This window comes from Crinia signifera, chromosome 4 (assembly GCF_055691185.1).
Source record: "Crinia signifera chromosome 4, ASM5569118v1, whole genome shotgun sequence".
Lineage (NCBI taxonomy): Eukaryota > Metazoa > Chordata > Amphibia > Anura > Myobatrachidae > Crinia > Crinia signifera.
This window is the reverse complement of record NC_139220.1, coordinates 250,750,886-251,039,243: the sequence shown is the minus strand read 5'-3', so window position 1 is coordinate 251,039,243 and position 288,358 is coordinate 250,750,886.

Genomic DNA, 288,358 nt, shown 5'->3' with positions numbered 1-288,358 from the left:
GCGTTTACAGGTAAAGTTTTTGAATGGTATGCAGGCCACCAGGTCAGAGACAGTCATGGCAAAGACAATACAGATTAGAGAAGATTGAATAATTACACAGATATACTATAACTGCAGTAGACTGTAATCTCTAAGGAAACCAGCGGATAAGGAAGCAGACTTTGGAATTTAATAGGGTTCCTGCAATTTTGACTGGCAACTGAGATCAGCTTGGAAAGATTCAGAGGAGCTGCAGGAGTGTAAACTACAACAAAATGGTGATGCTCATGGTTAGGACTGAAGCATAATTAAACTAAGAAGGTATATGGCAAAATGGCATCACCTATGTTTGGAGATAGAATTGAATTAAGAAACAGCACATGGCAAAAGGCAACATCCTTCAAAGTGTTGCATCCTGACAGTATTACCACTTCCAAAGATTTAGACAAGATAGGCCTTTACAGGGAAACTATGGCAAAAATTGGAACTTGTATAGATAGCAAATGTCCAGAACCTATGGAATACCCCACGATTAATCCTGGTGCATTTAACATGGATTTTTCCTTTCAGCTCCTGAGGCTGTGAGGGAAAAATGTGTTAAGTGTAACCTCTGGCGCTTACCACACAGGCCAGTGGTTCTAAGTGAATACTGAGATTCAGTAGTACTGTAAGTCAAGCCTTGTAGCTAACTGAGGGCGAGATGTATTAAGCCTTGAAAAGAGATAAAACGGAGATTGATAAAACACCAACCAATCAGCTCCTCCTATCATTTTTCAAACACAGCATGTGGCATGGCAGTTAGCAGATGATTGGCTGGTGGTTTATAACTCTCTATTTTCTTACTTTTCAAGCTTAATACATCTGGCCCTAAGTTTGAACCCAAGTCCTAGGTTGAAATCTGAAACCTGGTTTGTAATGGTCAAAGTCAATACAAATCCATTATCTGATTATTGGTCTGACTAAACAAGCCTCATTTACATGTCTCCATAAAGTCTGAGGGGGGTGGGGGGTTATTAAGATGGGATTTCTATTTCACATGGGATGGGCAACCAATCAGATACTATTATCTACTAGAAGGCGCTAAATAAATAAATAAGAAGTAGACTCTAATTGGTTGCCCATAGCAACATCCCATGTGAAATTCAACTCTCATCTTAGTAAATTTCCCCTGTAAGTCTGTTGTGTAAAATCACATCCTATGGTCACAGTTTCGTCATATCATATATTTTCAATTCTAATACGCTCCTGAATCTTTTACATGTAAACAATGGCTGACGTAGTCCTTTGCTTGGACTGTACCACTTGCAAGCTCGAGGGGGAAGTGCGTCACTTACGCCGACCGCTGCAGCGCGTGCTTGCTGTCGCTCGATGCATCTTTACCGTACGGTTTGTGTGGAGACACTTTCCTCCGTCAGACAGTATATTAGGGAATATGTTCTAAATGGCAACTTTCATTTTAGGTCTAGTGTCTATTAAAGCAACCATCCACATAAACAGCATCGCCATTAAAACCTATTTTTCCATATAGTGTTAATAATACAGGGCAAAGCGCTGGGTCATGGATGGATATGTAACCAAGTGTGCATTAAAGCTACCTTTATTGCCTTTCATAGAATGATGAATGACAGCAAAAACAATGTACTTATAATAATAAAATGTCTGGATTGATGATTGCAAACTGTAATGAGTACGGCTGAAAGAACAAAATTGCAATATAAACTAAACGTTAATGTATTTTAGGTAGGATAAGTACTATAATGAAAGATATCACACTGTAATAAGCAGAGGGCAATATTTTATGGATTATCACCTTCGTACAGTACGTATGGAGATGACAGGAAATTTTACAGAAGACAGCACAAATGTTATAGAATTTACAGCTGCAGCTTAACATGATTTAGTAAATCTGTATGAACAGTTTACCAGTGATGAGTTCATTTCCTGCTCATTGCTTCATGTGATTCATTCACGTCACCCAGATCGCACTGGTAATTACCTCTCTTACACATGTGCGGACCTGCACAATGGAATATGTCCTGTCTAAAAATATTTGAAATCTTCATTAGTTATTGGGCATGTAGAGCCATTGTGTCTGATTATCTCCAGATTCACTGCTACAGAAATGGATTTTATTTCAATTTAAATGTCCCGTAATTAAAATATTGAAACTACCCTGTCAAATAATAATTTGACTGGTACAGTATGTGTTAATAATAAAAAAGGGATATTGTAATTATCTTTATCGCACTGTTACCAAAATAGAAGAACCATATATTTTCTCCATATAACTACAGTGATCTTATATTTACCTCATGGTTCTCGTTTGTATATTGCAGCCACTGACGTTATGCAGGAATTTTTAAAATACGATTAAGGTGAAAACCACTGACCAGTGCCATCTTGCTGCACTACCATTCAGTACACTAAGGGGTATATGTATGAAGCAGTGATAAGGGAGGAGAAGTGATAAAGTGCCTGGTACTCTATCACCAGCTAATCAGCTCCTGACTCTTAAGTTATAGGCTGGGTTTAAAAAGGGACAGTTAAGAGCTGATTGGCCGGTGATAGAGTACCAGGCAATTTATCACCTCTCCTCCCTTATCACTGCTTCATATCTACCCAGTGTAGGATGATTACACTCTATGTGGTCAGAAGCTCCCCCTGGTCAGAAAAAAACGCATGTACAGACAGCATGCTCATGGGTATATGTGCAAGGAAGTGTAATAGGGTCCCAGATTGTCAGAGGAGCAGGATGCAGACCGATCTTGGGCCATTTGTTTACAGCGACAATAACTTACAAGGTATGATTTTCCTTTGCAAATGATAGCCACTTTAAAGAAACTGTCCGAGATCGTCCAACACTCTGCACCGCAATCTCGAACCCTATTACATTTCCCTGTGGAGTCTAATGTATCTTAAAATATATCCAGCTCAAAAGCAGCATGTATTTCACCAAAATAATGTCAACGTAGAGCCATCTTAATATATCGGCACACTGGCCAGTTGCCTTAGGGACTCACAATTCTAGAGGCATCCGGGTTATGGTCGCACGATCAGAGAGGCTAAACAGCATTGAATGGATTTCAACATGCTGATTGGTAGATAGCTGGAGCTATCCACCAACCAGAGTGCTGAAAGCCATTCACTACAGTATATGAAAGCATGTGGAGGGATAGGACTGGAGAGCAGCTGGTGAGATATGATTTTTTAACATTGGTACCTATGAATGGGTCATTAGGGGCCCCTGTTCATTGCATTTCCCAGGGCCTACTGTACAATGCTGTTAAGAGAGCACCTGTGCCTACATTCTACATCTTTGAACTGATTAGTTTGAAAAATAAATGTTTCTAAGATGTAACTGTAATTCTGGTGAGTCTGTCATTGTTTTCCTTGTTATATTACAAGTGTTAAGAGTCCGACAGGCCCATACAGCATACTTATTGTACGTACTCTCCTGAAATTTTCAGGAGACTCCTAAATTTGATGAATATGGGACTGTATCAAACTTTTCCACTTCCCCAGTGATGTGATTGGTGTGAACAATGATGCAATTCACTACTCCCACGATACAATGCTGTGAATTATGACAATTTTCTTGGCACTAAAAGGGTTAATATTGCTTTTAAAAGTCTGCACTTATATGTGACTTTGTGTATGCACATATATACGTCTGTGTATCATACTAACACCTTTTTAACAGTCCGCCAGGAGGATCAGTAAGTGGGAAGTCAAGATGAATGGTGTGGGATACCGATCGCTGTTCAATACAACAAGATTTTTCTCTGATAGAAGTAAGCACAGGGAAAAGGGCACTCTTTTCATCTGCCTCCGAGATTGTATTCAACAACTGTGACCTGAAAATATGACTTCATCTTTTTGACAATATATTAAAGAATATAAATATCTTTAATGTAAAAGCATTCTTATGGACAACATATGTAACTTGGTCTTCTGTAGATTTATCATTCTACACTTCAAAGCTTGTTGTATGACTTTCAGAGCAGGTAAATGATTAATTAAATATAGTGCATTATACTGGCTATAAGGCATATGTTTCTGCGAAGTGACATTGCACTTTCATGTTTAAACTGATGTTTCTTTTCCTCAGCCCTGGACCAACAGAGAGATCTGTTCTTTTCTCTGTTCAAATCAGATTCAAAAACACATTTGGCCGCAATTATTGCATTCTTATTACATATCACTAACATTACCCGATTCAGAGTCGCCTGGGCACATCTGCTTGGAGAAAACTGCAGATTTCTACCTGTATCCAAAGTTGGGCAGATCTACTGTACTGTATATGTCTGTTCCTTGCCTAGAGTCCTGCTTGTAAGAGTAGCTGTCATCACAATCAGCAAAGATTTCACTGGGTCATTGCATTCATTTACCTCTCAATAAGCTGCAATTCTCTCTAAAAGACCACAAAACTTATGCAAAGTGGGAATATCCAATTGCTTCCTAATTACACCCACTTGGCCGCAAATGGAGCTCTGTCTGACTTCTGTGCTGCTCCGAGCAGATCTGCTGAGGTGCATACAGTACTGTAAGTATGCCTTATTAACCATGTAAGTGTAAGGCACAGGGGGCCAGATGCACTAAACTTCAAAAGTGATCAAATGGAGAGTGATAAACAGCCAGCCAATCAGTCCTACCTGGCATGTCACAGACTGGGTTTGAAAAATGTCAGGCAGGAGCTGATTGGTTGGCTGTTTATCACTCTCCATTTTATCAATTTTGAATCTTAGTGCATCTGGCCCAGGATGAGTTCAACATCTATGTACTGGCTATACCAGTGACCACCAAATGGACTACCAACCTCCAACTGACCCCTATGGCTAAAAACTTAACCAGAGCAAGTAAATTATACTATGCTACCACAGGATGTGGAATAACACACAAACAGCAAACAATGAGCTCACAGAAACACAACAATCACTCCCCACAAAAAAGCATGTACCATACATGGGTCAGAACTACCACAGTACTCTCATCAGGAGTCCACTGTCATAAAGAAGAAGGGAGAAAATTAATACACAACCACTCCGCACACAGCCACTTCCTCTCATCAGGAAGACAGCACAGGCCATCACAGAGGCTCAGGAGGCAATTAAGGATTGAAGGGCACAGAACACACAATTAAGATAAAACCACACTCACCAGAGACAACGCCCATGTGGAGCAGTGGAGCAGCAGAGCAGGGAGAGAGCCTTTCCAGCCCAGCACCTAACTGCAATGCTGACTATGCTGATCACGCCACCAGCTGGACCATAGTGACAGGAGCCACAAGCTGCACATGAGAGAGCTATCCTCGGATGAATCCAACACAGACAATCTTTGCACAGGCCATCACAGCGACTCAGGAGGCAATTAAGGACTGAAGGGCACAGAACACACAATTAAGATAAAACCAAACTCGCCAGAGAACGTCCATGAGGAGCATTGAGGAACCGATTGATCCCATGAAATGGCCAAACTGAGAAGTCCAGGAGGGAAAAAGAAAAGAGCCAAAGAGAAAAAGAAGAAAAAAGTGCACAGGTCATCAAACAAATTGGAAAATAAGCAATGAGGTCACACTGAGCAGAGGTGAAAGAGGAGCATAAAGGAGGCACCAGTAGTAAATTCAAATTATACCACACAGTAGCACAACCTTATTCACATTGTACTGCATGTAGTGCCCCTGGTTCACATTACGCCCCCAAGTAGTGTCCCTTATTCATGTTACAATAATGCTTAAAGCAGTGCCTTTTAAAAACAATGTCTACAGTAGTGGAAAACATAGTAGTGGTACCTCTTACACATATATCATTGCCCACAATAGTAGCACCCACGGTACTTTTGTAATATCTGGGCGCTCGATTTTTTCATTGTATTGCATCGCATGCAATATAGTAGCATACAATTCTTGCGATGCGATTTTTCATTGTAAAGTCCAGATTTTTAATTGTATAGTCACCCATGGGTGACTTCATACCCCCACTATCCAACTACGCATGGAGTCGATTTTATATAGTGTGGCGAGTGCAGCGAGCCACCGAGCCCGAAGCGTGGTGAGCGGCCGCAGAATACATGTAAAGTAATCCGCATCCCCTCGCGGGGCTCACTGCGCTCGCCACGCTTCGGGCTCGGTGGTTCGCTGCGCTCGTCACACTATATATAGTCAACTCCATGCGTAGTTGGATAGTGGGGGTATGAAATCACCCATGGGTGACTATACAATTAAAAATCAGGTCTTTACAATGAAAAATCGCATCGCATCGCATGCCTTAATTAGTGGCATGCGATTAAAAAATCAGGCGCCCAGATAATACACAAGTACCGCACCCACTACACATAAAGCATTGAGCACAAAAGTATCACCCCTTATACACATAGTAATGCCCAGAGTAGTAGCACCCCATAAACATACTGATGTGTCTACATACATCGATCCTCCCGATGCTTAGAGTAGCATTACACATAACGCATGAGCTCCATGTGATTCAGCATTGCATGCAACTTTCTCCATTAAATGCATTTTAATCGTAAATCAGAGTGAATAGGATGCATATGCAGCTTCTTCTGATTTAAGTGATAAGCAACATGCCTATATTATGTGTGTATCTGCATAAGAACTGGAACATAGCATTTCGTATACAGATACTGGTGTGGTCACACACAGAATATAGGCATGCCACCTATCACTTGAATCAGCAGAAGCTGCTTGCATGTCTTGTTCGCTACATTTTGCAATTAAGATGCATTATATAAAAGTCACAAAAAAAGGCACCTGGCTAAAAGAGATGTTTAACTGGAAAGAAGGCTAGATGTATGTGGACACATCTGTACAGGCAGGGTCATGTAGACACATAAATAAATACATACATACTGTACATATTGTAATTGTCTCTCTCACACATGGAGAGATAGATTGAGAGAGGCAGGTTCCAGATAGACCTACCAAGGAAATTGTCATGTCACTAATGTGTAGCTTTCTGCAGCAGGCAGATCTCTTGGCCCATGGCCAGCCAGGAGTCAGGATGGAAGATGACAAATAAACCCAATTTCCTGTCGGGTCAGAGGAGCATGTACGGCGTTTCACCAGTTTAGGCTCCGCATATGCTCTTCTGATCCTAATGTCTCATCACCATAGAGTAGTATACTAAGGTGTGATGTTCTGCTGCTCTGGGTAGTGTTGTCCACCTCTCAGAGAGACATGGCCCAGTGGTTCAGTGCTTACGCTTTGCCTTAGATTGCTGCTTTCTGTCATACAGTCTGGCAGGCACAGTAAGCAGTGGAGCAGCAGAGTGGGGAGAGAGCCTATCCAGCCGAGCACCTAACTGCATTGCTTACTACGCTTATCACCCCACCAGCTGGACCATAGCAACAGGCGCTACAAGAAGCACATGTGAGAGCGATCCTCAGATGAATCCAACACAGACCATGGGCAGGAGAGGTTATATAGCAAGTACAGTTTTAGAGTCAAGACAAATGGAAGTCAGCACAGTGAGGATATCTCCAGGTCACAACTAAATATTATTATCAAAACAAGAGGTGTAAGAAATGAATCAAAGGGAGTTAAAGCACATAATCGAGGGATCAAATGGGGTTATCCCAAAAAATTCAAGAACATTGACAAGCACAAGACTAGCAGTGTCGATCACGGGGCTAGGTGCGGGGCAGACATGGGAAGGCAGGAGGCAAGGGGGATGGAGTAGCGGTTATACATTGTGGGTAGTAGAGTAGGCCTTCACAATACTGGCTATTTGCAAGAGACCGGTACCAGAATCTCATCATTAATAAGGAAGCCAGCTCTGGAATCCCGACTGCCAGGACGACTAACGTAAGTATGCAGGATGGGGGAGTTATGCTTAGGAATTAAGGTTTAGGCTGCAGGAGGGGGGAGGGGGGTGTGTTACATGTTAGGTGTGGGTAGGGGGATTAGTGTTAGGCACTTAAAAGGGAGGGTTTGGTTTAGTCAGCATCAGGGCATAAATTGGTCATGCAGAGGTGGGGGAACTCATTTCTCAATGCCACCTCATTTCACCCCCTCCCCCCATTAGGCAGAGACAGGGAGAGTGGTAGGGTTTTTGGCATCCCCCTGCAAACTAGAATGCTCTTCTGTGAGAATTACTGCGCAGGGCCATTGTGGAGGATAAAATGTTCCACCTCACCATTAGAGGTGGTGGAACTCAGTTCCACCCCGTTCCCCCTCACTTTAACCCCTGGTCAGCATTGTTTGGGGTTTAGGATTAGGCACTAGTGGGGAGTGTTAGGAACTAGCAGAGAGGGTTGTGGTTATTTTGCAGGGAGGGAGGGTTATAATGTGATTAATTTATTCTATTTTTTTAATATGCATCAGGGTTGTACAATGTAATGTGAAAATGATTGTGCTATTTTGTGGCATCATTTGAGGCCACATCCTTTCCTTGTGAGACCACACTTTTTTTTTTTTTTGCAACATGTGCCTTGGTGTGTGCTATTACTTTGTAAGGTGTTCAAGATTATAGCTTGCAGGGGGGTACCAAACACCCTAACAGTGGTCCTTCTGAGAAGCCTATTAATGTTTATATCATAAAGGTAAACTTTTAGGGAGCTATGGGTGTATTTCAAGTCACTCTATTACATCAAATGCAGATATAATCAGTGTATTCATGGTTATTACTAATGAGCAAATTTAATGTCAATGTCAATTAATTATTTGTAAAACTGTGAATGTAAATACCACTTAACTTTAAATTATTTAGAAATTCAAATATATTCTAATATCTCCAATCATCTGATTGCAGGGGTGGATTCAGGAGAAAATGACAGGGGGACACCATGAAAGGGGAGGGGACGGGAGGGGGGTGTGAGGGGGCATGCTCAGAGAGCGGCGAGAGAGAGGAGGAGAGCAGAGAGAGGGTGGGAATGGGATTAAAAATAGGCCCTGGCATTTGAAGTACACAGGCCCACCTTGGCATCAAAAGTGAATGATGTAGTTGTGCGCACCAAAGGCGTGCGTGCGCTCTGGAAAAGGGGTTGTGTCACCATTCAAAAGGGGTGTTTCCTTGAGTGTTGTGTACCACGCCATATACAAGTTGTACACATTATGCAACAAAATAGTAGACCCCATTATACTTGCCCCTTACACATGATGCCAAAATTCACATAATACTACACGGATTATACCCAAAATTCACAAAATGCGTCATAAACAGGGACATTGCGCTTTGAAAATAATATTTAGGGCGAGATGTATCAAATGGAAAATGCGGTAAAACCCCGGTTTTACCGCATTTTCCAATGTATCAAAAATGATACCGCAGTGTAGGGTATCGCCACCTTTGGGTGGCGATACCCTATAGAAGCCTATGGGCTTCTTTTCGCCGCCCGCCGACGCAAACCCGCCGCCTCGCCGACCCCCCTCTCGCTTAGCTTCCTGAAGGGTCCTCCTGGAACCTGGAAGGTAAACCCCTTCTCCCCCTAATGACGCAGCCGGACGTCCTTCCGGCTGCAGGGGGGAGGAGAAGGCGCCGGGGACAGCTTGCTTAGCTGTCCCCGGCGTGAGGGATGCAGGAGCCGGCTGGGAGGTGATGGAGACCCCCCGCACACCACATTCCAGGTATCGCGGGGGGCCTCCGTCACCGCATCGCGATGCCAGCCGCATATGTTAGTACATATGCGGCGGCATCGTGGCGGGGGGGGGCGCGAAGGGCGGCGATGTATTTTAATACATCCCGCCCTTACTATTATAATGAAGATTACACGTTAAGCCACACACCATAATGTCCATTAAGTATTATACCAAACACAGTAATGCCAATGACAAATTATGCAATATAAGTGGTGCTTACCTACTTGCTCATTGCTAGGGGTTCCATGCTCAAGCCATGTGGGATTACATGCTCGTTGCCAAGGGATCTGTGCTCATTGTCATGTGGGATTACATGCTCGATGCCATGGGGGTTACATGGTCATTGCCATATAGGAATACATGCTCGTTGTCAAGGGGGAATGCATGCTCTCAGTAACGGGGGACAGCAAGCACCGGGCAGAACTGACAGCCATTGACAACTGGGCAGAGAGCGGGGGGCTGCCCGGCTGTATTCAGAGCACTGCACTGCAGGTCCCGGGTATTTGAAATCTCGTGCTACCGTCTGCCGGGTTCGCGAGTAAAATTGAGCTTGCGGTTCAGCAGCCAATCAGGAATGGAGGCTCCTGTATGGCTGCCGGACCGCGAGAGAATGAAGGTTGGCTCCCAGACCTGGCAGGCAGCAGTGCAAAATGTCAAATAGCCGGGACCTGCTGCAGTGCAGTGCTCTGAATAAAGCCTGCCAGCCAGCCCAACACTGCTCTCTGCCCGGCTGTCAATGTTCATTCAGCTCAACAGGTGGGCTGGCCCGGTGGGGACAAAAAACATGTCACAAATGACAGGCGGCGAGGGGCGGGGGGGGGGGGGGGGGGGGAACCGGGAGCCCAGATATTACATAAGTACCAATCCATCTAACTAGTTAAACGGGCCATTTGCTGGCATACAATAGGCCTCATGCATCAATGATGTCACTAGTTCTTCGAAAATGAGGTGTGGATCAGTTGGTCACCAGCACTTTGTTAGACAGTCATTAGGTCCACACCATTAGGTCGACTTGCATTTAGGTCGAAATGTGTCTCGGTCGACATGCAGGAAGGTCGACATAAGTCTCGGTCGACATGGGTTAGGTCGAAAGGGACATAAGGTCGACAGGGTCATTAGGTCGACAGGGGTAAGGTCGACAGTGAAAAAGTCAACATGTTTTTTTTACCCTTGTTGACACAGTCAACATAAACACTAAAACGTACTACCGCGTTCCCTCACATGGCTCACTGCGCTCGCCATGCTTCAGGCACGGTGCGTCGATACGCTCGGCATTGGCCACCGAAACGTACCACCTCGCCATGCTTCGGGAACTATTTTATACTCCCACTGCGCCGTAGTGGATGGTAGGGTATGAAAAATAACGCCTGTCGGCACATGTCGTGTTGACATGGACACCGAAACGTACCACCACATCCCTTCGCATGGCTAGCTGTGCTTGCCATGCTTTGGGCACACTATTTTATTCTCCCACGATGCCCTATCGGCACATGTCAGCTAAAAAAAAAAATCATGTCGACCTAATGACCCTGTCAACCTTATGACCCATGTCGACTTAATGACCCTGCTGACCTAACCCATGTCGACCTAATGACCCTGTCGACCTAACCCTTGTCGACCTAAAGTCTTGTCGACCTAAATTCATGTTGACCTAATATCATGTCGAACTAAACTCATTTTGACCTAACGGCATGTCAACCTATTGGTGCCAACCTAATACTTGTCGACCTACTTGGTGGTGACCCAATGACCGTAACTCGGAAGATGATAGGCTACATTCTTAGGGAAAAAAAATACTTTAGTCATCATAATATGATATATTCAATGTACACCTGATTCCCTTGTCAACCAGTTAGAAATGGCAATTTGTAGTTATCACATGTGAATTCTGCAGTGTGCTACCAATGTGAAGTTCAGGAAAGAGGTAAAATCAAGGGCTGTTGAGACATCTGACAGAAGGGGTTGTGTAGTAAAATCTGGAGTCATGGCAACTTGCCAAACTACATAGAAAAGCACCAAACAGGGGTTATTCTCCCACCGGGTCCCCCAATGAAGACTAGGTCTAGGAATAGGTGTGCACAGCCCATTTTATTAGGGGTGCACTACTGGAGGGGTGTGTCTATCACCACCTACTGGGCGTCAATACAAACTAAATAGATGGTGACTTATTTATGTATATGGACTTCAGAATGAATCATTTCCCCCCCTCCCCCCCCACACACACACAGTATAAAGAAACAGGGACAGTGTGTGCCGCAGGTGTGCATCAAAAATGTACACCGTAATGCCCATTACACATTATACCACATACTGTAATAGCTATTTCATATTATGCCACATAAGTGCCGGCCGGAGAGTGGGGACAGCGGCCAGACAGCCCGCCCAATTTCCCTTGATACATTGCAACCCTTTTGCATGCAATGTATCACATGCGATCCCCACACCCTGCTGCTGGGAGAGGGCACCTAAAATCCCCACCCCCATCCCATGGTTTGATAAACTGACCCCATAAAGCATAGTCAGGCAGCTTTCTCCTGGTGTCTGCAGCCTCAGTGCCGAGCACTGCATCTATCAATATCTGCTGCTGGGAGTCTGCTCTGCTGTCCGTGGTAAAGCCTACAGCCGCTATGCATGGTGCTGGGAGCCACTTGCCTCATCATCACTGCGCGGCTGTTCTAGAGAGAAAGTGTGCTGCATTGCCGCGCAGAAAGTAAGTGTGTGGTGCGGACCTGTCAGGCAGGCACCTGTTGATGGCCAACGTGATGAGCGCAGTCTGCTTCGGCCACCCCTTCAGTCACACGGACCAGGAGTTCCAGGTTCAGCAACAATGACAAGTTCAGCCGCTAGGTGGGGGCGGGCAGCCTGGTGGACGTCATGCCCTGGCTGCATCGCTTCCTTAACCCCGTCTGGAACGCATTATGGGGGCAGCGCCGCAGCCAAAAATGTTCCCCGCTCTGGCCAGAGATCCTGCGCGCAAACGGCTCAGTTTAGAAGCATGAGCAGAGCCGCCGCTGCCATTGGACACCCCACTTTGCCAACAAAGATGGCACTGCATGCAAGCATGAGGGGGGTCATTAGGGTGCCTGTGCACCCCTGGCACCCCCCGTGCGCACGCCTATGGGTCTAGGTAATCAGTACCTTCCATGAACCCCTCTCAGCACCCGTGGGTAAATCATTGTGAACCCTGAAATAGTGGTAAATAAGTTGTCAGGAAGACCTCTGTGGGGTACTGCCCTGTGTCTCAACATTATTCCTTAGTATTCTCGACTAATTTCCACCAACAGTCTGGAGTTGCACACTAAAATCTATAATAACTGCAAATGCAAGCATATTTGTAGCTGAAAAACAAAAACTCATCCCCATAGATTTTTAGGGGGATATTCAATCCTGGGTCACGACTGTCGGGCTGGGCCGACAACTGTGACCCTGTCCCGTTCTCAAATGGCTCGACGAGAAATCGGCAGGCTGGATTCAACGTGCCACCTGCCAAACGGCAAAAAAGCGGCGTGGCTGCGATATACATTGTGTATTGTCGAGCTGCGGCCGGGAGTTGTTCTCAGCAGAATGGGCCTGACTGCTTCTTCTAAAGTCAGGCCCATTCTGCCGAGATCCCTGTTCAATACTGTCGGGAAAGACAGCATTGAATAGGGCCCCACCGCTATTTCCCCCGTAGAAATTAGGAGATTGAATACCTCCCGCATTTTTTGTCCAACTCGAGGCGAATAGAAATCCATTGAAAATACTGGTGGACTGTATTATAGTGGGGTTTTTAATTTCTGAAACAAGAAAGCAAGGAACCCCTCTGTGAACAGACACAGTTATCAACCAAACAGCTGCATGTAGAGGAACAGTCGTAATAAAAGAAAAACAAGCCTTTTAAATGGCCATCTCCAAGTCATTCATGTGGAAACGTTGATTTATAAACTCATAATTCCTGTCTTCATAACTACTTTGCTTTTTAACCTCAGAGCTGTCATTATGTGAAAATAAAAAACACAGCACCCCTGTGCCAACGACGTTCTATCACGCTAGTCGCAGAATTTAGAGCTTATGGAAAACCTTTGCCGAGCTGCATTCTGTAAGATTTATTAACTCAGTTTTAAAACGAAAAACCACACAAATAACATCTTTTGCCATTCAGTTTACTATGCCATTGATCACTAAACCGCGAAAAAAGAATGCTCAGTGAATGTCATGAGGCATGTGGTTTAGAGCAAGGGAATTTTAAGAGGTCGCAAAAAATGAGTTAAGAATTTACTTTCCCTTGTTTTATGTTTTCATAGCACATTTTGCTAATGAACAGCAGGGGCCAGATGTAATTTAGGGCTGTACACATGATGAGATATTGGCTAATGGACAATTTTGCCAAAGCAATTTTGACTAAGCAATGTTGACTAGATGCACAAGAGATTTTGACTAGATTCACTGGAGATTTTGACTAAGGGATTTTGTATAAAGACCCATACACACTGGGCGACTTTGAGCTGAAAGCCGCTCAAAACAGCATGTTTATGTGGCTTTCAGTTCAAAGCTGCCCAGTGTCTATTCCTTGGTGATGGGTGGTGAGTGCTGCCGCACGCTCCTGCATCATCGCTGGGAAAGCCGGTCATCTGCTTGTATTACCAGCAGATGAGCAGCTTTGAGGACGGCTTTGCATAACGCTGCGCTATGCAAAGCCATTGGCGCCGGGCAGGGGGAAAGTCGTTCAGTGTGTATGCACTGAGCGGTTTTCCCCCCAGTGATGATAGCCATTGTCGCCCAGTGTGTATGGACCTTAAGTAATGATAGTCTATGATCTAGTCAAACTTGCCTTGCCTATACAATCAATGTATGCTAAGCAATCTCTGCTAGACAATATTGACTAAGTAGGAGAAAAATAGATTTTGGCTATCCTTCTAGACACATGGAGAGATTTTAACAGGAGATTTTGACTAGATAGTCAAAATCTCCTGTTAAAATCTCTCCATGTGTACTAGCTTCAAAAGTGATAAAATGGAGAGTGATAAACAGCCAGCCAATCAGCTCCTACCTGCCATGTCACAGACGGTGTTTGAAAAATATCAGACAGGAGCTGATTGGTTGGTTGTTTATCACTCTCCATTGTATCACTTTTGAAGCTTAGTGCGCTGGGTTTTAAATATTACAGGTCGGAGCTGATTGGTTGGTTGTTTATCATTTTCCAATGTATCACTCTTTGAAGCATGATACATCTGGCCCAAGAGCTGCTGCAGCACTGAACACAAGTCGGTTTGCCGGACTCTGCTCCGTATTCTAGGGGAGGCAATGAGTTCTGCAGATGATGAGCAACACTGGGAGAAGTTTTGGAATACTCCAAATGGATTACACTATTGTGTCTTATTGTCTTATGTTGTCCTTACACAAGCACTTCGGAAAAGATATAATGGAGCCCTATTTAACAAGTGATTTTACTGAAACCATTTCCCTGCAGTTATCAGCTGGAAGCCAATGAATATGTGATAGATACAAGAAGAGTGTTTTTAGGGAGTGTCAATTAGGTGACATTTATTCATACATAGTATTCTCGGAAAATGAAAAATACATTTACATCTGTTCAGAAGGAAAGCTTGAGACGTTTCAGCAGTTTTGTGCATTTAATTCCAGCACCACACCCTATACTTGTCACATTTGCTCGATGAGTATCAGAGCCATGCCCCGGAGGCCTCTTTGCATAAGAAGAAACGTCTTCTCTTCTTCTATTGATTATCTTACAGCACATCATAGGACACAGATGGCCCTAGGCGAAGGTAGCATTGATTTTGCAATTCAATTACAAGTGCAAGGTTTTATTTAATTAGTTGCTCAATTCATTAATTAAGTACGTAGCTCTTTTCATGTTCTGTGCTATCAAATTTAGAATCGTATTACTGCAAACAAATATTGTTAGTAAGTTATATTTGTTTCTAGTGAATTTCATACCGAGGGACCTATTTAATGGCAATTTCTGGGTTTGGTAATGCTTCCTGCACAAAGCATTTTATCTACCATATCATTGCTTTAATAAATGTCTATAGTGTGCCTAAAAGTATTCTAGGGTGTATATGGCTGTTTTGAATTTTCATGGATCTCTGGCATTTTGCAGACTGCCTTTTGAAAAGGTTCCATGAGTAGTAAGTCTTGAATAGATGTATAAAATAGAGATGGGCAAAACGGGTCACTATCGAGAGCTGGGATCCAGCAGATCAGTCCGTGAAAAGATCTGTATCTTTTACACGGATCATTGGCTCGCTTTGAAAGAAGGGGTAATTTGATAATAACAAAGCATAATTTGTTTTACAATCATTTATTGCCATTTTTTTTTACTTTTCTTTTTTTTTAAAACAGTGAGCTGAACAAATAAGAACATACATGACCGAGTAAAACACTGATCGATGGCTGGGTGCAGAATCGCCATCGATGGCACCCATCGATGGCGTCTGCATCGATGGCCATCCCTAGCAGCAGCAGTCTTGTTATTCTTTCTTTAACTTGCAGTCGCAGCATTGTACTCAGTCTCCAGAGTTAGTACATCTCAGCTGCCACAGGTGGCAGTGCTGAGTTCAGGCAAATGCATTGTAATTCGAAAATGAAAGTAAAAGAACGACGGTTCACCTTTTTGGGATCGGCGGCTCACTCAGTCTTTTATGGGATCCGTTCAAAAGACCCGCTTCATTCGCGAACGACCCATCTCTAGTATAAAATTGTCAGTTTTACGGACGAGTTCGGAGTGTGGGGCTTCCTGGATTGGCTGCTTTGGGGCATCATTTTTTATCTTTCAGTCTAAGAATTTTAGCAACTGTTTTTTTTTTTAATCAATGCATCCCTTTTTAACACCATCATGATTACCTTTTACCAATGCTTCTCACTATTGCACCAATGGGCAACCTGTGGCACTCCAGATGTTGTGAAATTACAAGTCCCATCATGCCTTGCCACAGTTTTTCTATTAGGGAATGCTAAAACTGTGGCAATGCATGCTGGAGTGTGTAGTTTCACAACAGCTGGAGAGCCACAGGTTGCCCATGCCTGTACCAGTGTAAAGGGGCATGCACAATGGGCATTTTTGCCCAGTGTGTATGCACAGTGATGATCGCTAAAATCGCTGGGCTGACATTCGCTCAGTGCATACACACTGAGCATATTTTCCCCCTGCCCAGTGATATTCACCGATGTGAACAGCTTTCCATAGTAGGACGCTATGGGAAGCTGTTCAGTTTGCTTGTAATACCAGCAGATGAGCATCCGGCGGCCAGCGATGATATGAAAGCATGCATCAGTGCCCAATGATCATCGCCTGCCCATACACACTGGGCTTTTGAGCTGAAAGCAGCTCAAATGGCGAAACTGAATTCAAAATCGCCCAGTGTTACACCTTTTCACACTTAAATCTCTCACTAGTGTGATGCCTTGGGGCAGATGGCTTGTGCTGGTCTTGGGGTTCCTGTGCCCTGGTACTTAACCTTAGTATTATGAAACCACCAGATGGTCGTGGTTGGTGGGGCCATATTTTTGGGCAAAATTTGGCTAAGCACCTCTTATTTATTGTCTATTATTAATCTGACTAGCAGTGTTTAGTATTTAGAGTGTACAACTGCATTTTCTCCAACCTGAATCTGCTCACTATTCTGTGCCTGGTACCATCTCCCAGACTAGTAGTGCTACAGACACAGTGGACTATAGGCCTGATCCAGAGGTGCATGCATTGTCAGTGTTTCACAAAGGGGAGTGATTTGTTACCATTGTACATACATCAAAACCATAGGCGAATCTAGGGGGTGGTCCGGGGGTGCACAGGACCACCCATTAGCCCATGTTGTAGCAGAGGACCAGGGCTTTCCAACGAGCCCAGCCCCGTGTCTCTAGCCCCCCGGAAACCGGAGATACGGCCAGGCAAAGCTGGAACGTTTTCCCTATAGGATAACATGGGACACGCTAATTCCGACCCCCACCCAGTTCAACGGCTGCCAGTTCCCCCTTCGGCATCACTGAAGCTCGAGGTTGATCTCAGTCGAACCCAAATCGCTGGGCCTTCAATCTGATACCAGGCTGGATTCATATGGGTTAATTGGTTCCAGGGATATTGAGGTTAAACCGTTTTTTTTTCATTTCTTAAATGTAATTTTATGGCTGTTTATGTTCTTTGAGGGCAGATTTCTCTGGAACCAAACAGCCCAGTTTCACGGGACCAAAATCATTCGAAGCCAACTCAAAAGTTCTTCAATATGATACGTGTCTCATGTAAATGGGTCAGTTGGTTCCGAAGATATAGCTGGTTGGTTAAAGGGGAGTAGGGAGAGGGGAGTGGTTGTCTCTCCCCCTCGCACCAGAAAATGCAGGGACTAGGCTGGTATATAAGGGGTCAGCGTGGGAATGTCCCTGCATAATCCTGGGACCATATTCCCGGGTAAATCCCTGCATTTTCTGTTGTGAAAGGGGTATTATTTCAAACAGCCGTGACCTGCAGTGCTCTGAATACAGCCGGGCAGCCCCTGCTCTCTGACCAACTGTCAATGACTGTCACCCCTGCAGCTTCACGCACAACAACAGCGCGCACAATATTTAAAATGTCCTCTCGGCTAGAGGGGACACCAGGAGGGGAGTGGAAGCGTGCTCTGCGCTGCGCTCTGCTCCTCCCCATAGAAGCAGCTGCACCGCTCTCCATCTCTCCCTGCAGCAGCAGTGAAGGCTCATATAAAAATTTACAGTAAGTGGCACTTTTGGGGGCATTGCTTAAGGGATGCTACAAGTGGCATTATGTGGGGGCATTACGCATAATGTGTGGCTTAATGTGTAAGGGGCATTACGGTGTGCAGCATCATGTGTAAGCGGCATTATGTGTGCAGCATCATGTGTAAGGGACATTATGTGTGCAGCATCATGCGTAATGGGTACTATTGTGCGCGGCATCATGTGTAATGGGTACTATGGTGTGCGTCATCATGTATAATGGGTACTATGGTGTGCGGCATCATGTGTAATGGGTACTATGGTGTGCGGCATCATGTGTAATGGGTACTATAGTGCCATCAAGCTAGAACCACCTAGCAATGAGCACGTAGGTAAGCAGCACTTATGTGGCAAATATGTAATGGGCATTACGGTTTGTTATATAGTATGTAATGGGCATCATGATGTGTGGCACAATGTGTAATGGGCATTATGGTGTGTGGCCTTATGTGTAATTGGCATTACGGCGTGTGGCTTTATGTGTAATGGGTATTACGGAGTTTGCTAAAATGTGTAATGGGCATTACTGTGTATGGTCTAAAGTGTAATACCACACCCCTTTTTGTGATGCCACGCCTCCTTCCCATGAGACCATGCCCATTTTTGCAGCGCGGCTACGCCGCGCAAAGGTCCCCCTACTGTTGTTTCTAGATCTGGGACCACCTATTACCATAATTCTAGATTCGCCTATGATCAAAACTGTTGATTAGCAATGGTACATGCAGAAGACTTTTGGCAAAGTGAAAACTACCTGTACCAAAATCTTCTGCATTTATTGGACCGGGGATGGCTAGAAGAAAGCAGACAATGTCCGGACCCTTTTCTGGCCGTGCCCTAGTCAGCCACTGCATATTTGTTTGTAGCTGGAGAGACCCATGCGTCTTAGTGAAGCTGCTCAATCTGAGATATCTCAGGGCGGCTCAAAGATCTGTTTGGCAACTGATAGACATCCAATTTTCCCTTTAATGTATATTAGTGGTGAATATGAAATACCCACCATGGCCACTTTATACAAAAAATGGCAGCTGATCTATTAGTAAATTTCCACAAGTACTCTGTGAAGGAAACCTCACCTGTGCATGCAATTAGATGCACCTCTGAATAAGGCCGTAGGCTGGCTGAGATAATAATACAAATTGGAACCCATTGCATTCCAACTTTATATAAATAAGTATAAAAACATGCACATTCTAAAATGAATTGTGATTTAAATAAAAGCTCACTTAAAACTTAAATAAAAAAATAAATAAAAAAATAAGATTTTTCTACTGTTGCAAACAGCATTTCTTCCTATCTTATAATGCGATTGGACATACTGTATAAATATTTAAACCATAACATTTGATGCTTGTAGACTGCTCAGTACAAGCCCCAGTGCTGAATGAATGTGTAATTCCCACACACTTGCAAATCCAGTTGCAGCTTGTATGGGATCAATCACCTGCTATGTATGTATATTCTTATAGAATGCACTTGATAAATGTTACTTCAAAGCTGATTGGTTGCCATGGCACACCTCTCCACTCTTATCACTGCTTCTTACATCTACCCCATTGATACTAAAGTGCAAGCTCTGTTTATCCATGTTCCTAACAATGTATAATCTCAGTGTACTGTCTGAAACCTAACACTACAAGAATAGGCATTGAAGCTCCCGTCCATATTCACATCCACCAGCCCAGTAGCAGGGCTGCCATCAGAAAGTGTGGGGCCTGGGACTGCCAAAATATTCAGGGCCCCTTTCCCCTTCTTGATCCCCATGCATGACTGGTAAGACATCCGGTGTCGGAAGCTCTGGCCTCACTACTCTACCTCTACAATGCGTCAATTATACTTTATAGACTCCAGTCCTCTGCCCTTTTCTGTCTGGGCCAGGGACTGGAGTCCCCGCAGACTTCGCCCTGATGCCTGCAATGCCCAGCAGCAACCAACCTGGGAGGACAACAGCACATGCCCCTTGTGCTCTTTGGTTGTTCCTGGGCCAACTGCCAGGGCCAAACTCAAGAATTGTTCACATTCCAGTGTTTGGAAAATCTTACAGCTTTGCAGCCACCATAGAAATGCCTGGGATACTCCTGAATTACTGTATGGAGTGTTTCGCCTGACTCCTGAGAGAGTAGACAAATCTCACAAATCCACCCCTCATCTCCGTAGAATTGGGTTGTCCTGGTGCTTGAATCATGGCCTTTTAAAACAAGGACTGGAGTGAGATCACATGATTCACAGCACGACATCTCGAACCTGGGCATACAGTACCCTCATTGGTGAAATGGTCAATTGGGTTGGAGAGACAATAAGTATAACATAAATGTACTCTTACTCATACTTGCCTACGTTTGAAAACTAGTTTCAGAGAGATTATAGTTGGTAGCACAATTTTACACAGCACCCCACTGAGGGGGAGTGTGATGCTCCACCCGAAAGGGTGTGTCCAGTACCATATATGGAGATATTGTGAAAAGAGATTGTGAGCATGGCACCTAGAAGCGTGGGTGTGCACTGCTACATCTGAGAGGAATCTTTTAAAATAACTTATATACAAATGTAGATGAGCCCCAAAGCAGTTAGTAAGGGCTACTATACTTGGTAAAGTGCTTGGTATTGGCGCTGATGATTCAATGTAAATGTATCTCTCATTCCTTTTTCCCCAAAATTGTAAAAGTGTAATTTGGGCAAGGTGAAATGAGGGAGATTGCTAGACTAATGAGGGAGATTGCTGTTATTTCAGGGAGCCTCCTGCAGAATGCAGGAGGGTAGGCAACTATGCGTCTTACTGTGCAAAAGCTTTTCAGCACTCACATTGCTATGAAAATGCATATAATACATTCTGGCTGCCTGAATCTGGAGAGCATACATGCTTTTACTCAGACTATTGTGCACTCAGAATAAGGCAGTGAGAGGGTGAGAACATTTCAGCCTAAATACAGTAGGCAGCGTAAGAGCATTCAGAGCTGGGAGCCAAGTTGCTGGGAGGTATAATTGATGGAACATTCATACTTTGACAATAGTACCTGCAAATGACTGCATGTCCGAATGGCCAGTATTTGAATAATGATGGATACATTGGTTACTGCTGTGATTCATAGATAGCTTACAATAACGGCACCGCAAATTACAAATATAAGTAGATCACATTATTTAAAATAGTGCAGACATTGTTAAGAGTAGGAGTTCATTACCAACACATTGTGCTTTCGCTCTGTAAGTAAGAAATGTTGTACATCGTAAATCCTAAGGTCCAACACTGATATTAAATAGTAATGTTCCTTACACAGAAACAGGCAGCTGCAGAATCACTTTTCATTATGAGCAAAGCACACCAAGAATCCTTTCATTTCCTGCCCTCCTCTGCTGCACATATTGCTATAGGGTTCCTGTCCGCATGTATAATAGGATTACAATCGATTTTGGTGTCAGTATGAGAATCTGAAATTATTATGGTAGACTCGGGCGCAGATAAAGTATTATTACCATTTTAACCCACTTGTTGCCAGGATACATAGGATACATGTGTAGAATAACCTAGTAATCAAATGAATAAAGGATAGTTAGAAGGGCATTATATTAAACATGGACAACTGGAATTTGTTTAGCAATATGCAATTGATTCATACAAGGCCCACTATGAATTCCACAGGAAATTGTTTTGAGGAATCATACGCAAATAAGCAACCACTTAATGTTTCATTTCAATATTATATTATAAACCTTTCCCGTCCAGTCTAACAGCTTAAAAAAAGAGAGAAATGGAAATAACTGTTCACTCACAATAAAAAGTTGCATGAAACAATGTTTCATGCACAAGGCCTAAGGGCCTGGTTCTGGATGACTCGGTGGAGACTGATTTATATTTGTGGGCGCCAGGATGAAGACAGGGTAGGCGGCTGTTGCCATGTGATGTCAGCCCCCGGCACACTACGTCCCGCAGTCATTTGAATGGGAATGCCCAGCCTTATCATGGGGAAGCCCACCTCGATCCCCGCTCTGAGCTGGCAGGGGCTGATTTCGGTTCATTGCGAATGAACCAGAATCGGCCACTAAATCCTATCCATAAATTTAGTTTCAGCCCTAGAACCGCATCAGCCAGACTTGCATACTCTTCTGAAACAACTGGGAGATCCCTGATTCTCAGGTGGTGCTCCCGGAGTACCAGAATAGTAGGCAACTCTCGCATCTTGCCCATGGTTATCCGGTGCTGCTCAGTTTCAGGTGGCTTGATGATGCAATTTATGCAGAATTGAGTCATAGTAGTGCCTCCCCCATTCTGCAGTGCTAGGAACTGCAGCTTGACATAGCAGGTAGGGTCCAAGCTAGTGCAAATACAGCGCTATACCCTACGTGATCTCCCATCTTCATTCCAATAGATAATAGATAGGCCCATTATATTCTAATCAGTGAATGGATGACCTAGTGCTATGAACAGTTCTTTGAAAACGAATTCCAGTCATCCCTTCTTCAATACCGATATGTCACTAAAAAAAAATAACACCTAAATGTGTATAATATATAATACACTATATTATTTTTTTTTTAAAGTATTTACCAAATAATTACAAGATTGTATAATCTCAATAATCTGTCCCATTAATGCCCAACTGTTTTACTTTTGGAGGGACACTTCGGCACTGTGGTGCTGTCCTACCCACATTGCCCCACAGGTGGCAGGAAAGGTGAACAGCAGATTCAGGAGCCAGAGTGATGGAAACAGGGGTGTTAATTAGGGAAATACCCTGACAGACCATGGGCGAAATGTAATAGCCTGTGGAAATATCTGCAAGGCTGCCCATTTTTGTAAAGCAGCAATCATTTACAGGTCAAACCAGATCTGTTTTGCCGTGTAAAATAATGATGGCTACTTTTACAATATGGGTAGCTTAGCAGAAATTCCGGAACAGTCCGCATCTCCGAAGCTACTGTATGACATATTAGCCCAAGTGTAATGCTGCCTATTTTTCCTATTTATCACAATATCACTGTTCAGAGGAGTATGTTGACAATAACCATAACTAGATGCCATACAAATCAGATTTATATATTTAGTACAAAATAAGCACTTAATAATTTTTTTTTTTTTATAAAATTCTTGGAGGAACGTCTTTTACCATTTTCTTGCAGTGAAGTTAAAATATTCAATTCAATGTTATTTTATTTGCACAGTTCTTTAAAGTTGGATTTTAATGGCTGAGGAACAGAAAATGGGTTACCTAGTGCTTCATTTATTTCTTCTTTTTTAAGAACGTGAATAGACTTTTTTTTTTTTTTTGGAAGATATATCAAGTTTTTCTCTCTGTACTGGGTTTGTGTTCTTCTTCTTGAGGGCCTGTTAATCAAAATAGATGAAATGCCCACTGCTCATGAATGATGCATATAAAGGAAAAGAGACTATTGTATGCCAGCCCAGCACTAACTTCAATCTATCAGCTGATGTCTGTGCAGCACCGCAGAGCTTTGTAAGGGAAGTACAAGGCAGCACTGATTTGCAAAGAAAGTGGTTCTGGGTAAAGGAGTGAGGTCATATGAAACATCTGATTCCTATTATAACTAAGTTCATTTCTTTCATTTTAAAATTGCTTTGGCTTCTCCTTAGGCAGCATAATCTTAAACTCATATTGTGGCTGTAGAGATTAAAAGCATGTTGAGGAGGAGGTATGCCTTATAGGTATGACTGCATTGTTGTAACCTTAAAGCATTTTCAACTAAAAATAAAACTAACCTAAAAAGGTGCTCTGTTATTTAGCTTGTGAAGCATACTGTATATATTAATAGCTAAAGGCATGTAGCATGCGACTAAACTAATTGCTATGCAGTAATACAGCATGTGTAATCCATTTGTCAGTAGTTTTAATGCAAACTTTTTTATTGGTATTCAAAGAAAAGGAAATCAAATAACAGAAAGAGGTATGGCAGCAACTCCACTACAGTGGGGATTCCTGTATGGGACAGCATTGAACATATGGCTTAATACCAGTGTACAGTATATTGGAGAGGCAAATGCCTCTCCTGACAAACTAAATGAAATGCTTGCCTTAAGTCGTGCAATGCAATAATATCCCTTTAATCCAGGACAGCTATGACTTGCACAGGTTCTTATAGCTGATTAAAAGCAGGTAAAATGCCGGCTTGAAGTTAACCAGACACAGATTCTGTCTTTCTGTGTAAATCATAGGTGGCTTGGATTAAAGGGATATTATGGCAAAACTAACCTTGAAAAGTGTAGGCCTATCTTTCTAGGTAGTTCACATGTTGGGGGCATGACCGACGAGTATGTCAGCCGCTTGGTCATACATTGCCGTAAAAACAGGCACTTTGTACCATTCGGCAGGGCTACAATGATGTGATTCAAAGAACATAGGATCATCGGATCCCTTTTGGTCTGAACATTTGTGCTCTATAAGTGGGTGGGTGAAGGTCATGCAAGGGGTCTGGGGGCATGCAAGACGTTTGCTCACCTTTCCGGGAGTGCCACACAATTTCCTTGAGTCTCTCGGCCTTTCCGAAAGGGAAGGCAAGTATGAGTAGGTAGGGTCCCAGTGAGATCATAAAAGTAAATATGAAAAACAGGTGGAAGGGTGCTAAGACAAATAGAAGTGAAATGACAAGTGGGGACGGTAGATTGTGCTACTATTGCAACTGTTCAGAGGAGCTACAGAAGAATTCATTCATAAAAGAGAAAATGACGCAGTAAGTAGTGTACCTGCCATAGACTATTAGGCATAACAAACAACAACACAAGGACCTTAGTGTAGTGTAGGATAAATCCAGAGGTAACATGATCATAAATTATGGGACGAGGGGAAGTACACAGTGCTTGGGAGACAGATAGCTGAATAATAGAATAGAAAACAGCAGACTGCAATACATTGTTCTGGAAGACTTGGGGTAGGTTAAGAAGTCCCTGTGCCAAAGAATACATTTTTCATAAAAACTCTGCTCACATTACACAGTATATGGTGGGCTGTGACTTTAGATGGCCAGGATTTTGTTTTATTCCAGCACGAAGTTGCAGATGAAGCACAACTTGGCACCAGAAAAAGCCAGGCCACTGCATCATAGCAATTCCTATACAGCTTCAGACTCAGTCACACAGAGATGTACTAATCTTCCACATCACAATGATCAGTGTAAGCCAGCAATGTAGTTTTGTGTAGGGATGGCCATCGTTGCCATTGCCATCGATGACAATTCTGCAACTGGCCATCGATAGTGCTAAACTATGCAATGGCTGACCATCGATATTTTTACATATCGATGGTCATCAATTGTGTTTGATTGATTGGCCTGTGGGCCAATCAAAACACAAGGGCAAGGCTTTGTGGGTGTCGGGGGGCAAAGCTATGCTGCGTGTCCCGACACTTTGAAAAAAAAAAAGTAAAACATTGTTTTGCTGTTCCATCGAAACCTGATCTGTTTCTCCCCCATCGATGGCAAAAGTATTCGACATCGGCCATGAACCATCGATGATTTAGAATCGTTATTGGTCGATGGCCATCCCTAGTTTTGTGTCCTTCCCAGGTGTTTTATTTATGCAAATAAGAGGAACATAAGCCAGTTACGCAGGACATGATGCACTAAAAGAGGCTAATTACCACAAAGCACAATGTACAAGAGCACATCTGTAGTCTCCTGACTCCCACCTTACGCTCCCTTTCCATTTAGGGTTCTCTCCTATTACCAGACATTTCAGTTCTCCTACATATTAAATGACACTGGAAGTTCTACTCTCATACAGTACATAACATTCTCATTGTGTTGAAGTTTTGTAAATCTAGTTCTGTATACAGCGTTGTCCTTCACCTGAACACAAATCAGAAGATAAAAGGAAAGTGTGAACAGAAGGCGGTGTTGACCCGTACTTTGGCTAAGCTCTTGGCTCTTTTCCCCACGCTAGTTGTCTAAATAATTGCCAAGGTTATCTTCCCCTTGTGTATACCATTTTGTTATTTTTCTTGTTAAATAAATCAGTTAGCTTGCAAAGGACATGCAGAGATTTCCGCTTGGCCTTTCTTCTGCGCTGTGTCTCAAGTATTTTCTGGTCTCATAGCAAATATTAGGTTTTGATAACAGATGTTAATGCATTTTATTGTAGTATGCAATGGAGATTAAACCTACAGACTTTAGAGTCTATAACTATGTTTAATTTCACACTTCGCTGGCATTCACATGGGATGAGAGCATTCATTTGGCTCTGAATGTATTATTAATACCTGCAAATAACCAATACACAGTTAACACTATAAGGCTTTAGATTTTTTCAGCCACTCTATCAGTTATATACAGTATCTGTGACATGTGGGGAATAACATAGATTAAATGGGTGTTGTCCATTGTAACCAATTATACATTTGCTTCAATTGTCTAAATTTAACTAGAGAAATAACAGTTACAATTCTATTGGCTGCTTTGACCAGGACCGGCTCTACCATTAGACAGCTTTAAGCAGTTGCCTGGGGCACCAGGATTTGGGGGGCTGTGGGGCGCCACCAAGTCTGTCTATCGAAAACTTTAGGATGTCTAAGAGAAAGTCATTCTTGTTGTACTTAAGTTAGGTGGTGGCTGTGGAACTTCTAAGATGCCACATCCACACATTCACTTGAGAAAGTTGGTATTGGTGTCAGCGTGGGGTTCATTAAGTTCAAGTTTTGCCTAGGATGTTGAGAATCCTTAAACTGGCCCTGGCTGTGACTGATGTCTCATGAGGTACACTACTCACCATCCCTTGCCTCTGATCTACACCTCTCCTGATCTTTAGTAAACAACCCTTACTCACACCTCGTAGTATTCTCCCATGCTGCTCCACATTTGTAGAAACCCTGCATTGTCTGGTCAGGCTCTCCCCAACCTTTAATGTTTTTAACTCTCTCTCAAAAACCACATCATAACAAGTGGCGGCTCTTACCTTTTGGGGGGAGGGGCACTGCCTCTGGCCGTAGCCCCGCCCCCCTCACCCCTGTGGCAGCTTTTGCCTCTCCTTCCGGTCCCCGCAGGGTTCCCGGCGCATGTGCTATGATCACAGGTGCTGGGACTGGCGCATGTGCAGTACAAACCTCTCTACTGCGCATGGGGCCAGCTTCTATGGGCTGCTTTGGCAACAGCCCATAGAAGGGAATCATGGTCCCAGGGCCTATATAATACTAATGACATGCACCAAAACCGGCGCGTGCGCAGTACCGATGTAGGTACTGCGCATGCGCAATCATGGATTTTGCTCAGCAGCCCGCAGAAAGGCGTCCCGGAAGGAGGAAACACCTCCCAATGGGACTGCCTTGGTGACTGGAAGGTCAGACTGCCAATAGGAAGTCACTGCCAGTCACAGTGAAGCCAGTGCAGTCTCACAGACTGTATCTGGCTTCACTACAGTGGCGGATTTTACATGGGGGGGGGCAGGGGGCTGTAGCCCTGCAGCGCATAGGCAAAAACCCCCACTGCTCTTAAATATGGCCTGTCCAGTGCCTTCAGTGACTGTCTCAGTGATTGTCTTAGTCTTGATGTACGATCTCACAAACAGGGCAACCTCTATAAGTTTGTTTTTCTCATTATAGAAGTACAGTATGCAGCATATCACTTCCCAACTGGAAAGCGATTATTTTAGCATTTTCCAAACCCGAGGACGTAGAAGTGATGTCAGTTGACAGCTAAGTGCTATCTGCAGGAAAGGGCAGTATGCGGTGATGTGGATGAGCTGTGTAATATCTGTCTGTGGTGCTGGGAATGCAGCTTGATTGCTTGTCAAAAAAGTTTTCAGCAAATGATGATGATAAATGCAGTTTCAACACTCTCCGCAGTATTATAAATGGACTATGAGCAGTTTTTATATACACAAATATAAAGGTAAAGGTGATGAACCTCTTGACTTCCTGTATGCCGAAATTGGTATACATTAATTGTGTTACCGAGTATACATTGATTGTACAAGCTTTGTGTTAAAGGCCAGCAGAAAAAATATGACTCTGTTAAATTAGCATTGATTTATTGTTTTAGGTTATCGAACTAGCAATCGAAAGGATGGATTCATCTTTAATGATGAATAAGTAATTAATGAGGTATAAATGCAAAGGGTAAATTTATCTATTATTCCAGCTAAATTTGAAAACAAAAAGGGATCCGGATTAAATACCATGGATAAAATAGTACACCCCCTTCCCCCCCAACCTAGCATGAAACCTTATTACCATGATGTTGCACTCTACCACCTTGTCTCCTCAATCCTCCTCAGTTTTCATGCCTAGAGAAGAAACCTTATAAATATTAGGCATCCTCAGGCCATATCCCAAAAAATATTCTATACATATATTAAAAGGCAAACATGAATGTGTGCAGCTCCACTATTAGGATCCAACCACGAATCCAGAAGGGGGTATGCTTGTAGAAAAGAGAAAAATGAAGCGCACCAATCAGCAATAAATTTATAGATATTTACTTATACTGTATATATGCTGACATACATTGGGTTAAAATCAGAAAGCTTGCCGTGTGGACAGAGCATAACAACCGGACCAGGCGCCGATGGAAAGACCGTAGGCAGTGATCAATTGCAGACGGAGCGCTTTAGAACTGGAACAGTCAGCTGTGAACTTCCACGGGTACAGCACGGACCAGACCAGGACGTCACCACGTCGGGAACAGGTAACCACGCCCAACGCGTTTCGTCACAGCTACGGACCTAGTTAAAATGACATATGGATATAATAAGAGGTGTAGCCAAAGCACCCAGAGTGTAGCCAAACCACCCAAAGTAAGCTCATGTCACATTCCCCCCTCGCCATGTATACACAAGCACACATACTGAAAGAGTACGGACATTGTGCCTGATTCACAGTAGATCGCTGGTCAGCAAATCCGCAGATTGGTAAAATATGGAATAACTGTGCATATGTACCGCAAGCATTGCGCATGTGTGAGGGGAAATGGCGACAGAAAATACATATGGATGGTAACGCAAAGCAGCTACAGCTTGACTGACAGGAAGCCGGCGTTTGGGGTGCAAACTGTTCGTTTTCTGGAAATTTCAGAAAATATGTTGGCAAGCCCAGTTGGCGCCTTAAGGAAAGGTGTGTGACATCAGTGTCGGTCACTATCAACCTGTCTCTGTCTCAGATTAGTGGAAGGGTCAGAGCTACTCATATTTGCACAGACTGAAAAAATCATTAGATTGTCAGGAATTGCATTTGGATTTGCGGTGTCTTGGCAGCCGCTATCTAGGTGGCAGATTATAGGGGTTAGTATTAGGCACAAGCAGGGAGGGTTAGCTGGCTACAAGGGGGGTTAGGGTGCCTACTGAGCACCCTAATATAATGTGTGAGCAAGCATGCCATTATTAATCTATGTCTGCATAAATCACATAAAAGAATATATATGTACAGTATATAAGTACTTAACAAAAATTGTATAAAGGCCGCACATCGAGACCCATAGAGACCAGAATCTCAGAACATTTGAAGAATATAAAAAAGGGCCTTGAAACCCATTCATTATCAGCCCATTTAAAAAAAAAAGAACACAAGTACTCCACTTATGAGATTAACGGTTTTTGGGGCATTAAATGGGTCAGCACAACAGAGAGAGAGACAAAAATTTAACCAAACGTTTGGCCCAAATAGAAACTAATTACATTTATAGTTTCAAAACTTTGTTTCCAGTTAGTCTGAATCAAGATTTTAAGATCACATGGTTTTTTTTTTGATGTTCTAATGTTGTTTTTAGAAATTGCATAATGATAGCACCCTTTTAAGATTTTAAAATGACAATGTACCATTTTAATCCACCATCTAGATTTTTATTTTTATTATTTTTATTCATGCGATGTTGATGCTGCTCAACTTATTTGCTACCGATGCTGCTAAATGTATTTCTTCTTGTAGATAGTCTACAAAGGAAACAGGAGCTAATAATAGGAGAACAAGTAACAAGTAACAAGTGGTGCTAGTAAGATTGATGAATCATAGAAAAAACTAAATATCACATATCATTAATATGAAACTGAAAAAGGTGGAATGGAGATTATAAATGTAAGGAATGAGAGTCCCGTTCCTATGTTGCCATATGAAGGTAGGTAAGAGATATCCCCCAAGGGTATAGTGACCAATGACTGCTAGAGGCATTTAATCTGTAGGGGATGGCATTAAAGCATGCATCCATATACATTGGTAGATGCTCAATTACTGTAGTTCAGTAACACCACTCAGGTGCATGAGGGAGGGGTTAATGCAGTGAAGGTGCCACTGGGAGGCACAGTTGTAATCCAATCTTGCGTGATGGATATAGGCTGGCTGGTTCTGGTAAGGGACAGATGGTAATGGTCGTGTCCACAAGCTCCTGACATGTTTTGCGATCTCAGGTACAGCTTTGTCAATGTAGTATCTTGCATTACCTTTAAATTCTGATGTTGGTTAGACACTGTCATAACCTCCCTTAAAATGGGGGGGGTTACTGTGCTGTATATGCTGAGAAATCAAATAATACATAACATAAAAAATTCTCTATGGGAGCAATCACAACCGGACCCTGCAGCCAGCCATATTAGACATTGGTGCACTCTGCGCTTGTGGACGTTTCATGTCCTCAGAAAATACATATTTTTTTCAATAGGAGTCTGGTCATGCCTAGTTGACCATGTTCCTCCTGTTGACCACTCCCCCTCATTTTACTGGGGTATGTGCATAGCGTCTATTCATAGGCTGCCGAACAGTGTGTAACAGGGGGTTTCCCATCTGCCCCCCCTCAAGATGCACCACTGCCTGCAGGTGGAACGCTAGACAGTCACAAATAATTGTGACTGTGCCAAGAAAATCAGGACAGTTGGAAGGTGTGTATTGGGTAGAAACAGTTTTATGATCTTACAAAGTGTGTACTGTATATTATTATTGTATGCTTTGTGAGTTACGTTAGATGAGGGAGAAAAAACTCTTTCTGAAAGCTGTTTTTTTAAGTGTTCTGTAATGTGGAGATTGGGAGCTTTCCATTGAATTGTGTGTTTGGGCTGAAACCTCCATTCCTGCTCCAGCACCAGGACTGGCAGAGCTGACGCTTACATAGTGTTACCTAGCTGTAGGGTTATGTAAATCTCAGTGAGGATGATGTTTCCTTTAATGACACCCTGCATGAAGCGGTATAGTGTTTCTCATGGAAAGAGACTGAAAGGCTGGACTAACAGGTTCTGCTGAAGATATGTTTGTATTTCTGTACTGACTCTTACATTTAGGACTTTTCTGCTGGCCCTCTAGATCAGGTTGAAAACAATACCAGGGACGCTGTCCTATTAGCTCTGATGCTGTTGGCTGGATATGGCCGGTATCCAATTAGCGGCCATTTTTATCTGCCAAAAACGGACCACGATCAGACGGCTGCGTAGCAGGGCTTATGCTTAAGCATAATACCTGATAACAATGAGTGCCAGGGCTTAGAAAATCCGGCATCAGGGCTAATAGAATACCCCCCCTCCACCCACCCCTGGCCTAAAATCTATACACATAATTCTGTAACTATCTCTCATATTGTTGTTCAATAAATCCAATGGAAACAATGTACAGTATATGAGCAATCCTTCAGTGCCATGTTAAGGTCATGTCAGAGTGCAGTATTCCAATGATCTAGATATCATGTATCCAACATGTAGGAGAACATGTTCTACCACATGGAAACATGCGGAATGGAACTATAGAAAAAAATTGAGGCACATAGAACTGGTGGGCTCACTTTACAGCATGTATTATTACCAAAGCATACTAGGCAACTTGCTGCAGAAGGCAATAGCTAGAAAAATAGGAAGTTTGGATATTTACAAGTTCTAATATAACTAGTTATTCAAAGAATTACATTCTGATACAATGGGGGTTATTCTGATTCACTCGGAAAGGCACAATAACTCTCTAATGGACAAAATCATATGCACTGCAGGTGGGGCTGATGTAACATGTGCAAAGAGAGAGTTAGATTTGGGTGGGGGGGGGGGTGTACTTCAAACTGATATCTATATTGCAGTGTAAAAAGAAAGCAGCCAGTATTTACCCTGCACAGAAACAATAAAACACCCAAATCTAACTCTCTCTGCACATGTTACATCCACCCCACCTGCAGTGCACATGGTTTTGTCCATTAGAGAGCGATTGTGCCTTTCTGAGTGAATCAGAATAACCCCCAATGTATTTGTATAGAGCAGTAGTACTCCTATCAGCACAACAGTATATGAAGATAGATAGTCTGAGCCATGTATGACTCAGGAAAACCCAGCGAGACTGTACTTAGTGCAAATAAGATGAATGTGTGGTGTTAGCAGGACAGGGCATTTCATTTGTCTCTGTGAGATCTCCAGCATCAAGGGACCTGCAGTTATAATGAGGATGAGCCCAGCCCACAGTGCAAGTATGAGGATTTTAATGTAAATATTGACTTTGTATAAAAGGTTTCAATAATTGGAACACAAATATTAGGAATGGCTGGCACCCTAAACATGAAACAGTTTTATTTCCTATTCCGCAGATGATCCCATTGCTGAACCGTCTGCATTATTAATCACTGCAGAAAGACATCACTTATTACAAAACCCAGGATTACATACAAACAGAAGACATTCTTTCATTTCTATATATTCATATATACAAAAAAACAAGACATGGCATTCTAACAATAAATCAGTAAGTAGCCAAATACTGTTCCTAAGATTTGTATAGAAAAATAGTTATTTATTGTCATTTTTAATGTTGGCCACCCTCAGGGGCATCTGAACTTACCCTCCCTTATGTTATTCCTGATGCAGCAATGTTTCTAGATGTACTTGTCCTACATTGTCTTGTTTAAAGGCGTAACTACCATAGGTGCTGGTGATGCAGCTGCTATGGGACCCCAGAGCTGAAGAGGGCACACTTTTGTGTAAGTTACATGTGTTATATACATTTATCACTATTAGTTGGTATATAGGTGCCCTCACAAACCTTTGCTATAGGGCAGACAAATACCTAGTTACTTCTCTTAAGAACTTTATTAGGCACTGCAGGATCTTTGTGGGACCATATAAATAAAAGATAATAGTAATAATCAGGAGGTGCTGGGAGGGGGAAGAGAAGGTATACGCCGAAGGGGGGCCTTGGTGGGAAAAGGGGAGGAACATATGAAGAGGGGGGTAAGAATGGTACAGGGCTGGTCCCAGAGGAGGAAGGAATAGCCTACATAAATGTCTACTTAGTATAGGGGCTGGAGCTGGGTGCACTGTAAATGGGGCCCTGGTGGCAGCCAGTGAAGGCTGTGGAGGTGGTGGAGCAGCCTAACACTGCCTGTGGTAAGCCAATTTGGTAGCCATACTGTGCCCTGGTGCCTTTCAAAAAAAACGGCGAGTTTGTGCAAAACTTCCAATTTGTAGGCTAAACATTGTCACAGCTCAAAGTGAAACTAAAAACTGTCACAGTTCAAAGTGAAAGTACATTGCAGAAATAGTCATTTAGACTGGCTTTTAACTAGTTTGCATATATTTAGTGATTTAAGTAACTTTTAAGTGTTATACAAGTTACACAAACAGAAATAAAACATACATTTACAGAAATACTTATGCTGAGCATATTTGCAACAAAACTGTCCTCCAAGAAATACATTTCCTTATAGCTCCTAGGGCAAATATAATACAGGCACAATGGTCTCTGTTCGCACACATTGCCGTTCCTCTGCAAGCTCCATTTCATGCTAACAGCACATTCTAAATGGTAATAAAATGAAACAGTCCTCATATGGCTCTAGATTACAATACAGCGGAGGACTGTATGTTTCTCCTGTGTTTCTCTCCTGTTGTCGCCAGGTTTGTGTTTGGCAGTGGTGATGTTTCACAGTGTTCTTCTTACTAATGGTTTTGTTGTCATGGGATTTCAGGGTGGGTTATTTTTTCACTAAAGTTTATATTAAATACTGTGCAGCAATGGAAGCTGTCATGTTATTCTGCCAATAAAACAGGTCCAATGAAGTGAGTAGAGAAGAGGATGAGTGATTAATCACAATATGGTGCTCAGTAGCCAAACTATATGTACTGTGAGACTATTGTGTTTTGTTATGTATCTTGAAATAGTTATACCGTGTCATCTGAGTCCACACAGGACACTGCAGGTAACAAAGTCAATTTATTTTAACAAACTGCAGAACTTATATGTCTCAGCAGTTATAAAGAGGAGGTTTCAGGAAGTTATTATCATTATTATTATTATTATTATTATTATTATTATTATTATTATTATCCTAGATATTTTTAGACCCCATAGCAAAAGTTTGTAAGGGCCCCTATGTTCCACTCAATGGTGAAAAATGTATATTATAGCGCATGTTACTTTGACAGTCAAGGTGGGCCCTTTTAGCTGTAAGCCCCATAGCAGCTGCAATCTCTGCACCTTTGGTAGTTATGCCCTTGCTTATATGGTACCACAAGGGTTCCACAGTGCTTAAACAAATGATCAAAACCAGAAAACAGCAACTTATATACAAGACAATGTAGGATAAGTACATTGATACTGCAAGCATTATATAAGCATTGCATGACACTGAAACTGCGTGTTAGGTGCCACTGTAGCATACTTATCTACTCTCCCGGAATGGCTGGGAGGCTCTCAAAAATCAGACCCAAAATCAGGTCCACCTCCCAACCACCCGGAAAGGTGGGCAAGTCCCCCGCATATTGCCACCAGTCTTTTTGCAACCCACCTACGCGCGGGGGTCCATGGGGATCAAATTATATGAATCACGTCATCATTGCACAGTGGGGGGTGTAGTAGGCAAGTATGAATTATATTGTATGTTCTCAAACTATTTTGCTCTGGGACCCCGTCAGACAATTAAAATTATTACCGGAACCCAGAAAGTTCCTGCAGAATGGCTTCCACGGTCAGCAGACAGCACATTCATGGCAGCATTGTGGAGGCACAAAAGAATTTGAGGAGTCTGAAGTAACAGACAATTCCACAGATTTTTCAGACTCCTTGAATCACTGAGAGATAAGAGAAATCATTAGACTGACTGTCAGCAACATGGAGTCACGACCCCATGCTGAGATGGACTCAACCCACTTTGAGATCAGGGCCTACAGTTTGAGTACAACAGAATTAGATGATAGTATAAGAGAAGCAAAAGCACATTAGGAGAGAGGGTCCTGCTCATGAGAGCTTATATTCTTAAAGGGGCAGATTGGGAACTAAAAGTGGCCCTAGAAATTGTTGTAAAAGTGGATTGATATGGGCAGCACCATGGTATAGCATGCCAAATAGCTATGGCAGTATCACTGGATGGCACAGTTACCATACTGCAGAAATGGATTAACATAATGAATGGGGACAATGCAGTGGTAGTGAGTGCAGTTGGCTGTTTGTCTTGAGGAGAGTGGGGCCATATATCAGCAAAAAATGGTCTCTGATATATGTCTGCCCACCAAGGATCTTTCCTGTGCCCAATCCATCCCTGAATTCTGACATTCTAAAGGGGAGGAGCAGAAAGGCAGGGTGAAACAGATGGGATAGACAATGAACATGTAACAGTGGGTTAGAATGAGATTTGGTTTGGTGAAGAAGTGGGTCTTGAATTTGATGTTTTTTAGAGAGGGAAAGAGTCTGAGTGGGAAAGGTAGAAAATTTCAGAGGAAGGGAGGAGCACATGCAAAATCTTGGAGGTAGGAGTTGGAGGAGGTATTGAGTAGGCAGAAAGAGAGGCAGGGTGCATTAGCCGAGCAAATAGGACATGTGGGAGTGAAAAGAGAGATGTGGTCAGAGATGTTAGTGGGTTGGTTTCACCCAGTGTGAATCATTACATTCATTTATATCACATATATGTCTTTGGAAAATTCAGTAAACTAGCTAATGCTCTAGGCGTGTTTTAGTTATGCATTTTAACACATTTTCAATGCACTTTCATGTGTTGCATTATGAACAGTACTATGTATTACACTGGTAGCACACATTAGTGCATAAGAAATAAGGTGCTCTTAGAGAAAAATTCAATTAGCGGGATGGCCACAAGGTGCATTCCGAACATTTCACCAACACCTCACAGCTGCAAATATTTTCGGTACTTATGTACTAGCCAGGCGCCCGTCTAATATGTGGCTACTTCGTCCCGGCCAGCACTTACTTGGTGCCTGGCGTGGGGCGTTTGCCCGGCAGCCAGTGCTGGAGCTGCGGGCGGGTAGAGGGAGGATAGAACAGTGCTGTAGCTGCGGGCGGGCGGAGGGGGGAAATGGTCGCCGGTGGTGAGGCGAGGCGGCCGCTGGGGGAGCATCACATGTTTTCCCAGCTCCCCCAGCGGCACTACGCAAATTGTGTACATTGCGCCCGCCGGGGAGGACTGACATGGCGGCCGGGACTGCGGGGAGCAGAGTGCCGGAGGCATCGGGGACATTGTGGAGGGGTAAGTATGATGCACCACACACATACACACACTACACACACACAACACCCCACTAACACAATCATATACCCACTATCCACGTCATACCCCCATTTTCCACGTGGGCGTGAAGTTAATTGTATAAAGTGTGCAAAACTCTATTTAATCCCCAATACCACGTGGATCAGCAACTAACTTAAAAATGCAACTGTTTTTGACTATTTTCCACCGATGCAGATTCAACTTTTTGAAGCTTCACAGGCAGAAAAAAAACAGCTAAAAATGGTCACATTGAAAAGGTCTATCTATGTTTTTTGGCTATCCGGACATGAATGAATACCCCCCCTTAAACTTAAATTTGCTAAAGCTTCTAAAAATTGAAAGAGGTGATATTGCCCAAATCAAGCAATCAGACTCTGTCTAATGCTGGCCACACATCAGACCAACTTTCCTCCAACCATCCAACTAGTTGGTTGGATGGAATAAAAACCTGGTACTGGATGGGAGCAAATGTAATTTGTAATTAAGTCATTTGTTTCCCAAATCGGAAAATGAACAACAACTGTCACTCAGACAATATACTGTAGTTGGACCTATTTGATTTAAACAATTTCATTGAATGTTTTTGTCCATTCTCAGGGGCGGATCCAGGATAAAATGACAGGGGGGGCACCATGATAAAAGAGGGTTTAGGTGGGGGAGGGCCAGTGTTAGTGGTGCCAGTGTACATGCTAAGAGAGCGGCAGAGAGAGGGTGGGAATGGGATTAAAAATAGGCCCTGGCATTTAAAGTATGCAGGCCCACCATGGCAACAAAAGTGAAGGATGTAGTTGTGCGGGCGCCGAAGGCGCGCTCTGGAAAAAATGGGGTGTGGCCACTCAACAGGGGGCATGTCCTTGAGTGTAGTGTACAACACCATATACAACTTCTACACATTATGCAACAAAATACTAGACCCCATTATACTTGCCCCTTACACATGATGCCAAATGGAATGAGCCAAAATTCACATAATGCCACACGGATTGTGTCAAAATTCACATAATGCCACACAGATTGAGCCAAAATTTACATAATAACACACGGATTGAGACAAAATTCACATAATGCCAAATGGATTGAGCCAAAATTCACATAATGCCACATGGATTGTGTCAAAATTCACATAATACCACATGGATTGTGTCAAAATTCACATAATGCCACACGGATTGAGCCAAAATTCACATAATGCCAAATGGATTGAGCCAAAATTCACATAATGCCACATGGATTGTGTCAAAATTCACATAATGCCAAATGGATTGAGCCAAAATTCACATAATGCCACAAGGATTGAGCCAAATTCATAAGATGCCATATGGATTGAGTCAAAATTCACATAATGCCACACGGATTGAGCCAAATTCATAAAATGCCATATGGATTGAGCCAAAATTCACATAATGCCACACAGATTGAGCCAAAATTCACATAATGCCACACGGATTGAGACAAAATTCACATAATGCCACACAGATTGAGCCAAAATTCACATAATGCCACACGGATTGAGACAAAATTCACATAATGCCACACGGATTGAGCCAGAATTCACATAATGCCACACAGATTAAGACAAAATTCACAATACGCTTCATAAACAGGGACATTGTCCACCAAAGGCGCGCATTAAACATTTACACCATAATATCCATTGCACGTTAAGTTACACGGCATGATGTCCATTATGTATTATGCCAAACACCATAATGCCTATTAAAAGTTATGCTACATACAGTAAGTGCTACTTATCTACATGCTCATTGCCAAGGGTTCCATGCTCATTGCCAGAGGTTCCATGCTCGTTGCCATGTGGAATTACATGCTCATTGCCAACGGGGAATACATGCTCGTGGTAAATGGGGGACAGCCGCCAGGCAGAAGTGATAGCCACTGACAGTGGCAGAGCCTGGCTGTATTCAGAGCACTACAGGTCCCAGCTATTTGAAATAATACCCATTTCACACCAGAAAATGCATTCCCAGGTTGGCCCCTTTTACACCAGCCTAGTCCCTGCATTTTCTGGTGTGAGGGGGAGAGAAAACCACCCCTCCCCCCCTTTAACCAGTTATCTCATTTAACTGGCTATATCTTCGGAACTAACTGACCCATTTACATGAGACAAGTATCATATTGAAGAACTTTTGAGTGGGCTTTGAATGATTTTGGTCCAGTAAAACTGGAACGTTTGGTTCCAGAGTAATCTGCCCTCAAAGAACATGAACAGCCATGAAATTACATTTCAAAAATAAAAACATCGATTTACACGCTATATCTCTGGAACCGATTGACCGATATAGACCATCCTGGTATCATATTGAAGGCCCAGCGATTTGGCCCAAGCTCCTGTGATGCCAGGGGGGGAACTGGCAGCTGTCGGAACCGGGTGGGGATCGGAATTGACGGGTCCCATATTATCCTATGGGGAAAAAATGTTACAGCTTTGCCAGGCGATATCTCCGGTTCCCGGGGGCTAGAGAAATGGGGCTGGGCTCGTTGGAAAGCTCTGGTCCTCATCTACAAAATGAATGACAGGGGGGGCACGTGCCCGGGTGCCCCCCCCTGAATCCGCCACTGTCCATTCTCCTGAGTTTGTGAGCAAATTGTTTATTGGCATTTGCCCCCATACAGTACCAGATTTTCAGTCCAACCAACCAACTAGTTGGATGGTTGGAAGAAAGTTGGTCTGATGTGTGGCCAGCATAACAATTTGTAGGATGCAATATAGATATGATAGACAGATTCTGATTAGTTGCTATGGGCAACATCACCTCTTCTAATTTTTAGAAGCTTTAGTAAATGTACCCCTTAGAATTTATTATAATATGATACTACATTTGTATATGTAATTGCTTAGCATGTATGTTCAAGGACATGTCTTTTCTTCCCATAAGATAGGACTGTTAACTTCAATAACTGAAAAGATTGGTCCTAAAGTATTTATCAAAGGGAAAGAAGCAAATCTCTGGCATAAACAGGTGTTTTCACCAGAGATATGGCTTCTCCTTATCTATCAAAAACTCTCTGCTGGGAATAGCTCTCATCTATTAACGAAAAATCACAGCTGTTCATACACCTCCGAAATCTTCCTATTGCCCCTGCATTTCAGTATGATCATAATAGCATTTACTGATAGAATATATTTTTTTCACCTAAAGATAACAGCATTGTTATTTAATCAGATTATTATACAATACCTATACTAATTTTATTAAAAATGTATATATTTTAAAACATTATTTATTGATTTTATAATATGTCATTTTTTTTAATAATATGCAACTGGAAGCAGGGGCGGATCCAGGATAAAATGACAGGGGGGACACCATGATAAAAGAGGGTTTGGGTGGGGGAGGGGCAGTGTTAGTGGTGCCAGTGTACATGCTTAGAGAGTGGCAGAGAGAGGATGGGAATGGGATTAAAAGTAGGCCCTGGCATTTAAAGTATGCAGGCCCACCATGGCGACAAAAGTGAAGGATGTAGTTGTGCGCGTGCCGAAGGCGCGCTCCGGAAAAGGGGGTGTGGCAACTCAACAGGAGGATTGTCCTTGAGTGTAGTGTACCACACCATATACAACTTATACACATAGAACAAAATACTAGACTCTATTATACTTGCCCCTTACACATGATGCCAAATGGAATGAGCCAAAATTCACATAATGCCACATGGATTGAGCCAAAATTCAAATAATGACACACGGATTGTGTCAAAATTCACACAATAACTCACGGATTGAGACAAAATTCACATAAAAACACACGAATTGAGCCAAAATTCACATAATGCCACATGGATTGTGTCAAAATTCACATAATGCCATACGGATTGAGTCAAACTTCACATAATGCCACACGGGTTGAGCCAAAATTCACATAATGCCACATGGATTGAGCCAAAATTCACATAATGCCACATGGATTGGGTCAAAATTCACATAATGCCACACGGAGTGAGCCAAAATTTACATAACAACACACGGATTGAGCCAAAATTCAGACAATGCCACATGGATTGAGCCAAAATTCACATAATGCCACATGGATTGAGCCAGAATTCACATAATGCCACACAGATTAAGCCAAAATTCACAATACGCTTCATAAACAGGGACAATGGGGCAGATGTATTAAGCCTGGCAAAGAGATAACATGGAGTTAAATTGCAAGGAGATAACGCACCAGCCAATCAACTCCCAACTGCCATATTTCAAACACAGCCGATTGGCTGATGCGTTATCTCCTTCCACATTAACTCCAGTTTATCTCTTTGCCAGGCTTAATACATCTGGGCCATTGTCTGCCAAAGGCGCGCATTAAACATTTACACCATAATATCGATTACACGTTAAGTTACACACCATTATGTCCATTATGTATTATGCCAAACACCATAATGCCTATTCTCGATTCTCCCTCAAGCAGGGTACACACCGAGCAGCAGCTGCAGCCTGGTGCATGGACTAACTCCACACATGCATGTCGGGAAGAAGCTGCTGGGCAGGCAGCCAGGCTCTACGGGGTGCATTGTGGGCAGCGGAACACAAGAGGACCTCGGCAGAGGCTGGGGCGCAGATAGCAGAAAACAATATCAGCAGGGTTCCAGAGAGCTGCATCCTAACGCGGCACAGGTGAGATGGTTCACACGGTCACACTACAGGCTCATTGCCCATTGGGGTGGGCCCCTAGGTCCTAGGGCCCCTGGGCTACTGCCCATTGTGCCCAATGGCAAAGATGGTACTTGCAGGTACTCATACATATAGGTTCACAGATACAGGACTAGAGTACATACATACACACAGAGAAGACAAATACACATATACACATGTTGGGACACATAGCCCTGCCCCCTGTCTAGATCCAACCCCCTCCTTCTCTTCTGCCTGCTCCTCCCCCCTGAATGCAGCATTAGTAAAAAGTTTTCTGTTAGAGGAAGCATTTGCTTAACCTGGTAATGCCAACCAGTTACTCCTCTCTGATCTGGGGTTCTGGCTTAAGAATCTGATGGCCAAGCCACAGCTCATGTACATGAAGTTGGTAAGATGCCTCGACTTCAAGTTCATACTCAAGGCCACCACATACAGTATGCCTGGTTGGATGTACTGCTGGAGGAGCAGAAGGCTAAGAATTCCAAGTGGCTGTTCGGCTTCTTTCCTGGGCTCTACTGTGTAACATGGAAGTGGGTCATGTAGAAGGAGAGCTTTTGGGTGCTATGTGATTCCTTATTATTGAGGAGATCATCACTCAAATTGTACAGCTTTCAATTACAATAGATAACATATGATATGTTCAGTTAAAATGTTATATTAAAATGTAACAAATATGTCAATGTGCTGTGCAGGATGTTAAGTTTGGGTTCTTCTATTATGATGGGACCTGATCATCATTTGTGTAATTCTCATAGAGAGTTCTTCTCCAGCTGAGGCTGCATGTAAATGAAGGAAGTCAATATGGGATTGGTTTCAAATCCCGGCAGTCGGAATCCCGGCGGTCAAAATCCGGACGCCGAAATCCCGACCGCCGAAATCCCGACAAGGGGGGGGGCATGGATCGCCCCCCCCCCCCCTTGCAGGCCTGCTGTGTTCGCCATGCAGCGGGCCCGGTGCCTTGCTACACTCGGCACGTTAATTTATTCTCCTTCTACGGGTGTCGTGGACACCCACAGAGGAACAAAGTGTCGGGATTCCATCATTGGGATTTCGACCGCCGGGATTCCAACCGCCAGGATTTCAACTGCATCCCGCCAATATATGTACGGGAGAATGAGCTGCTTGGGACAGAAAACAACCCGTGAAACCTTTTAAGTGTCTTTGAAAAGTGCATCCAGTGCCAAAAATGAATTTAGTTTAGATCAGTTTATGTTCTGGATGAGAGGGTTTGTTATGACAATTATTTTAGAATATAAAGTTGAGCTGATTCATGTACAGTACTTTATGAGTTCATTTTGATTCAAGGGTTACACTGGGGGGAGGTTAATGAATAGGATTTAAATAATTAAAGATGCGGGGGCTAATTAATGAAGGATATGAGGGAGTTTATGATTATAGAAGGAATCATTATATTGTTGGAGATTAATTGATGCTAAACAGGTTGATGTTTATGAAGATGTTATAATGAGGTAGAGATATTAATGGAATGATTATGAATGCACAAAGGTTCTCTTTTTGATAAAGTTGGTCTCACTACTTCTTTACTACATACCAACTTCAAGTAACTCTCTGTAATAACAGTGAGCTTTTTATTCTAGATCAGTGGTTCCCAACCTGGGGTACATTGCAGACCAGTTGGGGGTACTCAAAAACAATATTGATAATGGCGGAAGAAGTCTCCAGTTGTTATGGAGATAAGCATCATTGCGTCACTTCCGGTTCCGCAGTGTCATCAGCATCTCCTTGTGCTTTTGCCCAACCAGCAATCTACTAGGAGTTATCTGCACTGCCCTCAGACATCAGTGTTCATGTACCCCATGCTGACATGGGTGGAGTAAGCATGCAGTGGCATCAATCCTACAGGTGTTAGCGGGAACCCGGGAGACAGTACACAGCCAGTGGCCAGACACAGAAGGACCCGATTCCTGACCTCACACTCCTCCTCCTCCGCTACTCCTTAATATAAGGACACACATAAGGATACGCATACAGCTCATTTTTACTCCACTTGTCGGTGTTGTGGATATTTAAAATTGAGAGCAGGGTACACATAAATGAGAAGCCTAATAAAAGGGTACGAGAGAAAAAAAAGTTGGGAACCGCTGTTTTAGATCATAAAAGTAATTCAAAATGAAATGCTCCAGGCCCGCTAAAGTCTTCATCAAGCAATGAGCTCATAGATACTCCTCATACGTACCACTTGGCACTGAATGTGGGCAATGTAGGCTGACACCATGGACCTGATCATGTCTACATAAAGGTATTTGGGTCATTTTCTCAAAAGTAAACTATCTGGACCTTTATTATGTGCACATGTTGTTTGCATAGCCATTTATCATGGTGTACGCAAATAAATGTTTAGCATGATTTTGGACCATGAATGAAATACTGAATATAAAGTGCATCCACAAATTACTACTACTACCTATACATTTCTTGTGGTGCGTGATTAGCCCACATTCTCTCATGCATAGACTCTCGCTGGTTGGGAATTAGCACAGATTCTGGCAAATTGTAATGCAGATGCTTTACACTGGAAAGCTGGATTCGGTATGAAATCCCGACGGTCAAAATCCCGACAGGGTCAAAATCCTGAATGGGTCATAATTCGTAAAAAAACAAACAGTAAAAAACCTCATGTCGACCTCCCGACCTGTTGACCCAAAGTCATGTTGACAGTTTCCCCTGTACATTCTATATGTCGGTATTTTGACCTTGTTGGGATTTTAAATGTCGGGATTTTGGCCTTGTCTGTATTTTAAATGTCGGGATTTTGGCCTTGTCGGTATTATGACCCATTCGGGATTTTGACCCTGTCGGGATTTTGACCGTCTGGATTTTGACTGCATCCTGAAAAGCTGTCTGAGATGTTTTCTGGTCTGTTTGAATAACATCTATGAAACAGGGACAAGCAATAGTAATACAGTAGTTATACATGAACAATTAGCATCAATCAGTCAAGATATGAATTCAATAAAAATATTGTTGCTTCAGCTGTGGAAGAGGAGCTGGTTGACCTCACACTCCTGCTTTGGAAGTGGACTATCAGTAGCCAGTGTGTTCCTACTGAATGAGTTTATGTTTATACTTGCAGTCTTTATTTTGAGATTGAAAGAGAAAAATGGTCTCTTTATAAAATATTTTTATTTAATCTAGAAATGTATTTAACCTACCTGCTATAATATTCATGAAAGGAACCAGATAAATGGTATTGATTGTTCTAGACACATATTTACAGAGGAGGTACTTGTGTACTTTGTATTGCTTTTGAAGAGTAACGTTTGTACAGAAATGAAGGGAGAGTGTGGAGGTTGTTGGGGAGTGATCACAAAATCTCGAACGATACGCTTCCTTTAGAAATGTATGTATCAACTAACACCAGTTTGCTTTTCGGAGGTAGGTAAATTGCCACAGAGCACCCTGCCCATTGAGAATTATGGAAACTGTAGTTTTTATTATGTATTTATCATTTGTCAGAACTTGTGAGTGGTTGGCTAAGGTACAAATACTTTGGGCCCTCCTCCTCCACTCCAACCTACTGTAAGTTCATAATATGCCACACAGCATTGGGGAGCAGCAGTGGGTCTCTTCGTCCTCAGGGGTTCCAGTGCAATGCACCTGCTGCACCAATATTAGTTCCGCCTCTGGCCTTTATAATAAAAAGATCATTCTGATCACCTACAATATTTTTACATCACCCTACGGTACTGTCTATCTTGTACAATATTCCAGGGGTTCTCAAACACGGTTCTCAGGACCCGACACAGTTCACGTTTTACAGGTGCACAGGTGAATTCATTACTCATTGGCACATTTTAAAAGATCCACAGATGGAGCTAATTATTTCACTTGTGATTCTGCACATGCACTGTGTAGGGTCCTGAGGACCGAGTTTGAGAACCCTTGGCCTATTCGTTTCACAGTAGATGCAGATTCCTGGGTAAATCGCATCGCATCGCATGCAACCAAATCACATGCGATGTGATGGACGCGATTTTTCCATAGGATTCAATGTTAAATGGTCCTGTTCATACCACCACTATCCAAGTGGGCATGGAGTTGATTTTATATAGCATGGCGAGCCACCGAGCACGAAGCTTGGCGAGTGCAGCAAGCCCCGCGAGGGGATGCGGAATACATTTTAAGTAATCCGCGTCCCCTCGCGGGGCTCGCCACGCTATATAAAATCAACTCCATGCCCACTTGGATAGTGGGGCTATGAACAGGATCATTTAACATTGAATCCTATGAAAAAATCGCATTGATCGCATGCGATTTGGTTGCATGCGATGCGATTTCCCCAAAAATCGCATTGCATCTGATTGTATGCCTTAAGTTAAGGCATACAATCAAACACGTTGGGCGCCCAGATATTACACAAGTACCGATTCCTGATCTACTGGACTTTACTAGTAGCATGAAGGAACTTTAATAGATGGTCTGTACTACTACTAATGATAATAATAATAGTCATCTACTGACCTCACCCAAGATGGCTGCATCACTCTGTACATGCTTAAATACTCTATTATTTCTGCAGAGAGTCTTCCGGTATTGTTTATTAATACTAGCACCATCTGAATGTATACAGTCAACAGATATGAGGTTCAGAGCCGGTAAGGACTATTCACTTACATTTAATATAAAGGTGTCCCATGGTAGCAGATGACTGTATTTGTATGTGCATGAAAAATGTTCAGATGACATTTATTGAAAAGTCTTCTTTCTGACAGTTGTAGGGAATGTTAAATATTATGCTAATCTAAAAAGTAAAGAACGTAATGTATAAAGCCTGAAGGCTTGTTGAGGGACATGGTGATTAAAAGATTTGTATATGGGAGTGAGGATTTTACATGTTAATTAGGAGAAAATCAGAAGCCAAGAAAAGGATTTGCATTGTGAATGAATGGTGTCCTGCTAAGACTCAGGGTGAGATTGATGAGTTGCAAAGGAAACTCGTTTCAGTGTAACACAGGCTGAGCCTTGTAAGTGGTGTTCATGCTTGTATGGATGATAACAACTGTACCCAATCCCATTTCATGCCAGTGATGTACACATTTACATTGAATAAATAGAAAATAACAGCTATTACTTGTAAGTTACATTAACTGTTTGGGTCATTTATTAAGTTCAGTTATTGGGTGAGGGAAAAATAATAATGATAAGTGGTCCCCATAATTTGTCTTGCTATTTACATAAAACCACAATATTGACATTTCTTTTAAAAAATGTTAACACTGACAAAACTCTGCGGGTCAGATGTACTAAGCTTCAAAAAGTGATGAAATGGAGAGTGATATACCACCAGCCAATCAGCTCCTACCTGCCATGTCACAGGCTGTGTTTGAGATATGACAGGTAGAGCTGATTGGTTGGTGGCTTACAACTCTCCATTGTATCACTTTTCAAGGCTTAGTACAGCTCTTCCTGCATCAGATAAAATGGACATAATACATTTTATTTATAAGGTGCCACAAGTGGTTTGCAGTGCTTTACATACAGCATACATTACAATACAGGGTACACAAATGGAGGCATACATTAGGTCAACTTCTCTCCTTGGAGAAGTCGCCCACAATCCCCCATGAGCCACCCAGGAAGGTGCACTCCCAGTCAAGGCAGCCTGGCTCGGAAGCAATCCTAGAGATTGCTTGTGCAGCCGATGTGACTCACAGGCTCCAGTGTGACGTGCACAGGACCGCATATTGCATCAGACCTGCTGTCATTCACATGCAATTTTGACTCTTTTGCTGCGATTGATCACCTTAATCGCAGGAAAAGAGCCCAAATTGCATGTGAACTGCCTAGTGCAGTGGTTCCCAAACTTTTTTGAATCACGGCACCCTAGAGTATCAGAATATTTTTCAGGGCGCCCCTAGGCCAAAAGTTTGTTACCAAAAAAAAAAAAAAAAAAAAAAATATATATATATATATATATATATATATATATACCGTATATACTTGAGTATAAGTCGACCCGAATATAAGCCGAGGCACCTGGTTTTCTAACAAACAACTGGGAAAACATATTGACTCAAGTGGGACCCTCACTCGAGTATAAGCCGAGGTGGGCTTTTTCAGCATTAAAAATGTTCTGAAAAAGTAGGCTTATACTCGAGTATATATGGTATATATGGTATATATGGTATATATGGTATATATATATATATATATATATATATATATATATATATATATATATATATATTAAAGTTGTACTTAAATGTCATCCTTAGGTCCAGTTATATGTTGAAGAAAATGATTCACTTCTGTTTTTCCATATATTTTATAATTGAAAGCCACAAGCACTGATTTTGCCTATTACATTGACCATAAATAATTTGAATTGGTTGTGGACCACCAACCTGAGGCACCCCTGCAAGTGCTCCAAGGCACCCCAGGGAGCCTAGGCGCACAGTTTGGGAACCACTGGTCTAGTGTATGGAGGCCTTTACTGACGGGATGCAGTCAAAATCCCGACGGTCAAAATCCCGACAGGGTCAAAATCCCGACAGGATCAAAATCCCGAATGGGTCAAAGTACCGACAAGGACAAAATTCCGACAAGGACAAAATCCCAACATTTAAAATCCTGACAAGGACAAAATCCCGACATTTATAATCCCGACAAGGTCAAAATACCGACATAAAGAATGTACAGGTGAAACAGTCAACATGACTTTCGGTCGACAGGTCGCGAGATCGACAAGGGTTTTTTTCACTGTTTTTGTATGTTGTGTATTTTGACCCATTTGGGATTTTGACCCTGTCGGGATTTTGACCGTCGGGATTTCATACCGAATCCTTTACTGACAGGTGACATAATGTGCATGTGAGGTGGCCTAATGGCAGGAAATAAGCAATGTAATGATGGCCATGGCAAGGTAGGGAGAGTGAGCTTGAGACTAGGTTATGCAGAAGATATGCCTTGATGAACAGGTGGGTTTCAGTGTCTGTTTGAGTCCCCTGTCATACCCTTACCACCCCCACACAACTTTAACCATGTTAAGGTCTATAATTCCTCAGTATATATAGGTATCTATTCTATTTACCTATTTATCTATTAAAATAAATAAATAATAAATAAATACATTTACTGTAGGTCATTTGCAACACAATATTGTGTACTAATTTGAATGTTACATTATATTAAATCACTTTGAAATTGTACGTTGATGCATATGGGGATTTGTTGCATGCATAAATTCCATTTACACGCAACTTGCATCAATGATTTTACTTGACATTGCCATAACAGGGTTCTGTGGTGGGAAAAGTGGTTCATAGTGAACCTGCCTAGATGTCTGCTGCTTGTGCAGCTGAGTCACTGTCCATGACATGAAGGGTCATGATGGTGTCCTCAGAACCCTCCCAGCAAGAGCTGCAACAGATTCTTGCAAACCTGTCCAAGAAGCCTGCTGCCATCTGGTGCTGTATATGTAAACACATTAACAGTTGTTTCAGTCCCATATTGTTATTGCTTTGTATTCCTTGGAGTTACTGGGCTTGTCTACCAATGGAATATGTTGGTTAGATCATGGGACAATAATGTGATTATTTTATGTCTATTATGATTAGAAATGCTATTAATTATGCTAAACATCCATTTGCATTTCAGCAAGGATGTTCACATGGCAACGGGGGCGGGCATTTACGCTGTTTAGCGAGTCAATTTGAATCGGGCACTATGTAGGGAGAGAGTAGAGATACCAGAGCCCCAGCTTTTAACACGCTGGAGGGTATTATATATTAGTAGTTAAAAGCCTGTCAAAATGACAGCTTGTGCAATGTACTGTACTTTCACTTTGAGCTGTAACAGCTTGTAGCCCACAACCTTTCCACCCTACCCCGAGTTCCTTTCTGCTCCTACCTCTGATCTCTGTCTTCACAGCTCCCTCTCTCCGTATCCAGCAAGTTTGCAACAGATTAGTGTCCCTGCAAAAAGTGCGGTACTTGTGTATTAGCCAGGCACCCGGCTATGCTATGCTGACAACGTACCTTAGGCTATGTTGTCAGCGTAGCGTAGCCGGACACCATGCTATGGTTATGCGGTGGGGACCAGGCTGAGCCTGCTAGGGTGATGCGGTGGGGACCGGGCTGAGCTGTGAAGGGGTCCCGGCTCTTAATTGGTGGGCGGCAGTTCTTGATCGGAGCTGGGACAAGGTCATTTCAGCACTGAAGGGCGGGTGGCGGAGTGTGGTCGGCGCGGCAGTCAGTCCCCGGCACCAGCAGTGTATGTATATTGCCGCTGGGGGAGCATCACATGGTTTCCCTGCTCCCCTGTGTAGACTAGTGTACATAGTGAAAGCACTGATAGCTTTACACATTTTTCTGGTGCCAGAAGTCTTGCAATAGAGTTCTTGTCACTTCCTCTGCAGGGCTGGGGTTATTCATATTGTGTCCATTGTAGCATAATCATTATACCGTTTTATAGCTTGAAACTTAAAGCAGTGGGGGTTTCATGTATTTTATGACTGCTGGTGAACCTGTAAGAGAGCCACACAACAGCTGTTTTTTTTTTTCACTGCAGAAAAAAACCTGACATTAATTCAGCTTTTAAGTAGTGTACTGTCAAGAACCAATTTGGCACCGTTCAGTTTCCTATATTTACTGTACAAAACTAGCAATAAACTGTGAAGAACGTGACCCTAATACCATGAATTTACTGCAGAGAAACGTGCACTTCTAACGTAAATGGACATTATGATAAATGAAGCAATTAGAAGAATTTTGTACCATGCACTTGGGACACAGTGCAGCTGTAGCCGGGATTTTATTGTAGCTCTCTAAGCAAGGTCTATATGTGTTCCGAGAACATGGTAAACCTTTACGCCACTGGATAGATTCTCATAAAGGCTCTGCTGCAGTAAGACTTGCTCAGGAGCTGAATGAAGAAGCCACACCAGCCATGTTTGAGGTGAAAAAGTTGCCAGCTGAAGTGTGCACGGAGAGTGTCTCCGGGTAGTTGGAAATAATATATGAGCACAAGTGCTGTGGTTGCTCACCTCAAGCTTATTGCATGCTTAGAGTGAAATCTTTATTGTACCGTTAACACATCAATTAATTCAAATGGATGTGGTATTATGGAATGTTATATTCACTTTCCCTGAGGCCTATGTTCGAAAGAAGAGTTTAGAACATTGTAAGTAAATGTGTTGTTCATGGCTATTTAATGCTTCAGCTAGCTGGCTCTATGGGTTATTTGTGTTGTTATTTCAATGGAGCTAAACCGCAGAAAATGCCCCTTTTCAGTATTTATAGTCTGGGCTGAATAAAAGAACATCCTAATTCTGAGCCATTACTACTAAAGAAGATCTATAGTAATCTGGTTGTACTACCTTGCTTCAGGGTAGGATACAATAGGTGTACGTTTGGCTTGATGTCACAATTAGCTGCAAATAAATGGAATCGCAATATTATATAGCTCAGTACAATCCAAGTGAGAGAAATGACACTACATTATGCACCTGTCACTGTGCTGGGAGAGGTTTAGTTATACAATTGCATTATGACAAATCAACATGGACACAACGTATCCGTTAGGTGTCCCCTTGCATGGCTCACTATACTCACCATGCTTCAGTCAATATTATAATCTAACTTTATACCCACTTGGATGGTAAAGTATCAATAAGTCAGTTTTTTTTTTTTAAATCATGAAAACCTTTTGTAGACCTTTTTCCATGACAAACGTTTTCATGTCGACCATTTGATTGTGTCAACAGAGGCGTAACTATAGCACCGCAGCCCCCGCGGTCGCGCGGGGGGGGGGGGGGTGCTGTGCATGTGGGGGCTCCGGGGGGCTGTCGTGCTATAGTTAGCCCCCTCCCGTCCGCCCATCCTCCGCCCGCCCATCGCCCGCCAATCCGTCGCCCGCAGCCTTGTCTTCAGTGGTGGTCATTCTTCTGCTAGTGAGACGGATCACAATAAAATGTCCGCCCCATATAGTAGACAGTTCTATGAAACTGTCTGCTGTATGGGGGCGGACATTTTGTGTTGGTCCGTCTCCATAGCAGAAGAATGAAGCCAGCAAGGGAGCCGGGACCAGCAAGACAGGTAAGGCTGCGGGCGAGGGATGGGGAGCGGGGTGCGGTGGGGGCGCCCCCCATTAACGGCAGGGGGCGCCCATTTCATAGTTACGCCACAGTGGGTCAACCTTTGACCATGTTGACATAATGACCGGATACCACCCTACACAGTGACCGATGCATGCCCTTTATTCCTTAGCTCAGTGGTTCCCAAACTGTTTTGAATCACGGCACCCTAGAGCATCTTAATTTTTTTCATGGTGCCCCTTCATGGTTCTCAAACTATTTTGCTCTGGGACCCCGTTAGACAATAAAAATGATTACAGGACCCCAGCAAGTTACCAGATAAAGGTAACACATGTGTGGTCAGCAGACAGCACATACTGTACATGGCAGCATTGTGGAGGCACAAAATCATGCGAGGAGTCTGAAGTAACTGAAAATTCAACTGATTTTTCAAACTCCTTGGATCACTGGCTGAGACATTAGAGAAGTCATCAGCCTGATAGTCAACAACATGGAGTCGCGACCCCATGCAGAGATGGTCGCGACCCACTTTGGGGTCAGGATCCACTAGGCCAAAAGTTTCTTATAAAGAAATTTAGAAAACAATAATTAATTATTAGAATGTGTGTACATGTCATCCTTATGTTCAATTATGTTGTGAGAGACAAAGATTTTTTTTATGTTTGTCAACATATTTTTTGATTGGAAGCCACAAGCACTTGCTTGCCTATCACTTTAACCATAAATAAACCTAAATGATTCTGCAAGTGCCCCAAGGCACAACAGGGTGCCACAGCACACAATTTGGGTACCACTGCCTTAGCGGTGTAAATTCTGCAGACCCTGCACCATTGGAGCTTACAACTTATATTGCCTAATGTACAGTACCTTATAGTATTTACCAATATGTTAATGGTACACTGTAGCCCCTTACTTGCACCATTAATGATTGCTCCCATATTATTTATGTAAGTTGTGAAGGAGTGCATTTAGTGAATATCCATTGCAAACTTTCTATTTCTATTTCCCTCTAAGCGATTTGGTAACAGCATTTTGGTAACAGCTTGTGGGATCTCATTACATCATTCATTAACACAAGTTTGCTGTGAACACCTGAAGCATTTGTGGTCAGGAAGCAATTTCTATGTTTTTCTGTGTGAATGACTGAAGAGTTGGTCTAAGCAAGCATCTATAGCCAATGTACAAGCATCTGTCCATTATGATAAAAAATGCATAAACTCACCATCGGTAACCCTTTTGCCACACACTTTAAAACCAAAAGACAGAGTTGGGTAGTCTTCCGCACAGGATTGTTAGTTGTGTCTTTAGATATGAATGAAGGCCCCCTCTTATTGAGATAATTGATTGATATTGTAGTACTTTTTAGGGGTGTGCTACCACTGACACAAAAATGATGTATCAGAATATAGAGAAAGAGAACGTGTGTCTTGTTTGTGGTGCACCAGAGAGATAAACTTATTTAAACTTATATATAAACTTATCACTAAAATAACGAGACAGACACAAGTGCTGGCGTTTCAAATAGAATGTCAAATTTATTAATTGACAGCTATATCTGACTATAAATGGTGGCGGCACTTAAGAACGGTCATAGAAAAGAGGGGGTAAAGATCACACACACCATTCAAGCATCGTTAGTGTTCAACTCTCCCATCATACCCACCCGTACGGATAGTGCAGCCCATCCCCTGTCCAGGGGCATGTGCTAATGACATATCGATGCCGGGAGAGCGCACTCTGCCGCCATCCCCTGCAAAGACCAGGCCGGCCTCATCTGTATACAAGACCGTTCTTTTCGGCCACCTAGAAATAGGGATGGGAGGGTGGAGAAAGCTGGACCAGAGAGGAAGTTCACCCTAGATTCCTGCTTGCTCTAAGCATACACAGCTCCACCCCTGATTGGCTAACCTATTCCTAGTCAGACCCAAACAACTTGATACTTAAAGTGCCAGCAACTCAGGTCCCTTCAGTGGTTTATGTCACCTCATGCTTAGACAGCCCTCGATTTTCTGTAATTTTTAATTTGAAATGTATATCCCGCAGGATAAAAATCCAATAATGGATCTCTTCTTGAAATTATCTACAGTATGTGCTTTTCATTGTTATAGCTGTATGTGATAAAAGTGGAATAAAGGCAAGGTTATGAAGGAGTGTTTCCCCTTATGTAAGATTGTGGAAGACAATATTGTTGGTAACAGACCAGAGGATTAATCTTTTCCAAAGTCACCCTGACCTTGTTTTACTTATTCAATTAAGCTGCTGTCCGCTACTAATCTTGCACAAAAATAATAATAATTATTATTATTATTATTATTAATAAATTAAATTATTATTAAAATTCTAATTTCTCAGCTTCACTTTTGATAAAAGTCTACATATGGGGTTGTAATGATATCCTTGAACCAGCAATGGATCTTCAGAGTGTGCTGGGGGTGAGGTGGGGAGGATTTTTCATTTTGTTTCTTTTTTTAATTTCTTTGCTTTACTCTTCACTCATTATCACCAATGCTGTAAACAACTTTGCATGTAATAAATACCTACATAAACAAGTTGTCATAGTCTAGTAGTGGAACAAATGGTGAGGTACAAGGAAGTAGGAGTGATTTATGCCAAGAACTTATACACTTTGTACCTCATTCTGATCCATTCGCTCCCCTGCGTGTTTGCGAGCGACGGTTTGGGACTGCACATGCGCATAAACATTTTTGCGCATGTACAGGCTCCTTTTCAGAGCGGCATGGTGAATTGATTATTCTCCAGCCCGTTCGCACAGAGCAGTACCGGGGGGGCGGGCAGCTGACATCACCGGATGTCAGCTGTCCGTCCTCTTACCGTACAAGGTAGCCGCAAATCTTAGACACCTTGCGAGCACCTTAGAAATCAATTGATGGTCGGCGACCATCAAATGATTTCGTACCTGTAATCAAGCTGCAAATGGATTTTTATGCAAAACATGCATTCTCAACGTGCATGGAAAGTCGGAGGTGCGAGGGGAGGACGAACGGTCATGCGGGTGGCGGTTGGTTGAGTCACAAAGCTGCTATTTTTGCAGCTTTGCAAATCAACTAGAATGACCTCCTTATCTTGCATGCAAAACGTCTCCAAATGGTGCAAAGTTACTTTTGTTTTTAATCCGTAATCTATCAAACTAAGATACAGGGTCTGAGGGAATCCGAGCAAGGCAAATCCAAAATGAGCAGAAACGTTACTATTTCGGCATCGTATTTGTGCGTTTTTATTTAATTAAAAATAAGTGCCATTTCACAGCAGATGGAAATGGAGCACATACACTAGACCAGGCATGTCCAAACTGTGGCCCTCCAGCTGTTGTGAAACTACACATCCCAGCATGCCTTGCCATAGTTTTAGCATTCCCTAATAGCAAAACTGTGGCAAGGCATGATGGGACTTGTAGTTTCACAACAGCTGGAGGGCCATAGTTTGGACATGCCTGCACTAGACTACCAGGGTATGATCGAAATCACTTACTGGCGTACTACACAGTGGCAGCATTAACTTTAGCAAGTCCTCTTTTGTCAATACAGTGCAAGATTTTCCCTTGATACACAATTTTTCATGCCACAATTACTATACTAAGTAACAGAGTTTAAAAAATAAATATAAAAAAAACATATTTTGTTCTGCAACATTGTGTGTTGTGTATTAGAGGCTGTACTAACTCCACTGCATTTGTTGACGTACATATAAGTACTGTAACTAAGCACACTGTACCTCACTGCATTTGTTCACAATTTCACATAAATATAAAGACGGCATGGATATGGGCACGGATATAACGCCCATGGAAAGCTGGGCATTCCCATATGGTAATAGGGTAGTCCAGCGCCCCCTGCTCATCTCTGCCCCCGCACACCGTCATGGGTGCGTGCACCCGGCAAAACGCAAGTTCGCCGTGGTTGCATGCACCCTACGTCTGCACAAGCACAGAAGCACGCCTGCGCATGCGCACACCATCGGTCCTCGAATGCACAGAGGACCGAATGGATTTGAATAACCCCCTAAGGGCCTTACTCTGGGTGTACTCACAGTGGAGCAATTTTTTGCTACAGCACTTTACCTTTAGAGCATCTCCCACATTTTATGCAAAAGGACTACATACGATGACCCGGAGCCTGCCATTCAGTGGTGTATTTATAATGGGTGCAAATCGGCCTCTGTGTCCCATGAGAGCCCACACCGCACACATACTGCACCCATTTATAATACTTCCTGTCCAGAGTCCCACAATCCAGGCAGCAGCACTGCCAGAGTCACCCAAAAAATGTCCGCACCGCCATTTTTTCGGAGGTCCAGACATGTGCAGTAAAGTCTGAGGGCTCTAGTGCTCAGACTCTACTGTGCTGCGCATGGGGGTGCTGCGGCCGGAAGAGAAGAGGAGGCCTGAACAGAGGAGGCTGCACAAGCTAGTTCTCAAGACCTATTTCTTTATCTAACCCTTCCATCTCGTATATTGTAATTTGCAGCTGTCTATTCATTTTACTTCATTTTTATTTCCATTTGGTCTGTGGCAAGAATGTATTTTTAAGGCGAAAATGACAGATGTTTGCATTTAATCTAGTTTAATTTAACTTAATTCAAATTAAATTACTGTGCATCTGTAGTTTGTATTCTAGTTGTATTTCAGTTGTATTTTTAAATATCTTGTGTATTTCCTTATAACACTTTCCAGACACAGGCCTCTGGTCTGTATATAACACCTCATCACATTCATATACTGAGGAGAAAATGAAATAGGATCACATGACTTACACATTTGCCGCTAAAACTGTCAGCTGAGCTAAGCAACGCTACACTACAGACACAAACTTGCTAGGACTGCACATCACTGTCAAAGTTACGCTCTTTTTATGTCTGTTTTTCAGGTGTATGTTCTGACGCATATGCAGGACCACAGCCTCTACTCTACACCTTCCTCATTCAAAAGGGTTACTTAAATCAGGTTCGAGGTCCAGAGCTGTAACTTCTGAACAAGAGAAAAGTCTGTGACATAAATGTGTATAGTAGCCATCTAGAGTGCGCACACTGGGCACCATGGAAACGAGTAATGATTCTTGCACTTCCGCAACTGTAAATGTGTCACATTTATATGTTTTCCATTGGAAATCATAGACCTCGGCCAATGAAACAGTGTGCGAGTTGTAAGCTTGTAACCAGTGCTAGGCTCTTTGAGATACTCCTAGTTCATAAAATACATGGGAAAAATATGTGCGGTTCTCCTGTATATTAAAAACTGGCATTGGGCTCTAGGACCGGTCCTTCTGTTAGTGGTCCTGGGCTCCACTAGCAGAAGAGTAAGGCCACACCAAGTGGGTTCACTTGATGAGGTCCCCTGACTGAAACATTTACCCCTCTAAGTAGCCAGCCCAGTCTGGGGTTTCCTGGGTCAATGTGCCCACCCCACAAAGAGGCCTCCCACCAGGACACCCAAGGCATGGGTTTAAGCCTGAGGATTTCACTCGGTACCCCTGGGATGTGGGTGGTGAGTTGATAGCATTACTTTTGTGTTTTGCTAAATAATATTTTTTTTTACAGGGTGACTACAGGGAACAGCAAGCCTGCCCCACATGCCATTAGTGGAGAACCCCAAGTACCAGCATGTGGGGCATTGAAGGGCCCACTGATGCCTATAGCCACCAGTAAAATAAAAATATTCCAATAATGACACACCATAAAATGACACACCATAAAAAAAGTTTAATACAAACACTCACACATGCTGTCCTACAGTACCCCTGGTGAAGTTTGTGTCCGCTTGGCCAGTAGAATTCATGACAGATAAAAAACAAATCCATAAAAAAATACCTCCTGCGATCAGGTCCTCTTTGGTCCATGTAGGCCTTCAGGGTTTTAAAAACAAGAAACAAGTAGACAGACCTGTATCATGCCACCCTAAGGAGCAATATGTGTATACACATACTGTAGCTCTCCACTTCACGAATGACAGGATCCATGTGAGTCCTGTCATTAAGAGAACTGTCAGTAAATCACCACTTCCCCCAGTGACTTCAGTACTGTGAATCCCCAGGTTATTAGAGATCATCCTAATGGTTCCAACCATTAAAGTCCCAATGTAGCAGCTCTAATTAGTGGTACTTCTAGAGGAGCCCGATGTGGGCTCAAAGAGCCCGGATCTGGTTCTGCTTATGGGAGCGAGGAACCCCATGCCTTTTTTACCCCTTGTTTTTTAACTATTTTATAACTTTCACATTCAGAAGCATGCACGGATCTCACTGACTTGTGTATGCTTCCGTACAACTTTTACCTTGGAATCAAACTTACATTACAAGGTGTGAGTTTAACCGCTAAAAGATTGCACACACTCACACCTGTAATAGCCTTGGACTCTAGAATAGCTTTTACATTTGTTTGCAAGTTGTGTAACTAACTCGCACCTGCAAACTGTGCAAGAAGGTACAAGTTTGATCCTGCAAAAATACTGGCACCCTAGAGTTACAGAAAGTAATAGTTTATGACATGGAGAGTAATTCAGCTAAATTTGTGAAAAGCACGTGTCGACCATATGTGTGTCACAGATTGTAAGCTTATGAGCAATATGCTGCGCTATATAAGAAACTGTAAATAAATAACCCCCATCCCATAATGTAGCCTTAATACCCTATCCCCATCCACTAAACCGAACCCTAATACTATAACCCTAAAGAGTAATGAGAATATCAACATGCAGCATGCCAACATTAAGAATGTTGATGCTATTGAAATGTCGAGATGATAATTTCCACATATCATCCCTAGTGGCCCGGTGGTGATGTGCCTGTCCATATGCCACAAGCAGCCCAAGCATTTTTTTCTGGGTCTGGCAGTCATGTGACTGTCACTGACGGCTGAGCCATCTAACAGAGCACCATTTACCCTAACCACCCTAACCCTTCCTCTTCTACCTATGTCTAAATCCCCCAGCCAACCCTACCTCTCCTACTGCCTAATGTTAACAATCCTCTCCCAGGTGTTGACATTTCAGATGTCAACATTGTGAACATGTCAACATACTCATAAGTTGACCTGTTGCCTTTCTTTATTTTATAAATGCCAACATCATGACTGCTGACATTGCTGTGCTGATATGATGAATGTCTACATTGATATTACCGACCTAATGACTGTATCACTGACACAACACCCTTTTGACATCCAGTGCCTTACCATGGTGTGAGCCTCACCCTCAAACATGTGACATATGTCACATTGATGGGGATCGTCCCCTGGGACCAGGAAATATAACAGTGAATTGGGCATTCTCAGAATCAGCTTTATTTGCCAGGTATACTTGCGTATACTAGGAATATGTTTTCGGTTTGCTGTGCAGCAGCCTGGTGGGTAACAAGTAAACAACATACAGTATAAACAATAAACAATATAAACAGGTGGGGGAACATGTACAGTCATACAGAAAGTTATTCCGAGGGGACACCGTGTTAGATTATGTGCAAAGGGTTATGGCGTGACTAGACAGTGAGGTGTTCATGAGTTCACGTGTCAACAGGTGAACCGCTTGAGGGAAGTAACTTTTTAGGCTTCTGTTGGACCTGGTGGGAATAGCCCTGTAGTGTCTGCCTGATGGCAGCAGGTTAAACAAGCCATGGCCAGGATGTAGTTGGTCCTTGACTATCTTCGTTGCCTGCTTTTTTGCTCTGGACAAGTACAGGTCCTGGACAGAGGGAAGGTCTGTCCCAATTATCTTCTCCGCAGTTCTGACTACCTTTTGGAGTCTGCATTTGCCTCTCTCGCTGGTGGAGCTGTACCAGACCAGTATTGAGGAGCACAGTACAGACTCCACAATTGCGGAGTAGAAGAGGAGCAGAAGCTTCTGTGGGATGTTGAACTTCCTCAGTTGCCTAAGGAAGAATAAGGAAGAATAGCCTCTGCTGCGCTGAGTATGCCCTGGGTGGCTCTACTAGCTGAAGACATTGTATGGACTCTATGGGTTGCAGGATGCTATTTCAGTCACATTGCACTTCAAATGGTGGAGTTATAGGGCAGCAATTGTATTACCCATCCCTAGGCCCTGGAACCTCACTGCTCTATGACACAGTGTATGAATTAAATATGCCTAGAACATGCAGTATGATAGACCCAAAAGGGCTAACTAGAAATCAGAAAAAAATATCGCTAAAGAGATAGAAGATGCTGCATTATTGATGACAAGGGGTCATCAGGAGTAATATAATGAGCACAGTGATGGCATGGAGGCCACAAATAAAACAATAGCTCTGGAATCTGAAATTCCTTCCATTTGTGTGAAGTTCTATCACATGTCTTTACTCTAGGGCAGGGTTCCTCCAACTATTTTGCTCTGGGACCCCATCAGACAATAAAAATGTTGACGGTACCCCAGCAAGTCAGCAGACAGCACATACATGGCAGTATTGTGGAGGCAAAAAATGAGGAGTCTAAAATAACAAACAACTCAACAGATTTTTCAGACTCCTTGAATCACTGACTGAGATAAGAAAAGTCATCAGCCTAATGGTCAGCAACATGAAGTCACAACCTTATGCTGAGAAGGTTGGGACCCACATTGGGGTCAGAACCCACAGTTTGAGATCCACTGCTCTAGGGGGATTATTTACTAAGATGGGAGTTCCATTGAAGATGGGATGTTGCCCATAGCAACCAATCAGAATCTTCTTATTTATTTAGAACCCTCTAGATCATATTAGAATCTTATTGGTTGCCCGTAGCAACACCCCATCTTCGGTAAAACTTCCATTTTAGTAATTTTGGCTGCATTTTTAGCATTGGTGCCTACTGCCCTATATGTTTTTAGATTTTGCTTAATTAAAGAGATGGTACAGAGCTTGATGGGGCAGACAATCCATGCTAATAGGCACTGGGGATCTTTGCACCTCGTAGCCTTCATTCAGGTTAGTAAAATGGTTTAATAATTGATGCTACCACTTTACCACTTTCACTGGGTGAGGAGAGAAGTAATTAAGGTGAAATAGCATCGCTCATAACACGATAACATGATAAAGGATCGTATGATGCGGAGTATAGATGTTTTATACATTAAAAATGCTTTGAAATCCTGCTGAAATGTAGAAACAGTGTAATGTCATCAATCACACCAAGACAAGGACAATTTAATATACATTTCCTACACATACTGAAATTCACCTGCTTATATACAGTACATATATATGTCTGATGCTTGTAATACTGACACCAGGCGTGTGAGTGATACAGCAGATGTCACATCTCAGCTACAGGAGGGTTGTGAAAACTCAAACCGGGTCCCAGAGCCACTGTTGTGTAAATGACACCAATCAATCCGACAGCGGCTGCTGAAATTTCTTTCTTATTCTGCCTGACCCCTTTGTCCTTGCGTATAAGTAGAACTGGGAAGGAAACAGAAGCAGAGGATGAATTTATTCAGACTGTTCGTTCTGAGACCATTTCTTATTTTTACAAACACACATCACACGTTTAGTGTTTACGAGGACAACTGCCAGAATCCTTCTTTATAAGGACATATAACCTGCAGATGACACATGCTGGACATTTCTCCAGATTGCTTTTCTTATTTATTTGCTGCTTATTTATTGTGCAGTACGTTTAATGGTGTACGTTTGTTGCAGCTACAGTGTAGGCCGAATGTAAAGCTACTGCCAGATATACAGTAGAGAAGGAAGACATATTTCTCCGTGCTGCACTGCCATTGAGGCATCTTCTCACAATGTAAACAGTGCCACAGCTGGTTCTCCCACGGGTGAAATGCCGGAACAATAGATTCTGGCAAGGGATCATAGATAGCAATGGCTGGCAAGAAAACAAACTATTAATCTCAGTTGTCCAGGAAAGTTTCCCACCACATTCTCTGAGATCTCCCAACATCTCATTGAGCAGCTGTATATATTAAGTGAAACTTTAGAATTGGATATAGCCCTTCCTCTAGACTCTGTGGAAAATTCAGGGGGTTTAGTGGGATTTCACAGTTACTTGGTGAGAGAACGGCCTCTTCGGTAAAGGCAGGATGGGGAGGGCTCATGCTCCTCTATAGAATATATAACCAAACTTCTGTTCATTCATCTTCACACCATCTCAGTTTCATTATAGGTTGAAATGAGCAGTCGTTTTTCACGGGTGTGATCTGTAACTAGGTAGCAATGGAAGAGGTATAGAAGGTTCATCTTGGAACTTAGAACAATAATTACTCTTCTCAAGCGGCTCTTTCTCACTTTGGGTCTCCCTTCTATTCATTTATTAGCCCCTGGAAAATAGAGCTTGTGCCATGAATTACCTTCACTTTTATTCTCTTAAGCTAATACTAAAAGATGGCTTGAAATTACTTATATGTAAAGCTGGGCATACATCTACAGATTTATTGTCAGATCTGGCTGGTTGGAACAAAAAACTGGTAATGATGAGAGCAAATGACAGTTGACCATTTGCTTTGAAATGCTGGAAAACCGCCAAACTGTCATTCAGATGTTACCAGGTTTTTGCTCCAACCAGCCAGATCTGACAAGCAATCTGTAGATGTATGGCCAACTTAACTCTATAGTTACATATATTAGAGGACTGCAGAGTTGTAATGAGAGGTTTGTGGCTATGCAGCGAGGTTCAGCATGGTCACTTGCCTGATGGCACCACTCACCTTGTGTGGTATCTGCAGATGCACCTCACTGCATAGAAAAGCACGGGGAACATCTTTAGGCTCATTACCTTTCTGCTCCATTGCTCCATGAAAATTCATGTTTTATACAGTATGAAATGTATGAATTATGGGTAGGACAGTATTGAAAAAAAAAATCACATTAATAGCTATGCAGCAGGTAACATATAGCCAAAGTAGCCCTTTAGAAAAATAATATATTACATAGCCACAATGCTTAGCTACTGCAAATGAACAGTTCTTGACATATACTCTATGGGTTATCTAATGAATAATATTTATTGCCAATCGGTTAAAGTGGGGGAGGGGGTGGAACCAAGTTACACCACCTGTAATGGTGAGGGAACTAGTTTCATCTTCACCAAGGCCCTGCATAGTCATTTCAACAGGAAAGCCCACCCCACCACCCACGTCGAGAGAGGATGCAGGCGTAACTAGTGACAATGATGAGCTGCAGTCACTTCCCCTTTCCTTAGGTCCTGGCAGATCTATGGTTCTCCTCCATCTGCAACCCACCCCTCCAGATACTCAGGTGGCTTTGTCCCCTCCACAGGCTCCAGAAGCTTTCTTTTCAGGCAAAGAAGATACTGGAGGCAAACAGGGCATGGGGCCAGTGGCAAACGCAGGATTTTCATGGGGGGAGGGGGGGATTCTTTTATATATATATATATATATATATATATATATATATATATATACGCACACACTATATATATATATATATATATATATATATATATATGTAAATGTACAATGTTCACTGTATATACACACATTGTTCCCCAATACATACACACACACTGTGCCCCAATACACATACACACACACTGTTCCCCAATACACATACACACACACTGTTCCCCAATACACACACTCACACACTCTGTGCCCCAATACACACACTGACCCCATACATACTGTGACCTTATACACACACTTTATACACACACATTGATCCCCAATACACATACACACACACACACACACACACACACTGTGCTCCAACACACACACTTAATAAGACGGACTCACCCTCAGCGCTGGTCAGTAGAAGGCCCTGCGCTCCCCCCCCCCCCCTCCCCGCTGCTCTGCCATTGCCTATTCTTCCCCTTGCTGCTGCAGCAGCATAACCCTCTTCCCTGCGGCTGCTGTCCGGAGGCAGAAGGTCCCATCCTCTCCTCCAGCCAGACACCAGAGGGCCCCTTCAGTTCTGGTTCCACTTCTGGTAAGTACACAGCGGCCAATGAGCAGGCACTGCCATTCATTCTGCCTCCGGAGGATCCTGCATCCCCTGGCCCCGTGCACTGAGACACTGCGCTCAACTCCCCCACCCCCTGCAGACTTCCTGCCACTGCCGCCATTCCCGACATCCAGCTTCTGCTGTTTCCATGTGCCTGCGGCTGCTCATTGCCTGCTGTTCCCCTTCAGAGGCACTCTTTAGCGCTGAAGGGTAACAGCAGGCAATAAGCAGCCACAGGCACATGAAAGCAGTAGTGGCTGGACATCGTCTGTGGTGCCCACTTTAAAAAAAAACTTGGCCTGTAAGGGGATTTCAGGGCAACCAGAAACCTCCCTGCGTGCACCACTGCATGGAGCTGCTGGAGGGTCATGAGTGGTGAGCTGCTGGAGAGGCAGACATGCTTATACAGTAAGTAGAGATGTGCGCGCTCGGATTTCCCAGATCCAAGCCCGCACAAATGTCACTAATCCGAGCCCGGATCCGAGCAGTGCTTGGAGCTTCCCATCTGACTCGGATCCAGGCGCGCGGGCAAAACGTCATTGCCCAGCACCGGATTCTCACGAGATCTGGATCTCTACATGACCTTGAGAATCCGGCACCATTTGTCATTCGTGAGTTAGGAGGGTTAGGGATAGGAGTGTGCTGACTGTGCGGAGCTCTGTTAGGTTAGGTAGGTTAGGGAGCTGTGTTTTTTTGCTGCTGCCTAATAGTGCCACTGTCTGCTCTGCTCTCTGGTGTGTGCTCTGCACTGCCAGTGGCTGCCAGCCTAGCCAGTACCTGGCCTCTTCAATCAGTATATGACTGTGTGCACTGTTGTTAAACTTATTAACCACTTGTATGCCAGTCAGCTTGTGCGTCTGCTGTATAATACCTCCCTACTGGTGTATTTACAGCCTTATATAACTAGTAAACATATTCTCTGCTGGTGCATTTACTGTACTGACATATAAATAAATATTAATACCAGTGTACTGGTGCATCTACTGCCGTATAAATAATATCTCTCTGCTGGTGCATATACTGCCGTATATACAGTATATGTAATATCTCTCTGCCGGTGCATATACTGCCGTATAAAAAATATCTCTTAAACTGACAAAAACAGATAAACACTCGCAGAAGAACTCAGTGCTGCACTAATCGCCCACTGCTCCTCGGCTGCACATGGTAAACACAATAAAGCCAGATAGGGGTCTTTTTGGGGCCTAGTTTTTCAAACTGCCATCCTGTCTGCTGCTGCCGTGCCACTCCTAGATGAGCCATGTGTTAGTGCCGCACACTTGTGTGGCTTAGCATAGTTATCCAGCTACCTCTGTGCAACCTTTTGCCCTAAAAACTATATTCTGAGGTGTGAGGTGTTCAGAATAGACTGGAAATTAGTGGAAATTAATGTTATTGAGGTTAATAATAGCTGAGGAGCAAAAAAAATTTTTTTTGCAGTTTTTATGCTTTTTAAAAAAAAAATCAGAACCCAAAACATTTAGGGGGTGTTTTGGCAAAAAAACCATTAGAACCCAAAACCTGAAGATAATCGGAACTCAAAACCCAAAATGTGAAAAGTGGCCAGTGCATATCCCTACTTATAAGGGTCACTGATGGGTGCATTATGTGTATAAGGTGCACTCCTTCTGTGGGCATTAAGTTGCAAATGGTTAGAATCATGCTGCAATTGGTTAGAATAGTACATTAAAGCCCTGTCACATACCAAGCTACAGATCCCTGAGTATGTTCTGATATCATGGTCCACCTACAACATGAGGGGTTATTCAGACATCCTCACGCATGTGAGAATATGAAGACCAGAAAAAACTTGATAGACTGCACATGCATACGGCCCATATTATGCATGCGCGAGGCCATCCTGTGATGAAATCCTTCGACTTTTTTATCACTGGCCGTACCCAAGTTGATTGACAGAAAGCTGCCATTTGTGGGTGGTAACCGATCGTTTTCTGTGAGTGACTGAAAAATGCAGGTGTGCCCAGCTGATGGGACATTAGCTCTGGCCCCGTTCAGCCTGTTCCAGACTGCACATATTGGGAAGATGATTTGATGGTGGGCGGCTTGCGAATGGCTTTGCCAATCCAGCCAATTTGTGCAAGCCATGCTCAGTAATAAGCAGGCTTGCACAGGCGGGATTTCACTTTAGCTGGGTGGTGTATACCTGATCGCAGAGCTCTGCAATTTAGCAGAGCCATACTCAGGTCCCCCATGAATGACCCCCATAATAACTATGCCAGTGATGGAATATTCTGAAGATAACATATTACAAAATGAACTACATTTTGCAGACTTCAGATTACTTGTAGTTTATGAACCTTCAAAAACTCAGCTTGATGCGTAAATATAAGTATAAGCATTTCTTGTTATGAAGTGTATTCATAAGGTATTATTCGGTGTATTCTAAAAATCATTACAAAATGTATTATTGGATTCTTCTAAAATAGCAGTGAAATTAGAAAACATTTTACATTGCAGACAACTCTATTAAAATTGCTTTGTATATATGATGTTTTTTTCTGTTGAATCAGAATAACAAGTGTTGTAAGTTGTTTTGGTATAATAAAAAATAACTTTTAGCACAATATCCTGAATATTGTTACAAATAACACTGTGGGACTGGTATTACTGTGACAGTAAACAAGTAACTATAGGCTCATATCAATCCACTCTAAATCGGTTGAAGAGAGATAGAGTAATTGGCGTATATATAATGTTGGCGCGGGGGGGGGGGGCACACTCATATAATTATACATTCCCCTCTGTAGTCCCATGGTGACCAGCACTGGTGAAAATAAATCACCAGGAAAACGGTGTGGTGGACATTTTCCTGGTGATTCATACCTGCATAGTGAATATAATGGGGAATATGGCACTGGCATCACTTTCCCAGAGACCTGTGTGTGCGCAGTAAACTAGAGGCTATTGTACTGTGGCTGCTGAGAGGCTTTGTAAGGCGTCTGATCTCTTAATCTGGTCCTGAATAGAGTAATCCAATAACAATTCCAAAGGTCAGGGCAGGTAGAGTTAGGACTTGGATAACTAGTGGCCCGGCTGTGGCAGCAATGAGCCACTGGAGGGTTCTGGGCACTTAAACACTGGAGGCTTGATGCAATGACAGTTCATACAACACTAGGAACTGCAAACACAGCTAGGAGGGAAGTTGATGTGACTCTGATCAGAGGGGCGGAGTCTAACCCACCGATGATTTTCAACAGGAACCCCTGCAAGGGAGGACTTACCTGCAATTGGTGGACACCTAACTGTGCTAACACTATGGATAGGTATTGACGAATCTGGATAGGTCTGGGAACCAATGGTACTGGGTCGGTCTGGGAACCAATGGTACTGAGTCGGTCTGGGAACGATGATACTAGGTAGGTCTGGGAACCGGTGGTACTGGGTCGTCTGGAAACCGATGGTATTGGGTGAGTCTGGGAAGCAATGGTCAGGTACAGTCTGGGAACCAATGGTCAAGATCGGCCTGGGAACCGATGGTCAGGATCAGCCTGGGAACCGATGGTCAGGATTGGCCTGGGAGCCGATGGTCAGGGTCCTGTGCTGCTCTCTGCTAACTGATGACAGTCAGGATGCTCAGGGAAATGCAGAGCAGCGGCCTCCATCACCTGGGGCACAGGGAACTAATGGCCGTGGAACAGGAGAGCAGCAGTGGTAGCAGAGCATGAAAGCAGACCAGTGGCGGCCGGCCAGGGAGCAGGAGAGCCAGAAGGCTGGGGAATGGGAGGCCCGCTGATCATGGTAAGAGCGAGACCAGCCTTCCCACCCTCTCCACTTCCACCTATCACCTCACCCCTCGCAACCCCACCCTCTTAAACCCACCATCACCTCATGCCCTCTCACTCCTGTCAAATCCCCCCCCCCTTGCACCCTGCCAGCTCGCTCCACTGTCGGAGGAACTATCACTGTTGTAACATTTACTTAATAAATACCAATATCCGTTAGATACAATGAGACATTGTTACTGCTGCTGTTTTCAAATGCTACTCAATGAAACGCAACATTCTACAGAGTCAACATTCTGTCCCTAGTGGCATTGAACAATCACTCACAATAACACAACCTTGTTATCTAAATACTAGATTGCCCGTGTGAAAATTTTGCATGCAAATAAAACTGATCATCTTAGCCGTGATGCATTGACACTTCCAGGGAAAGAACTGTAAGATGAAAAGTTAATTTTTTTTACTTCCGTATTTAAATAAACAATACAATGTGCGATTCTAAATGAACAATTCAAAGCACAGAACTTAATCTTTAAAATGGTACATAATTTATCAATTTAGTTTGAATGGAGAAAAAGGGATTGTAACCAAAAATCACCATCTAGAAGTAATATACAGGTTGAGTATCCCTTACCCAGATATCCGTTATCCAAATTATTCCGAAAACCATAGTTTCCAGAATGTGGGAAGAAAAAAATCTTGCTAAAAGCAGTACTGGCGATATCTGTAACTGGCACTACTGAGGACATGATATGTAACCAGCATACAAAATAATCTGTTATCCAAAATTCTTCTGGTCCCAAGCATTTTGGATAAGGGATACTCCACCTGTATAATGATAAATGGCAGTCAGGTTTAGAATTACTGTATCTTACTAACTAAATTTTCTGTAACATACGTAACACCAAAAAAGCAAGGCAAAGTTGTATTCAACAACTTAAATAATAACTTAGTGTTAATGTAATGCTCATGAATCATGGCAGTCTTATTTACGTCCTTGCGTCATGCCTTCCCTAACCTTTGAAATACTTTGCCTTTTACACAATTACATAACCAACTAAATACCTCTGCATTTTCTTAGGGAATACCTGAGGCTTTGATGCAAGTTGCATCAGGTAAGACATGGTGCATTGAATGTCACTTGGAACTGATCTAAATGTACACATCCTATGTAGTCCCATGATTGCTCATGTTACATCACATTTTTGAATCCTTGACGCCAATCACTGTCAAAAGCAGAGATCTGCAATCACAATTTCCATGGTAAGTATATTTTCCTATTTACAACACATTTTTACTTTTAAATTGCTCATAAATTACATCTATATTTGTTCTAATATATAACAAAAAGAAGTTAAAATTTGCTTGGCAGGCTAAAAACTATTCCTGATGTCTGAGACTTGCGTTCACATCATGTTTTCAGACATTTAATCCTAAAAAATGTTTGTGTCTACATACCTCATTAGTACATCAACATTCACCTTTTTTTTTTTTTTTTAACATATTTAACATTCAAATAACAACTTTGAAAATCTGTTTTAGCGTTAGTCTTATATAGTCTGGCAGAAATACTGAAAACGAGGGGATATTGTCATTGTCATAAAACAGTTTGATAAATGACCTTGAAATTGTACATAAGTTTGTTTTCTCTGCACTTTGATTGTGTCTGGTTTTTTTTATAACCTCAATGTAGAACGCTCTAGAAGTTTTCTTTTTTAAAGTTGAGAAACATGTAAAATGATACCCATGTGTTTTGCTGAAGGCTTTTCCAAAAGGAATGTATTCCGCACTATCATGACCCTTATACTGTATGCAATGAGCACATTCTACTTGGCTTTGGTGCCTTGGAGAATAATTCAGATGCTTCAGTTTCTGAATATTTATGAAGTTACAAAACAAGAACATCCAGCTAGCGAGACCTCCAATGTATTGCGGTGCATCGTATTACTGGCCACAGAGCTCCTATACCCCAAACTAATATATACTGAAAATACATTTATGCAGTGTAAAAAGGGCATTGTTTTGAAAATATATTTTAAATTATCTATACACTGTATCATATATCATTGTATGTAAATACTATATTGCACTATAGTAAATTAAACACATAGATTAGGAGTGTCACAGACAATTTGTGTAATTTAAGATCTCTACTCAAAATGAAATGTCCTTCATTAGGTAGGCTCCTCCTTAAGTAGGGGCTGGTTGGCTCCCACTCCCTGTGTGACACAATATGTATTGGGGGTAATATATTGTGTGGTATAATCTATACCTGCAGCACTACAATGTGTCATATTATGAACTGAAGGAATACAATGTGCTATACCAGGGGTGGCGGTCCTCGAGATCTACCAATGGTCCATGTTTTCCAGGTTACCTAGCTGGTGCACAGCTGTAGTCAATACTAACGGTCACATTTTAAAACCTGCTGCATTCATTCCTACTATAGATCCACAGGTTGCCTGGAAAACATGCACCGTTGGTAGATCTTGAGGACAGGTTTGGCCACCCCTGTGCTATACCAAAATTTAGGCACTCTTATGGGCATAAAAGGAACTAGGGCAATATTTATGTATCGGACGTAAAATTAACAAACACATTGGAGAGAGAGATGTCCCTCTAGAAACATTTGAGAGCTACCTCCAATGTGTTACCATAAGGCCCACAAAGTTCTGATCCCTGGGAACACATTTTCAAAATATATGCCCATTTTGATTTAACTAGATAAGTTATACATGAAGTATTGTAAACCAATCTCAATGTCCACATATTGTACTTTCATGACAACTCAGATATAAATAAGTATGTAACATATGGCACACACAAGTCCATTATAGGCCTATTCTTCTATTATTATTTGCAGGTTATAGAATGAAAAATATACCTGCAAGTAATATAATGTATATAATGGGATGAATATCCAAGTGCTCAATAGCCCAACAGTCAGAATGTTGATGGATCCCTATGGTAATTAGTCTACTTAGTTTTAGGGTTAGGCTTAGGCACTATAGGGAGTTAGAGATAGACTGTGGGAGGGAGGCTGTAAGGGTTATGCTGGGGGTTGGTTAGGGTCTAGCTGCAGGCAGTGGGAGGGATGCATTTTGGTTATGGTGAGAATTAGGTTTAAAATAAAAAAACATGGACATGCATTCTGACTGTCGGAATCTTGTGTGCCAGGATATTGGCAACAACCCACATTTCACTTTTTTCATTTTTTGGGGGGATGAGGGAAGGAGGACCCACCGATTCTTTTTTCTCCTCAGTAGACCTTTTGGTTCTGAGGGGATAGGGGAAGTAACTGCCCTTTGCCTTTTGAAGAGGGTCTACACAGCCTACGACCCTACCACGTTTGATTCACGCACAAGGGGATGAAGCCATGCACCTCAGACTTCAAAAGAAAAAGGATATTGACACATGGATTGACTTCAATCCTGCACATTGGGTGATGGGGGGGGGGGGTGCAAATATTATAAACATAGATCAATATCATGGCTGCACTCTATGCTAACTGAACATTGACATAATTATTGTTTACAAGTGATTAGGAAGCAATTGTTATACTCACAGCAGATAGATAACATTAATAATGGTGGTTTACAGTTGCATAATCTTATTATAACATTTTTGTAGATCTGTTATGACATTCATGGAAAGGTGGGATATGCTATTGTAAAATATGTATCAACATTACACATAATTTAATCAATGTGATGTCTATTGGGTCTTCCATGTGTTCCTCTTTATGTAATTGTGATATGTTTATATTCCATTGCATTTGCAGCATGATCAAACAGTTATTTTACTTGACTGTAATCAGTAATGAAGATATTTTCTTCTGTCTATTGTATTGTGTAAACAGTTTACATAACAAGTTAATATAAATTAAGACCTTCAGTGAAAAAAAAAATAGTACACAGGGCCAAAGAGGTCTCTAACATAGACATCTGTAAGTAATAGCCACTGAAGTCTTGAAAAGTGATTTTTGATTCCTTCACACAATGTATCATTTTATTCCCAGAACTGTTACAACAGCCAATTGCACTTCATTTATGTGATGCAGCTATGATCACCACTGAGAAACCTATTGTTACATTACAGTATGTGCACTGCACCAGCAGAAACAGTACTGCAGTCAGCCAGTAAAGATCAGGGGTTAAGAAAACGTTTTTCCTTCCCATTTTACAAGAAATGATTCCATTGTTTCTTTAACTTTTTCCTGACCATGTCTAGTAGTGCTGAAACCTACAAAACACACATACTAAATAATTGTTTATGTATTGTATAGTGTGCATCTCTTGCAAATGTCTCTCTGGATGGTTTATTGTCAAACTGCATCTATTTCCACAGTGCCTTCATATTCACTTCATATTCATACTTTCCAATATAATAAAAATGTGAAATTAGTACAAAGCAGAAAGGTGACAAGGCAGTACTTCATTGCAGGGGTGTGTCCATATCACAGTAGGTGTGACCGGGTCCCTGAGGGATGTCTCTGGTTCCCTGAGGAATGTACACTTTTCCACCAGGCTGCACCAATCACATATTCCCTACACTAAAACATCCCTCCAATGGCATACACAGATGCGTATTAGGACATGAGCAGTTGGGTTGGGATTGTTTGGTCTACAGCATGTTGGTCGACAAGCATTAGGTCGTCACGTTAGGTCGACATGGTTCTAGGTCGACATGGGACAAGGTCGACATGGGTCTAGGGCGACATGGGTTTCGGTCGACAGGTCAATAGGTTGACACAAGCATTAGGTCGACAGTGTCTAGGTCAACAGTTAAAAGGACACAATGGGGGTTTTCACTGTTTTTTTTACCCCAATGTCGACGTGGACACAGTTTCCAGTGCACGCATCCCCTTGCTTTGCATGCATGAATAAATATGTATGCATTTGTGGGAGTGAGATTCTGTCATGTTTTACATTTCTTTATGATGTGTATATTGTAAGAAGTCTCTCAGGAGGCTTCAGTGTTGACAATGTAAAGAGCAAACAGTAGAGTTCCTGAAGGCATATTAAAATGGGTGTGGTATGCGACTCCGAAGTCGGGATCCCTACAGTCATTATCCCAACGTTCGGATCCTGACTGCCCGGAGTCAGACAGGATGGCGAGCGCAAAAAAGCCCCTTGTGGGCTCGCTGCGCTCGCCATGCTGCGGGCACGGTGGCTCGATACACGAGCCATCTAGTCTATTCTCCCTCTATGGGGGTTGTGGACCCGCACGAGGCAAAATAGCGTGTGGCCGTCGGGCACCCGACTGCCGGCGTTTTGACAGTCGGGATCCCGACGTCGGGTAAATGACTGTCGGGATCCCGATTGTCGGGAACCCAACCGGCACCCATTAAAATTAACTTTCTGATTAATTATTTATTTGGTACTTAAGTAATATCTGGGCTCCCGTTTTTCTTATGAGACCGTGTCCCCTCGCGGGGCTCGCTGCGCTCGCCACGCTTCAGGCACGATGGCTCGCTGCGCTCGCCACACTATATAAAATCAACTCCATGCGTAGTTGGATAGTAGGGGTATGAAAAAATGGGGTGCATTTAACATGGGAGCCCAGATAATACATAAGTACCATTTATTTATTACTAATCCATTATATAAGATGATCCTGCCACTGGTGCAAGAGGCATTATTGGTTTCTGGCTTCAAACAGATTTGGTTGACCAATTTGAAGGAAAATTCACTAAAGAACAATTTGCATTGTTTTAAAGTAAATAAAAATCAACTTAGTAAATATACTGTTCCCCTTGGAGAATCTCAAACTTGGCTGTCCATGTACTTAGCAGTGTGTCTTATACGGAGCAACCAAGCTCAACAGTTTTACATCAGACAACAACAGGCATTGCTGGACTTTCTAACTAAAGCTCACATATACCATGTTCTGTTGACTGCACAATAAATTTTGTACCTCACAGCCCTTCTCTTTTTTGCACGTAAGTTCTGCATTTGTAAGGATGGTGTTTTGCTATGATTCGTAGGAGGGAGTGAGGTTAAGAGAGAGGTGTGTTAGGCGTTGGCAGCTCGCACCTTTTGAGGAGAAGGGGGCTGCCTCTGGCCGCTGCCATCGCAGGGGTACCGTGATGCAGGCACCCCCCCCCCATGTCACCGCCACCGCTTCCTCTCCTCCCAGTCCTCGCGTTCCCAGCACCTATACTATGATGACAGGCACCGGGACTGGCGCATGTGCAGTACAGACCTCTTTACTGCACATGTGGCCAGATTCTATAGGCTGCTTCAACAACAGCCCCTAGAAGGGAATCACGATCCTGGCGCCTGTATAATATAGATGACAGGCACCGGGTCTGGCGCATGCGCAGTACTGACATAGGTACTGTGCATATGCATCCCCAGGTTTTAGGGGCTTATGCTCGGCAGTCCATAGAGAAGTGTCCTGGAGGGAAGGAACACCTCCCAATGGGATTGTCTTGGTGGCTGGCAGATCGGACTTCCAATAGTAAGTCACTGCCAGTCACAGTGAAGCCAGTGCAGTCTCACAGACTGCATCTGGCTTCACTACAGTGGCGGATTTTACCTGGGGGGCTTCAGCCCTACAGCCCATAGGTAAAAACCGCCACTGGTGTTAGGAGATGTTCCACTGCTGCAAGCTTTGCAGACAGGTTTCCCAAGAGTGTACGCTGAACTGGGGCAGATTGGGTTGGGAAATCAGCACAGGAAATTTTTGGAATCAGCCCTTATCATGGGAAGGATCCCTTTTCCTAGGGCCTGATTCTGAGTTAGACATAGCAGACATCCTTGTGTTTTTCTGCAATTGCGCCTGTCCCTTTATGGTAATTCCACTACAATGCCCTACCCTCCCCAATTCACAGGTGGTCCAATGGGTGCATTGGCCCAACTGGAATCTTTCCTACCACTGACATTGATAAGACCTTGAATTGTCATAATAATTGGATTTTCATTTAAAAATAAATAAAAAATTCCCACCAGTGCTTTGCCCTGTACACAAGTCATGGTTACTCCTCTGTACCACTTTGGAACCTTCCAATGTTGTATTTTGGCCCAGTGTTTGTATAGCAGAACCTTTCACTGGCTCCCTTAACTAAGAGAAATGTCACTCAACCTAAAAAGTATACAATAAATAAACATAACATGCAGTATATGTGAAAACCAGTGGCAGCTCCAGAGGACGGGGCGGCAACATAGACTGGAGCTCATGTATCAGAATGTAAATAACATCAATAAATGCTTACATTCCCTTCTGTTTTGTACAGCAGCATCACGATTGGGAAGAAGAAAATGTAAGCGATAATTTTCCCATCTGTCTGACTGTGGAAACAAATATCTACACTTAATTGCAAAAATTATGTTTTATTGAGGCTGTAATTTGTCTTAAAACATCGCCCTAAAGCATAGCATTTAATTGCAATAGAGGAAGTGCGCTCAAGTAAATTAAATCTGTGCTGAATTTAAATGCCTAGGCTTTACATATATATGAAGGTCAATCAAATCCTTATTAACTTCACTGGCTACAGAAAATTAGGATTATATAAAGCATCTCTCAGGTTTCTAAGCCAAAACCACAAATGTTATTACATTTTGCTTACTTGTGTTGATGGAAATGTGTACTCTACTGTATATTAAAAACTACAGATTACATTGTATGTGGATTTGAAGATTATTCATTCTCTGTATCAGCAACTGGATCCAAAATACATTGCATTACAACTGTAGCTCAGAGAGTGCATATAAAACATTGTATATTCATGAACCACACAAATGACTTATGCAAAGAATATTAAAGACCGGTTTAGTATCAGAATATGGATGATCTGGATAGAATTTGTGAGAGTGAAACAGAGAAACTGGCGAATTGGATTCCAGATAAGGTATAAAGATTTATATTATGTCTTTCTTTAGATGGGCTTAACTCAAGTTGTCTATTCCTCAGTCTGTCACCTTGGGAAACTCAGATGCCCACAAAGTGTATCACTTGATTCAGCACATGGACAGGGCCGCCAAGAGGTATTCCGGGCCCCCGTTAAAAAAAATTGTGTGTGTGTGTGTGAAAAATCTCTAGAATCGAGGTGGGAGTATTATTGTCTCCCCCCTCCCCCCCGTGCCCCTCAACAGCAACAGCACACCTAAAGCATGTGCTGTGCTGACAGCAAGCTCAGCATGAGCTCTCACGCTGCCTGTGAGGCGCTCATGCTGAGCTTACTGTCAGCACAGCACATGCAGTAGGTGTGTGCTGCTGCTGCTGCCCAGGAGGGAAGGAGAGGGAAGGAGGGGGCAGAGGGGGGTCGGACCAGGGCCCCTGTCAGGCATCTCCTGCAAGCCCGGACCCGGGTATTTAGTATCTGCCCCCCCTTCTCGGCGGCCCTGCACATGGGTATTACTATAGTTTTTTGTTATAACAGTACTATACAAGGTATCCAAAGGGGGGCAGGTAATAATTACTAAGGCTCAGTCAACTTGGAAAGGCTAATATTATCTATTATCTTTTACCTGATGGAGGCGTGACCATGGCTTCTGGATTTGGCCACTCCCCCCTCACTACCTGGGACCCAAGCTGAATCAACTGCCATGATACTGTCTCCTTAATTGAGGGAAAGCGTGTATGTGTTCCCTACCAAGGTACCACCATACACACTCTGGGCGAGATGTACTAAGCCTTAAAATGGAGAGTGATAAACCTCCAACCAATCAGCTTCTACCTGTCATTTTTCAAACACAGTCTGTGGCATGGCTGTTACAAGCTGATTGGTTGGTTGTTTATCACTCTCCATTTTATCACTTTTCAAGCTTAGTACATCTCACCCTCAGAGAGGTTTCTTTTTACCAGCTCTGGTAGATGGGATATGCAGGTAACTAGGAGTACTAGTGCAACGGTTGTGTCATGTTAATATGGAAATTAACTGAAACCATTTTTTTTAACTGTTAAAACATTTTTTATATTATCAGTTCATTCTAACAGCAAATGATTAGAAGAATGTGTGTATCCATTGCGGCGCTTTTTCTTTTCATTATAATCTACCAATTCAAAGTACCTGCTTAACTACCACATATTTATAAACCCATTACATATAATTTTACGCCAAAAATTATAGTGAATATCTACATGAATATGGAAAATAAATATGAGCAATCACTGACAAGCTCGTCCCTGACTTGGACTTCATTGTCAGAAAAAAAATATAGAAAGACTTTGCATTATTGGTTTCGAAAAAAAAAAATAGTTAATTTATACCATCTGTCTTCAGATGAAAAATCAGAAACAAACATGTAGACTTTGGTTCTCAGCTGCCACTGTCATATTACTTGTGATATTTATATTACATGGATCCACAGAAGACAGAATATTTGCATAATTATTCAATGACTAAAGAGATCCAGAAGATACAGTGTCAGTTTAAATAAAACCCTGAAATGAAAAGTCACCATCAAGATAGAAGAGGAAGAATTGGAAACGTCTGTTGCAGTTTTTTGGGGGTTTTCTACATTTGATTTCAACACTATAAATATGTATATTATCACTGTATTACAAGCATACTGTATGGCATGGGGCTATCTAATCATTAGATATAGGCCATTAAGAGCCTCCCTCTACTTTTTATGTACATCCTAAATTGTTTGAGAACTTTAAAACATCTCTGGCTAGAATAAAAGTTAGGCTCTAGACTGATGTTTATTAGAGAAGATGAAAAAAACATTTGATGGTGAGCGGCCATTGCTGATTTTTTCCCGTGCGGCCACATGCGGGCAGATGTATATGCAAATGAATCCACTCGCATGCTAGTGAGTGGAATCGGGTGGCGGGGTGGCGGGAGGCTTTTACCTGCTCAGTCTGAGTCAGGCCTATAAGGCCCATAACAGTAGCATTGCTTATACGCATTACGCTCAGAATAATGGTGTAGCTCTTACACATAATGCCCCTATTAGTCATATCAGTTATACACATAGGGGGTTATTCTGAGTGATTTGCAAGGCTGCAAATTCGCAACCTTGCAACTCCGCCAGACACCAACGAATGCCGGTACACCCGCACCCCCCCCCCCCCACACACACACACGCCACGTACGCTTGCACAGGCTTGCATGGGGGACCGATGGTGTGAGACTGCGCATGCACATTTCTGCACATGTGCCGACACAGGTTACGCGCGGCAACAACGGTGAACAGGGTGTTCGCCGGGCGCACGCACCCAACACTGCAGGTACGTATATATATATATATATATATTTATATATATATTCATTAAGTAAATATTTAGATGAAAAAAAATCATATCAACTTTAATGACTCAATCAGGAGGACATAATTATATGTGTGCGAGCATCGCTGTCACTCCTAGGGTGCAGGGCCCTGGGGTGCAGCACAGTTGGGCCCTGCAGAACCTACATTTGGCTTGCAGGGTGTCTGTTATGGAACCCTAGAGCCATTAGGGGAAATCTATGAACATAGTAGATGACTGAAGCCTTGAGTTTAGCCCTAAAGCCAGCCTGGCTATAAATTCAGCAACATACAGTATGCATTACCAAAATCACTGTATAATTTTAACAATGTCGTAATCTCTATTTGTATATAAAAATTCTTCAAAGTAGGAATAGACTTTTAGAGTTGCAATGCATGTTGTGATTAATACCAGAGCAAAGCACACGGGTCCTGTATTTTGCTGCAGATAAACAATCTTCAGAAAGTAAGTGCATTAGCATTCACCTCCCTATAGTACCTCAATATATCATGAAATATTAGAGGTGAGCAGATGTCACTTATCAAGCATAAACCCCTTCGTTTCCCAGGTGTTATACTGTGTGTCACAAGGAAGCTGGACAGAGTGACTGCTGCATCTGCTTTATATCTATGCTTTTTATCTGCATGAAAATCCTAGTGAGAAACCAGGATCTGGTCGAAATTCCATTTGTATAATTTTTTTTTGGTGTCTGATCCAATTCAAACCATACGTTTGCTTTGCAAATGTTGTATATTTTTATAGAACAAGTCCAATAGAGCTACAGTATACTTTTAATTTATTATAAAAATGATATACTTTTATTTTTATAGTTGTAACAGCTTTTTACATTTTCAATACAAATTACCTGAAGCCAAAAGAAATAGCTATATTATAAACTCATTTTTTTTGTGTGTTTTAATTATGTGAAAGTCACAGTATATTCCGATACATGCATTGTGTAACTAGGCAAAACATGCATATTGTTTTAATTTCTAAAGAAATATTATTCATATTATAGATTTAGGCATGGGATATCATTTTTTTTAGTCAATTTAGAAGTGTATAGAAAAAACAATATTTTGGGAGAAGTTTCTATATATGCATTACTTATTTTCATAACACTATAACAATTGAAATTTTAAATGCTATTATAAGAGAAATAATGTATTATGTATAACTTGGTTTACTCTAAGGCAGCGGTTCTCAAACTGTGGGTCCTGACCCCAAAGTGGGTCGCGACCATCACAGAATGGGGTCGCGACTCCATTTTGTTGACCGTCACACTGGTAAACTTCTCAGTGATACAATCAGTCTGAAAAATCACATTGAATTGGCTGTTACTTCAGAATCCTTGCATCATTTTGTGCCAGCACAATGCTGCCATGCATTTGCCATTTGCTGACCACAGGTGTGTGGTAACCTTCTGGTAACTTGATGGGGTCCCAGAGCAAAATAGTTTGAGGAACCCTGCTCTAAGGGGTATATTTAATGACTTTTGCAAGCTGTGACAGCGAGCAGTGCTGACTGCTCACCGCCACAGCTCGCATGGTCAGTATTCAACTGACCCCCTGCACACGCCATTTCCACCTCGCTGGGTTTTCAGGAACATGGAAACTGCGTGTGTGGATGCTAAAACAGTGAGGCTCACAGCTAAATGCAGTGGGCTCCCTCATCTGACAGCAAGGGTTCCCCCAGAACATTGAATAAGGTGAGCGGCCGGCGTGGGGGTTAAACAGCGAGGGTTGCTTGCTTTCGGCTATCCACGCCGTTTAACCCCCTTGCCGCTGCGTTGAATACTGCCCTTAAACCTTTGAGTACCAACATCTCTGTGGGAGATGTTCAAAATATCTGCTAAAAATGCCAGCGTCAGTCACATTGGTTATATAAATTAAAATAAAAAAATGTTGTTTAAAAAAAAAAGTATATTTCCTATATAAGGTAAACATTACAGGACAGTATGATAAAAAAAATTGTTTGCTTGACAATTTCCGTGTCTATTTGGAAAATTCACTTGGCACTCAAAGGTGTAAGACTATTTATACAATAATTACAAGATTATTCATTTTGACTTATAACTATTATTCATTTTCATTATAAACTGAGTTACTAGTTGCTCAAGAAACCATTTATCAACACAGTAATAGCACTATATATGTGTAAATGATAAAAGTTTGTCTAATGAGTCTCATTTTCCGAGCTCTCCCTATGAGTGGTTTCTGCCTCTACTGCTCTTTTATTTTCCCCATATTCATGAATTCCTGGAAACTGAAGTTCTGCCCAGTTTATGACCAGCTTGTCTACACTGTCATGTTAGTCTACTGTATTTCTTATATTGGTATAAGTATTTTCAAGACATAGACTATTTTTTTCCATGTCCTGTTAAAGATAAAGCAAGCTGAACCAGGCAACGGTGCCATGGGATGTGTTGTGAAAAGACATTGGCCAATAGCTTGGGACTCGGAGTAGCAAGCAGCAGTAAGATTCCAGAACATGAGCCGCTAGATTTGTGATCATTTTCTAAAAGGCAAAATGATACATGAGAATTAGAAACAAAACTGTAATAATACAACAAAAGGCATCTTCATATAATATGATAGATCCCACCACTGATTGGAGTAATTGCGGCAATTAATGATACCAAATGATGCATCTACAATTACAATGAGAGGACTTCTGAGATTATGAGGGGTGCATCAAGAAAGGAGGAGACCCATCTGCAATCTTCACCCAGGCCTCCTTCTCTCTAGCAGGCAGACCAATAGACTGTGTGTCAGAAGGGTTGACAATGCTGCTGCTGTGGCACCCGGCGCCCTTAGAAGGAGGGTTCGGGCACTGGTCCGGCGGCAGCGGCAGCTGATTGGCCAGAGGATCCCTTTTAAGGTATCTGGCCCAGCTCAGCCCCAATGGTGATATTGTTTCCTACAAGAGTGTCAGCTGCACTCTGCTGTCCCAGTCCTGTCGTGTCCTGGTTCTGTGGAGGTCCTGTCCTGCTGCAGTCTTGGTCCAGTCATTGTCCAGCTGTTCATCTGCGTTCATCTGCGTTCATCTGCGCTGCTGTCTGCGTCCAGTCCAGTCTTGGTCTGGTCACAGTCCAGTCTGGGTCAGGTCACAGTCCTGTCTTGGTCCAGTCACGGTCCTGTCCTGGTCCAGTCACTATCCCATTCTGGTCCAGTCTTGATCCAGTTCCATCTTGGTCTGCATATTTCCATCCTGTCCTGCCAAGTCACTTCTGGCATGCACGTTACCATCCTGTGCTGTCGGAGGGTTCGTTCCGGTCACGTAAGTGCTCCAGTGGAGCCCGGTTCCTTATCTCTTTATTTCTGCAAGCTGCCCTTTATCCTTAGTTATTATTGTCCTTGTCCAGCTCTCTGTGATTTGGAGAGGCCCACAGCTGTGGGTTCACGCCTGTATTGGGGTACCGTTACTTTAAGTGTACTACTTTAAGTGTACTGTTTTATGTTACATGTATTTTGTTTGGTGGCACCCCGTTATTAGTTGGTCCGGTGCCTGTGACTTGGTCACACTCTCGCCCTTGGCCTGGTGCCATTAGCCAGGGTGTTCTGTCCAGATAGGCCCTATTAGTTAGACCATCTTCTTGGTCCTATCTCTGACAGTCGCCGTAGATTTGTACCATCCTAAAACCTGGTTGCATCGGGGTTGGAGCATGCCTATCATATTTAAGTTCTACACGCCTAACCCTGTGAGGCACTTACTGTATGTATTATTTAGCTTCCCTTCTGGACTTGTAACTTGGTGGGACTGCTATGCTATTACTGGTGCTTGTCCTTGTGTTTTCCTCCTATATCCCTATAGATTGTAAGCTTGCAGCAGGGCCCTCCTACCTCCAAGTCTGTCTGTTGTTACCCAGTTTGTTTTATAACTGTCTACCATTGTAAAGTGCAACAGAATCTGCTGTGCTACATAAGAAACTGTAAATAAATAAATAAACTTGCTCCTTCGAACGCGGCGACTAAAGAAGAAGCCTAGCAAATCGCAATCTACGGTCACCTGCCCGAGAAGGCCAATAGAGAGAGTGTAGGGTTTTGCCGTGGCCTCTGACCACCACCACTGCTCGCACACACCCACGCACGTTACACTTTCCCAGAGTCTAGTACGCATGCGCAAGTCTCCAGGAAAATGGCTGCTGTGCAATTTCCAAGTGATTTTCCTTCTCTGCATGTGCAAAATGCTGGGAAAATGGCACAGTGGCTTCTGCTGCCATTATGGGACTCCAGAGGGTGATTATTAAAAAAAATCATGCAGGATCTGCACACAAGCCCCTAGGATCTAGTAGGGCCCTTGTGCACTGGAAACACTACACCTATTATAGATATGCAAGTGACTGGGAGTGATCCTCTATGGGAAGTCTTTAGTAAGCCCATCGGTTCTATTAGGTGACACTATCTATACATGGTATTGCCTGTCAAGAATAAGCCGTAGAAAGCTTTCCAGAGCTTGATGCATATGGTGTATACAATAAGTCCTCTGGAAACTTCCCTGGCGTTTCTTGATGTGCAGAAAGAGAACATATGCTACTGTACTGTATATGTGAACTATATAGCGGGGAGGAAATTGGGTAGAGTCGGCTGTAGAGGTTACATGGGTGGCTCTAGACTTTTATATGTTTGAACTACTGGCTCCTTCTCAGTGATAGGAGACAGGAGCTACAGTATAATGTTTCACTGCAGCACCTGGCTCCTGTCACTTTGGAGGAGCCAGAAATTGATGTGACCTACAGAATCAAGAGTTGTCCCTGCTCTAACACATACCTATACTTTTAACCAGTGCAAGGTCTCCCTCTAACCATTTCCCATCCACTTCTACTGTATAGTATGGACAGTTCTGCATACGCTATTCTTAGTTGCACACAGCTCCTATTCCACCAGCAGAGCAGTACCAAAGCAGGGCAAAGCAGAAATAGCTAGTGCCACAGCAAGTAAAGACTGCAGCCAAGGGGTATGACCAAAACTTTGTCCTCCTTGTTTACTCACTTGACATGAGCTGTGCACCAGATGAATAGCAGTATTGCTCACTGCAGTAGTTTAGGTGTGACAGAAATTACTTTGATTTTAATTGATGCAATATATAAAATACAAATGTGTCTTGGAACGCATCCATTCCTAGGCAATGACTAATTTAATAAAGCAAAATAAAATGCATTTAATTAGGATGTTGGCACTAAAAAAGTCAGATAATAAATGCAAACACTTAAAATGCTAATAAATTATAAGAAAACAATAAAACATGAAATAATAAAAACAGAATTAGTTTCACTTATTTGGAATCTTGCAACATGTTTCATGGCTCATCCGCCTGCTCAGGCAGAAAATTAGCCCAGCAATGAGTCCTCTTGGCCTCTGTCCCCCTAACAAGCCACAATGTTAAACCAAAAACAGCCACACACAGTATAAAAATAGGCCTACCTACTGTACCTGCAACTAGCCTCAACATTAAATAGCATTCACATTTAGGGCCTTATTCTAGTTCACTCTTAGAGGCAGATTCCTTCTCAGATGGACAAAACCATGGGCACTGCAGGGGTGCAGATGTAACATGTGCAGATAGAATTAGATTTGGGTGAGTTATTTGTTTCTGTGCAGGGAAAATACTGACTGCTTTATTTTTACGCTGCAATATAGATCTCACTTTGAAGAAAAACCCCACCCAAATCTAACTCTCTCTGCACATGTTGGGTGACATTCTATGGGATGCGATTTTGCTTTTTTTGCGGTAATTAGACCACAAAATGGCGATATCGCATTTTTTATAGAAATCGCAAATTTAATGTGATGCGCTAAGGGACTGAAATCGCATATTATGTGCGTTAAGGTATGCTGATAAAAATTGCGAGATTAATTCGCATTTTTATCACATCCAGATGTTTTCGTATAGAAAAGTATACAAGTCGCTTATTTAATGCAATGCGCATTTGCACATCGCATTTTTTAGGTGCCTAATTATCGCACTTATTTCAGACCAGGGTCTGTTTGGCGAATTAGCCAGAACCCTGCACAGATCGCAATGTTCTGTGCAGGGTTCTGCTGTAAAAAATAAACTAAAGGGTAAAAATAAAAAAAAAAACGAGCGCGGGGTCCCCCGCCAGAGTATAACCAGCCCCGGGCTCACTGAGCCGGTGCTGGTGACATAAAATCAGGGTCCCCAACAAATAGGGGTCCCCTTGATTTCATGAAACCAGCACCAGGCTCAAGGTCCGGCGCTGGTTCCCAAAATACGGGGGACAAAGTGACTAGGGGTCCCCCGTATTTTAAGAACCAGCACCGGACACAACCAGCCAGCAGGGTAATGCCACAGCCGGGGGAAACTTATTATATAAGCTCCCGCAGCCAAAGCATTAACCCCCTGGCTGGTCAGCATGGGCAGGGGTCCTGGGGAAGTGGGGACCCCCCCAATGAAGGGGTCCCCCCCCTTCAGGACTTACCAGCCCATGCTGATAGTCCGGGGCTGTCCCCGATGCCCCTGGGCGGTGGGCATCGGGCTGATGGCTTGTGTAAAAAAAGAAGTAAAACTATTGTTTTATACTGGCGAACTATGAGTCCCAGCAAGCCTACCCCGCATGCTGGGACTTGGAGAACCACAAGTCCCAGCATGCGGGGCATTAAAGGGCCTGCTGGCACTTGTAGTTCAGCAGTACAAAAAATAGTTAACAAAATCACACTGACACACTGTAAAATAAAAGTTTAATACATACCAAACACACACACACTGATATTTACCTACCTTGAGCCCGTAGGTCGGTCCCTGGATCCTGGGTCCGTCCTCCGGGGCTCCAGGGCAGAAGAGTCCGGTTCCGGGGCCTTGGTCCTGGTTCCGGGGCTGGTCCTGGGGTTCCGGGGCTCCTGGGCTGCAGAATCCGGGGTCCAGGATCCGAGGTAGTCCCCAGGGGTACCTAAGGAAGCAAATCCAACTCACCTGGTCCCCGGCGACGACCTCGGAATCCTCTCCGGTGACAGCGCTGGTCCCATCTGCTACCCGGCTCGCAGGACTTTGACAGGCCCTGAGATGTTTCCTCCTCGGCGTCTCTGCACAGAATGATTTCTTGGCCAATCAGGAGCCGAGAAAGTCGGCTCCTGATTGGCCAGAAATCATTCTGAATACAGACGCCGAGGAAGTAACATCTCAGCGCATCTAGAGCAGAGATGTTTCCTCCTCGGCGTCTCTAGTTAGAATGATTTCTGGCCAATCAGGAGCCGACTTTCTCGGCTCCTGATTGGCCAAGAAATCATTCTGTGCAGAGACGCCGAGGAGGAAACATCTCAGCGCCTGTCAAAGTCCTGCGAGCCGGGTAGCAGATGGGACCAGCGCTGTCACCGGAGAGGATTCCGAGGTCATCGCCGGGGACCAGGTGAGTTGGATTTGCTTCCTTAGGTACCCCTGGGGACTACCTCGGATCCCGGACCCCGGATTCTGCAGCCCAGGAGCCCCGGAACCCCAGGACCAGCCCCGGAACCAGGACCAAGGCCCCGGAACCGGACTCTTCTGCCCTGGAGCCCCGGAGGATGGACCCAGGATCAGGGACCGACCTACGGGCTCAAGGTAGGTAAGTATCAGTGTGTGTGTGTTTGGTATGTATTAAACTTTTATTTTACAGTGTGTCAGTGTGATTTTGTTAACTATTTTTTGTACTGCTGAACTACAAGTGCCAGCGGGCCCTTTAATGCCCCGCATGCTGGGACTTGTGGTTCTCCAAGTCCCAGCATGCGGGGTAGGCTTGCTGGGACTCATAGTTCGCCAGTATAAAACAATAGTTTTACTTCTTTTTTTACACAAGCCATCAGCCCGATGCCCACCGCCCAGGGGCATCGGGGACTGCCCCGGACTATCAGCATGGGCTGGTAAGTCCTGGAGGGGGGGGACCCCTTCATTGGGGGGGTCCCCACTTCCCCAGGACCCCTGTCCATGCTGACCAGCCAGGGGGTTAATGCTTTGGCCGCGGGAGCTTATATAATAAGTTTCCCCCGGCTGTGACATTACCCTGCTGGCTGGTTGTGTCCGGTGCTGGTTCTTAAAATACGGGGGACCCCTAGTCACTTTGTTCCCCGTATTTTGGGAACCAGCGCCGGACCTTGAGCCTGTTGCTGGTTTCATGAAATCAAGGGGACCCCTATTTGTCGGGGACCCTGATTTTATGTCACCAGCACCGGCTCAGTGAGCCCGGGGCTGGTTATACTCGGGCGGGGACCCCGCGCTCGTTTTTTTTTTTTTTTACTTTGCGCTGTCCTGCAAATGTGCGATTTTCAGACATGAAAATCGCACATTTTCAGGACTAAATACAGCGTACCACTTCGCCGCAAATCGCCCCTCTTTGCACTTTTCAGCCTCCAATGCGCATCACATTAAATATGCGCATTTTGACTGAAAAGTGTGATTTGTAAAAGTGCGATTTGCGGCGATGTGGTGCGCGAATAAAACATGCGCATTTAGCGCATCCCATAGAATCTCACCCGTTATATCTGCACCACCTGCAGTGCACCTGGTTTTGTCCACTTGAGAAGGAATTTGCCTCTAAGAGTGAACTAGAATAAGGCCCTTAGTACACGGATCTGTTTCCACCCAATCTGCCCTGAAAGTAAAGTAAAATTATTCTTACAGTATTCAACAAATAAAACAATTTCCCCATTCACAAAAAACAAAGACCCAACATTAAGTGATTAGCAATGTCTGTTAATAAGTACCCCTACTACTACTCAAACTCAGACCCACAAACCACTCCAGCAATAATTAAATAGTCCCATCACTCCACCTTTACTTAATAAACACTACATGACCATCCTTTCCATTTGGAATTAAACAGCCCTCACAATAAAATATTTACCCTCTACTATAAACCACTTAAGAAATTCATATCTTCCACCTACTGTCAAATGACTACCCTCACTATTAAAGTAATAGCACTCAGATGACCACTCATGCATATGGAGTACCCCATCCTCATACTTCTGCAACTTCCACTCCACGCTGTTTCTACCATCCCCCACCACCTAATCTAATTCGGTACTTGTGTATTATCACGGCGCCCACGATTTCCATCGCAGGGCATTGTACAATGAAAAATCGCATTGCATGCGATATGATTGTATGGCTTCTGACCATGTTAAATGCCCCCCCAGACCCAATTTTTAATTGTATACCCACCCTCATGGCTCATGAGTATGCGAAATGACCCCCCATTGTTAATGCCACCCCACTATCAACCCGAAGCATGCGATTTTTAAAATGCTTAAAAACTGCAAAAATCGCAACCCATCGCATGCCATCACATGCCACTACATATGGCATGCGATGGCATGCGATGGGAGCCGTGAAAGTACACAAGTACCGATTTTTTTTCAAAACAAAACAAAAATTTGCTGCAAAAAAATTACAAAACAATTAGACTTATTTATTATATGTTAAATTTATATATTTATATTTACCAAAGTACTTGTCAACACTTTCAATTTTTCCCATGAACAAAAATCAAAATGAAAGAAATATTCACTACCAGTAATATGCTGATTGTCATTATTTTTCATGGGTATGGGTCATAGGTCGACATGCATTGGTTCGACCACTGAAGGTTGACATGACCTTGATGCATTGGAAGGTCAACATGTCATTAAGTCGACACAAGCATTAGGTCGACATGGGCTAGGTGGACATGAGTTGGCTCATGTCAACCTTCAGTGGTACACCCAATGCATGTCAACCATAGTGCTGTCGACTTAACAACCGTATACCATTTTTCATATGTATCATTAGTAATAACAATAATACTGTAAGATGTATAAATGCTGCACAAAGTGTAATATATTTCAAAATAAGTGTAATAAAAATAAGCAGCTTCATCGCTCAATAGTGTCCATGTTTTATATCTTCCATTTGGAAAACTGCAACTGTATAATTTAGTTGAATCTGCTAGGCCGCAGTATGTTGCAAGTTGTTCTTTTATCAGAGTTGCATTGCTATTGTATTGGCATTTGTAATACAAATGCTGAGCGTCTCTACAAGGTTTGGTGCACAAGATGAAGTAGAATTGAACTTCCAATGTTTTTAATTAGAATTCCACAATTCTGCGCACAAGGTCTCCATGATAAAAGGCAATCCTCTTCTGTTTGCATTGGTCCCAAATGACCTGTCCTTACTCACAGCTGTAGGTCATATTATATGTAATCTAGTGTCTTGCCAAGAGTGAAGCAATTATTTTATGCAAACAAATCTAGCAGAGACACAGAGTTGCCAAACTAAAATACAAAGTGCAGGCCTAGCTTTGAACATTTGTAGGACCCCTATTTCTGTAATTTGTCCCCTGGTGAAGGGATTAATATGATGACAGCTCAGACACAGGGGGGAATTTACTAAGATGGGAATTCTATTTCAGATGGGAAGTTGCTATGGGCAACCAATGAAATACTATCTATTATCTTCTAGAAGGTCCTAAATAAATAAGAAGTATATCCTAATTGGTTGCCCATAACTACATCCCACTATAAGCAGAGGCAGTACAGTTATCACAGAGGGAACACATACCCGCCGAGCTGCACAGCACCTAGGCAGCCATCAGCAGCGCCACTGGTTGCCGCAAGTAAACATATGCTAGCATGATCAAGTCATGATGCTTTGTGGTTTATATCTTAAGGCTCATACAGGAAACTTTATTAACCCATGTTTTCAGAGACACAAATGCCAACCTTTAGCTTTACAACAATAAATCATTCAAACAAACAAATAAACAAGCAAACCATAGTCTAATATTATAAGCGAGTGATTGTTCTTTAAGGTTTAAATAAAGCAAAAACTGTGCTTTTTCTTAGGATTCCCCCTAAACCATGATTCCATTTTACCCGAGATCAATACATTCTACAACATTCTGTTTCATATGCTGGTAGAATAATATTCATTTTCTTGTTCAATAAAACAATTACATGGCCGCCTCAGCCAGCCTGTCCATCAATAATGTTGTTTACTAAACTGTTATTGACCACTCTCCTAGGACATGCACAGGCTGTATGATATTAATAGCCTTGTCTGCACCCAGCAATATTTTTCCATGAATGATGAGTTCAGTTCATCCCTATTTTCAAATCAATACAACTTCTTGATTCTCATATTTGCCTAGCTACAAGTAAAATGCATACTATAAATGAATGTTCCCTTATATTTTGTAGCACTTCGATGTATGGATCATTATTCTCCATTTTTTCCATTAATAATGTAATTATTGCTATTGGCCAGTGTTTAATTGGCAGTGCCTGATAGTGTGCTGGCAGAGATATATTTTACCATACACCATACATGGAAATACAACTGTTGTGCTGGCTGGTAGTCCAGGAGTCTTACTGTGACTCAAGTATACTATATTAATCTGACATTCAAGAAGATTAAGTTGGCCAGACAGTTGAATCCTAAACTTGTCTCAAAGTTGTTGAATATAGCACAGCACAGCTCTAGTCCAAAGCTGTAACTAAGCCCAACCATCTACTCTAGTGCTACATAGTTATTGAAGAATGAGGCAGTGTACTGTGTGTCGGACATAAAAGCTATAGCCTGCTATGAACTTATGAATAAAGTAGTCATTGACAATATCACATATTTCTATACACGCACATGCACACACTTTTTGTAAAGAGTATGGTGGCCACCAAAGAGTGACCATACAATGCAGCAACACTGAATGTTGAAGCATCCTGGCTTAAGATACGGCCAACTGCCAGACCATCCAAAGCAACCTATGCAGCCTTGGACTGGTCCACAGGAGAACAGCTGAAATCCTCCGTGGGCCCCACTCCTTCCTCTAGGGATCCAGACAGTGCACATGTATTATACATGATACTATTAGTGTTCCTTCTAGGAACTAAGTAGGGAAGGGCGCTGCTGCACGGGGGCAGCATAAGGGGGGCAGACCAGGCCCGCCAACATCATCGTTGTGGGCAGTCCTGGGCTGCCGACGTCACTAAAGGGGACGTGCCTGGCTGCCGCAATCACTAAAGGGGGCGGGCACCGGCACGCAAGGGGGCATGCCTGGTCCTGCCGAAGTCCCTGAGCTGCCGGGGAAGCGCCGGGCATCGCAATCTATGGCGGCGCTGGCCTTCCCCAGGCACACCGGCGGGACAGTAGGCTCTTTTACTGGGGCTCTGCTAGAGGGGCAGGGCGCATTTTGCCCTTTTAAAAATTGGGGAGGGCGCAGCGCCCCACTAAAACAGCCTAGCGGGAACACTATACTATATTTCCCTTTGATGCACTGGACTGTGGTGTATTATCTACAGCTTACTGCTGTTATTAATATGATATGTTATTAAACATGCATTAGCAGTATTTACTATACCATATATACTGGAGTATAAGCCTACTTTTTCAGAAAAAATTTTATGCTGCAAAAAGCCCCCCTCGGCTTATACTCGAGTGAGGGTCCCACTTGAGTCAATAAGTTTTCCCAGTTTTTTTGTTGTAAAATGAGGTGCCTCGGCTTATATTCGGATCGATTTATACTCGAGTATATACGGTATGTATATTTATCAAAGAGCCCCGGCCATGCACTATGTAATGAGTATCCAAGCATCTGTGGATAAACAATAGTTTATGGACCCTACTGCCTCCAATAATAAATAAGCTTATAAACATTGATTATAGATCCATTATAATCCATTTAAATGTCTTGATCAACCATTTTGGACATCTTGTTAGTTGACTCCATTTTGCTTATCATTATAGTCTTTAGCTTGGCACTGAGTGCTTATAGTTAGCCCCTATTTTCTATGAAGGAAAAGATGAACATGAAAATGTTAGTCTTCCTCTGCTCAGCGATGGATAGTTATTTGTTGCTTTAACACGTGGCCTCATGAGGACTGAGCATTACTTATGTCATGCTTATTCCATCGTAAGTCTTTAATTAATATTCATACTGTGTGACTTACATTTTCTATTAATACGCTGGCAAGTAACAGGGAAGCCTTTCATGAGAATGTTTTCATATAATCATAGCATGGAAGGAAATCTTCTGCTGAATAACACATGAAAACCAAGAGTTATGAAAATCTGCAGTTCCTGTTTTATTTCACTGGTTTAAAAACTCACGTACGGCTGTAACAACAGCCCAGGAGCCACCTACAAACCTTCCATGGGGTAAGCAAATGGGTGCATAGCACAATATTATTTTGTATCTAAGAAAAGCCAGTTTTTATAAACACATCATACCCATGTCTCAAACTCCTACTGTCTATTTATCCATCATATTTTTGTATACAGTCAGTGTACAGTATGTAATATGCTGTGAGTGGGCGAGTGGGTTGGTTATTGGGGTGTTGCCTGTGATCATTTATTTTAAAGAAAACAAACTTTGGTTATTTATATAGATTACTCATGCTGACTAGTTATCCTGAGGATAGATTCATCCTTTCTGTGAACATTTATAGTCTGCTTTGAATTTGCTTGGCCAGATGCTTCACTTTGCTATTATTGTACACCAAATTATTTATATAATTAGCGGTAGAGTGATCATAGTAGATAGTCATGTCCTACAATCTGCCCACTTCCTAGTGAAAGGGGGAGGATTAGGGAAGCAATGATTTCATGTCTCCTTTGCTCGATGGCATGATTCGCAGCATTGTACCATTGAGAACAGGGCCATGGCAACGTTGACCACTTCCTGGAAGGAAGAAACTATTTAATTAGACTGATACCTCAAAGTCGGTCTTCAGGATGGAGGCACCCAAACACCCCCCCCCCCCCCGACGGAGGCAGGTCAGCCCCCCTGGACGGAGGAAGGCCCCCCCCACTGTTGACTTCCCATCCGACGATCCGACGCAAGGACTCTGCTGCCTCCCCAGCTCTGCATGGACCTCGCTGCCCGGATCCCCACGCTAGCCAGGTACCATCGCCCCTGTCACCCCATGTATAATCCTCCACTGGAATATTGTGCAGTCCAGATATCAAATTCTTGACCCTCACTATGATAGGATTCCATCTGCTGTTAAACTCACACTGAGTAGGTGGATGTCCCTTGGGGTGTGCTAGTAGCTTGCACTCTAAACTCCTGAGGCCTGTTCCAGGTAGGCATGAGCACTGCTGGAAGGTTCTTGTGTTGGAGAGTGGTAAAGGGAAGCCAATCTTTGAGAAGAGAGACCGCTGTATGGGGAACACCTATTGGTTTTGCTTACAACATTCTCACTGATAAGATTGAAAAGAAACTACTGTATTTGTCAAAGTTTCATGCACTCATCTATGGACATCCATTGCTGGTTAAGACAGATGACCAACTCATAATTACCCTTCCCTACAAACTTCTGCATGCTGCCTCAGTACAAATTTAATGTAATATGCTCAAGTTCCAATGGTAACATCTAGATGTGGAGGTCAAATATGGAAAGGACTTCTATTTTGATGATGCTTTATCACATGCTCACCTCTTGGACTCAGTTGTCCCTGATAATAATGATGATGAGGTTGACATGGATATCATGAAGTTTGATGTCTTTTCCTGCAGACACATGGAGAAGCTTCACTATGCCATACTCAGGGATGACCTCTGAAAACGATTGTCTTGCGTTGTCCACTTTCTTCCTACAGGGACATGTCTTGTGACCTTAAGTCTTTCTTTGCCTTCTGCAATGAATGAACCTGTGAATATGGCATTCTAAGGTGAGGTAGTGTTAGCTTTTCATTACTCTTTATGCTTTGCAAGGAGTCTGTACTCATCAGGCCCACAAGGGGAACCCTGGATGAGAAGCTGACATACTGTACAACGGGCTAAGGTTTCCCTGTTGTGGCCCACTATGGCATACACTGACAGTGAGTAGTCTGTATCTGTCTTCCTTGCATTGCTTTATTGACCCATCATGCCAAGGAATTAAAAATAGGTTCAGTTGGACATATCTCAAAAGGCGCCCAGCTCTATATTAATAGCAAATGTGGAAGATTTACTTCAGGTGTATAAGGATAATTTAATTACAGTTTGTACAGGCAAAGGAGTTGGTTACAGTCGGGTTAAATGCAAGTGTGTAAGGATTTATTAAGATGATAATATTTGTTTGCTACATGCAGAACAATGGTGTAATATTTAGCATTACTGCATCACAGCATGGAGTTAAATCCCTGAGCAAGGCCTACAGTATCTGTGAGTGGTTTGTATGTTTTCTCTGAGTTTGTGCCAGTTTCATCAAGGTGCTCCAGTTTACTCTAACACTCCAAAGAAACATACCACTAGGTGAGTTGGATTCTGCAACAAAAAATAACCCTTGATTCATGTGATGCCTTCCCAGCACAGTTCCCCAATGTTTGGGAAACTGCGTATGCACAGGCTCCATTCTGTACATGTGCAAGATGGGCCCTGCGATTGCGTAGTAAGATGTGATTGCCTGTGCCTAATTAAAGGGCAGAGGAGTTCACCTTGGAGGGGTGGGGCACAGAAAGCCAGTGCTTCTGGAAATGGGGGGGGAGGGGGTCGCCCCTGTTTTCCAGGAGTAGCCTCCCCAGCTGCCCCTTAAGGTTAAACTTACTCAGGCTGAAGTCATGATGGGGCATCAGGCACCTCCTCCTGGATTTGCATTGCTAAGTTACAGCGAGCAGCTTATCGTATGCGATTCTAACTCAATTAGGCCTTTACAGTGTAAAATTCATTAGGCTGGGACTGTTGGGTGACTAAATATTCCTTTAAAAGAGACAACAATGGACAGAAATGGATGAAATTTGCATAATTTTAGCCCCGCCCCTTTGGCTTGGACCCACAAGTGCGGTATTTGGTGCACCGGGAAAGGGGGTGCAGGGGAGATACAGGAGACTTGCCCACCTTCCCTGGGGGCCAGGAGGGGGACCCAATTTTTTGGGAGCCTCCCGTCTATTCTGGGAGGGTAGGCAACATACAGTACATCAGATCACACATACAGTATAAGATTTCAGTAGTAAATCTTCTTTGCAATCATCCAACACTAAATGAATATCTATGGCAACCATCATCAGTTATTTCTATGCAAGTGTCATGCTTTACAGATTATATAATTGCACGTGCATGGGGCAGAATCGCCACACTGTTATATTGCTGCTCAATGCGTTTCTGTGAACTGCAAGAGTGAATTAGATGCAAGCACATGATGATTGGGTCATGCCAATTGCCAGGGGAGTTGTATGCGGCAATTTGTGTGGCAATGATGATCGTGGCTACACCTGTAGTTGTTGTAGATGGGTATCTGAAGGTAAATTAAGAATCCTGTTTATTCTTCAAGTCACTCTCTAGAATTTATTTTGCTGCACAATTTTAAATAGTCATTATTTGCTTTTGTTCACGTTCCAATTTTACCTCTTACTCTGTGTCCTGCTTTCCCATTACTTGCCCTTTCCCATACCATTGCTGGCAGACCCCACATCATACAGCAAAGCAGCTGCAGCGCAAAACAGACACTCTGCAGCGCAAATACAACTGTCACTTATTTTGTTTATGGAGAGGATCTCGGCAACACTGGGAGATGGACTCTATGAATTTCGAGCACCAAAGGTCTGCTAATGCTGGTGAAATGTATCAGAACACATCTTCACTGTTCATTAAAAGATTAAGGGCGGGATGTATTAATATAGCCCTAGCTGCCCGCGCTGCGGTTTACTAACATATGTGGCTGGCATCGGGGTGCGGTGACGGAGGCCCCCGCGATACCTGTTATGTGGTATGCGGGGGGTCTCCATCACCTCCTGAGCGCCTCCTTCTCCCCTCACACCGGGGACAGCTAAGCAGGCTGTCCCCGACACTTCCTCCTCCCCCCTGCAGCCGGAAGGACGTCTGGCTGCTTTACTAGGCGGAGGAAGGGTTTACCTTCCGGGTCCAGGAGGTCATGTGCTAAGGTAAGCCAGAGCGAGGGGGAGAGGGGGTTGGCGGAGGTGGTGGGTTGGCGTCGGGCTGGTGTCGGGTGGCGATAGAACCCCATAGATTTCTATAGGGTATCGCCACCCAAAGGTGGCAGCTGGGTTTAACTACATATGAAAATGTGGTAAAACAGGGGTTTTACCGCATTTTCCCCTTAGTACATCCCGCCCTAAGTCCATTTTTTTTTAATTCACATGCACCCCGTCAACAGAAAATGCATAACCAGCTATTGTGTTACAGCATCGTGGTGGTTACCGTTTCTTCAGCAAGCCCAGGCTACATTATTAGGGATTAGAATGCCAACAGTGGAATTCCAGCATTAGTGGGGGTACATTTTACTAAGGGGGGTTTTCTCTCTTTTTCATTTTACTTATCTTTTCTGTCTTTTTTTTGCTAATGGTAAGTCATTGATTATAGGCTGCAGTTTGATTATTTATTAACAATTTCTTATATAGCGCACACATATTCCGCAGCGCTTTACAGAGAATATATGAACATTCACATCAGTCCCTGTTCCCTATCTCATGTACACGCACACACAGACATTCTAGGGTTAATTTTTTTTTTTTTGGGGGGGGGGGATTAACCTATGAGTATATTTTTGGACTGTGGGAGGAAACCAGAGTACTCGGAGGAAACCCACGCAAGCACGGGGAAAATATACAAACTCGGCACAGTTAGAGCCATGGTGGGAATCAAACCTATAACCTCAGTGCTGTGAGGCAGTAATGCTAACCATTACACCATCCATACTGCCCCATCTGGGTGCCGACACATCTGTACACTGTGGGGACGATTCTGCTTCACACCTAGTAATTTGGCCCATGCCCCGCATTTCTGTGCATGTGCAAACCCTGACTGTGAGCGGCTGCGGGAAGTTGCTCACTCACCGGGCAGTTCGCAGAGGGGAGTGAGCCGGATGGGGCAGTTGCATCCCCATAAAAACGCTGGGGATTCTTTTGGGTACACGGGTGGGCCAATGCCTGCAGGGGGCATGCTTTTATGTCACATGACATCAGCCGCCCACACTCTGTTCGTCCCGGCGGCTGCGGCAAAATACAGTATGTCAGCCTCAACTGAATTATTTTGAAGGCAGGAAAAATCCTTTCTCCTGCTGCGGGCACATGCGAGGGGATGTATCTTCCTAACACATCCTCTCCCATGGTTGGATGGGAATATGGCGGCAGTGGGGGGGCGGGGATTCATGGGGCGGTGTCACAGTGACTCAATAAGCTCCGTGCTTCGCAGCTTACCAAGTCAATTAGAATGACCCGCTGTTTTCTAAGTTGCAAATACCTTAAACTACGTGCAACTTAACATGCACACAGTATGCAAGGCCGTTAATTTGCATTGATATCTATGCCTACACTTCTAACACAACTTTGCACCTACTGTAAATCAGGACCAGAGAGAAGACTGTGGGTGAAAATGAACATTAATGTGAATATATTTTCTACCATTATTATAATAAGGATACTGCTACAAATAATACATGTTGCAAGCTCGTACTGACTACAAATCAGTACAATAGAGAAAAACCTCAGTCTTACAGAAGCATTTTCCATTTCTGCACAAAAGCAAGCGGTGAATTATTAATTCATAGTCGTATGTTAACAAATACATTCCATTCAATTTGTGATTCTGCATTAACATAATGATAAATGACTCAGGGGCTCCTTTATGGGCTGTGTAAATATGTTGATTTATGTAATCATGTCATCTGCAGGATGGTGCTGGCCAAAAAGGCAGAAGATGTGGTTAGTTTGTTACTGAGGCAGGACATGAGGGGAACGTAAATTAAGGACAATAGCTCAGTTCTATCAGCAAGGGTGCATTTAATCTCAGCCTTGCCAGATTCCATAGGGTAAATATAAATGAAATACTAAGGAACATTTGGTTGTCTGAGCAGCACATGTGAACACACACAGATAGAAACAGACAGGTACAAATACACAGGGGGTACATTTATTAGGCATAATATTTTTTGTGTGTCAGGTTTGGAGAAGTTTAAAATCATGTACATTGCAGGAGATTCTGCCCTTTAATCCACTGGAAGGGATCACAATCTCGACAGAAGAGAAACAGTGGGATATGGATAGTCAGAATCCCAATTGATCCTTGAGGCAAGTATTGGGGGGGTGGGGATAGGCACTTGGGGGTGGGTTAGATTGTTAGAGTTAGATTGTGGTGGAGTTTAGGTTTAGACACTAAATGTAGGGTTAGGCTGCAGAGGAGGTGGTGGTTAGGGTTAGGCACTAGGGGGAGAGTTAGGGGGAAGGGGAAGGTTAGGCTGAGAGGGAGGGGGTAGGCTTGGGTTAGGTAGCAAGAAGGGGTGTAGTGTTAGGATTAGGGGGTAGGGTGAAAATACTTACCATGATATGTCAGAATTCTGTCTGCTGGGATTCCACTGTCAGTCTTCTTACTGATGGAATACCAGCCCCACCACCTCTCGAAACACATCTGCCTGTCAATCATGCAGAGGCATTTGGTATTCTGCACTGTGATCGCAGCACCTGTTCTGCTCATGCACAGAACCCGTCCCTCGCATGCGCAATTCCCAGCAATCATGGAAACTAATATAACAAAATATTAATGTATAGTATATAAGATGTATATATAAGATGTGTAGCAATAGCCAACTCACACCATTAAATGTTACTACAGTATCTAACACAGAACGAGAAGCTGGAACACCTAAACAAGATAAAAAGACAGATAAAGCAGCTGGCTCAGGTGGCGATCACCCATGTGTATTAAAGAAATTAAGTAAAAACTGATACTATATATATAACTTACAGCTATGGTATACTTCATGGTCAAAGGTTTAATAGGAAGTAGATGTGGTACAAATCTTTAAAAGCAGGAAATTAGAGAAGAAAGGGGAGTGGTCTCACATGAAAGGGGCACGGACACACAATATTGCCTCTATTTCAAATGATGTAACACATTAAGTAGCACAGCCCAGCTCTGCATCTATTAATTGTTCTAAAAATACAGAGTAAAATTTGCATAGGGTTCCCCTGTATTTAAAGAACCAGCACCAGACTGTCCCTGAATCCAGAAATACCAGGACTGTAGTCCTCACAGTAAATTTACCCCTACGGGGCAGCTGTGTAATTGCGTATATAGAGACACAGGTCAGTGGCTGAGGGAGGATATAGTGGCAGAGGACAGTGGGTGAGAGGATATAGAGGCATAGAGCAGCCTCTCTTCCCCCCCTTCGACCACCAAGCCAGAACGTCGGCAGCCTCTCCTCTCCCCTCGCCCAGCCAGAGCACCGCTGCGACCAATTCCATGCAGGGATGGCTTCAGGGCAGCACATTTCAAATGTGGTGCCAGCCACCAGCCAAACAGAGGTTGCAATTATTGATTGACTCATGTCGCAAGAAGGTACCATATTTGAAAGGACACAGCGACGGGCAGAGTGCGCTGTCCACACTTGTTACTTCAGAGGAACTGATGGCACCGGTGTTTGGCGAGATGAATGTCGGAGTGGGCAGTGCAGCAGGCAGTGAGTATTACTTGGGGCATAATGTGTGTAAGCAGCACTACTGCAGGCATTATGTAGAAGTGGCATTAACATAGCATGCGAGAGCGCACAAAGAGGGGGATGACATGAGCTTGCTCTGGGTGCCTTGGCTCCACGGTAGACCTCTGACTGCAGGAGTGGATGGTTGATTCCTAGTGACTTATTATGACTCACTCTGTATATATGCAGTGGGTAACCATGGGCTCTACAGCTTTTCTTGAACCTAATAAGGTGTGCTTGGACTTCTACGTCTGCTGGGTAGCAACCTCTGTTTTGTACAATTATTGTCCTAGAGAAAATAGCACCAGTTATTTTATTATGAGGCTTATGTCTTAAAAGGGGATTCTCCTTGGTAGAATTTTAAGGTTTTTACAACAAAGGCAAGATACGGTAGATTTATATTTCTAATTTGTTTAGGAAACTTTACGTTAAATGTGGACATACCAAACTCGTTCAAGACGCATTCAAAGGGTCTTTAAACGGGCACTAAAATAAACAGACATAATTACCTAAACAAATAATAAACTTGTTTGCTGAAAGGACTGAATACACATACTTCCTAAATTATAGTTGCAATTACATATAAACAAATCGAATGCCAGGCTCCTTCCATGTAAAAATGCTTAATAAAGTGTTCATGATTTCTACTTTTATCTCATTTCACTTCATCTGTAAGGGAAGACAGACGTTAAGTCATTGTGCCACATGTTTTTAGGTTTGAAATGATAACAAGATAACCATGCTCTTGAATTTCTAAGCAGATGAGAGATTTATTAGTTCTCATTTCCTTTTTGAATCACTGTCATTATACGTAGTCAAAATCCTGAAAACAAATTGGTCATATTTGAAACTAGAGATTCAGACGTGATTATACCTCCATCCAGTGCCGAATTTCCCATTAGGCTGGTGAGGCACGTGCCTATGGGCGGCACATGTTTGGGGGCGGCACTTGGATGCATGTGATAGTTCTATCAGTCTGAAATGTACCAGTAACTGCAAAATGTTTCCACTGTACTGTACCATATTCCATCTTGAATAGAGTATAAATGGATAGGACATGCAGATAATGCCACTTTAAGTTGTCCTACTTAGTAAATATGTATACATAATTGAAAATGTTACAGTTGTTGGCTTTTTTATTATTACATTAAATTGGCTATCATCAAATGAGGGCTTATAACTAATCAATCAAAATAAAACAATTAGGCAGGGGGGCGGCATTATTGTTGTGCCTACGGGCACCCTCACCCCTAAATCCACCCCTGCCTCCATTGCATACATTTATAAATATACAAATATTCACATATTTGCTGGGAGGAATGCATCTATCCGACAGTCCTGATCCATACTCTAGGGCAGGCATGTTCAAACTATGGCCCTCCAGATGTTGTGAAACTACAAATCCCATCATGCCTTGCCACAGTTTTGCTATTAGGGAATGCTAAAACGATGGCAAGGCATGCTGGGAGGTGTAGTTTCACAACAGCTGGAGGGCCACAGTTTGGACATGCCTGCTCTAGGGGGTTAATTTAGAAAAGCTTCTAATAATGAAAAGAGGTGATGTTGCCTGTAGCAATCAATCAGAATCATTTTCTTTGATGCAAAAGAGAAATGATAGAATCTGATTGATTGTTACTGGTAACATCACATATTTACATTGCTAGAAGCTTTAGTAACTGTACCCTTAGTTGTCATTGCTCTCATTGTTATTAGCGCTCATTTTTGGCCTGATTCAGACCCGTTTGCTAGGCTGCGTATACTCGCACATATCCTCTAAGGCTCTATGCAGACATTAAAAGGCCACAAATATCAAGTGCTAAACAAACTGTTAATATAACCATTTATTTATACTAGAAATTTAAAAGGTGAGAATATTTTTCTCTGTTAGGGAATCTACGTATCAAGGCACGTTCTACTTGAATCTGCTTAAATCATATAGAAACTGAAGTTTTTTCTTGATTATAGGTATTCTGTCTATTACAGATTCAGTATCTCATGCAAAATGCTAATTAGTGCTTCAATATACTGTGTAGTGTATACAATGCAGTGAAAAACTATACAATACCTTATGAACACAAACCATTGCATACAGGTGGTCTTATTTGTGATGATAGATAATCCCAGCATCTCCAGATATTTTCGGAATATCAATCCATATACAGGTTAAGTATCCCTTATCCAAAGTGCTCAGGACCAGAAGCATTTTGTATAACAGATTATTCTGTATTTTGGAATATTTATATATATCAATGAGGTATCAGGATATCTTGCATTTATATTGTATAAGCACATCTAACACATCAAACACACAAATACAATATATTTGTGTATGAAACAAGGCTTTAAAACATGAAACAAAGTTTGTGTACTATCTCAGACATTGACTTTGCATGCCAAGCAATTATTTTCTTGCACATATTTAGTGCAAGTTACATATAATTTCCCCAGTAGCGCCATTTATAGATGTCCCCAGTCGGTTTTTAGCAAAGTACATTTTGAAGACTAAGGTTTTCGGAAATTTTTTGTTAACGGACATTTGGATAAGGGATACTCAATCTGTAATTGAAAAAACACACAAAGTGCAATATCGATGGACAATGACCATATGTGTTCAAGAGTTCTTTAGGGAAAGCTGGACTAATTCCATCCAGAGATAGTCAAGAGCCGAGATTCCACAATCATGCACCTATGTATAAGGAGAGAATATCAATTGGTGAATAATTCTTGCATGTATGCTTATTTAAAAACAGGTTAGAAGTCCATAAAGGTTTCTTCCTATTTTTTTTATATATATATATATATATATATATATATATATATATATATATATATATATATATGTATATATATATATATAATTAGCCAACCTCTATTCTCATTAGCTCCCATGTATTATATACAAACAACATTATACAATGAGAGGAGCTCTAATATAAGATGATCATTTATTTAAAATTCAAACATTAATTGGGGATGAATATTTATACCACTACTCATTATTTGGCACCCGTTTACACTTGCATGACTTTCTTTGGACTTTATCCATTCTGTGGAATGCCCTCCTATACACAATAAGAGTCTCCTATAGCCTCCAAACCAAACTTCCCTGAAAACGAGTCTCTTCAAGCAAGCTTATCATATATTCCAGATATGCCCACATAGAGTGGCGTAACTACCGAGGGTGAAGGGGGTGCAGCTGCTATGGGGCCCAAGCTGTTTTCAGGGCCCACAGCTCCCCCTGTCCCCAGTCACTGTCTGCCTCAAATTGCCAATGGTCTCCCACTTCACTGTCACCCTCAGGAGACAATGACCACTTGCTGCCACTGCACTCTCCCCCTGCAAGTGTGGCATCCCTGCCCAGGGGGGGGGGGGAGGGGGGGGGACAGGTAGAGTGTCAGATGTTCCCCTGGGCTGGTTTCATTTTGAGAACTTTTGGATGGAGTTGTGTAGTGTGCAGTGCTGTGCCAGTGCTTGCATGGCTCTGCTCCCTCTCTATGAGGTGGGAGAGATCACATACAGTACCAGACACAGCACCTGCTAATCTCCTCCCGTGTCTGTCACCCTGATCTCCTTTACTGGGACCTGCCTCACCCCAACCTCTCATAGTCTCCCTGAGCTGCACCTGGCTGGAGGGAGTGGGACATTTTACAGCAGTCCTGACACTCTCCCTGACACTCTCCCACTCCCTGATACTGTCTCAAAACTGGTACCAGAATGGACCCTGGAATGCCGAACTGGAAAGGCTCCATTCATCACACTCTGACAGCTGTCACTGGGGAGATGATGAAGGAAAGAATACAGGGTACTTGTGTATTTTGGCGGCGCCCCCGATGTCCGTCGTACGATGAACGGATCGCATCGCATCGCATGCCATGCACCCGATGGCATGCGATGCGATGCGACGCGATTTTGACCCCCTATACGATCAAAAATCGTATAAGCACCCTAAAGGGTGCTTTTGAGCACCCTAATGGGTGCTTACAATGTTAAATGCACCCCCACGCCACCCCCCCACTCTAAACGTGAACCCGAAGCGTGGCGAGCGCAGCGGTACACGTCCTACGACCTTTTCATACCCCCACTATCCACGTCGGCGTGGAGTTGAGAATAGAATAGTGTGGCGAGCCCGAAGCGTGGCGAGCGGACGCGGATACCTTCACAGGTAAACGCGTCCCTTCGCGGGCTTCACAGGTATCCGCGGCCCCTCGCGGGGCACGCTGCGCTCGCCACGCTTCGGGCTCGGTGGCTCGCTGCGCTCGCCACACTATTCTATTCTCAACTCCACGCCGACATGGATAGTGGGGGTATGAAAAGGTCGTAGGACGCGTACCGCCGGCGCTCGCCACGCTTCGGGTTCACGTTTATAGTGGGGGCAGGGTGGCGTGGGGGTGCATTTAACATTGTAAGCACCCATTTGGGTGCTTGACATTGTATAAGCACCCATTAGGGTGCTTATACAATGTTTAATCGCATCGCATCGCATCGTATGGCATTGTATGCCATGTACAATGGCATACAATTTCAAAATTGTATGCCATCGTGCACTATCGTACGATATCGCGTCGCATCGCATGCCTTATGGTATGCGATGCGATGTGCGCCGCCAAAATACACAAGTACCGAATACAGCCTACCCATATGATCTGTACCGTTTTCTATACATTCTTCGACAACAGAGGGCGGATGTACTGTAATCTCCTACCCAGTCTCCCGGGTAACAGCTGTCACAAGCATCCACACTGGACGGACACTGCAAGCCCTGAAATGGTGGAGTTTGATGACTGAAGCCTGTTTGGCATTACGGTTTTTACTTATTCCCATCTATCTCTCCCTCTATCCTTGACACTATTTCTCTCTATTTATGCCTCAGTGACACCACCTCTCTCTCTCCCTCTCTGTCTCTCTCACTCTATGGCATATATTCAATGCTGTGGACGAGCGGTGACTGCGAGCAGGACTTTTTGCTCACAGTCACCGCTCACCCTGTCAGTATTCAACTGACCCCCCTCATTCGCAAATTCCCCCTCGCTCCGTTTTTTGAGCGAGGGGGAATTTGCGAATGTGCCTCCAAAAGCTGCGAGAATCGAGGCTAATTACAGCGAGTTTGCTGCACTAGCCTCGGCTCTCGCAGTTTAGGGGAATCCTCGCAGTTCTGTGACTGCGAGGATTCCCCCGGAACGTTGCATAGTGCGAGCGGCCGGCGCGGGGGTTAAACTGCGAGGATCACTGGTTTTCTGTGATCCTCGCAGTTTTACCCCCTCGCCGGCCGCTCGCACCGGCATTGAATACTTACCTCTGTCTCTCTCTCTCTCTGACACCGTCTTTCTCCCTAGCACTGTCTCACTCTCCGAAATGCTTCTTATCGAGAAATTCAGAAAATAAATATTAAATGAAGTGCATTGTGTTTATATGTTACAGTTACCTGGTGGGGGACAGGATTTGCTTCTGTTTGTCCACATATATTATGATTGGCAGCCACTAGCACTGGTTTTGCCTAGAACATTGACCATAAATATATGAATTGGTCCTGGTCCACCAACCCAAGGCACCCCTGCACATTGAGTTATGGAATGTTTTCTTAAAATAAAGTTAAAAAAAGCATCATAATAAAATGCTTGTCATTACATTATGCTAAATGAAGTTCCCATTCTGTAAATAATTATAATGCCACTTTTAATGGAAACTTCAGCTGAACACAAAAAAAGCAATTATGGGCAAGTTGTCCTTTTACAGCAACAACGAAAAAATCTCATCATTATAAATTACTTTTATAATTAAAAACAAAAACAACATGTTGTACATTATCCAGTATGTAAACTATCCTTTTATTTATTTTAACAGATGTGTACTTGTTTACTTTATTAAATGCCCTATTATAGAACAGGACTGACTTTATTACTTAATTCTGATTATTATGAACATGTCGCATAGGTTTCCTCAGGGTACTTGGGTTTTCCCCACAGACCGGAAATATACTTGTAGTGTGGATCCTTGGTATGAAAGCCTGCAAGCTCAAATGGGCAGGGGCCAAGATGGATGTTTACAGAGAACAAGCGCTGCACATGTTCATGATGGCTGCTTCAGCATCTGCAAAAATGTCAGGTGAAATTATTATTATTATTATTATTCCTTACATGCTGCCACAACAGTTATGGAGCACCTAGCAAAGTACATAAACAAATGAGCAAAACATGACAAAATAATTACAGTACAATACAGGACAAGTACATGTATGTAAACATTGCTGCATCAGGACACTGCAATAAATCATCAGAATGACGGAATTTGAGGGTTAAGTGCTGTTGTATGGTGTATGGTGTAGAAAATAACCTAATGCCCCAACACACTAGCTGATCCCTGCTGACACAAACATCGGTGGTAGTTGGGACCCCGATGCTGGGGGAATAGGGAGGGAGTAACAGTCACGCTGCAGCTGCACCATGACAGTTTTTAATAAGGACGGCCTTCATCTGAACATGCAGGATGTGGGAGGGGGCCATTAACGATGTGCGGGAGTGATTTTGTTCACAATATCACCTTGTGTGTATGGGGCTTTAGAGAGGGAAAGCACATGATGGGAGAGGACCCTGCTCCTGAGAGCTTACATTCTGAATGAGAGGGGCAAACAGACAGGGGAGACACAGATTAAGCTGAAGTAAATCCTATTGGTAGAAAAAAAATAGTTTCTGCTACATAGCACAGTGAAAAACATAAGTACGATAAATGTGATATAGGGTTTTATGCCCATTCCTTACTATGGTCACATCTCCGCATTTCCAGCCTGTGTTTCTTTTTTAGCAGAATCAACACCAACTGTAATCTGAAGCGAGTCTGTGACCCCAGAGACAAGGTTACTTATTTATGGCCATTAATACCATAATTCGTAATCCAGAATTGAGGCAATCGGATGTTATTCTATGTCTTTGGCATCACAAATAACCTCACCTCCATAGCAGCTCATGTGTCAAATCATCCAATTTCATTTCCCTTAATGAGATCATTTGTCTCTATGGTGTCAATTATTATTCAACTTTCAGAGAACATAATGTGTAATGAAAACCTAGATTCCCAAAGACCTAGTAATTGTAAATAAAATATCCACTTCCAAACATTGTGCTCTTCTATCTATCTATCTATCTATCTATCTATCGTTCGTTCATTCATAATTAATGTTAATATTTTATGTACTGTACACACCCACTGATTTCAGAGGTTGCTGCAGGAACACAATCAGTGATTGTAACTTTTTAAGTTATCAAATAGCTCATAATTTAACAATAATTACAGTTGATGACAATTAGGGATTAGTTGGGAAATGTATACAAATCTGAGATGTCCCACAGTATGATAAATTGTAATTGCTTTTCAGTTTATGTATTGTCTGCTTGTACATAGAAGGTAATTTATGCTGCTAGGATGTCAGTGAGACAGCTACAAATGACATATTGCAATGTAAATGCTTCTGTATAGCGTAGTGCGTGCTATTGATTGTGGACACCGATACAGGGGGGGACTGAAAGCTTGCATCTTTAGTTTGTCAGGTGCATTTGCTCAGATCCATACAAGTGCTATAAATAAGAGACTGCAATCCAGATTAATTGCAGCTAGTACAAATGTACTGGATCATGGTACAAAAGCATCATAATGGTAGCTGAAAGCCCTGACTTCCCATGAAGAATGACCTATGTATAATATTGGACATATTGACCCCAATCAATATTCATGTTATGTTTAATTCTTTTAATAACATAACAATTAAATAATACAAAAAACTGGAGATTGATGGGATCATTAGTGCCGTGGTGAGGGCTAAACTGCTTGAGAAGAATTTCTGATTTGTTACTACACCCTTCCTATCCACATGCCTCAATGTATTTATACAGTATTATCAAATAAACAAACCAGTATTGGGTCACTTTATACCTCATTTACACCAGTGCTTTAACCATGGTTATTGGTGGAGTAACCTGGATCATGGCTGGGTGTGAAAGGGTCCCCTAAAAATAACCTGGGTCCTGTTACCTGAGTATGCAACCAAGGTCACTAGCAAAATTGGACCCAGATTACAGGGCAGTGTGAATGGGTCCCTATTGACAGCTAGAACACCGTTGTTTGGAGGCGATGTAATCTCGACCTGCCGGCAGAGGAGAAACCCCAGCAAATACCCAGGTTTAGACAGTGGTCCTGTATGAACGGTTTTCAAGTTGGGAAACAGTTAGAAACCCATGTTCATAAGGTTAAAAGTTTATTTTGCAAAACAACATGTTCGTATTTAAGCAATCAAGATATTTGCAATACAATCTCGCAATAAAATGAAAAGGGAAAAAAATGGGACCCTTCTACATAGTGCTAGTAATACGTTTATTGTTGAGATGGGTCTCAGTAGCACAGTCATTGCCAAGGCATAGAGTTAGCAAAATGTAATTAGTAACAGACTTGTAATAGACATCATAATGCCCAGCAGAATAAATCAAAATATCCCTTATAGAATAAATTAAAGCAGAGCTCCATAAATATGGAACAAATATCTACAGCCCCGATGGAGATCTTAACTGTATTATAAATAAATTCTTAGTCCCAATGGAGATCTTAATGAACAGAATCTTCTGAGTCTCTCACCTCAATTAATAATTGAAGTTTCTGAAAGGAATAAAGTAGTTATCTGTTGGAGATTATCTATGAGCGCAACGTTAAAACAAGGAAATTCCTAAATAAATTAGAAGTACTTATTAAATATTCAACTTAGGGTGATGTGTGACTGAGTATAAAAAGATTAATTTATAAGATTTATTTAAAAATATTGGACCACTGGAATGATTATATCAATATGACTAAATTTCACATTTTATTAATGACCAGCTGAGTGATTCTAGTACATACTGTTAAATGTCCGTAACTGATTTGTATATAAACAGTATAAAATAATAAGGTGAGAAAAAGATGTGATAATAGAATTGGAGTCTCAAACTCAATTAGCTGTAAGGGCCACATAAAAACAAGATTTGCACGAGGGCTGCATCACTGTCAAAGATAGGATATGGTCAAGGCAAAAAACATTTCTTGAAGGATTATTCTATGTTGCTATATGTTCTGTATTTTTTGTCATTTATGCATAACTTTATTTAAAAGTACTCTATTCTGTTTACACATGCATTGTTACCATGACTGGACTATATAATTTCATTTCTGGTTTATATGTTGCACACTATACCATGTTATTTGTTAATATGCTTTACGATTTCTCTATATAAATAGAGTTTGCTGTCTTTGGCTAAGCCGCTTGTCTTTATTGCTCGTTCTTTACTCTCAGAGAAGCAACATCAAAAGGTTGCATAAAAATATAAATGGTTTGGCCTTTATTGAACTGTGTTCCTCCACTTGTTGGAGACCCATGGCACTGAGTGATAATTGCGTATATTCATATTAAGGCACCCATAGGCAAATAAACAGTGGTGCCCTCCTTTCCCTCCCCGATGTCCATCACCACATGTGCAGTAGCAAATCTGAGGAGGAAATAATGTGATCACACTGGGATCATACATGATAAGAAAAAACACAATCTCCCCACAGGAAAAAAGAAAACACATGGGCTCACATACAGTAGAACAAAAACAAATACCTGACATGTCAGCTGAAGAAGAGGAGAGAGGGCATCTAGTCCTTCTGTGCCCTCATCCTGCTGCAGGTCATGGCCCAGGCCATATTTTGGAAGTTATAAGTTGCAACTTTAAGTGCAGCTGACAAATCTGGTTTCCACCCGTACCACCAGTCTTGACCAGTAGAGGATCCTGGTGGCCCTCCAATCAACCTTCCTTCCCCAAATGTCTCCTTTGCCTCCAGAGGTTATGCCACTGGACTGATAGATCTAAGAAGATCTATAGATAGATCTATAGATCTAAGATAAGGATCAAATATGGTTTGAGGTAACATGTTTAAAAAAGGGGCAGACTAGATGGGCCAAGTTGTTCTTATCTGACATCAAATTCTATGTTTCGATGTTTAAGAAGCACATGTTTGATTACTAAAGGAATAAAAATGGACTGGAGAGACACTATTTGAAAAAATACCCTCTGTTTATCATATTTCAGCATTCCAGTTAAGGACTAAGGGGGAAAATGAATATTTAAATGAAGTGAATTAAAGTGAATTATTTCGGCAAAGTTTAAATTAAGTTAAAATGAATAAAACAGATATAAAAATAAAGTTTTACAAATAAAAAGTTAAACACATGAGATGCAATACAAAAAAAAAACAATATTGAACACATTGATAAGAAATTAACTGTTTAGATACATTGTAGGTTTGTGGACCTTTCTGTATATTCTTTTATCCATTTTGGATGGAGTCAGACATGAGACCGTATCAAGCCATTACTGTTCAAGTTCAGCCTCATACCCTTCCATGTTTTTTGTACATTTTTGGGTAGGTAATCTTGTTTGCTTAAATAAACTAGTGCATAAGGGAGCATTCTTCAAATCTAGAAGATTTGATAGGATATTCCTTTTCTCTTTGAATATTGATTTAATATCCCATATTTAATTAGTGGATTTTTTATGGTCTTTTTTCTTTATTTATATTTTTTCTAATTTCTTTAAATCCTTATAGTAATTATACAGAATTTCCACAGAATATCCCTTTCTTTGATTAGTCCATTAAGAATTTGACCTGAATTATGTTGTTTGTTACTTTTGCTCAATTGTTCTTTCTTCATATCATTTGTCCTTTTGGGATATTCTTGACCCAAGAGGAGCATGACAGCTCATGGGAAGAAGCCAATTGTTTTGCCTACCTTCTTTTAGTAAGTCTTTGTTCTTTTTATGGAGAATAAAATAAAAAATACAGCCTGAGCTAAATGCATACAGAACCAATTCAGTCTAGGACAAATACAAATTATGAAACTGACTAAAGAGTGGAAAGATGTGAGGGGATGCGGTCAATTTGCCGGCGGTCGGGATCCCGGCGTTCAGAATCCCGACACTGGAATCCCGACCGCCGAAATCCCGAAACTTTCTCCCTCCGTGGGTGTCCACGACACCCATAGAGGGAGAATAAAATAGCGTGCCGAGCGTAGAGAGGCACCGGGCATGCTGCGTGGCGAGCGCAGCGAGCCCGCAAGGAGGGGCGATCCACGTCCCCCCCATGTCGGGATTTCGGCGGTCGGGATTCCAGTGTCGGGATTCCGACCGCCGGGATTACGTATCGGATCCGATGTGAGATATATAAGGTAGTAGGGATGTGCACCGGCCACTTTTCGGGTTTTGGGTTTTGGGTTCTGATTACCTTGAGGTTTTGGGTTCTAATGGGTTTTGGCAAAACACCTCCAAAGTGTTTTTTTTTTTTTTGCTCCTACGCTATATTAACCTCAATAACATTCATTTCCACTCATTTCCATTCTATTCTGAACACCTCACAATAATGTTTTTAGGGTAAAAGGTTGCACTGAGGTAGCTGGATAACTATGCTAAGCCCCACAAGTGTGCGGCACAAACATGTGGCTCATGTAAGAGTGGCACTGCAGCGGTAGATACGGCAGTACTAGGCACCAGACAGGTAGATACGGCAGTACTAGGCACCAGACAGGTAAATAAGGCAGTACTAGGCACAAGACAGGTAGATACGTCAGCAATACTAGTATATGTGCACCAGCAGAATTTATAATAATTAATTTTATTATTAGGTACTGCTTGGCAGTGGCACTCAGTGGCACACGTCAGTGCACCAGCAGCATGGAATTATTTTTTACAGTCCCACACAGCACAAGTATTATTTTTTAATTAAATTAGATATAGCAGCCTAGTATGTAGTTGTACTACTAGGTAGGTAGGTACACTTAGGCAGTAACACTGCCAGTGGCAACAGTGGACTTAGTAAATAATACTGGCAACCTCTATTCACAGTATTCAGTGCAGGCAGCACCAGTGGACTATATATAATTCAATTAATTAAGTATTAATAATATAGCAGCCTAGTAGGTAGAGAAAATAAACTACTAGGTAGGTAGGCAGGCAGGCAGTAGCACTGCCAGTGGTCACCACAAAAGGTAGTTACATGGGCGGATCCAGGAGAAAATGACAGGGGGGGGGGGCACCATAATAGGGGGAGGGGGGGATGTTAGTGGTGCCCACACCCCGTGTGCCAGTGGAAAGGAGGAGAGCAGAGAGCCCTGGGATATAAAGTACACAGACCCACCTTGGTGTCAAACATGAAGAAACAGTTTTGCGCTCTGCAAAAGGGGGTGTGGACACTCAAAAGGGGCGTGTCCTTGAGTGCAGTGTACCACACCATATACCACTTCTACACATTATGCAACAAAATAGTAGACCCCATTATACTTGCTCTTAACACATGATGCCAAACGAAATGAGCCAAAATTCCGATAATGCCACACGGATTGAGACAAAATTCACATAAAGCCACACAGATAGAGCCAAAATTCACATAATGCCACACGGATTAAGCCCAAATTCACAATAAATACCATAAACAGGGACAAAAAAATTACACCATAATGACAATTACACGTTATGCCACACACCATTATGTATTATGCCAAGCATTGTAATGCCTATTACTAATTATGCTGCATACTGTAAATGCTGCTTACCTACATGCTCTTTGCCAGGGGTTCCGTGCTCTTTGCCAGGGGTTCCATGCTCGTTGCCAGGGGTTCCATGCTCGTTACCATGTGGGATTACAGGCTTGATGCCAGGGGTTCCATGCTCGTTGCAATGTGGCATTACATTGCTTGTTGCCATGTGGAATTACATGCTCACTGCCATGTGGGATTACATGACTGTTGCCAGGTGTTCTATGTTCGTTGCCATGGGAGGTTACATGCTCATTGCCATGGGGGAATACATGCTCCTGGTAACGAGGGGACAGCTGTCTCCAGGAAGAACTGTGGGCACTGACAGGTGGGCAGAGAGCCAGGGGCTGCCCGGCTGTATTCACAGCGCTGCACATCCCGGCTATTTGAAATCTCGCGCTGCCGCCTGCTGGGTCTCAGGAGCGGCAATGGTGGCTCCTGACTGGCTGCCGGACCCGGGAGACGTAAGCGCAAAATTTCAAATAGCCGGGACGTGCAGCGCTTTGAATACACCCGGGCAGCCCCCCGGCTCTCTGCCCGGCTGTTAGAGCAGTGGCTGTCCCACACCCCATTACCGGGAGCGGCCCTGAATGCCCTGTGGCATGGGCATAACTAGAACTTTGAGAGCCCCATAGAAACCTGGAGTGGAAGAAGGGGGCAAGGGAGACAGGGAGGGGGGAGAGGGTCAGGAAAGGCTGTGGAGAAAGGGTGGAAAAGACTGGGATTAGGGAGAAAGGGAGGGGGAGTAGGGGGCTAGGTATACAGAGAGGTGGCTGAGCAGACATGGAGTGGGAGAGAGAAGGTGGGTGGCGACAGTAAAAACTTGGTAAAGTGCCTCCTAAGACAGTACCTGCCTTGTCCCCCTTCAATAATAGCGGTGCTTCCTAAGTTCCTAAAGCTGTAGATGCGGACCACTCGCGGTGCTGCGCTGGCATCTCCAGCTGCAGCCAGTGATCACCGCTGGCGCTGTGTCCCCCGTAGAGAGGCCCTGCCCGTTCTGGAAGCTAGATCCCCAGCACGTGTCGGGTCTCACTGACAGGCACGATCAAGTGCCTGTAGGTGCGGTAGGGAAGGACCCCACAGCAGCAGCTGCTGATCGGCTCAAGTGACGGCAGCCCAGCTGTCACTACAAGCGCGGCAGAACAGATTAAAAAAAAAAGTCAGAAATGACAGGGGGGGCCTGTGCCCGGGTGCCCCCCCCCCCTAAATTCGCCAGTGGGTAGTTATATTACACACCACCAGTAGCTTTATGCAGTGCACCAGCAGAATTTATAATAATTCATTTTATTATTAGGTACTGCTTGGCAGTGGCACTCAGTGGCACACGTCAGTGCACCAGCAGCATGGAATTATTTTTTACAGTCCCACGCAGCACAAGTATTATTTTTTAATTCAATTAGATATACCTGTAGCAGCCTAGTATGTACTAGGTAGGTACACTAGGTAGGCAGTAGCACTGCCAGTGGCAACAGTGGACTGAGTAACTAAATAATACTGGCAGATTCAGTGCAGGCAGCACCAGTGGACTATATATATAATATAATTAATTATTCATATAATATATATTACAGCACAGCACCAGAGGTAGGCCCCAGCACAGAGGAGACAGTAGTACTACAGGTACACAGTTAGACTGTCCTCCTTGCTAGGGAGAGCCCACCCTAAGCAGAGAGGAGAACAGAGTACACAGCAGCACTGAGGGAGACAGCCCCAGCGAATAAAATAATTACAGCACAGCACACCAGAGGTAGACCGCACAGAGGAGACAGTAGTACTACAAGTACACAGTTAGACTACACAGCAGCACTGAGAGACAGCCCCAGCGAATAAAATATATTGCGTTCAAGGTCAAGCTCAAGCTCAAGTTTAAGCCCCAGCAGCAGCACCAACACACCCTCTCCCAACCCACTACTAGACTGGAGTGAAGATGGTGGGCGCAGCAGCCGCTATTTAAAGCCTCGTGAAATCCGGCGCCAGGAGATGACGTTCTGACCACGCGGACGGACCCGAGTCAGGCGGGAATCTCCGAGCACTGCTCGGAACCGGGCTCGGAATGATGACGTTCGGGGGGGCTCGGATCTATGGAATCCGAGTCTGCACATCTCTATAAGGTAGTGCACTTGTCTGTGAGCTTATGTTCTAAAGGGATAGGGGATAAGAGACAATGGGGTAGATGTATTAAGTGATAAGTGATTAAGTATGAAGTGATAAAATGGAAGGTGATCACACAGCAGCAAATCAGCTCCTAAAAGTCAATATTCAAACCCAGCCTGTAACATGACAGTTAGGAACAGATTGACTTGTGACTTATCACCTTGTACTTTATCACCACTTTATCACTTCACCAGGCTTAATAAATCTACTCCAATAGGTATAATGGCCTTAGCATATCTGTTAAGTCACCCATATGTTTTATTATTTCCATTACCTTCAGCTTAATATAACAAACAATGACACAGAAAACTGTATAAATTGGAATAAAGAGGTTACATCCACATTTCAAAATCAAATTAGAATTAAGAATAGAGAATGGTGGCACAAAAAGCGGTGCACCTCAGCCATAGGGTGACATTTATTAGAGATCGATGTTGGGTTTTTGGCGATTTTTATCGCAAAAACAACCGTTTTTTTTTTCGTTTTTTCCCCAAATCGACTACTTAATGGGTGGCGATTTGCGGCATAAATCGCACTTTCTGAAAGTGCGATTTTTTTTTTAACTCCGGAATTCGCATCCAGATGTTTTCCCCATTGAAAAATATACAATTCGCATTTTTAATGAGATGCGAATTTGGAAATCGCCAAAAAAAATGGTCTAAAGTTCAAAAAAAAAATAGACCTGATCCTGACTGGCGATTTTGTCAGAAACATGGCGATTTTGTCAGAACCATGTACAGATCATTGTGATCTGTGTATGGTTCTTTGGTAAAATATGTGTAAAAGTAATAAAAAAATTGGCGTGAGGTCCCCCCTCCTGTACATAACCAGCCCCAGGCTCATTGAGCCGGACCTGGTTCCAAAAATACGGGGGACAAAAAGCGTAGGGGTCCCCCGTATTTCTGAAACCAGCCCCAGACTCTTGGACCGGTCCTGGTTCCAAAAATACGGGGGACAAAAAAATCTGGGGGTCCCCCGTATTTTGAAACCAGCACCGGGCTCCAACAGCCCACAGTGTCATGCCTCAGCTGGGGGTCACTTTTTACATAAGGTCCCCCGGCCATACCATGAGCACCGTGGCTGGTCAGCCTTGGACGGGGTACCTGGAGGAGTGGGGACCCCCCCAATAAAGGGGTCCCCCCCCAGGCTTCACCCGTCCAGGGCTGAAGCCCGGGGCTGTCACCGGCGTCCCTGGCCATTGGACGCCGGCCTGATAGGGTTAAATTCACATTCCTAACATTGCTTAATACAGGAGAAATACAAGTGCCAGCAGACCTCTCCCGCATGCTGGGCATTAATGGGCCCTCTGGGACTTGTAGTCCACCTGTAAAAAGAATGTTAAAATAAAGCACACACACAGAAAAGTAAAACTTTATTACATACACACACATCCACACACCTCACTTTTACGCCGCTATACATACCGATCCAGGATCCAGCGCTGGTCTCTCTGCAGCAGAGCCAGACAGCCCGCACTGACAGCAGCCTGAACCGGCTTTCTCCGATGCAGCTAACAGCTTCTGTCGCGCTGTCCCAGCGCGACACAGGCTGAGAGCATGATTGGGCGATGTGTCTCCATGGAGACGCATAGCTCAGCCCTGATTGGCTGAGCTATGCGTCTCCATGGAGACGCATAAGCCAAAGACGCTCTCAGCCTCTGTAGCGCTGGGACAGCGCGACAGAAGCTGTTAGCTGCATCGGAAAAGCCGGTTCAGGCCGCTGTCAGGGGCAGATTAATTAACCCCTTCCCGACATTTGACGTACATTTACATCATGGTTGGGATGTACTTCCCGACACATGGCATAAATGTACGTCATGACTTTAAACTGTCACCGCGTCTATAGACGCGGTGACAGAGGGACGATGTCTGCTGTCCCTGACAGCAGACATCTTCCCTCATTGCCCAGGGGGGGCAGCGATGCCCCCCCCCCCATCAGCGATCGCTGCGATTGGCTGTTCAAATGTGAACAGCCAATTGCAGCGTTTTCTGTGTTATGTGTATAATTTTGACTCTGCTGCCCCCTAGTGTCCAAAAAAAATAAAAGGAGGTTGAAATAATGATTGAAACATAAAGTATACATATGGTCTATGTTAGTTATTAACTATTTTGAGTGGTATGATTATTTGTCTCACAAGCAGAAAATTTAACATTTTGCAAATTGCAAAATGTTCAATTTTTTTACATTTTGGTATTTTTCACAAAAAAAAACAGACTGTATCGACCAAAATTTACCACTAACTTAAAGTACAATGTGTCATGAGAAAACAATCTCAAAATCACTGGGATAAGTAAAAGCAATAAAAAGTTATCCCCACATAAAGTGATATATGTCAGATTTGAAAAAAAGGGCTCTGTCAGGAAGGATAAAACAGGCTGCGGCGGTAAGGGGTTAAGCTCGGTGAAGTGATAAACTGTCTGGTTTTTATCACCATCCAATCAACTCCTACCTGTGAAGCTACAGGCTTGGTTAGAAAAATGACAGGTAAGAGCTGATTGGCCGGTGATAAAAAACAGACACCAAGCTTAATAAATCTACCCCTCAGTGCGGGCTGTCCGGCTCTGCTGCAGAGAGACCAGCGCTGGATCCTGGATCGGTATGTATAGCGGTGTAAAAGTGAGGTGTGTGGATGTGTGTATGTAATAAAGTTTAACTTTTCTGTGTGTGTGCTTTATTTTAACATTATTTTTACAGGTGGACTACAAGTCCCAGTGGGCCCATTAATGCCCCGCATGCTGGGACTTGTGGTTCTCCAAGTCCCAGCATGCGGGGGAGGTCTGCTGGCACTTGTATTTCTCCTGTATTAAGCAATGTTAGGAATGTGAATTTAACCCTATCAGGCCGGCGTCCAAAGGCCAGGGACGCCGGTGACAGCCCCGTGCTTCAGCCCTGGACGGGTGAAGCCTGGGGGGGGGGGCCTTTATTGGGGGGGTCCCCACTCCTCCAGGTACCCCGTCCAAGGCTGACCAGCCACGGTGCTCATGGTATGGCCGGGGGACCTTATGTAAAAAGTGTCCCCCGGCTGTGGCATGACACTGCGGGCTGTTGGAGCCCGGTGCTGGTTTCAAAATACGGGGGACCCCCAGATTTTTTGTCCCCCGTATTTTTGGAACCAGGACCGGTCCAAGAGTCCGGGGCTGGTTTCAGAAATACGGGGGACCCCTACGCTTTTTGTCCCCCATATTTTTGGAACCAGGTCCAGCTCAATGAGCCCAGGGCTGGTTATGTACAGGAGGGGGGACCTCACGCCAATTTTTTATTTTTTTTATTTTTTTTTAATCACAAAATCGCACATTTTAACAAAATCGCACCTTTTCATGACTAAAAAAATCACACTTTTCATCCCAAAAATCGCCCTACATCGCACTTTCTCGCACTTTTCATGCCGGAATACACACCTCATTAAATATGCGATTTCTGGGAAAAAATGCGATTTTAAAAAACGGCGATGCAAGGCGATTTGAGCAAAAATCGCATTTTCGGAAAAACGGTCAACACAATAAATCTCGCCCATAGGCTTTAACTTAATATCTAGATTACCAAATGGGGGGTGGAGTCTCCGCCCCCTGCACAAATTGTCTTGCATAGTACAATTTTCCCTTAAATAGCACAGTGCTGGTCCCTCCCTAAGATGGAGACCTGGTACTAGGATTTGCCTCTCTCAAAGGGGAAATGTTAGTCAGTCTCTGTTGCACTAAAATTGAGCCACCGAGGAGCCCTGCCCTTCACATGCTCCTGTTGGATTGAAAAAAGAGGTACTTCTTTACTTTCACGGCGCCAGCATGGCGGCGCGCGTCAGAGTCCCCTTGCGGGGCTCGCTTTGCTCGCCCACGCTGCGGGCTCGGTGGCTCGCTACGCTCGCCACGCTAATTAAAATCAACTCCATGCCAACATGGATAGTGGAGGTATGAACTATCCATGTTGGCATGGCGTTAACTTTGTTTATTTTACTTAGTTTCTGGCGAGCGTAACCCGGAAGTAGCGCGGCGCCATGCTGGCGCCGTGAAAGTAAAGAAGTACCAAAAAAGAGTTTATACTTAATTCCAATGACAACTAAACTTATCTTAACAACAAACTTCAGGTGGGTGGGAGGGATCCAAACCTGCAAAGAGGAAGCTGTTTCCTCAAGCCTCCTTAATATAATCTTATAAATCCCTCCTCCACAGAACAGCTAACGGGCTCACCATTTTTATTAACACCTTAAGTCAATCATGTAAACAAAAACTAGCTCAAACCAGTACTGTTCCAATACAACAACAGGGTGCTTATGTCCTCTCAAACTTATACAAGCATGCAAGTATTTAACTTGCAGCGTGTGCAATGTACACAGGCCCTTGGGTCTAGGGGACCCGCACTTCACACCTGCACGCATTTTTAATACTTAACCTTTCTGAAGTCCACATACAGTATGCGTTATAGAACAATGCGCCTTTTATAAATGACTTGTACATGCACAGCAGATTTTGTTCTAATGACAATAATAACATAGAATAATTCATAATAAATTATTCCAGTACATTTCATTACCAGTGTTGGCTGCCGTCATACAGTACACACGGAACACATATAGCATGGGGGTGTGAAAACATTTAACCCTTTCAAGTCCACCATGTGTAGTCTGGCTCAACAGCCCTAGCGCTAGTAGCAGATCCAATGGTGAGCCACTTTAAAATAAGAACAGTAACATTGTTCAACTTTCAATGTGGACCATTTATGAATATTACAAAAAAATACAATTAATTTAAACATTAAAACCAGACTGTTTGAATAGGAAAAAAAATAATTTGGATGTAAAAGGTTAAATATATCTTTACTAGTGCATGGTATATGGTATGATGGCTACCAGAAACAAGGGATTAGCAGTGCTGTGTGTCAATCATGGCTGCACTAAGTACCAGCAGCCCTCAGCTTCTCCTTCCTGTATAGGTCCATGTCCAGGCTCCTGTGTACATTTTCAATTGGAGTCTGGGGGCAGGCTTATACAGGAAGGAAAACTGAAGTTGAGTGCTACATCCTCAGTCGGGCAGCTGTCGCACATGTTACATTTATTTATTTATTTACAGTTTCTTATATAGCGCAGCAGATTCTGTTGCGCTTTACAATAGTAGTGTTACATGTAACATTAACAGTATATTTATATACTTGAACTGGTCTGCAGGCAGCTGCCACCACTGTTCCTTATGAAAACGAAGTAAGAACCCAAAGTTCATCTGCGCTTCTTATTACTGTATCTTATAAGCGGGTATGGATCATTAGGTCACCAGCATTATGGTAGACAAGCATTAGGTTGACACATTAGGTCGGCATGTATTTAGGTCGACATGAGTTTAGGTCAACATTTATTCTGGCATAATGTGAATAAGAGGAAAGCATTTGGAGAAAGAGCATTTAGAAATAAAAGTATTATTATTATAACTTTTACATAATGTACATTTTTTACGGTTATTTTAAGCATCTATTGCTTTTAGATTTGCTCCATATTGTAATATTGTACAAAAACGTTATGTAGATGTGAGATGAGAGAAAGAAAAATATAGATAGAGTAGATAGATAGATAGATAGATAGATAGATAGATAGATAGATAGATAGATAGAGTGTGGAGTTCTTGACTTTGCCAGGATTAGTACAGGTTATTTAATTATTTTCAGTGTTTTATATCCTGCTTGTTCCCTGTATTTCAAAGGTCATCGTTTATTTCACATTATTATTTGAACACTGCCAAACCCAAGCGAAGAAAGAGATATTAACAGCTTGTAAATGAAACGCAGCCTAGTTCTTGGAAATGATGTGGTGTAATGCTTAACTTCATCTAAAAAGTGACATGAAAATCCATAATGAAAGAACAGCTGAATGCCAAAAAGTGTCCCATGACCTAACATCTGTTTGGCTAACACAATGGAACATAGCACCTGCAAACATGGAGAATGTTTATTTTGTAACTATTTTTCTCATATCCACATGAAAATATGTCTTTAAGCTGTTACAGTCTATTTCCTGCCAGGGTAAGTCTGTAGTGATATGCTGCGCTGTTTGTATTGGAATCTTCCCATCTAGGCAAATATTACATGTAGGGTGTCCTGGAGCACAGCTTCCACAAATGGAATTTTTAAACTCATTATTAACATAGTGAGGTTAATATTGTACAACAGGGGAAATGAAAAGCCCCATGTTACAAAAACTGCGGGACTTGTTCCTCCTTTTCCTTTGACTTTTTTCCTGCAACGTTTCAAGTAATATTTTTATATATACATACATTACTGTGCAAATGTTTTAGGCGCATGTGGAAAAAATGCTGCAATGTAAGGGCTTTTTCACACGCTCCGGCTCCTGCCGGGCGGTGAAATGCCGCATGGCCAAAAGCCGTGCCGTGCACAGTAGTTGTTAATGGACACTATTGTGTCCATTCACACGGGATGGCCACGGCCCGGCCGCCCGGTTGCAGCCGGATCCCACCACTGAAAGGGATGGCTGCTGGGCTGTGGCCATCCCCACCATTCTAAACTACGAATGCGGCAAGGCTTCCTGGCCATGCGGGTTTTCGCCGCCCAGCAGAAGCCGGAGTGTGTGAAATATCCCTAAGAATGCTTTAGAAGATAGAAGTATTAATAGATTTTTATCAATTAACAAAATGCAACAGTGGAGAAACTTAAAAAAATAAAATTTGGTGTGACTCCTCTTTGCCTTCAAAACAGCATAAATACTTTCGGATGATTCACTTACAGTCGGAATTCCAACTTCATTTCTCCGACATCGGAATCCCGAATGTCTGGAGTCCAACAGCTGGAATCTCGACTTACACAGGTTATTTTCACTCGTGGCGGTAAACGGCCCACATAGAGGGGGAATAGAATAGTTGGCAAGCACAGCGAGCAACCGAGCCTGCAGCCTGGTCAGCGCAGTGAGCCCGCAAGGGGCTTGAATGCGCTCAAACCCTTGTCAGGCTCCTGACAGTCAGGATTTAAATGATGGAGAAAGGGCCAGCAGAATTCCGACTGTCGGAGGGTTATACCATACCCCAATTTTTCTAGGCACACTTACACCATTTTTGAAGGAACTTGGCAGGATGGTTGTTCCAAACATCTTGAATAACTAATAACTTCTGTGGATGTAGGATTGGTCATATTTATCTGTCTCTTCATGTTATCCCAGACAGACTCAATGATGTTGAGATCAGGGCTCTGTGAGGGTTTTATCACCAAAACTCCTTGTTCATGCTAAAATACAGTTGTTCATAATGGCTGTATGTTTTGGGTTGTTGTCCTCTATACATATGTTAATATTATTATTATTATTATTATTACCAGGTTCTTATATAGCGCAGCAAATTTGGTTGAGCTTTACAATTGGATGTATGTATATATATATGTATATATATATATATATATATATATATATATATATATATATATATATATATATATAAATAGTATTGGAGGTTGGCGGCACTCTTCAGGTTTTAGAGAAAAAAAGACACAATGCCTGTTGTATGCAAACTTAACGTTTCAATTCACCATTGGAATTTTCATCAGAAGCATCAGACATTAAACAAGTACATACCTTTATAGACACCCATCACCTTCACCCTCTGTGCAAACAGCGCAGGTCCTCCTCAGACGTGTGCATGCGTCTGGCCGGGTCGCATAGTGGCTGACGTCACGCTCCAGCACTTTGGTGGTTACCTGGTTACTGAAATAAACAAATGTGTAAATGAATCAAAAAATAAATAAACGATACATGGTAGCAAGATAGATGGTTAAGCTATAAAAAGAATCAGAGAATGAAAACTGTAGGTTATGAGGAGCGGAACTAGAGACAGCGAGAAAGATAGATCACAGAAAGCAGTTTAAGTTTAACTGCTCATTTAGTCCTGCTGGATTAACCGTGTTTAATTCATATGTCCATCTTGCCTCTTTTTGCAAGAGGATTTTATCACGGTTTCCTCGTCTAAGTGTCTCTGGGACGCTGTCAATGATTTTATAACGCAAGGTAGACAATCCATGACGCGCTGCGGCGAAGTGTCGGGCCACCGGCTGGTCCGAGGTCTTTCCTTCAATTGCATGTCTGATGGTGGTACGATGCATCGCCATTCTTTCTTTAAATTTCCGTGTGGTCTTGCCGACATAGGCAAGACCACACGGACACTTTATCAGATAGACGACATGGGAGGAGTTGCATGTGTAGACTCTTTTATTTTTGTAGATTTTACCCGAATGCGGGTGTGTGAATGTGTCGCCAGGCTCTAAGTAGCCACATGTTGTACATCCTAGACACCGGTAGTTTCCCGGTTTCTTGCTGAGGAAGTGTGTAGGTGCTATGGGGCCAGGTTGGGTGACATCGGTTTTCATGACCCAATACTTTATGTTCCTTCCTCTGCGATAGCAAGGTGTCAAGGTGTTATTTCTCAGGCTTCTTAAATCCGGATCCCGCGTGATAATGGGCCAGTACGATTTTGCTGCTTTAGAAATGATGTGTGTGGAAGGAGTGTAGTCCATGATGAATATGGACTTGTTGGCTTCATCCTTTACCTTCATTGTAATGAAGTCTTCTTTGGGGATTGCCATTACTTTGGCATATGCCTCCTGCAGTATCTGTTGATTGTAGCCTGCAAGAATTTATCCTGCATGGCTTTCAACTGGGCTTGTTCATCTGCAGCATTAGAGCAAATTCTCCTTACACGGCAAAATTGCGAGTATGGTAACGATTTTTTTAGGGGGTCCGGGTGGTAGCTTGAGGATAGCAGTAGCGAATTGCCATCAGTAGGTTTATTGTAAATTGATGTGGCTAGACAGCCTTCGGTCACATTCACTTTCACATCCAGGTACGGGATCTCTGTGAAGCTGCTGTTATATGTGAATTTAATGTGATCATCTTTAGTATTAGCTTCAAGCATCATGTCATTAAATTCATCGATTGTATATATATATAGCAACAGGGAAATAAATGGCGGCATTCGTAGTCTTGGTGGTAAAATGACACTTCTTTATCAAATCATAACTCGTGCAAAAAGATAACCAACGTTTCGGGGATGTACCCCGTTTTCAAGGTGCAGAATAAACAACGTTTATTTGGGTCGGGTCAGACCTTGATCCTAGTCCGCTTTCCCATATCCCGTTTCCCCTAGAGCAAACCCTGTTAGGGACACATGCACGTTCTGCAAGGGGGCCCAAATATGGGTACTCATATTAATACCCGGTAACTGTCCTCCACCCCTGCCCTCGTTCCCTCTTTTAAGCCCAGCCCCCTTCCAGCTTAGTCTCTCGACCATGGACAGTCACCCGCTCCGGGGAGAGACATTTTGTACTCAGTGCAATTGCGTTTACATGTATTGTTGCACGTAATTGATAGTCTGTATATGGTTGTCCACACACTTGTTTTTAATCGTTTTAAGATGCTAATTTTATTATGTCACAGTAACACCCATAGCCTGGCAGATATCTGCAGGCTTCTTATATCAGCTATGCACCATTTTAATGTGTTCTTTTGTATTCACAGTCACGGCCCGTCCACGGGAACGGAGAGGCATCTGACAGCGGTAACCGGGCAACAGAGACGCATGCGGCATAACCTAGCAGTAACCTAGCAACACAGACGCAGCTGCGTGCCTGTACAGCACGTACAGCCAGAAGTGACGTCAGACGCCGACTCCGGCCCCGAGCACGGGACCTCCTTACACTTTCGGGGGGGGGGGGTATTTAAGGTAAGAGTTATGCACCATTTAATTTGTACACCTTGAAAAAGGAGCACGTTTGCTCCGAAACGTTGGAGATTTTTGTTTTCTACATAAAGAATTTATCACTAAGTCCGCTGAGTGCCGCCTCTGCTTCCAGCTGATACCTATATATATATATATATATATATATATATATATATATATACTGTACGGAAGCGGACCGGCACTCGTTTCCTTGCTTGAAGTGTGTGCTGCGGTGCCCTCAAATACTTGGTATAATAGCGGGTAAAGAAGGTAGCGGCACTCGCAGTCTGGGTGAAAAAACTTGTCTTTATAAAAGCATCTCACGTGCAAAAAGTGACCGACGTTTCAGGGACAAGCCCCGTTTTCAAGGTGCAGAATATACAACAACGTTGTTGTATATTCTGCACCTTGAAAACGGGGCTTGTCCCCGAAACGTCGGTCACTTTTTGCACGTGAGATGCTTTTATAAAGACAAGTTTTTTCACCCAGACTGCGAGTGCCGCTACCTTCTTTACCCGCTATATATATATATATATATATATATATATATATACAAACACAGGGGGCTCAGCAATCATTAGAAACAACACTGATGCTACCATCATGGAAAATCAACTAAGTGAGATGACTAGTAGGTTCATCCAAAGGGGCTACCAAGCCAACACCCTAACAAGATGCCTACACAAGGCGCGTGTAAATATGGCAAAAAGTCAAAGACCAGACATCTCCACCTCTAAACAAGATCCACCTCGAATGATATTCGTCAACACCTTTGATCATACGTCAGCTAAAATCCAGAAGAGGCTGAAACAACATTGGCCTATAGTAAAATCAGACAATACACTGAAGCTGCAGAAACATGGCCCTGCAATGATGGCTTATAAAAAAGGCCCCAATCTAAAGCAATTATTGATGAGACCAACAGTAAGCCCCACCATTGAACAAAAAACGACTTGGCTACACACCCAGCGACCAGGCTGCTTTCGATGTTCTGGTTGTACGACCTGCAACAGCATGACACCGGGCGCCACTTTTCCCCATCCCCACTCGGGCAAACCCATCAAGATAAAATTCCGTCTACATTGCCAAATGGACCACGTTATATACTTGCTTAACTGTCCCTGTGGCCTAGCGTACGTTGGGATGACCTCGAGAAAATTTAGAGAACGGATGGCAAACCACCGAAATTCAATACGGGCAGCCACTGAATCCGGCAAAGCCGAACTCCCAATACCGCGTCATTTCTTATCTGCTGGGCATCAAATATCCAGCCTAAGGTGTCGTCTGATTGACTGGATCCCCCCGCCGCCTAGAGGGGGTGATCGTGGACTTCTTCTGAGGAAGAGAGAAAGCCGATGGATCCACCAACTTGGAACATTAGCCCCTAGGGGCCTTAATGAGAACAATCCTTTATCAATATTTCTGAAAAAATAGAAGATATACGATGGGCGCAATATGGGTTTTTGGACTTAGATTTTTTCTAAAAAATTGCCAAAAGACATTTTTCACAAATGTTTTTTCAAAGATGTTTTTTTAAACATGTTGTTATCCCCTCTTTTCCTTTTTTTCCCTTTTTTTCCCTTTCATGATTGGACCATATTAAGTATTTACACATTGATACCTGCCCTGCTATGGGCAACAAGTCACCATCCTGAGAGACTCAAGTCCAACCTACCAGTCTCGCAATTTTTGCGAGTTATGCGTAATAACTCAGAGCCAGCACTTGCTGAGGCGCAATTGAAAGATTGTGCTGAGCGCTTCAAAGCAAGGGGCTACAAGACAATGGATATTAAGCGGTGCTTGACGAAAGCCAGAAAGATCAATGAGGATTCTGGCACCACTGGACGTAGAAGCGACAACCTAAATCGACTAACCGTTGTGATGAAATGCGACAGTGGGTACAACAGTGTCACGAAAGCAGTACGCAAACACTGGCCGCTGCTGGCTACTGATCCTGCCTTTAAATCAGTGAGTCAGGCTCCACCGCTGATAGGAGCCAAAAGGGGCCAAAACCTCAAAGACATCCTGATGCGCCCGAACATGCGCCACACAAGCAACACAGGCAGTTGGCTCCAGCACAAGAACGGTTGTTTCAAGTGTCTCAAGTGCACCACGTGTAGAGCACTGATCACGGGAAGCACGTTCTGCCACCCGCATTCTGGTCTAAAAATACAGATCAAACATCATTTGGTATGCACTATGGACCATGTGGTGTATATCCTCAAGTGCCCGTGTGGGCTCATATATGTGGGCAAGACCATACGGACATTTAGGGAGAGGATGAATCAGCACCGGTCTTCCATTCGGCTGGCGTATGCAACATCCGCGACCGACAAACCGGTTGCAGCTCACTTCCTCAGGCTCAAGCACCAAATATCCGCTATGTCTTACATGATAATCGATTGGGTTCCACCATTGGAACGAGGAGGAGATCGAGGCCTTTTGCTTCTAAGAAAAGAAGCTAAATGGATTATGAGGTTGGACACCATTGCCCCAAAGGGCCTTAATGAGTCTAATACACTGAGTGTATTTTTGTAGAATATTTTTCCTCTTTTTCTTCTTTTTTTGCGCCTGGCAATACTCCAACACATATTGCTAATTGGTATATATGTATATATTTAGGTGTATATATTGTTTTTGTCTGTAGGTATTTTTATTATTTTTTATGTTTATTGTATGGGAGCACTTGTATAGGATTCTGTCCCATATATGGTCAGTTGGATAACCAACATCCAGTGTCTGTAGGCGTTTTTTTAAAGAAAGGGAACATAAAGTAATTTTTCTTTAATTATTATATTTTTTCTTTCCAGCCATAGATGACAGTAGCGCTCCTGTTTCTGAAGCAATCCTCCCCTAGCTGATGATATACAGATTAGCGTACTATATATTGTAAGTTTCTACCAATTTCCCCAGAAATTAGCGCAGTTTGTTGGATTAATAGCAATTGGAACGCATATGAACCGCACGTTGTATGCGGAAGAGTAGCGCTATACACTTCACTAACAGTGTTTACACTGTATAAGCATTGCCCCGTTGTCTGACGTCAGCCAGCGCCATTTGGAGCGCATGTGGACCGCACAATGCGGAAGTCAGCATGTTTAACATCACTTCCGGGCGGCGCCATATACTTTATCTGCAGTCCGTGCATTATACAAGCCTTGCCCCGCTGACTGACGTCACCCGGCGGCATCTGGAGCGCTTGTGAACCGCATGATGCGGACATCAGCGCGCTAGACGTCCCTGTATCACTTCCAGGCGACGCCTTCAGTATGAAGCTGGCGCACATGATATGAGTAATACCACTGTGAGGTTACTGGGCGGCAATTCATCAGGAGGCGTGGAACGCACGCTGTAATGGTTGAAACGCATGATGGAGATTATTAAGTGGATATTGATGTGCTATTGGGTGAGTTGTTTGCTTGTGAGACATGAGTTGCACTGTCTTGATGGCTATCTATGCACAGCGCTATTATATGCTGTATAAAAGTGTTATAAGTAGTCCTTTTTTAAGCAATTGATTGACTTCCTGTATGAAGTAAGGGGAGTGGCCATTGGACACTGGTGTTGGGTATTTAAGGACCAGTGGGACAGATGGGTAGTTGCATGCAGAGAAGGCAGCAAAGGGGGTCTTGAAGAAGGTCCAGGGAGGACCGAAACGTTGACCTGTACCCACTGTCACACAATGGTGTTATTATCGGTATGTGATTAAAAATCGCTTCTGCAAGCAAAATCCGGTGAGTGCCCCATCATTTGTTACTACGTTATATATATATATATATATATATATATATATACTGTACGGAAGCGGACCGGCACTCGTTTCCTTGCTTGAAGTGTGTGCTGCGGTGCCCTCAAATACTTGGTATAATAGCGGGTAAAGAAGGTAGCGGCACTCGCAGTCTGGGTGAAAAAACTTGTCTTTATAAAAGCATCTCACGTGCAAAAAGTGACCGACGTTTCAGGGACAAGCCCCGTTTTCAAGGTGCAGAATATACAACAACGTTGTTGTATATTCTGCACCTTGAAAACGGGGCTTGTCCCCGAAACGTCGGTCACTTTTTGCACGTGAGATGCTTTTATAAAGACAAGTTTTTTCACCCAGACTGCGAGTGCCGCTACCTTCTTTACCCGCTATATATATATATATATATATATATATATATATATATATATATATATATATATATATACAAACACAGGGGGCTCAGCAATCATTAGAAACAACACCGATGCTACCATCATGGAAAATCAACTAAGTGAGATGACTAGTAGGTTCATCCAAAGGGGCTACCAAGCCAACACCCTAACAAGATGCCTACACAAGGCGCGTGTAAATATGGCAAAAAGTCAAAGACCAGACATCTCCACCTCTAAACAAGATCCACCTCGAATGATATTCGTCAACACCTTTGATCATACGTCAGCTAAAATCCAGAAGAGGCTGAAACAACATTGGCCTATAGTAAAATCAGACAATACACTGAAGCTGCAGAAACATGGCCCTGCAATGATGGCTTATAAAAAAGGCCCCAATCTAAAGCAATTATTGATGAGACCAACAGTAAGCCCCACCATTGAACAAAAAACGACTTGGCTACACACCCAGCGACCAGGCTGCTTTCGATGTTCTGGTTGTACGACCTGCAACAGCATGACACCGGGCGCCACTTTTCCCCATCCCCACTCGGGCAAACCCATCAAGATAAAATTCCGTCTACATTGCCAAATGGACCACGTTATATACTTGCTTAACTGTCCCTGTGGCCTAGCGTACGTTGGGATGACCTCGAGAAAATTTAGAGAACGGATGGCAAACCACCGAAATTCAATACGGGCAGCCACTGAATCCGGCAAAGCCGAACTCCCAATACCGCGTCATTTCTTATCTGCTGGGCATCAAATATCCAGCCTAAGGTGTCGTCTGATTGACTGGATCCCCCCGCCGCCTAGAGGGGGTGATCGTGGACTTCTTCTGAGGAAGAGAGAAAGCCGATGGATCCACCAACTTGGAACATTAGCCCCTAGGGGCCTTAATGAGAACAATCCTTTATCAATATTTCTGAAAAAATAGAAGATATACGATGGGCGCAATATGGGTTTTTGGACTTAGATTTTTTTCTAAAAAATTGCCAAAAGACATTTTTCACAAATGTTTTTTCAAAGATGTTTTTTTAAACATGTTGTTATCCCCTCTTTTCCTTTTTTTCCCTTTTTTTCCCTTTCATGATTGGACCATATTAAGTATTTACACATTGATACCTGCCCTGCTATGGGCAACAAGTCACCATCCTGAGAGACTCAAGTCCAACCTACCAGTCTCGCAATTTTTGCGAGTTATGCGTAATAACTCAGAGCCAGCACTTGCTGAGGCGCAATTGAAAGATTGTGCTGAGCGCTTCAAAGCAAGGGGCTACAAGACAATGGATATTAAGCGGTGCTTGACGAAAGCCAGAAAGATCAATGAGGATTCTGGCACCACTGGACGTAGAAGCGACAACCTAAATCGACTAACCGTTGTGATGAAATGCGACAGTGGGTACAACAGTGTCACGAAAGCAGTACGCAAACACTGGCCGCTGCTGGCTACTGATCCTGCCTTTAAATCAGTGAGTCAGGCTCCACCGCTGATAGGAGCCAAAAGGGGCCAAAACCTCAAAGACATCCTGATGCGCCCGAACATGCGCCACACAAGCAACACAGGCAGTTGGCTCCAGCACAAGAACGGTTGTTTCAAGTGTCTCAAGTGCACCACGTGTAGAGCACTGATCACGGGAAGCACGTTCTGCCACCCGCATTCTGGTCTAAAAATACAGATCAAACATCATTTGGTATGCACTATGGACCATGTGGTGTATATCCTCAAGTGCCCGTGTGGGCTCATATATGTGGGCAAGACCATACGGACATTTAGGGAGAGGATGAATCAGCACCGGTCTTCCATTCGGCTGGCGTATGCAACATCCGCGACCGACAAACCGGTTGCAGCTCACTTCCTCAGGCTCAAGCACCAAATATCCGCTATGTCTTACATGATAATCGATTGGGTTCCACCATTGGAACGAGGAGGAGATCGAGGCCTTTTGCTTCTAAGAAAAGAAGCTAAATGGATTATGAGGTTGGACACCATTGCCCCAAAGGGCCTTAATGAGTCTAATACACTGAGTGTATTTTTGTAGAATATTTTTCCTCTTTTTCTTCTTTTTTTGCGCCTGGCAATACTCCAACACATATTGCTAATTGGTATATATGTATATATTTAGGTGTATATATTGTTTTTGTCTGTAGGTATTTTTATTATTTTTTATGTTTATTGTATGGGAGCACTTGTATAGGATTCTGTCCCATATATGGTCAGTTGGATAACCAACATCCAGTGTCTGTAGGCGTTTTTTTAAAGAAAGGGAACATAAAGTAATTTTTCTTTAATTATTATATTTTTTCTTTCCAGCCATAGATGACAGTAGCGCTCCTGTTTCTGAAGCAATCCTCCCCTAGCTGATGATATACAGATTAGCGTACTATATATTGTAAGTTTCTACCAATTTCCCCAGAAATTAGCGCAGTTTGTTGGATTAATAGCAATTGGAACGCATATGAACCGCACGTTGTATGCGGAAGAGTAGCGCTATACACTTCACTAACAGTGTTTACACTGTATAAGCATTGCCCCGTTGTCTGACGTCAGCCAGCGCCATTTGGAGCGCATGTGGACCGCACAATGCGGAAGTCAGCATGTTTAACATCACTTCCGGGCGGCGCCATATACTTTATCTGCAGTCCGTGCATTATACAAGCCTTGCCCCGCTGACTGACGTCACCCGGCGGCATCTGGAGCGCTTGTGAACCGCATGATGCGGACATCAGCGCGCTAGACGTCCCTGTATCACTTCCAGGCGACGCCTTCAGTATGAAGCTGGCGCACATGATATGAGTAATACCACTGTGAGGTTACTGGGCGGCAATTCATCAGGAGGCGTGGAACGCACGCTGTAATGGTTGAAACGCATGATGGAGATTATTAAGTGGATATTGATGTGCTATTGGGTGAGTTGTTTGCTTGTGAGACATGAGTTGCACTGTCTTGATGGCTATCTATGCACAGCGCTATTATATGCTGTATAAAAGTGTTATAAGTAGTCCTTTTTTAAGCAATTGATTGACTTCCTGTATGAAGTAAGGGGAGTGGCCATTGGACACTGGTGTTGGGTATTTAAGGACCAGTGGGACAGATGGGTAGTTGCATGCAGAGAAGGCAGCAAAGGGGGTCTTGAAGAAGGTCCAGGGAGGACCGAAACGTTGACCTGTACCCACTGTCACACAATGGTGTTATTATCGGTATGTGATTAAAAATCGCTTCTGCAAGCAAAATCCGGTGAGTGCCCCATCATTTGTTACTACGTTATATATATATATATATATATATATATATACTGTACGGAAGCGGACCGGCACTCGTTTCCTTGCTTGAAGTGTGTGCTGCGGTGCCCTCAAATACTTGGTATAATAGCGGGTAAAGAAGGTAGCGGCACTCGCAGTCTGGGTGAAAAAACTTGTCTTTATAAAAGCATCTCACGTGCAAAAAGTGACCGACGTTTCAGGGACAAGCCCCGTTTTCAAGGTGCAGAATATACAACAACGTTGTTGTATATTCTGCACCTTGAAAACGGGGCTTGTCCCCGAAACGTCGGTCACTTTTTGCACGTGAGATGCTTTTATAAAGACAAGTTTTTTCACCCAGACTGCGAGTGCCGCTACCTTCTTTACCCGCTATATATATATATATATATATATATATATATATATATATATATATATATATATACAAACACAGGGGGCTCAGCACTCATTAGAAACAACACCGATGCTACCATCATGGAAAATCAACTAAGTGAGATGACTAGTAGGTTCATCCAAAGGGGCTACCAAGCCAACACCCTAACAAGATGCCTACACAAGGCGCGTGTAAATATGGCAAAAAGTCAAAGACCAGACATCTCCACCTCTAAACAAGATCCACCTCGAATGATATTCGTCAACACCTTTGATCATACGTCAGCTAAAATCCAGAAGAGGCTGAAACAACATTGGCCTATAGTAAAATCAGACAATACACTGAAGCTGCAGAAACATGGCCCTGCAATGATGGCTTATAAAAAAGGCCCCAATCTAAAGCAATTATTGATGAGACCAACAGTAAGCCCCACCATTGAACAAAAAACGACTTGGCTACACACCCAGCGACCAGGCTGCTTTCGATGTTCTGGTTGTACGACCTGCAACAGCATGACACCGGGCGCCACTTTTCCCCATCCCCACTCGGGCACAGGGGCGGATTGGGAATTAAAACCAGCCCGGGAAATATCTCAAAGCAGCCCTTATGGTGGCGGGAGAGTTGTTGCGCGCCGGAGGCGTGCCCAATTTTTTCTGGGGGCGTGACCTATCAATATGGGGGTGTGGCCTATTTTAACGAGCTGCTGGCTATGTCCCCAGCCCCTCAGGCTGCAGAATAGGTGCATGCCTACAGCGTTTATTCTGCAGCCTGTGGGGCTGGGGAGATAGAGACGTGATGCCATTATACATATGCCGCACACCGTGATGCCATTATACATATGCCGCACACCGTGATGCCATTATACATATGCAGCACACCGTGATGCCCAATATACATATGCCGCACACCGTGATGCCCAATATACATATGCCAAACACCGTGATGCCATTATACATATACCGCGATGCCCATTATACATATGCCTCACACTGTGATGCCCATTATACATATGCCAAACACCGTGATGCCATTATACATATGCCACACACCGTGATGCCATTATACATATGCCGCACACTGTGATGCCCAATATACATATGCCAAACACCGTGATGCTCATTATACATATGCCAAACTCCGTGATGCTCATTATACATATGCCAAACACCGTGATGCCATTATACATATACCGCACACCGTGATGCCCATTATACATATACCGCACACCGTGATGCCATTATATATATACCGCACACCGTGATGCCCAATATACATATGCCACACCGTGATACTCCATTATACATATGCCACACACCGTGATGCTCCATTATACATATGCCACACACAGTGATGCCATTATACATATGCCACACACCGTGATGCCCATTATACATATGCCCCACACCGTGATGCCCATTATACATATGCCCCACACCGTGATGCCATTATACATATGCCGCACACCGTGATGACATTATACATATGCCGCACACCGTGATGTCCATTATACATATGCCACACACCGTGATGCCCATTATACATATGCCGCACACCGTGATGCTCCATTATACATATGCCACACACCGTGATGCCATTATACATATGCCACACACCGTGATGCCATTATACATATACCGCACACCATGATGCTCCATTATACATATGCCACACACCGTGATGCTCCATTATACATATGCCGCACACCGTGATGCTCATTATACATATGCCGCACACCGTGATGCCCATTATACATATGCCGCACACCGTGATGCTCCATTATACATATGCCACACACCGTGATGCCCATTATACATATACCGCACACCGTGATGCCATTATACATATACCGCACACCGTGATGCTCATTATACATATACCGCACACCGTGATGCCCATTATACGTATGCCGCACACCCTGATGCCCATTATACATATGCCAAACTCCGTGATGCCCATTATACATATGCCAAACTCCGTGATGCCATTATACATATACCGCACACCGTGATGCCATTATACATATACCGCACACCGTGATGCCATTATACATATGCCACACACCGTGATGCTCATTATACATATGCCAAACTCCATGATGCCATTATACATATACCGCACACCGTGATGCCCATTATACATATACCGCACACCGTGATGCCCATTATACGTATGCCGCACACCCTGATGCCCATTATACATATGCCGCACACCGTGATGCCCATTATACATATGCCGCACACCCTGATGCCCATTATACGTATGCCGCAAACCCTGATGCCATTTTACATATGCCGCACACCGTGATGCCCATTATACATATGCCGCACACCGTGATGCCCATTAATGCCCAATGTATATGCACACCCCACACACATACTGTATATGCACCCCACACACACATGCTGTATATGCACCCCACACACATACTTTATATGCACCCCACACACACATGCTGTATATGCACCCCACACACACATGCTGTATATGCACCCCACACACACACATGCTGTATATGCACCCCGCACACACACATGCTGTATATGCACCCCGCACACACACATGCTGTATATGCACCCCGCACACACATGCTGTATATGCACCCCACACACACACATGCTGTATATGCACCCCACACACACACATGCTGTATATGCACCCCCCCCCACACACACATGCTGTATATGCACCCCACACACACACACATGCTGTATATGCACCCCACACACACACACACACATGCTGTATATGCACCCCACACACACACATGCTGTATATGCACCCCACACACACACATGCTGTATATGCACCCCACACACACATGCTGTATATGCACCCCACACACACATGCTGTACATGCACCCCCCACATACTGTATATGCACCCCCCACACACACTGTATATGCACCCCCCCCCCCCCACATACTGTATATACACTGCCCAGCATGTCCCCTGGACATATTAACATGTCACATCCTCCCTCCCCAGCATAAATCACATACCTTAGAACTATGCTGGTGTGGCTGGCTGTAGTGGTGCAAGCTGCTCCCCTGTCCTTGCCTGGCTGCAGGGCAGGCTCCCCCAGTCACAGACACATGGCCATGTGTGCAGGTGCAGCATGCTCAGAGTCAGCAGAGCATACGAAGAGCTGCCTGCATCCTGCTTCTAAGAGGAAGGGGAGGGAGGTGGGCGGCACTGAAGACGACGAGTGCTATTTTCGTTGTAACAGACAGAAGGATGGAGGGTGATGCTGCTGCCTGTCATTTACCCTGACAGGAGGAGCGGGGAGTAGAGGGAAGTGCTGAAGTGCCAGCAGGAGAAGGACGGCAGTGGCACTGAGAGGAGCTGAACCGCGGGAGGAGCTGTGTGTGTGTCCACGCATGCACAGTCAGCAGCCCTCCCGCGGCCATGTTATATGCTGACAGATCAGCCCGGCCGCTGCTGAAGAGATAGTGATCGCGCGGCCCAGCCAGGGGGGGAGAGCGGCCGGGTTTAGTGTCTAATAGACCGGCCCACCGGGATATGACCCGGTTTCCCGGTGGGCCAATCCGCCCCTGCTCGGGCAAACCCATCAAGATAAAATTCCGTCTACATTGCCAAATGGACCACGTTATATACTTGCTTAACTGTCCCTGTGGCCTAGCGTACGTTGGGATGACCTCGAGAAAATTTAGAGAACGGATGGCAAACCACAGAAATTCAATACGGGCAGCCACTGAATCCGGCAAAGCCGAACTCCCAATACCGCGTCATTTCTTATCTGCTGGGCATCAAATATCCAGCCTAATGTGTCGTCTGATTGACTGGATACCCCCGCCGCCTAGAGGGGGTGATCGTGGACTTCTTCTGAGGAAGAGAGAAAGCCGATGGATCCACCAACTTGGAACATTAGCCCCTAGGGGCCTTAATGAGAACAATCCTTTATCAATATTTCTGAAAAAATAGAAGATATACGATGGGCGCAATATGGGTTTTTGGACTTAGATTTTTTTCTAAAAAATTGCCAAAAGACATTTTTCACAAATGTTTTTTCAAAGATGTTTTTTTTAAACATGTTGTTATCCCCTCTTTTCCTTTTTTTCCCTATTTTTCCCTTTCATGATTGGACCATATTAAGTATTTACACATTGATACCTGCTCTGTACCATGTACAACATTATCTGCATAACCTCCTCTTGTGCCTTCCTTCTTGTGCCTTTACACTCTCAATGCCTCTTATATGTATCATCCTAATTCAACCTCACGATCGAGGTTAGTGACATTATCACTACCAACTAGAACATAGTCGATACATTCATCATGATACCTTCCTTTAATAAATACTGTCAGTCCTTTATGTAAATTCTTCCTTCCCGTTTTAATAGTCCCAATAATATTGCCACCCAAATAAATCGAATAAGATCCCGTGACCTAATGAGCAGGGATTTATTAAAACCCTTCTCACACATAGACACCAACTGCATAGATTAGCTGTAAGGAATCGGTAAATATAAGTAAAAATAAAAATAAAAATAATAATAATAATAATAAAAATCACAATAAAATTAAAAATGCCTTTCCTCTTCCAAAAATACAAGAATATAAATCCACCTCTTTGGTAAACATGAGATGTAAATATAATGTAAATATTGTGTGTCTGCTGACAGCAGATCAGATGCCAAATAGGCAATGAATTCCCCTCATAAACAGGTCCTGAGCATAGAACTTCAATAAGTGGTTAAAACACCATAAATTTTTATTAAACTCTCACATAACATAGTTGCAATTTTGTACTCAACAGAATGTATATTAATATATGCATCCTTATAAAACCACTATATAAACGGTCCCCGACAAGCCTCCCCTCAATCCTATAGACAATCCCGTATTCCCGAGTAAAACACGCGATATTTGACGGTCATGCGTGCCAACTTGCGGTTCACGCGTTCTTCTATAGCACAGTAACACTTCCGGTGACGCCAGGCGCAATATGCGGACCACGATGCAGTCCAGCGCCGTCACTTCCGGGCGCCCAAACTTCCGGTATCGGAGCGCTTAGCGCGGCGTGAACGCCGGCTAAAACGACAATTAAGAGATGATTAACGGGGGTATATATGTCGGGCCCGGGCAGCCTCATTATAGGTGCTGACTCCTCATCCTGGAGGTTCCTTCCACGTTTGGCTACGCTGTCTACTTCTCCATATCAAGTAATGTATCAGATTTTGTGCTTCACTAAATGTTATCACTGCACTTTTATGTTAAAGGTCCAGTGTTGGACCATCTTTCTTCATATATTGAACAATTGTATGTATGTACTTATATGTATTGTAGGCTCCTTGACAAAGGTCCAAGGCAGGGACCGAAACGTTGGGGCATATGGATAGCGAATACTGCAGCACATTTCTGTGAAAGAAATAAAAACCAATAACTTTGATGAACTGATAACTGAGTTTGGATACTCGTTATTCCGGCGAGTGCCTTGTATCCTACACAGACCTGTGTGGGAACCCTGGACTATATATATATATATATATATATATATATATATATATATATATATATATATATATATATATATATATATATATATATATATATATATAGACTTGGAGAGAAGATGCGGCACACCATTCACGTACAAAACGATTCTTTAATGCAACGTTTCAATGCCTAGTATGGCATTTTCATCAGGCTTAAACATACTAGGCATTGAAACGTTGCATTAAAGAATCGTTTTGTACGTGAATGGTGTGCCGCATCTTCTCTCCAAGTCTACCTACTTTCATATGCAGGCACCCATGCAGTGTCCCACGTAGGAGGCTGTGCCAGACACCTTGGATCGCTATATATATATAGTGCTCCTGACGACGGCAACCACGTGCCGAAACAGCTGTTGAGCCTGACTGACTTGTTTGCAGTGATGTATCCCGTTTCACCATGATGTATGGACGGTTGTATTATACCTTCGCTTGCTGCAAAATGATTTCACTTTTTTCACTATAAAGACTTCTCTTTTTTTGCAATGGTGTGCCAGCCTCTAATTGTCCATCTATATATATATATATATATATATATATATATATATATATATATATATATATATATATATATATACACAAACACAGGGGGCTCAGCACTCACTACAACAAACTAACTCACCTTAGCATTCAAATAATCAATTAAATAAATAATGGGGCGATGGGCTGCAAGCTTAAATGCATTGATCAATTCATGAACTAAAACCCCATTATTTATTTGATTGATTACTTGAATGTTAAGGTGAGTTAGTTTGTTGTAGTGAGTGCTGGGCCCCCTGTGTTTGTATTTAATAGAGTGTGTGGTCACAGGTCACTGCACCCCAACCTGGGAAGTGGGTGCTGTTTGCACCCCATTCGTAGGACTGGCGAGTGTGTTGCCCGTTACACCTAATGCCCACAGTAGTAGTGGTGCTTATACCAGTGCTGTAAGCATACATTTTGGTGCCCTGTGCCAGAATGGGAATTGCCCCCTATATACACAAAACTGGAATAGTGTGCACTGAAGGTGCAACAAAAATGTAGGGGTGTAGCTTTGTAGGGAAGGGGCATGGCCACATAATAGTACCAATAACAACATTATGCCCATTATACATTATGGCACACACCGTAATGCCCCTTACACATTATTCCGCACACAGTGATGCGCTTTACACATTATGCCACACACTGTAATACCCCTAAATACCACACACTGTAATATCCATTACATATGCAGCTACCACACCCCATTAATGCCCTTTACACAATATGCCACACACTGTTATTCCCATATCACATTATGCCACACACCATAATTCCCATATCACATTATGTCACACATTATGCTAAACATAATGCCCCCAGTACTCCTGCTTATACACATTATTGGGGCTATTCTGATTCACTCGGAAAGGCACAATCACTCTCTAATGAATAAAACCATATGCACTGCAGGTGGGGCTGATATAACATGTGCAGGGAGAGGTAGATTTGGGTGTTTTATTGTTTCTGTGCAGGGTAAATACTGGCTGTTTTATTTTTACACTGCAATATAGATATTCATTTGAATTACACCCCCCCACCCAAATCTAACTATTTCTGCACATGTTAAATCAGCCCCGCCTGCAGTGCATATGGTTTTGTCCATTAGAAAGTGATTGTGCCTTTCCGAGTGAATCAGAATAACCTTCTATGCCCGCAGCCATAGCTTACACACGCTGACACTTACACACATTGACAGGCAGGGGTCCAGTCTGCCTCCGGCCACTAATGTCCATGTAGCTCCACCCCATGATGTCCGTGTAGCTCCGCCACCAATAATTCCCTGACTGGCTGTGCTATCTATCACAGGGGGTGGGAAGGTGCTTCATGCTGCTGCTGCCTGTTAGAGCACTGTGTGACAGGCGCAGCAGCTGGCAGCAGGAGCTATCAATGGGGATGCAGAGCAGGGAGAGCGCTTCTCCAGCCTGGCACCTCCCTGCTCCGCATCCTCTGCTGAGTGGGTAGCGTCGCCCTGATACACATACTGTACATACTGTACATACACAAAGATAGATTTCCTTTGTCTTACATTATTATTATTATTATTATTATTATTATTATTACTATTATTAACAGTTTCTTATATAGCACACACATATTCCGCAGTCAGTCCCTACCCCAGTGGAGTTTATAATCTATATTCCCTACCACATGTACACGCACACACAGACATTCTACAGTTAGTTTTTTTTAGGAGCCAAATAACTTACCAGTATATTTTTATATGTGGGAGGAAACCGGAGTACCCAGAGGAAACCCACGCAAGCACGGGGAGCATATGCAAACTCTGCACAGTTAGGGCCATGGTGGGATTAGAACCCATGACCTCAGCGCTGTGAGGCAGTAATGCTAACCATTACACCATCCGTACATGAATATGTACTGTAATAAATTGCCATTTTATGATACAGCTACTGTGATATTGTGATGCCATATGATATCATAGCCTTTAAAACATTTATTAACCAAAATGCAATATAAAAATGCTTTTTTAGCCTTCTTTAGTCTTCAAATTACCATAAAAATTAGCAATCGATATAGCAAAAAATCCAATGTTATAAATATGTGGGCAGTAAATAGTTTTCTGGGGGGGGGGGTGCTTGGGCAAAGAAACCTATGACACTGCAACATATTAGTTAGAGTAGAAAATCAATACTAAGAAAATTATATTCTGCTATGTTTATTGCAGTTCAATGGATTGAGAGCTCGCAGAAATAGATAGCTCACTTGATTGTTTTTATGTTGTTGTTCATGATGAAGTTGAACGCAAATAATTACAGTAGCAAAGCATTGTTCTAAATATAAGGGTTTTTTTTTTACTTTATTTTAACAAAGAGAAACACACAATGTCCATACAATAATGTACACAGACATCAACACATCAAAAGTAAACAGATACCTAAATATAAATTTTAGAAAAGAGTTGTACTTAATACTTCTGTATGTCTAAATACCATTCACTTTGGGGCATACTAACATAATCATTAATTATTTATTGATTTAGAATTTTCATTTATGTATTTTTCTCCCTAAGGGCCAGATGTATCAAGCTCAAAAAGTGATAAAACAGAAAGTGATAAACATCCAGCCAATCAGCTCTTACCTGTCATGTTACAGGCTGGGTTTGAAAAATAACAGGTAGGAGCTGATTGGCTGGTTGTTTATCACTGCGTTTTATCACTTTTTGAAGCTTGATACATCTGGCCGCCACTGTGGAACATTTTACATGGATGCAATGACTTATTGATTTACTATAGCATCATTTTGCAAGAATGAACTTGACCAATGTCTAATTGGGCTAGTACCACAAATAGTGTTCTAATTCTAACTTCACTTGAACTCACTTTCCTAAAACAAGTTTGTTCAGAATATAACTTATAATTGAAGAGCGTGCGCCATACTGACATGTGATAATCCATCCCAGTTTCAAATTATTCTAGATGATCAATACCTTTTGGAGTGAGCATGAAATGATGCTACACAATCTTTTCTACTTTATTTTCATAAATAGATACTGAACTATTATTGTTTATTTGTGTTCAAATCAAATGATCAAAATTGTGCATTTACAGGTACAGTACTCGTTTCTTTTTGTTTCTGAAGTAGATATAATGGTATCACTAATGTTCTAATGACAAAGGATTCAGGGATAAAAATATGTAATCAGTGTATACTATTCAAACATAGAATATATTAAATATAGTGAGGAATGTCACCCTTATAGCCCCATCAGTATCACTATATTTGCTTCCATGTTTTGGTTCAATACACATCAAAATAAGTATATATACACTATATAGGAGATGACACTCAGTTAGTCCAAAAGTAGTGGTACAGGGTCTGGAGACGAACATTTGCCTCATCCCGTAAAGACAAAGGGCGGTATTCAATGTGAATACCGGCGATGTGCAGCGAATCCTGTTTAGGATTCGCTGCACATTCGCCACTGGTCGCCGCGTTCCTGAGCCTCGCCGGCTCCGGTATTCAACAAGTCAGGGGCTCGCTGCCCCTGACCGGCGAATATGAGCTCCTGCGGCGAACGCCGCAGGGAGCCTGAGGATGGTGGCAGGCAGGGAGATGGAAGTCTCCCTGCCTGCCCCACAACGTTTGTGGGGGGGAGTTGGGCTCCCCGGGTGCCAGGCAGCACAGGCTGCCCCCCCGGGGGTGCCAGCAGGGGACCGGGTATATTCACTACACCCGATCATGAATATGTAATGATCGGGTGAAGTGAATATATGAATATCTAATGAGCGGCTTGGCTCTGGCCCCCTGCTGGCTGGTCTGTGTAAAAAAAATATATATATTTAAATTAAATATATATTCATGTGCTTACAGCACATGAATAAAAATAGCATGCCCCTCAGAATAAAATTCCTGATTTTTTGACACCAATTGTAAAACACAAAACACTTTATTTTAAAAGTTCACCTTCCACTTCACCATAAAAAGATAGCGATTGCTACTCGGTGAATCATGGCGAAAAAAACCTTGAAATGTATTCGCCATCTGGTCATTGAATAGGGTGATTCACCGTTTTAGTCAGAAATTCGCCTTACAGCACAAAATCACCATAAAAACCTGGCGAATCAGCCTCATTGAATACCGCCCAGTGTGTAGGACCAGCACTTACATTCAGATTTCAGTAATGGCTACAGAGCACAGCCAATTTCAAGTCCCAACTGTGACGCCTTAAAATTTCTAAGATGGGGTTCTGTTGAAGATGAGATGTTGCCAATAGCAACCAATCAGATTCTATTTATTATCTTCCAGAATGTGTTATTTAAATAAGAGGTAGAATCTGATTGGTTGCTATGGGCAAAATCCCATCTTCAATAGAACTAACAACTTAGTAAATGTACCCACTAAAATCCAAATCTCTAGAAGAGAGAGACCAGAGCTCGATCGCAAATCATATGAGGTCGCATAAATGTGAGAAAACATGGCACAAAAACATTGCAGCTCCTACCATGTATCTTGAGGCAGGCAAGCTAGTGTCATGCACTCATACTCACCCACTGCTCCACCATGTTTCCATTCTGCATTGGTCTTGCTAATGATGGATGTATTCTGTTGCTTGGCAACACTCCAGATGGCGCTGGCACTCTTGGTGTGCACATTGCCAGTAATGACATCGTGCATTGCTCCGGGTGGCTCGAGCTCACAAGTTGTTTTTTTTTTGCACACTTGCAGTCTATAAAATGTATATACTTTGTTCTGTATCTTGAAGAACATTTGAAATAAATTGAAATAAACTGAAACATCAGTTTCAACTTTTGCATACAGCCCCTTATTCTTCTTATGACTAAAATACCTGAGAGTGCCGCCAACATTTATTCTCTCTATATATGTATATATAGGGGAGAGTGGTAACAGTTGATTCCGTGGGAGAAATGATCCCTCGTTACAATCTCGTGTTAGAGGAGGTGGTTTTTGAATTTTGTGATACCACAAAAAGGAAAGGACAGAGACAAGCAACTCAACAACATTTGGACTGACTAGTCTCATTTGTGCACACATCTTGCGCAATATTCAATTATTTGTCCTAGCAACATTTTTCTGGAGGGAATTATAATTTGTTATCAGGAGATGGCAGGTATTCACGAAATATAGATGTGATTGGTGTTAGTTTATTTGTGTTTCTTTCAAAGTGTAATCACACGTTAAAGTCAAGTTTTATAATTTGAATACGGTATTTGTTTTCGGAAATGTGCACTAAAGTATATTTGAGGGAGACTTGATCACACATGCTGTGTGAAGACATGATCCGGGATCATCACTCCCAACACGAAGGCCAGATAGCCAAGTGGTTACGTGCCGGGCTGCCAATAGTGAGGACTGCAGATCGAAACTCGCTTAGGATCAGAGATTTTTACTTCAACTGATATTGATTTCTAGAACATCCTGGAATATATTTGCAAGTTTCTGATGCAGACAAGACAGGTTTGTCGAGAGACATAGGCTCAATTCAGACCCATGCGTAGGGCAGTGAATTCAGAGTCCTGATGATTATCAAAAGACCGCACATGTGCATGCGATACTATGCGCATACGTCCCATTGCAAATGGACCATGTGAATGCTACCTTCACTGGCTGCTGTCAAGGTGATTGACAGGTACCTAGTGTTTGTTGGTGTAATGCCAGCGTTTTCCGTGAGTGACCCAGAAAATGCAGGTGTTCCCCTGCCTTTGGGAGGGAGGGCTTCTGACAGCAGCGCCTTCTTCTCCCCACAGCCTTTGCAGCATTGCGTCAGTCTAGATAGTCTCTTCCCGTTTCTGTGGTGCTACTTTGGACACTATTCCCTTGTTGGCAAGCTGTTCAATTTTAACTTGTATGTACCTGTATGTGAGCATTGTAAACTATTGCTCATTGTGCGCTTCTTCTTATTTTTTTGTGTGTATATATATACTTACAAGTTTAAAATCCTTCGTTTTTTTATTGTCTGTTTAATCTTTTTTTATTGAAAAGCTAAGAGATGAATGGCCATCATACATGATTGGGTATTCAAGAGAAGTTTAACAAAACGTATACATTAAACAACATCTCAGGCGGTAACGTAGTAGGTATATGCTCACAGGTTAATCGTATGCCAAGTGAATGAGATCAATGAATGTGGTCATGATGAGTAATAAAACAGTTGTGATTTCGCCTGCTAAAATACACTTGGCAATATAATATCATTGAGTCTGAAGTACTTATTTATAATGGAAATGATGAAGACAGAACAAAAGACCAATGAACGAACATGTAGAGGGGGGAGGAGAGAATGGACCTTTGTATGGTAATACTAACACTGGCATTTCCTGATAAGAGAAGTGTGAAGCTCATGTCATAGAAAGTAGCAGTTGTCTATATAAAAAACATTCAATTTGTCAAATATTTGCAAGATTTAGGAAGTCATTCTATTCATCCTCACCGTTGTGAATTTGTGCGAGTCGATGTGGCTTGTATAGTCACCGCCCGTTGCAGACCTGAGTTGCGCCCATGGGAATGCTTAGCGTTTCATAGGGTTCCCCCTGAAAGTGCTGGGCATTCTCATGGTGTTCGCCCATGAAGCGGGTGCCGGAGGCGGGCAGCTGATGTTAACAGATGTCAGCTGCCCCCCTCTTCCAATACAAGGTAGCTGCAAATCTAAAACACCAGAGAGTGTCTTAGATTTGTGAGCACCTTAGAAATAATTCGATGAGCGCGCATGCATGCAGCTGTGAATAGATGTTTATGCAAAACATTCATTCGCATGCCTGTGGGTGAACTCTGTGTGCATGTGGCGGACGGTCGTTCATGCGGGTGGCGTTTACTTAACTGGCATGTGTGAGAATGACCATGATGGCAGGACTGGTATCAAACATTCTTACTCATACCTAGATCCCAATTAACAAAGTTTGCACATAAACAGGCCAGGGTGTCAAGAGTGGGTCTTGTCTGGAATGATGTCGCAATATAATTGAGGAGTTTGTTCCCGAAGTGTCTTACTTTACCGCAATCCTAAAAGCAATGGATGTAGGAGGCTTTAGAGACATGACATTTGGGGCATTCTCCAGTGGCACTGGTGTGATCAGTGTGCCGGGAGATACTGTATGTGCCAATTGGAGCATCTTGAACTGAACCTCCTGTAGGTAAGAGGAATTAAGAATTTTCATTGTGGATTCATAGTGAATACTAATTGTTTTATGGGAGAGGAGATTAGGGATGTCTGGTGTGCATTGGTCATGTAGTTTAGTCCATCTGGACTCAGATGCGGGTTCAGTGAGAAGAATATATATTTGTTTGGTGCGATATGAAACTGTTTCAGATCTAGTGATTATCCATTGCAGAGGGTCTGAAATTAAGAGAGTGGCAATGGGGGCTTATAAGGTTGGAGAGAAGTGCCTGGTCTGGAGGTACATGAACAAATGGGAATTTGATAACTGGTATACCGTCACATAGTTATTATTATTATTATTATTATTATTATTATTAATAATAACAGATTCTTATATAGCGCATACATATTCCGCACAGCTTTACAGTGTATAGTTGAACATTCACATCAGTCCCATATTTATATCACATATTTTTGGAATGTGGGAGGAAACCAGAGTACTCAGAGTAAACCTACAAATGCACGGGAAGAATATGCAAACCCTGCACAGTTAGGGCCATGGTGGGTATTGAGCCCATGCTAACCATTATACAGGCCGTGATGCCCCAGTTGAGAAAAAGACTTGACCTGACTACCAGGATCGAAAATCTGAGTGGAGTCTGTTAACCCCTTGTCCCTCCATTTGTGGAACAGATGATTAGTGTGAGAAGGGGGGAAGGCAGGGTTACCTCAAAGGGGGATACGGAGAGATGTGTGTGGATCTGCCTGTATTTTTAAAGAGGAAATCACTTACAAGTCAAAACCAGGTTGTCGCTGTCAAGTTATTACATAAGCCCCAGAGACTGGCAGCCTGTTCTGAGGAGGTCCAAGCACGGGGGATGATTAGTTACTCTGTAGAATTAAAGGTAAATGGAATGGTGTGTGATTATACTAAAATGCGCCCTTCCCAGCAGCCAAGTTCCAAAAGAATCCTCACTGGTTCAATCAGCCAGTACTATGGGGATTATTCTAGTTCATTCTTTCTGACAATCTAACTCTCTCTGCACATGTTACATCTGCCCCCTGCAGTGCACATGGTTTTGTCCATCTAAGAAGGATTTTGTCAGAAAGAATGAACTAGAATAACCCCCTATATAACAACAGTGATACAAAGGAATAGGAAATTTGGATGGAAGGTGCTCAGGTGGATGTTTAAATGATGATTACCTTTATAGTAATAGAATGAAAAAACTTTTATTCACACACACAGAAGAAAGTGTGTAATATGCATTAAAAACAAATGACAATAAAAAACATAAATTCCAATCCTGATGCTGGCATATGTTTGCAACCACTTAAGGACAACGGGGTAGGAATAATAATTGAAGGTATGTACAGAACGGGGTAGGAATAATAATTGAAGTTATGTACAGTACCTACAGTATTCTCCCGTCTCCAAATCCCTGACTTGCACTGTGAGCTTTCAGTCTCAGCAAGACCCAGTGAGAGCCGCCCCTTGCCGCCGCCGCAGCCATGGTCCCGGCTTCCAGTCGGACAGTAGGTGCCTGCATCTCAGAATGTCTTTTTGCATGGGGGAGTGGGCAAGCATAAACTTCACTCAGGTATTAAAAACATTAAAAACAACTCCGTGTGGCAAAACAATGTTGGTGACCACGCCCACCCGCTGCCGTCCGCACATTTTCTTCTGTGTGTGAATAAAAGTTTTTTCATTGTATTACTATAAATGTAATGATCATTTAAACATCCACCTGAGCGCCTTCCATCCAAATGTCCTATTCCTGTGTATCACTCTGTAGAATTACTCTGTAGCATTTCACCTAACCCAAACCCACTGCTTGCTGACAGCTCACACAGACACAGTAACAATAGGCTGAGTGTGTGGCTAGAAGCTTATTTAAAAAATATATACAGTATATATATATTTTCATAGGCTATGTATATTGACGGTGATTCTGTCTATATATTGCTTTTTTGATCTTAGTATTTTTGTCTTTTTGCATTTTTTGAGGTCATTTTTCTCATCATAGCCTGTTGATGTGCCAGCTCCAAAAAATTTTTTTTGTACGCTTTTTTCATAGTTGGTATTTATCCACACGTTTTGTATATCTACTGTTATGTCTCAGGGACAACCTATTGCATTTGATGAGGGCCTTTTGTTTGCAGCAGAGAACACCTTGGTCTCTTTAACAGATGACGATGCAGACAAGGTGTACTTTGACCATTTAGAGTTTGGCAAATTACCCTCTGAGAAACCCATTGATTTGTTCCACAAAATTCTTCGATTACGCAGGAGGGAGGTAGAACTCACGGCCCACGGCCAATTTTTGTCCGAGTATCACAGGACTAAAAAAATCCCGAGAGGATTTAGAGTTTCCAACGTTCCCACCATTGGTAGAACTAATGCCTCTTTTTGCAGTAAATGGTGTGGAGTCCTTAATAAATGTTCGCTGGATTTAATCCTCCTCGTAATCGAAGAAGTGGGCATTGAATTGGGTAAAATCAGAGTGGAGATTGCACAATTTGATAAGATCAGCCTTTCTGTATTACGTACCGACAAAACCGACACTTGGTGTGATAAATTATCTACACAAATTGATACCTTTCGTGACGAACTTATTGCCTTTAAACGCAATAAATTACAAACTGTGACCAACGATTACACCAACCACCAAGTCTATCGGTGGCTCACAGGGGAATCTAGGGGCAGAAGGAATTTCCGTAACCCCAGATTCAACCGTAACAGACCTGGCCGCAATTTTGAGTCTGGCTCTTCCCAATCTGATTCAGACTCCGGTACACAACAGACCGCCGTTTTTTTAGGACAGGCAGCTACCCCCCCCCCCGACAGGCCGCGGCAGAGGAAGAGGTACAGGCCCCATCCGAGGCGGGGCGGACACAAGGCAAAAGGGCAAGAAGGGGACAACTTAATATTTAATTTGTCCGACCATACCCTTACCCCAGGGGAAATATCGCTCTTGTCTCTTGGATTATCGTATGTCCCCTCGACGTGACACAACAGCTTCAATTTTGAAGTTGACCATTACAAATTTGGCCGCAAAATGCGGCTCAGGGAATTTTTTGCCGATAAAACGGCCAGCGATACCTCTTCCACTGCCAAAGCACTACTTAGACCCAGCCTGTTTGATCCACCATCGACCAACCCGAGCATACGGTCCTATCAAAGGATGGTACACCATGATGTATGTAATGATAAGAAAGACAGATATTACAGCAATCTGTCACCCATCCAGAGACAGGCAATAGTCACCCTAAGAGCCGATCCCAACTTGATAATCGTAGGGGCGGACAAGGGGGGCTCGATAGTGCTGCAGAATAAGTCTGCATACGATGCAGAGATCTGCAGACAATTAGCCGATAGCAGCACCTACGAACTCTGCACCACCAACCCCATCCCACGCATTAAACGGCGTGTGGACGTGACTATCCTACGTGCCCTACAGAACCAATGGATCACAGAGGGCCTGGCCAAATACCTTCATCCAATTTGCCCCACGATTTATACCTTGCCAATGGTGCACAAGACCCTTGTTAACCCCCCAGGGCGCCCCATCATCTCGGGGAGGGGTTCCTTGTTGCAACCTTTGGCGGTATTTATCGATGGTTTCCTACAGAAACTCATGCCCCTGATTCCCAGTTACATCAGGGATACAGGGGATTTTCTGGAAAAACTCAATCTCATACCTGACATAGGCCCTGACATACTATTGGCCACACTTGATGTTTGTGCCCTACAGTATATACCGTCATTCCTCATGACGAGGGCTGTATGGCCATACGTGATTTGCTCTGCGTTGGAGCCCACCGCGATCCCCCCGTTGAGTTTGTGGTTGAATTATTAGAACTTATCTTGACCCACAACCATTTCATGTTTAACAATCAATACTTTATCCAGCGGGTGGGGACCGCGATGGGCTCCAACGTAGCGCCATCATATGCCAACACGTTCATGCATGCCTATGAACAGAAATATATCCTCCCCCAGTATGGTCAACATATTGTTTATTTCAAGCGTTTTATCGATGATATTTTTATTTTGTGGAATGGCACCTCCAGTGAGTTTGATGAGATGCTCAGTGAGCTTAACAGTCTACCCACCACCATTAGATTTACAGGACAGGTCAACTCCCAGTCCATAAATTTTCTGGACGTTACCATTTTCAAAAGTGAGAACAAACTTGGCAGTACCTTGTACCGCAAACAGACGGACCGCAACTCCTTACTTTTTGCAACAAGCAACCACCCCCCCGGATTGAAGGACAGTCTCCCCATATCTCAATTCATGCGGGTCCTCCGTAACAACACCTGCCCCACATGAACGGAAGCACAACTACTCGAAATGCAGGACAGATTTCTTGCTAGGGGGTACCACAAGAAGCTACTGGACGAATGCTTGAAGAAACCTTCTCCAAGTTTGGTAACCCGACCACGAAAATTGGGCCGACCAACATTTATGTTACACAATTTGATGAGAAGTCTACAACCATCTCTAGAGCCATCCGTCAACACTGGCCAGTTGTAGCGACAGATCCGATTTTACACAAGGCGATACCTGACCGACCAACCGTGGCATACCGCAGGGGTAGGAATTTGAATCAATTGCTTAAACACAAGGGACAGACCACCACTGGCGATACTACCTGGCTACATGCCCGCAGACCGGGTTGTTTTAAATGTGCTGGATGCACCACGTGCAATTCCATGATTCCAGGAGCCAGCTTCCCACACCCACACAGCGGGATCCCATCAAGATCCACTATAAATTACATTGTTTGATGGATCACATCATTTATTTGCTCCATTGCCCATGCGGCTTGACTTATGTGGGCCTCACCACCTGTTCCTTCCGCGAGCGAATGGCGAACCACAGGAGCGCCATCAATAAGGCACACGCCAAGGGCAGCTCCGACAAGCCCGTCGCACAACATTGTCTGCTGCATAAACACCAAGTGGCGTCGATTAAATGCAGAATTATCGACTGGGTGCCGCCACCTCCCAGGGGCGGCGACAGAGCCCTCATCCTCAAAAAATGTGAATCTAAATGGATCCACCGGCTAAATACTGTGGCCCCGTTTGGCTTAAACGAGCACAATCCACTAAATATCTTTCTCAGATGAAGCCTCTATCGGTCACTGTCCCCTTAATGTGAACCGGCAAGCCCCGGTGACTTGAGATGTTGATGTCATTAGCCCATGATTATTCTTCAATTTTTTGGCTCCTCCCCTAAATCGACAGCTTCTCAACACACACCATAGTGTTGATATTGGGAGCACTTGTGCAAGTCCTCAACGTGTATATTAATATTTTTCATATTTTTCACATTTTTCATATTTTTCATTTTTTCTAACAGGTCCTACGTGGTGGTGCTCTGGACTGTTTAGCTGACTTATAACCTCCTTTTGTACTTTTTTCCTATTTTTTACATTTTTCAGCGTATTATATTATGCGCATGTATTTATGCCTTAGTGCATTCTTTCTATTGTGCATATAGTGTTGTATTTATTGTGCATGTCCTAGTCTGTGTATTTGTGTACCCCCCTGTAGCTGTCAGATCCAGCGCCGGGCTTAACAGCCCTATCATACTTCTTTCACACATAGGAACCTTGTGTCAGATTATCTGTTCACCAGGACTGGAATCATTACATCAGTGTCCTTGGTCCATCATGTAATGATGCCCCCTCCAATTGCTGCCTATCCAGCGCTAGGCTCATCAGCCTATTCATTCATTCAGCAATAGGAACCTTTTTTCCAGGTACTTTGTTCCCGCTGACTGCATTCTTTACATCAGGGTCCCAGGTCCGTCTATCTATGACGCTCCCACCACTTCCTGTCTCTCTGCTAGTGCTATACACAGACACATTTGTCTGACTGATGCAGCTTGTTCAGCTGCCCAGCGTTTAGCTTTGTGTTGCTAACAGGCACACAGAGACATTTTTTCACTTGTTACTTATTTGTTTATACCCGTTTTTCATGATACCACGAAACCGGAAGTGATGACATATGCACTCCAGCGTGGAACGCGGAAGTAAGGTACTGCACACATTGATTGATTTGGGTGGCGCCCTTTTGACATGCTCAGGGGGGTATATATATCACAGGACCAACAGTGGCTCCTTGCTGTAGGAACCTGCTGTGTGGTCCACGCTGTGCTTCACCCCAAATGGATGCCCTTGTTGTCTAACTCCTGAGGAAGGTCCTATATGGACTGAAACGCTAACGTTGAGTACCCTTCTTTATACTATGATGTCTATGTGAATACAAATACACAGCTTTTTATTTTGCATCAAAGAGTCTGGAGAGTGTGTCTTTTTGGTCTTTATATACATTATACATGGACTTTGTTTCTTGTAAGGAAAGTTCTGGACATCACCCCAGCGGTTGCATATTTTGTATGGAGTGCGATCTTATTGCATATATATATATATATATATATATATATATATATATATATATATATATATATATATATATATATATATATAGCATTTATTTTAAAACATTCCAAGCATTAAATACATGAGTGACTGATTATCTGTTTTACATTTTTGATAAATGTCCTCCCCTTATAAGATTGGTCAGTCAATTTAGTTTTCAACATTGATTTTCACATGAATGAGATGTGGCTTATTGTGTATATAAGATATCACTAGCCACTAGGGAGATCATAAACAAGGTCCAATGGGGCAGAAATGCACTTATCGCTGGTTATCTGGGGGGGTTACGATTTTCCTAATGTATTACTAGCGCACCTAATGTGTTACGCTCGGTGGGGCTGTCCCCTGCAATTCCCCCCAGTGTTTAGCGGCTGGGGCGATGTATTAACAGCCGCCCAGGCATTAATTCCCCCAGGCCGTTTCGCCAGCTCAGGGCTGGGGACAACACTAGCTCTGCTTCTGGTTCGGGCTGCGCTGGAGATCTTGCGGTTTTAGCGAGATCTCGCGAATGCCCATTAGAGCTGGCCGGGGGGGAGCGCACTGAGCGGGGCACCGGGGGGAGCCGATAAGGAGAGCCGCAATCGCTAAACATAACGGTTCTCCTTATCGGCTTGGGGGGGGGGGAATCATACATCTGCCCATAATGCGTGCCCGCTTCTCCAGGTTATGCTGGAGAATCGGGACCCGTTATTTAACAAACGTTATGGGCAGATTCATACATCTGCCCCATTGTCTCTTGCAGCTCCAAGGTGATTGTACAATACTCAAAAATAAAATATCTTGTGACTGATATATGTGTATACAGAGAATATATATATATATATATATATATATATATATATATATATTTATATATACAGAAGCAGGGAAATCGGCACTCCCCTCTTGTACTTGCCAAACTCACTCCGGTGCCTTCCTAGGATGTGAAACACCCAATAAAGGTAATGTAGCTCGAAGCAGAGGCGTCACTCGGAGATTTTCAAAAGTAGATAAAGGCTTTATTCACCAACAGGCAATCCAATTTGGATTGCCTGTTGGTGAATAAAGCCTTTATCTACTTTTGAAAATCTCCGAGTGACGCGTCTGCTTCGAGATACATTATCTATATATATATATATATATATATATATATATATATATATATATATATATATATATATAGCAAAGTCCAATAGAACGGCACCCTCCTCAACACAGCAGCTGTCGCGGTGCTTCCAGCAATAATCAACTTACAGCAACTCCAGATGCGAGCACCCACGGACTTAGAAATAACGGCAACCACAGACCAAAAGGTATCTGCAGATACCTTTTGGTTTGTGGTTGCCGTTATTTCTAAGTCCGTGGGTGCTCGCATCTGGAGTTGCTATATGTATATATATATATATATATATATATAGATGTATTCAGACCCTGGAGACTAAGGAGCGTATTCCTTAGAGGTGTTATTAGACACGACACAATACAACATCATACAACATTGACGTTTGTATAGAAATTCTCTTCATGTGACATTGTTTGAACACTGAGGCGCCAATAAAGGTCCAATCCCACGCCGTGAGATTTAAAGGTGTTGGAACCATTACCCCTGATGAAGTCACCCAGGTGACAAAACGCGTTGGGTCTGTTCCTATGTTTTTATGAAAAGGATTGAAAATCACCATGTCTGAGATACTGAATTGGAATTATTTTAAATAAAAAAATTGTTTTTTATCAACAGTTGTATTAGCGCACTTTACATTTTCCTATCCTTTTCCCATCGCTTATCCTCCGCTAACAGGGAGGTTTTGTAAAGTGCAGCTGACCAATTGAGCGCAAACAACAGTCTAGTTGCGATAGTAGTGATACCAGTCGTCACCATTGTGATTGCAGTGTTCCATTTGCCCTATTCTAGATTCAAAGGATAAACCTCCAAATTGCCAAATTTTCACCTACATCCTCTATGCAAAGCCCAATTACAACCCAGTTACACCTCTATTGCCGTTAGGTCGGCATGGTTCTAGGATGACAAGGGTCAAGGTCGACATGGGTCTAGGTCGACATTGGTTTAGGTCAACAGGTCAATAGGTTGACACAAGCAATAGGTCGACAGTTTCTAGGTCAACCTTTTGACTGTCAACCTATATACTGTCGACCTATTGACCTGTCAACCTAGACCCATGTCGATCATGACCCATGTCGACCTAGAACCATGTCAACCTATCCCCATATCGACCTAACGGTGTCGACCCGATGCTTGTCGACCAACTTGCTGTAGACCTAATGACCGTATCCCAGTGCCTAGATGTATAATTACACTGTAGAGGCAGGGGGAGTGAAAACCACCCCTGGTGGTGATGGTTATCTGACCTCCATAGTGTTGATGTGCTTTATTTTTATGCCTGGCCAGCTCTACTAGGCATGCGCAAGATCTCGCTACTATAGCCTGATCTCACACACAGCCTGGACCTTGGCAGCCCCAGCAGCCACTACAGTGGTTGTTAAAGGGACAACAACACCTGCAGCTGTTGAAATGGATAGCTGCGTATGTTGGAACAGTAAGTGCCACTGGCCATTCAAACATTGTTTCACACATTGGCATGCTAAAGATAGCAGCGCCGATAATGACAGGGGCGCATTCAGCACACCTCAGCAATGTAATACATGATGGAGAAGAGGTACTAGGGCACAAACCGTTTGCTAATTCCACTTCTCCCACATAACAACATTACTTGCATCTACCACACTGTGCAGTGATTCGGGTGCAAACACTAGTTCCTCATACCTGCCCCGATAAATATTTGATGTGAGAAAAAGATATAACTATTTAAAGGTAAAGGTCATTGACAGCAATACTTGTACACACCGTGATAACACACAGTAGATGTTTTCTCTTTACAATTCAGAAACACAAATCTATTACCTTATCGTTTATTGTCAGGTAAGATTGTGTTTGTAACAAGCCTCAGAAAATTGCAAGTTTTATATATAACATGGAAACGTAATGGATTTTAGTGACATTTGACTGCAGAGCTGTTGTGTTTATAAGTCTGGATCGATGGAATCCCCGGAGAATTTGCTACTCATTACAGAGGCAGCAGGTGAAGCATTATGTGTCTGATACCAAGCCAATACTTAGCCCTTCACCCTTCCAACCACAGATTACTGTTCTAAGACTATCTAGCAATCATTATGATGACTGAAATGAAATAGGCGCATGATTGGAAAGAAAATAAACCAGTCTATACAACCCACAGACATTTATTTTTCGCGCAAAGACTTCATTATCGTTTTTACTTGGTTGGTGTTTCAGTATTGTTTGCCACATTAGGGAAGGTTTATTTGCAGATGACACATATACTCTGTGAACAGCAGCATTATTCTGTTTTACTTATTAGAGAAGAATGGATATACAGTATATTCTTAACAGATTACTGATCAAATAAATTACAGACTAGGGATCTTGAATGCTAGATACATTGATAGAATGTATGTTATTAATAGGTTAACTCGTAACAAGGTTTTGAAAATTGCTAGACGTATAATTACTAGGTGACCTGTCACTCAGGGGAGTTGCTAGGATTCCACACACTGAAGCTAACCTTCATTTGTAAAAATGGGTTGCTAGGTGATCTGGACATAAAAGGATCCTTGGTGACTTGGAAATGTGAAAGGTTTCTAGGCAACATGATCCATCAATAAGTGCAAAGGCACAAATGGTGGAAGTGAAAAACAATGTTCATTCCTTGAATTCTTAGGATGGGATCAAGTACACTTTGAAATACAAGTTATCCACTTTGTAACTACCCCAATTTAAAAGCATTTACTGACTAATGATGTCTCAATTACAAAGTTTCAAGATATATTTTTATATCGTTTTTTATGACATGTATAGTTCATGTTATTGTACATGTTTGTATCACAACATCCTAATGTACACACTGGCTACATCATACAGATGTAGCGCCTTTCATTGAGCCGGGGGCTGGCGCTCGGATCTCCAGCCACCTGCCTCCGCCATTCACCAGAAGGGGGCACACGGACAAAAGGCTCGCGTGTCCCCTTGTGATGGAGCCCATTGCCGCCTCCACACCGCTCGCGTCCCAGTCATCTTATATATGTAGCACCTTCTTGAATATAATAGAGAGTGGGGGAAATTTACTAAGATGTGTATTCTACTTCACATGTGATGTGGCTATGGGCAACCAATCAGATCCTGTCTACTATCTTCTAGAGCAGGGTTGGGGAACCTTTTTTTGTGCCAAGGGCCGTTTGTATGGGGAAAAAAAATCCTTCGGGGGCCATATGTAAAAATTTCTTGTACAAATTGTCCTGCTGCAGCCGTCCCACGCTCCGGCGGCTGCCGCTGAATAGGACTGACAGTCTCTGGCTGCTGTTGATTAAGAGGAATTTCGCAAGAACTACCGACCTCTCATGAGAATTCCCCTGTACTTGACTCCCAGCAAAGCCACCGAGCAGGTGGGCGGGCCACCCAGACCGGCTACGGGGGCTGCATATGGCCCCCGGGCCTGAGGTTCCCCACCCCTGTTCTAGAGGGTGCTAAATAAATAAGAAGTAGATTCTGATTGGTTTCCCATAGCAACATCACATGTGAAGTAGAATACACATCTTAGTAAATTTCCCCCAGTATCTCGTTTGTTGCCCATAGCAACATCCCATCTTCAATGGAACTCCCATTGTAGTAAATTCCCCTCATTTATGTAATATTAATGACAGTGTTATAATGATATTTCCATCTAGATTCTTGAGTGTAGAGCGATCGCTTCTGCCTGTTGCCAACACCTTTTAAGTGCTCATTTGTAATCTTTATGACATCATTACATTTGCTGATGGGTCTTCATTTTCGTTAAAACATTATAAATAGTACATCAGTAAGCAGCATCCAAAGCTTTCTGCGCACCCATGGGCCTTACTCTGACAGCAAATCATCTCTTCTGCAGATACAGAGCTTCAAATGTCAGCGCTTATTGATCTGTCAAAATGATGCAGACAAGACGTTAACCAGTTAATGCTGGGCAGGCCAGGAACGTGTTTGCATTTCAGTAAATAGACAGTGAAGGCTGTGCAGAAGTAGTTAAATGCCCTCAGCCATGAGATATAACTCTCAGAAATTAGTGCTCCCTGCAGTGTCAGATAAGGCATCTTGTAAATGGCTCTAACCACAATCAAAGTGTGAGAGGACTAGACTTCGGCTTATAGAAAATGATCACTGAGTCGCTGCTCTTTGACATGTGCAGTAAGTCCATTCAATGGGCGGAACACACTATGAGCCAGTTTTGGGTTTCACAAGCCGAACTGGAGAGAGGCTAAAAATGAGAAGCAGAAATAAACTGGTTCTCATATAAACCAGTTCATGATTCCACTTAAAGAAAATAAAAGCTGCTGCTGCCAAATGTATTTCTCAAATGACAAACTGGAAAGTTGCACATACTAACCTCTCCTTCTGGAGCACAGGGCTACTCCCAGGTTCACAGGCACGATACCACATTCAGTCAAACCCATGCTCGTATCAGATGAAATTATGGTAGATTATGCTAAAGCGTGAGTTATTAGAATCTGACTAAAGCGTGAGTTATTAGAATCTGACTAAAGCGTGAGTTATTAGAATCTGATTGGTTGCCCATAGCAACCAATCAGATTCTACTTAACATTTATTTTGCATCTTATAGAGGATAATAGCTAGAATCTGTTTGGTTGCTATAGGCAACATCTTACTTTTAAAAAAACACTAGTCAATTTGAATTTACCCCCTAGACAGGGGCAACAAAACTGGAACTGTTGACATGTATGGGTGGGTGGATGGATGTACAATACTGTATGTATTTTGGGATTTCATATCTCCCAGCTCTCGTGATTGCCCCCTGTGGTTGACAGAGTCCCAAGGTGGGGGGAGGGGGATGGGGGGGGGGGGAGTCAGGAGTCCGTTCCTGCTACAGAGCAGCGGGGAATAGACATCTATTTAGTGAGACAGAGGGCCTGGGGGAATGACCAGCAGCTCTCAGATTTAAATTAATAATTTAATATATAACACTTTTGTATCTGTATACAACCAACTCTAAATCTGTATGAGAAGTGAAACTGGATCTGTATAAGAAGTGAGTCTGAATCTGTATAAGAAGTGCTATAAAGGAACAGCCAGTTTTTTTCAAGCCAAGTTCTGTTGAACTTCGTCTATGAGTTTGTTCATACTGTATCTAACACTGTGTGTTTAAAGTTGCAGTAATGTGTATCTATTACAGTTCCATGGTGTTTCCATGTGTCTGCTTTGTAAGTCACAAATTTAAAGAACAGGTCACTAAAATACACAGTTTTGCATGGCTGTTTCTATACAGGTGTCTGGCACCAAATAGGATATTGAGGCTCAATGTATGAGGACATATCTGTACAGTAGAGTGAATCTTATATGATTTGGTTATACCCCAGCAGTATTGCTGTTATTATTATTGTACATTTTATGAACTATATGTAACCCATCATGTAATACACAATGTTCAGTATAAATCATGCCCTATAAAACACTTCTACTCGCATATAAAGCTATTAACCACACTGCACCAGCATATATCTCCTTACTTATCACAAAATATCTCCCATCTCGACCACTCCGCTCTGCACATGATCTGCGTCTCTCTTCTGCTCGGATCACTAGCTCCCATTCACTATTACAGGACTTTCATCAGGCTGCTCCCATCCTATTGAATGCCCTTCCAAGCACAATAAGACTCTCCACTAGCCTCCAAACTTTCAAGCGTTCCCTGAAAACTCACCTCTTCAGGCAAGCCTATCATAGTTAAGTTCTACATGCATAACCCTCTGAGGCACTTATGTATTATATAGCTTCCCTTCTGGACCTATAACTTGGTGGGACTGCTATGCTATTACTGGTGCCTGTCCTTGTGTTTCCCTCCTATTTCCCTATAGATTGTAAGCTTGCAGCAGGGCCCTCCTACCTCTATGTCTGTCTGTCTTACCCAGTTTGTTTATCACTGTCTACAATTGTAAAGCGCAACGGAATCTGCTGCGCTATATAAGAAACTGTAAATAAATAAATAATAAATGCCCTAAGCTGCAAGTCTATGTTCACATCCAACTCTTATTCTGCCCACATTAATTATGTAAATATTTAAATAAAATATTCTACTGGCAAAAATCCATAAAAACAAATAAAAACCTTAAATCAGGAAATCAGGAAACTTTAAAAAAGTAAATACAATTCAAGTGCAACAAAAGGCAGAGTTTAAAGTAAATAAAGAGATACAACATGTAGACCATTGTTGTCCATTTTATTCATACTACTGTTTTGTTAACACCTTGCTGGTGCTTATTATTTATTTGTATTAATTACCACTTAGATTTGTAGTGCATACATACATTTCTTATTCAGCTCTTTACAGAATATAATTTTATAGATATATTGTAAGCAATTCTCAGTTTGAATGCATGCTTAATATAATGCTCCTTAAATATTTCTTAAATTGGAACATTCCATAAGCACTTATCAAAATGCAGTGAGGAGTATAACCTTAACCAAATATATAATGATGACTTTATTTACTAAGATGGGATGTTGTTATGGGCAACCAATCAGATTATAGCTATTACAGTATGTTCTAGAATGTACTAAGTAACTAAGAAGTACTGTAGGTTCTGATTGGTTGCTATGGCCAAAATCCCATCTTCAATAGAACTCCCATCGTAGAAAAAAAAATCCTCACAACTCTATGGTACTTAGGGCCTAATTCATGTTCATTCGGAACGGGGTGAATTCAGCCCCATTCCGATATTTGGAGGTCTGCACATGTACAAGTGCGTATTTGCGTATTTGCAGACCCCGTCAACAAATAGTCTGGCAAATTATACACTTGTCGGGCGGTTCAATGCAGGTGTGAGGGCCAGGGGTGGATGGCGTCAGGAATGGGGCTCCATCATGGGAACGCCCAGCCTTTTATGGGTGTCCCCATGAAAACAGTGGGCGTTCCCAGGGGCCGATGTCTGCTGGTGGTGGGCGGCTGACATTACAGGACATCAGTCACCCGCCCTGTCTTTGTCCAGTTGCACACAAATAAAAGTCACTTTTCACTGACGTCTATTTGGGAAGGCTCGATAAATCATTCAATGGTTGGCGGGGAGGCGGGCATTTGGAAGGGCGGTGGAAAGCATCTCAGGTGCCCCGCAGCTTACCAAGCCAACCTGAATCAGGACACATAGAAACAGGGATGTGCCAGTCGCACTAAGGATATGATGTAGAGTACAATAGGTAACCCCTTGCAAACAATATTCTTTATGAAGATTTACTTATTTATCTTTTGATATTGATGAGACTGAGGGGGTGCTACCACGGACACAAAATTGAACAATTTAAAGAGGAAAAGGATGGAGTGTCACTGGGTGCACATAGGCAGAAAGTTAATATAAAATAATATAAAAGTTTTCACTGCGACCTCTACTTCTGAAGCGGGGATCGGGGTGTATGCATGTGTCACCTCCGATGCTTAACCGCTTAGGGAATAGGTGGTGATGGGGCGCCAAAACCACCGCTGTTCTGAGGACACGGACCCAGTGTCGACTGGCGTCCGTGAATAACGCTGCATTAAACTATACACAAATCAAAATGCATTCAAGGGGGGAGGGAGGCAGGGGGGATAAGCACACTGTGGGTATAGTGGTCTGCGTACGCTTCGCAAACACGCTTCGTGAATCGGGCCCTTACTGTGGCTGCTTCACTCATAATATAGTAGCTCTGTGGAGTGAGAGTTAGATTCCTACTGCTTGGACAGTCTCTTTGGGCCGTCGGTTTTATCTATTATCTCCCGCCTCTGTTGCACAATACTTGTTAAATTGGTTTTCTTATGCACAGGTATTGGGAAGCGATCACCAGGATTGGGGACAAACGTTCTCCCATCAAAGGTGTTATTGGAATTTTCCTCAAAGCCACAAATAATACTGAATTCATGCAAAAAAACATCCAAGTACGCAAGATCGTAGTGTAAAATCTAAGAAAGAAAAGGACATAAATAATGATAACGCAGTTATTATTTAATGTGTAAGGAGTGTGATAAGGCCATTAAGAGCATAGAATACAAATAAGGAAATATCAGCATGAACCTACCAAGGGCAAAGGTAAGACCTCAAAGTGATAACAAGGCAAAGACTCTCAGATGGGCTTTCTTTTTAAGGAGTCTTGATATTAAAAGGACAAAGCTTAGAAAACATAGGCTGACCTATTCGGAAACCAATGCAATTGCAAAATCAACAAATCCGCTATTACCTGTACAGTATATCCTCTAGGGACCTGAGGAAATGATTGCTTCTTCATGTAAGACAAAGACAACGCCGGATCTGTGCTGAGAATGGGGAAAAGCTGTTTCCGTAGGACAGAAATAATGTTAGCTGGTCAGTCAGGAGAGACCATACGTGCGACCCATGCCTGTAAGACATTTCACACTGTGATAAAATACTGTCTACTTGTACCAAGTGTTTTCCAAATGGTAGAGACAGATGTAGAAATCTAGGACACCGTGAAATGACTTCAGGTTGTAGTTACCCATTTTTATGTTGCTATTAGTGGAATCCATTGCAAAATCAGGACAAACAAGGCATGGCTAACAAGAAAAATGGAACATACTGTACTGTATGGGGATAATCTGAAATGGTCTCAGTAGTATAATGGTGTGCTCTGTGTGCAAAGTGGTGGTTTGGGTTTTTCTGCCTTCCTCACAATCTAAAACGAGTCCAAACTCATCATCATCATCCCAGTATTGGATTCATTTTCGGTTCTAGAGTATAACATTGAGCTTATTTGGCACCATTTCTCACAATTCATGCTGGTGGACTGGCTGCTGTGCTGCCTCCATTGTACTGTGTCCATCCATGGACTCCAGTCAGTGGCTGCTTGACTGTGCTGTTTGTATAGTACTGTGACCAGGGACCAGAGGCAGATTGGAATGCAAAACCATGCTGGGAAATTTCTGGAATCTGCCCTCATAAGGCGGGGTATGGTGAGGGGCTAGGGTCTGTTAAAGGGGCATAATTTCTCCTCATAGAGCCTGATTCTGAGTTGGAAGCAGTTGCAGCCGTCCTTGTGATTTTACCTGCAGTTGTGTCTGCAACTTTATGCTAATTCTACTACAATGCCCTTTCATGGGCAGACTGGGAATTTAAAGTGGCCCTGGACAAATTTCCAAAAAGTGGCCCCCTTACACAATCTCATTGCCAGCCGAAAACCTTCTACTCAAGAATACAGACACCAGCATGCCACCCTCCACCCACTAACACACCAATGCCACCAGCCTGTCACCCACTACCCTCTCTTTCGACAGGAGAAATAGCGGCAGCCTATTGAATGCTGTCTAGCATTGAAGAGACAGATTGACATAATGGGCCCAACTTTAAAAGTTGTTGGGCCCATTTTGAAGAGAATGGCCATGTATTGTCGTTTACGCGCATACGTCCCCTTTTCGCAGATCAGCAGAGGGGATTGAATCCTCGCCAGATCTCGACAATCCATGGGCGTTTATGTGGACTCACCCCCTTTTCAACAATCGTCGAAAAGCGGGCACGTCCACGTAAACGGATGTGGATTGTCGAGATCCGGCCGTGGTCGCAACAATTCAGCTGCAGCTTTTAAAGTTGGGTCCGTTCTATCGTTCTGCTTCTTCACAGCATTGAATAGGCACCTGCCACTATTTCCCCTGTCAGAAATAGCGGCTGGGATTGAATACCCCCGTAACTCTCTGAGATACTCAGTTTGGAAATGACAATTTGGACTTAGAAGAAATAATGTCAGTCTCAATAATGCTGTAACAAAGATACTGTGACTTTAAGAAAAACAACGACAGTCTCTGTAATGCTTTGACTTAAAGAAACAATGATACCGTGACTTTAAGATTAATAATCTGAAATGCTTTAACTTTGGCTTTGAAGAATGGTGATACTGTGACTTTAAAGAAAAACAATGATAGTCTCTGTAATGCTTTAACTTTGGAAGAACAATGATACTGGGACTTGAAAAAGACACAGGGGGGGAGGGGGGGGGGGGCAAAAAAGGACAGAGGTAGCACTGGATCGTCCACTTGTGCAGATGGAGATAACACCAACAGGAGAGATGATATCATCAGCAGGTGTAGCAAGAAAGGACCTCAGGTGAAAGCTGTGGCAGGCCGAGCAGAGTAGCCAGCATAGGCCTAAGGGAATCTGCAGGCTCCAGGTAGTGCATGGATGAGCATATACTGTAAGTGCTGTGATAAGCTGCAGTGTGAGGTGTCATTTGCAAAAAAGTAGCCCAAAAATATATAATTCTATTGTTTACACTATTTCTTCTGTGTATTGTACCCTAGTGTATTTGTTTGCATATGTATAAAAAGCAGTGGTGTCACACACAGTGTGAGCTGAGCTGCAATTCGAAAAAAGTGGCAAAAATATTTATATTGTTCTATATTTTGTGCTACATCTATGCGCTGTTCCCCACTGCATTTGTTCACATACACAGTGGGGGTTATTCTGGTTCGTACGTAATTAACGTACACCGGCGGATCTGGTTTTTTTTTTATCTGCGCATGCGTACCTTCCGCAATGCGCAGGCGCGGTGACTTCACAACGCTCACGGACGGGTCTTTCCGTGCGAAAAAACCTGTCCGCAAGAGTACGGTCATTGTGGGCGGCATAGGGGCGTGTTGAGGGGTGCGGCCGAAATAATGAGGGAAACTGGGCGTACACGGGGGTGTGCACAAAAAATGTACGGTGCTACTACCGCTTGATCGGCGAAAGCATGCCGTGCATTTCGGACACAAAACAGGCGGCCGCCACCGACACCTCCAGACCACCCCTACAGATACCGCATGAGAGCGGACGCCTGGGTCTGCTAATTAACGCTGATTACTGGTCAAACACATACACCTGAATGTAATAAGCAATGCTGCAGCCTATTAAGTCCAAACCATTATTTCACTACCTGCAAGCCACACACAGCACTCAAACACATTGGAAGCATACAGTATCTTTCTACACTTCTCTACATGTAAAGGTTGGTTTCATTTTAGCTGATTAATTTTAAGACCTGCTTATATATGCCAAGGTAGTTATCTTGTAACCAGTTACACACATTCAGTAAGTGTTTTCATATACTTTAAACAGCAGCACACTCAATCTACACAAGTCGACATGTGTCAACCTTTTCACTCTTATACAAACATAACTTTTTGTAAAAGTAAAAGCAATGTGGGGACACATAGATAGTGATTAAAATGCAACATTAGAACATATTAAATATACATGTAAGGAGGGGTAAAATGTATTTTTATTAGGCTGTTCATTAAGTTAGACAATTGAGGTAATAGAAAACAATAATTCATGAACAATTAGAATAATTGGCTTAATCATAGTTGAAAGGCTAGATTAGCAGGGCCATATATGTGAAGGGTATGCCAGCGTGCACGGACGTATGCTTACTCTCACGATCGGTGACATACGCTCAGTTTTCCATTGAAAACAGGCGAGACCCGTCCGTGCAAGGTGGCAAACGCTCAGATAGCCGTAAGATGTCGGTGTGAAAACGGACGAGACCCGTCCGTATACGGTGGCATACGCTCCGATGTACGCCAGTTGTCAGTGTCTAAGAGGAGATCCGTCTGTGTACGGTGGCGTACGCTCAAGTGTAAACCACTCCCCTTTGTCGGTGTTTGTGACCGTCCGTATGCGGATGCTTTGTGGGTGGAGTTTCGCTCAACGTCCGCGTACGGGAAACATACGGTGATACGGAACGTACGTACGTTTGGCCGGCCGAACCAGAATAAGGTCCAGTCTGAGCTGAGTTGTGAAGTGAAAAAAACTAAAACAATGTATATTTCTATTGATTATGCTGAATCTGTGTGCAGTCCCCCGTTGTTCTCATAAATATAACAGGGCCATGGCTCCATGCAGTGTGAGCTGAGCTGCAAAGTAAAAAATGTAGAAAATATATATTGTGCTATTGTTTGTACTATATTTGTATACTTGTCAATATGGATAATGACTAGCCGTGAGAAGTACAGGAGCAGCAACCAAATAATAGTGCTGCAGCTACTGCCACCAGTCATGATAAATGTAATCTGATAGTAGTCCTTCAACATCATATATTAAAGCCCATGCCCAATGGCATAGAGAGCTGAAGTCAGATCATCTGAAATAAAATAAAAAAAATTAAAAACATTTTATATTGGTAAAGATAAAAAAACACTTATATAAAAAATAACATTTTGTGCAAAAAACTCGTAAAATTGCCATTCACTATATGCAGTGGCAAAGAAAGTCTCAAGGATTGGACTACCACTCACTATTTATGAGTGGTAGTTCTGCAATTGTCAGTGAGGCATCTTATTCTGCCTCTCATGATGATCTTTCATTCTTACATCATTCACTCTTAAACCTGTGTTTTCACATGCAAAATTTGGTTTGTGAAGACCCAAACAAACCAAGCACTTCAGCCACAAAGATCCCTGTCGCTGTAGAGTTTTGCTAGTTAAACTGTGCATGTCCTAGTCCTAATGTCAAATGTACAAGTAGGGGGGAGGTCCTAAGGACATATCCAAATTGCAACACTTTTATTTTCATTATGGGCTGCATTTTGGGAGGCTTTGGTGACATATTATTTTATTGTCTTTTGCCTCACCTGCCAGAGAATATTTTTTTTAATTCACATCAGTCTCTCACCTAGTGGTCCATACATTTGCCAATCATTCAGTCATTTCTTGATACAATTGCCAATGCCTGCCATAAACAATCAATCAATCAACCAACCAACCAACCATTATTTCACCCTTATTTTATTGTATCTTTGCCTGTAGGCCTCACAGAGAATAGCTTTTAAGTCATGCACATTAGGCTCTTCCCTAGAGGACCATACAGTTGCCTACCACACTCAATCAATCAATCAATCAATCTTTGTATCTTCGCTTTTTATTACAATTTTAATGGTCCTCAGGCCTCTGATCTGCAGTTGTTGATTAATGAAAACATTCTTGGTTACTTTCTATGGAGTTGTATAGTCTGTTACTGCAGTGCCACTTTGTTTCTCAAGTGTGCCATATTTGAAGATGATCAGCCATGTGTGCCATCCACTGCTATCACTTTGATTACTCAGCCAGCTAGCTTAGGGCAACCTTACGACCTAAACCACCCAAAAACAATACTGTGAGCAGTGAGGTGGTCAAGATGAACTGGAAATTTGTATGTTAACCCTTTGAGTGCCAAGTGAATTTGTAAAAATAGGTGTGAAAATTGCCAAGCAAACATTTTCATTAATCATAATGACCTGTAATGTTTACCTTATATAGAAAATATAACCTCTCTTTACAAACCATTTTCAATTTTAACTTATATAACAAATGTGAACGACGCTGGCATTTTTAGTGGATACTGTGAACATCTCCCACAGAGCTGTTGACACTAAAATGGTTAATACACAGAGTCGGTGAAAATCTTTAGTTTGAAAGCATAATAACATTGATAAATTAATAAATCTCCCTTCTGAAAGACAACTGAAATGCAGAATATACACCAGCTAAACCCACATATTAGGTCCAACCTTTATCCACCAAACCACTTGGTAAAAGGGCACCTGGCACCGTTGGTTATAGCAAATATTTTTGGAATTAAACCTTATTTGCAATAATGGTTCCTACCACTTTGAACCCATTGGAATATTGGATACAGTATGTCTCATGAGTTTTGGTCATGAAGTGTTTTCATGATATTACAAGTTCCTAATGAACTTGATCATCTTCATGATAATATGACCTATAGTCCAGTCAACAGAATGGCTGCCTCTCCTGCATGCAGGCAACAGGTGCTTCTTGAGGTTATGAACTAGCGCAAACATGCAATACATAATAATAAAACATATTCACAATTCTCTAAATGACATCTGGCCATATATTTATGTGTAATAGTCTTGTAGCAGTCACATAATCACTGGAGACTGTTTATAGCAAGGTGTTACCTGAAAAACCTGGCCCAGAATATTATTTTCTATGCCACATTATCCCTATGGAATGGTTTCAAGAAGTAATTTTCTTGAGGTGATGATCCCTCATTTAACTTTAGAAGATAAAAAAGAGAAGTCTGACTTCCTAACATCTTAATATAATTTTTTTATGGTAGCAGACAATGATAATCCTTAATTGATAGCTTTTCCAACTGTTGTCAAATGATTTATCTGGAAAGTAGTCTACATTGAAATATAATTGCATTAGCACTGCTGGTGATTTATTGCTTTCTTCTCCACAGTTACTGGGCATTTACTACTAATTATTTCTCGGATCCAGTTTGGCTTTGGACACATGGTGAATCATCTCTGTAAGATATGACTAATATTAATGAAACTACTTTATTCCTAATTAAACAGCATGGGGCAAAAATTTCTTGTTTCTTTAACAAGAAATTCAAAATGGTCTGGAGTCCTAAAAGAGCACAGTAATAAAAGAATACAGTGATAGAAAAATCGCAGTAGAGAATAGGAAAAATGGATATGATAACAATTGCTCCAACATATATATATATATATATATATATATATATATATATATACATGTTAGACTAATTATTCACCAATGTCAGAAATAGATATATATATATCAGCCAGTGAAGGAGCTACTTGAAAAACTGCTACATTGTGGTGATATTATTATTGTGAAGTGATTTCCCAAAACCCAAGTCCTTCATCTGTTTGATTTTCCCACTGGGGTTGAAAATTAAACCCACTTGGATATGATTGAGCGAATCATAGTCCCATTTTTATCTCTAGAGAAAGCCGGTATAGCCCATATCCGATTTCTGTCCATCATATCGGGATGATGAAATCCTACAACCTAGGACCACGCCCACCCACACCCAACTAAATGGTTTCTGCACATCTATTCACCTTTTTATAGCTCAGGATCATACCTGTTTATATGCGAATAAATGAATTCTACATATAGAGTCACCTACCAGTGAATTATTATTTGATGTCCCCAACGTCTACAGACCGGATATTTATTAGCCAATAAGGATTTATCCCCTGAACTTTCAAATAGCGACCCTAATAACTTTGTCATTCACGGATCTACACCGACATTCTATCATTCAGCCTGTTTTGGCATCCACTTACCTACAATGGATTTTACCCTGTATGAATTCTAAAAAGTTGATCAAATCACACACTTGAAAACATTCTGTTTTACCACTGATGAAGTCGTTCTGACGAAACGCGTTGGGTTTCAATAAAGAACATTTTATCTTGAACCGATTTCCACGTCTCATTCGGGAAAGGGACAATTATCAACTGTCGCTACACCATATTACAAGTGTTTTATATTGTACTGAAGTGACTAGGTGGTACACATTTTCAGCGCTCTCCGATATAAACCCCTTTTTTATATATATATATATATATATATATATACAATGCAGAGATGGTACTAGTGCTAGTCTCCTAGGGGTCACCACTATATGTAAATGATGGACGTCCTTGATTCAACGTCCCAATGACACAGAATAGTCTTATGTCCTGACACTTGTACACAATCCCTCTTCATAAAGGGCGGCTGCTGCTCTCCAGTGTGTTAATGTCCAGAAAAAACACTTGTAAATGAATCTATGAGAAAAGAGTGAGAGAAAGCGCCTCCTAGTGTAGTATGTTCTTATACCAGTTTAGTACCCTAGGAGCAAGAGCAAGAAAGGAGGAGATAGTGTAATACAATCATATACTTTTATTACACATACAAGGTAACAATATGGTTGCCCTTACAATTTTACTGTGGACAGTGACTGACCTCATGGGTGCTGAAGTGGCACACACCAGATAAGCTATAGCAACCATATTGTTACCTTGTATGTGTAATAAAAGTATATGATTGTATTACACTATCTCCTCCTTTCTTGCTTTTGTTCCTAAAAAATTACTTCTAAACGTGGAACTCCGTGAGAGTATTGGGATCGGACAGTACACAAGTCTGCGGACACCTGGTTACATCAGCCACATCTAGGATATTGGATACAGGCTTGAGTCACAGTGGTGGGATACCACTGAACACGGTACGCCTTCAATTGTTGGGGTGTCAATTTTCCATGTGGTGAAGGGTACTAAACTGGTATAAGAACATACTACACTAGGGGGGTTATTCTAGTTCATTCTTTCTGACAAAATCCTTCTTAGATGGACAAAACCATGTGCACTGCAGGGGGGCAGATGTAACATGTGCAGAGAGAATTAGATTTGGGTGAGTTATTTTGTTTATGTGCATGGTAAATACTGACAGCTTTATTTTTACACTGCAATATAGATCTCACTTTGAAGAAAAACCCCACCCAAACCTAATTCTCTCTGCACAAGTTACCTCTGCCCCACCCGCAGTGCACATGGTTTTGTCCATCTAAGAAGGATTTTGTCAGAAAGAATGGACTAGAATAACCCCCTAGGAGGCGCTTTCTCTCACTCTTTTCTCATATATATATATATATATATATATATATATATATATATATATATATATATATATACAGTCCAAGAACTGCCGGCACTCTAGTAAAACATACACCTTGCCCCCGGTTTGTCCTTCTGGACTTGGATCAGTATATATATATATATATATATATATATATATATATATATATATATATATATTCACCAATGCAGAAATATATATAGATAGATAGGTAGATAGGGTACTTGTGTATTATCACGGCGCCCATCGCATCGCATACTACTATTTAAGGTATGCGATGGCATGCGATGGGACCTGATTTGAGCCTTTCCCCGGGCTGAGTGTACAATTTTAATATTGCATCGCATGCCATTATAATGGCATGCAATGCAATTTGGGATAATTCCCATGTTAAATGCCCACCCAGACCCGATTTTTAATTGTATCCCCACCCTGATGGGTAATGACTATGTTAAATGCCCCCCCATTGTTAACGCCACCCCACTATCAACGGCAACCCAAAGCGTGGCGAGCGCAGCAAGCCCACGAGGGGTGGCGGTACGCGTCCTCCGACCTTTTCATACCCCCACTATCCACGTCGGCGTGGAGTTGATCTTATATAGTGTGGCGAGCGCAGCGAGCCACCAAGCCCGAAGCGTGGCGAGCGCAGTGCGCCCTGCGAGGGGATGCGCCTTACTTCACAAGTATTTTTTGCTGCGCTCGCCACACTTCGGGCTCGGTGGCTCGCTGCGCTCACCACACTATATAAAATCAACTCCACGCCGACGTGGATAGTGGGGGTATGAAAAGGTCGGAGGATGCGTACCGCCGCCCCTCACGGGCTCACTGCGCTCGCAATGCTTCGGGTTGGCGTTGATAGTGGGGTCGCGTTAACAATGATGGGGGCATTTAACATAGTCATTACCCATCAGGGAGGGTGTACAATCTAAAATTGGGTCTGGGGGGGGCATTTATCATAGGAATCAGGCATCTGGGTGCCTGTACAATTAAAAATCGTGTACAATCGTGTTGCATCGCGATGCAATGCGATTTTTGGTTGTACAATGCCCTGCGATGGAAATCGGGGGCTCCGCGATAATACACAAGTACCATAGATAGAGATGCCGGTAGGGTCCACCATGATAAGCAGTACCAAGCACGGCACTGCGGGTCTTGTAAAATGTATTTTAATAGCCTCAATGTTTCGGGGTATTGCACCCCATCGACAGGAGAAAGAATACAATAAAACATACAATTCTCTGAAGCGAAGACTTTTTATGCATTTTAGTTGGAGTTTGTATAGGGTCATTGTCATATTGTTCACTCTAAGGGGACCTATTACACCCGAAGGGTGCGGATGCGAATAGTCACGACACCGGGCGCACTTTACGGCGGGACGAATTCACTGAAAAGTTCTCATACCTCCATAGGGACACGAGCAATTTTCGGGTAATTCGGCCCTCACAAGGGTGCGAGTTAGGGTTAATTTGGGTGCCGTTTTCAGCGTTAAAACGGCACCCAAACGGAAACTCGCACCCTTCGGGGTTAATGGATTGACCCCTAAGTCTTCATTTGCATTGCATCTACTGTGTAGGCTTGTTGGTGCCTTTAGTTATTGCTTTTTTTCCAAAACTTCAGGGACAAATTTTGTCTTGATTTGTCAAGATTTGTCCTGTTCAACAAACTTTAATGTACCTTGAAGTTAGGCCCACTGAGTGTTTCATTGTTTGGTTTATGTACATCATTTCAATTGTGTGCAGTATTTAATAATTGCTTTTCTAAGGTTTTCTTCCTACTAAGTATGGAAAGTATTTATTTTGAATTGGTGCAGCAACATGCGCAGCTGAGGCAGAGTGCTAGATGAATGACATATTTAGCATGACACCATTGAAAATCACCTGCTTATGAGTGACTTGGTAAAAAAAATGTCCTTCACTGGATTTGGAAGGGCTCATAAGAAGGCCATGGATGGAGCTCTCAAAAAGGTGAACAAAGCTACTGCAAAGTTTGGATTTAGTGTGTTTAAACATCAAAAACCCTGGTGTGTAGTATTTTATACTGTTGAAAGCAGTTCATTTGAGTACCTGGGATTTGTATATGTGTGCATTCATATATTCACCCTATTTTATTCTGGGGTTGTGGGGTCTCAGCAGTGGAAGCCTATGGTTTTTAGGAACTGGCTGTAGCAGGAAGGCACTACTTACCAGAAGCCACATAGAGCGAAAGAGAGACTTCCTGACCTTTTCACATTGATTCAGGCAAGAAAGCCATTACCTAAGGCGATGGTCTCCGATCTTAATCGAGCGTGAGCTGCTTGAGACAAAATAAACCTCCTGAAGAGCTACTAAAATTTGCCCAATGCTCCTGATACTATACTGCACACTGTAATGCCCCTGACACATTATGTCACACACTGCAATGCCCCTGGAACCTGATGCATATCTCCCAACTTTGCCGGCGGACAATGGGGGGCACCGTTTCATTGCTGTGGGGGCATGGCCAGTGCTGTGTGAGCTGCTGGACATGCCCTCAGCCCCTCTGCCTTCCTGAATAGACACGGTGTGCATGTGCACAATGTGCCCACCACTGGACACTGCTGGCCCTGGGCGGGACACTGCCTGCCCTGGGCGGGACACTGCCTGCCCTGGGCATCCCATCTCAAAAAAAGGGACGTCCTGCAAAAAATCCATAACATTGTGAGGTATGCATTGTGCCACACACCACAATGTCCAACACATTATGCCACACCGCAATGCCCTTGACACAAGATGCTGCACACAATGTCATGTCCCACAGTAAGACGTCTAATAAATTGTAAATTACCTGCTTATTGTCAGGGTATCAATGTTCATTGCCAAGGGGTCAATGTCCGTTGCCAAGGGTCAAAAGTTTGTTGTCAAGGGTTCATTTTCCTTGCCAGGTGTTAATGCTCATTGCCAAGGGGTCAGTGCTTGCCCACTGCAATCATCTTCCACCACAGCCATCCACCTCGGAGGAGACAGATGCTATAAGTCATATTTGACCTCTAGCATCTCACAGGGAGCTCCCTGTCATGCGCTAGAGGTCAAATATGACTTCTAGCATCAGTCTCCTCTGAGGTGAGGAATGCGGACCTGGAGGGGAAGGTGGAGGAGTGCAAGGGAAGGCAGCAGCGGTCGGGTAGAGAGCAGTGGTTGAGCCACCCGGATTGCTCTGGGGAGCTACCAGTAGCTCGCGAGTGATGGGTTGGTGACCACTGACCTAAGGTATAGGCCTGGTACTTGCCTTATGGACAAGGTTAAGGATTTGATGAAATGAGGGGAGGTGGTTCCTACTAAAGTCCAGTTCACATCTAAGCCATGTGTTATCACGTCCTTTATTGATAGTATTTTCTGAATGTTGCCAGCATGCACTGACTTCTTGCCATCCTTAGAATTACTAATTCCACAAAAAAAGCTGTGATCTCAATTCTGCCAAAATTGTTGTCATTGTGGTTATTTCCAGTATTGTTTTTGTTATCAGTAGGTTAATTGGAACATGCAGGTTAATTAGAACATACAGTTATTCCATTTAGGAGGATTAAAACGATTTGGGACATAGATGGAAAAATAATTCCTACTGCTCACAGATTCTACTATACACCAATATAACATTATTGGTGATGAATATCATAGTTATAAGGCCATTCCAAATTTCAAATTAGGTGGTCATAGGTAGTTCTGAAGATTATTGCCAGTGATCTTGTAAAGAAGAATTTCAAGTCTCAAAACCAGTGTGCAAAATATAATCTAAATGGGGTAGAATTGGGCAAATCCGAATTGAAAAAAGTCCAAATTGACAACAAATTGGGGTGCAGTGCTCAGCATTATGGTGAATTTGTTAAGGCCAACAGAATTCTAGCTGTATAAAAAGGGTCAAGAAAACCAGGGAAGGCAATATAATTATGCCACTCTACATGGCATTGGTTGGAGTGCCATTCTGGGCCCCACACTACAAAAAGAACAATATATTAAGGGAAAAAAGTCCAGGGAAGGCTACCAAGCTAATGAAAGGGTCGAAGTATTTAAGCTACGTGGACAGATAAGCCAAACTAGGAATGTTTATGCTGGAAAAGAGAATCTTAAGAGGAGACATGCTTAACATGTACAAATTTCAGGGGGCAACATTTTTGCTTTGAGGTCAGAGACTAGGAAACTTGGGCATGAGCTGAATACATTTAAAATAAGGTTAGAAAAACATTTATTGGATACAAAGATTAAGAGGTACAACCTATTATCACAATCTAGCTTAAATTCAAATGGGGAAACCACATGCAGACCATACACTCTAACGGATCCTGTAAAAGGTTGCACTTGATGAATGTAGGTCTTTTTTTTTAACCTCAATTAGTATGTTACTATGTATATTAATTTAAAAAAATCTGCATACCAGCAGAAATAAACACATTATATGAATACATATAAGAATAAAGGTTTACTACCTTGCTTCCACTAGTACAGGAACATTAGATTCCACAATTTGTCTAGATTTGCAAAAGTGAACTAAGATATGAGCCAAGAATGTAGAAATCATTCCCAGGCCCCAGTGATGAATGTTTATGTGGCCCACAGAGGTGTGGCCATATCCCCTTTAAAATAAATAAGTATCGAAATAACTTATGTACCAAGAGGCGGCGTTGACCTGTGAGGATCAGGCCCTGGATGGGGCTTGATCAGCAGCATATGATAGGCTGATAAAGAGGGTGCTGCCAAATATAGGTAAGAGGGGAGAGTGCAATCTCCTGTGATTGCAGTATCAGTGCCCACTTTGCCAAACAGCGATTTCCGAACTTCACAGTTGAAGTCTGAATCTGGCCAAAAGTGTGGAGAAAGTGTCAGAGTTTGCATGAATTGCAGTTCTTTGTTAAAGCAATATATCATTTTGTGGAATGGGATTACATTAAATTAACTATATTGTCAGTAATAAAGATCAACATTGTTTCAACACAGAGAAGCGTCATGTAATAAAACCCAGAATTGTCTCTCTAATTTCATGATTAATTTAGGGCTTAACCTCTTCTGACGAAACTTGAAATAAAAAGTTGAAAATAAGCATAGGTCATCCCTTTGTAAAACTTTTGCATCGTCTAGTGGAATTTACAATTCAGAGTTGGACTTACATCCAATTCTAAATGAGGCCCTATGTCTGCTTCTTTTCATTGCACTCCATAGATACCATTCACACCAGCCTCACTTATCACATATTGTCAATATTCACATTGCCATCAGGCATTCATTCATTCCAAATTAGCTCTTGTTATTCATGGATTAATGAAAGGGAAAACCGAGACTGAATGTGATTATCTCACAATGTCTAACATTTATCACGGTAAAAGATACATCAATGGATTTGTCTTGGTCATTCAAGAAGGTTGGAAGAAGAACATTTTTTCAAAGGCAATCTATCTAATAAAAGAAAGAAGTCTCAAAAAGACTCACAAAACTGACAGAACAAATAAAATTGTAGTTATTTAGAAATAAAGTAATATCATTTTTGTTGTTTAGTCATGCTGAGTACAAGCAAATATATTTTGTGTGATTAATTAGCCCAGAAAAGATATAGTATATACCACTGACCAATATTTTATATGGATGCATCCATGAACCCTGCGGCCAGAAACCCTGCAGTACAGTCAAAAAATTAAATAGGGGTACCACACCAACTGCCAGTGAGTCAGGTTGGAATAACAGTTGGTGGCATTTTTTGTGTATCCATTATTTGAATTTTGAACAGTGCTGCAGCCCCTCCTCTGGAGCCTCCCCTGATACTGACACCGGCTTCCTACTGCCAGGAGACCTATGCAGAAATACCAACATGCCAGCTCCAAAATCATGACATCCCGAATGAATGTATGTCGGAAACGGTAGCTCTGTGCTTGGAGGGGTGGGGGGGTAGTTAGGTTTAGGCACTAGAGGGGTGGATTTACAGTCAGGTTGGGAGGGGGAGGTTAAGGTTTTTTTTTTTTTTTTTTTAAAAGCTTTTTATTGAGTCAAAGCATCAGAACATCATAAGAAACATTCAGACAATCTCAGGCATGAGAGTCATATATCAAAAATGTAGGTATACAGAAGGGGGTTACATGTTGACATTAGGATTTCCCATTTTCACAACATAAGTGCAATATTTTGGTCATGATAAAAGAAGGTGTTAAACTAATCCAGGATTAGCGGAGGGTCATTGAGTAGTCTCTGTTCTTCGTACCAGCGGGTGTTTTGGAAGCATTGGTGAAGAGTTTGTTTAGTTGATGTAGGTAGAGTTTCCATATAGCTGTTCCAGGTGGCAAAGAATTGTTTTGTACGTGACTCTTTTTGGAGGGAGGCCTCCAGCCAATCCATATGGAAAATAAAAAATAATTTATCTTTAAACATTGCCAGGGCCGGGGGGGAATTTTGGATCCACACTTGTAGGATAGTTTTGCGGGCAGCGGATGAGACTGCTAGCATTAATTTTTTTATGGGTTTAGGGACTCTGATCTCCTCCGGGAGGATGCCAAAAATGGCCCACTCCGGGGTGAGCGGTGTGAAATTTACTAGATGTTCATTGGAGAAGTCGCGGACCTCCGTCCAAAATCTTTTGACCTGTGGGCAGGCCCAAAAACAATGATATAGGTCTGCTTGGGGGTGGTGACATTTAGGGCATTCTGGGGATTCTAGTATTTGCATTTGGAACCCTCGCGCAGGAGATATGTATGATCTATGGAAAATGTTTAGGTACATTTCCGTGAATTTGGCCATCGGGAATATTGTAGTTGATGACTCTAGGGTTTTTAGTAAGATATCTGTTGTGAGGGAAGGGAAATGCTCTAGCCATTGATTGAGGCCTGTTTTTTGTGACGAGTAGTCTATGGTTTTTCGGAGGAATTTATAGTAAGTTGAGATCGCTTTTTTAGGTAATGGAGGCGCTAAGAGTACGTTATCGAGGTCATTGTTCCAGTCTCTTTCTGGGATGAGTTTTGAGATTTTGTCTACATAGGATTGGGCTTGGATAAAGTTTAAGTTAAGTACAGTAATTATTGGATAGTTCTTAGAGGCTTCTACAAAATTATGTGGTTTATGGGTGTGAGGGTCAATTAACTGTCCGACTCTTTGTAAGCCTGCGTTTTTCCAACTTGTGAAAGTCGGTGGGGCATTACCGTCATGGAATTGTGGATTTTGTATAAAAGGTAGGTGTATCGTGTGGTGTGAGTTCAGATGAAAGGTGTGGCGTAGGGTAAGCCACAACTTGCGAACAGACATTAGGAGAGGGTTGAGATGTGTTTCTGGGAGAATGTCTCTGTCTTCTAGGTGTAGGAAAGCAGTTAGTGAGGTGTGGGGTAAGAACTGTTGTTCTAAGGCTGTATTTGCGTATGTGTGATTAGTAAGTAGCCAGTCTTTGAGGTATCTGAATATTGCCGCTTGGTTATATATTGATATGTCCGGGAAGTTAATCCCACCATTCCATTTAGGTTGCGTCAATTTAATCATGCCGATTCTTGCTCTACCCTTGTTCCAAATAAAGGTTCGGAACAGTTTAGTTATAGCAAGAATATCGGATTTAGTGAGTAATAATGGTAGGACCTGAATTTGATACAAAAGTTTAGGAAAGTAGACCATTCGTAGAAGATTTGCCCTGCCCAGGTATGACAACTGGAGGTGACCCATCCTATTTAGGTCCCTGGTAAGGTTTTTGATAGTTTTACTGATATTATAGGCGTATAGGTGTTGCATGTTTTTGGGTAAGGTTATGCCTAAGTAGGTCAGACGGCCCTTTGCCCATTTCATTGGTAATTGTGCGGCCCATTTGGGGCGTGTATATCCCTGTTTTAAGTATAAGATTTCAGATTTTTCCAGGTTTATCTGAAAACCTGATAGTCTACCTGAGTTGCGTAGGAGATCTAATAGAGGGCGTAGAGAAGTTTTTGGGTTTGCTATATAGATGAGGACGTCATCGGCAAATGCAGTCACTTTGATTTCCATGTTGCCTACATGTATTCCTTGAAGGGCAGGCCATGATTCGATTAACCTGAGTATGGGGTCTAAAGAGAGATTAAATAGAATTGGTGAGAGGGGGCATCCCTGTCTAGTCCCTCTATGCATCTGTATGGGTGTGCTCTTAGTTCCATTGATAAGTAGGGATGTGCGTGGAGTTTCATAGAAGAACTTTATCAAATTTGTAAACAGGGGTCCGAAGGAATATGCTGATAGCGTCTGGAATAGGAAAGGCCAGGAGACGGTGTCAAACGCTTTATGGGCGTCTAGGCTCAATAGCATATGTGGTGCGTTAGGGTGTAGATTAGAAGCAATTACCGAGGCTATTGCAGTGCGTATTCCTTTAACAGATTGTCGGCCCGCGACAAAACCTAGTTGGTTGGGTGAGATGATCTCCGCAAAAAAGGATTGGATTCTTGTTGCCATAATTTTAGATAGTAGCTTAAAATCTACGTTTAAGAGAGTTATGGGGCGGTACGAGTCTAGTTTTGTGGGCTCACGTCCAGGCTTGGGGATTAAGGTCGTATATGCCTCGTTGAAGGAGGGGTATAATGGTTGGGTTTTGTGTATGGTACGGAATAGTTCTAATAGTGTCGGGACGATGTCTGGTTGTAATATTTTATAGTATTCCCCAGAAAATCCGTCTGGCCCCGGGGATTTGTTTGTTTGAAGTGAAGCTATTGCTTGGGTTATCTCTTCAGCTGTTATATCCGCATCTAATTTTTCCATTTGGGCTTGGGAGAGGGAGGGTAGTCTGGAGTCTTTAAGTAGTTGATCTATTTGTGTGTAGTCTGGGGAGTCGGCCGAGTATAGCGTGGTGTAGAAGGTTTGGAAGGCATTGACTATGTCATGGGTTTTAGTTAGCGGTGGGGAGTCGTTATTTAGTTTTATAGATGTAATATGGCTTCTACGATAGTTGGATTTTGTTAGGTTTGCCAGTAAACGTCCGGTGCGGTTGCCCCATCTATAATATCTATTCTTTGTGAAATCGAGGTGTCTTTGGGCTTGTGAGGTTAGAAAGTCTTCAAGAAGATGTTTTGCCTGTTGGTAGGCTGTGTGGTTATCAGTGGAGGGGTTTGCAATATAGGAGTTTAAGCATGAGGTCATGTTGGCGTGGAGGGAGTTGTATTGTGTTCTAGAGGCTTTGTTACGTTTGGCCACATATGCTATAATGTGTCCTCTCATTACAGTCTTCGCAGTTTCCCAGAATAGTACTGGTGTGTCCCAATGTTCAATGTTGGTGTCAATGTAATCCATCCAGTGATGTTTTAAATATTGGCGGAAGTTTTCTGAGTGGAAGAGGTATGAGGGGAATCTCCAGGATTTATGGAGGGGGTTTGTATATGCTAGGTTAAGGGATAAAGTTACGGGGGCATGATCTGAGATCAGTATGTCCCCTATATTGGCTGAAGTGACTGAGGAAATTAGATGATCTGCTACTAAAATGTAGTCTATCCGCGAAAATGAGTGGTGGACTCCCGAATGGAATGTGTATGTCTTATCAGTGGGATGAAATAGTTGCCATGCATCTGTCGTGTGGGTCTGTGTCATAAATGTGTTAAATGCTGTCCATATGTTGGAATGTGTAGGTGTTGGGGGGGGGAGTCTGTCCAATGTGGGATCATTAACTATGTTGAAGTCTCCTCCTATGATTAGGGATGAGTGGGGTCTTTGTGCCAATAATTGAGAAATCTGGGAGAGAAAATTTGGGGTTTGGTTGTTAGGGGCATATATATTTAGGATAGTGTATGCAGCCTCCCCTATTTTGATATCTAATAGAAGGAATCTGCCCTCGGGGTCCGAAACTGTGTCTACTACAGAATATATAAGTTTTTTGGCAAAGAGTATGGCCACCCCTCGGGTTTTGGTGGTATAAGAGGCTGATATGCACTCTGCTATCCATGGCGCTCTAAGTGTTGAATTCTCATCCGCCTTCCAATGGGTCTCCTGTAATAGGACTATATCTGGGTTATGGTGTTTTAAGTGGGTGGTTATTCTCCTCCTCTTAATAGGGGAATTTAGGCCACACACATTCCAAGATAGAATGTTGATTGAATGTGCGGGGGGCGAATATGGCAAGTTTGTTGGGATGTGTGGTGTCATCCTACCCCGACCCTGGCAATGACAACAAAGCAAGAATTAAGCGTACAGGAAGGCCCTCCATCCCAGCGAGTAAAGGGCCTTGGCTTAACATGTGATAGACCCCGCTTCTGTTGATATAAACATGCCTGAAGTAACAATGTGGGTTGAACAGTAATAACAAACAGATCATATATTGTAGATGACTTATGAAGCTTTGACAACATTTTCCATTTTTTCCAAACCAAACTATCGCGGTGGGTTCTGATTGGGGGATCAGAACCGGCCGGAAATAAACTATACATTAACAACATTATACCTAACAGTGGTAAAATTAACATTTCTTTTAATCTAGCATAAGGAGAAACCGTAATTTGTGCGGTATTGTGAAAGAAAAAGGTCAGGTGGTCACTGGCGAGCCAGGGGAGCTAATTGATGGCAGAAAGTGTGCTCTTGCAGCTTCGGGGTCATCAAATAGCAAAGTACGGCCGTTATCCGTTACCCGGAGTTTGGCTGGGTACAATAAGGCAAATCTCCTATGGGAGTCCACCAGAAATTTGCAGATTGGGGAGAATGCTTTGCGTTTCTGGGCCACCGCCACAGAGAAATCCTGGAAAATGAGTACACGAGTGCCATCAATTAGGAGTTGGTCCATTTTTTTGTATGCACGTAATACCTGTTCTTTGGTTCTAAAGTCAAGGTATCGTGCTATCACAGGTCGGGGACGTGAGTTTGGATCTGATTTTTCCTGTCCAATTCTGTGGGCTCGTTCTATCTGGGGGAGGTCAACCGTATCCAACACTTCTAAGGCTAGTAATAGTTTAGAGGTAAGGTAGTCTGATAGCATATTTGGCTTGATGCTTTCAGGTATTCCTATGAATCGGAGGTTATTCCTCCTGTTTCTATTTTCTAAATCCTCAATCTTATCTTGGAGTTCCTGTATCATCATTGTAGAGGAGTCAGAAGAGGATTGCATGTTGTTGATAGTGTCTTCTGCATCGCTCATTCTTTGTTCAAGATCAGCTATGCGGGAGGTGTTGGCTGCGACTTCCCTCACTGTAGATTGGAAAGACGCTTTAAACTCTTCTAATTTTTTGTCAATATGTGGCATTAGGACTGATAATATTTCCTGTGCCATAGATGAGCCTGTCTGGCTGTCTGAGGGGCGGTCGTCGTCAGGTGTGGGGCTCACATCTGTAACAGAATGTGGGGTGTGGGGGGTTGGAGGGTTTTGTTTAACGGGTTTGTTGCGTCTCATTTTGTTCTCTTCAAGAGGTAAGGTAGGATGTGAGCGCGTTGGGGACAAGAACCTTTCCATTAACCAGTGTTAGTTTAATAAAAAGAAAAACAAAAGGGGGGGGGAGGGTAGATGCAGAGATGGGGGCGTCACCTGGTGTGTAGTATGTAAGCTGCAACGGGCACGGATAATGCGTAATGGATTATTCCGTTAGTAGTCCAAGCGTCTTAGAAGTCGTGTGATTCCCTTCCCTACTTTACCTACTGTCACCAGGGCAGTTCGGTTCAGGTCACAGTGTATTGGGACCAGATTAGGCCTGCCAGTAAAGTCAAAATAGAGTAAAAATATTCTGTATCACATTAACACATCATATTATGACAAGTAAATGTTTCTCCTTATTGAATAAAAAGGTCTACATTATTACTTTAAAAGAAAAGTCGTTAGCAACTGGGGGGACAAAAGGATGGTCAAACAACTAGTATGCTTGTCCGGCGTTACATAACATTGGTAACCAAAACAGTTTTCTATAATCACAAGATATGTGGGACTTCCCCAGGTCTTTCTCAGAATGCAGAATGTATGCTATAATATCAGGGGGATTTTAAGGTAATTTCAATGCCTTCCTCTAGATGGCAGTATATGCTAAGCAGTTGTCCTGTGAGCACAATACTTAAATGAATGAAGATATGGAAATGGGTTATCTAACCAAGGGGGCACACTACCATAAACGTGTCCACTATGTCTGCCCGGGCTGTTACTTCTGCAGTACAGTACCAATATCTTTCCAAAATGTAGAGCCTAAGCTTCTATATTTGGTAGTCTGGGGCAGTTTCAGTATTCGTCACAGGATGGCAGTATCCACCTAGTAGAGACAGCCTATACACAATTCCTTAGTTTGAAGGGATAGGAAGGTGGATAATTTAACCTGTAGAGTGTTGGGCAAATCTTTTGTTAATCCTAGCTAGTTTGTTATGCTAGTTAATACAATGCACTATATACTTAGGTCAATTAGGCAACAAGATACAGATATTATAAGATAAAACAATTATGCAGTATATGAATGAGTTCCCATACCAATTAGTACAGGAGAGTGAGGGGCATTTCGCCCAGTGGGTACGTTCCTGCAAGAGTACTTAATTCGTAATATCGCCAGGGAATTGAAAAGAGGGAGGCGCGGGGTCAGGGATAGGGTGGAGCGACACAGGGTGTGGGCAAGCCTCTTGTTTGTGGGGCTTCGTTGATTGATGGGGTATGCTGGGAACCCCACCGCGTCAGGGCGGCCAGTGCTTAGTCGTCCAGGTCTTTTACAGCCGGTAATGTGGGGGTGCACACTGAGTGTTCACAGGCTGTGTGATGGTAAGTGCAGTCCACTCAAGTGCTGGGTGTGGTGCCTGCGTTCAAGGGCATATGATGTCAAAGTTGGCAGGGGCAGACCCCCAGCACCTCTACAGCTCCAGGGACCCCACTAGTCACTTCGTAAGGCAGGGGTTTCAGACCTTCATGTGATGCAGGGTACCAGGCACTTTATCTGGCACAGGCTCTCAGTTGTTATGCGCTGTGCACCTGTTACATCTCAGTCTGTGGTGAGTGGGGGAGGACGCCCAGCCACCCCCTATATATGTGCACTAGTGCCAGAGTGGGTAGGGGCCCGTGGGAGTCGGTAGCTCCAGGGAGCCGGTGTATGGGGTTTTTGGCTGAGTCTCCTGGTCTACAGTAGGATGGGGAAGGGTGCGTTACTACCTCTCAGGGGCGCGCGATCGCGTCCCCCGTTCAGCCGTCCGGGTGCTGTTGCAGGAGCTGTCGGTAGCAGCGGCGGGGAAGCAGGCAGGTTTTTCAGCGTTTACAGTTGCCGGCCAGCGGTCCCGCTGCCGGGGGATAAGGCACTGAGGTGGCGGGGGGCGTGCGGCGTGGTGTATGCGGCTCCGGGCGCGGACGGGGTCCCAGGCGCAGATGATCTGTGTCTCCCGGTCCCGCTCGTCTCTCCGTGCTCCCGGCGTCCAGATCTCTCAGCCCTCTAGCCACAGATGTTCCGGCTGGGTATGAGGGGGACGTGCAGGTAGGCTTTAGTGTGCCCGGTGCAGCCGGGTGCAGCTCTCCAGGTCACGATGTGGCCTGAACACAGGCCGGACTCCGGCGCGAGGGGGGCTCCCCAGTCGTCCTCTCTCCGCAATATTTAGCTTAGCTGGACCCCCAGGGGTTGAGGGTCACAGCGTTTGCAGTTTGGGGTTCAGCGGGTACAGTTAGGAGGGAGGATGGGACTAGATGGAGTCGGTTTGAGCGGAGCTCATGTAAAATGTGGCCATCTTGGATGCGCCACCCACCGGAAGTCCCGGGAGGTTAAGGTTATATAAACTAATGGGGCCTACACATGGGGAGATGCAGCTGAGTGTTCTCAGCAAGATCGCTCAGCACCCAACGATGTGTCAGCACTGTGTGTTGAGCGATCTGTCAGGGCCAGTTTTCTCAATTGAGAACATTGCCCTGAATGGCGATTAAGAGATTAATATCCAGCATGCTGGATATTAAAAGCCAGATGATAGCGATGTACAAGGCCCCACATCACTATCGCTATTGCCCCTACACACGGAGCAATATAATATATAATAATATAATATAATAACAATATATATTTTCTAGTAAGATCACTTAGAAAATGCCCTGAAATTGCTCCGAGCTTATTCTCCATTACAGTGGTTCTGTTCTTATTCTCAATCTTTCAACTACATCCCACTAAAACTTGTGCTAGCGATGTCATGACATCAGGCGCACTGCACTTCTGGGCCACAGAATCATCATGTACGCGCTGTGACAAAGCTCAGAGTCAAGGGCTCATGAGAGGTCTATTACCCATAATAATGCAAGGTAACATATCTCATGTACTGGAATTTCTCGTTTCACATTTATTTGTACACTAGGATTTGCACATTTGTTGAGACTACAGTTTAAGCTGCATCTTTCCAATCTATAAAAATTTAAATATTAGTAAAAATAACATGATGCAATTCATATATTTGAGATCATGGTTAGATAAGTATTCATTTCCCCCATAATTTAATGCCATACATCAATGAATTTTCAATAAATAACCCTCAATGATCAATGGGAAGAGCACCATCGTTAGGATGCTTTGTATTCCTTTACTATGAATGAAATTGACTTTCATCATTCACTACAACAGCCCAGAGAGTAGCATTGTCTTTGCATTAATGATGCCAACTGAATGATACATAGTTTTGACAGCAGGAGTGCCATCAATCATTCATGTATCATTCATACCTGCTGATAATTCAGTAACAAGGGACATTTATTAATGCTTTCCTAAGTTATGTATTTCTTTGCTCAATTATTTTTGTACTAACAATTAAGCTTAGGCTTTGGAGGAGAGATTAATTGTACTAATTTTTCATGAATTTAGGAAGAAATACTGCAATAATTAAAAGAAAATATAGCAGCTTAACAGTTTATTAACAGTTGCCAGTATATTCCATTGCACTTTACAATTTTGAACATTTAAAAAAAAAAAAAAAAAAAAATATATATATATATATATATATATCTATATGGAGAAACAAATGGGGGTTATCGGAGTGCGCTTCTAACAAGTACCAACTAGCCAATTTGTACAGTTAGTCCATTCAGCTGACACAATTATCAGGATTTCAAGGAAAAGTTGTTGTCCGTTCTTCAGAATAAGTTGGAGACTCCAATCAAATATATAATTCTTTATTCAAAAAACCCGACGCATTTCGTCACACAGGACTTCATCAGGGGTATGGCTTCCAAAGATGTTTCTTACGCTCCCAATAGATATTTAATGGGAACGAATTTTCAGGTAATAATATGTGTATGTTGTTCTGAGGGTTCCCTTCCTCTTGTTTATATGCTTTAGTCAATGAGCTTTATTTAGAATTCGATAATTCTTTCAACCATGATGATGGAAACGTGAGCCAGATAGAAATTTTCTGAAAAGGTTCTGCCGGCAGTAAGAGCATAGGGGTGTTATACCCTAATCCAATGGTCCAGTCTCCTCTGCTACCAGATATATATATATAATATAAAATAAAATCAATAAAATAAAATATAAATATCATTTAGACTTAGAACTTACATTAATAAATAAGTTTTACTATGACTCTTCAGGAGTTTTTCTTACCCACAGCAATATACTGTACAGTGGGTAATTAACGAAGGTAGATCAAGGTTTTAAGGCCTTTTTCAGCATGGACCGCTAATCAGAGAATTTGCATACTGAGCAGTTATCGAATTAATGAGCATGAGCTCAGTTTCCATTGCACTTGCATAGGGACAATTAGTGAAACAATAGCCATATGCATAGAAGTTGCAGAGTAGCCACAGTTTGATTGACAGGAAGCCGGCGTTTAGGGATGCAAACATAGCATTTTGTCCATGTGTTTGTGAAAATGTAGGGGTGCCCAGTCATTTTTCATTTGGGTCTGATGTCAGTGTTGACCACGTCCAGCCTTATTCTTGAGCAGATTGGTGGAAGCCAGAGTAGTAGCTAGGTGACATGGTGCCTGGTTCAAGGGTATGTTTCCGCACCCCCTCCCCCCTTTTACTTCTAACAGTAATGCCCCTTGCACATTATGCAACACACCACATTATTCAATGCACCGAAATGCCATTTACACATAATGCCAGCCAATCGTAATGTCCATTGCCATTATGCCACAAAAACTGTAATGTGCTCATTAATAACCAAAAAACATGTGAAAAGTGATCACAGTAATAAATATAATAAATATAATGTGAAAGATATCACTAAATAATACTCCTTTGTTATTTCAATTGCCAGTGGGGTGTTAAATGCTTGTTGCCAAGGGGACTTACATTTACATGGCCAGGGAGGGGTTATATGTCCAGGGGGTTCCATACACAGAGCACCAGCCCTTCCTGGAATCTGCACTTCTGAGTAGCACTGGGTGTGCTGTGCTTCTCTGACAGACACTAGATGTTCAGTAGGACCACTAGTGTCTGTCTCCAAGGTGGTGGCCATATTTGGAGGGCAACTGTGGACAGAGACTGCGATGCTGGCTCCCCGTTGGTGGTGCAACAGAGGAGGGAAGAAAGGAGGCTGTAGGCATGCCCTCTCTCCTCAACAGCACCTTGAGCTTGCGCTCCACTGGAGCCATCCTCTTTACGCCTCTAGTGGAAGCCCTAGATAGTTATTGCAAATGGATCTGCAAAATGTATCGCTACATTTCAAAGGCCGTTTTTTTTTTCTTTCTATCGGGGCAGCAGCTTTTTGCTCGCAGTCCAGTGCATTTTTCTCCAACTAGCGATCCATGCTGAATTAGGCCCTGAGTGCGGGAGGCTATTCAGTTAGCCTCACGACATCCTGAATAACGAGCATTACCACACGGACAGGGGTGATTCTGTGATTCTGTATGTTAAGTTCATGGATTCCTTAATTAACAAAGTTGCAGGATCCGAAAACTCCCGAGTTATCACAGATTTTATTTCACCTGCTGGCAGCTGCTGAAAACAAAAAAATTGTAGATGGATTTGTAAATGTCATTAATGTTATTATTGTATTTTTTTTTAAATATATATCAAACTATTTTTGGAACATTGGAAAAAAATTCGGATACCCACAAAATGCGTACAGTGGGTGGCTGCCAGTCAAAATGCTCCTAAAATGACAGAACATGTAGAATATAAATGAGCCCTTGATGTCTGGCGCCTCCTCACTATCACAGTAGCCAACAATCAAATGAATATGAAATGATAAGTCCTTGAATGTTACTTGAACGTACTTTCCAGTTAGATCTCCACTATACTCCATAGGTGCCGATTTATGTTTTTGCTGGTGGGGGCTCAAGCCAAAAATATAGAGAAGTGGCTTCATGGGGAAGGGATGTGACCACAAAATAATACCAATTTATATTACGGAGCACAGTTGTCTCCAATATTCAAATTACGGCAACAGAGTTCCACATCCATAAATGCCCCCACAGTGCAGGTACATAAATACCCCCACAGTGCAGGTACTCCGTGGACAGAATACACTCTTCCCGGCATACTGTTTCCCAGGTGGCGGGTCCGGCAATGTGGGTGCTCTATCTGCAAATTAGCAAGTTACTATGGCGGCCCAGCAGCGGGACTCGGGCCCGTGGGTGCTCAACAATTTCGGTACTTATGAGTTATCTGGGCGCCCGATTTTTTGATTGTATGCCTTAAGTTAAGGCATACAATCAGATGCGATGCGATGCGATATCGCATCGCATCGCATGCGACCATCGGATGCGATGACCCGATTTTTCCATAGGAATCAATGTTAAAATTGACAGAGTCCATTTTAACATGGAATTCAATGGGAAAAAGGGGTCCTCTTCATACCCCTACTATCCAAGTGGGCATGGAGTTGGATATAAACCTGTGGCGAGCGTAGCGAGCCACCGAGCCCGAAGCGTGGCGAGCGAAGCGAGCCCCGCGAGGGGACGGTATTCTACGCTCGCCACGCTTCGGGCTCGGTGGCTCGCTACGCTCGCCACAGGTTTATATCCAACTCCATGCCCACTTGGATAGTAGGGGTATGAAAAGGACCCCTTTTTCCCATTGAATTCCATGTTAAAATGGACTCAGTCCATTTTAACATTGATTCCTATGGAAAAATCGGGTCATCGCATCGCATCGCATCGCATCCGATGGTCGCATGCGATGCGATGTGCCCGATCCGACCCGATTTAGAAATCGGGCGCCCGGATAACTCATAAGTACCACAATTTCTGTATGTGCTTGGGCCCTTGAGCACCCACAGAATCGGCACCTATGCTATACTCCTTCAGGTAAAGCTCATAGGTGCACATAAAATTCAAAGTGAGAGAATATTATAGAGTGATACAATTTAATACACTAAAATATATTCAACACAACACATTAAAAGTCCACATAGGATGCTATTCCAAAACAGCCAGAAAAGGAAAATGACCAGCTTCAGTTGAGAACTAAGACGTAACTTAAATAAGTAGTTCTCGTAGAGGGCATAAGATGTAAAATAGTCACCACAGTCTCCTCTTTATCAGTGTAATGGAGTCTCCCAGTGGTTCATCTGGTAATCGTCAATGTCCTCTGTAAGGCCAGTGGAAGGTGTGTGCCAATAGTGCCATGTGTCACATTTCAACCACTACTGTGGTCTTTCTCAAGGCTGGGGATATTCTTACCTGCCACGGCCCTACTGTAAATATCACTTAGATGTGCAAAGATCATATTTATTCTGCCAAACTATTGATTTATATACAGTTGGAGGTGTATGTATGTGAATGCAAGTTTAATTATAAATGCTCAACAATGTGAACATCAGAGTAATGTGCGATTTGCATGCGTCTCTGAATCAGGCCATAATATATAAAGAGGAAAAATACACACAAAAAATATATAGATGAAATTATAAAATCTTATTTATTAAAAGACTTCTCAATGACCACACCCTAGATAGGATCTATAATCTCGCCTAGTAAGAAGTTGGTTATATTTTCTGAAGGAATTTGTTTTGCCCAAACAATGGCTCAGTGACACTCTCCTTTGGTACTTCTTCTTTTGGGAGATTTCGGTATTTTCTCATACATTCAGCTGGCACACATCTGTTTTGGAGTCCTACAAAAGTGACACACTCAGGCACCCAGATCAGTGGCACACGGACTCTCGCTATAACACACAATTTGTGCTTTGATTGTTTCACTCAGAGTTCACATTTTGGTACATGTTTCATTTTAAAGTAAATAGTTTTTCTATCCTGGTATCTGCGCTATAGCAATTGCCGCCCAAAAAATGTTACATTTGTTCATTTCTGTCATAAAGCCAATTATGTTATACTGGGAGTTGTCATTGAATGGTTTCTATTTTTTATTGTGGGTTTGTTTTTTCTTTTTTGTATTTTGTAATCATTGCTGAAGCTGAGACTATATTGCAAGCCAGCTTTTAGTACTCATAAGTAATCACACTTGGCGGGCAGTTCTTCGTTTGCTGGATTGTTTGTCTTGAATAAAATGTAATTGCTTGTAATAAGGCCCAATGCACACAGCTCAGTCATCACAACTAAGAGATATCTGATTTCTACGATAAATTACCAGATTCGTTTTCTTGTGCAGAACATAATGTAAAGGCTTCACTGGCTGCCCTCAGTAAAACACATAGCTAAATGAATGGATCAGTCCTGTGACTGCAGCATAATGGCAGCATATTCTGGTCCCAAGCCTCCTTCCCAGTCACACCTGCAATGGCATAGGAGGATTAATTTCTGGTGCTGTAGGTGTTGCAGTACCTCCAATATCTGTGCTGTCACTGGCCCTAAATGTGCATAAACATGGCATTTTCCAGGCATTCGGAGTTTCCTCTTCTCTGAAAAGGTCTAAAATACTCCCTTCTTGTAGCAGATACAGAGGTGTTTCAAGAAAGGAGAGGACCCACGTGCAAATTACGCTGTAGGCCCCCTCCTGACAGCAAGTAGACTCTGGCATTATGCCAAAGTCTACTGCGCTTGTGGAGGTCTCCAGGAACATGGCACCCACGCCTTGTTCCCGGGGACATATCCAGTGTGCATGCGCAAATCGCTTGTAAAAGGCCGTGGTGGCCATTTTTCAAGTGATTTGCATCTCTGGTGCTGAGATGACACCGGGTGACTCCGGAGGGGTAAGTATAATGTATAGGTGCAGTGTGTGTGGTGCGGGCCCAGCTGGACTCAGGAGCCCATGTGCACCGAGCACACTGCACCCATTACAGAAACACCTATGAGCAGACACCTCCCACTATCACCAATAATGCTTCCTGTCACCAACACTACACTAGTGGATCCGATATCAGATTGACCAGAACAGAGTAAAAGCTTGTGTACTTGTATAGGTGTGTGGGGGGACAGATAGGAACTAGTGGATAATGGGTCAGATGTACTGTACAGTACTAAGCTTGAAAACTGATAAAATGGAGAGTGATACAGTACCACCCAATTAGCTCTTAACTGTCATGCTATGGACTGGGTTTAAAAAGTGAAAGGAGCTGATTGGTTGGTGGTTTATTACTCTCCATGTTATCAATTATCAAGGCAATGTGAGGAATCACATAACAAGCCCATAGCAGATTTCCAAGTTTCCAGGTCACCCTCAATCCAAAAACACATATGTTTTTTCTGCCCCGGATCATTCAGAAAACTGTTCTAGGCTTCCTGGACTGCATTCCAGTCAAACAAGGGTGGTGGTAGGCAGTAGTAGTGTAATAAGCCAGAAAGTATATTAATTAATACCCTTTTCCATTCTTCTAACAGGTAAGTAAATTAACAGTAGGAATGTGGTGAGGGAGCTTATCAGTGTGATCGAGCGCAGGCTGTGGGGTGAGGGAGCACGTCAGTTGATAGAGAGCAGGCTGCAGGGTAAGGGAGCGTTTCGGATTGATAGAACGCAGGATGAGGGAGTGCACCAGTATGCTAAAGTGCAGACCGCGTTGTGAGGGAGCATTTCAATTGATAGAGCTCAGGGTGAGGGAGTGTGTCATTGTGCTAAAGCGCAGACTGTGGGGTGAGGAAGTGCATCAATGTGATAGAGCGCACCTCTCCAGTAATGGGCATGCGCTTCCAGTTTATGTCCCAGGAAAGGGGGATGATAGAGTTAACGGGGGCCGTAGGAGATATCAATGTATGGCGCCCCAAAATTTATGTTGCCGGCCCTGGCCCCATATCCTTAGAGCAAAACATATACTGAATAAACACTTTTGAAAACAATGTTATTTATGGGCTTTCTGATTATAGTTATACTGTAGACAGATGAGCTTATCATTGTATGCTTAAATTACAGTCATTTTCAAAACTGAAAACAATTAAAAAAAATGGCTGCAGCTTTGTTCATTTATAATATCAGAATCATGACATTTATGACATGTACATTGTGTGGTTCTTACATTTATGACATGTACATTGGGCCTAATTCTGGTTCACTTGCAAAGCAAATTCTCTAATGGACAAAACAATGTGCACTGCAGGTGGGGTGGATGTAACATGTGCAGAGAGAGTTAGATTTGGGTGTTATTTTGTTTCTATGCAGGGTAAATAGTGGCTCGTTTATTTTTACACTGCAATATAGATATCAGTGTAAAGTAAAACCCCACCCAAATCTAACTCTCTCTGCACATGTTACATCTGCCCCACCTGCAGTGCACATAGTTGTGTCCGTTAGAGAAAGAATTTGCTTTTGCGAGTGAACCAGAATCAGGACCATTGCGTGGGTCTTGCAGTAAATATGTACAAGTGTGGTTCGGAAGCACAGATCTAACCACAAAGGTGACTCAAACTAGTTTCCATTTCAGCCAGATACCAGGGTGCCCAGTCATACTAAAATGCCTAATTGTATGCACAAATTATTTTGGCAATGAATTAGCTACAACCCACTCTCTCGTCTGCTTTTCCCAGCCTACTTTCTGTGCCAAGATGATTTCTGCCAGTGGGGTGTGTTTAGATGAGTTATGGTACCCAGAGATTTATTGGATTCCACAATAGAGATGTTTTTGGGTTTCATTCAATTTTACCACGCAACTGGAAATAAAACACAACTTTATTTTCTTTTTTTGTGCAAAGTTCCAGTGATAAACATAAGCTGCTTTCAGCTTGGTAAAATCTACATTTATATTATAATACAGGACGAAGTAATACTTGCTAATTAATTGGCACAGAGTAGACAATCTCAAGCATACCATAAAAATGTAGCTTCATATTACATGCAAGGCAATATAACTTTACAGTAACAGCTACAACCTACACAGTTGTATACACCTGGGGAATTCAATCTACCGCTGCCATTCCCGATGAGGGAAATGGCGGCGGTCTCTATTCAATGCTGTCTTCCCCGATAAGCAGTCGAGCACGTTCTACCGAGAACCGAGCTCCTGGCCGCAGCGCGCCTATTTCCGGCCAATTCTCGTGGCTGCGCCCCCTTCTCAGCATTCGGCAGGCGGGACATTGAATCCCACCTGCAAAATCTCTGTCGAGCAGACGGAGAACAGAACAGGGTCACGGCTGTCAGGGGAACTTATGTAAAGACATCTAAACACTGGGAGACTTCAATACGTAGGTGACAGTACTACACTTACCAGAAACAGAATTCTTACCAACTGTAATAATGGGATGACAAAACACATACTGTGGTGCACAGGCATGTCTATGGGCCAGCCTCAACCTAGCACTGATTGTTACTAAGCACAGGGATTGGCAGACACTGATCCCGGCATTGTACCTAGGGGCATAGCTGTGCAGTAGTGATGTTGCGGATGCTCCAATTCAGCACTGTTAAGTCATTGACTGTACCCTAGGAAGAAGCAGAGTACTATGTGAGTTGTCTGTATCCTAGGGGGGAGGGTGGGTTTGCATCTGGAATTATACCGTTCCCTCCCTTGCAAGGACCCTTCTGCTAACAAAAGTTATTCTGCTAACAAAAGTAATCAAGGCTACGGAACAACACCAGATTGCAAAACATATATCACCAATCATGGCAGTGGTGCGCTACCTGTCCTTCTGATAAACAAGGGCAATAAGGTTCGAAGGCAACATAGGACTACAGGTTATATGCATCCTTCATGCTTAGCTTAGTTTTGGAGTTTGTTTTATAGACTCTCACTGTTTAGAAATTAGCATTGTGTTGACTGAGTTTTGACTTTCCTTTTCTTCCCACAACTCTAGATTATTTTCTTATGATTACAACTTGCAGTACATCCCCCTACACTCTATTCTCTCCAGCCTTTTCCCCACATAACTATCCATTTCAACCATTACTCCCAGCATAAGTTGCTTGGCCAAGAGAAGTATGATTCTGCCTATTACCCCTGCCAAGGGGCTACCTTCAGAGATAAAGGTTTACACTCTAGGATTTTCCAAAGAAACCCCAAGCGAGACATGTTTGTTACAGAGGCAGCTGTGTACTTAATTAAACTTGTGTACTAATGGCCTGATTCTGAGATGTACGCAGTTCATACAGCAGCTGCATTTTGTAAGAGGTTGGCCATGACCATGTGCACTAAAATATGCATATGAAATATCTTGGGCATGTGCAATCCATCTGGTTTGTGTATATTTCTCAATCAGACCACAAGGGTCAAGAGAAAGACAGATCTGATAATGTCCATGAAACATCACTGTGAATCGTTGTAAGCTTTACAACATATGGCCTAACCACCATCACCACACAACTGTTCTGACTTACTGTACCTAACATCATATATACACTGGTCAATTATATTACACCCTGGTTTACAGATTAGTTATGAGGACTAGGACCTTCAACACAGTTGATAAGGAAGTCAACTAAATGATCTCTGGATCCCTCTTCACCTGGCGACTCTGCTAATAGGTTATGGTCCCAGCACCACCATATTGACAGATATTGCTTAAACAACTTACTAAATATTTCTATGAACAGAAGGCGAGCACCGGTGGATCTGGACCAGAGCCATCACCATGCACAACTCCAGCTGCCAAAAGTCCAGCTACCTTTAATATGTTACAAGCCAATGGCAGGATAAACAATTTTCTGCGCAAGGATCATCATGAGTTTGATAAGCTGGTGGGTGCAGAAAACTGTGCTACATGGAAGTTCGCCATGGAGATAGACACTGTAAAGACTGACGGTTCATGGACTCGGAACCCTTAAGGCATTTCATCAGCAATGAAAGTTGGTTCAAGTCATTCAAGCCATGTGAGTCAACACAACTCAAATGTATAGAGAACAAGGTCCTACATTCCACTAAAGTAAACTGAGCAAATGTTCTCATCATGAGACTCCTTCGGAGTATCATACAGACACACAGACTTGGGTTCAGCCTGCAGCTGAAAGCATGTCATAAACTGATACAACAAATTGAAACAATTATCAGAGGAACAAGAGTTCCAGGAGTATCAGCAAAGGAAGTATCTAAGAAAGTTTAGTGAGGAATCTGCCGAACTTGTTTGCTGTGTACATCAGATGTTTCATGACCCTAAACCAAGTTACATAGGCCAGATTGGAAGTCTACCATAGATTCCACAATCCAAAACAAGTTTACAAGAAGCATGAAAGCATTGAGGGGGTTATTCTAGTCCATTCTTTCTGACAAAATCCTTCTTAGATGGACAAAACCATGTGCACTGCGGGTGGGGCAGATGTAACTTGTGCAGAGAGAATTAGATTTGGGTGGGGTTTTTCTTCAAAGTGAGATCTATATTGAAGTGTAAAATCATGCAGTCAGTATTTTCCCTGCACAGAAACAAAATAACTCACCCAAATCTAATTCTCTCTGCACATGTTACATCTGCCCCCCTGCAGTGCACATGGTTTTGTCCATCTAAGAAGGATTTTGTCAGAAAGAATGAACTAGTATAAACCCCTGAGTGCTGTGTAACCAACTACATAGGAAGAAACAGGAGCGAAGATGCTTGTAGTAATCTCATTTACCTTTGTGACTGAGGAATATATTTACTTAAGGTTGATTTGTAATCAAATTCAATCTAAATCAATGTTATATTACATTAAATAAATCACTATAAAATAAAATAAATGCTACTTGTGTTGTTTTAGCCCCTGAAAAACATCAATTTTGATTGATTTAAAAATGATGATAAAAGAGAATTACAACAAACCTTTAGTACACCTAAGTGTAAGTTGAATGTTGCTAGCTCTGAGAGGGCCATCAGCATTGAATGTAAACCTCAGTGAGAGAGCATGCTTTAGTCAGTGTATCTTATGTATGCACTGAAATGTTGACCACAAGTTTCCATGCTCAGAATGTTTTCTTGAAGGAATGTAGAGTGGAACCTTGCTGTTTTTTGAATCGTTGATGTTTTTGCTGAATATGTTGCATAACCCTGCATGTGCTCTCATTACAGGTGAGACATCTAATGATGTGTGATACTTATATTGTGCATTGTGATGAAATGCAGCTTTTAACGATCAGGATTGTTAGATGAGGAGCACATAGACACTGCTTTTAACCATGGACAGAGATGTAAGCTGATTTGATGGTCTCTAGAATCTGCAGGAGCTCAACCATGCAAACCATAGAAAAGAGAAAACAACAAGCATCTTAGTCATAAACCAATTTTGCTTTAAACTTACACACAACCAATGGGCATCTCGCCACCTCAAACGCAACATTTCAAAAACAGAATTAATTATATTCCCACCAGCCAAGAGTAGTTACCAACCTGATATCTCTATCACTGTTGAGAACAATACAATTAATCCTACTCCACAAGCTCGCTGCCTAGGGGTCATTCTCGACTTGGAACTGTCCTTCATACCTCACATTCAATCTGTCTCTAAATAATGTTATATGCATCTAAAAAACATATTCAGAATTTGTCCATACCTTACACAAGACACTGCAAACACTCTAATCATTTATATCACACATTGACAATTGCAATAGCCTCCTTACCGGTCTTCCTAAGAAAAGACTCTCACCACTACAATCCATTTTGAATGCAGCTGCAAGGCTGATCTTCCTGGCTAGATGTTCATCATCTGCTGATCCCCTAGGTCAGTCCCTTCATTGGTTGCCTGTATACATGCAATACATGCAACAAATTGTGTAAATCTTGTATGTACAATGTACAGTAGATTCCTATGAAAGATTTTAGAGATACAAGAAGAACCATTGTAATACATACAAAAATATGACATAAAAGACTTATTAGTACAGTATTTATATACGCAGATTAGGCAATGTTTCTTTCATGGTATTTTTAAAGGTTAAAAGAAAACCATTTAATTAATAAATAATAGAAATCTCTGGATTTGCAGACAAACTTGTTATTATAAATATATTTGGTCAGCATAGACAAATTACATGCGTAGTACATTATCATGCATATCATGAGTAATATAAAGGTAGCTAGGGAGTAGAACTGTCAGATTTATTTCAATTAAATTTTTAATGGACAGAGGCCACCCAGAGACCGTCAAATCATGATTGTCAGTATGTCTGAGTGAAGAATAAATTAAATGAAATCAATAAGATTTGTTTGCTTGGAAGTTTTCATGAACAGGCAATATCTTCATATACAAGGTGGAAAAGTCTTCCATTGTTACTGGGAATGTGTCAATGTCTAAGAACATGAACACAAACCTGTAGAGAATGGAAGAAATCTCAGCAAACATGAACCTTCTGACTTTTTAGCTCAGCTTTACTTACATATAATGTTAGATCCTACTGACTGTGGGCAAATGAGTCACTGGCATTCTATTCTTTCAAAATAGCACATACTTTTATTGTTTTATATTTTAAAAATGTGCTTAGTTTGGATAAGAGCATCACATTGTCAATTTGCATCTTCTGCATCAGCAGCTTTGATGTGGGTGCGGACAAAATGGTCAGAAACAGTGGTGGCTTCAAAAGAGGGTCTGCAGCACAAATCAAAATTCAAACAGGAGGACTGCACCAACTGCCATTCCAGCCTGGCTCACTGGCAAATGGTGTTACACCCCTATTTGAATTTTGGACTGTGCTGCAGCCGCACCTCTGGAGCCGTCACTGGGCAGAAACCGCCTAACTGTTCACAATGGTGCAGAGCATTTCAGGTGATTAATGTGCCTGTTCTACCTGATGACATGTCCTGTTAGGATGGTGCTGTAGCAGTGCACCAATGGACCACCTCTCCAAGTAACCCCACCACCCATAGATGTCATGACATCATTAAACGAGGGTCAGGACCAAAATGATCAATTCTGCCCATATCTGGGTAGTTATCAATTCTGCAGGGTACATTTAGGCTCCCGGCAAGTTATATAATTGTGCCACCACTGCAGCAATGGTACATCCCTTTGACTGTGCCCACAGGGCTGCATGTGGCAAGGAGCTGCTAGGAAGAGAAAAAGAGCTAAGCAGGAGGTCACAGTAGAAGGAATGGCATATATACGGTATAAGCCTCTGTGGAAGTGCCCGTAGAGAAGACGCAGGTGGTCACTGTGTGGTTGAAGTGGCTCTTTTTGCATAATTAGGACCCGCTCCATGTAGCATAATGCCATAAATTGTGGTAACACAAAGAGTGTTGCAGGGCCAAGTGTTGCAGGGCCAAGATAACGGCTTTTCCCTATCGGGACTCCAGGGCAGCCCTTTTCACCATAATGTGACAGAGATGCAGAATGGGGGCCTGTGCTTTCAGGATTAACCAAAATTTGGGAGTTTCCTGTAGGATAAGTATGAGAAACAGTTTACCATAGAGCACAGAGTATGAATGAGGCTCCTGCCCAACTGCTGCAGGCGCAATATGGTGTCAAACACATCTCTACAGGAAACCCTGTTCATTCATCCTACAGTACTTTGTAACAGGATGCTGTCAGTTTCCCAGTGGTCAGGATGCCAGTGTACAGACGCCAAGATCCTGACTGCCTTCACAACACAAGCGCCGATACTTCTAAATAATCAAGATGCCAATGCCGGAATACCGATAGCTGGCATCCTGAGCTGTAAGTATGCAGGGTGGGTTATGGTCAGGCTGTAGAAGGGGAGGTTAGTTTTAGGCACTAGTGGGTGGGGGGACATAGGGTTAGGTTGTGGGGAAGGGGTAAAGTTTTGGGTTAGGTTGTGGGGAGGGGTTGTTGAGTTTATTACTTAAAAGGGGGGTTAGGTTTAGGTGGTGGGAGTTAGGCTGCTGTAAGGAAGGGTTAGGGGGTAGAAGGAAAACACCTGTTAGGATTCTCTGGTTTGGGGGTGCCGGGGTCTTTTGACCACTGGCATTCTGAGTGTCAGGGTCACATATGTATCCCCTTTGCAACATGCATGTTAGCTATACGTTTCTGCATATAGCTGCACTCATATAAAATGGCTAGGAGCGATGACTAGGAAGAAGGTATGATGTACAGTAGAGGGATGAATATGTTTTCAATTTATTCTTATAGAAAAGGTTCTGCACAAGGCTTGCAATGTGCTAATAATAACTAGAGGCATCAGACTGTATCTCAGCGTGCTTTATGAAAACTATAATAAATAAATAACCTGCAACACATTTGCCCTTGAGTCAGGCAATCTTCCTAAACAAGACCCTGTTTCACTGGGCAGAAACTGTAGGATGTGACTGATCGCGGTAATGAGCATTATATTACAGCTAGAAAGTCTTACAAAATGAAAACGAGCCCGCTGCTGCACTGTGCCCCAAATAACTAAATATGCTAAATTCACAGTTCTTTCAGCAGATACCTGCAATGGGAATATTAGAGCCTGCAGGAGGAATGATCTGTTACTCCAATTAGCGGACGTGTTATTTGCTTCTAGTCAGGGAAAACAGCCTGCCTGTCAGGTCATGTAATAGACACGAATAAGAGGAGCGTGTTAGTACTAGACAAATATCCTCCAGGTTGCTTAAAGGTGCAGTAAGACAGTATATAGCCAGAAAATGAATCCATCAAGTATGAAAGTGACACACACTTATATATTATACTATGCTGATATACACTGGCTTTCATAACTGACAGCAGCCAACATGCTACAAATGATTTTCACGTGCTTACAAGTTCCTGCTAATGCAAGAAACCAAGAGCGTATCTAACATAGGTGCAAGGAGTGCAGCTGCTATGGGGCCCACCTCTACAAGGGGCCCAACTTCTCTGTCTAAGTAACATGTGCTATATACATTTTTCTCCAGTTGGTGGTACATAAGGTGGTACAAACTTTTTCTATAGGACCTAAAAATATCTAGTTATGCCACTACAAGATGGCAACTTTGTATAAAATGTCTCTTTTACTGCATACGGTTTTTATATCCGCAGGCATTATCATTAGTGAGGCTTAAACCACCAGCCCAATGCTGGGTTCTAAAGTTCTAGTTGAAACAGATGTCCCATTTCTGTCTGGCAAGGAAGCAGACTGGTAAGTCCTTGACACACCCATGACACACCCATGAGTCAGAAGAGTTCAATTTTAATGGTTGCCACCCAGTTACCTCTGAGGCCAGAGTGCCCCGGCGCTGGCCTCTCACCTGCTCCATGCCGCGGCTGCATCGCATCACAATCCCCCAATGTGCGGGGTCCCGGCTCCCAACTATCACCCTCCAGTGGCCGGCACCCTAGGCAAATGCCTATAGCTGCCTAATGGTGACTCCGGCCCTGGTTACCTACCATTCTATTGAGAATGTGATCTGTAGGCAGATGGATCAATCCAAACACACTAGCGCTCTCCATCCCATATGCAATTTATTGAAATTTGCAAAATCAATGCACAAGATCTGTCCAGCACAGAGCAACTACTCCCAGCATGCCAAGTCCCTCCCAAAGATGCAATTGCAATTTGCAAACTCACCAGAAATTTCTAGCATCTGGTTACTTATGCAAATTTTTCAGCCTTCAGTCTTATTCAGCAAGTATTCAGCAAAATTTTTCCAACTGTACATGCATGACTTTTTTGAATCTCTACAACTTCTGTCTTTACAATCTAAAAGTTTGTCTTTACAATCTCTATGAATTGGCTGTGGCCAAGGCAGGCATGGGCATGGAATTACAGTATGGGTGTGAATGCAGTGGGGAGTGCAGTCCCAAAGAAAGTACAGTGAATCACCCATTGATACTAACCTGAATGCCAGAAAACAGTAGACATTTGTTTTTTTCTGAACCAATATTTATCAAACTATGAATTCTCTATTGTTGATTGTATTGATAGCTGCATAATCGCAAATATTGATTCAGTTCAAAAGATGAAAACGTTTAAAAAAATATTATTATTATAATGAACCCATTGTTAATAGGTGCATTATAATAATATATTTAGCAACATCTCAACGACCATTAATTAATTGATATGGCAATGAATCCAATCTACAATCAATGCTTTGTTTTTATTTGTTTGTACAATTTTACCATAATATATATTTTATATGAGAGAAAATGATCAGAATAGGTCATGCTGTTCCATCCTAAATACATTCATTTTGCTGTTGGTTAAAGGATCATGATCTTGACAGTGATGAAATCAGGCAGATAACACAGGAGCAGAGTGAATAATGGTGTGCTCGGTAGTAGATTAAAGAGCAGCCTAACCTGTACAACCACAAATACAACCATTAGTTACTGTCAGGGATCATAACTGCCACTATATTCACATTTTGTTCAAATGCAAGAATTTAAATTTAAAATAATTGAAAAATTTCAAAAATCACAAATCCTCTGGTGATTTAATGAACATACTGTACATAATGTTTAATATCGTCCAATTGCCAATAAACCACATTACCAAAAAGTCAAGCTTTCCTATCCCACTTTAGCCTAGTGTATCATTATTTAGGGAGAGTTAGAAAAATATGTTTTGCAAGACCATCACCCAAAAATCACCAGTTTCAAAATCACTGTCCTGATTTTTTTTAAATGAAAACAAATACAGACCTTCAAATGATAAATAAATTGATTATTTATTAACTATAGTTGTGTACAGTAGTGTGAAACCACTGCTACACTTTGGTGCAAAAAACCCCAATAGATTAACTGGATTTTCTGAATTTTTGGATGGTGATTCTCAAACTGCTAGGCGCTAGCTATGGGTTGCGGTTTTCAAATGGCAAAACTCCCCGGAAAAGGTGGTTTTGTCCATCTAAGAAGGAATTTGCCAGAGGGAGAGAACCAGAATAACCCCCTTTGTCTTTTATTGCAATCGGTCTATGCCTCGGAGCACAGTTTGTTTGCAAACACTGGGAAAACCTACAGAAATGACAAAACATTACTAAAACTCATCTAGCCAATCTGGAGGAGGCATGATACACTTATAAAAGTCATTTATTAAGGAGACAAAAACATTAATCATTTTTATATGGGACAACATTATTTTAGTAATACATTATGGAAAAATAATTTTTAATAACAATATTATTTATTATTGAGGGTCGATATTATTTAATACATTCATTGTGTGTGTGTGTGTGTGTGTCCCTATAATTTAAGATTGACCTAATTAAATACATTTTTTGTCATCTTACTTAATATACAATATGATTGCCCGCACAATGAGTGTATATCTCCTCTTCATGTGCTGATTAGCCAGATAGCTAAAGCATTTTATCCAGGGATTTTCCGGGGAGTTTTGCCATTTGAAAACCGCAACCCATAGCTAGCGCCTAGCAGTTTGAGAATCACCATCCAAAAATTCAGAAAATCCAGTTAATCTATTGGGGTTTTTTGCACCAAAGTGTAGCAGTGGTTTCACACTACTGTACAAAACTATAGTTAATAAATAATCAATAAGGGGCTTTATTCTAACTAAGGGCCTAATTCAGTAAGATCGCAAAGCAAATTCTTTCACTAATGGGCAAAACTAAGCTACACTGAAGTTCGACATGGGGAAGGTCGACAACTGAAATAGGTCAACATGCTTAAGGTCAACATGGTTGGAAGGTCAACACAAGCATTAGATCAACAGTGTCTAGGTCAGCGTTTCTCAAACTGTGGGTCCTGACCCCAAAGTGGGTCCCAACCACCTCAGCATGGGGTCACAACTCCATGTTGCTGGCCATCAGACTAATGTGTTGAGGGGGTACAGGGGATAACTCATTAAGTAAACACCCACTGCTTCCCTCTTCAATCCCCCTTTCCCCCTATTCCATCCCCTCATTACCCACTGCCTCCCTGTCACAATAGCGGCCACTTCACTTCACTAACCACACATGTGGCGCCCATTCTCTGGTTACTTGCTGGGGTCCTGTAATATAATTTATTGTCTGATGGGGTCCCAGAGCACATAGTTTGAGAACCTCTGGTCTAGGTCATCCACTAGGGCATGGGTCTTCGAACTGCGGCCCTCCAGATGTTTTGAAACAACAAATCCCAGCATGCCTTGCCACAGTTTTGCTATAAGGGAGTGTTAAAACTGTGGCAAGGCATGCTGGGATTTGTAGTTTCACAACATCTGGAGGACCGCAGTTTGAAGACCCATGCACTAGGGCATGGAGGGAGAATATAACAGTGTGAGTAGCGTAGCAAGGCGCCATGCCCAAAGCACCAATATGGTGTCCGTGTTGACCATGATCACATTCGGGACAAAAAAGTGAAAACCCCATATCGACTTTTGACTGTCGACCTAGACAATGTCGACCTAATGATTGTGTCAACCATACAACCATGTCAACCTATTTCAGGTGACAACCTAACCCATGTCAACAATCAGTGGTCATCCCAATGTATGTCGACATTCAGCTGGTCAACACAATGACCCATACCATTTGAGATCCTTACTGAATAACCCCTCAAGTTCATATATTGTCATACACATATACTGCGTACACATGTCTTGGCAATGTCACTGCTCACAGGGACATTTCACCAGAAATGTTTGCCAACGTTTTAGTTCATTCCAGTGTAATATGGAAAAATGACAGTTTCAGATATTTCACTAGCAGAATTTGCAATGAATGTGAATATGTGCTAACATGTTGCTGAATACTATAATCCTGCTGCTTGTAGACTTTCCAACTTTTCAGATGGCCAATAAAGATATGAATAATAGAGTATAAACAGAAGCAGGTTTGCTCTTATTACAATTATATAAACAGGTACACACGGTCCCCATTACTGTCAGGCTTCTGCACACTAACACCTCTTTTTATGCGTCCTTTCTGACTTCCAGTCCAGTTAATAAACAGCTGAGATATTTACAAAGTAATGGGCTTCTTACAGCAGGTAATTGAAGTGAATGCTAATACCAACAGGCTACATAGAGAACCTTATTCTGGTCCGTGCGCAAGGCCATGTGCGTTTGAATGGGGTCGATATTTTGCTGTTGGCATTAGAACTGCCCTGTACTAAGGCTTTGGACTACCCAAAACTATTTTTGTAATTTAAAAATTGCATCAATCCATGTATTTGCATGTCATTAGTTATGTTGCATTCAGTTATGTTTATGCCATGTGATAATAACATGACACATTAGGACTCAACAGGGGTTGACCACTCCAGGTCTGTGTAACCTATTGCTTACCTTTGTTTTTATTTCCAAAAAGTTCCCTTCAATACCATTTGCAATGTCAGCAAGAAAGATATTAAAAATATGGTGCACTGGTCCAAATACATATCCCTCGGATACTCCACTCGTAACATTACGTTCCTGTGAATGCATTCCATGTATTACAGTTTTCTATCCTGCAACTAAGATCTTATCCATTCAACTATCTTAGTATCTAATCCAATGCTTTCAAGTTTATTTAGCATTCTGCTGTGGAACTGTGTCGAAAGTCTTACAAAGTCTTACTAAAGTCTAAATAAGCTATATCAATGACCACACCTTATCTATGACTTTGGTTAACCAGTTAAAAAGTTAATACGGTTTATTTGACATGATCAAGTAAATACTCACTGGTTGCTAGTTGCTTGCATCTTATGTGCTTCCACTTTTGTGCAGTGGCACAACCTTTGCTCTTTTCCAGTCCTCTGGAATAGTTAGTGACTGGGTGAATAATTTTGTTAATGGTGCTACCAGCACCCCTTTATGCTCTTTTAGTATCCTTGGATTTATCCCATCTGGCCCTATTGAGTTATCCACTATTAGTTTTGATGGTTCTGTTAGGACCGTCACCTCTGTTAATGTAATTTTTCTGAATATCCTTGCAACTTAACTGTGGCCCCTTTCCCTCTTTTTCAGTGGTGAATACTGAGCAAAAATAATTATTAAGATGATCTGCTATTACATTGCCTCGCTCAACAAGTCTCCCCTCTTTGTGTTTAGTCTTATTTTTCCTCCTTTTGTTTTTCTACTTTCACTCATATACCTAAAAAAAAAATTACCCAGTCAGTTCTTTACCAACTGACTGGGCCATTTTATCATCAGCTTGTGCCTTTGCACATCTGAAAACCTTTAGTCTCCTGTCTAACAAGATATATTTCTTTATTTTCATTTTTTTTGTTTTTGCTACTTCTGTTGTAAACCAAATTGGGTTTAATTTCCTTGTACATTTCCAAACCATTTAGATACAAAGGGCCTTATTCTGGTTAGGTTGGTAAAACGTACGTATGGCCCGTCACACCGTACGTGTTACGTACGCTCGCGGTGAGCGAAAGTCCGCCCACAGAACAGCCGCACACAGACGGTCACAGACACCGACATTGGGGAGTGGCGTACACTTGAGCGTACGCCACCGTGTACGGATGGATCTCCCTCTTAGCCCCCGATACCTGGTGTACATCAGAGCGTACGCCAAAGTGCACGGACGGATCTCGTCCATTTTCCCACCGACACCTTCCGTATATCTGAGCGTATGCCACATTGCAAGTAAAAATTGAGTCCAAAAACATCATTGTTGTAGGGGCGTGGCCTGGCAGCCATTAGAAGGAGATGTGGACTCCCTGACCTCCCGCGGCAACGGGCCTGAAAGCCGCCATTCCAGTAACACCAGGGGACAATCCTTGGCCTCACAGCCTTCTACCGACTCCCGGAGGCAAGCGGTGTCACCGGCGGGAGGCAGCATAGTCGGGGTGGACGTTTACGGCCGCTCGCGGATTGCGGCCTACCCGATTCCCGGAAGCCGCGGCCTAAATTTCATCAACTGGCCGCGCCGCGAGCTCCAGAGCGGGCGTCTGCCGCGAAACAGCGTGTGAGAACGCCATCACCCAGCCTGTGACCCGGACACTACCTGGAGGCCCCCCCAGCGCTCCACATAAGGTCTGATCCCCCCCCTGTCCCTGCAGTACCCAACTATTAGCCCCTGCACTCGGTCCTCAAAGCGGCGGCCATCTTGAGTGTGGCAAACGCTGACAGCTCATAGATAGATCTGTGTGCTGTCTTGCTGAGCTGCAGCACAGGGCCCTATCCCCCTGAGAAAGGTGAACATCAGTATCCCCTCCCCCTGTCCTGCTGGGGGTGAGCGGTGCCCCATGAGCAGGGGACCTATCTGCCACCTTGAGACTGGAAATTAGCACCAGGCTATACAAGAGACTAGACCTATGTTAGTCCATAGACACCTGGTCTTGCTGTCATAATATCAAAATCAGCACAGGGCTCGCACTGCGACCCCTCTGTTTCGACTGAGATATCCCATACCCGCGCCAGAGCGCACAGGGCGTTCTGATAATTATTCAGCAACACACTGAAGGTTGGACGCAGACTCTGGGCTTCATTCGGAGCCCTGCAGATCGAGCAATAAACCTACCTGTCGCACAGAGAACGCAGTCCCATATCAGAAACTGGGGATGAGGACCTCATTCTACATTGATCCACCTATTCATTTGGGATGTCCTGCCCGATGACCTGCTGATGCCGGGCTGCTGAGGGGACGCGGCCGGGACTTCGCCACACCACTCTCTTACAACTCCTAGCTACCAACCCAGCGACCTCATGACCGCTCCGATGTGAACTATCTTCTCACCAGTATGGTCAAGTCTGGAAAAAGGAAAGGTACCACCCCGAAACCAAAAGTGAACCCAGCCCAAGGAGATCTGAGACCCTTTCTACTCTCCACCACCCCAAGTGAACCTGAAACCACCATCCCCTCAAGCCCACATTCTCACTGCTCCACTTCACCCCTCTCTTTCCAGACAATGGAACAACTCTCTTCTCCTACCCAGGGAGAACCTACTCTCAAAGAACTCATGGCGTATATGAAAACCTTACCCACCGAACAATATATACAAAACACCATACGTAAGGAGTTGGCAACAATTACGCAAGATGTATCCCAACTAGCTGAAAGAGTGGATACCCTCGAGGACCACCAGGAGTCTGCTGACACATTCACAAAATCTCTTTGCAAAGTTATTGCAGCTCAAACATTTGAAATCAAATCCCTCAGAACACGGGTCTTAGACCTGGACAACAGAGGCCGACGTAACAACATCAGAGTGAGGGGCATCCCAGAAGACGTCCCCCCGACAAATCTAATAGACGTTTTAACAAAGATCTTCAATGAGATCCTGGGGAAAGACTCTTCAAACATCATTACCTTCGATCGAGCACACCGGGCTCTCAAACCAAGAGGTCTCCCCGCGGATCGCCCGAGAGACGTTATATGCCACCTGCACTACTTCTCCCAAAAGGAAGAGATAATGAACAAAGTATGGAGACTAGACGGGATGTCCTTTAACAACGAACCCATTGCCTTATTCCAAGACCTATCCTGGCACACTCTCCAGCAGCGGAAAACCCTCAAACCCATCACTGATGATCTGCGCAAACGCCAACTGAAATACAGATGGGGATTTCCCTTTCAATTACAAGTATCTTTGTCGGGGAAAACCTACTTCCTACAATCCCCCTCAGACCTCCCAACCTTCTGCTCTGGCCTCGGTCTCCCTCCCTTGAAGATTCCTGACTGGGAATTCAATCCTCCAGACTTGACCCCTCCACAGCTGACCAAAAATGGAACCCCATGGCAAACCACTCGAGACACCAGAAAAAAAACCTCTCCGACCCAGGCTTCCATCCAGAATAACCCCGCCAAAGTTCCATCATCTCCTGGGTCGACGTGAACATATCCAAGACTCCAGCGATCCACGGACTTTCTGGGTGGCAATGGTCGGGTAAGCCACCACTAATGCCCCTTTAAAGACGCCCTTCCTATACATATGTGAGACTTCTGTTCTTTTTTGGTCCTTACGACAAGGTTTAAATGCATAATCTTACCATTTAGTTAAGGTTGGTTCTATTTACACCATTAAAATTTTTCAAAGTGTTTTATAAAAATACTCTTACTGTGGCGCCCCAGGCGGCGTCCCCTAGTTACCCCCTTCCCCCGCACTCGGCCTACTAGGCCCAATGAGGCACCAAGTATACACTACTACTGGTTGTCTCATGGCGGTTTGTTATATATTACTGATGTTTAATCTTCTTGTACTTTTTTACCCTATGTTCTCCTTGTCCCCACCCCTTTACACTCTCTCCCCTACAGACCAATCCGAATGTCCTATTGCTAAACTTACCCCTACTCAGGATGACATGTCCGGGTAAACTTAAAATTGTCTCATTTAACGCCAGAGGCTTGAATATTCCTGAAAAAAAATCTCAATTACTGAATATGCTATGGTCTGAGAGAGTGGATGTAGCTCTGATACAAGAAACTCACTTCAAAGTATCCACACATCCCCCTTCCTTAACCAATTCTAGATTCCCCTTAGCGTTTTACTCAAACAACCCTGATAACAAAACTAAAGGTGTAGCTATAATATTCTCACGATCCTTACAAATTACTGAAATCGAGACCTATAAAATAGTTCCAGGTAGGATATTGGTGGTTACTTGCACTATCTTTTCCAGACCCTACTCATTCATTGCCCTCTATGCCCCTAACTGCAATCAAGCTATATTTCTCAGCTCCCATTTACCAAAATTAGAACCTCTATATAAGGGCACTGTTATCCTGGGAGGAGACTTCAACTGGTCCATAGACCCTCATGTGGATACTCCACCCCCCTCTCCTAGATTTTCAATACGTAAACATAAACAAGTAAGGAAGCTGTTACATAACTCACAATTAGCGGATTCTTGGAGAGTTTTGAATCCCAATGGCCGCGACTATACCTTATTCTGCCACCCACTCCAAACTTATTCCCGACTAGATTACCTATTTATAAGCCACAGACACCTCCCACAGATAATCCAAGCAGATATCGGATCGATCCATCTGTCAGATCACGCTCCAGTTTTCTTGACCCTAGCGACCTCTTATCGCAACCCAGCCCAATGGACGTGGCGTCTTAATAAATCTCTCCTCCAAGACAAATATTGCAAATCCGAACTAGACAAAACCCTAGCCGATTACTTTAATATTAACGAGACAGATGAGGTTTCCAAAACAACCCTTTGGGAAGCGCATAAATGCGTTATGCGAGGTAAATTGATCCAACTAGGCTCATATATGAAAAAATCTAGATCGTCAGCGGTAGACACACTACTACAAAAAATTCACCTCTTAGAAACCCGCCATAAATCTTCCCTAGCACCCGCCGACCTTCTGGACCTATCCGAAGCCCGCGACCAACTGAAAAAACTACTCAACCTTAAAACTCAATCATCCATACGAAAATGTAACTACAGATATTACCAATGGGGCAACAAGCCTGGACGCCTACTGGCTCAGGCTCTTAGGGCCCAGAGAACGGTTTCTTTTATTTCCAACATGAAAAACAAAACAGGATCGCCCTGCTTTAAAACACCTGATATTGCAGCTTGTTTCAAAGAATACTATTCGGCACTATACAACCTCTCGGACCCTCCCTCTACAACAAACCCTATTTCAAACCTAATTAATTCAAAATTATACCTAGAAAAGGTGGCATATCCCACACTCCCGTCAGCAGCCAGAGTCTCCCTAGATAAGCCCTTTACCGCAATGGAGGTGGACCAGGCCATAGCCTCTCTACCCTCAGGCAAGAGCCCTGGCCCGGATGGATTCCCGGCTACATACTACAAAACCTTTAAAGAGGTCCTTACCCCTAAAATAGTTCAAGCTTTTAACTCCATAACAGCTAACCACTACTTTCCCCCTCAATCCCTAGAAGCCCAATTTACTGTAATCCCAAAACAAGGGAAGGACCCCTCTGTTTGCCCTAGCTATAGGCCAATATCTCTGCTTAACGTAGATCTAAAACTATATGCAAAATTATTGGCCACTAGACTTAACGAATTTCTTCCCATGCTAATACACAATGATCAGGTAGGCTTTGTCCCCGGCCGCGAGGCAAAAGATAACACCACAAAAATAATCTCCCTAATTCATCTAGCTTCCAAGAGCCAAACTCCCACCATTCTACTGTCGACCGATGCCGAAAAGGCTTTTGACAGGGTCAATTGGGACTTTATGAGAGTGGTGCTAGAACACATTGGGTTGGGACCGGTGTCACTCCATAGAATATTAGCTCTCTACTCACAACCCTCTGCCCGAGTTAGAGTCAATGGAGCCCTATCTGACACTTTCTCCATTAGCAATGGTACAAGACAGGGTTGCCCACTCTCCCCCCTCATTTTTGTCCTCTGTATCGAAGCCCTTGCTAGGGCAATTAGGAAGAATAATCAAATCACAGGCTTACAAGTAGCCGACACCAATTACAAACTAGCTCTATTCGCAGATGATGTCTTAACAATTCTAACTCAACCCTCCCACTCACTCCCACATTTCATGCAGGAACTGAACACTTTTAGCGCCCTCTCCAATTTCAAAGTCAACACCACCAAATCATATGCCCTGAACATCTCCGCATCTCCTAAAGAAATAACTGCCCTAAAAGCCCTCTTCCCATTTATTTGGAAAGATTCCCATATTACATATCTGGGGGTTCAACTCCCAAGAGATCTCTCACAATTATTTTCCCTAAACTTTTACCCTATCCTCAAATCTATCAAAAAGGATTTCTGCAGATGGCAATATAAAACTATCTTGTGGTTAGGCCGTATCGGTGTGGTTAAAATGAACACCCTCCCCCGATTACTGTATCTTCTTCAAGCGCTTCCGATTAAGGTCCCAGACTCCTGGTTTCAAGCCATTCAATCCTTGATTCAGCAGTTCATTTGGTCTCGTAAAACACCCAGGATTAGCAAATCTACCTTGATGCGGCCAACCGCCCAAGGCGGATTTCAACTACCTGATATTAAAAAATACCACCAAGCCATTATGCTTAGTAGGGTCCTGGACTGGACGCGAAGTAGGGAGCTCAAACAATGGGTGGTTCTGGAGGGTCTCTATGCCCAACAGTATCCTGAAATTTTCCCCTGGCTCCCATCCCTACCTAGACTCACACAACAGCACCCAACCATCTCCCCTACTTTGAGGACATGGAAGATGCTACGGAATAAGTCTAAAATCTCCTCAGACATAGGCCCCCTCACATCTTTCCTGGGAAACCCCGCTTTTACACCAGGCATTACTCTTTCCCACTACAAACTATGGGCACTGGAAGGTCTCTTTAGACTAGGCCAGCTAACACAAAACTCAGTAGTAATGCAATTCTCCGACATCCAGAAAAAATGGGATATCCCACATTCAGACTTCTGGAAATACCTCCAGGTACGACACTTCCTTCACACAAAGAACGCACTAGAACAGGCATCCAGAGAACTATCCCTCTTCGAAAGACTATGGAGGTTATTCTAATCGGAGCGGCCAAACGTGCGTACGTTCGCTATTAACGTACGCTAGCCGTACGCGGCCGTTAGGGTTAGGTCCACCCACAAATCAGCCGCTTACGTACGGGCAGAAATAACGTAGAAGGGGAGTGGCGTACAAATGAGCGTACGGCACCGTACGCGGACGGGCCAGCCCTTGCTCTCCGACAACAGGCGTACAACTGAGCGTACGCCGCCGTTTACGGACGTCTTTCGTCCGTCTTCCCACCGTCTTCCTGCGGAGATCTGAGCGTACGCCAGCTTGCACGGACGGCTCCCTATTGTTTTCAATGGAAAACACAGGTTATGTCACCGCTCGTGAGAGTGAGCGTACGTCCGTGTACGCTGCCATACCCTTTACATATATGGACCTGCAAATCTTGCCTCTCAACTACTAATCTGACAATTGATTAATTAATCTATTTGTTATTCAATTATTGTTTTCTATTAACTCCATTGTCTACCTTAATAAAGACCTAATAAAACTACATTTTAACCCTTTATTACATGTATATTTGTTATGTTCTAATGTGGCATTTTAATCACTATCTATGTGTCCCCATATTGCTGTTACTTTTAAATCAAGTTATGTTGGTGTTTCTGTATATGTACTAAATTATGTCCATAATTACTTTGTCCACAATGTGTAACATGTATACCTACCCTGATGTTATGTGTGATGTTTTAATCTAACAACATTAAACATGCATGCATTTTCACTATGTGTTATTTTACTCAAAAACACACACATTCACACATCAATCATTACCCCTCACCTCAAATTACAAGTATAACGTACAGTACACATCTGTATGTACCTACCCTTACAAGCCCTCTAACATATTTATTAGTAAAAACACAGGCAATTAATAAGACAATATAAACTTTTATTTTGAACAAAAATAATAAGGGGGGGGGGGGGGATAAAAAAAATTAAATGCGGGCCTCCAGAAGGCTAAAAAGGATTTGGAGATAGAGGAGTGTCAAGAATATCTCCTGAATAAGGGCTGCCACCTCCTCCTGCTGCTGTTCAGTGTCTGTAGTGAAGGGATAAAAAAAAAAAAAATTAATATATAACATACACAAAAGTTTGTTGTATTTGTACATAATAAAAAGTTCAGAGTTATGTGTGAAGGCCACATACATTTGTAAACTACATTGAAGATGGGTCTGCTGTAAACACAGTACTAAAAAATAATATGTTAACACACACATACTGTACATAGTAAATAACATTAATTCAATTACTCCTTCATCAATGAATGTATGCTGTATCCCAATTGGTACTTTGGTTTTGGGGGACTGTCCTCTAACCTCACAATTAGCCTGTGCTATTTAAGGGTTATGACATTGTTGTGGCTTAAGCACTCCTTACTATTTTAAATTTAGGACATTGCTGTACAAATTATAGGCCTACAGCTATGTTTGTAAAGCATGCATCCGCATGGCCTCACACACTATTACCAAAACAATCTCTACATTTAAGTTGCACCAGTGGCAGATTAAGCCTTTGGGGGGCCCGGGGTACTTTAGAGCGGGGGGCCCCCTTGCACTTGTCATTACTGGCCGCACACTGCATGGGCGAATATTATACTGTAAAAACACAGAGTAAAGGCAGAATAAACTTGGTCAATGGTTACCTGCAGGGGATATATATATATATATATATATATATATATATATATATATATATATATAAACACACACACCACATGAAAAGCCTGTGTTTGTCCCTCTGCCCCTTACTCTGGAGGAGACCTCACAGTCCTAGTGCTGCCTCTGATTAAAAACCCTCCTATGACTAAGCTGCTGCTGCTGTTCTCCATGGACCTGAGAAGCATGTAATGAGCTCCACCAATCAGAGCTCAGCACAAACTTCTCAGCCTCTGTCCTCTGGTGCAAAGTGTCATGGGACTTAGTCAACTCCCAGAAATGCACTGCACACTTGTGCAATCAGTGTGCCTTGGCTCCCGATGCTCAGCACCATAAATCATTGTCACATTGGCAGATAGGTGAAGCTGCAGCACTACCCCACCCATGCACAAAACATTTAGCTAAAAAAAAAAAAACATAACTTAAACATTTTATTTAAAAAAAATACATGACAACCACAGGGGGCCCCTAGCTAGAGGGGGGCCCAGGGGCACTGACCCCTTGCGCCTCCATTATAATCCGGCCCTGTGTTGCACATCATGCTGGGAACTGGAGTTACCCAACACCTGGAGCCACATAACTACCACACCACTAATGTCGGATATCTCATTGGATGTACTGTTATGTCAATTATTCAAGGGGTGAGGCATGGCCACACTCAAAAAAACCACCAAGGGGACCCTTGTTCCTGGAGAAGGACAGGACACACCTCATGGTCGGCCTGCAGTGATATGTTGCAACTAATGTTGATGTTGGATACACATATGTGGTTGTTGTGATTGTTTATGTGTAGAAATGTGTAGGTCAACATTAGACACATTATTTACTTACGGCTACTTGAGCCACCCTGGTCCCCGCTGGTTGGCTGTGCAGTGGTTGGGGGGGTCAGGAGCAAGGGGGATGGTCCTGGAGTTTGGACCGAGGTAGTGGGTGTGAGTGGGGAGTGGAGAGGTTTGGGGGTGGGTGGTGGAGAGGTGTAGGGGGGTTGGAAATGGGGTGGGGAGGGGGGGGGTGGGGGTTGGGGAGGGGGTGGGGTTGTGGAGGTGGTGGGGGTTGTGGAGGGGGAAGGGGATGGGGAAATTGTGTGGGTCCAAGCTACACCCAGTGTCTCCAGTGTTGGGGAGGGGGAGGGGGTGGGGGTTGTGGAGGGGGTGGGGGTTGTGGAGGGGGTGGGGGTTGGGGAGGGGGTGGGGGTTGGGGAGGGGGTGGGGGTGGGGGTTGTGGAGGGGGAAGGGGATGGGGAAATTGTGTGGGTCCAAGCTGCACCCAGTGTCTCCTCTTCTTCCTCCTCCTCTTCTTCCTCCTCCTCTTCTTCCTCCTCCTCCTCTTCCTCCTCCTCTTTCTTCTCCTCCTCCTCCTCCTCTTCCTCCTCCTCTTTCTTCTCCTCCTCCTCCTCCTCCTCTTCCTCCTCCTCCTCTTCCTCCTCCTCCTCTTCCTCTTCCTCTTCCTCCTCCTCCTCTTCCGGCTGCTCCTGGGCTGCCTGGTCCCGGCGTGCCTGCTCCCGGGCTTCTCTGGCGGCTCTTGCCCGTGCTGAAATGTTCATGTTGATGGCATAGAAATCGAAGATTGGGTTTCATAAAAAAGGGGGAAAGAAAAATTCACATTAGTCATGCTCATAACCTTCAAAATTATCATTGCTGTGATATTTCAGACATTTATCATGCAAACTAATTGATATCCTACACCCAAAAACTGAGCAACTACTTAAACCCCCCCCCTATACACCCCCTATACCCCCATATACCCCCCATATACACCCCATATACCCCCCATATACACCCATATACACCCCCATATACACCCCATATACACCCATATACCCCCCATATACACCCCATATACCCCCATATACCCCCATATACACCCCATATACCCCCCATATACACCCCATATACCCCCCATATACCCCCATATACCCCCATATACACCCCATATACCCCCCATATACACCCATATACACCCCCATACACCCCTATATACACCCCCATACTCAGGAACATATTTATAAAAAGTACACAAAACATTGCTAAAAAACGCTGACATACTAGTAATCAAAACTTACATCGGGCAATATGGCGGCGAAGGCTCCTGAGTAACACTGGCTGCCGCCTGCGCAGGTCTGACCAGCGCCGCTCAACCTGCCCCAGGCTTCTGCAGACGCCGGTCGTCGAGAAGATCAGGCGGCGGGCAGCAGTATACGCCCGCCGCTTGTCCGCATTACTAACATATGGGCCCCTGGGCCCCCGGTGACGGTCCATAACTTCGACCAGGGCCAAAAGCTCAGGGGTGGAAAAGGGCCTAGCTCGAGGACAAGTCATAGTGGCAATGGCGCAGTTATTAATTGCAGGTACATATATCACTTTTGGTACTTGCTGATTGGTCGAAAAAATTGTTTGTTTGGTATTAACTTTATTAATCCCTCTTACATTAACAAACTGGATGCGAATAGAAACTTACGCGGACCGTTCCGATATACACACACCACAACCAACAGCATGCATTCAATGAAGAGAGAAGTACTGTATTTACAGTGTGCGGAAAATAATACACGCAACCCTCTACTTATAACTACGCTGCTTAAAGGGGGCACGATACACCGATATCCATGGAGAGGAGTACTGTATTTACAGTGTGCGGAAAATAATACACTCAACCCTCTACTTATAACTACGCTGCTTAAAGGGGGCACGATACACCGATATCCATGGAGAGGAGTACTGTATTTACAGTGTGTGGAAAATAATACACGCAACCCTCTACTTATAACTACGCTGCTTAAAGGGGGCACGATACACCGATATCCATGGAGAGGAGTACTGTATTTACAGTGTGCGGAAAATAATACACTCAACCCTCTACTTATAACTACGCTGCTTAAAGGGGGCACGATACACCGATATCCATGGAGAGGAGTACTGTATTTACAGTGTGCGGAAAATAATACACGCAACCCTCTACTTATAACTACGCTGCTTAAAGGGGGCACGATACACCGATATCCATGGAGAGGAGTACTGTGTTTACAGTGTGCGGAAAATAATACACGCAACCCTCTACTTATAACTACGCTGCTTAAAGGGGGCACGATACACCGATATCCATGGAGAGGAGTACTGTATTTACAGTGTGCGGAAAATAATACACGCAACCCTCTAGTCATAACTACGCTGCTTAAAGGGCCACAATGCGACATGTTGCTGTATGACAATGTCATACACATTACATATGTAAGGAAAGCATTGTAACGTGATGTTTTGAAATGTGACTCACAAGGCATACACGAACTCCAACAGATACCAGCTGACAACACTCATCATTGGAATGACAGGTGCACACATTTCACGATGTAGCCCACAATGCTCCACAACCTGTGTATATGCATATACAGGTGATTGATCAGGTGCGTTGAGACCTGCGTATAATATACAATGTACAAATATCGGCGTAAATTTGCATCTACCTTGCGGGAAAAAATATACGCCCCCTTGTTCATGGCGGGAGATTAACATATAAATATTCAGTCAGATGCAGCCCACAATTGCTGCAAACATGTCTGACTCAGACGATTCCGCAGCTGAGGACGCTCTGCAGAGATCTACAGCACAATCCCTGCTTGATGCACTGAACAAGAGGGAACAGGAGCGGAGAAGGAGGGCCCAAGAGAGGAGTAGCCTGCAAGATCAAGCGGGCCCCTCAGTAACAGGCCCTGGTGAACCTCCACCAGCTCCACAAGGGCCAAGCAACCAGCCAGAACAAGAGGTTGCATCTCTCCAAACAGGTGTGACCCAGCAGGTGCATGGTGAGAGAACTGGGGCCACCAGAAAACAGGCTGCAACATCTAGGGTGAGGACTGAGCAGGATACCACCACCAGAAAGAGAAACCCTGCATTTGTAGAGGCCGAAATGCGAATTCTAGTGCCCAGGGCACGCGAATGGATTGAATTGGCAACCAGGAAGCCGGGTGCCAGTGCAAGGAGAAACCTTTGGGAGAAGATCACAGAGGAAGTGAACCAGGTGGCACCAGTGGTCAGAACTTGGGACGCGGTGAAGAAAAGGTTAGTGTGTTTGTCAGGGCAATTTTTCAGCAGTCTCCAGCAGGAACTGAGGCCCTTATTCTAGTTCACTCTTTCTGCCCAAATATTTCTTAGATGGACAAAACCATGTGCACTGCAGGTGAGGCAGGTGTTACTTGTGCAGAGATAATCAGATTTGGGGGGGGTTTTACACCTGCCTCACCTGCAGTGCACATGGTTTTGTCCATCAAAGAAATATTTGGGCAGAAAGAGTGAACTAGAATAAGGGCCTCAGTTCCTGCTGGAGACTGCTGAAAAATTGCCCTGGTCTTTGTCCCCCTGATGTCATATGTGTGTACATATGTTACATGTATGTTTTGAGACTAATAGAAAGGTGTGTTTGTAGATAGTGCTACACTTCAATGTCCCATGTGAACACAACCATGTCTAATAACCCACATTGATATATGAAACATGCACCATTGGTGTGATGTGAGGTTATGGGCACAGTTCTGCTCATGTGAAGTATGTGATGGGACAAGAGAAAGTGTGTTTTTGAAAGAGTTGTTGTAACATGTTCCATATGATGCTACTGAAACAAGAATGAGCAAACTGTGCACATGTAGCTGGTGAGAAACTACACATCCCAGTATGCCATTCCATAGTTAAATTACTCCATAATAACCACATTGTCAAGCTATGGTGGAATGTGTAGTTTCACACCAGGTGGAGGTGCCTAATTTGGCCATGGATGATGTCATTTCTGCATAGTGATGTATGTATGTGCATTTAGTGGCCTAATGAATGAGATGAGACACTGAAATGCCTCCTAATTGAGACATGAATGTGTGTTAGGGACACATATGGCAAAAAAACATAAGATCACCCACACTAGGAAATGTCACGTAGCTAGGGGTACCACATAGTCCCTTTAATTCCGGACACATATTAATTACACAGGTTCTGTGGCTGGCTGACTTCAAGACTCCACTTCACCTAATTTTAAACTGCCACAGAACCTGTGTAATTAACATGTGTCCGGAATTTAAGGGACTAGGTGGTAACCCTACACGTAGCACAGTGGTGCACATATCTCATGGTGATATTTGTATTTTTAAACTTGTAGGTGGACTGACTTCAAAAGTACACTGAAGAGGAAGATGACTGACCGGTACAACCACAGCATGTCCACCGGGAGAGGTCCTATGCCTGACCATTTGGAGTATACCCCCCTGGAGCAGGACTCCGTGGACGTGATTGATGTGGGGGAGATCAGGGGGATCTCCAATATGGACAGTGAGCTCCCGGCGGAGGTCTTTGCTGCTGCTTTTGATGGTAAGTCACAGTAATGCATTGTATTTAGAAAGATATTTTTTATTGCGTATGTGATGGTGACATTGTTTTCAATTCTTATCCTAGCAGAAGCAGAAAGCCAGGATGTACCGGCAGCATCTTCCTCTGCAGAGCCACAGGTGGAGCAAGTGGTCCAGCCTCCACCAAGACGTCGCCCCCAGCCCCAGCCACAGGAGACATGGGATGAGAGCCTGTTGGTGACGCTGGACAGGATCGAGCAGCAAGGGGTGGATGCTGCGATCCGTCAGCAGCAGGTGGCGGATTTTCTGGCGGAGTGGAAGGCCACAAACAAGCTGCAGGTTGAGGCCTTGAACCGCATTAATGAAACTCTGGCGGCTGGCATAGTAAGCATTGGCCAACACCTCAGCCGCCAGAATGAACTTCTTGCGGAGCAGCTGTCCACCGCCAGGTCCCTAAGGGACAATCCCCCATCTGCTGCCCCACCCCAAGCTGCTCCCCAACCTTCCACCTCGGCTGACCCTCCTGTGTCGACTAGGGGAAGACGCCGAAAGCCAGCTGAGCCAAAGGCCCCTGTCCCCAAGGCCCCATCTAAAAGGGGCAAAAAAGGGCCCAAATGAGACCTGGTTCACTTCCTCTGTGGTTGGAGCCCAAAGGTTTAAATTGCACTGGACATCCGCTTCCTGAGTTGGCCATCGATCCATTTGCGTGCCATGGGCATGAAAGTTCGTATTTTGACCTCAACAAATGCAGGATATTTTTTTTTGGTGGTGTGTATCTTGCTTAGTATTCACCCTGGTTGTTGCAGTACGTATTCTGGTGTCCCCATTTCTTTCACCATTGCATTTGCAGGGTAACACATGTTTGGAGATATGCAACCTCTTGTTCTGGCTGTTTTATTATTTGTGTGTCTATTTTATTTGTTTATTTGATTTCTCACATTAAAGTGTCAAGCTGTGATGCTGAACAGCAAATAAATTTATTTTACAAATTAAATCTAAATTGTGGTATGTGTAATTTCTTGTGTGAAACAAATACTAGATTTATGTGTACTTACTGACCAGGGTATTTTTGAACATTTGTTGAAGTGTGGTCGAAGTTTCCCATGTGTAACCCTCTCCATGGCCATTCCCATGTTCCTATCCAACTTTTCCCTGCTAATTAGTTTGTGTCAGCACATGTGCAGAGCAACTTAATAGGTGAGAAAGCAGTTTGTGTGCAGGTGAGGTAGCTCCTACAGTAGTATGTAAAAGCAGGTCCAGAACAATGCTTTCCTCATGGAGTGGGTGAGGCAGACAAACAAGGGTGAAAAGGTACATTTGTGTAGGAATGCATATGTGTCCTCCCTAAAAAAAGATGTGTGAATGGGCCAAACATGATAAATTAGCTTGTGAACAAACATGCCTAACTTTTTAAATATATATGATTTGACAGTGTCATAAGCAGATGTAGGAATCCTTTGTTAGAGAGATGAGAGTGCAATAATGTGATTGGTGGCATCTTACATCCAGAGTGTAGTCAAATCCAAATCATAGCAGATGAGATAGTGGTACAGGTCATTATTTTGGGTACTATACAAAGATTGTGTGGAAAATAGTGGTCATGGGCTTCAAACATTGCTGAAACATCCTTTGTAGGTGTTAGATGTGGTTTATGTTATTGTATCCTAAATACAAAACCTATGTTAGTATTAGAGTGAACACGTTGACACATGTCGACTTGTGTAGATTGAGTGTGCTACTGCGTAAAGTCTATGAAAGCACGTAGTGAATGTGTCTAACTGTTTAGCAAATACCTACCTTAGCGTATAAAAAGATTCTTACCTTAAATTAAACAAACCTTTAAATGTGGAGAAGTATAGAAAGAGAAGCTTCCAATGTGTTTGCGTGCTGTGTGTGTGGCTTGCAGGTAGTGAAATCATGCTTTGGACTTAATAGACTGCAGCATTGCTTATTACATTCAGGTGTATGTGTTTGAGTAGTAATCAGCGTTAATTAGCAAACTCAGGCGCACGCTGGCATGCGGTATCTGTAGGGGTGGTTTGAGATGGCGGTTGGCGGACGCCTGTTTTGTGTCCGAAATGAACGGTGCCTTAGTCGATCGTGCGGTAGTAGCACCGCTCATTTTTTGTGCACACCCCCGTGTACGCCCATATTTACGCCCATTTTCCCTCATTATTTCGGCCGCTCCCATCAACACGCCCCTATGCCGCCCCCATTACCCGTACACTCGCGTACAGGTTTTTTCGCACGTTGAGACCCGGCCGTAGGCGTTGTGGAGTGTTCGCGCCGGCGCATTAGCGTATCTGCACATGCGCAGATCATGAAAAACACCGGGACGTACGCGTACGGCCCGGCCGCTCCAACCAGAATAAGGCCCTATGTGTCTCCCCCACTCACCCTAAACACATAATATCCTCCTTGTATCAAATTTTACAACAAAATGACCCTCAGAAAGCTATGCCCTTTCAACGGAAGTGGGAAAAAGACCTAGATATCACAATCTCAGAGAAAGAGTGGGAGTCTATCTTTATGAAAACCCACACAAGCTCCATATGCACTCAAGTTAAAGAAACTCAATATAAACTTTTGATGCGATGGTACAGATACCCGACCCTCCTACACACTATATCCCCGTCGATCTCCCCTAACTGCTGGAGGTGTCGGAAAGATCTAGGCACTATGGTCCACATATGGTGGTCATGCCCTCTAATTCAACCATTCTGGAAGGAGGTAATCTCTGTGTCAACAGACATTGTACTTACTCCTGTCCCCTCCAATCCTTTCTTCTGGTTGTTAAATCACTCAGTAATACCGCTTTCTTCACACAAAAAATCCCTACTACGCCACCTTAGCAACGCAGCTCGCGCAGTGATCCCTGCCCTCTGGAAATCCCAAATTCCGCCCACTCGCCTCACCTGGTTTTCGAGGATAGACTACTACATGAACATGGAGGAATTACTCCTTAGCTCTAAAGATAGGATGTCAGAATTCACGGCTATATGGCTTCCGTGGTTAAATTACAAATCTTCCAACCCCTACAAAGACTATGTGGTGGCCCACGGAAAGACCTAATCAACCCTCTCCCTCATCACAACTCTATAACTAACTGAATGAAACTTTTACCGATTGGTCACCCCCCCCCCCCCTTCTTTTCCACAACCCTTCCCACCCCGAGTCCCCCCCCCCCCTCCCCACCTTCTCCTGGTTATAACGGAACTCTTTTTTGTTCCGCTTTCATTTTTGAGACTGTAATTCTGTAACGATGTATGTTAATACAATGCCACCTTTTGTAAACTGAATCAATCGTTGTAGCTTATGTTTATTTTTTCTCTGGTCTTTGTACTTGAATACTTTAATTCAATAAAAACAGAATACAAAAAAAAAAAAAACATCATTGTTGCTCTTAGACGTGGCTTATGTGTCTTTTTCATAATAAAAAACTGGTATGTTTGTGTTACAGTGAAAAAGTTGCCACATGTCGACTTCTGTGAATTGAGTGTCTTGCTTTTTAAAGTATACAAAAACACTTACTGAATGGGTGTAGATGGTTATAAAATAACTACCTTGACATATATATAAGCAGAATGAATCTTACCTAAAATTAAACCAACCTTTACATGTTGAGAAGTGTAGAAAGATAAGGTTCCAATGTGTTTGAGAGCTGTGTGTGGCTTGCAGGTAGTGAAATAATGGGTTTCACTTAATAGCCTGCAGCATTGCTTATTACATTCAGGTGTATGTGTTTGAGTAGTAATCAGCGTTAATTAGCAGACCCAGGCATCCGCTCTCATGCGGTATCTCTAGAGGTGGTCATGAGCACTCTTTGGCATCCGCCTGTTTTTGTGCCAAAATGCACGGCGCGTTCGCCGATCGAGGCGGTTGTGGCACCATGCATTTTGTGTGCACACCCCCGTGTACGCCCCTGTTTAAACTCATTATTCCGGCCGCTCCCATAAAAACGCCCACATGCCGCCCACAATGACCGTTCTCTTGCGGACAGGTTTTTTTGCACGGAGAGACCCGTCCATGAGCGGTGTGAGGTCCCCGCACATGGGCATTGCGAAAGCTATCCGCCCGTATCCGGTCCCACTGTACCAAACAGAATAAGGCCCAAAATTCTGTTGCAATTAGTATTGCACTTTTTCATTTTTACCACTTCTTGATCACTCCTTCTGAGTTTATCCACTCTACCAAAGCATCACTTACACATTTTCCCATCCCAACAAAATAAGCATTTGTAAAATCTATGTTTTTGCATGGGATAAGTCGATCTCTTCTGTCTTTATTCTAAATACTGCTTGATGATCGCTGGACCCCTCCTTTACACCAAATATTTTGTCTCCATTTGTGTTACATCCACCTACCTATATATATATATATATATATATATATATATATATATCACATCACATCCACCTACCTCTCCATCAGTGGTACTTACACCTACCTATGGTGGTGTCAGGGCCACTGACAGGGGGTGCTATGGGGACAACTGTCCATTGCCCTGCTGCTCTGACAGAGGGTAGGGCCCGGGCAGCTCTATTCCCAGCACCCCCACCCTCTTCACTTGACTACATACACACCAGCAGAACAAGCACAGCCGCTATCCGTCAGCCGCTGAGCCGCCACGCCATCACACACCCGCCCCCTCATTCAACAGCGGCACATATACAGAGCCGGGCCCCGTGTGGTGGCTGGCTGGAGCACGGCGGCTCCAAGTTAATTTTCAGCGGTGGTGCAGTAGGCCGGGACTCGGGAGTCCTCCACAGGAATCCCCTACCACCATGTGGCATGACATAATGATGTGACGCTGCACAAGACAGATGAGGAGCTGGTGCTGCGTGCCTGTCTCCCTCTCTATCCCAGACAGACACAGTCCTCACGAGCCTGGGGAGAAGTGACCGGGGGCTAGATTCTCTAAGCTTCAAAACTGATAAATTGGAGAGTGATAAACAGCCAGCCAATCAGCTCCTACCTGCCATGTCACAGACTGTGTTTGAAAAATGTCAGACAGGAGCTGATTGGCTGGTTGTTTATCACTCTCCATTTTTTCACTTTTGAAGCTTAGAGAATCTGGCCCCGGGTCTGAATTCTGGAGAGAGGAGCTGCACAGTGACAGCACACTTGCAAGCACAGACACCCCGGCCTGCCCATGCACAGCCCCGTGGTGTGGACTGCCCTGGTGGTGATTAAAAAGGACAGGTTATAAAAATCATTACATTCTATACATCGAGGGAGGAGGGGGGCCCTTCCTATTTTGTCAGTCCTGGGCCCCACAATTTCTGATGGCAGCCCTGGGTGGTGTACTAAATGTGATAGATTTAAAAAATACACTCACACATCAGCGGCCCACCTCTCCCAGGATCAGGATTTTGCAGAGCTGTATTGGGAGATGACTGTCTCCTTTGACAGTCCCAATCCAATTGGTTGCTTCTTTGTCATATCACCAATGCATTTCACCTCAGGACAAAGACTTTATTCTGAGTTAAAATGCATTGGTATACACTAGGTGTATTCTACACTCATCCCATTTGGTACGCCTCTATTGTTGATTTATGGTGAATTTGCTGCATGTTTTATGTACATTTTTATGTATTGATATTTGGTTATTTCTGGACTAAATGTTTACCACCTCTATAGAGTTTCACTGTCTCCGTCTCCCCTTTACATATTTTATATTATTATTGAGATTGTTGGAGGACAAAAAGACCAGGAATTACTTTATAAATGTGGAAGTCATCCAGACTGAATGATTCTTACACATTCAAAGTTTAAGGAATAGGACAAGAAGATTATACACCAACTAAAGTTAACAATCCAGGACTATGAGTGTGGTATTTTTTTGGGGTATTGTTCAGTGTTTTGATTATTTGGGCTTTCTACTAGTAAGGTATTTCTAAAGACATGTGTCTTATTGTGTATAAGAAGGTCTGTTGTATTAACCTAATAGGTCCGAGCTCAGTGATATCTTATTCATCCACCTATTGTACCTGTTTGGGTCTCATCCACCTGCCTGTCTGCCTTCATCACATCTGCCTATTTGTCTGTCTTTATCACAGCCACCTAGCTTTCTGTCTTTATTACATCTATCTACCTATATGCATTACATCCCCCTGCTTGTCCACCTGTCTGTATAACATCCTCCTAGCTGTATGCATCACATCCACTTACCTGTTTGCCCATGTCCCAGCCATCTACCTGTCTGTCCATGTCACATCCATCTACTGGTCTGCAACACCCACCTATTTATCTTCCTGTGTGGCATCCACTTACTTGTCTGCTAGAGTCACATGTCACATACACCTACCTGTCTGCCTGTGTCACATTCATGTACCAGTCTACTTGATGCATTACATACACCTACCTGGCTGTCTGCATCAAATCCTATTTTTTGCCAGTCTCACAGCTACCTGTCTGCCACAAGAACCAGCCCCGCTATCACACTGGCCACAAGGACCCGCCCCTGCTGATCCAGCTCTCCCTCCTGTCATCTGTATGGAGGGAACCAGGACACCGCTGCAGCCCAATGTCTCCCGTGATACACTGATGTCAGAACGTGGTTACTCACATGACAATTCTGAGACATGGATACACAACATCAAGCTACATTATTTCACATTGTTACTGTAGGTTTCTTTATTTTTTCAAATAGATGCAACTTAAATATTTTATATGACCTGGTCTTGTGGATGGATCTTAAAAAGAAAATAAGAATGGTCCATTTCATTTCTCTTGTTTTACCAAAGTTCTTATGTTTATCAGCAGTATTCAGTCTGTGCCAGTGCTGGGATAAAGTGCACATCGACATCTATAGAATATGGTTATGACCAAATGTGCACATACAATAGAGAACACTGAATACAAAAATGTTCAGTCTGTGCTTTTGAGTGATAAGCCATCCCTGTCCCTTGTATTATACCCACAGCAGCAGGACTCAGCCGAAGACATGCCCAGTATTTGTTTTGGGGGGAATGCTCCATTCCTGACAAGATGGCACTTATCTTTTGTCTCTGGGTTCTGGACATCACAAGCTTGTACGTTTTGTAACCATGTTCTCAGAATGTCTTTTACCCGATGCCAGGTCTGTGCTGGCAGATGTTTGTGTGTTACAAGCACAGTCACTGTTGGTGAAAGCTTTCAGTTTCCATAGGAAATAATAAACCCATTATTTTCTTGGAAACCAGCTCCCTGGATGCAATATTTACTGAGCTGCTTGGCTTAATGTCACTCCAATACCATGGGGAGATGGGGAAGCCATCTTTTTAACCAAGATTAATTGGACCTCCAAGAGTCTTTGTATCTTTGTGTTGAAGTTGTATGTAAATGTTTAGAAAAGGTAGGTAAGAAGGATTCATACACAATGGTGCCATTTACAACACATGAAATGGAAAGAGAATGTGCTCAAGCTTGTTGTCATTTGCATGAACATAGATATGTTAATAACAGAATAAAGTGGTGCTTTGATAAACATTAAACTGGAAGCTGTTCACTTTATATAAACATTGTGTCCTTTATTGTGTGTAAGAGCAGGACTTTCTTCTGTAAGCAATGGAAAGTCCCCAGGTACTGGAGGTTTCGGCAAATATCATTGGCCTGAGAGCAGGTGGACTGGCTGCAGAAATATAAATCTAAGCGTATTATACCAATCGTTAAGTGGCATGCTTGTACTAAGACAATGTACACTAGATCTGCCTGCCCTCAGTCTGGTTATTTCTCCAGGAGGGATATCCTTTTATTTTGTTTGAACATATTTAAATTGTACCTGCACCAGTTGGGACAAATCATGTATTTGGAAATGACTGGACTAAATGCAATCTGGGCAGCAGAGGCAGAGGTGATCATGGGGCCCTAGGCAAGAAACTGGTTTGGACCCCTCCTCAAACAATACATAGCAGTATAATTTTGCTGCTGATTTTCAGCTGGCTTTGTTAGATACCCTGCATCACATAGGCACCACCGTGGGTTGCACCATCGGAACCCACACCAGCCCCACTCTATGTGCAGACCATCACCGCGAACACGGCCCCAATGGGAGCGACCCAGTGGCTCTTCAAGCAACCAACTCCTGCAACACACTTCCCTCAAAAAACATGCCCACAAAATGCCATATAAGTGTCTGACCAGCCTAATCCTTGCAACTGCCCAGGAATGTAAAATACATTTCCAATGATCTTCCTCATGCCTGTCTGCACTACGACTCCACACAAACACCAGCAGGACACATGCACAAAAGCATCCACGGCATCCAATATCACCACTATGGGGGTTATTTTGGTTCACTCCTTCTGGCAAGTTCCTTCTTAGATGGACAAAACCATGTGCACTGCAGGGGGGGGCAGATGTAAAATTTGCATAGAGAATTAGATTTGGGTGAGTTATTTTATTTCTGCATGGAAAATACTGACTGCTTTATTTTTACACTGCAATATAGATCTCACTTTGAAGTAAAACCCCACCCAAATCTAACTCTCTCTGCACAAGTAACATCTACCCCACCTGCAGTGAACATGGTTTTGTGCATCTAAGAAGGAAATTGCCAGAAGGAGTAAACCAGAATAACCCCCCATGTCCAAACTTGACCCACAAAAAATACATAATGTGCCAATCTCGCATTCAGAGGTGCAACAAACAGAAAGCAATATATATAGCTACGTGGATATCAGGCACTCCAATGGTTCCAAAACCAACTGCTCCTGGTGACCATGCCTCCGTCAACAATATCCAGTCAGCCCATAAACCTTGGCCGGCACTCGTGGAGACTTTACCAAACACATTAGAAGTGACACATTACTGACATCACAGGGACTCCCGTAAATGCGCCGGGAGAGGATTGTGGATAGGGTGAATATGTGTGAACATGTTAGTGTGTGTGTCTTTTTTACATTGTTTTCACAGGTGAACTAGAATAACCAGCAGGCCCATTAATACCCCAAATGCTGGGACTTGTGGTTCGCCAAGTCCCAGAATGCGGGGGAGGCCTTCTGGGACCTGTGAAAACCAATGTATTTTTTACATCTCTTTACATCTCAAGCCAGGAGGTTGACCCCTTTATTGGACCTTGCATAAAAAGTGTCTCCCAGCTGTGGAATGGAATGTCTCCCATATTTTTTGTGGTTATTCACTGATCTGTGCATGGTTCTGTTAAACTCACCAGGCTGAACCTGGTCTATTTGTTTTGTTATTTTTTTCTTATTTTAAGGGTGCAAATTCAAAATTCACACCATATTGAATTTGCGATTCTTCTACAAGAAAACATCTGGATGCGATTTTGAATGTGCAATTTTTTAGACAGGTCAAAACATGCAAATATGCACGTTACTACATGTGCAATTTTTGGTAAACTTGCAAGCAGTGGCGTAACTATAGCGCCGCAGCCCCCATGACGGCGAGGAGGCTCCGGGGGGCCTGTGGGCGCTATTGTTACTCACCCAGCTCCCCCTCCTTGTGGGTGGAGCGGGGAACAGGCAGGGGGGTCCATGCAGCGCAGGGGTACATGCTGTCAGGGAGAGCCTGGAGGTCCCTGCGGCACTGATTATGACGTTGCCGGGGTCTCTGCAGTGACTGGAAACAACGTGCTATCTGCCGTGCAGCGGCGTGGGAAGTGCTTCTGACTTTGAAAACACTGGGTGCACGCTGATTGTCTGCATCTCAGCCAATCAGCGTGCAACCAGTGTTGTTAAAGTTAGAAGCGCTTCCCGCACCGCCGGGCAGTGGATAGCGCGTTGTTTCCAGGTCCCCTGCAGGGACCCTGACAAAATCATACTTAGTGCCCCAGGGACCTCCAGGATCTCCCTGACAGCAGGTACCCCCACGCCGCACGGACCCCCCTGCCAGCTCCCCAGGGGGGCTCTTGTGTTTTAACCGGGGGGAGGGGCGCAAATGTTTTTGTTACGCCACTGCTGGCAAGTTCACTGAGTGCAGCTGCTATGGGGCCCAAAGCTGAGAAGATCCCACCTTCCCTATCAAGGCAACATGCGTTTCATCGTTTACATGAAGGAAAGGATATACACCTGACTACTAACCAATTATAGAGTGAACTGCCTATTGTAGTTCTGAGTACTTTTATAGTGGTTGAACTTGCAGTTCTAAGCAACCTGCCCACAAGGTATGATAATATCTTTTTATAGATAAACACTGATAATAAAACACTTAGAAGAAGCTACTCAGTTCTTGAAAGGCTACAGAAATACATGTAGGCACCTAAAGTATTTATATGCAAAGAAAAACAAAGGCTTCATCTTACAGTGTATTCAAACTATTATTATTATTTATTTATTAACAGTTTCTTGTATATGTAGTGCACTCATATTCCGCAGCACTTTACAGAGAATATTAGACAGTCGGTGCCCCAGTGGAGCTTACAATCTATATTCCCTATCCCATGTACAGGCACACAGACATTCTAGGGTTAATTTGTTGGGAACCAATTATCCTACCAGTATATTTTTGGATTGTGGGAGGAAACCGGAGTACCCGGAGTAAACCCATGCAAGTACGGGGAGAAAATACAAACTCCGCCATGGTGGGAATCGAACCCATGACCGCAGTAATCCTAACCATTACACCATCTGTACTATCCGTAGTATTGGCTTTGAACTGTTCTCGAATCTTGATCTTTCATTACTCAAACGTTTCTGTACACACAGGACATTGGGTGACCTACTAAAGTAATAGTCCACCATGATTTATAATCCACCACTAGTTTTGTCACATTTTATTGTGGTTAATTTATTCTTTAAAATCTTTTAGAAGATGAAAACCCCTTTTCCAAATCTATGCAGATACTGACCAATAATTGCTGCACTTTAATTTCCAACCTATTCTTTTCCAACCTAGTACATACCACTCAACATCACATATTGGATGCATATTGTATTCCAACACCAGCATCTCAACTGCCATTAGAACACTGGTGCCAGAACGTCAAAGTGATCAGGATGTCAATGCTGGAATATCGACAGCCAGCATACTTAATGTAAAAAAGCTGGGGTGGATTAGGGTAAGGTTGGGTTAGGGGGGTTAAGTTTAGGCACTATTGGAGAACTTGGAGTTAAGCTGTAAGATGTTTTGGCATTCACACAGGGGGAGGTTTGGTTAGGCTGCAGGGAAGGGGGTTAGGTCTAGGAGGCGGGGTATGGAGGTTAGGTTTAGACAATATCGGAGAGGGTTAAGGTCAGGGTGCAGGTTGGGGGAGAGTTAGGATGCTAAAAGGTAGTATTAGGGTTAGGAGGGTAGGGGGAGAGGGTTAACTTACTGCATTTTGGGATGCTGGCTTCAGTCTTTTGACCACTGTCATCCTCACCTCTAGGATACTGTATGTATACCTTATTCTGTGTAAACAGCCATTCATATAATAAGAGATCTACATACATTATACTATATTTTTCTTTCTACAATAATATATAATAGCAATGAAGATTCTCTACCCACCATCTACAGCAATAGACTACATCACAAAATGCCAAAAATTGCCAAAAGGCCCATCTTTACACTACATAACTTACAATATACACACAACTAAGTATTGCACTGCCATAAGGGTCTGCTCTTCTTGCACTAACATCAAACCACTATAACCAGCGTCATACCCATAGTTTGTTGTACTTTGTGCTATCTGTGCTGTATATCCTGTCCCAGCTTCCCTCCTCCACCATGTTCTCTCTACCATCCAGGCTCCAATAACCAATGCAACCACCACCCCTTACCTGGTTTATTTAGCCATCTCCAATAATACACTACGTACCTCTTCTGTTGCTCCCATTTTCATACCCCATACTTACCAGCTCAGCTCTACTTGCTCATTTATTTCTCGTTATCTCCACTGCATTGGAGAGCAGTGATCCAGGAGTCTTAAGGGACAGGCAGCCCCCTAATCCTTGCATATCAAACGTATGCCATCACCACCCCAAACACAACACATCAACAATTACTGAAAACAATTCAACAATTTGTCCCTGGCCGTATTCTCTTTAATCTGAATATCTGAATTTCCAAACCTTTAGTGTTACTTCTAAATGGTTTTATTTAAATATTATATTTAACAATGTACCAAGCATGGGAGTCACAGCAGCACAGTGTGCAGATGTTAACCGGCTGCACCCTATACTGCTAACCAAGCAATGTTCCTCTGGAATTAGTGAAGAGGTTTGGGTTGCTATGTTATGGAAACAGATATACTGTACAGCTATGTACAGTAAATAGACTAATAGATTACAGGCCATTAATGCAACATATGGTTCCTTATGATGAAAAAAAATCTACTTTTGGCATTAACATTGCATAGCTGTATTTATACGTATAAGCCAAGAATCCTACACAATGTCCTCATGTTCCACACATGTTTAAAGCAGATGTGATATATTTTTACCCTTTGTCTTTTATTGTATATGGAAATATGTAACATTTAGAAATAGTGTTCACATCCTTATAGCCTTATCTCTCGTGTTATACTACTGACGTATATACAGCGGACTATAAACCCATTGTTATAGGGTAAAGATCAGCTATTTTAAAAATAATTTCAAACTTAGGTGACTGATTTATTTGCTTGTGTGTGTGTGAGTGCTCCAGTGCCAAAACATGTACCAGGAAGGCATAGGTAGGCCAATATATCAACCAAAGGTAGAAAACTGTTTTGAAATGTAGAGTTACCGTGGATTGTATTTACTTCTTATATGTGTCTCAATAAACATGGGGGATTATATTATTTATGCATGCATTCATTATTTCCAGTACTCTTTAAAGTGCCTCATTAGAGTGAAGTGGTCTGGTTCCACTGTGACTGAAGGTGCCGTCTGTACTGCTGAAGATCATACTCCTTTTCTGGCCTGGTTGGGGACATCCTGATTCCCTCTTAGGCTGGAATGAGGTGGTCACTCCTGTGACATCCTTGCTGGGTGTGCCAGATTGTGGCCTACATGCTGCCTTAAGTCGGTGCCCAGATCTGTCTGCAATGTCTGAAGCAGGGGTGGATCTTCACAATTTTTTTAGAGGGGTGGTTTAACAATTAATCCTGACTCACAGGGGTATCAGAGCACGCAGGTTTATCAGCAGCTCGGCACTTAATAAATCTAGACCACAGATTCTCAAAGTCGGTCCTCAGGACCCCACACAGTGCATGTTTTGCTGGTCTCCTAACAGAATCAAAGGAAATAATTAGCTCCCCCTGTGAATCTTTTAATATGTGTCAGTCAGTAATGAGTGCACCTGTCAGGTGACCTGGAAAACGTGAACTGTGTGGGGTCCCGAGGATCGGGTTTGAGAACCACTGATCTAGACTATAGCAGACATCCTTAGTTTATGAGGATATATCTGTATATCTGAAGAGTCTTCGTAGTGTGCTCACATTATGGCATAAGGTTGTAAAATTGTCCAATGTAAGAAAGTAGCCACTAACCTGACCTTCATATTGCCTGGTCCATGTTTTCTCTTCTAGTACCTCATTGTCATTTATTGGTATTAGCAGTGCACAAAGCATGCCGGTATACAACGTTATAGTATGTAATTTTATTTTACATTGGCCCGTGGCACACCTTCTCATCTTCCTCAGTTTTTCAGCAGCCTTGCACTGTGACTGGACTCTCGATCACTGTGGTGTCCAACTTCCCTCCTGTGGCTGCACTGTTTCCCCTTCCCATGGTTTGCACTGTGTCCTGACTGTCGATCACTGTAGCCAGCAGTGATCATACCACCCTCCCACCAAATGTGTCTGCATTGTGTCGCGACTCCTGATCACTGAGGTCAGCAATATTGCCTCTGAGCTAGAATAAAAAGGACTGCCCATGGTCCAGCGAGGGAAGGAGAACAGGAGAAGGTGAGAGGGCAGCCCACCACTTGACCAAGTGTGAAATTTCAAGTAAAGGTATATACTGTGCGCACTGGTAAGTAAATAGTAAAAAAAAATTGTAACCACTGCCAATCACCTCTATCACAAGACCTGGAGTGACCACTAAATCCCTTTCCATTTTCCATACCCAACTTAAAAATTCCCACTATGACCACTGGGTGTTAGGATATTCAGTTCTCAGCTTTACATCCATATGGCACTAAATGGCACTATTACTAAAGCAGAGCCTGTGATATATACTGGGATAGTCACTGTTCCTCCTCCCTGATTGCTGTAGTCTATCACAACTGACCTTCTCTTGCTTGCGTCTTATGTGCAAAACCACTGATTAAACTGTTTGTGCATTGCTTTGCCCAACGGCCCACTTGCCAAACAACTTAATAGCTATAAACAAAAAACCTTGGCAAATGTATATCTATTTGCTGCAGGTTGACATTATGAGAATACAGTATCAGCATTCTTATCAGATATGTCAACTTGTTAAACCTTTCTACATTACAGTGTTGATATTCTGAATTTTGAAATAGCAACTAAATGCCCTTTGTATAACCCATCCCTAAGTGAAATGCTGATAAATGGTGTATAAATGCTGTTCAATATACACATTGCTGATAAGTGCCATTGACAATAGCTAATTGTTTCAGATCTGATTAACTTCTTGTCCTCTTTACATAAACTATTAATTCATTAATTTATTTATTTATTAATTTATTTATTTATTGTTTTTACATTTATATGTAGCACCAGTGCTTTACAACTGGGAGCAGAGTAATAACACAAAAGATAAGAGGACGGAGCTCAGATGTTTGGAATTTTACACATTAACATTCTATCAAACCCCATGCCCCATATCTCCTCTATGAATCCATAGTAACTCAAGGACTCATTTTTTAAAATTTCTTGTCTGGTTCAATCAGCTGTGTCTGTCTTTCTCTAAATCCATACATTCGATGCATGCTGCAATGATGTTAACCACTATTAAAATTGAAGTGAAAAATAGAGTTCAACAATTTCCTTAAATAGATTACGTTGCTCTTTATTTATGTTTTATTTTTTTTCCCACTACTAAAACAGTGGTTCCATTATTACTGTATGACTCATCCTTCAAAAAATACCAACAAAATGGTGCAACACTTTATAACTTTGTAGCCAAGTTGTAAGAGATCTCCACTTTACCATATGGAGAGCTCCAGCCATCGGTCAATGGAAAGAGACATCTGCAGGCTAGATGAAGATCCTGAACTACATGAAAACTGCATTTTTAAAAAGAAAATACAAAATATTATTATAGTTTAAATCATATTATATTTAATAATACCATCCCTGTAACAAGTTGGCATTCTGGCGCTGGCAGCTAGAGGATGGTGTCCAACGGAGCTATTCAATTGATGCTCCATTCACCCTTTTCACGGACCAGGCCCCTTTTTTAGACAAAGGCCTGCTTTTGGCATGGGGAAACATCTAGCTTGATGGGGACAGAATGTTGGGAGGAAAGCACTAGAGACAAGCTTTCAACTCTATTCTGAATAACAATACAAAAGTGCAAATGTATTGCTAGGCATGGGGATATCCACCTGCCTGAGGTACGAGAAAAAATAATCTGTGATAACAAAAACATTTTGTGGTCATGATCAAAAAAACACATGGATTTGGGAACGTACCCCTGTTCCTTTGTATTTTCAAGCATGAATGGGTATATATCTGTGTGTAAAAATGATGGGTAATTTAATTGCCTGGTAATAAACATAAGTAAAAAGTGGTTTATTGTGAGAACACTCAGCGCTATCTTTAATAACCACACCACAAATGCAAGTGATAACAGAATGAAAAACAGAACCTAATGTTTGGGATTTCATCCACAAAGAAGTTTCACTTCATAACTCCAGCATGGTATCTAGAATAAAACATAATCTCCAATACCCCAGATGATTAGGATAAGTGGAGATCAGACAGAAACAATTGGTGCAGTATTTCTTGTCAAAAATATGATATTAAATAAAAGAATAGACTCACAAAAAAAGCCGAATATAACAGCGTGAATTTAAAACCAAGTGGCAAAGACTGCTAGGCTTATGCTCACATCTCCTTCTCCCTAGATGGTATTCAGCAAACTGGAATCACCACAAGCAGGCTTAGCGATCTTCCGTACCAGACAAGAGACACGTCCCAGCAGAAATTCCACAAGGCGGGGGTCCGTTCGGGGCGGCGTGGGTTCGTTAAGAAGCCCATAGGCTTCTATGGGATATCGCCAGCTTTTTTGTAATGAACATAAGGCAAAAATCGTGAAAACACCGACGTGAAAATTGAACACACCTATTTGAATATCCCCCTTATTGTTATTGTTTAAAGATCAAGGAGGGTACTCAATCCGTGCCGCTATTTCTGCCAGCGGAAATAGCGGCACTGCCATTACCAACAGCATTGAAGGCAGTCAGGTTCAACTTTTTTTTAAAGTCAAATCTGTTTTGTCGAAAGGGATTGTCGGATTGTCGAATTCATGGACGTTTTTGGACAATCCATGGCCGTTTTCACCAATCCACTGACTTTCCGTCAGAACATTTAATTCTGACTGTCGAGTTACTGTAATATTGGATGATAATGGCCCAGGATTCCGACATATCAGGATGTACCAAAAGTTGGAATCTTGGATTGAATACCCCCCCAGAGTTCAAAAGACAATGATAAAAGCGGTCACATGTGCATTATTCAAATTCACTATCTGTTGTTTATCAAGTTGTAAAGTGTGTACTTCTCCGTAGTAATACTTTCCCATGATAGTCTTGTCCACTCTATGCTATTCTGTAAAACCATATCCTTCATCTATTTGAATTTTGAAGACTCTATGATTGTTAGAGCCAACAAAAAACTCTATAATAAAGTACAACCCATTAATGTAGAGCAAGTAATAAGATTCTTATTTTCACAATTATTTCCACACATTGGTGCTCCCAAAGCTGCCTGTTAGAAGCCTCTTCCACAGCTAGCTTACGTTTAAGAACCCACATAGCAGCCATGCAATTAAAAGCCTAGGACGACTGAAAAGTTAAATCTAGCCCTAAATGGATTCTATGAAATGGTCTGGAGCAGACAGTTTCCAAGCTTCATTAGATAGACTTAGTAGATGAGTATTCCTACTGTATGTTATGTTCCTATATTCCTTAGAAGAGTATTCCTATGTTAATACATAGATGTCCCTTTAAACGTTAACTTGACGCAATGCAAGTGATGAGTATATCACTTATGTGACTGATGAACAATTTAAACACTTGTCTGTAATCAGTGCTCACAGAGAGAACAACTTAATAGTGCGCTTCGGTGGAATCACATATCGTCACTGAGTGATTGCAGGGACAGCAGTTTATTTAAAAACCCATCGTCTCTAGAATTCCAAATCATCCATCTCCTTCTGCATAGCCTGTACTATACCTGTTTTGTCCTCTGAAACAATAAAAGCCCTTATTGTTAAATAATTAATAATTTGTACTGAAATGCAAATATTTTTTGCAAGCCCTGTGGCAACATGTTTCCTATAATTATGCTTTGCTGTGGATTGAAGCTAATTGAAAGCAGTGACTGAAGATAAAGTACTTGTAGCTGCAGACATTTCATACATAATGAAACATCGATCCAATGCTCCTCATAAGCAGAAGACAAAAGAAGCATGGCAATCACTGTAAGTAAGGTACTGGATGAACGGGAAGGTATTTGAAATAACAAGTGGCTTCGAAAACAACAAGCATTGTTTTATTTTTAATTCTCTATGTAGTGCAGTACAGTGACACAGTGGTTAGCAGTGCTGTCTTACAGCACTTGGGTTGAGGTTAATCCCTGACCTATTTTTGTGGAGGTTGTATGCTCTTACCATATTTAAGAGTTTGTCTCCTAAGTAGATAAATTGGCTAATAAATAAAATACTAGTGCAATGGTTGGGAAATTTTGTCTGTAATACCCTGTTCTCACTACCGCAAAAACCCAGTAATTTCCCATGTCCTGTCTCAGTGTGAATGGATGTGCATGAAATTCCTGGGTGTAATGCCCCGGGAATTACGCATGGGTTTTTTGTGGGGTTATTCCTGGGAGTTACAAAGGCATCCACCAGTGTGAAGAGGTGTGACCCTGGTTTTTCACACCGGACGTCAATTAAAGCTTCTCTTTCAACAGCCAAAAAAAGCTGCTCTAAAGATTCCTCACACTTGTAATCAGGAGAATTTGCAGGAGAATTTGCAATGTCGGCAGTGCCGTATACGGCGACTCTGCGCAGAAAAATACTAATGTTGATGCACACTATAATATCGGTCTTTTGAGCTACAAACCATATGTCTTATATGTCTGTGAATCAGGAATGGTTTATGGCTTCTCCCACCCTAGGCAAAACTTTAACCTACTGTACACTGCCAACAGTACTGTACTGCCACTTTGCAGTCCCTCAAGGGAAACTGTGGAGATAGCATATTAGAATTTCAACAGCCACCACCTGCATTAAGTATAACAAGGATGTATACTTCATAGACCATACTTGCCTACCTGACCCTCTCCATGACGGAGAAAATGCTCTGTTCCTGAACTTCCCTGGTAATGTAGGATTGCCATCACCTGAGGTGAGCTAGTTAATTGATAAGAAAGATGTTTCACCATAGATGATGGGGAGCATACAATATCAGGGAAGTCCAGGAACAAATTATTTTCTCCATCATGGAGAGGATCAGGTAGGCAAGTATGTCATAGACCATTGTTTTCAGACATTGAAGTGTCTTCCAACTAGATTTCTGTAAAACAGGTAGCGATTTCTACTTTGTAGAAATATTCCGGGGTCAGCTGCGCTGCTGCAGCAGGCTGTCCCGGAAAATTTCTGGCCATACTACTATGCAGTAGGTGCGCACCACTGGCGCACCACCTCTAGGGCTGCCCCCCCCCCGTCATCACCCCCCCGCCCCCTCTCTATTTCAGCACCCCCATCACCACCGCTCCGGCAATCATACGCCGGAGTTCCCCTGCCGCTTCCCCAGTCGCCAGCCACAATTCGTCATTTACAGCAGTGACGTAGGCGGCAGGCTCGGGGAACTCTCAGGAGTTCAGGCCCCCGAGTCCACCCGAGCCGCCGCGAACATCCCCGAGCCTGCCGCCTGACTGCCCACCTACCGACTGCCTAAAAACGCCGTAGCGGAGTTGAGGGAGGGGGCCCTTCCTACATTCTGTGGTGATTTTGCAGGGGCAGGACAAACCTGCCCTGGTACATTTGTCCTTCCCAGCAGAGCCCACCACTCAAGGGGTTAATGAACTAAAATTGCAAAATTGTAGTAATTATTCACTTTGTGTCCTGAGATAATTCAGCCTCTGAATAAACATCTACACTGCACTAATAATTATTATTACATTAATACATTTTATTTATAAGGTGCCACAAGTGGTTTGCAGTGCTGTAAATATGGCATGTATAGAACAATAGAGGGTACTCAGAACTAAACATAACACTTACTTAAAAATAAAACAGATCACAGATAATAACTGGAGATGTGCGGGCTCAGATTTCCCAGATCCGAGCCTGCACGAATGTCATCAATCTGAGCCCGGATCCGAGCAACCTTTTGCCCTAAAAACAATATTGTGAGGTGTGAGGTGTTCAGAATAGACTGGAAATGAGTGGAAATGAATGTTATTGAGGTAATAATAGCGTATGAGCAAAAGAAACACAGAAATTCTGCGATTTTAGCAGTTTTTTATGCTTTAAAAAAAAAAATCAGAACCCAAAACCCAAAACGTTTAGGGGGTGTTTTGGTAAAACCCATTAGATCCCAAAACCTGAAGGTAATCAGAACCCAAAGCCCAAAACGCGAAAAGTGGCCGGTGCACCTCCCTAGTAATAACTATCAGCACAATTCTTAGCAAACAATACAGCTGAGATGAAGCAGTGGAGTTTTCCAAGTACCACTTGGGGTGGGTTGTCATTGGTAGAAATGCTGGGATATGGTCAAAATGTGAAAAACCCCATGTCCTCCTTTTGACTGTTGACCTTGCCCATGTCGGTCTAATGCTTGTGTCAACCTAATGACCATGTTGACCTAACCCTGTGTCGACCTTCAGTAATGTCAACTTTCAGTCAGTCATAACCCCCCTCAGTCATGTCGACCTTCAGTCACGTTGACCTAGTGGTGTTGACCTAATGCTTGTCGACCTAGTTGCTGTCTATACAATGATCCATACCCGGGAAACTAGCATATCTACAATGGGTACAAGGTGCGCAGCGCACATGGGCAACTGGGTTTAGAGGGACCCACCTGATGCATATCATGCACGCATTTAATTATACTCACCTGTCCATCGTTCTGGAACAGGCTCTCAAGTGGTAGTCGGAAAATGGCCACCAATGCCATTTTCCAGTGATTAGCGCATGTGTGATAGAAGTGTCCTCGGGAATGCGGCACAGGTGCCATGTTACCGTAGACCTGCGCATGCACAGTACTCTGGCACAATCCAAGAATTTACTACACTGCCGGAGAGGAGGGAGCCGAATCAGAGCCTGCATATGGGCCCCCTCCTCTCTTAAAGAGCCCCTGGGTTGATTAATGATTACGAGTGAGAAGAGATGCAGCTAGAGAGCTGCAATGGAAGTGCGAGATAAGTGGAGCTGTAATGGAAGTGCGAGATAAGTGGACTGTGAGAAGAGATATAGTAATAATACATGTATGGATTATGAATTTACTGTTTAAACAGAATAGGACGTCACATACTACTGTGTGTAGGGTGCAGGCCTACAGAGCAACATGTGTTCAGTGTTACCAATATTACTTTATAACCATTAACTGCAATCCAAAAAGAGCTGTTAGTAAGTTATTAACTTACTTTGTATGCGCATTACGGGGCTGTACTGTATATGACTTTCTGTGTTCTGTACATCCCGTGTTGTCTACTCAATACAGTCTTGCTGGTAAAATGAGAATGTATTCAGGTCTGGGACATAAAAATTCAATGCTGTATTGAATACACATTTTATTAAAAAATAATTAGAAACAGAGTTTATTCCTTGGGGCAGTCCTCCTGGACACAATATAAATAACACGGTTTGGCCCCTGGCTGTATTGTACACTTGGCTTCAAGCCTCACAGGTGTCTCTTTAGAACGTCGTAGGATCTGTGGAATTCCCCAGATAGAGTGTGTTTGTTACACGCCAGGTTTTATCCGCCATTGCTCCACCAGGGGAATGACTAATGAATTTAGAGGACAGAGAAGAAGTGAGCTGACTTGATAAACAAGCTGATTCTTTCCACTGACTGTGTTGTCTTACAGATAAGCTAAGGATGAGGCAGATAATGTATGGCCCTGTAAACTACATGCAGCTTTTTTTAATCAGCTCCAAACTAGATGTATAGTTTATGAGGTTCCATTTTATGTACAACAATGAGAAAGGGACACCAGGGTACAGGGGGGATAAAATAGAGACATACCAATCAATTTATCAGGCAAAGAGCAAACTGAGATGTAATGTGTATGGGCCTGTGGCCTTGTGCAGCAGAGCATGGATGAGGCAAGGGTCAAGGAGCACTTTTAGTGGCTCTTGTCACCAGGGCCATAACTAGAACTTGTGGGCCCCATAGCAAAATCTTGAAAGAGCCCCCCGCATTGTCAATAAAATACCCATTAGGGTAGCGAGAGAGGGAGAGGGAGGGAAGTAAAAGACAAATAGGATGTTAGTGGGAAACACAGCGTGAAGGGAGACAGCATCAGAACGAGAGAGAGGGGGGAGGATAGTGAGGAGGGGGGGGTGCCAGAAAGAGGGTGAGGGAGAGAGAGATTGGAGAGAGGGGGCAGAGAGAGAAAAGGGGGCAATTATTACAGCACTGAACACTCTAAATCTGAGCACAGCCAAAGACATCTGATGGGGGCGGGTGCGTTACGTCATTAGGCTCAAATGCGACACCGCTGTAACCAATGAGGACATAACTCGTACTTGAGAATGGTACAGTACATTGAGACTACTGAGTAGCTGTTGGCAGAAACCTAAAGAGGCAGAAGAGAGAAATCTACATTTAGAGACAGTTGATAACCAGAGAACTAGTGATGACTGAAGACGGGTTGCCGCACGTCAGGTTTCCGCTGCAGGTGGTAACACCAGCGAAAGCTGGTGATACCCTATAAAAGGCTTCTTACTGCATCCCACGCCACCCCGCATGGCCCCCACTGTCCCCCCCCCTCCTCCCCACCTCCTGCTGTGCTGCTCGGACCAGTGACTTCCTCCTTCTTAGCACCTTCTAGGTATACGGAGGAGGAGGCAGAGCCCTGCTGTCACTTTTGCCATCTGATCAGGGTGCTGTTGAGCAGACGTGGAGGAGGAGAGCTGCGAGGACCTGCTGGCTGCTTCACAAAGGGCAGCTCTTATCACAAGAGCTGCCCTTTAAGACACTAATGGCATATGCTAGAGCATATGCCATTAGTATCTTGCCGGTAGCCGGCGGAGAGGGGGCAGTAAGGGGCGGCAAATGTAAGAGCAAGCAGTATCTATCTAGTCAGATCGCCAGAGAATACTGATCAGCACACATCACAGGTGCACTGCATGTGTGTCAGCAATGTGTGCTAAGTGATCTGTGCTTAAGCACAATGTGCTGAGAAGCCGCTGGCCATACATCTACGGATTTATTATCAGATCTGGCTGGCTGGAACAAAAACCTGGTAATGGATGAGAGCAAATGACAGTTGACCATTTGATTCAAAATGCTGGAAAACTGACAAACTGTAATTCAGATATTACCAGGTTTTTGTTCCAACCAGCAAGATCGGCCAAATCATCTGTAGATGTATGGTCAGCTTTACATCAGCCCTGGTGACAAGACATACAGTACAAAGATGGCATGCACTGGGTTGTACACATAGGCGTGCGCACGGGGGGTGCCGGGGGTGCACAGGCACCTCCTAATGACCACAAGGATTGCGAGCAAAATGTAGTAATCTAATGTAAAATCCCGCAGCAGCACCCTGTTCCAGGCAGCGGTGGACTCAGGACTGTATTATTTGCCCGCCGCCGCTGCCCTCCAGCCCACATACAAAGGCAAAACAGAGCCGCGGCAGCCGGGTGAAGTGGGGCAGACCTGCAGTGCTGCTCCATTGCCAAGGTCAGCCCCGCCTCCATGGATGTCACTGCGCACGGCACTCCCACCCGCCTGCCCTGTCGGCCTCAGCCTGATGATCATCAGCATCAATAGGTCAGCTCAGCATGGCCGGCGACAGGGAGGGTCAAGGGGGACAGTCGTCCCCGATGATCTCAGGGGCCCCAAAGCCAGCCGCTCAGGCCCCCAGATCTGCTGCCTGGCCGGTCACCGCATCCCCGCAGTCTCTGCTGCCCGGTCGCTCCGCCCCCCAGCTCTGCTGCCCGCACGGCTACTCATCTCCAAGTCCCCAGCACTGCAGTGCTGCCCAGCCGCTAGCCTAGGAAAACAATTGTTTTATTTTTACACTGACAGTCTGCACTCTGCAGACAGTCCTGGTTCTGTAGCCCCGCCCCCTCGCGGCTGTTTGCCGTGATTCGCGGGTCGGCGGTGAGGGGGTGGAGCCTAAGTGACACACTTGTCATTTAATCTTGTCATATTGGCCCTCCCCTCTCACAATCGACCTGCAAATTGTGCGATTTTTAAGCCATGGGTCAGAGCCTCAGAGGCTTAAAGAAGGCTGCTGCCCAGACCTGGCATCAATGACAGCTGCTCTCCTCCCTCCTCCTATCAGAGTAAGTGTGTGCACTACATCTATGTGTGTCTGTCTGTGTTCTAAGTGTGTGTGTGCATGTATGCATGTTTGTGTGTGTGTGTGTGGATTGTGAGTGCCAGAGCCTATGCCTATATATATATATATATATATATATATATATATATATATATATATATATACACACTAGTGTTTCATCGCGCCCTACGGGCGCTCTTCACACCGTCGTAAGGGGCTACGCCCCATTAAAGTTAGAAATATATTATAATGTGAATTATGTTTGTTATTTGTGGATTAATGTGTTTAATTATGGGGTGGGGGGATGGTGTTGGCGGGAAGGGGTGTGTTGGGTTAGGGATTTTGGTGGGGTGGTGTATGATACTTTGGCTAAGTGTAGAGTGCAGGTGTTGGTGGTATAGTGGTGCAAAGAGAGTGTGTGTGTTATTGTTTTGGGGTGGGGGAGGTGGTACCAGGAAGGGGTGTGTTGGATTGGATATTTCAGTGGGGTGATGCTGGCTATGGTGAATACAGTGTAGGCATTGGTGGAATAGTGTATTGTTTTAAAAATGGTACCTGTTATCCATTGGTGGTATAGTAAGAGATCCTGTCAGGTGCGCAGGCAGCAGGTTTCCGGCTAGTGGCTGGCGTGAGGGTACCAGGAGTCCTTGCCGGTGCTGAGGTAGCAGGCGGCGGAGAGTTGAATGCAGTGGTCAGGGTAGCGGAAGCACAGTGGTAGTGGGTGGCTTTGCAGCTGTGAGTGGAGTGGTAGCTTGGCGGTCGCGGCTGGAGGGAATGGCAGCGCGGAGGTAGTAAGCGGCTTAGCGGCTGTGAGGGGAGTGGGAGCTTGGCGGTTGTGGCTGCAGCAGGCATCGTGCGCACTCTGCAGCACTGTGCGGAATGTGCTCTTGCAGCAGTTCCCGCGAGACTGTGAGTTTCCTGCATTTGCCCTGTGTTTCCTGCGTGACTTCTCTGATCGCAGGTCCCGGACAGGGTGATGCTGCTGGTTTGTAATATGTGGGTGGCGGTTGATGACAATATAGGTGTTACGCTGGGTAGTGTGCAGCTGGGCAGGCTGCGCTGTGACCTGGGAAGTGTGTCAGTGAGTAAAGAGTACACTTGTGTGTCTGCGCGGTGACCTGGGAAGTGTGTCAGTGAGTAATGAGTACGCTGTGTGTGTGCGGTGACCTGGGAAGTGTGTCAGTGAGTAATGAGTACACCTGTGTGTGTGCGGTGACCTGGGAAGTGTGTCAGTGAGTAATGAGTACACCTGTGTGTCTGTGCTGTGATCTGGGAAGTGTGTCAGTGAGTAATGAGTACACCTGTGTGTGTGCGGTGACCTGGGAAGTGTGTCAGTGAGTAATGAGTACATCTGTGTGTCTGCGCTGTGACCTGGGAAGTGTGTCAGTGAGTAAAGAGTACACCTGTGTGTCTGCGCGGTGACCTGGGAAGTGTGTCAGTGAGTAATGAGTACACCTGTGTGTCTGCGCGGTGACCTGGGAAGTGTGTCACTGAGTTTTGAGTACACCTGTGTGTGCGCTGTGACCTGGGAAGTGTGTCAGTGAGTAAAGAGTACATCTGTGTGTCTGCGCCGTGACCTGGGAAGTGTGTCAGTGAGTAATGAGTACACCTGTGTGTCTGCGCGGTGACCTGGGAAGTGTGTCACTGAGTTTTGAGTACACCTGTGTGTGTGCGGTGACCTGGGAAGTGTGTCAGTGAGTAATGAGTACACCTGTGTGTGCGCGGTGACCTGGGAAGTGTGTCCGTGAGTAATGAGTACACCTGTGTGACTGTGAGGTGATCTGGAAAGCGTCAGTGAGTAATGAGTACATCTGTGTTTGTGCGGTGACCTGGGAAGTGTGTCAGTGAGTAATAAGTACACCTGTGTGTCTGTGCGGTGATGTGGAAAGTGTGTCAGTGAGTAATGAGTACACCTGTTTGTCTGCGCAGTGACCTGGTAAGTGTGTCAGTGAGTAATGAGTACACCTGTGTGTCTGCGGTGACCTCTGAAATGTGTCAGGGAGTAATGAGTATACCTGTGTGTGTGCGGTGTCCTGGGAAGTGTGTCTGGGAGTAATGAGTACACCTGTGTGTGCGTTGACCTTGGAAGTGTCAGTGAGTAATGAGTACACCTGTGTGTCTGCCCGGTGACCTGGAAAGTGTGTCAGTGAGTAATGAGTACACCGGTGTGTGTGTGTGCGTTGACCTGGGAAGTGTGTCAGTGAATAATGAGTACACCTGTGTGTGTGATCTGGGAAGTGTCGTTGAGTACGCCTGTGTAACTGTGAAGTGTGTCCACCTATGTACCTGGCGGGTGACCTGGGAAGTGTGTCAGTGAGTAATGAGTACACCTGTGTGCCTGTCCGGTGACCTGGGAAGTGTGTCAGTGAGTAATGAGTACACCTGTGTCTGTCCGGTGACCTGGGAAGTGTGTCAGTGAGTAATGAGTACACCTGTGTCTGTCCGGTGACCTGGGAAGTGTGTCAGTGAGTAATGAGTACACCTGTGTCTGTCCGGTGACCTGGGAAGTGTGTCAGTGAGTAATGAGTACACCTGTGTGTCTGGCCGGAGACCTGGGAAGTGTGGCAGGGCGGAGCGTGTTCCCGCGAGAGTTGGACACTGACTGCCCTGAGCGCAGGAGCCGGGGCACAGGGACAGGGACCGGGACCGTGCTTGTGCATTAAGGTGTGCGTTATTGCGGGGGTTAGGTGGGGAGAGGTGTGTGAAGTGCAGGGTTCTGTTCTCTTACATATTTGGCTACGATTGATTCTGCAGGCTGGGTGGTGTGTGACCCCGCCCAGCGTTACAGCCGCAGATGATTGACAGATGTAGCCAAATATATAAGAGATGTGTGTATGTATTTTATGTGTGTTCTTTTGTGTGTATGCATATTCTGCGTGTATATGTAGGGGTGGTTCAAAGGGGATATCTCTGCTCTAACTAGCCCAAAGCCAGTCCCCTGTCACTGCAAGACCCCCCCCCCCCCGTCTCAACCCCATGGTCCCCCACCAACCGCTCAGGCACCCGCCCCTCCTCCACTAAGATGTCCGGCCACCGGAGAAGAGACCCCTGAGTGCTGCTGTTCAGCTGATGGGTAGGTGGGTACAATAAAGAGGTACTTCTCTCCCTCCCTGCTCAGCACCACTACTCTCACCCTATCTCCCTACTCTTCACCACTACTCACACCCTTCATATCTGCTCCATACCACTACTCACATCCTCCTCCCTTGCTCCGCATCACTACTCCCACCCTCCTTCCATGCTCCGCACCACTACTCCCATCCTGCTCTTTACCATTACTGTGCTTAATGGGGAAGGGGGCCCCCACAGATATCAGTGTATGGGGCCCCAAGATTTCTGTTACCGGCCCTGCAGCTCAGCTCACCGTTAGCAACTGAATTGCCACACTTTTTTTTTAAATTGAGTGTTTTTTATTAAGGTTTTGCATTAAACAAGATACAAACAAATTCTCGACAGAAGCAAAATGGACAACCAGCATATTAGGAAAATTAGCAGAGAATAGTGCACATATATAGGACACCATACATGAAAGGTGCTGACCCAAAGGCGCCATCCAGGTCCACACCGCATCAGGAGATATTGAAGCACGTGCATAGGATTAAAATCAAAACCACATAATAACCCCATAAGGGCAGGATGAATCAAGGAATGGTCAACTGTCGAGAGCTCTATCCTAACCCACTAAACTTATAAAGTAAACCACCCAAAAAGCCCAAAGCAAACCTCCCATAAAACCCCCCACCCTGTACTACCCACCCCCAACTTAGGCGTACTTGGATCCCAATACCTACCCCTATACCCTCCTTACACTATGCTAAACTAACAAACATGCCCCCCCCCTTCCCCCCCCCCCCCCCCTCAGTGAAAGGATACTATACACAGGATATGTGACGGGCAATGGACTTGAATCACAAACACAATTACATGTATAACAGTTTTCCCGCCAGCATGACTGTCGATTCAAACCTGGCATATATATTACTTAGAAATTCACAGGACAGGCATTGATAGACAAGCCTATTCAAATAGTCGTGAAATGGGATACACAAAAGAGTAGCTTTCAGTTCCCCCAACATAATGTGTAACGTAGGCCCATTGTGCCTAATAAAAAAAAAAAACAAACGTACAGTTAACTAGCAGTTTTACACCTAATATATATAGTATATAGAAATTCACAGAATATAGAATTGGCACTAATGGGCAGGCACACTCAAGTAGTCATGAAATAGGATATACAAATAAGTAGCTTTAACTCTCCCACCATAATATAAGTATTATAGGCCTATACTATATAGTAGTAAATAACAAAATGTACAATTATAGGCGTACATGAGTGTTAATCAGCATATTATGGCATAACGTATTATAGAAATTAAAGGTAGAGCAATACAAAGAAAACTATAACAGTATTCCGGCAAACATAGATCCTCCAATAGCGAGACTGTGTGGCGAACCGGGAAAGACAGCAGATTTTAGTCAGGCCAGTTCAAGACCCCCCAACATTGCAGCAACACATCAGCACCAGCCCGTATTATACGGAAACAGTCAGGGCATCGTCCAGAACATCTTCTCCAGTAAAGTGGGAAGTTTTTATCGTATATGCGAAGCACATTAGGGTTGTGTGATGGCAGGATATTACCACTGTAGCAGTCAGGTGAAACAGCCAAGGGGTCCTGAAGCATAGGGAGGATCATGGAAAGACATATGTCCACAAACTTAGCTGACATGGGGGCCTTAAATATTGCACATCCGTAGGTCGTAGGCAAGACCCCCTCAGGACCACCAGTGCGTTGAATCTGTGTATCTGGAAAAGAAGAGGTCTTCCTCTGGGAGTCGTCTTCAACATCAGGGAGCCCATCCATAGAGACAATAGCAGGATATGTAGGGGGGAGCACGGCAGCCACTGATATATTAGCAATTCTGTGGAGAAGCCTTTGTGCAGAGGCATGAATGGCCTGAAGGATCTGTTTTACATCCATATTGCAGGGAAATGTGCATATAATAGTGTGAAGAGCAGACAGGCCGAGCAAGGGCACAAATCAGTCGGTGGCTAGCACACCGCTCAAAAGTTTTTCCTTCAGACTGACAGGTAAATACGTGCCCGGCAGGGAACAGTGGAGGAAGGCAACAAAAGCACACCTCTGTCTGCCCCGTGGGAACGTGCACTCAAGCGGCCAAAGATTATCTGGGCACCTCAGGATGTTATAAGGTCCAGGAGCAGGCCCCGCGGGCTTCAAATAAACACCTCAGTCCAGGGCACAGGTGGTGAGAGATGGCGTCGGTGTCTCCGGCTGGCTAAGCAGCGCACCCCGGCAGAGATGACTCCCGCTCACCGCCAGTAATCCACCAGAGGGTCACCAGCCACCCCCTCCCGACGTTGCACCATCCAGGGGAACAGCACCGCAAGCAGCCCACAGGATCACGTCCGCGGGACACCAGAGCCTCCGGAGGATCCAAGATGGCGCCCGTGAGCAGAAAGGAGGACCCACAGAAAGCCGCAGGCCCGGGTAGCCGTCCAGCCCTCAGCACACCGCCCAGAGGTCTCTCAGATGCCGCGGGAGACACAGCAGCAACTCCTATATCCGTTGGGGTAAGTATGCAGCGAGTGAGGGAGCTAATTAAGGATATTTAAGAAGGGTCTCGCCGGAGCTCACACTCCCTGCACCCGCTCTCTTCCGCAGTCAACGAATTGCCACACTTAGTAGGCTGGCCTCAGCCAGTGTTCCTCCTAGGAATATGCTTGATTGGTGAGAGAAAAAAAAATAGTAATAGTAGATTAAACAAATGTGATAAATAAATGGTGGTGGGCAGGAGCTGCTACAACCTGTTGGGGGAGATAGGGCCATGGGGGGGAATGTGTTGTAACAAACTTACTGCTTGAATCATTAATCATCATTGGTTGGTACTGTAATTAGCATTTACATTTGCTAATGCCAATATTAGTGGTGGGGGCAGCATCGGCAAGTGCATGCACACTTGCCAATGCCGGGTAAGAGGGTGGAGGGAGCGACAGTCATGCTGCAACTTCAGCAGCTTGCTGGCTGAAGCAGCTTGCTGTGGCTGAGGACTCCCTTGTCTGAAAATGTGCAATGGGCATTACGGTGTGTGACATTATGTGCAAGTCACCTATTTAGTTTATATTGGTGCCCAGTAGCCAGTGATAGACATGCCTAGTAGGCACGCCCCTACAGTGGTGCACCCCCTAATAAAATGTGCTGCGCACGCCTATGGTTGTACATAGCTCCTATATGTATTAGCAAGCATACAGTATGTTGGCTGTAGTGCCATTAGCATAGTGACAGCCAGTGCTGCAGGTTAGGTGGTACTGGGTGGTACGGCGTACCACTAAAACATAGTGTGCCAGTACCCCGTACCGCCCCGCACCTTCCCATCATTTGCCCCTTCTGATATGACAAGAACATAATGTGTAGTCTTCAAGGGACCTCTCCCACCAAAGGGGAGAGGATATGTGCTACTATATGTCCCCAATACAAGGAGAATCATTCCAGGCAGTATCCTACTTAATGGAATGATAAAATCTTAATTACATTTAGGGCCTTATTCTGATGTGCTTGCTCACCTGCGCGTTAGCACGGGGAAGCTATGTTTTACTAATGCGCATGCACATTTGTGTGCATATGCATGTGCTGGGTGAGTGTGGGCATGGCAAACTGCTAGTTCGCCATCCCATTCGCAACTACCAGGGCAGGCAAGGGGCATGGGGCGTTGGCCGAGGGGACGTGTCCATGATGATGAAAAATGCCGGGCGTTCACATGGAAATGAGCAATGACGCGGCTGCCGGGTGCGGGCAGCTGACATCACCAGATGTCAGCTGCCCGCCCTGTTCCCATACAGGGAACAGGCAAAGCTAAGGCACCTAAGAGTGTCTTAGTTTTGTGAGTACGTTCCAAATCATTCAATGGTCTGAGAACATCGAATGATTAAATCCCCGCACCCGAGACTGCGATGTTTATACAAAACATCCATTTGCAGCTGTGTGGGGAACTCGGCAAGCGAGGGGGGGTGGGCGCGGCTGTACGGGCAGCGTTAAAACCACATGCAGCACTGCACTGCCTGCGAACTAGAATAAGGTCCTTAGTGTCTGGTATTTTTCCATTCATTCAAGACCAAAGAAAGACAATTTTTCTTAGCCAGTGTTTTGAATCAGAAGAGTAGATATACTCCTGACCGTTGAAACTCATCAAAGAATGCCAGGGCCTCTACTGTGTCTATAGTGGAGATTACAATATGGAAAAATACAACATGTGTCAGACTACAGCATCTCCTACCACAAATGGTTATTATCACTATAAATACTATGATGCTAATTCATGGATTTAAAGTTCCAAAATAAAATTGAATGGGAATTTATCACAGCCTGCATTTTTAATACCGAATTGATAAATATTTTTGGGGTTAATTCACAAATTGAACTTTATTAATTTCATGTAAATTTACTTATGTCTCTTGCCAAGAGACAGTCTCTGATAAAAGCCGCTCCCGGTGAACAACTGGAAGTAGAGTGATCAGAATGAAAGCATAACACTGCTTCATATTTTTGGCTCCCCACAGTCTATGTGCAGATGATGGCCGATGGAGTAGGATCTAAAGAATCCCTCTCTGGAAGAATTATAAAAAATAAAAAAAAAGCAACTTTGTCATTCGATAGCATTATTTATGGGGACCAGCAGCCTCCGTAGAAATGTATAGGGGCTGCATTTGAGATCAGAAATGGTATATCAGCTATTTTCAGCCTGCAAAAATTGAATGGTCAAGTTGCATCTTAATAATGCTTTTATTGAACAGTCTGGGTTTTTGTTTTGTTTTTTACAAAAAAAGGTGCTCTGTGCTAATGACTAGAGATGAGCGAATCAGCCAAAATTCAATTAGCAATCCCAGCTACTTCTACCATAATAAAATCTGCAATTAGTTTTAACAATTCACTGTCTAAAGGTGGGAACACACGAAACGATTTGCGTTAACTATATGCACGGTAACGATACAGTTGTGCAGTAGCTGTCTGACTACACTCTATACCATAATGCATATAATATACTGTATACTGTACTGCAGTTAACAACATAATTGTGCATTTCATTCAGTGTGTACCCACTATAACGATAGCGATGCTCATTCCTGACAATCATTAAAGATAACCCCTATCATCTGAATATGCAGTGAAATCTGACAAGGGGGTTATTGTGACGTCACTGAATTATATCGTGAACAATATCATTCAGTGTTTAACGCACAGATCTTTCATTTTGCGGTGCTGCATATTGTATAGTGTGTATAGGGAGTGAGACTTTTTCTTGCGTTAAGCTCCCCCATAGCTGACTTGTTTCACTCCAGAGATTTATTGATTTCTCCCTGATGTAACTGGTGTAATTAACAGGTAAGTTAGTGGGGGGGGAGGGAATTTAATAGGATGAAAGATTCAGAAAATAAGAGATTTGATAAGAAATTTCCAGGTTTTTAAAGTGGCAATCATTTACACTGAAAAAACAGTTTGATTTTGAAGTGTAAGTGGTTGCCGCTTTAAAAGAACTGGAGATTTCTTATCAAATCTCTCACTTTCTGACACTCTCATCCTATTAAATTTCACCCGGTGTGTCTGAAATATTTTTTAAACTATCTAATGCCTTATTTATTACACTGAAAGATTTGTAGCGCTTGTTATACAAACAGTTCTCTGATGCACTGACAGTTCTCTGATGCTTGTGCAATGACAAGCTCGGTGAAATTTAAAGAGATGAGAGATTCAGAAAGTAAGAGATTTGGTAAGACATCTCCAGTTCTTTAAAAGCGGCAATCATTTACACTGCAAAATCCAACTGGAGATTTCTTAACAATCTTTCATCCTATTAAATCCCCCCGCTAGCTCAATCGGAAGCCAATCTGTCATTATGAAAAATACCTATAAAGTTCTATCATGTACAGTAAGTGGAACATACAAAACTACTTCATTGGGTATGGATCGTTTGGTCTACAACAACTAGGTCAACAAGCATTGGGTGGACAGGCAGCAAGGTCTACATGGGTCTAGGTTGACATGGGTCTAGGTCGACATAAGTCTAGGTCGACAGGACATTAGGTCAACACAAGCATTAGGCCGATATGGGCAAGGTCGACATGGAAAAGGTCGACATGGGGTTTTTCACAATTTTTTTACCCGGATGTCAACACTGTCGACATGGACACAGTTTGAAGTGCACCACATCCCCTCGCGTCGCTCGCTTCACTCACAATGCTTCAGGTACGGAGCCTCGCTATGCTCGGCACACTATTTTGTCTCCCACCATGCCCTAGTGGATGGTAGGCCATGAAATACCGCCTGTAGGCACATGTCGGCTCAAAAAAAGTGAAAAACCCCATGTCGACCTTTTGACTGTTGACCTTGCCCATGTTGACCTAATGCTTGTGTCGACCTAATGACCTGTCGACCTTGACCCATGTTGACCTAATGCTTGTGTCGACCTAATGACCTGTCGACCTTGACCCATGTCGATTTAAACCCATGTCAACCTTGTTGCCTGTTGACCTATTATGTTGTTGCACTACTATATACTGTATATTTTAAGGACCAGTATAATTATATAATAGAAATCAGAACTGAGTAAACTGTTAAATCATTGCAATGTACAGATAGAATAGTTGTTTTGGGTTCCACTACTGAGAGACTCGAAGAACACAGAGGTTTCATGTTCTAATTCCTGATTAGAACAGTGTGCATTGCCTTGGCTACATGCCACTATCAAAGATATAATTGTCACTAAGGCCCTTATTCTGATCGGTGCGGAAATTCCCGCATGCGGACGGACCGCCGATGTTGATCGTCTGCGCATGTGCAGAGGTCACTCTGCGCATGTGCAGCCGATTTCGCCGCACGGATTCTTTATACGCCGCACAGGGGGCGTAGAGGGGCGTGAGGGGCTACTTAGCCTCATTACCCTATGCATACGCCCCCCGTTTCATGGGCGTTCCCATGCAAACGCGGGGCGTATGCATGGTAATGAGGCCGTGACGCGTGGGTACGGGGCGGGCATCTGACATCGCCGGATGTCAGCTGCCCGCCCCTATATATGATTTCACACGGACAAGTGTCCGTGTGGTCTTGTGTTGCGGGACCTGGTGGAGCGTGCGGCCCTGCATTCGATGTTCGGCGACCATCGAATGCAGGGGCTGCTCCCACCATGGAGGAGGCGTATCCCCGTACAATTTCATGCGGATCGCCACATATCCGCATACGGACGGCAGGTGGCGATCCGTATGGAAGGCGGGGATTCGCCTGCACGGTTGCGGCCGCATATTCTGATCGGGCCGCACCGATCAGAATAAGGGCCACACACTCTATCGCTGATGTGCCTGCGATTAATTAATTACAATGGTTCTGCATGATATATACATGTAGATTTTAATTCATCTTGGAAAGGCAACTTATTCTTTAATCATAAACAATTCCCCTGGCTTTGCTGCTTGCCAGCACATATGGTATTAAAAATATAGTTGCCCTGACATACATTCACCCTGGACCTTTCCTCTTGTACAGACAGGATGACTGAGTATTACACTGGTTATGGTCATGTGATGGCTCTTGGTGTTACGTGATTGGTCTTTTTTCTTTTGATTGACTGTAATTGGTCTGATTCTAGTATGGCCATTTTTTCATACTTCCTCAGTTGTGATTGAATCAGAGCTACTGTGTTTTGGTAACACAAAAGTACATAACAATTATAGCTATTAAAGCATTCTACGAGGTATTGTCAAATACTTCACAAACCACAAGTATCCTAGTTAAAAATAAAGACCTTTATTATTAATGCTCACTGACCCAAAACTGAACTTATTATTTAATATCAGCAGAATCCCTTCCCTTTCTCTTTATAGTGATGTTTTGTGGTTTAGGCAACTTTTTTTTCCCTTATAAAACTCCATTGTGAATGCAAATGTCAGGGTAACTATATTTATAATACCATATGTGCTGGCAAGGAGGGAAGCCTGGGGAGACGTTTGTGTTAAAAGACTAAACTTGCCTTTCCAAGATGCTGAAAAATCCACACAAAGACATCATGCAGAACTATTTTAATTAATTGATCACAGGCACACCAGTGACAGGGTGTCACTGACAATTATATCTTTAATAGCGTCTTCTAGCCAAGATACAGTGTAGTACACACTGTCTTAATTAAGAATTAGTACATCTATAAATACAGTACATTATGTAGTACATCACAGTCGTGGACTGCATTTTATTTCAAGATTTTAATTTTAGAACTTTTGGTACTTGTGTAATTTCACGGCGGCAGCTGGCCGCCCGCTCCTTCAGGTCCACGTCCCCTCGTGCTCACCACACTTTATAAAATCCACTCCACGCCAACGTGGATAGATTAATCCGCCCACTATCCATGTCGGCGTGGAGTTGAATTTATAAAGTGTGGCGAGCGCAGCAAGCCACCGAGCCCGAAGCGTGGGCGAGCGAATACAGACCCGGAAGGAGCGGGCGGGCAGCTGTCTCCATCAAACTACACAAGTACTACTTTTTTTATATTTTGTTTTGCATCCTTCAAGCAGTAACTTCACTACATTCTATACAGCCCATCTTGACAAAGACAAAAAAAGTAAAGTGTTTGCTTACGCTATTAATTTATTTCCAGTTTGGGATTTGGCTCCATTAATCATACAATAAATAAATTCAGCTTTAGCACACAAGTTAAGTTACTAATTGGAATACACCTAAAACAGGGATGGGGCCCCTTCAGCTGTTGTTGAAATGGACACCATTTCACCGAATTGGATGAACCGATGCAAAGTGGCCCAGTTGGATCCTGACAACATTTTATGGGGCCTGGGTTTCAGTAGGCTCTACCTTTGGTCAACGCTTGCCAGAAATTTGACCCGGGAGCCTGTTCTGAGCCTTCCACTAGATTGATTTAGACTAAAACTTCACAGAGAGTGAATGGATCCCAGAAGATATACTGGGGGATTGAGGTCACTGGTTGGACCTCCTGCCTGTGTATTCTGGCCAAAACTTTGACCCAGGGAGCCTGTTCTGAGTCTTCCACTGGATAGTTTTGAATGAAAACTTTAACAAACTGCAATAACTGACAAATATTCATAATTCAATTACTTAATATAACTAACTGAAATAACCTAAAATCTGTGAACGAAAAATTAACGATAGAAGGAGGTAGGAAGAAAGGAAAGCCGGGGATTATGGCTACTAAAAAACAATGCACCTCATGGGTGCTTTGGAACACCAGCTAAGCTGATAATTATTTCTGAAGTGTTGACAGTTACATCCAACTCATTGATAACTTAATAACATGAATATTTAAGCCTGAACAACTCTGGGTATTAGTCACATTTAGTGGCATTGCTGCCATTCAATAATAAACTCTGTTCAGTTTGCAATGAAAAGAATCTATGGCAGAAAAAAATAAAGACTAATAAAAAAATTAAATAATACTATGTTTGTATTTGTAAATAAAAATCATGTTACACTATAGTTAGTTTGTAAACCACATATAAGATGTTTTATATATTGAAAATAGTAATAAACTTCTCAAGTGGAAGTCTCTATGGAATATAAATTCTCCAAACCACCCAAAATGCAGCAAGAAAATGGTTCACTTATTACCAGCTTTGATGAGTGGACACCAGGAATTCCAGTAATATCAGAAACTGGAAGTTCACAGGGAGTCGTACATTATATTTGGAAACATTGATGAAGTCTGTTTATGTCTACCACTGGCTCCATTAATGTGCATGCATGGTCGTTAGGTTGCACAAGCGGGCAGATTCCTCACCACAAAAAAAAGACAGAAAACTGAGTAAGTGTAGTCCATAGTCTTCAATAGCATTACATAATGAGCCTAAGGACCTAATTCAGTGATATATGTACATTTGTTATTTCGGTACAGTGCATATGCAGATTTGGTTAAGCAACATCAGTTGAAGTGCCCCAAGGCTGCAGCATGATTGACATGCTGCTGGCATTTGGGGGCAGCAACATAGAATTATCCAGAAAAAATGGCATGTTGGTACCATTTTATGTGCGCATTGAAGCCAGTGTCTGCATCCTTGGGCACAGCTTCAATGGCTTTGGCTGCACCATTTTATTGGGCAGGGTCTCTTAGATATCTGATGGTTACACATTTTAGTTGATGGCTGCATATTCCGGCATAGCATTAGATCACGGAAGTCGTCAGTGGACATCTTTTTACTTTTGAGGCCTCCTGAGAGTTTTGCATATTTTAAGGCATGGCGGCTGTATACAAAGATGCATCGGCTGGTACTCTAGCTTACATTTCTGAATAAAACCCTAAGCCAATTAAATTAAACTTTTTTGCAGTCACCATAGAAATCTATGCGGATTGCTTTGGGATCATAAGTATCTGTTGCGGTATGCCCTTGGTAAACAGCCACAATAATGAGAACTGAGATCATATTATTCCTTAATAAACAAACCTGGGGTCAAATGTGATAGGGTGTGAGAATCACAAAGTGAAAGATTTTCGGAGAGTTTTCCCTTTTTAATTTAAACCGGCAATCAATTACATGGACAAATCAACCTGTTTTTTTTTTTTTTTTTCAATTTAAATGATTGCTACTTTAAAAAAAAGGAACTCTTCCAAATTTTCTTACTTTTCTTACTTTTTTTACTGTACTGTGATCTAGGACTTTTGGGGTATTTTTGTGTCATCTTTTATGCATTTACTATATTTGATTTTAAAATATACAGAGACAAGGAATATGTTCAAATTTTGCATTTGCAATTGAGGAATTTGCAGGCAGCGAACCAGATAATGGTTTCAAGCTGAAAAATAACCAAACTTTAAATTTAAAACAAATGTAAATTATTTATAACTAACATTGAAAATGGAACATTCTAGATACATTTTATAATTCCTTTCCTAATATTTTTTTTTTAAAATAGTAATGATATTGTTTCAGAATACATGCCCAAAATCACAAATAGCTGCTTCTATCTACAAACAAACATAACAGCTTATTTAGGGAAGTTACTACACTGTTTTCCAAAACAAACACAAACAATAATAACATGAGCTGTTGAATAACAATAAACAATGCACCATTAAATTCAGCAAAACTTTATTAATATAACAAATCAACTTAAAACAGGCTGGCCACATACTAAATGAAACAATATATGCAAGCCGTCACACAGCAACTAAAATCTTCCTTAGAGAAATTAAGATCTTGTAGGTTTTTAAAATATGTTTTCTAAACATATAAATTAATTTTTCATAGTTTTGCTGGTAAGCCTGTGTTTTGCCGGATTTTCAATAGCAATGGATTTTAATAGCATTCTCTATAACTTAGTCAGTTTACAACATCTGGGAAATACAGTATCTTCCCTGAAAGCCAAAGCGGCTTACTGAAGAGGTGAAGAAAGAATGACTATTATGAAACTAATTCATTTGAAAAAATTTATGGTAATTTATAGCAATCCCAGTTCCCATGGAGTGCTAGCTGTTTGTCCCCAGGATGTTCATTGTGTAGTCAGTGCCAGATTAAGGTCTAAATGGGCCTGGAGCTGAAAATTATCAAGGGCCTATTATACACAATATTAGGGGTTGTGGCCAGCACCTAATAATGTGGGGGGCGTGACCAGTGTTCTGATTGGTGGTCTGCTCATGGATGTGTCTCTAGTTGTTTAAATATTTTCAACTATTTTATATATATATGGAAAAGGCTGGGCTCTGGCATAGGAAAAATGCAAAGGGTTTAGTATAGGGTAGAAAATGGCAAAGAGGTTGGCATATGCAAGGGCCTGGCACAGAAAAAAAGGAAAATAGAATATGTTTACCTTCCAGTGGTGGCTGCAGACTTTCCCGGGCTGGCCTCCTTTATACCAGCCTAGTCCCTGCTGTCCCTTCATTTTCTGGTGTGAAGGGGAGAGAACCCCCCCCCACCCTTTAAATGACTATATTGTTTAACCGGCTATATCTTTGGAACCAACTGACCCATTTACATGAGACCAGTATCATATTGAAGAACGTTTAAGTCGGCTTTGAATGATTTTGGTCCCATGAAACTGGGCCGTTTGGTTCCAGAGTAATCTGCCCTCAAAGAACATGAACAGCCATGAAATTTCAGAAATAGAAAAAATCAGTTTACCTGCAAAATCTCTGGAATTATTTAACCCATATGAACCAGCCTTATATCACATTGAAGGCCCAGCGATTTGGGTTCCCCCCCTGGCATCGAGCTTCTGTGATGCCATGGGGGGGAACTGGCAGCCGTCTGAACTGGATGGGGGTCGCAATTAGTGGGTGCCATGTTATCCTATGGGGAAAACGTTCCAGCTTTGCCCAGTGGTATCTCCGGTTCCCGGGGGCTAGAGAATGCGGTATTTTGACTGCTGACATCCTAACCACCTGTCATCTGTGTGTATTCCAAGAGGAAGTATGTGTCAATAGAAAAAAGTCCATATCTAGGGTCTGAAATAGGGGCCCAATACACTCAAGTTTTTTTGGCCTGCTATTCTACCAGAGCATGAATGAGATCATAAGAGACCATGGGCTCAAATAATCCCACCCAGTCCAGCCCGACTGTACAGAACAGGTCCGCAGCTATTTGAAATCTCCCGCTGACTTGCGAGCCAGTCAGAGCTCGCAGTCCGGCAGCCAATCATGAGCCACTACTACTGCTCCTGATTGACTACCAAACCATGAGCTCCGATTGGCTCGCAAGTTGGCTGGAGATTTCCTATAGCTGCAGAACCTGCTCTGAGTACACCCGGGCAGCACACGCTCTCTGCCCGGCTGTCACTGCTTTCAATTCTGCCCGGCTGGCATTTCACTACCCCTTGGCAATGAGCATTTCACTGTCCCTTGGCAACAAGCATTTTACTCCTCCTTGGAAATTCACATTTTACTCCCCCTTGGCAACAAGCATTTCCCTCCCCCTTGGCAATGAGCATTTCACTTCCTGTGGCTACTAGCATGAAACCCCCTTGGCAATGAGCATGAAACCCTCTTGGCACTGATCGTGAAGCCCATGGCACTGAGCAAGAAACCCCTAGCAATGATCATGTAGGTAAGTGGCACTTACTGTATGTGCATAACATGTAATGTGCATCACAGTGGCCCTTATTCTGATTGAGTCGGACAGCTACACATTCATTTGGATATTCCTGCTGAGTGCGCATGCGTAGCCTACTCGATTTGATCGCTACACAAAAAAAATGTCCACCGAACACTCTCGGACAATATAGGCGTAATGTGGGCGTATCCATGGGCACGGTTGAAAGTGGGCAAAACTTGGAGTAAATCGGGGCATCAACATGGGTGTGGTCGATAAGTGGTAGGCGTGCCCTTCACTAAGTAGCCGCGACCCTACACACCCAAAACCTTCGGCGAAAACAAGTAGCTTTCATGTCTCGGAGGCCACAAGTTCATCTGCACTGCATTCGGTCAGACAATCAGTGCGCCCTATACAAAAAAAGGAAAAGAAAAAAAAAGTAGCGCTGATAACACCAATGAGCATTCACAATGTTTAATAACAAGAATATAAAAACAAATGTCAATAAAAATAAAACACAGGATCCGTTCCTATAAATGCCACCGCCAATATAAATGATAATTTGCTCCAGAATTTATCCACGGGAAATATGTAATAAACACCAGTTAGTGGTATGCTGGTAGGGGTGAATAGTTACCACAATTGACACAGAGGGATCACCAGGAGGAATTGTTCCATTCGGAGTGCATAACAGCACTATCTCTCCAAAATGGGTGAAGGTGCCAGAGTCCGATGGAAATGGGTGTCTGGAGTGCGCAAATGTAGCGCAAGTGGTGGCTGGTCCGGGTCCAGTGAATAAAAAAGTGCTGGGTACAGTGTCCAGGGCTCCTGACGCGTTTCCCTGCAACTAGGTGCAGCTTTGTCAAAGGAATAGCCATGTAGCTAAGAGGGTGGTTTATATACCTGTCCCTGATTAGAAAATCAGCACATGTGTGACGCTAGCATCACTATGCTCATTGGTGTATTCATATATCGTATACAAATTTAATATAAAAAGAAAGAAGAGAGAACTGAACAATAAGGCATGATAATGAACATAAAAAAACATAGATGTACATAAATATATAGAAGCAGCAGATGGTATTAATATTGTGTTTAATAACACTTCCGGGGTTTAGTTACCATAGTGAACAGTAAACAAACGTATTAGAACCAATCACAAGAATCGAGGCATCCCCCTTTGGATATGATGCGGTGTCACGTGACCCGCTCATCCAATCAGGGTTGCGCTATTAGTTAGAGCAGAGGTAAGCCAAACACATGTATTGGCGTGCGTATCAAGCCTCACTATGGAGCTAGCTCGAGACCTCTTACAGCGTAATCTCGCGTGGGGAGCATAAGTTGAATGACGCGATCACGTGACTCGCGTTTCATTGAACAGGAAGTGTTCCTCTATGTGCGTTCCAGGTCTCTTTGTGAGAGCAGGCTTTTTACCTTGGACTCTATGGACGCATATCTAATGGCACTATATAGAGACTTATAATTGGCTGGAAGTGGATAGTAGTTTCTGGATGTCTAAGCATATATAGTAGAACACATAAAAATATATGTAAAAACTATAAAATATTTATAGAAATATTTCAGAAATCATAATTTAAGAAGATATATGAAAATATATTAAAAGGAAGAAAGTAAGAAAATAATGATATTAAGAATATAAATCAAGAGTGGGGAAAGAGCCCCCTAGCAGTCAGTAGTGAGAATACAGTTTATAAATACATTCAAATAGATTTAATATCTAGAATGTCAATAGCTGGTTTAGAATCATTACCACTTCATATATTAAGTGCAATTTATATAAAAAATTATTATACATACTATACACAACCGTAATAATGGATACCAGTCATATATAAAAATAAATATAAATATAAAAATAAAAAAATGATGAACATATATACATATATACATGCATACATATATACACACATGTATATACACACATAAACATAGTGGTAAAATAGATAGTGATAGATATAAATAATAAAAACTAGGGACAGACTAAATGACACTGTTAAGTTCGACTGATTCGTTTAGACCATTCGGATATATTGAGTTCATTTGATACATCCAAAACACCTCTCTCTTACAGAGTGTCTTGAACCGGTCACCACCTCTTAGGGTTTTTGGTATATGTTCAACTCCTATTATTCTGATTTTTGTGGGATCACTGTCATGGGACTGAAAAAAGTGATTTGAGACACTATGTGTGCATAGTTTTTTAATTATATTTCTGCGGTGTTCCAAGAACCTCTGTTTAAGTGGGCGAGTTGTACGTCCTACATATTTTTGTCCGCATTCGCAGATTAAGACATAAATTACATAGCAAGTATTACAGTTGATAAAACTTTTTATATCGAACATCCTATCTCCATCAGTTTGGATTTGGGATGTTTTTCTTGCCATGTGATTGCAAGTAATGCAGCGACTAGCGCCACACTGAAAAAATCCTTTTGGTTTTATCCCTAACCAGGGAGTGATTGTTTTAGGGTCTGGTGTTTTGTCAACCTGTTTGAGGAGGCTAGGAGCCAATAGATTTTTTAAAGATCGGTTTTTTCGAAAAATAAAAACCGGTTCTTCTGGTAAAAATCCGCACAGGAGATTATCCCCCTTTAAGATATTATGATTTTTCTTGATTATATTCCTAATATTGTGACTGAAGTCATTAAACTTAGAAATAAAAGCTATTTCTCTTTTTTCCTCTTTCTTCGAGGGAGCCTGAGGGATTTTATTAAGAATAGAATCCCTTTCTATCTTTGATACTTCCACCAATGCTTTATCAATAATGTGTTTTGGATACTTGCATTGGTTGAATGCTTCACTCAATGTTTTTGCTTGTCTTTCGAAAGTGCTATTGTCGGAACAGTTCCTTTTCAAACGAAGGAACTGTCCTTTGGGTATGTTTTTCTTCCACGCGGGATGGTGAGAGCTGTGGAAGTTAAGGTAATTGTTGGTACTAACATCCTTAAAAAATGTACTTGTGGTGATCTTGTTGTTCTGGATTTCGAGAGACAGATCCAAATAATCAATCCGGTTAGGGTGATAGGTGTGTGTGAATGTTAAGTTAAACTGATTAGCATTAAGGTGTTGGACAAAAGAAAGTGCTGATTGGTGATCCCCATCCCAAATAATAAATAGATCGTCAATATAACGGCCATAGAGGACCAGGTTCGCACCAAAAGGGCCCCCCCAAATGAGGGAGTCCTCAACCTCCCCCATGTAGAGGTTGGCATAACTCGGCGCGAACCTGGTCCCCATGGCCGTACCCATCACCTGAAGATAAAAAGTGTCTAAGAATAAAAAATAATTGTGTTGAAGAATAAACAAAATACAATCCGTGATAAATTTCCTGTGTCTATCCCCCAGGTCACCGTCTCTCCTTAATTTGTTGTTTATAGATTGCACTCCCAATAGGTGTGGAATATTGGTATACAAACTTTGTATGTCAAGAGTGAGGAAAGCAAATGAATTCTTCCATTTAACATCTTGTATTAGTTGTAAAAAATGGGTGGAATCTTTGATATGGGACCTGAGGGAAGAGACACGGGGTTGGAGAAAAGAATCAACATAATACGATAAATTAGAGGAAAGTGAATCAATACCAGAAATAATAGGGCGACCAGGGGGTGCAGAAAGTGACTTGTGTATCTTGGGTAAGTGGTAGTAAATGGGTGTGAGGGGGTGTTCATTATAAAGAAAACGAAAATCAAATTTGGATATGACACCATCATCCTTTGCCTCTATTAATAATTTAAACAGTTCAGTTTGAAACACAGCAGAGGGGTCTTTTGATAATCTCTGATAAAATTTGATATCACCCAGTTGGCGTTCAGCTTCCATCAAGTAATCAGCCCTATCTTGAATGACCAACCCCCCGCCTTTATCGGCCTCTTTGATAATAATAGACGTGTCCTTGGTCAGTCTTTTTAAAGCTTTAAGTTCCCATTTGTTCAAATTGGAGGGTTTGTTTGGGGCACTTTCAATTTTTCTACAGAGATTTTTGAAGTCTCCAAGGGTCGTTTTATAGAAACTTTCTATGCTACTTCCCTTAGTTTTAATAGGAAAGAACTCTGACTTGGTTCTGAATTCTTTCTTAATATCATAAATTTTACAAGGAGAGCAATTTTCCCCGAGTAGGGAATCGAGATCTTCTAGGGCTTGTTGGTCTTCTAAATCTAGTAAGATGGGTGTAGCAACATCCTCTTTGTTTTTAAGGGTCTGTTGTGCAAAATATCTTTTGCGGCACAGCGTCCTGATGTATCTATTAAGCTCGACAAAAAGATCGAATATATTAGGGGTAGATGAAGGAGAGAATTTCAAACCATGATTTAATAGAGAAATCTCAGATTCCGAAAGTTTTTTGGAGGAGAGGTTGAAGATGGTAGATTTACAGTTCTTATTATTGATTTTTCTTAGTACCTTAAGTCTCTTATGTTGTACCTGTCTCCCCCCTCTTCCTCCTCGAAACTTGAGTTTCGTCTCCTTTTTGGTGTGCCTACTTGATACTCTGGTCTTAGTCGGGGACTTTGATGTCTTTTTCTCGAGGGGGCATCTAAAAAAACAGTGGGATCTTGTTGAGTGGATTCTCTGTTATACACTGATCTATCTTTAGGTCTAGCTCCTTGTTCTGGATCGTTCCTAATCTTCGTTTCTTTCGGGCGAGAGGGGCCATTGGATTCACGTGGGGGGCCATTAAACTTAGCACGAATGGATTGGTTGGAGGGTTTGGGTGTATTACCATTTCTAGTTTTGTCATCTCTACCAGTAGATCGGGTTCGATTGTTGTAAGTACCTCGTCTTTGGTATGATGATTTGGCAGATTGTAATCGCTCCCGTTTCTTTTCTGTTTTATATGTCCTAACTGAGCCCCCTTGGTAGTCATCTAAATCCCTTTTAAATTTCTTACATTTGGTTTCAAGTAAAATCTGCTCAAACTTGGACACTCTCTCTAAAATTAGGGTATCTCTTTCTTTGAATTCCTTTGTGTTACTATGGGGTTCTAGTTTGGTTTTTAAAGCCTCAATATCTAGTACAGTTGTCTTTGTTTTTTCTTGTCTATACTTGATGACTAGCTCCATTAAAGCAAAAGAGCAGCCATCAAGGATTTTTTCCCATTCCCCCTGATATTGGGTGTCTCCCTGGAATATTGAGGGTTTAAATAGACGTAAACCTCTCGGGATCATTTTTTTGTCGAGATATTTCTGTAAGTTAACACTATCCAGCCAATGTCGCATCTCTAGTTTAAGTAAGTCTTCAAGTGCATAAAAGTCATCTTTTAACATACAATCAACATTTCTACTCTCTCCATTACTTGGAGATTCCCATTTGGAAAAATACAGTTGCCTTCTGTTCAGTCTCTCTTCAAATTTCGCAAAACAACCCATACCTGCAGCCCAGAAAACACTCAAATGGACCAAGAAAAACAAATGTTGCCAAGCAACAATACCGGGCGCTGGTAAGGGATGTATATGCGAAGCAGCTACTTAAAGGGGTGAGTGGTCCCTTAAGAGATAAATACAAAAAAAGGAAAAGAAGTAGCGCTGATAACACCAATGAGCATTCACAATGTTTAATAACAAGAATATAAAAACAAATGTCAATAAAAATAAAACACAGGATCCGTTCCTATAAATGCCACCGCCAATATAAATGATAATTTGCTCCAGAATTTATCCACGGGAAATATGTAATAAACACCAGTTAGTGGTATGCTGGTAGGGGTGAATAGTTACCACAATTGACACAGAGGGATCACCAGGAGGAATTGTTCCATTCGGAGTGCATAACAGCACTATCTCTCCAAAATGGGTGAAGGTGCCAGAGTCCGATGGAAATGGGTGTCTGGAGTGCGCAAATGTAGCGCAAGTGGTGGCTGGTCCGGGTCCAGTGAATAAAAAAGTGCTGGGTACAGTGTCCAGGGCTCCTGACGCGTTTCCCTGCAACTAGGTGCAGCTTTGTCAAAGGAATAGCCATGTAGCTAAGAGGGTGGTTTATATACCTGTCCCTGATTAGAAAATCAGCACATGTGTGACGCTAGCATCACTATGCTCATTGGTGTATTCATATATCGTATACAAATTTAATATAAAAAGAAAGAAGAGAGAACTGAACAATAAGGCATGATAATGAACATAAAAAAACATAGATGTACATAAATATATAGAAGCAGCAGATGGTATTAATATTGTGTTTAATAACACTTCCGGGGTTTAGTAACCATAGTGAACAGTAAACAAACGTATTAGAACCAATCACAAGAATCGAGGCATCCCCCTTTGGATATGATGCGGTGTCACGTGACCCGCTCATCCAATCAGGGTTGCGCTATTAGTTAGAGCAGAGGTAAGCCAAACACATGTATTGGCGTGCGTATCAAGCCTCACTATGGAGCTAGCTCGAGACCTCTTACAGCGTAATCTCGCGTGGGGAGCATAAGTTGAATGACGCGATCACGTGACTCGCGTTTCATTGAACAGGAAGTGTTCCTCTATGTGCGTTCCAGGTCTCTTTGTGAGAGCAGGCTTTTTACCTTGGACTCTATGGACGCATATCTAATGGCACTATATAGAGACTTATAATTGGCTGGAAGTGGATAGTAGTTTCTGGATGTCTAAGCATATATAGTAGAACACATAAAAATATATGTAAAAACTATAAAATATTTATAGAAATATTTCAGAAATCATAATTTAGGAAGATATATGAAAATATATTAAAAGGAAGAAAGTAAGAAAATAATGATATTAAGAATATAAATCAAGAGTGGGGAAAGAGCCCCCTAGCAGTCAGTAGTGAGAATACAGTTTATAAATACATTCAAATAGATTTAATATCTAGAATGTCAATAGCTGGTTTAGAATCATTACCACTTCATATATTAAGTGCAATTTATATAAAAAATTATTATACATACTATACACAACCGTAATAATGGATACCAGTCATATATAAAAATAAATATAAATATAAAAATAAAAAAATGATGAACATATATACATATATACATGCATACATATATACACACATGTATATACACACATAAACATAGTGGTAAAATAGATAGTGATAGATATAAATAATAAAAACTAGGGACAGACTAAATGACACTGTTAAGTTCGACTGATTCGTTTAGACCATTCGGATATATTGAGTTCATTTGATACATCCAAAACACCTCTCTCTTACAGAGTGTCTTGAACCGGTCACCACCTCTTAGGGTTTTTGGTATATGTTCAACTCCTATTATTCTGATTTTTGTGGGATCACTGTCATGGGACTGAAAAAAGTGATTTGAGACACTATGTGTGCATAGTTTTTTAATTATATTTCTGCGGTGTTCCAAGAACCTCTGTTTAAGTGGGCGAGTTGTACGTCCTACATATTTTTGTCCGCATTCGCAGATTAAGACATAAATTACATAGCAAGTATTACAGTTGATAAAACTTTTTATATCGAACATCCTATCTCCATCAGTTTGGATTTGGGATGTTTTTCTTGCCATGTGATTGCAAGTAATGCAGCGACTAGCGCCACACTGAAAAAATCCTTTTGGTTTTATCCCTAACCAGGGAGTGATTGTTTTAGGGTCTGGTGTTTTGTCAACCTGTTTGAGGAGGCTAGGAGCCAATAGATTTTTTAAAGATCGGTTTTTTCGAAAAATAAAAACCGGTTCTTCTGGTAAAAATCCGCACAGGAGATTATCCCCCTTTAAGATATTATGATTTTTCTTGATTATATTCCTAATATTGTGACTGAAGTCATTAAACTTAGAAATAAAAGCTATTTCTCTTTTTTCCTCTTTCTTCGAGGGAGCCTGAGGGATTTTATTAAGAATAGAATCCCTTTCTATCTTTGATACTTCCACCAATGCTTTATCAATAATGTGTTTTGGATACTTGCATTGGTTGAATGCTTCACTCAATGTTTTTGCTTGTCTTTCGAAAGTGCTATTGTCGGAACAGTTCCTTTTCAAACGAAGGAACTGTCCTTTGGGTATGTTTTTCTTCCACGCGGGATGGTGAGAGCTGTGGAAGTTAAGGTAATTGTTGGTACTAACATCCTTAAAAAATGTACTTGTGGTGATCTTGTTGTTCTGGATTTCGAGAGACAGATCCAAATAATCAATCCGGTTAGGGTGATAGGTGTGTGTGAATGTTAAGTTAAACTGATTAGCATTAAGGTGTTGGACAAAAGAAAGTGCTGATTGGTGATCCCCATCCCAAATAATAAATAGATCGTCAATATAACGGCCATAGAGGACCAGGTTCGCACCAAAAGGGCCCCCCCAAATGAGGGAGTCCTCAACCTCCCCCATGTAGAGGTTGGCATAACTCGGCGCGAACCTGCTGTGTTTCAAACTGAACTGTTTAAATTATTAATAGAGGCAAAGGATGATGGTGTCATATCCAAATTTGATTTTCGTTTTCTTTATAATGAACACCCCCTCACACCCATTTACTACCACTTACCCAAGATACACAAGTCACTTTCTGCACCCCCTGGTCGCCCTATTATTTCTGGTATTGATTCACTTTCCTCTAATTTATCGTATTATGTTGATTCTTTTCTCCAACCCCGTGTCTCTTCCCTCAGGTCCCATATCAAAGATTCCACCCATTTTTTACAACTAATACAAGATGTTAAATGGAAGAATTCATTTGCTTTCCTCACTCTTGACATACAAAGTTTGTATACCAATATTCCACACCTATTGGGAGTGCAATCTATAAACAACAAATTAAGGAGAGACGGTGACCTGGGGGATAGACACAGGAAATTTATCACGGATTGTATTTTGTTTATTCTTCAACACAATTATTTTTTATTCTTAGACACTTTTTATCTTCAGGTGATGGGTACGGCCATGGGGACCAGGTTCGCGCCGAGTTATGCCAACCTCTACATGGGGGAGGTTGAGGACTCCCTCATTTGGGGGGGCCCTTTTGGTGCGAACCTGGTCCTCTATGGCCGTTATATTGACGATCTATTTATTATTTGGGATGGGGATCACCAATCAGCACTTTCTTTTGTCCAACACCTTAATGCTAATCAGTTTAACTTAACATTCACACACACCTATCACCCTAACCGGATTGATTATTTGGATCTGTCTCTCGAAATCCAGAACAACAAGATCACCACAAGTACATTTTTTAAGGATGTTAGTACCAACAATTACCTTAACTTCCACAGCTCTCACCATCCCGCGTGGAAGAAAAACATACCCAAAGGACAGTTCCTTCGTTTGAAAAGGAACTGTTCCGACAATAGCACTTTCGAAAGACAAGCAAAAACATTGAGTGAAGCATTCAACCAATGCAAGTATCCAAAACACATTATTGATAAAGCATTGGTGGAAGTATCAAAGATAGAAAGGGATTCTATTCTTAATAAAATCCCTCAGGCTCCCTCGAAGAAAGAGGAAAAAAGAGAAATAGCTTTTATTTCTAAGTTTAATGACTTCAGTCACAATATTAGGAATATAATCAAGAAAAATCATAATATCTTAAAGGGGGATAATCTCCTGTGCGGATTTTTACCAGAAGAACCGGTTTTTATTTTTCGAAAAAACCGATCTTTAAAAAATCTATTGGCTCCTAGCCTCCTCAAACAGGTTGACAAAACACCAGACCCTAAAACAATCACTCCCTGGTTAGGGATAAAACCAAAAGGATTTTTTCAGTGTGGCGCTAGTCGCTGCATTACTTGCAATCACATGGCAAGAAAAACATCCCAAATCCAAACTGATGGAGATAGGATGTTCGATATAAAAAGTTTTATCAACTGTAATACTTGCTATGTAATTTATGTCTTAATCTGCGAATGCGGACAAAAATATGTAGGACGTACAACTCGCCCACTTAAACAGAGGTTCTTGGAACACCGCAGAAATATAATTAAAAAACTATGCACACATAGTGTCTCAAATCACTTTTTTCAGTCCCATGACAGTGATCCCACAAAAATCAGAATAATAGGAGTTGAACATATACCAAAAACCCTAAGAGGTGGTGACCGGTTCAAGACACTCTGTAAGAGAGAGGTGTTTTGGATGTATCAAATGAACTCAATATATCCGAATGGTCTAAACGAATCAGTCGAACTTAACAGTGTCATTTAGTCTGTCCCTAGTTTTTATTATTTATATCTATCACTATCTATTTTACCACTATGTTTATGTGTGTATATACATGTGTGTATATATGTATGCATGTATATATGTATATATGTTCATCATTTTTTTATTTTTATATTTATATTTATTTTTATATATGACTGGTATTCATTATTACGGTTGTGTATAGTATGTATAATAATTTTTTATATAAATTGCACTTAATATATGAAGTGGTAATGATTCTAAACCAGCTATTGACATTCTAGATATTAAATCTATTTGAATGTATTTATAAACTGTATTCTCACTACTGACTGCTAGGGGGCTCTTTCCCCACTCTTGATTTATATTCTTAATATCATTATTTTCTTACTTTCTTCCTTTTAATATATTTTCATATATCTTCTTAAATTATGATTTCTGAAATATTTCTATAAATATTTTATAGTTTTTACATATATTTTTATGTGTTCTACTATATATGCTTAGACATCCAGAAACTACTATCCACTTCCAGCCAATTATAAGTCTCTATATAGTGCCATTAGATATGCGTCCATAGAGTCCAAGGTAAAAAGCCTGCTCTCACAAAGAGACCTGGAACGCACATAGAGGAACACTTCCTGTTCAATGAAACGCGAGTCACGTGATCGCGTCATTCAACTTATGCTCCCCACGCGAGATTACGCTGTAAGAGGTCTCGAGCTAGCTCCATAGTGAGGCTTGATACGCACGCCAATACATGTGTTTGGCTTACCTCTGCTCTAACTAATAGCGCAACCCTGATTGGATGAGCGGGTCACGTGACACCGCATCATATCCAAAGGGGGATGCCTCGATTCTTGTGATTGGTTCTAATACGTTTGTTTACTGTTCACTATGGTTACTAAACCCCGGAAGTGTTATTAAACACAATATTAATACCATCTGCTGCTTCTATATATTTATGTACATCTATGTTTTTTTATGTTCATTATCATGCCTTATTGTTCAGTTCTCTCTTCTTTCTTTTTATATTAAATTTGTATACGATATATGAATACACCAATGAGCATAGTGATGCTAGCGTCACACATGTGCTGATTTTCTAATCAGGGACAGGTATATAAACCACCCTCTTAGCTACATGGCTATTCCTTTGACAAAGCTGCACCTAGTTGCAGGGAAACGCGTCAGGAGCCCTGGACACTGTACCCAGCACTTTTTTATTCACTGGACCCGGACCAGCCACCACTTGCGCTACATTTGCGCACTCCAGACACCCATTTCCATCGGACTCTGGCACCTTCACCCATTTTGGAGAGATAGTGCTGTTATGCACTCCGAATGGAACAATTCCTCCTGGTGATCCCTCTGTGTCAATTGTGGTAACTATTCACCCCTACCAGCATACCACTAACTGGTGTTTATTACATATTTCCCGTGGATAAATTCTGGAGCAAATTATCATTTATATTGGCGGTGGCATTTATAGGAACGGATCCTGTGTTTTATTTTTATTGACATTTGTTTTTATATTCTTGTTATTAAACATTGTGAATGCTCATTGGTGTTATCAGCGCTACTTCTTTTCCTTTTTTTGTATTTATCTCTTAAGGGACCACTCACCCCTTTAAGTAGCTGCTTCGCATATACATCCCTTACCAGCGCCCGGTATTGTTGCTTGGCAACATTTGTTTTTCTTGGTCCATTTGAGTGTTTTCTGGGCTGCAGGTATGGGTTGTTTTGCGAAATTTGAAGAGAGACTGAACAGAAGGCAACTGTATTTTTCCAAATGGGAATCTCCAAGTAATGGAGAGAGTAGAAATGTTGATTGTATGTTAAAAGATGACTTTTATGCACTTGAAGACTTACTTAAACTAGAGATGCGACATTGGCTGGATAGTGTTAACTTACAGAAATATCTCGACAAAAAAATGATCCCGAGAGGTTTACGTCTATTTAAACCCTCAATATTCCAGGGAGACACCCAATATCAGGGGGAATGGGAAAAAATCCTTGATGGCTGCTCTTTTGCTTTAATGGAGCTAGTCATCAAGTATAGACAAGAAAAAACAAAGACAACTGTACTAGATATTGAGGCTTTAAAAACCAAACTAGAACCCCATAGTAACACAAAGGAATTCAAAGAAAGAGATACCCTAATTTTAGAGAGAGTGTCCAAGTTTGAGCAGATTTTACTTGAAACCAAATGTAAGAAATTTAAAAGGGATTTAGATGACTACCAAGGGGGCTCAGTTAGGACATATAAAACAGAAAAGAAACGGGAGCGATTACAATCTGCCAAATCATCATACCAAAGACGAGGTACTTACAACAATCGAACCCGATCTACTGGTAGAGATGACAAAACTAGAAATGGTAATACACCCAAACCCTCCAACCAATCCATTCGTGCTAAGTTTAATGGCCCCCCACGTGAATCCAATGGCCCCTCTCGCCCGAAAGAAACGAAGATTAGGAACGATCCAGAACAAGGAGCTAGACCTAAAGATAGATCAGTGTATAACAGAGAATCCACTCAACAAGATCCCACTGTTTTTTTAGATGCCCCCTCGAGAAAAAGACATCAAAGTCCCCGACTAAGACCAGAGTATCAAGTAGGCACACCAAAAAGGAGACGAAACTCAAGTTTCGAGGAGGAAGAGGGGGGAGACAGGTACAACATAAGAGACTTAAGGTACTAAGAAAAATCAATAATAAGAACTGTAAATCTACCATCTTCAACCTCTCCTCCAAAAAACTTTCGGAATCTGAGATTTCTCTATTAAATCATGGTTTGAAATTCTCTCCTTCATCTACCCCTAATATATTCGATCTTTTTGTCGAGCTTAATAGATACATCAGGACGCTGTGCCGCAAAAGATATTTTGCACAACAGACCCTTAAAAACAAAGAGGATGTTGCTACACCCATCTTACTAGATTTAGAAGACCAACAAGCCCTAGAAGATCTCGATTCCCTACTCGGGGAAAATTGCTCTCCTTGTAAAATTTATGATATTAAGAAAGAATTCAGAACCAAGTCAGAGTTCTTTCCTATTAAAACTAAGGGAAGTAGCATAGAAAGTTTCTATAAAACGACCCTTGGAGACTTCAAAAATCTCTGTAGAAAAATTGAAAGTGCCCCAAACAAACCCTCCAATTTGAACAAATGGGAACTTAAAGCTTTAAAAAGACTGACCAAGGACACGTCTATTATTATCAAAGAGGCCGATAAAGGCGGGGGGTTGGTCATTCAAGATAGGGCTGATTACTTGATGGAAGCTGAACGCCAACTGGGTGATATCAAATTTTATCAGAGATTATCAAAAGACCCCTCTGCTGTGTTTCAAACTGAACTGTTTAAATTATTAATAGAGGCAAAGGATGATGGTGTCATATCCAAATTTGATTTTCGTTTTCTTTATAATGAACACCCCCTCACACCCATTTACTACCACTTACCCAAGATACACAAGTCACTTTCTGCACCCCCTGGTCGCCCTATTATTTCTGGTATTGATTCACTTTCCTCTAATTTATCGTATTATGTTGATTCTTTTCTCCAACCCCGTGTCTCTTCCCTCAGGTCCCATATCAAAGATTCCACCCATTTTTTACAACTAATACAAGATGTTAAATGGAAGAATTCATTTGCTTTCCTCACTCTTGACATACAAAGTTTGTATACCAATATTCCACACCTATTGGGAGTGCAATCTATAAACAACAAATTAAGGAGAGACGGTGACCTGGGGGATAGACACAGGAAATTTATCACGGATTGTATTTTGTTTATTCTTCAACACAATTATTTTTTATTCTTAGACACTTTTTATCTTCAGGTGATGGGTACGGCCATGGGGACCAGGTTCGCGCCGAGTTATGCCAACCTCTACATGGGGGAGGTTGAGGACTCCCTCATTTGGGGGGGCCCTTTTGGTGCGAACCTGGTCCTCTATGGCCGTTATATTGACGATCTATTTATTATTTGGGATGGGGATCACCAATCAGCACTTTCTTTTGTCCAACACCTTAATGCTAATCAGTTTAACTTAACATTCACACACACCTATCACCCTAACCGGATTGATTATTTGGATCTGTCTCTCGAAATCCAGAACAACAAGATCACCACAAGTACATTTTTTAAGGATGTTAGTACCAACAATTACCTTAACTTCCACAGCTCTCACCATCCCGCGTGGAAGAAAAACATACCCAAAGGACAGTTCCTTCGTTTGAAAAGGAACTGTTCCGACAATAGCACTTTCGAAAGACAAGCAAAAACATTGAGTGAAGCATTCAACCAATGCAAGTATCCAAAACACATTATTGATAAAGCATTGGTGGAAGTATCAAAGATAGAAAGGGATTCTATTCTTAATAAAATCCCTCAGGCTCCCTCGAAGAAAGAGGAAAAAAGAGAAATAGCTTTTATTTCTAAGTTTAATGACTTCAGTCACAATATTAGGAATATAATCAAGAAAAATCATAATATCTTAAAGGGGGATAATCTCCTGTGCGGATTTTTACCAGAAGAACCGGTTTTTATTTTTCGAAAAAACCGATCTTTAAAAAATCTATTGGCTCCTAGCCTCCTCAAACAGGTTGACAAAACACCAGACCCTAAAACAATCACTCCCTGGTTAGGGATAAAACCAAAAGGATTTTTTCAGTGTGGCGCTAGTCGCTGCATTACTTGCAATCACATGGCAAGAAAAACATCCCAAATCCAAACTGATGGAGATAGGATGTTCGATATAAAAAGTTTTATCAACTGTAATACTTGCTATGTAATTTATGTCTTAATCTGCGAATGCGGACAAAAATATGTAGGACGTACAACTCGCCCACTTAAACAGAGGTTCTTGGAACACCGCAGAAATATAATTAAAAAACTATGCACACATAGTGTCTCAAATCACTTTTTTCAGTCCCATGACAGTGATCCCACAAAAATCAGAATAATAGGAGTTGAACATATACCAAAAACCCTAAGAGGTGGTGACCGGTTCAAGACACTCTGTAAGAGAGAGGTGTTTTGGATGTATCAAATGAACTCAATATATCCGAATGGTCTAAACGAATCAGTCGAACTTAACAGTGTCATTTAGTCTGTCCCTAGTTTTTATTATTTATATCTATCACTATCTATTTTACCACTATGTTTATGTGTGTATATACATGTGTGTATATATGTATGCATGTATATATGTATATATGTTCATCATTTTTTTATTTTTATATTTATATTTATTTTTATATATGACTGGTATCCATTATTACGGTTGTGTATAGTATGTATAATAATTTTTTATATAAATTGCACTTAATATATGAAGTGGTAATGATTCTAAACCAGCTATTGACATTCTAGATATTAAATCTATTTGAATGTATTTATAAACTGTATTCTCACTACTGACTGCTAGGGGGCTCTTTCCCCACTCTTGATTTATATTCTTAATATCATTATTTTCTTACTTTCTTCCTTTTAATATATTTTCATATATCTTCTTAAATTATGATTTCTGAAATATTTCTATAAATATTTTATAGTTTTTACATATATTTTTATGTGTTCTACTATATATGCTTAGACATCCAGAAACTACTATCCACTTCCAGCCAATTATAAGTCTCTATATAGTGCCATTAGATATGCGTCCATAGAGTCCAAGGTAAAAAGCCTGCTCTCACAAAGAGACCTGGAACGCACATAGAGGAACACTTCCTGTTCAATGAAACGCGAGTCACGTGATCGCGTCATTCAACTTATGCTCCCCACGCGAGATTACGCTGTAAGAGGTCTCGAGCTAGCTCCATAGTGAGGCTTGATACGCACGCCAATACATGTGTTTGGCTTACCTCTGCTCTAACTAATAGCGCAACCCTGATTGGATGAGCGGGTCACGTGACACCGCATCATATCTAAAGGGGGATGCCTCGATTCTTGTGATTGGTTCTAATACGTTTGTTTACTGTTCACTATGGTTACTAAACCCCGGAAGTGTTATTAAACACAATATTAATACCATCTGCTGCTTCTATATATTTATGTACATCTATGTTTTTTTTATGTTCATTATCATGCCTTATTGTTCAGTTCTCTCTTCTTTCTTTTTATATTAAATTTGTATACGATATATGAATACACCAATGAGCATAGTGATGCTAGCGTCACACATGTGCTGATTTTCTAATCAGGGACAGGTATATAAACCACCCTCTTAGCTACATGGCTATTCCTTTGACAAAGCTGCACCTAGTTGCAGGGAAACGCGTCAGGAGCCCTGGACACTGTACCCAGCACTTTTTTATTCACTGGACCCGAACCAGCCACCACTTGCGCTACATTTGCGCACTCCAGACACCCATTTCCATCGGACTCTGGCACCTTCACCCATTTTGGAGAGATAGTGCTGTTATGCACTCTGAATGGAACAATTCCTCCTGGTGATCCCTCTGTGTCAATTGTGGTAACTATTCACCCCTACCAGCATACCACTAACTGGTGTTTATTACATATTTCCCGTGGATAAATTCTGGAGCAAATTATCATTTATATTGGCGGTGGCATTTATAGGAACGGATCCTGTGTTTTATTTTTATTGACATTTGTTTTTATATTCTTGTTATTAAACATTGTGAATGCTCATTGGTGTTATCAGCGCTACTTCTTTTCCTTTTTTTGTATTTATCTCTTAAGGGACCACTCACCCCTTTAAGTAGCTGCTTCGCATATACATCCCTTACCAGCGCCCGGTATTGTTGCTTGGCAACATTTGTTTTTCTTAATCAGTGCGCCCTGCAGCTAAAATACTCCCAGCTGCACACAATACTAACCCAATCCTCTGGTCAATTTACTTGAATTACCCCATTCCTCTGGTGAGATTTCATGCATTAACCCATTAAGTCATTGCAGGCCGCACACGGAAGCCAAGCATTTGTTTGAAAAGTGTCATGAAAGAATTTTCTATTATTGATGCCCATGTGCGTTCTTTTGCCCCATTATTACATGTACACCCTTACAACATAAGTGTGTTTATCCTGATAACACAGTACTGGTCACAATTAACAGTAGTCGACATGTGTCAACTCTCATACTGGTATGCAAAAATAACCATTATGTGATTGTGCATCTATACGATCATGTACTCTAAGCTCACTGACGTGTTAACAAATATGATTGATGCCCTTGTTTTGGATAACTTTAGCTTGGCCTGTCCTGCCCATTTCTCCATTACCATCCATCAATGCTGTTTAGGGCCATTGGGCCAAAATTCCTCAGATGTGTCTTGTACTTCACATGTGATGTTGCTATGTCCAAACAATCACACCCTCTCTACTATCTTCTACAGGGTGCTCAATCAATACGAAGAAGACTCAGATTGGTTGCCCATAGCAACCTCACATGTGAAATAGAACTCCCATCTTAGTAAATTTCCCCCAAACGCAACACAATACGGGTGTGGGGACCCACATTGCACGTAATTACAGTTACACTTATTGCGGGTCCATCTCGACAGGTGTCGGCTTTGACAACCCAAAATTTTAAAAAGTCATACCGACCGTTTTAATGTTGACCCTTTGACAATGACGCCCTTTTGAATGTCGACTTTTTTGAATGGTGACCTTTTGACCCTCTCAACCTATTGCATGTTGACCTTTTGCTGTCAACCTACTGACTGTCCCTATCTAAACATTGTAGATCTATCAGTCTACAGCCATCTTGGAGTTAGTTTTCAATCCTTGCCAAGTATAGAGTATGCTAATGACTCCAATTGGTAGTTCATATAGGTGAATAATAATAGTAATTCAGATGAATAACTTGGTAATACAGATGAATAACATGGTATTATAGATAAATAACTTTATTATATGGGTGAATAACATGGCAATACAGATGGATAACTTGGATTTAATATCTGAGTAAATCAGTAGAGCCGGATTTACATCTCATGGCACCCTAAGCAAAATATCGGTTTGTGACCCCATCCCCCAACTGCTGGAAATTTCACACACACATACTGCCCTTATAACCAAGAACGCATTGCACCCATAGCCGCACACACACTGCCGTAGCCACACAAACATATAAACACTCACACCTACATTTCCTGCATTCCCCCTCCAACACTGGGCCCTGAGCATGAGCCACAAAGAGTCTGTAGACAGCCCTCACCCCACATCAGTGGCCAGAACTCTTCCCGATTACCTCCTCCAGTACTGACCACCAGGAAAGGTCCTCAATTCAGTCCTCTCTTTGGGCCCCATGATGCCTGCCAGACCCTAGCCGGCTGCCCTATTTGAGCAGTTGCAGGTTTAGCAGACAAAATATGAATACCATTGACTTCCTACCATGTACAAACAGAACTTGGGTTAGTTGCACAATCTACTTGTGTTCATCGGAATGTATGTATACCTGGCATTGTTGGAATTTATTTGTGCCTGAACTAAAAGGAAATGCTTCTCCTTCCAACTGTATTCTCTTTTAATCAGTGCAAACAGAATGGGTGTGAGGAGCTTACAATCAGTGTGCAAGCATTCAACCCGGCCCTTTTGTGTCATTTCAATAAAAAGAGCCGTGTGTGGAAGTTGTCTCACCTACGCTAAGCTTTATCTGATTTCCGTAACTAGCTTTGAAGAAAGACTTCTAAAGATTCCCGAAACATTTGCCAGAATAAAATGATTAACCTTTCCATTGCCTGAATAATTTGCAGAGACTGTGAATGTTTTAGATCAGTAATAGCACCCGCCAGCCTTAGATTTTAGAGCTTTTAATGGTGGCTAATAATATATTATTTATAATATCAAAAGAAAATTGCATATTTTGTATTGCAAACTGTAAATTCATGGGTAGAATACGATCTAATCTGTTTCATTTTTCATTTGGTTCTGGTTAAAACAAGGGTCTGATTCAATAACATTCAGAACGGGGCGAATATAGCACCGTTTCAATGGTGGTGGGTCTGCGCATGTGCATTATTATGTACATCCCTATGAAAACACTGGAAGGCCGATGCCTGCTGGGAGAGGGTGGCTGATGTCAGTTTCTACTGACTTTTATTTGTGAACACAGGAGAAATTATTAGATGGTCGGCAAATATCGCTAGATATAGGATTAATCTCTTGTAGTCCAATTGATGATGCTGAACCAGCTTCTGTGAAGGTGCGAGTGTAAATCATGGAACACATTGGAGAAATCTCAGTCCGACATGATGTTTCTGGCCAAAATATCGCCCAGATCGGGCAGTGTGTCTACTGTTTACCAAGCCCAATGGCCAGTGTGTCAGTGTGTCTAATGTGTACCAAGCCCAATGGCCTGTATATACTGTCCGATTGCAGTCGCCATAGATATCAGTAGTTGCGGCGACCAGGTGGGGTGCATACACACTTGCTGTTTCCAGCGGGGGGGAGACGGGGGGGGGGGTATTAATTGTACATGCAAAGACGATTGAGTGGGTCATTAACGACCCATAGGAGTGTACATTGTTTGTCAAGCATGGCATACACACTGGGTGATACAATGAACGATATCACTCAGCACCTGGCTACTGTCACTGCAGCGGATTTGGCATTTTGGTATCACCATTGGAGGGTAGGACCCCGGTGCAGCCTGCACTGCCCTTGGGATAATTCTGGCTCTTAATGGGAAGCACATTTTCCTGTTATACATGGCGGTGCAGAGCTAGAGGGGAGGGGCCTGATGAGATGAGAGATTGAGCGGGACAGCTGAGATGTGGGGCAGCCTAGAATATCAGTTGGGTGGGACCAGTGTGATTTCATCCATTAGACTCAATGGGCACTGGTCCAAGGGCACTAAGGCCCTTATTTAGATCTGATCGCAGTACAAATTTGTTCTCAATATGGGCAAAACCATGTGCACTGCAGGTGGGGCAGATGTAACATGTATAGAGAGAGTTAGATTTGTGTAAGTTATTTTGTATCTGTGCAGGATAAATACTGGCTGCATTATTTTTACACTGCAATTTAGATTTTAGTTTCAACACACCCCACCCAAATGTAACTCTCTCTATACATGTTACTTCTGCCCCACCTGCAGTGCACATGGTTTTGCCCATTTTGAGAACAAATTTGTACTGCAATCAGATCTGAATGAGGGCCTAAGTTTCAAAGGGTCAATGGCCGATCCCCCTTGCTGGACCGCAGCCAAAAGCACTCCTACCCAGAAGTCACTGAGGGATGCCTTTAGGCTTGTTGGAGGGGTCTGCAAACCCCCCTAACAGGCAGCACCATACACATTGGGCATGAAAAGTGAGCACTAGGCTGCTGCTTTAGCAACAATCAGTCAGTCCTCGCTCTCCCTGCTCCCAGCACACCGGCCTCCCAGTGATGTCATTGGACTTGCCCTGCTACACTCACTGCACAGAACGAGTACATGGACACTGGGATCAACTGTTAAATATTTAACCTGTTTTGGCCCAGTAACTGAATTGGTTGAAGTTTTTTTGAGGGATGGCTAATTTTGTCCCAATTATGAAAAATCTGGTGGAATTTTCTTCAGCAATATATTCTCCCACTAAACACATTACATTGCATACAGTGGTCTTGATAAAATATATGTCTTATATTGTACTTCAGTCACCAGATGTTGTTGCGCTCAAAGCAATTTGTTGAACTGAGCATTGAGCTCCGATATGACCTTGCACATGTGTCTTTCTCAATGTATTTCAGGCCATGGGTTCATTTCTTACATTGTTCAACTTTGTCATTGGGCATTGCCACCAGGCTTTATAGACATTTATTATATGCAATATATATATATATGTATGATGTGTAATTGAATCCCAGCATAGTGTGTCATTCTTCCACTGAGAGGCCAAATAAATTATAAATGCCTGACAGATCAGTTTTGTGCTGGCTTTAATAGGAATGAGACAGACAAGTTGAATAGTCTGTTCAAAGGTGATGATGTACAGTAGCCTTGGTATCAAGGACCCTGCTTAGTAATTGGCTGTTTAAACCAGTAAGGTCTTATCCTAGTACAGTCTCGCCCCACCATAGGGCCCTATGCAGAAACAGTCAGGTTTTATGGTCTCTATTCAGGTTCACTCGCAAAGGCAAAATCCCTCTCAGATGGACAAAATAATTTGCACTGCGGGGGGGGGGGGGGGGGGGGGGCAGATGTAACATGAGCTGAGAGATTTAGATTTCAGTGAGTTATTTTATTTCTGTGCAGGGAAAATACTGACTGCTTTATTTTTACACTGCAATATAGATCTCACTTTGAAGTAAAACCCCACCGAAATCTCATTCTCTCTGCACATGTTACATCTGCCCCACCTGCAGTGCACATGGTTTTGTCCGTTTGAAAAGGAATTTGCATGTGCATGTGTGTGAAAGTAAAATTTTAAGCAGCATATCGTACTTGGGGCCCAATTCATACCGTGTTTGCTAGGCTGCAAATTCGCTGATTGGGGCCACACGGAACAAAAATCATTCAATGTCGCTCGCCATTGAATGATTTTTCCTGCCTTTGCAGATAAAACTAAGTCTATGCTTACTTTTATCCTGCATGGAGATGGCCAAAATGAGGGCGAGCCCTGACGTCATGTGATGTTCACTGCCCATCACGAGCACGCAGGGGCACGGCTGTGTTCTGACGGGCCCTACCAGCGTCTCTATGTTTGCGCCCACCATTTTTGTTGGCACACCCATGATCTCAGGCAGCGAACACCCCAGGGAATGAAAGATTCACTCACAGAGGAGGTTTGCACATGAGCATAATCGCGCATACACAGACCCCCACTATCATGGAGGGGTGCGAATGGGTCTAAATCGGCCACTTAATCAAAAGTAAAAGATTTCAGAACTAAAACAACATTACTATAAAATAATTGGGTCTAAATACAATCATGTTAAATGACTATATTCACTTAGGCTATGATTACTTATTCACACTTCCTCCATGTGAACAACTTCTATGGCAACCACAGTCACATGCCACATGAGCAGGGATACTTTGGAGATTCCTCTGAGCTCCACCTGCCTGCAGTGCACATGACATGCTGAGAGCATTCCGTGAGTATATCTCTGTGTGTGTGTGTGAAGATATTTTGAAAAAGAGATAATGATTTTCAGGAAAACAGCTTAGACAAATTAAAAGGTAACTTGGTTAAAATTACTGGTTTAATTAAAACAAAATGAATTACTGAATAAAATGGTGAATCATTTCAGCAACAAAAGCTTGAGAAATGGCCTTACTTCTAATTACATGTAATAATATTCAAGGACTCTGAGGTAATCTAAGATTTTACAACTGAGAATCCCTGCCAGATTCTGATGGCACATTTAAGTATCCCCAAAACACAGCATACAAGCTTGGATGTAAGTCCAATTTTCAAGAGCACAAATAAATTTTGCTCTACTTGTAGCACTAGGGTACATGTTTCCTCTATGAAAAATAATTCTCACTACAAGGAATCACTGTAAAAAATATGTGTATGTGTATATGGAATATGGAAAGACATTGATATACCAGAAGGTTCTAATATCTGGGCGTTGATATTATATAGTGTGGCGAGCGCAGAGAGTCACCGAGCCCGAAGCATGGCGAGCGCAGCGTGCCCCGCAAGGGGACGCGGAATACATGTAATGTAATCCGCGTCCCCTCGCGGGGCTCGCTGCGTTAACCACGCTTCAGGCTCGGTGGCTCGCTGCGCTTGACACACTATTTAAAATGAACTCCGCGCCGACGTGGATAGTGGGGGTATGAATAGGTCGGAGGACGCGTTCCGCTGCGCTCGCCACGCTTTGGGGTGGCGTGGATAGTGGGGGGGTGCCTAAAACCTCATTGTATGTCATACAATGATATTATTGTATAGCTAATGTAATGGCATCGTATACCCTATAAAATCGCATGCGATCTCATGCGATTTTGCGGGAGGTGCGATGCGATCCCCCGGGGCTAACAGAGCAGTGAATAAATTACATAGGAAAATCGCATCGAATCGCATCGCATGGCCCTTAAAACGGCCTATGCGATGCGATTTTCCTAAGTTACCGTACGTATGCAAATTGGGCACCCGGCTACTACATAAGTACCTATGCAATATATGCAATAGATATGGAAAGCGCTGCTATATGCAATGAAATAAAATTCCTGCCCGTAAAGGACGGTCGCACTGCCGAGACACAGACTGGCATGCATATAGATTCATATGCAAGTCCGGCTGTGTCTTGGCAGCGCGACCATCCATTACCCCCAGGAATTTCAGTTTTACCTCTTTTGGGGTAATGTACCCTGGTTCCCCGACCACTGGCCTAAACAGACCTAATCATTGAGTGCTTTCAAATATTAAACTAATCAAGGTGATAAAAATCTTTGCTTTTCACTGTGTGGTCTCTTCTAAATCTGCATGTGTCCATTTCAATCATGATTGCTTCACAAAGGTCAACTGCTAGGATTTCTGGTTTAAATATTAATATTTTAAATGTCACAGTAACTTAATTATGGGATCTATTATACCATGTACTCAACTGCAAATTAGACATACTGTAGATTGCTGAAAAATACCTAGATAACATCTCATATGCCTTTTTATGTTTCTCTTTGTTCTTTGGTGGAGGGAGGATTCTTAAAATTGCCTAATTTTAAAAATCGGAAAAAAAAGTGTGCATTCTAGATTACTGTTACTATATGGGTTCCCCCTTTTACCCTATATTAAAGTGTGTACACACGGTTAGATATTCGCAAACGGTAATAATATTAACGATATTATTGTGCATAATGTGTAGCGTTTACCGACTTTATCGTTAACGATGTGATCCTGCAGGTCATAACAACCCCCCCCACCCCCACCACTGTTGTCTGAACATACAGTTAAATGTAACTATATCATCACTGACTGCATGTACAACGTCTGGCCAGGTGATGTCAATGATAAAGAGATTGTCCAGTGTGTATACGTCGTTCATCCAGAAGCACCAGCAATGTTGTTAACAATTTGGAAGGTTCAGCCTATAGCATAGCGTGGTAATTCAGTACCACTAGCCTTCTGGCCCCCCCTTCACTCCCTGCCGCTGCCGAATCCACTCAGTAATATGCGAGAGGATGTGCAGAAGAACAAATCCCCTCACATGCAGCCGCTAGCAGGAGAATTCATTCAATGGTCGCCCTGTGTCTGCCCCCGTCCATCACCGGCCCTCCTTCCCCGCAGTGAATGGGCAGTCGAGTGTATAAGTCACCAAAGGTTTTTGCAAACCCTGTCCATCAGGGCTGGGGCCAAATTCGTTATCGCTACGAGCGATCCTGAATCAGCCCCAGTGTGTACCCAGCTTTAGAGTTCTTTATGTTATTTTTCTTCCTGCAAATGTAGATTGTTTCCATAAATATTATGGGTGAAATTTAATAGGATGAGAGATTCAGGAAGTGAGAGATTTGGTAAGAAATCTCCAGGGTTTTTTTAAAGCGGCAATCATTTACACTGCAAATTCAAACTGGGTTTGCAGTGTAAATGATTGCTGCTTTAAAATAAAACTGGAGATTTCTTCCCAAATCTCTCACTTTCTGAATCTATCACCCTATTAAATTTCACCTCATATGTCTTGCTATATGCACTATTTCTATCACTTCTATCATCTTTGATGAGATCTTCCAACAGAAAATCTGTGCTTTTATGGATTTGGTCATTTGATTAAATTGTTAAAAATTTTGAATAGGGAATTAGGTTTCCATGGAGGAGCATGGGTGGATTCAGGGGGGCACCCGGGTACGTGCCCACCCCTGTCATTTCAGACATAGCAGCTTTTGCAGCTGAGGACCAGGGCTTTCTAACGAGCCCAGCCTTGTGTTGCTATCCCCCCCGGGAACCAGAGATATCGCCTGGAACTTTTTCCCCATAGGATAACATGGGACTCGTTAATTACGACCCCCATCCGATTCCGACGGCTGTCAGTTCCGCCACTTTTGTCGCCAAGGTGGGCCTGTGTACTTTAAACGCTAGGGCCTATTTTTAATCCCATTCCTGCCCTCTCTCTTAGCATGTACACTGGCACTACTAACACCCCCCCCCCCTCCCAAACATGGTGCCCCCCCCTGTCATTTTCTCCAGGATCCACCCCTGTGGAGGAGTGGCAACATGGAGTCTGTGGAGCAGCACTATATACGTTCAACAGAAAACACAGCAGCTATTTGAATCTGTCTCATAGATAGAGACAGAGGCGTAACTAGAACTTTGTGGGCCCCATAGCACATTTTTTTTAAGGGCCCCCAACTCAGGTCTCCAGACTGTCTATCGCTATGACGCCAGCCCATAAAACTCTATGGGTTCCAGGCCGTGACGGAGGTGGGGTTAAGGATGGGGTCACCATGACTGTGTAGGTTCTTCTGCTCGCCACAAAGCGGCCGCTATCATACATACTGTACATACATACGGTGCCGCTCTCATACAGTACATACAAACAGTGCTGCTCTCATTCATAATGTACATACATTGCCGCTGTCATACGTACTGTACATACATACAGTGCCGCTCTCATACAGCACATACAAACAGTGCTGCTCTCATTCATAATGTACATACATACAGTGCCGCTTTCATACATACTGTACATACATACAGTGCCGCTCTCATACATACTGTACATACATACAGTGCCTGTCTCATACATACTGTACATACATACAGTGCCACACTCAAACATACTGTACATACATACAGTGCCACTCTCATACATACTGTACATACCTCTCTCATACAGTACATACATACAGTGTCGCTCTCATACAGTACATACATACAGTGTCGCTCTCATCCACACTGTACATACATACAGTGTCGCTCTCATCCACACTGTACATACATACAGTGTCGCTCTCATCCACACTGTACATACATACAGTGTCGCTCTCATCCACACTGTACATACATACAGTGCCGCTCTCATCCATACTGTACATACATACAGTGCTGCTCTCATCCATACTGTACATACATACAGTGCCGCTCTCATCCATACTGTACATACATACAGTGCCGCTCTCATCCATACTGTACATACATACAGTGCCACTCTTATCCATACTGTACATACATACAGTGCCACTCTCATCCACACTGTACATACAGTGCCGTGCTCATCCATACTGTACATACATACAGTGCCGCTCTCATCCATACTGTACATACATACAGTGCCGCTCTCATCCATACTGTACATACATACAGTGCCGCTCTCATCCGTACTGTACATACATACAGTGCCGCTCTCATCCGTACTGTACATACATACAGTGCCGCTCTCATTCATACTGTACATACATACAGTGCCGCTCTCATTCATACTGTACATACATACAGTGCCGCTCTCATTCATACTGTACATACATACAGTGCCGCTCTCATTCATACTGTACATACATACAGTGCCGCTCTCATTCATACTGTACATACATACAGTGCCGCTCTCATTCATACTGTACATACATACAGTGCCGCTCTCATTCATACTGTACATACATACAGTGCCGCTCTCATACATACTGTACATACATACAGTGCCGCTCTCATACATACTGTACATACATACAGTGCCGCTCTCATTCATACTGTACATACATACAGTGCCGCTCTCATCCATACTGTACATACATACAGTGCAGCTCTCATTCATACTGTACATACATACAGTGCCGCTCTCATCCATACTGTACATACAGTGCCGCTCTCATCCATACTGTACATACATACAGTGCAGCTCTCCTCCATACTGTACATACATACAGTGGCGCTCTTATTCATACATACTGTGCTGCTCTCATACATAATGTATACTGTGCAGCATACATAAATACATAGCAGCTTGCATGCATACATACATACATACTGTACATGCATACATACTGTGCAGCTCACATAGATACATACATACTTACATACATACTGTACATGCATACATACTGTGCAGCTCACATAGATACATACATACATACTGTACATGCATACATACTGTGCAGCTCACATACATACATACTGTGCAGCTCACATACATACATACATACATACATACATACATACTGTACATGCATACATACTGTGCAGCTCACATACATACATACAAGCAAACTCCCACCTGTATTGGAGGTTTGAGATTCATCAAAATTTTGATTTTGCCAGCTGCGGGGAACATGCGTAGGGCTTCATTGGTTGCAGGCAGAGGCGGGTATGTGAGCAGGAGGGGCAATCCGGCAGTCAGCAAATGTGTTGCTGGTGGCTTTGACGGGGTGCGGTGCATGCTTGTCCTTTTTGAGCTGAGCTGAGGCGGAGGTGGGTGCCGGGCCGGCTTCCTGTCTGGTCAGCTGAGCTCCTCTATGGTGCTGGTGGGGGAGGCTTCATCATGCAGTTCAAAGTGCGCAGCTGCGCATAATAATCCCTGCGACTATCCGCTCAGCTTCTCCGGGTTCTCTCCCAGCCCAGTGCGGTGCGCACCACCCTCCCCCCAGCCTAGCAAGGTGCGCGCGGCTCCTTACTCTGTGCACAGGCAGCGTGGCGGCTCTTTGAAATAGTAATATAATTATAAAGCATCACGGTGCAGGGGAGTGCTTTTTGTCCATGGGGCCCGGGCCCCCCCAGCCGCCGGGCCCCATAGCAGCTGCACCCCCTGCACCCTCGGTAGTTCCGCCACTGGATAGAGACATTAATGATGTATTATAATGTCAGACTCATGTTAAAGGGAAAGTTTTGTTGTCATTAGCATCTGTCTATGAACTAATATTCATGATTCAAATGTTTGTGTCATCAGAGATGTCCCTGATTGTCCAGTAACTATACAACTTTACATGAACTGTAAATCCTATCTTCAGGTATGCAAACAGAGAATATGGGGGTAATTCAGACCTGATTGCACAGCCTGTAGTACGCATATGCGAGGCCATCCTGTGATAAAATACAGTTACTTGTTCTATTCCCAAGCCATTTACACGGTGATTGACAGGAAGCAGGCATGTGGGGGGTGGGGGACTGGCCATTAGTGGGATTGCTAAGTAAAATACAGGTGTGCCTAGGAAATTGCTGGGAGTGTCCGGGAATATGCTAGACATGCCTGAGCGTTTTAGGGGAGTATATGATGTCAGCTCCTGCCCGGAAATGCGTTTATCCATCGCACCACCGAGTACATCTCTGGCTACTCTGAGCCTGTGATGACTTGTACCCAGTGTAAAAACCGGTTGATACTGAGCCTGTTATGATTTGTTTTGGACATATTTGCTCAGCTGCTAATAGATTTGTAGCCATTCATCCATTCGCAAAGTGATCACATTAATTAGAAAATTGGGATTTCATTCTAGTAGGGAGGTAGCTTGACTGAATGCTGGCCGCTGCATATTCAGTTAAGCTTCCCCCTACACACACACACACACACACACACACACACACACACACACCATAATGCCTCTTACACAGTAAGCCACACACCATAATGCCACTTCAACTATACACCACACCGTAATGCCACTTACACTATAAGTATTATTATTCTCTGTGCTCCTCACAGATCCCATTGACGTTGGCTCCCCCAAGCCACCATGGGGTCTGCAGCACCATAGTAATGCCACTGGACTGCAACCGGTGATGAGTACCTGTACTGCCTGCTCCTGCTCTCTGAAAGGAGACAGGTGCTACAGGGAAATGTCACACTGCAGCACCCAGCTCCTTTCACTGTGATGGAGCCAACATTTTTGTATCACCCCCCTTCAAGGACGATAACAGGGAGCGGCCCATACCCCCATAGTGACGCCACGAATATGTGACAAATAATGAACAGACAACTGGTCCCATACATTAAATTCTGCCAAAAACCAGTTGCAATTAAAATCTAATCTATATAATAAAATCGTGTTGCTATTGTTCAAGAATAGGATTTCTCATTTTAACTAAGAAGTAAAAACCAAATGAAATAAAAATGGATCTGCTTAGTATCATCTACGTAGCCTTTCAGAATGGTTGATATATTTGTGATTCCGCTCTGTTTGTTCTCTTGCTATATCAGCCTGGAACTGTGAGGAAATTCTTTGGTTCCTAGAATTCCCTTTTAACTTTAAAACAATAATATAACTCCACACTGACCCACATAATGCATGCGACAAGCGCTGCTTTGGGTTCAGTTCAATATAAAACTCTTCATACATTTTACTCACCAAACTATTTCAAAGAGGATTTGGGGTTACTGAGCTGTGAAATAGCTTTGTAGGGTTGAATAATCTAGAGCTAAGGAAGGGGACGCTTTCTTTCCAGATGATTTCAAACAATAATGGTACGTACAAAGAAGAATACCGAAAACTGTACACCGGGCGTCTTAATACGTAAAATAGTGGAAAAAAAGACTAATGGATTTTCTTGTGATTATGCAGAAAATGTATCCTGTATTCTTGGATACGATCTGAGGCTTAAGCAGGGCTATTTTTCAGCAGGCTCCAGCAGGAACTGAGGCCCTTATTCTAGTTCACTCTTTCTGACAAAATATTTCTTAGATGGACAAAACCATGTGTACTGCAGGTGAGGCAGGTGTAAAACCCCACCCAAATCTAATTATCTCTGCACAAGTAACACCTGCCTCACCTGCAGTGCACATGGTTTTGTCCAGCTAAGAAATATTTTGTCAGAAAGAGTGAACTAGAATAAGGGCCTCAGTTCCTGCTGGAGCCTACTGAAAAATAGCCCTGGGCCTAAGCACATTGACACCTAATAGTTCTTTTTTCTCACAAAATAGAAAGTCCTATTTGTTTGCGTAATATAGAACTTTTCGGATTGATTTAGTAAAGATATATAATTACAGTGGGTTTTACCTAGAAATCTAAACCAGCACTGTTGATATGCAAAAGCCAAAATAAGCACATACCCCGACAATGGTAACAGTGTTACCAGCAGCATGTTACTGGAGGGTGGTCCAATATGTAGGTGTATTAAAAATGATTGTATATAGCTGTAGTTCTTGCACTGACATGGCATAATTCCTACATGATGCAACTCGACAGTGGGTGTGCCACACACAGGTTGGCAGCTTAGCACAGTCCATTGGCTTGGTGTTCTATGCTGAATGTTTATATGCATATAGTTTAATTCATATAATTTAATGGTGAATTTGTTATGATTTAATGATGCAGACGATAAGGAAATAAATTTACAATATCTAATTGACAGCAATTATTCCTGGCTACAGCTTTGATTTTGTTATGGGAAATTACACCATTAAAACAGTATTACTGGTTTATTTAAAACACCATGGCCCTTATTCAGATCTGATCGCAGTACAAATTTGTTCTCAAAATGGGCAAAACCATGTGCACTGCAGGTGGGGCAGATGTACCATGTATAGAGAGAGTTAGATTTGTGTGAGTTATTTTGTTTCGGTGCGGGGTAAATACTGACTGCTTTATTTTTACACTGCAATTTCGATTTTAGTTTCAACAGCCAAATTTAACTCTCTCTGCACATGTTACATCTGTCTCACCTGCAGTGCACATGGTATTGCCCATTTTGAGAACAAATTTGTACTGCGATCATATCTGAATAGGGGCCCATGTTCATTACAAATGTACACTACACTTATTGAATGTCAGTGATACAAAGGAAAAGTGCTAACCTCTCCCAGGCATTAGAAGCAATGGGGTGATTTCTGCGTGTTTTCATATTTGGGACAGGATGTACTAAAGGGAAAATGCAGTAAAACAGGGGTTTTACGGCATTTTCCTATGTACCAGTATCCGTCCGCCTCGTCTCCGCCAGGCAGGGTATCACAACCCAGAGGGTTCGGCTTCTATCGCCACCCGCCGTCCACGCGACCCCCCCCCTCCCGTCCTCCATCAATCTCCTCCTCCCCCAGCAGGTGTCACAGCCGGGAAGAAATCCGGCTGCAGGGGTAGGAGGAGACGCAGGGGGACACTGACAGCTTCCAGGATGTGACGAAGACCCCCGCACACCCCATTACAGGTATCGTGGGGGTCTCCATCACCGCAACCCGATGCTAGCCGCATATGTTAGTACATATGAGGTAGCATCGCGGCGGCTGGGCGGGATGTATATTAATACATCCCGCCCTAAGCATGCTCCGAACCTGTGCACATAGAAGGACTGGTGTTATTGAGCTGTTATGTATTCCAATCATATCTCCATTTTTGATTAAGGCAGCACAATTGCTGTTAGGATGGGCGGTGAAGGGGATGATTCATATTCCCTCATAATGGGGCAAATTCGTCCGGTACTTGTGTATTATTATGGCGCCGGTTACATAGTTAGCGTAGTGTCCCTGTCAGAATAGGCATAGTGTTCCCGCAGCCAGCGTAGCCAGCATAGGCAGTCAGTGTAGTGTAGTGTTCCAGCCCGTTCGCGGCTAGCCAGAGCTTACTTAGTTAGTGTAGTCAGTTAGGCGTCCCTGTTAGCATCAGCATCATGTTCCCGCCCGTTCGCGGCCAGCTGGAGCTTACGTAGTTAGCATAGTCAGTCGGCTTTACACACATAGCATAGTCAGTCAGCGCTTATTACATTGTGTGGGAACCATTGACCATTTTAACCTGCCTGACATGACAGGTGTGAATGTGTTCCTGAAACATTCCCACTATCCACGCCAGCCTGAAGCGTGGCGAGCGTAGCGTGGGTCACGAGGGGGCGCATTACGCGTCCTCCCAACCTTTTTATTCCCCCATTATACACGACAGTGTGCAGTTGATTTTACACCGAGCCCAAAGCATGGCGAGCGCGAGCCCGAAGCATGGCAAGCGCGAGCCCAGTGAGGGGACGCGGAATACATATAAAGTATTCCACGTCCCCTCGCAGGGCTCGCTGCGCTTGCCACACCGATTTACAATTGCCACGCTGATTGTAAAATAAAATCCACTGGGCTACGCTGACAATGTACCTTAGCCTATGCTGAAAACGTAGCATAGCCGGGCGCCATGATAATACACAAGTACCATTCGTCCCCATTCCGATGGTTGGTGGACTGTGCATGTGCACAGAGTTTTAAGAGCATGTGTAGGTCCCTTTTTGCGGACTGCTTCGACAACTTGCATAGTCGCCGAGCCGTTTGCAGGTATTGGGGTGACCCAGGGGCAGATGGTGGTGGGGATAGGTGACCCCATTGGAATGGCCAGCATTTCATGGGCATCACCATGAAAATTCTGGGAATTCCCATGGGTATGTGGGTGGGACCAGTGGTGTAGCTAGGTGCCATGGTGCCCGGAGCAAGGGCATGTCTCTCGGGCCCCCCCCCCCCTGCCCCGATTTGTAGTAGGCGGGGCACTTGCTTGGTAAAAAGGGGGCGCGGCCTAATGGAAACATTAAACCACACATCGTAATGCCCACTGCGCATTTTAGCAAACTTTATAATACCCATTACACATAAGGCCACACATGATGCATCACACAATATGCTGCACACTGTTATGCCCATTACACAATATGCTGCACACTGTTATGCCCATTACATATTATACCACACATTGTTACATGTAATGCCCCCAGTGATCCTGCCTATAAACTTAATGCCACTAGTAGTGCACCTGACCTTACACAATACCCCCAAAAGTGCCACTTTTTTGCTGCCTTCACCGCTGCTGTGATCGGGAGGGGGGGATCCCTCCTGCCCGGCGCGATTCACCCTTTAAAATTGGACAGGGTGCAGCGCTTTGCTAAAACAGCCTAGTGGGAACACTGATACTACACCTGCTGCACGACATCTCACTGCACCTGCCCCATCCCATGGCAAACCCATCATACTACATCTGCTGCACCACATCTCACTGCACCTGTCCACCATCTCAGTCCCCCACACCCCATCATACTACACCTGCTGCACCACATCTCACTGCACCTGTCCCCATCCCACTGCACCCCATCATACTTCACCTGCTGCACCACATCTCATTGCACCTGTCCCCCATTCCACTGCACCCCATCATACTAAACCTGCTACACCACATCATACAGCACTTGTCCCCCTCACCCCGCTATAGAGCACTGCACAGCCAGGCTGTTCCGGTACACTCACCGTCAGGCCGGTGCCCAGGATGATGACATCATCATCCCTCCTGCCTGGCTGCCACACGCGCTGAAACTGGGATAGCGGTGGGGCAGTTGTATACCAGGGGCGGGACCGACCACAGTCACCGATGTCACTGTTGGGGGCGTGCTTCCTTCCCCCATGCATGCATTGACGTCGCACTTGGCGGTGGGGACATATGGCCGGCCAGCTAGGTGTTTTAGCAGGTACACTAGGCAGGCGCTGGGGAAGGTCCTGACTCCAGTGCTGCCCGGCCGTGGCTCACACAGCTGATATTGTGAGCCACAGCCGGGCGGTGCAGGAGTCAGGAGACAGCAGGTGGATGGCAGAGTGTGGTTGCAGTGGGCGCACGGCTCCAGCGCCCTTTGAACTTTCGGCGCCTGGAGCTTGTGCTCCACTGACTCCCATCCTGTCTTCGTCCTGGTGGCCACACACTGTACAAAAGTAAATTTCCACTTACATTTAAGGCAGGTGATGTCATTTGATGGTCGGGGATGGGGATGTGAGGGGATGTTTCTTCATTACACATTTATTTATTATTTTTTTACAGTTTCTTATATAGCGCAGCATATTCCATTGTGCTTTACATTTGGAGAATTACACATCGCCTCGCATGGTAACGAGAGGACTCGGCGGTCGGTGGGTGGGTATTCGGCAGGGCAGGTTTGCAGGCACTTGGTAAGCTTAGATTCTCGCAGCTTACCAAGTCAACCAGAATCAGCCTTGTCAAACCCAGAGTAAAACACGTGGTGCAGATGCACACTCCATTTTATTAATCAAAATCAACCAATAATAGAGGTTTTTGGTATATTCATTGGTATATTCATTGGCCAAGAATTTGCCCACCAACCAGCTTCACATTGACCTCATTTCTGGTGGGTCCCTAATACTAAGTTTCAATCTGGGGTGCGGAACCTCAAAAAGGCCCCATATTCAAATTGATTGATTTTTATTAATAATATGGAGAGTCCATCTGCACCACGTGTTTTTCTTTGCAGAACTACAAGTCCCAGCATGATAGCACCTCATGTACATCGGGTGTGCATTCTAAGATATACCCCCCCCCCCCCTATAGTCAAACCCAGAGCACCCTTACTGAGAGATGTGTGTGGTTCTGCATTTGAGCGAATACACAGATTTCTTTCCATGCACGCAGTACACGCGCGTATGCACAATTTCCCTTCAACTCCAGGCCCTTAAGCCTTCTGACTGTTACCTAAATATCTCAATTAACTTCACTGAACATGAAAGAATCTAATAAAGGGTACAGTATTTAAAGATATGGGATCTTTGAAGTCAGTTTTTAGTAGCCTTATGGGTTCTATACTTGGATCCCGCTGTGAACCACACAGGTGCTGCTTTATACAGATGGTGCCAAAGTCATTTGCAGCGCCGGTGCACTGAGACTACCTGTGCCAATCGCTGGGGCGTGCAAGCACCTCACACGCTTGCATGCTGGGAGCCGCTCAGATGAGATCGTCTCCATCTGTATGCAGGTGCCCTTTCAGTGCTTGGAGCCCAGAGGCAAGTGA